At 29.9% G+C, this 288,358-nt stretch overlaps 4 protein-coding genes and 3 long non-coding RNA genes across 14 annotated transcripts; 4 read left to right on the forward strand and 3 right to left on the reverse strand.

Annotated features, from left to right (window-relative positions):
* Nucleotides 1-3,039: 3,039 nt before the first annotated feature.
* LOC123261986 (alpha-mannosidase 2) lies at nucleotides 3,040-168,408 on the reverse strand. 7 transcript variants are annotated; one of them, XM_044723937.1, is made up of 9 exons: nucleotides 168,038-168,408; nucleotides 167,842-167,949; nucleotides 141,523-141,627; nucleotides 106,489-107,226; nucleotides 103,223-103,730; nucleotides 53,556-53,648; nucleotides 33,293-33,465; nucleotides 29,609-29,742; nucleotides 3,040-6,168 (listed from the first exon to the last, which is right to left on the reverse strand). In XM_044723937.1, the coding sequence occupies exons 5-9, from the start codon at nucleotides 103,520-103,522 to the stop codon at nucleotides 3,557-3,559; spliced, it is 3,312 nt and encodes a 1,103-aa protein (XP_044579872.1). In that variant the 5' UTR covers nucleotides 103,523-103,730; nucleotides 106,489-107,226; nucleotides 141,523-141,627; nucleotides 167,842-167,949; nucleotides 168,038-168,408; the 3' UTR covers nucleotides 3,040-3,556. The 7 variants fall into 7 exon arrangements, with proteins under 7 accessions (XP_044579872.1, XP_044579874.1, XP_044579873.1 ...); XM_044723939.1 differs by lacking the exon at nucleotides 106,489-107,226; XM_044723938.1 differs by having other exon boundaries at nucleotides 167,842-168,408.
* Nucleotides 134,165-137,398, forward strand: LOC123261989. Its single transcript, XM_044723945.1, has 3 exons — nucleotides 134,165-134,242; nucleotides 134,448-135,351; nucleotides 137,159-137,398. Exon 2 carries the CDS (start codon nucleotides 134,591-134,593, stop codon nucleotides 135,347-135,349), a length of 759 nt encoding a protein of 252 aa, XP_044579880.1. The 5' UTR covers nucleotides 134,165-134,242; nucleotides 134,448-134,590; the 3' UTR covers nucleotides 135,350-135,351; nucleotides 137,159-137,398.
* Nucleotides 168,409-168,458: 50 nt separating the features above from the next.
* Nucleotides 168,459-171,350, forward strand: LOC123261992. Its single transcript, XR_006508820.1, has 3 exons — nucleotides 168,459-168,531; nucleotides 170,932-171,010; nucleotides 171,273-171,350. It is a non-coding gene; the product is annotated as an uncharacterized LOC123261992 (long non-coding RNA).
* A 250-nt stretch (nucleotides 171,351-171,600) lies between these two features.
* Nucleotides 171,601-178,663, forward strand: LOC123261990. The gene is made up of 4 exons (XR_006508818.1): nucleotides 171,601-171,731; nucleotides 171,805-171,860; nucleotides 172,703-172,747; nucleotides 178,445-178,663. It is a non-coding gene; the product is annotated as an uncharacterized LOC123261990 (long non-coding RNA).
* LOC123261991 lies at nucleotides 172,759-176,549 on the forward strand. Its single transcript, XR_006508819.1, has 4 exons — nucleotides 172,759-173,416; nucleotides 174,349-174,628; nucleotides 175,663-176,021; nucleotides 176,092-176,549. It is a non-coding gene; the product is annotated as an uncharacterized LOC123261991 (long non-coding RNA).
* Nucleotides 176,957-184,905, reverse strand: LOC123261987 (aquaporin AQPcic-like). The gene is made up of 5 exons (XM_044723944.1): nucleotides 184,666-184,905; nucleotides 180,066-180,253; nucleotides 179,481-179,624; nucleotides 178,755-179,216; nucleotides 176,957-177,440 (listed from the first exon to the last, which is right to left on the reverse strand). Exons 1-5 carry the CDS (start codon nucleotides 184,688-184,690, stop codon nucleotides 177,432-177,434), a joined length of 828 nt encoding a protein of 275 aa, XP_044579879.1. The 5' UTR covers nucleotides 184,691-184,905; the 3' UTR covers nucleotides 176,957-177,431.
* Nucleotides 184,906-185,946: 1,041 nt separating this feature from the next.
* LOC123261090 (aquaporin-like) lies at nucleotides 185,947-198,385 on the reverse strand. 2 transcript variants are annotated; one of them, XM_044722579.1, is made up of 6 exons: nucleotides 198,139-198,385; nucleotides 196,944-197,112; nucleotides 190,508-190,695; nucleotides 187,528-187,671; nucleotides 187,018-187,452; nucleotides 185,947-186,924 (listed from the first exon to the last, which is right to left on the reverse strand). In XM_044722579.1, the coding sequence occupies exons 1-6, from the start codon at nucleotides 198,190-198,192 to the stop codon at nucleotides 186,919-186,921; spliced, it is 996 nt and encodes a 331-aa protein (XP_044578514.1). In that variant the 5' UTR covers nucleotides 198,193-198,385; the 3' UTR covers nucleotides 185,947-186,918. The 2 variants fall into 2 exon arrangements, with proteins under 2 accessions (XP_044578514.1, XP_044578515.1); XM_044722580.1 differs by lacking the exon at nucleotides 198,139-198,385 and adding an exon at nucleotides 197,401-197,632.
* Nucleotides 198,386-288,358: the final 89,973 nt, after the last annotated feature.

Here is a 288,358-nt window from a genome sequence, read left to right on the forward strand (position 1 = left end):
AAATAAATATAGACAATTACTTACAGATTATAATTAAAATAAAAAAAAAAAAAATGAATAGTAGAAGTAAAGTATTGTAAAATACGACTTGGTATCTTTATTCAATAAATATGATGTTACATCATAACGTAAGGAATATTGTTTTATAATTTTAACTTATTGACTGTTTGCGATGAAAAAGTCGCAAGCAGTTAGAAATATATATATATATATATATATATATATATATATATATATATATATATATATATATATATATATATATATATATATATATTTATAATTTATTTATATTTATATATAACATTTCTCTTCACCCTCATATCAAGTTTACATTATATATTTCTATATAATTTATAACTATTAATATATTTCTCTGATTCATTCTATCGTTCAGACTTTTTATTTATTTTCTTTCATTTTTACTTATATTTTTTGTCCCCCTAAAGAGCATAGAAATTTCATTTATAATACATTATTACAAGATTGTTCTAATAGTAAGCGCTCGCGCCAGTTTGATGATTCACTCAACTCTCAAAAATAAAAACATTTTCTTGCGTGATACTAGTAATAAATATAAACACAAATCGACAGTAAAGTGCGATAGGGAGTGATGTAAATAAAATCCCGTTAATAAAGTTTGTGAAACATATCACCGATGATTCAAATCAATGTTCAATTCAAGCTACAGTAGACACTATCTTTTGGCTGGATAGTTCATAACTTTTTAGTTTCAGTTCATGTGTTTCACGAGCTACAATTATGATTTTATTTTTGACATGTTCCTTTTTTTCATGTTCAATATACTCGTTTACACACTCCGCGATGATCCAATTAACTTTTATGTCAAAGAGTCTATATCTTTGATAACTCTGTATGACCATGTTCATTGAATACACGCATTTATATGTAGATATATATATTTGCGTACTTTTAGTTTTATTTTTATATATCAATGTTACTAATTGAAAATTGTCATATTTGTTCTCTCATTATTTCATTTATACCAACATTAAATTTATTTTCAATAATTTTTTATTTTATTATCGCATGTACTTTTTTTTTAAATAAATAAAATGAAAGTTTAAAATTATACTGATTTTTTTATTTAAAAAAATGAGAAATATTTTTTATAATTTTTAAATGCAAGTATTTCAATGTTTTTTTTTTTTTTTATTTAATCTTTATTTTATCTATTGTTATTACTATTGCTCATTTTTTCATTACAATTTTCGATACTTTATTTTAATTTTCACAAAACGTATATTTGTTTTCTTGAAAAGATGAGAAATATTAAATTTTTTTGATAAAATTTTAATTAATTTGTATAAAAATTATATCATAAAAATTAAAAAAAAAATCTCTCTTTTTAAAATAATAATTTAATTATTTTGATTTATAATTTAATATGTACCGAACAGATGTAAAATAAATGCTAACAAAAAATCTACTCTTATTTTAAACAAAGTTTTTGTAAAAAAAGTTTTCTTCAACACGGATTCTGTTTGCATTTGATAGAATTTAAGAAAAAGTTTTACAAACTTAAATTTTAAACTTTTTTTTTTTACTTCAAACATTTATAACGAACGCTGTGTCTTAACTAACTAGAAAATTTCCAACAAATATAAAAATTTTAAATCTCAATATCTTCAATTAAAAAAATTTAAATCACATTTTCTCAAAAAAAAATTTTTCCAAATAAAAATTCATATTTAATTCAATAATATATCAATCTCATCTTTTCACAATAAATAAATAAAAAAAAATTACTTCTAAATTGCACAAAAAATTTTTTCTTTATTACTTTATAACCACTCAATTCAATTAATAATATTAATATTTACAATTTTATATTTATTTATATATAATTATCCTTTTGAAATACACTTTACAAAAGGTCCTTCTCATCCACGCAAGATTTGGAAGAACATTGTGAACGTCGTCACTATCATAAATAATTTAACACAATTTTACATTAATTATAATTATAATTATGAGAATAATAATTATAACTACTCTCAATACTACTCTCAATACAATTACATCAATTACCAGACACACACATACACAAGAGAGCACATCAATACATAAATAATTAATATATCAATATAATACTCAAAACAAGTCTTATGAAACCAGCTAATCTAACTCTCGATAAAAAAATAAATAAAAAAGAAAATCGTAAGTCGTAATACATGTATGCGAGGTAAAATGGAGCGTCAAGGCCATTGGAAATATGAAAATACAATAAAGTTTAAAAAGTATCTTATTTGTAGTAAGAAATGGTCTGTCATGAGTCACATTAAAAACTTTCATCTATCATATCAAATCACTCAAAAATTAATATTTTATAGGTCTAGGTTACCACGAAACTCGCCTCTATAAAATATTGTCTTCAGCTCCGATCTCCGATGTACAATACAAATTTATCTTAATCCATCAATACCTTAGAGATATCCGACTTAAAATTTAAATCGTAGATTCGACGTATTGAACGTTCAAATCGTAAATTTAGTGTATTAGACGTTTAAAACGTAAGTTCAACGTATCGTACATTAAAAACGTTATTTGAACGTATTCAACATATTGTGAGCGTAATTCAAACCGATAAGGAGTGAAAATAAGTAATATCAAAACTATTCTGATAACTGTGCTTTTAAACAGAAGTACGATAAAAAATGTTTTTTTAATTCTGTTCGGGAGAATTTCATTTTTTTGGTTTAAATTTTACCATCCGTTCGATAACAATACTCAGTCCGAATTTATCCTTGTGGAATGATTTCCAAAATTTTTTTTTTTCGAAGGTATATGGCTGTTTAAGGGGGAACTTGAAAATTTTGAAAATTTTAATTTAAAAAAAAAATGGCGACTGATTGAAAATTTTCTCACTAGTCTTACTGTTTTTTTTGTTTCAACCCGGCTAAAAAAATCTTTAAAATAAAAATTTTTTTAATTCCGTACGTGCGACGATAACTACATCCTTACTGATTGAAAAGCAATTTGGGTTTTTATTTTCAGATGATCTGTTTTTGAATTATCGAACCGACTATGGAGGAGGAAATTTTCTCCAGTGCTCGACGAGATTGTTAATAACTTTGTAATAATTAAATATTTTTTAATAAAAATTTAGGGTTATAATCTTTAATGTACCCTTAATAAAATAAAAAAAAACCCGATTCCCAAATTCCTTTATTTTCCCTGTCAAAAAAATTCCCGAAAATCACCTCTTTTTTTCGATCGTCACAGTGGTGTTCCCCCTTAAGAAGACAAGCTAGTGTTTAATTACGAACCAATGGTACTTGGAGTATCTTTGAATTTATTCTTTTTTAAAAATTTTGAATCTATATTTTTTACGTCCAATATGTTAAACTGACGTTTTAAACATTCAAAATGTCGAATTTATGATTTGAACGTTCAATACGTTGAATCTACGACTTAAATTTCGACTCGGGTAATGTCGAGTTAAAATAAACAAAAGAAGATAAATGCTATTTAAATATTATTTATACCTAATCGCTAATTTTATATATAAAACAATTTAACACTAGCTACACAGTCACTGTAAAAAATGTACATTGTAAGTTTCAATCTCCATTGGCATCGGATTAATGCTTTTGAATCCCTCTTTCAAGTACTTTTTAACAAAAGTCCCCGTAAGAGACATGCGCGTAATATTAGTGCGATTCAACTTATAAAAGCTCGTCGCTGGATGAGGTTTATCTGTAAGCGGACAGTGTTTAAGCGTAATATCCGCTCCGACTGAACAACTGTAGCCCTGCCGGTGAAGAACCATCAGGGCGCTGCTGACCGGAAAGTGGGGTAGCTTTTGATCGTGATTAGTCCTTAAATTAAGCAGATGCAAATCACAGGGCAAACTCTTACTTATTAACTTAACCTCCGGCTTAATAGTAACATCACTTTCTGTTTTGTCAACAATAAATATATTTATAGGGTAATTAAGAAAGTTGCTAATGTGATTAGCGAACAACGAGGGCTTCGAGTACTCGTCTTTGTCTCCAACTATATCCTCCAGAAGCAACCAGTGTTTGAGGACCGTTTTACGGTTATCCAGCAAGCCTTCACCCATGCCCCGAGAGTCATCGTACAAAGTTCTCCGCTCTAGCATAACTTCCAGCCAACCAGGCTGATAACTGGCTGCACCTTGCGCGTGGTTCACCAACAGAGTTAATCTCTGCGTATTGTCTTCAATGTAAGCCATAGTTGTTATCGGATAGTAGTTACCCTCGATTCCAATTCGCTCTATCTTGGTCCGCTTCAGCATCTGGTGGCCATTAACGTCTGTGTAAAACTCGGGTGGATCCCCATTAACCAAATCCGTTTGAATTCTCATGAACATTTCCGTTTCCCGATTTTTCGGCGGAGTTTCAAAGTCAACAACATTTCTAATGTGGATCGCTTCAGCCAGTGGACCATCATGGTGAAAAATAGTGACATGGTGGGTCAGCAATTTTCCATACTCGACAGTCAACCTGGAGCTCAAACTACTCGACACGATGTATATCTTCTGATGCGGTGTATAAGCTTCCAAAATATCCTTATCAGTGTCTCTTAAATTCGGATCCGGCATGAACAGATAAGCTCCGCTGTGAAACTGCGCAGAAGTATACGCCGCGAACTGAATCGTACATTGCGTAACTTTCCCAGTAGACTTTTTGGTAACTCGCTTGAGAAGTCCCGTTTGTCCATCGATCAGCAGCTTCATGCGATGGTTCTCCAACTGGATGTCACTGGAAGGCATCGATTTTATAGGAAAAACGTTGTCCTTCCCGCATCTGTTGCAGTAAACCGTAGACAGCGCCTCAGTAGGGACCTTATCGATCTGCTCGATGTGGTAAGTCGCTATTGCCAAAGGCTTCAAGTCCACGACGAACAACAGAACGTATACATCATGAGTGATACTTGTTGCATTCATAACTGGCGCTATCTGGTACGGGACCGGGTTTTTCGAGGGATCCAGAACGCGAACTTTCGGAGAGTTTACTTTAACGCTAACAACTTCTTGCCTTGGTTGCGCCAAGGGATTAAACAGGATAACTTTCTTTGACTCGTGCCCGTTTATCATTATGGGTATCTTCTTAGGGAGCTTTTCAAAGCTATCGCGATCGCTTTCCGGCAGGACGTAGATGATATTGCTCTTGGAGGAAGTTGCGGTCAGCGACTGTATCGCGAAACTCTGGACATTGGTCATGTCGGAAATCGATTCGAAGAGTTTTAGAGCGTAGTCCTTCATCACGAAGGACTTTGAGGTTCCTGTGATGGCGTCGTGGTGCTGGAAGAGACCGAGATTGCGGCGAGCTTTAACTAATTTCTCAAAATAAGTTTCGTACAATTTAATATCATTTCCGCTTCTTCTTGCTACGTTCAGCGCTACTGTGTAGAGAATTTCAGCGGAGCGCAAATTTGCCTCCAATTCGCGGTCTAGGATCTTCATGTAGGGTCGGGTGGTAAAGTACCCGCTCCAGTAGGCGGGTCTGCCCTCGCTGAAGATGTCTGAGTAGACGAAGAAGTCACCTTTTAAAGTGGGGAACTTGAGCATACGTTTTTCAATTTCGCGGAAATAATCTTTGGGAGTTCCGAATACTATTTCCGCGTTGTACTCGTCCTTGCGGCTGTTTATGTAGTCGATTAGGATCTTGTAATTGGTGTACTGTTGGTCCCACTCAATTGGGTGATCGTACCGGAAGTCGTCGCCGAGTGGCATTAGAACGACGTTGTGGGAAAATAGGGATCCGGTTCTGGAGTATTGCTCAAGGAGGAGTTCTGCCATTTGTTTGACATTATTGGGCGTTATGTCAACAGCACGTACGGAGTACTCGGTGTACTCGCCCCGGATCTTTCTGAAGTCGAAGTTGAGGCAAACGTGAGGGTGGGGACCGCACGAGTGCTTTATGTTGTAAATGTCAAAGGGTTGATTGTGAGTCAGCATGTCGTAAGCTCCAATCTGATCCCATGGCTGCAGCCAGATAAAGTCGCCGTACTGCTTTTTGGCGAACCACTGCTTCCACGCGTAGTGGATTCGCTGGATTATGGTCCCGGATACTCCAGAAGCCTTCAGGAGATACGGCAAAGCTCCTCCGTGCCCGAAGGGATCCACTGACCACCCAGATTGTGGCGATACTCCGAGGTTGGATTTCAGCCACTGGTGACCTGGACATTACAAGTTAAATAGCTTTGTTAGATGAGGTCAATAATGGATTTGTGGTGGTTTGCTTTAGGAGGGAAGGTTGTTTTATTGCTTGTAGTTTTATTTTACTCAATCATTTTTTCAACTTTAAATATAACAGATACTCGAAAAATTTATTTTTAGAACCTCTATATTATTTGAGTTTAAGATCGGAATCGATAATTTCTATCAGAGCCTAATTTAAAAATTAAATAATGCTATGTAAAATGGAATTCATAAATATTTCTGAATAATTGCTATATTACACAAAGGAAAAAAATAAGTTTACTTAATAAATTAATTTAAAAAAATAATATAAGAAAAATTTTCTAGACACAAAAATATATATAAAGTTCCTAATACCGTAAAAAATAAATTTTTTTTAAACCAAAAATGCATATATCGAAAAAAATTGTATTTTTATTTTCTCACTTCTTACACGGAAAAAAGAAAATCGGAAAAATTACATTATTAATGTAAACGTGGCGCTCCGTATAGAACACTGGAAAAATTACAATTTCGGATTGTAATTATTACAGATTTTATAAGAATTACATGGTAGATTGTAATATTTACATTTTAATGTAATAATTACAATCTGAAACTGTAATTTTTCTAGTTTTCTATACGGAGCGCCACTTTTACATTATATAATGTAATTTTTCCGATTTTCTTTTTTTCGTGTACTTATGAAATGACAAGTTTTAAACTTCTAGCAATGAAAATTGAAAATTTTCTAAAATAAATTCTTTGGATGTCAAAACGCCGAGATTTATATTATTGATAATTGTTTATACTAGTATCCCTGTTATTGGCTTCGGCTGTTGGGTTTATTATTGAATAAACAAATAAACAGAGTGCATGTAACTTAGTAATAATTACTAGCAACCTTGCAGTCACTTTGTGACTGCCGTACTTGTGAATAATAAATAAATAAAATTTTGCTTGATTAAATAATGACTTTTGTTAAATTGCACTGTACTTTCTTAACTATTGACATTTTTAAAGATATAAGCTCATCCCGATGTTCCACTCACCAAGAGCTTTCATTTGAGTACCCACATGCTTTTTGATATATTTTTCATATATACATATATGTAATATATATAAAATATATGAAAAATTGATGTGGGTACTTAAATGAAAGGTTTCGATGAGTGCAATGTCGAGGTGAGCTTATATCTTTAAAAATGTCAATAGCTCACGAGATACAAGGTCATTTCTTAATTATGTATCTAGAGATAGAGCATTTTCAATTGCAGCCTAAATACTTATCATTAATTGACTATTGATGAGAATGATATGAAATCTTGATAAGGCACAAATTCAAGTCAAGACTTTTCCAACGATACCAAATTCAACCACAAAAACCCATTTTATCATATAAATACATTGGCCACAAAATGTTGCTTATTCTCTTAATAATAGAGATAATTCTACACAGAAAAAAAGATTTCTTGACTGGAGAATAAAATTCTTGGCTCAAGTAAATTTTCGGGTGCCCGAAAGAAGACCGAAGTTGTCTTGGCCGAAGTAAAAATTTTTCTTGAAATTCTATTCTTGGTGGAAGTAATTTTTCTTAATTCAAATTATCATAAATACTTGATACAATAAATTTTTATATTGGATCAAGATTTTTAGATACTTTAGCGAAGCAGCGCCACCTACTTTAGCTAAGAAAAAAATTTTCTCACCTTAAGAAAATTTTTCTCTTGAATATTTGATATCCATTTTAGATTATTTTAGCATGCAATTATACATATTGAATAAAAGAAAATAGTTCAATATTATTTGATCTTCCCATTCGACATATTCGTCAATAAAAATATTAATTAAAATTTATTATCGAGATATTTAATTTTTTGGAGCAAGAGAAAAATTTTCTCAAGACAAGAAAATTTACTTCTGTCAAGAACTTAATTTTTTGGAGCAAGAGAAAAATTTTCTCAAAACAAGAAAATTTTCTTGATTTAAATAAATTGTCTTGGATCAAGATACGTATTTCTTGAAGTAAGAGAATTAATTTTGTTGGAGTAAGTGAAATTTCTGGTGTCAAAAAAAAATTTTTTTTTCACTCAAGAAAATAATTAGCAAGAAAAATATTTTCTTGGTTCAAGTGAACCATTTTTTCTGTGTACATTTAATTAGGAATTCAACTATTATATGATCTTTCTTCTGTGCAAAATGATAAATAATGAGAAGTGTTATGATATAATGTAATACGATATTATCGCTTTTAAATTGTTAATCAAAGAGAAGTTTTCCGTTAATTGTATAAATATAACATTGCCAGGAGTGGATAATTATTTATTGATCAGTTGAGTATTTACGTAAACTGATAAATTATAATTGTAGAGGTAAATTTTATTTATGATTTATTATAGAGGTAATTATTAATTTTGACGTTATTTAAACTTGCGATAATTAACATCTGGTTGTTTGGATTCATAAATTTTATTCAATAATATAATGTTCTACATTAATTAACTGATCAATAAATGTAAATATTTGCATTATCTCTTGTTTATTTATTTATTTTATAATTATAAAAATGTTTTTTTAATAAGCAGTCAGACTCTTTTGTTATTTTAATTAATTTTTTTTCAGTCGAAAATTTTGAAGTTAAAAAAGCAGTTAAAAAATAAATCACAATTTAGTTTTTATTGCTTTAAAATTGAACAGAATTATAAAAAGAAACCGGCCGCATTTTATCTCATTATAATTTTTTAAGTGGTCTCCATTGCGTGCAAAGTTGATACTTTTGAAAATGAAGCTACTCTTCCGGGACATATTCAAACATCAAACATCAAACCTCAACATCAAGCCTCAATGCATTTGCAAACCAGAAATGGACAACCGACATGAATGATAAGTGTTTCATTACAAGACCATCAACCATTCTCGTTTCCTACCACTGCTGTATCGACTTACACCCATCGCCAGTATTTCAAAATTGCGATCCACCTCTACAGCAATGATTCTCCGATCAGTATTGCATTGCTCGGAGCAATATGCATTGAATCAATACCCTTGATTACAGAAACTTTAATTAAAACGGAACTTTCTGAAAATTAAATTTTTATTTTGCTCGAAATGACTAACTAGATCACGCAATGCCAAGTGAATCATGAGAGTGATAATCAGTATTAACGGGCTTGTTGTTGGATTTCGAATAATATTTTACACTCAACATTAAATATTTGAATAATACAATTGAAGCGTGGAATTTAATTATAACAGCATCAATTGGAAAAAATAAAAAGACAGCGCAGAAATTGAATTTTTGATCCTGATTAAAGCACAAAGCAGATAACGTGTAACTGATCGCGCGTATCAGATCCACAAATCATTGGATCAAACATTCATCTGAATGAAATGGTACCAGCACTAACTTTTACGTTTTAAATGGTAAATTCATTTTGTTTTTGTTCTTTTTTGTTTTCATTTTTTACATAAATCAACAGAGAATATTTTCGAGCTGCGATTGTTCTTCTGCAGTTGTATACTGGGGATACTCATGACCAAAATTTGTATGTGTTTGTATGAATATATATACATATATATTCGCACTTGTGAAATTTTTCCCCGATCCGTTTGATGCATCCGCCTGCGTCTCGGGGATTATCGAAAACGGTTTGCGCTTGCTGTCAATCGATAACCAATTATCACGGATCGAGAGACGTGTTCCATTATCCGGCGCTCAACGAACAGCCTCTATATTTGCTACACTCTGGACTGAGTTTAAATTCTCGCGTTATAGTCTGTAGACTATAAACTATACGTATAGTCACTATATCACTCTCTGTTTCTCATCAATGAACATCAACCCATTCGACCGTCGCGGCTTATCTAAAAAATATCAACTTTATTTTATGAAATTTTCCGGAATAATATAAAATAATAATTATCATTTATATTATGATTATTTCAATAATATTTCAATAAAATAGTTGATTTATTTAAATACTAAAATTTTGTTATTATTATTTTATTTTATTTGATAATCATGCAATTAATTGATTGTTAGTTGCAAAATTTAATTTCAAAATTTTATATTTTTGAATATATGTAATTATAATGTTCAATTTTTAAAATCTTTATTATTTGTAAAGTTACTTTAACATTATTGTGACAATATAATTTTCAAAAAAAAATATCAAAGTGATTAATTGAAAAGTCCTATAATTTGATTATATACTGAGCTATTATAAGGTAAATAAAAATCAGTAGCCATGTAAAAATATTTTAATCGTAAGTGTATTGCAAAAAAATATTTGACACTGAAAAAAATAACCATCCGAAAATTTTAGGATTAGTTTTGTTTAAATTTATTAATTGTAAAATAAAATTAATAGATAATTACATGCAGAATATGTAACAAAACTGCATTGTAACAAATTGGGAGTTCGGATTGTCTTTCACTTAAAGTACCGGAATAAAAAAATAATACTCTGCGTGTAGAGTTAATTTGGAAGAATCATCCACTTAGCACTACAAAAATTTTTTATAGTGCCCACAAAAAAATTGAGATATTAGTATTATTATTATTATAGTGTTAATAAATAAATAAATAATAATAATTAGCAACCTTGCAGTCACTATGTGACTGCTGGGACTTGTGAACTATAAATAAATAAAATTTTGCTTTATTAAATAATGACTTTTGTTAAATTGCACTGTATTTTTTTAACTATTGACGTTTTTGAGGATATAAGCTTATCTCAATGTTACACTCATCAAGAGCTTTCATTTGAGTACCCACATGCATTTTGATATATTTTTTATATATACATTTATAATATATATAAATATATGAAAAATTGATGTGGGTACTCAAATGAAAGGTCTTGATGAGTGTAACATCGGGATGAGCTTATATCTTTAAAAATGTCAATAGTTCACAACATATAAGGTAATTTCTTAATTATGTATCTAGAGATAGAGCATTTTCGAATGCAGCCTAAATACTTATCGTCATCAATTGACTATTGGTAAGAATGATATGAAAACTTGAAAAGGCACAACTCAGGTCAAGACCTTTCTAATAATACCAAATTTAACCATAAAAACCCATTTTATCATATAAATACACTGGCCACAAAATTTTTCTTATTCTCTTAATAATATTGATAATAATAATCTTCAATGAGTGTCAAAGTTCTATATCGAATAAAATAAAATAGTTTGAAAAGTGGTTAGTATGCATGTGCCGTCTTCCAATTTTGACATAAACTTTGAAAATACATATACATCAGAAGCCTCTTAATCCACTCGCAATACCCCACAGCTCATCAGCTTCCAAGTTTTCGCGGTTCTCCGCTTGTTGTGTTACAATATATATAAATATATATATATATACATTCACGCACGTATACATAATTTAATCCATTCTATCCTCCAGAGCCCGAATCTCTTCCCCGGGAAGCAAAGTCGACAGCACCGCGATCTCATGGTGGTCTCGCATGTCAACGGGATTCCAAGCGATCGTAACAAAGATTAAGCGGAATAGAAATTCCTAAAAGGATCATCATCATTATCAGTAAACTGATCGCTATAAGCCGTCTTTTAGTACTATTTAATCTCCGTCGCGTAATTATCCTTCTACGTACTCTTTAATACCCAAATTATTTTACTAAAAGTACCTATCATATTCAGTTAAAAAAGATAATAAACCTATCGCAAATAATAATAATAATAATAATAATAATAATAATAATAATAATAATAATAATAATAATAATAATTATTATTATTATTATTATTATTATTATTATTATTATTATTATTGTTATTTAATTAAAATGTCAAATTATTCAATAATTTATTGATTGAGTACCTATAGTGAAGCAATAGCAATAACAATCAAGTGGTTTATCAAACTATTTTGCAACGAGAAATCGGTGCAGACACTTGAGTGATTGATTTGAGATTCGAAGCGTTCTATTGAAATTCCGGCGGGGTTTAAGTTAACGACGGAATATCTGCGTGCACTTGTAAGTTTGATGCCAAGTAATGTAAAGCGGTAATAGCAATAGCCGTACCACCGGCATTAGCTGGCTGGCATGCCCGCATCTTACAACCTAATACAGGGTAGTTGGTAGCTCTTTCTCTCTATCTGTCGCTACATACAACAACTACTACTACTAGTTCATATAACAGTGTAGGTGCGCTAGAACTCGAGTTGAGTAGACTCAAGCACCTAACCATCGAATAGAGTGTTTGTAACTTGTATAGTATGAGTACAAGTTCTGAATTAACTTGGTAAATTCCTCGAGAGAACCACTGATAAATAGCGACCGATTACAACCTGTCGAGCCCTAACCACCTACCGAAACATGGATTCCATCAAGCTCCGATGCAAATATCTATTCATTTTCCCCTCGCTTCGCTTATCACTTTATTATCTACCGAATATTATTCTGGACGTTTAAAGTTATAATTGGTCAAGTTGCAAAAATAAAATACTTGGTCTAGCAAAGCAATGTCTGGTAGAAAATAGTAAAAAAAAATACTGTATATGTATATGGGTAAAAAAGTAAACAAACAGTGGTCTCACTATTTTTCTCGAATGAGCAGTCCGCTGAGACAATAAATTTCAAATCGGCACGTACTTTTTTACCTCCATTCTCGCTTTTTTACTCCATTTTCTTCCATGGGTTTTAAATTTTTTTAGATCGCCGCCAACGCGGTCTCCGACTGCGGATGGGATCTGGATCTATATACATTTGTTAAAATTTTATGTTACTGCCCTGGTAATTCTGTCGAGTAATGCTTGCGGAAAACTGATCCGCGGTTCATTGTTCGGTTAAAACCACCAGAAGTAAAAACAAACAGCGCAAAAAAAAAATCGTTAAAATAATTAACAGGAGAGAAAATTCAAATGTACTGAAAATAATTTCTTTTTTTTTTTTTATATATAGTGAAAATGCACATTTATGTGATTATAATCCTATACTGTGTAAGTTAATAAAATTAGTCGAGTTACCAAAACTTTTATTCATGATCATAATTGAATTTATAATAAAGTCTAAATATCATTATTATTATGATAATTATTGTTGGAGTTTGTTGGTACTTGTTGTTATTATATTTATTGTTATTGTTATTGTTGTCTAGTTTTAGAGTAAAATTCTATTGCGGTATGAATTGAAAATTTGTCGAAATTAAAGGGCTGGAGTGGAGGCTTTTCCCACGATATTCTACTGTTGGCGAAGTGCATCACCGAGTACTGGAGAGTTCTCTCGACCAAAGCGGTGAAATCTAATTAGAACGTCTCGTTGAATTACTATCGTTGGACAATGCACCGCAGCAGAGTACCAGCAAATGTAGTATAGAGTTCAGAGTAGTCGAGGTCACGTAGTTCGAATAAGAATAAAGAGAAAGAGATAAAGATAGAGATAGAGAAAAAAAAAGGAAATAATAAAGGACATCCATGACAAAATTTTTTGATATGGTTATAGATCTTCATATGTCCTAATATGGTCATATATGCTCATAAATAATTTTTTTATCGAAAATAGTGTTGAAAATCTCCGACAGATGTCGCTTTATCGCTGAATCGTTTTCTAACAAGAGAGTTAATTCTAAGGAGTTAAGTTATAAAATAAAAATTATTTTTTGGGTGGATATTAACAACTAGAGTTGGGTAGTTCCGGCTAAATTTCGTGTCGAATGTGGAACGTTTCCTGAGCTCAAAGGAACTAGTTCCTGAAAACGTTTCCGCGGAACTATAAAATTTTTTAAACTTTTATTATAATTTATTTATGTATTTAACACCGTCGGCAATTTTACCAATGTACAATTCTTAATAAAACTTTATTGCAATATTTTGAAACAAATACTTGACTTAAAGAATGAAATATATGATTGGTACTTTACTATAAGTACCATGGGAAATATAAGTACCAATCAAAAATTATTCTATAAATATCGGTCGACTAATGCGCATTTTAGTGGTGTAATTGCATATTTTAATGATTAAAAAGTAATATTTATTGGTTTATGTTTCTTCACATGCAAATAAATGTATGCGTTGGTTGGTAACGGCGGTAACGACCGATGAAAAAAAGAAACGATGTGAGTATACTACAGTGATTCGGGAGGAACGATCAGATACGTATCCGACAAAAGATATGGTTCATGGAACTATACCGCTCCGGAACGACACAACTCTATTAACAACATTTAATTGAGTTTTTTATAAAAAGTTTTTGCCTGAATAAGTACATTAGAATAAAAACAAAAACTATATATGTGCATTAACAATAAAAATCTGAAATAATTGAACCAAAACGAGGAATTCGGAATTGACTAAATTTAATCACATTCTAATACATTTGTTGTATAATGTATAAATAATATAGAAAAAATTTCAACTATCAAGAAAAAATTTTAACTAAAAAGAATAAAAAATTATAACTATTTATTTTTTTATTCTCATACATAGCCTGATGTGGTCATAAATAATCATATCAGGCCCTACCAAAATATTTGCTATTTTCTGAACTTATAATTAAAAAAAAGTAGTTTTTTTTTCGCCACCTCAATGTTAAAGCATGCAACATATATAATCGTACAAAATAGAATAAAATAAACATTATTTTAAAAGCGGGTAACCTCAGGAATTATTTGTTCTGCGCAATCATATTAAATGTTAGCAATGTAATCTGTATACAACCGCAGCTCCGTTCCGTTCTCTTCATTTTCATTTGATTAATTTTCATTCCACTGTGAGTGACGTCGACGTCTTGCTATTATACGCGTGCTATTTATTTTTAGCTACGGTTTTGATTACTTAATTAAACTGTCGGTATCAATGTTGATCTCGTGATTAATTTATTAATTTATTAACTATCGGCAATGAAAGAGGAAAAAAGTACGAAATATATTTGAAATCCAATAAATGATTCTCTAATTGCAGATATGTAACAATTAGAGCGTAATTAATGGCAATATCGATTAAAAAATTAATATTTTAATTAAGAACGGTAATTAATAATAGGAATTTAATTAAATAATGGGATATCAAGAGTTTAAAAATCCGGAAAATTCAATTAACATACCAGCAAACTGTGAACTGATTACGCGCAGTTTTGGAATAATGATAACTCGCATGACGATAATCAAGTGAATATTCTAGATATCTGCTTGCCATTTATATTCCGCGGGATTTATAAATATTTGAAGTAGAGCAATCAACTTTGATTGTTAATTTTCATTCAGATTGATGAAATATTTCGGGCTTGTTATAGAATTTAATCAGCAAGTATGAGCTTTTATTTACATTACAATTGTCAAAAATAGATTAAGTAATTATAAATGCTAATAGAAATAATAATTGATAATGAATTAGTTATTTCATCTTTTAGTTTACAGAGATGTAATAAATCATAATACGAGGAAAGTTATTAGTAGATTAGTAAAATAAGTGAAATAAAAAATAAAAAATTGGAATTAGAAGTGAACCGTTTGCATTCATTCCAATTTTTCCAATTAGTAAACAAAAAAATATGATCACACCATGTCGGAATAACTGTATTATACGCTTCGATTATGGATATCGTTAACGATACTGCAATACCCAATTTTTATCGCGGTAGTACAAGTTATCTAGTTACGAGATTTCAAACATAGTTTTTAATTACCAATTTTTTTTCAACTCAGAAACATATGGTATAAATTTTAAAATATAAAATTCATAAAAGAACGGATAAAAGAATAGTTTAATTTTTTCAGTTACTAGAGTAAAATTTAATGTTTAGATGTCCCACGCAAAAAATTGAAAAATTATCATTTCCAATAATATTTTTATAAAATATAATTTAAAAAATTGATTTTGAAAATTTTTAAATGTACTTCTTACAAAGATTGTGAATATTTTATATTTAAATTTTAATTTTTTTCCTCGGAGGGTCTAAATATTAAAATTTACAGTTCTAAACTATAAAAATTCCACTGTTTTTTTTTCTGTGCGTACTACAAAATTTCTGATACTATTTCGGGCAAAATTTTTTTCAAAAAAACTAAAAATTTAAAGGAATTAAAAAATTATCATTTAATTTGATTTTTGAATATAAATTGAATGTAAACATAAAATGTTTATTTGAAAAGGTCAATCAAGCTTCGTAGATTCTTTTGAATAGAATTTTCTTGTTATTGAAAAATAATTGAAAATAGTAAAAGTCAGCTAACTGATGAGAATTTTTTTTAAAAGGTTGGAATTTTTTTTACCAAAACACAAAATGTTCAATGGGAATAGATATAGAGAATAAAATAAATGGGATAACGAGACAAAGAAAAATAGAAGTATTCGGAATGGTCAAGTGAGAAGAGGACAAATCACTTTGTCGTTCTGTACCTATGTTCAATACAGTACTTGAATCGTCAATCAATAATCGCCGAGTTTCCGCAGTGACTAGAGTACTCTTTTTTTATTTATTAATCTTTTTAGTTTTAGTTTGAGCTTTAATTTTTTTTTCTTTCCGTAGATTCTGGTTCATTCTATTTTCTCTCGTCCTCGTCCTCACCCTGGACACCCACACACAAACAACGTTATATATGTACCCACACATGAAAAGCTTTTCGTCAATAAATTATGAAGCGTTGGACTTGGTGGCCTTCAGTTTAGCTTGAACGGTGTATGTAGTGTGTAGCACTACATACACCGTGGTCTAGTCGATAATCAACAGACTGTAGTTATTTATTAAACAGTAGCGGTCTCTTGAGAAATTTGGGTAACATTATAAACACACCGGTATTATCACATTAATTAATCTATTTGATACTAAATTTGAAATTATTCATGTGGATGTTCATTTAAATTTAAATGGACACAAATTTTAACTTACAGAGCTACAGCACCCAGTAGAGGGCGAGTAACGAGAAAGGGAAAATTATTAGTCAGGATTGGTGGAAATGGTCTAGTCTAATGTTTTGGAAACTGCTCTGTACTAATGCATCCGGACAAACCATTAAAATACACTTAGTGATGTGAGTCTGATTAAAACTCGTTGCTCATTATTAATTTCGTTATATTACATATGACATAAATGAGATATGGATATTAACAAAGTTAATACCATATTGGCTGGAGATGACTTTCAAGCTCAATAACGTCAAATTGTTCGCGTATATGAAATTGTTATTGTTACATCTATGCATCTGAAATTTCAATCTTCTGAATATGAAAATAATATTATAATATGCATTATTACACAAATTGGTATGACATAAGAGCCCTTCCGAAAAATTCTAACGATCTACTTAGTTACGGAAAAAAAATCGCTACCATATTTTAAATATTTTAACGAGTTAATATGATACTCGAGGAGCGGAAAAAGTACAAAAAAAATCTCCTCTAGAATTTAAAATGGTTCAAAGAGAGAATTAATAATTCAAGTGTTTGCTTCAGAAATAAAAGAGTTTTTTCAAGAGAAAAAAAATTGGAAATTTTATTTTTTTCTTGATCTTCGTTTGACAAGTGCATTTTTTGATGTTTTTAAAATTTAATTAGTATAAATTCATTGAGATTAGAAATATCGTTTATGTTTGAAATTTTTGTACGAGTCACTTGAATTTTTATACAACATTAAATGTGTAAGTTAAGTTCTACAAGTGTCATATTAAACGCTACTAGCAAATATTGGACTAGTGTAAAAAGATATGTAGTGATACTAGTTGATAGTTGTAAAAGGCTACACTGAGTCACTTCACTGAGGAGTCCATTAGTGTACTCAGAACGAAAGTACACTTTAAAACTTGAAAAATTTATAAAATTCATAAAAAAGTTGAATATGTTGGATAAAAAATTCAATTATTGGTAAATGTGGACGATAATTTAAGAGAAAAATAAAATTTGAAAAATCTAATAGTTTAAGAATGATAATATCTATTGAATTTTTAATAAAAATAAATGATAGTACTAATTGCTTGACAAAAGTGAGAAAAAAAGGAATTTTATTGTCAATTATTGGAGTAATTTATTTTTCAAATATTTCGTGGTATTTTTTATTACTGAACTGAGCTTCGATTGTTATAACGTATAATCTTTTGTAATAAGATCTTTGAAAAAATACTAAATCATTTTGAGACAAAAAAAATCTATCAGAAAAAAAAAATGACCTAAGTAAAAGTTTCGAAGTTATGTTCCTATTGATAAAAAGAATTTTTATTTTAGTTTCTTACAGTGATTTTCTTCTTTTTGTTGCACTAAATAAATGATTAAAACTTGCAAAATTAATCTTCATTGAATTATCTTTTTGATGATATAAAAATTTTATTTCTTACGCGAAGTTACAAGAATAAAATATTAAAAATAGTTACAAGAAAGGGTTAAAAAATTTTTTCGATTGTAGAGCACTCTCTTATGATTCTGATTAGTTTGCAGATAAATTGAGGCAACTTTATGGGTAAAATTAGGATTGAAGTGTAACATTACATAATATATCGACGGTCTAATTAGCAATTGGTCTAACTCGTTATTTTTAGGGTGATTTTTTAATATTTTGATGTAGCAATAATCTAATTATAAATTATTTGAATGATCTAAACCAAAATATTATATCTCTATTAGATATTAAATTGTTCTTTAGAGTGATAATACATTTTGAACTAATTGTTTGTCCGTACAAAATGGAAGATTCTCTAAAATGGAGTTGGATAATTCGCTAATTAGAACGTCGATATGTAAAAATTGATTAAAAATTTGTATTATATAAAAATTATAAACAATGTAAAAGGGGCATCGATAGTCGGAATTGGAATTTCTAAATTGTGTATTTAAGTATGTATAAGGTGTAGAGAAGCTGTTGATTTGAGCGGATACGATCTATTATCTCGTGAATATCTCCCGTTATCGAGTGGTCTTGTCTTGAGCACGGCATTCCTTTATTACTGATCTTGAGTTTCTATTTCGCGGTCTGCTGCACGAAACCTATTCTTGATCGATAGTTTCGTCTAAGGCACTTTATTCTAACCGTTTTCGATCCCTTGTCTACCACTAACGCACCAGCACATTGTTGTGCCCTATTATAGATATAAGTGTAGTGTTATGTGCAGACACACGAGCTTCGCTTGAAAACTCGGGCTATCGAAGCCAACGTGCATGGAAAATTACCCGGAACAAATGATCTCTATCGATTTACCGAAACGATTCAGCCGTATGAATTTATCCGTAAGCAGTAAACTCGCTTAAAATCATATACAATCAAGACAGTTAACTATTTGCAGCGCATGAAACATTTGGTTTAGGTAATGTGCTTTGCGTAATATCATTTTGGTTGCTTCATTTCGATAATCCCCTCCTTTTCTCTCGTGTTTATCTGATAGCTTTAAACTATTCGGATAAATTATATTCTGTCTTCATTTAATGCTGTTTGAAATTTCTGACCCCAAATTTAAATAAAATTAATAATTGATTGCTGTAGAACATGAAAAAATCGAGAACAAAAATTTTATAAAGTAATAGTTGAAACTTTTTCATAAAAAGAAATTTTTTTTTTTTAATTTAATGTTAAATTCATGAGAAAAGTTACCCCACTGTCCACGACGTATTGTGATCGTAGGAAAATAAAAAAAATTTGTTCAATGCAGATTACCGCAGGTATAGAATAAAATTATTATTAAACGTATTGTTATTAATAGAATATTATTATTATTATTAATTTTATACTACCTTAATTAAAAAAAAAAAGATTTAAAACGATTCAACCCATGCAAAATGTATATCTATATATTTGTCAAGTTTAATCTTTTTTAATCACTTTGAGCCATTTCGAATCTTTTCAAATCACTTTTTCTAATCAGGGTAGGTTTTATATTTTAGAAAAACTATACTTAATTAATAAGATTGAATGTTTAATTAATTTTTGTAGGTTATTTTGATTTACACTATAAACAGAATAATATACTGAAATTAATATTCTTTAAAAATTACCGTTACATTTACGGTAATTGTGAGATAGATGACACAGCCTCATCATTTGTCTGTAAGTGAGATAATTTTTTTTTCAACAAATTTTATCGTAGTCTACGTAAATTTTATTAGGTTTTTCATGAATTTTATCTAGTCTACCATAGAATAAATGAATTTTTTTATAATTCTTACTTCAACAACAGTAATAAACTAATAAATTAAGGGCCATATTATGTTTAACGATTGCAACGATTATAACGGTAATTAAAAAAAAAAATTTCTTTCCGTGTACTTAATAGTAACAAAAAGTTACAAATGTCATTAAAATGAATTTTTATAAATAATATTGCATAAAATTTTATAAGAATGATTATTGTATAAAACTTTGTTAGAATTAACTGCAATTGAATAATAACCGATCACTGACATGTATAATTTTTTATACGTTTGAGAAGTCGAGAACGATTTCAGCGCCACCTAAAATCAGTGGATGATCTCATGAATTAAATTAATTTTTTTTATATTTTTTCCATCTGGTTTTTTGCCTTGGCATTTAAATCTGAATAAATAAATAAATAAATAAATAAATAAATATTAAAGTAGTAAAAAATAATTATACATCTTAATAATTTTTCATGTTTGTTATTTTTTTTTCAGTTCACTACAGTAAAAATTAATGGTACTTTTCCATATTTTCTTACATTGTATTTGTGAATAATTATTAAAAAAAAATTTTAATGGAATCAGGAATTGCGGAACGTCTCACGATTACTGTGATTTTACGGTCATTTCTTTTCGTGTCGGTATTCGCGACTGAAGCATGCAATTTTTTTATGATTGCATCAATTCATGTGTTGCCCATCAACAAAAATTGTTTATTGTTACAATCATAACAATATTAATTATAAATAATGATAATTATTCTAATTATTATTACTAAAACATAATAATGATGGTGATATATAAATTGAATAGTATAACCAGTAATTAATTCTAATAAAGGGGATAAATTAATTTCGGTTGACCGGGAGATTTGTTAATAGAGGAGGTGTAATCAACGCAACTGGAGTACTACAGGCAATGTCAGAATGCCGTACATTACATTCCATAGTTACGCAGCTGGCTAAATTATGCTAATCCCTGTACAGGTTCCAGTTACTGGTGAATACCGTGGTCACGAACAGGGGTGTTCCTGCCTAATAGCACTGCCTACTGCGGTTATTCTAAGGCTACACTACTATATTACGACACTCTATTGTCATTCCATTGTCCAAGACATCTATTATTAGCTAACGGAGCTTTTTTCCTCGATATTAAAATAAATTAATGGGTAATAATTATGGAGAGTGAAATAGACTTTAATTTAAATAAAAATTTAAAAGAATAAAAATAAAATAATAACTGTGGAACGAGTATAAAGCACAGGAAAATGAATCTCAAGATTAAATATTCAAACTTTTTTATAAATTTTATCTATCATCGCTCGCGTTCTTCACTCACTTTTTCGAGTTGTAATTTATTCATGGAAAACTATAAAGCAAAAGCATTAATTTGACAAGCTCTTTTCAAATTGTTCAAACGTCTTTTCTTATCTTTACTTAACATTTTTAGTCTCAACAATTGTGCTCAGCTACTGCCTACTTTTATTTAATTTCCATTTATCAACAAGTTTTAATAGATTTATTCAACGTCTAGTTGAATTGTTTTAAAGAAATAAAACAAAGTTGGAAATAGTGGAAATTTAAAATTGATTAAATACACGTTGGAAATCACTGGATAAAACTTGACCGATTTCTCAGCTTCCTTTTATTTCTATTCGATCTTTACTTTTTCAAGTCTTCAGGGCATGTAAGTACTCTGGAGAGTAACATAACACATTTCCACTAGGTCAGTTTAGAAACTACAATCTTCCATACACTAAATGTTATTTACTTCTTCTTATGTTTTATTTTTAACTTACGAGTTTTCCTTTTATTATTTTTTACTTTTTTCACTTGTAGAACTAAAACTATCCTTCCTTCACTCGTATTTTTCTTTAACTGTCTGAATTCACACATACACTTGTGTATACAGCATCAAAACTTGTGTATGTAGTATATAGGTATGTAGGTGGATAAATTTATGAGATTCTGGTGATCAAAAGCTTCGAAATTGGTACTATCGACGATACTGGCTACGGAAATCCAATTAGTGTAGAATCTGGCCTTAGATCTTATGAAATATTCAAGAGCTGACATAGATCGCGGAAAAATTTAAACTCCTAAGTATGGAAAAAAAATATTATAATGTGATTTATGTATCCAGTAATTTATTCAGAATAAGTATTCCACTATACTTTAACGAATTTAGGCTAAAACTTTTATTAAAATTTTATCTGTTAATATTGCATCATTTTTAACTATACCTACTTTGAAAATTAATCATTTTTTTTTAAATTAGGAAGTTATTGGTTTTGGGTAGTCGAATTTTTATTAAATCTCTACTTTTGAAGTCCTAAAAAGCCATTCATTTTAAAGATATTCAAAAAATAAAAAAACAAGAATAATTTTTTTTTCAGTTTTTGCGAAATAACATCTAAAATTTTAGATTAAGGAGGTTTGAGCGAATCTATGTAAAAAATAATTTCCAACTTTGAGCTTTAAAATTAAGTGTACGTATAAATAAATACGTCATTTATCTAATCACAAAATTTTTAAAAGACTCAACGTTTAGTTACTTAGATATTAAATTTTAAAAATCACATATTTTATCTCCTTATACACGGGCTCTTATGGCGGACAAATTTTTGTCGAGACTTTAATTATTTTTTTTTAATATTAACCTCCCAACTTTAACGGATAAAAAATTATATACAAGAAACTTGGATTATTGCAAAATATAAAAACAATTTAATAATAATACATTACCGATATAATTTTTGAAATATTTAAAGTTAAATTTTATGCTTGTAACTCGTTTGTCGTCAGCCATTTATTCGAATAAATATTTGACAACATCGCGTCAACAACTGAGAAAAAAGAAAAGGATAAAAATATAGTTACAGAGAGAAAAATGTTTAACTCACACACTCATCCACGTCTCAGTTATGGGTATAATCAAGCGCGCTATTGCCAAATCTGTTTATTTATTCTGGCAAGTAATAAATACGAGTCACTTTATTACTTTACTTTATTAAATAAGTGAAAATCATTAATTATTAAATTGTTTAAATTAAAATAAAGAATTTTCACGAATATTGGAAAAACTAAAATTAAAAAAAAATTTTAACACTATTTCGACTCATTACCCGAGTCGAAATTTAAAGCTGAAATAGAGCTTCCTAGTCCGGAATAGAACCCATTTAAAGCCCAGTAGTCCGAATAGCACCGACATTGGACCCACAGGTCCGACTTTTAATCGAGAGGTCCGATTTTGAACTTCGAGGTCCTCTCTAGACTTCGAGAGGTCCGATTTTAAACCCCGAAGTCCGATATAGAATTGAAATCATTATTTTTACCATTTATTTATTTATCAGTGAACTTGTTAATTAATTTTTTTTTATTTAGACAACATATACGAGAGAATTTTTTTAAGTTGTGTCGTAAAAGAGAAGCTAATCAATCGTAATTTATTTAGTTATTAAGATTTGTACCCGTTAATTAATGAAAATTCGTACTTTCAAACTGACAGCTCTTAGAGGTATATCAGCGAATAAATTCATTACTTATATTTTTCCAGAGACGTACATAAAATTTTTAGAAATTACATATGAAAATTCGTCAATGAAAAAAAAAAATTTATTTTCAAATTAATATTATTAATTTTAATAATATTAATAATTTTTTTATTTTTTAGTATAGGCGATCCAGTCCATAAACAAATTACTAATGAATATTATACAACACTCATGATCCTGCTGCGATAGTTGTATACAAACCTTACAACTTACAATTTATAAATTATCGAGTTTTGAGCTCCAAAAAAGCAAAAAGTTTCGGAGAAAATCTTCAGGATCAACCATTTGTAATATTTTTCCTATCCAAAATTAATATTTGCAATAAATTTTGACTTAAAAAAACTAGAAAATAAACTTTAACGATAAATAAATCCCCTGAACATTGAACAGTTTATTATTTTCCTTAATTACACCTTTTATATAAAATTAATTAAAGCTAAAAAAAATTGCTGGAGATTCAGTAGTGATAAATTTTATCGTCAGACAAGGCAGCCGAACGTAATGACACTCGCTAGTGCTTTGTCGCTGGGATTTATACTTCGTTTTTCTTTTTTCCGAAACAAGACAGGGAAGTACAGAAGGAAATAAAATAAAATAGGTTGAAAGAAAAAAAAAATAGTAAAGGCGAGAAAGAATGTTCTCGGAAGACAAATGAAAAATGTACTTGTAGTTAATTAACTCGGGTTTGGGGTAAGGAAGAATTGGAAAAAGCTTTTTATTTCATCCCTTATATTTTAGATTTTTTTAATTCTGAACTTTCTTACGAATAATTAGTCGCGTTTAATTTGTCCGGTGAACACGAGAATTAATAATTGTGTTTAATTTGTTGGAAGTACGCGTAAGATAAAAAAATAATGCAAGTGCTCGCCTGAATAAAAACGTAATGCCACTGTTGTAAAAAAGCCCAAGGTGTTTGTTTATTTTTTAAATAATTAATGCCATTATTACAATGATTATTATTATTTTTACTCCACAGCCTTCGTAAAAATTAATGCACCTAGAGAATTGAAAATTTTATTAAATTCTAATTCATACTTAGAAGCCCCGGCTAATTAAGCCCCACGAGAATTTTAATAATTGAATACTACTTCATTCATTTCCACGCAACTTTTTAAAATTTATTTTAATTTTTTACCCTCCTCTAGTTTTGTTAATCTTATTTAGCTTCTTTTTACGTTATCTTCTATCTTTCATACCCACTTTTTCTTCCTATCCCGAAGGTATGAAAAAATGGTTGTGTAAGCTAAAAGCTTTCTCCCGCTACAATTGCTCGAAAATTGTGTATTTAAAAATGCATACTATTATTCTCTTGTTCTTTCAGTCCTCCAAAGAGCAAAAACAAATTTTATATGCGAGTTTTAATGAAATTTTTTATTTTAAATTTACGTTTATTATAAAAATTACCTATTGTGATATTTTTATAATAATTAGTACATTTTTTGTACTCAAGAGTATTGTTGAATAAACTTGTTTATTATTTAATTTTGAACTCTCGAGTGGTCAATAACCAAAATTTTATTACTTAAAAACAAACGTTGTTTTAAATTAACAAGAAATTATTGTTAATAAATTTATCGAGCTGGCTCATTTATAAATTCAATTTTCTGATAATTAAAATTATAAGAATAGCTACAAGGCACTTTAAGTTCTAAAGGTTTATAACCCCCTTTTCAGGCATTAATTATTCACTTTTGTGATCGGTTTCCTCTTGGCAAGTTTATTTTTTATAGTTTGACAATATTCAATAAAAGTTTCAACACAACAAAATTTCATAAAATTTCAGAACAAAAAAATTGCATGGATAAATTAAGAAAATAGAACGTCATATAATTTCAACTATCAAATTAATAAAATCAATACCAAAATGATCAAGATTAATTATGAGAATATAATTATATTAGCAGACCCAACAAACGTTGTCCTGTACATACGTCTTAAATTCGAAAATTTTTAACTCTTTTGAATAAGCTGTAACAGTTTGGACTGTTTTGATAAAAATTTTTATTAAAACGTTATTACAATGTAATATTTACATTAGCACATGATTTATTTTTGAAGATACGACACTGCGATCGCAGCGTTATCTGCAGGATCCGATGAAAAACATTCCAAAATTAACAACAATTTGTAAATAAAAAATTAATTAATTAAACATTTTCCAGTGGACTAAATTATGAATCTAAACTATTTTCGAATTCATTGAAACACACAAAAAAAATTTCATTCGAATCGGTCCAGTCGTTTAGGAGAGGTTCAGTGAAAAACACATACACACAGAAGAATTATATATATAAAGATAATACTATTAATATTTGTAAGTAGCTTAAAATCCAAAGTTATAAAAACCCAATACTTAAATAATATTAATGTCTGTATTAAATATTTCCAAATACGAGCGAAACTTGGATAATATAAAATATAAGTATGTTGTGAGCATTACAATAATTCAATATAATAAATTTAATATGAAATTATGGAAAAATTGGATTTTCCATGAAAACTATTTGTATATTCCGGCTCAGTAGCCGTTTCAAATTTGCATGCATATGTAAGTTAAAATATTCCGAGTTTTGTTGGGATCTTATTTTTCCCTTACCGACGAAGACATGTGTAATGATGATATATTACAAGCAAAATCCATCAGACAGTGTACTATACGTGACGTGTGTTTGACTTTATAAAATAGGCCGAGTAGATAAGAGAAAATTCACAGAAATAGTATACGTGGATAATGTAGATCCATTCCGATGCAAATGAGGCGAATGCGCGACGTGAGGCACAACGAAGCATACACCAAGTACATCCTCGAAGGGAGAATCGGATGAGAGTGTCTGGGGTCTTGGATTCACTACCATTAGTCTTGAATTGCATTCAATATGAGTTGAGTCTCTGAAGGGGCTAGATATATTTTGTCATTGAGACAGAATTTCTTCCTCTGCTCTTGAATTTACTTTTTCCCTATGAATATGTCTTATTTACTCTTGATATATTTTTTATTTCAAATTTAGATTTTTTTCCACCAGAATGTCGTAGCAGTCGTGCAATTTCATGTTTTCATATAAAATTTTATTTCTCCTTATTTTAACATCACCACATTTTATTTGAATTTTTCATCTCTTATATCTATATCTTAATCTTGATCTCCATCTCTTATAGGCTGAAATATCCACCCCAAGAGTATTCGGGCTTCTCATTTAATCCCTTCAGAATTAAAGATTAAATTTGATGAGAAAACCTCGACATGAGATGAAGATTATCTCAATCTTATTACAGGCAACTTCAATGTTTCAAATTTGTCGGGGCGAAAAATTAAAACTTTATATTACGGATATATAAGTGTGGTACAAAACCAATCCGAGCAAAAGCTACCAGATGGAACGTGTCAGCTCATTGGGCGGCTGGCAAATAGCGCTGCAAAATTGGCACAACTCTGTCTGCCGTGGACTACTCTACAGTATAGGATATAGGAAACATAACAGAATAATCCCAAGTCTGTGGTTGATTACATTATAATTGCAGATGTATGCGAAACCCAGACGATACGGACGGTCTGAGCCCAGCGGTAGGTTGTTTTCTCACCCCTGTTCTCGTTTTCTCTACTCTGGTTTGGTTTGATTTTGAGCTACTGTGCCTACTAATAAATTCTATGGAATATTGATAATGCACCATACCATACAAAAGCACGTTTGCGATGTTCTCGCCTCGTTTCACTCGACGAATTAATAAACTTTGTTACACTGATATTGATTTTTGTTTTTTTAACTTTTAATTTTGTTATAAAAATTGGGCTTCTAATGAATAGCTGGATTTTTTTTCGCACCAGAATCATCCAATTACACTGATGGGATAGATTGCCAGCTGCTAGTTAGGGGCCGAGACTTTATTTTATTGATCTAATAATTTTTCGTTTTATAATTGCAATTTTTAGATAGTTTTTTTTTCATTATTTTTAAAACTAGATCAATAACTGTGGGTGTAAAAATCAAGTTTTTTAGTCTGTGAAAAATAAAAAAATAGACTTGAAAATTTTCATGCCTGAATTTTTTTTAAATTTTTATCTTAAAATAATAAAAAATACACTGATAGAAGAATTTAGTTCTATTTAATAAGATTTAGTAACAGATACTAAATGATTTAGTAACAAACCTTTCATTATCAAATATTTAGTAATAGGTACTAAATCATTTATTAAAGCCCATTTAGTTCCACCAAATAAATATTTAGTAGTACTTAACAAATGATTTATTGGTACTTAATAAATCGTTTATTGGTATCAAAGAAATTAATTTTTTAACTAATTTTAGCGTGTAACCTAACTTTTGAACTTAAAATAAATAAAAATAATTAAAATAAATAATTTTAAGTAAAAATATAAGGTATTATAAAGAAAAGAATCTCATTAAATTATATTTTTTCGTTTGAGACATTTATAAAATTTAAAATTAAACAAGTTTTTAACACATCAATAATAGACAAATTAAAAAATGTAAATTACATACCACTGAGAAAAAAGATAAATAAAAGATATTTATTAAGAGTATGTGTGTTTTTAAAGGTTTAATAAATCTCCCAAAATCGAGCTGAATAAAATAATCTATTATTATTATAATCTATTAATAGTTTATTATTGAAAAATTTCTTTCTTAAAATTTACATAATTATTATTGTAAATTCGATGTAGAATAATTTGAAGAAAAAAAAAATTTTCAAATTTTTGGAAACTATCGATTTTCATAGTGTAAAGTTTAAAAAAATTTTTAGTCAGACATCCCCGAGTCGAAAAATGAACTTACATGAGCTTAAATCAATTGTTAGTATAGCAGTTAAGTTAATTTTTTTAACTCGGGCCGCGAAACAAAACAAATAAAAAAAAAAAAAAATCAATAAAACTGATATGAAGATAAATTCAAAAAGAATTTTAAACAACAGTTTCTAAACGAATTTCATCGATTTACAAAAGAAAAATATTGGATTTATTATAAAGCATGAATAGTAATAAAAATATTATTGACTCTATTCACAAGATCAATAGACGAAATCAATAAAACTGCAGTGCTTCATTCAACCTCAATTTATCTTTATAGAGAGCACAATAAAAAATATATCCGTATCTTTCTTCGCGTCGACGGCATTGCAGAAAATAAGGTTTATTTTTAGCGATATAAACTCACCGTGATAAAATATATATGACACGGGTCTCAGAAGTTGTACATATAATACTACTGTACTATCTTATACTGCTCTCGTTTACGTATTATTTTTTTTTTTATATTTTTTTTTATGTAGCATTACATTTTTCCAACTCTTCAACTGTTTGGTTTGGGTTTTTTTGCTGGTGGGTTTTTCACCAACTTTTATTTCTCTTCTTTACCTTAGTTTTCTTTTGTAGCTTACGCTTATCCACTGACAAGTGACAGGGTAAACACCGTTCGATCATCCGGGCGTTTTGTACCCTCGGAAATTTTACGCGATGCCAAAACCGATCAATTCTCCCTATAGGGATGTCAATACTAGTAGACTCTGTATAGAAAACTCTAGTGAACAATAAAACGAACGATAGAAGCAACAAAAAAGTGTAATGTGAGGAGGAGGAAAAAAATAACACCCTGTTGTCGTTATTCTTTTCTTTTCCCAGTGCTACTGAACCCATATTTTTTATTTAGCTGACAATCAAATCAATTCTGGGCAAGGTATGTGATATAATTCATACACTCTATTATTATTTATCACGCGGTAATATTCATAGGGCTCTTAAATCTCAGATTGATGCAGATAAATTTTTTATTTTTATAGTTACCTTCTATGAGCTGGTCGAGCATCGCGTAGATATGGGACGTCGCCTCATCCGTCATCACCCAGCCCCCAGTGGTCATTTCGAGGCGACCCTCTTTCACTAGCCGCTTAACCACCGCTTTCTTCGTCGGGTGAGCACTGTAATCACACACAAAATATTGTACTCAACACATTTATCAACCCAATCTTCCAACAATGTCTAACATTTGTTACGTTTTTTAGTTACTTCTTTTTTTTGTCTATTGTCACTGTTGATGGAAGTTTTATATAAATTCTCGGGATAATAAAGTGGATGAGAAAAATGTGACTTTTAATTAAGATTATCTTACTTACAATTACTTGATAGTAAACATTTATATTAGAAATTTATTAGTTGACCTCGTTTTAGGTTACATAAATTTACCGCAAATTTGTTCAATAATGAATAATATTAACGGGGTTATTAAGTAATGTTATTTAAGTAGATCTAAGTCTACATAAGTTTATTGTCATTGAAATTTTAATGGAAGCTCACGTAAATTTAACATTTTCACTCGAGTACCCTGCTAATATTAGATTTGAAATCATTCATGCGGCTTTAACGCTCTATAGTCTCTTATTTTGCTAATGAAAAATAGACAAAAAACTAATTCATTGTTTTCAAGACATTAATTTAATATCTGACTTTTTTTGTGTTAAATTTTGAAAAAAGATTATAAATTGGTTGTATTTACTATAATTATGCCAAAGTAAGGCTCCACCAATTTTTTAATCATAAAAAATAAAAAAAACGAGTTCGCGTTATGAAACGTGCAATTGAGCTTTCGATCATTTTTATTTTTTATACTTTTTTTTTTATATCTTGAATATCAAAAAAATACAATTTGTCAAACTTTTTATTAAAGTTTTTTACACATAAATTTGTAAAATTTCATAATGCTATTTTTGTTTAATGAAAAATTTAAAAATCGAAATGAATAACATAATTTAAATATTTATGAAATAGATGGAGCCTCGCTTAATTTAATAAAATATCGTATTAATTTATTAATATTAAAATTAAATGTCACATTATTATTGGAATTCTACTGTCTGGAGTTACAGACTTTACAGTAAGAAAAATCAAAAAAAAATTCCGAGGTTTTATAATTAGAAAGCTAATAATTAAATTATTATTGCTCCGATTGACGTGATTACATGAAAGTAAATACAACAAAGAAGCTGATAAAAAAAAATAATTTTCTATCTTTAATCTTTGCTGAGTTACAAAAGATTTCAAAGGGTCAAAGAGATTTTTTGCTTGAGTTGTTTTCTGTTTCAATTGATCTTATTTTAGAACAAAAGATGGAAAAAAGTTAGCGGAAAGAAAATAATTAAAAAAAATATTTAACGGCCGGCTAAAGAAAACTCATTTTCAGTCTTTCAGGTTCTTTTGTCTTCACTTATTGGCATTGAGCGCAGAACAATTCACCGAGGCTTTTCTCGTCTTTGATGAATTTAAGTGGGCAGGGCATTGCAGTTCTGCAATTTTATAAATGACAATAAAAATAATTGGACTATTTAATTTGAATATTTCTTTTTCAAGTATTTGTATTTTTTGACTACGCCTCGATTAATCAAAAACCGCGTGTACAGTTTACTAACATAGCAACTCATGTTTCACGCTTCAAATTCTCTTAATAGTTCACTTCACGACAATCCCTATTTTGATACGTCCTGAACTGCAATTTCGCAAGCGGATAAGACGCTTAGTTGCTTTATGGAGCTTCCAAGACTCGGGGATGTAACTAAACGATAAACTCAACTTAACCGTAAAACATTGAACCCTTATCTTTTTTTATATTGCTTTTCAAGATCTATTTTCGTAAATAAAAAATATTTTACACGTTTCATCACTTTGATTGAAATATTTATAGTCAATAACCGGCTTCAAATAATTTTTTTTAATGATCATAATTTATGATGAACTCACGAGTAAAAAACCGTAAAACTCTTAGGAAATTAAATCATTAATTAAAAATCTATAATTTAATTTCTTGCATAGAAGTTTTTTATTCGACACTAAAAATATTAGTGTTATTTTTATAAATGTTCGTTCTATCACTAACAATTTTTTCTCGCTGCTGAATTTTATTTTTAATTTTAAAAGCAGTAAGAAGACATTCAAGCTAAATGATGTTAATTGAAAATATTTTCAGCAGACATTTATTTTATATTTGATCTCTTAAACCATCGATAGACGTCAAGTTATATACCTGAAGCTTCATAATTCGTTTCTTTTATTTTATCTTTTCCAGAATATGCAATTAACTTCTACCACGCGCATTATTAAAATTAAAATAATTTTATTAAAAATTCAAGAACCTCGAATATGAGTCGCTCGACAAGTAGCCAATCGAATTTTATTTAATAGAAATGATAAATATATTAACTTCAAATTCGAAATGATGGAAGCGCATTAATTTAAAAATTACTTATTTTTAATGTAGTAGCAAAAATATCTGACACGTTTCAAGTGTATTAATTCATTATAAAAATTAAATATTTCGTTGCAATATAAATCGTACACAAAAATTTTAATCTTTACTTGGATACACTGAGAGACAATTTTATTTAATAGTAATAAAATTTTATAACTATTTAATAAAACGTTTATTTGGGTAATAAAGGAGAAGAGGAAGTAAACAAGTAGGTTAGGTTAGGATGTCTCGTTGAAAAATCTTTATACTATTTATTTATTGAGATTTATTAAAAGATTTTACTGTGAAAATATATTTGAATATATTATAATTAATTGATGAATATTAATTTTTTTTTTCGAGATTAGATTTGTTTTAATGACTTAATATTCGTAAAAATGACAGCAAATGAAAGCGACGCTCGTGGCTATTTTAATAAACATATATTAGTATTTAAGAAAATTTTATTAAATACTAATAAAATTTTATTCATATGAAATATAATTTTATTAATATTAACTAAGTTTTCTTTTCAAGACCAAATAAACTTTTTTATTACTATTAAATAAAATTATCTCTCAGTGTATAATGGCAGCGAATAAATGTAAAAGTTGTTCATTTTTAATATGGTAGTGAAAATATCTGACATATATTATTTCTATCGATTTATTCACGGAAAGAATAAAAGCGAAATCTTTACAGTATAAAATGTAAAAATAATATATTAAATACATTAAAAAAACAAATTTGTTGCAATATAAGAATTAAAATAGAAATTCGAGTAGCGCGCTACGCGCGCGTCTTAATTTTGAACAATCATGAATCGTGGCCCGTTTTTTGCGAGTTTTTTTAGCTTATGACGAACTTTAAAACTTTCATGTATTTTTATTTAGAGGATTTTACAGTCTAAAAATGTAAATCAAACATTATAAAATACAAAAAATATTATCGTCCTTGAATAATAAAAAGTATATTTTTTTTTTGAAACTGTAAAAATGATCATTTTGCCAGGAAATGTAAAATTTCAAATGTCAAATAACAAAATAAAAAATATATTGTAAATTTTAACGCCTATATCGAACAATAATGATGTATGATTTATATAAAAAATAACAGTGTGAAATAATAATTTAATCCATATTGAAACTGTAAAATATAAAACGTACAAAACAAAACTAAACTGTCAATTATTACTCTCTCTTTTTTTTTTTCGTGATCTAATAACAAAATCTTTTTATTTCTTTGCTTACCTCTCCCACCACAATGATAGAAATGAAACCTCACTCCAAATGAACGTCATATTTGGCCACTGCTGTAACTTGGTAACCATGTTGTTGAGGATACCGCGTGTCGAACTATGAAAATATTGTTCGAAAGTTTTAAGCCACCCGGGATCAGTATGGCTGTGCGGCATCAATATCACCTGGAGCAAAACAATAACAATTACAATTATTATAAACTGTACGCTAACACTCAGAAATTGGAGCTGGAATCGTCTTTAATGTCGATTGGAGCCCCCAAGCTCCGGTTGTTTGGCATTAGTCATTGTCATTAGATTAGAAACACGAGAAGGGTAAACGAGAAGGACAAGAAATGAAAAGCATAAAGGACACGAGTGTGACCGGATATCTCGGTTCATTTGCAGGTGTAAACAAACTCCCAGAAATTGAACCCCTTTGTGAGCCGACGGTAAAGGTTTCTGTCTCTCTGTCCGGTTAATTACTCTAATATTACTGTACCTCCTGTGTAGCATAGTATAGTACATAAGCTACACTGCTAGTAAACTAAAAAGCGAGTGAAGGTGCCCTCTAATAATCTGGAATAAAGCGAATAATTTGAGCCAGAGCCAGAGCTAGAGCTATCCAGGTAGAAACAAAGTGAACAAACTTGCTGGTACATTAACGAGAAGACGAGCGGACTTATGTCTACCGGGTCTTATTGGTATGCATAACCCGACATTTATTCGCGTCTCTGTCACTGTCGTATCTTTGAGCCGCTCATTGCATTACTCTCCTTTCCTGGTTGATCCTTTTATCCCATCCCGGGTGCTCTTTTTCTTTGTTCGTCTGGATCTGCCGACACCTTTTATTTCAGTCTCTGACCCAAAGGACTTTGCGAACCGAGTATAGTAATAGAATCCACGTCCCACGATAAACTGCACCGGCAGATGGAGAACTCTCATTTGGAGGGACCACTCCAGCTCGTTACTTGGCTAACTAAACTTGAATTAAGGTCATTAAGGTCACTGGTAATGTTCCAGTGGTAAACTTTACAGTAAGAGATAACATATACACCAAGGACATAAGGCGGAATAGTTTACACACCGGGACTTGAATTGAGGTAGTCTCAGGACGTTAGATATTATTGCTGTTAGGATTAGCTAGAAGAAGTTCGATTTTAGGGAAACTAAGTTTGGTAGGATTTTAAAATAGTAACTATGAATGGAGCAATATAACATTAATCACTTGGATAGTGAGAAGCAATAATGATTTAACAGCCGAGACCAGTGATTGCAGTTTCAATCGGCTTAGTGAAACGAATGGAAATTTTGAAAAAACGTTTTTAGAGATAATAGATAATTTAATAAACTATTTCACCACAAAGCGTTTTTTTTTTTCAAAAATTTCATTCGTTTCGTGAAACCAGTCGAAACTGCAATTGCTCTGCTGTTGGGAGTGCGACAGAGATAGTTCCGTTGAACTCCGTGAGAACAAAGCGAGAAAAAGATGGTCTCGTCTGTTAAGGTATAAATATCTTTGAAACTTGAAATATAGGTAAATTAAATGCATAATACGTATACTGTTAAAGTTTAAAGTCGATTTATCTCTTTGAACAAAAAATTGCAGTTAGTAAAAATGACATTTTTACATAGACATGCACTTTCTGCATTTAATTAAACTGTTATAAAATTTTTTAAATGTGATTTACGACATCTGAAAATTGGCTATCAAATTTTGATAGAATATAAATGGACGTATGCGCACATAACCTGCTAAAATCATCCAAAAAGTCATTTTATGAATAGATATGGGTGATTCTCGGTAAGGACCTCTTAAATCTATACAAAATTGTCTGACCAAATTATTTTTGATTTTATTAGAAACAAAAATTAACAAGGGCTACAAAACTATCAGCTTAATGATAATAAATACACAGCCGATAAATTTTTTTTTTTTTCGATATTTGTGTATCTTTTGCCATATAACATGACAGGGGACTGAGTTCAACGCATTCAACTTTTCAAGTTCTCAATGAATATTTACATTAATTAGAATAATATTAAGACTTATGGATCCAATTTTATAAATAAATTATAAATAAAAATAGCTGCCAGGGGACTGAGTTTTGAAGTGGCCCAGACACATATTTCCAGCACAAACGGTGTTTTGACACTAAATAAAATGGCGATAAAGCGTTAACAGCCCTATCGTTATTAACTCAAGGCTAGTTAGGTCCTTATAAACCTTATAAAAAGTAAAATAATACGCTGGATTTTTTTTTTTGGCTTTGAACTTCTAGTAGGTGACTGTTCTTAAAATGCCTGGGACAAACTTTGGTTTAATGAATTTAATGAAACAAATTAATTTTCGGTAATTTTTATTGAAGAAGATTGTTAGTTAACTAATTAAGTTTATAAAAATTATGGACCAAATTAAATATTATGGACGAATAACTTAAAATTTAATCTTAAAGTTTCAATTTTGCGAATGGGACAGCCAGGGGACTGTTATTTCGGTGGTTTACGAATTTATAGCAAAAAAACCAAAATTTGTTTCATTTTAGTTTTCAATGCTCCAAATAGAAATGTTTTTTTACTTCCGTAATAAATTTTTTTTAGTAACAAAATAACAATTTTTCTAATAAAAAAATGCCTGGGACAGCAAAAAACATCCTTACAGAGAATCACCCATATATTTGAAAATGACAAATTTTTACTTTCATTGAAAAAGTTTTTAAAATTTATGATCACTATGAGTTATTCATCAAAAATTTTGATTTATTAAAGTCAATTCTTGATCTTGAATACAAAAAATGTATAATCAATAGTTAAATAAAGTAAAATGTACTTGATCTAAATACAGTGGTTGAGATTTTACTCTCTTCAATCGAGTCAATTTTCTTATAAGTGTATTAAGTCATCAATATACAGAAATCTAGATTTTTATTATTTTGCTAAACATATTTTGTTCATTATGCAAAAACACAAAAACCTCGCTTTTCAATCAGTGTGTCCGAGTAAATATTTATCTTTCCCATGCCTAAAAAATAAACAAACGTTTATTAAATACAATAAATTGAAAAAGTCCAATAAAAAGCTTCTCTGTATATTTGCTTTGGTAATGATATGCTCGAGCATTTGAATGAATCTTTTGGTGTGTGAACCGTTTATGTTTGAGATTATTGAGCCGCTCAACTCCGCCGAGTGAAGACTTTGGCAAGTGGAAAGTAGAAGGATTCTACCCTCTTCTCATCGCGTACACGTCGCCCGTATATATCTGCATTTTCAACCGAAACGACACCGACGTGGATTGTTTGCCCGAAATGAGCTCACCCTTGCTATGGCATACACTCTGCACTGCTGTCTACCTTTGTGCTTGTCTCAAAATCTGCGGTTTAGTTCTTTCTCGCTTATACGTGAGCACTATTTTGTCTCCTTTCAAACCAGTATGCTAAAGTCTTATGTATAACGCGTGAATATATATGCACAAGTTTATTTATCAGTTTAAAAAAGTACTTTAACGAGCTGAAGATAAAAGATAGACAAAATGAAAAATTCACCGTGCCATTATTTATGTATTTTAATGAAATTTCCAGCAACATACTTTGAGGCTTTCTGGTTTACTTGTCAAGTTTTTCGGGTAAAAATATAGTTACTATTTTGTACTTGCGGTTGGAAGCAAAAGCATTGATATAATAATGTATATTGAGAAAGTTTGGTGGTGAATACACGCAAGTTGTTTCATCATAAATTTATATATATATATAGTTAAAGTTGTATATAGTTAAAGTCGATCTCATTAAAGTCATTACGCTAGAATTGAGATGAATTTTATGTTGATTAAAGGAACGAGAGTGATGCTAGAGTAGCTTTTGAAATTAACTGCGAGTACTTGATATTAAAACAACGCCGTTCGATGTTTTCAGACATATTATTTATTCAAAATTTACAGTCATATAAATTTGTTATTATAAAGTTATTCACTTGTAATATTATTTTATGCTAATTTTTTGAATACAATTTTCATCGTAACATCATTGATTTACTTTTGAATAATATGCTGTTAAATATGCTTAGAAATTTAAATTACACTACCAATGAAGTTGTTTACTGAATTCATTAAGCTTGATTAAATTTTATGATATTTAGGAAGTTGCTAACTAATCAATAACAAATTAAAATGAAATAAAAATCTTAAGACAAGAGATGTTGCTTAACTTTTTAGGATTTTTTTTTTATGAACAATGACTAATTAGCAACATTATTTGTGGGCTGACTTTCGAATGGTTGTTCTGAGCCCGTGATTAAATCGGGGTGATTGGATATTAAGCGATGGTGCTTTTTATGGTACGAAAGAAGATGAAGATTAAGACAGTGAAGCAGAAGAAGAAGAATAAAAAGATAGAGAAAAAGAAGAGTTCATAGTTGTTTTCAGACCAAGACAAGACTTGTCGAGGTTCTACAAATTGACTCGAGAGAATCGATCGATCTTTCTAGAATAAGTAGTAAACCGCGTTCTGGCGCCGCCAAGGATTCAGACAAGGGCATCAGACTGAGATGAGAAGAAAATTACATGAGAAAAATTTCATCTCATTTTGTATACTTGTTAAAAATCCTCATCATCTTCTTACTTTTATCTACTTTTGTCGCTTATTATTATTTTGTAAATAGAAAAAAAATTTTTAATAAAAAATGTTTTTTGTCATCATTACAATGATTTTATTATTATTATTATTATTATTATTATTATTATTATTATTATTATTATTATTATTATTATTAGTACTACTAGCTGTTACCCGCCCGTTCCGCTGGGCGTTTATAGAATTGTATTTGTAGATTTAAACTTGAAATTTAATTGGAGTATTCCCGCATGAAAAACTATATATGGCTGAACATATATGGAAAGTAATATGGGGAATATGTGATCATATATAGCGGCAAAATTATATATATGAAATAATAAATGTTTTTTTAATATAATGAAGATATATTTGATTCAATATAAGTTCAAATATATTAGTGCCGTATATTACTTAGTATATGTTATAAAATATACTATTATTATATAAAAATTACTTATATAGAAAACTATGTAATAGATAAATATATTTTTCGTAAAATATATGTTGAGATAGATTATTACTGTATACTTTCATTTATAAAATTTCAATTATATGGCAATATATATTATTTTATTATAAAATACCATACATAATACCAGATATTTATGATATGTCGAAATAGGTCAAAACGGAAAGATTAATAAAAAAAAAAAAAAATTAATAGTTTGTCGTATATCTTAAGTTTCAAGAGCAACTTGATCAATCGAGTTTACGGTCGAAGCAAATCTGAATTTCAGTAAATTAGTAACACATCACGAAATATTTTCTTTTTTTTTATAACTTTTTTTCAGAGAATTATTTGGCCTTAGCATTCTATTGTAATTTTGGTACCAATGCCAATATTAAAACTATATTGAATATATAATTTAAAGTATATTTTAAATTATACTGAAAAATACATTGTTCTTATACTATTTATAATATAGTGTTGATCATAATATGTACGATATATTTAATCATATATAGCTGAAAATATAATTGAAATATATGTTATGAGTATAACATCAATACATAATACTACATATATCATTATTGTATATATGAAACGGCAAAATTTTGCGTATGGGTCCTTATATAATCACATATATTTTTATATGTGTAAAATATAATTTTTTGTACATGATGAAGGATATATAGCTTTTTCATGCGGGTTGTATTGACTTACAGAGATTCCAAATTTCATCGAATTGGCATTTACCTTTTATCCATGTGATCATTCTAGCTAATATTTATTGTAACTTTTAATGTGCAACTAATATAACATTCCCGTGGCTTTCTTCAGAAAATGAATAATAATTGACACGAAGAAAAAAATTTGAAATGAGCATTGAAAGTTTCAGTTAAAGTTATTGTAGGTCTCATAAGTGAAGTTGAAATTTGCCTAGCTCAAAGTGCAGCGAATTTTGCTGTTAATTAAAATTTCCTCCGTAATAAGAAGAATTCATCGGTTAGTGATCAGCAAAAATAAAATGTATGTTAATCTCTTAGTCCGTTAACTGAATAGCTACATGTAAAGTAAAATTTTGGAAACGTTATAATGACTTTTTAGCCGCTGCCAAAGAGGCGATTGTTGTAAGAAAATATAATTATTAAGAAAGAAAAATATTTAAATCGGTTGACCTTGGAGGCCATCCCTGTGATTTCTTGTTTCTCTTGAGATTCTATCAAATTTTATATCTGTAGGAACAATATGAATTTTTTGACAATCATCACTCCCACACTCCTACACAGTAAAAAATTTTTCGTCATTGTGTAAAGTGTAAAAATGTTTGTGTAGAATTTAACATTTTAGTGTGTAGAATTCAATATTTTAGCATGTTGATTCAACACAAATTGTGTAAAAAAAGTCATTAACACAAATTTTCGTGTTAAATTTGACGAAAAATTTTGTACTGTGTATGTAGGGGAGGAATTTCGTAAGATCCTATTCGAGATGATTTCTACATCATAAACAAAAGGTTCTAACAAAAGTTCGAGGCCATAGAAACTATTGTTTAAGAGCGGTTGATAGTTGATTTTCAAACGAGTTTTGCTCATGAATAAGATAAAATTTTGAAAAAAACGCTTCGCTCTTCGAAGGATAATTAAATTATCTATCGAAGAGCGAAGCGCTTTTTTAGAAAATTTTCATTTATTTATGCATAAAATGCGTTTTAAGATTCCATAATTTGTACAAGTATGACAGAGATACTTTCGTTTGTCCAATAGAGGGCGAGAGAGAGACAAAATGTAAACCCTTCTTAAAAATAAGAGATTTTTATTGTTAACGCTCCCGCAATCCCTTTTGGATTGAAATTCAAGAAAATCCATTTTTAGCTGAACTTGACATCATACACAAAGATTCCCACCAAATTTGGAGTCTGTAGAAGTTATAATTTGTAAATTAAATCTTTAGATTTTAAAACCCAGCCCCGCAATCCCTATCAGGAGTATAATTTATTAAAATCCATTTTGAGATGATTTCTTCATGAGAAATAAAAGATTCTTACCAAATTTATAGTTTTTAGAAGCTATATTTTGGAAATTAAGATTTTTTATTGTCAACACTCACTCCCGTGATTCTTATTGGAGGTGATTCATTGTAAAATCCGCTCTTAGATCATTTTTATATCACATATAGAAGATTCCTACTCAATTTGGAGCATGTAGGAGCTATATTATGAAAATCAAAATTTTTTTTTGTTAACATACCCACTCCCTCAATCCATATTTAGAGTAAGTTGTCACAAAATCCACTCTTAGATCATTTCTACCACACATATAGCAGATTCTTACCAAATTTGGAACCTATAAGAGCTATAACTTGGAAATTGAAAATTTTCATTGTTAACACCCACCCCCGCAATCCCCTGTCAAGTGAGCTATCGTAAAATTCGTTCATAAATGATTTATACATCACTTACAGAAAATTCCTACCAAATTTGGAGTCTATAAGAGCTATAGTTTGAAACTTAAAAATTTTCATTGTTAATACCCACCCGCGCAATCCCCTGTGGGGTGAAATATCATAAAATTCGTTCATAAATGATTTTTACACCACTTATAGGAAATTCCTATCAAATTTGGAGTCTGTAGGAGCTATAGTTAGAAAATTAAAAATTTTCATTGTTGATACCCACCCCCACAACCCCTTGTGGAGTGATCTATCGTAAAACTCATTCATATACTATTTCTACATCTTTGATAGAAGATTCCTACCAAATTTGGAGTCTATAGGAGCTATAGTTTAAAAACGGGAATTTTTCATTGTTAACGCCTCCGCAAACCCTTTTAGGGGAGGAATTTCTTAAAAACCGTTTTTAGCTGACCTCTACATGATGAAAGTAATATTCCTACCAAATTTCAAGTCTCTAGGTCTTATAGTTCCAGAGATATCGTGATGAGTGAGTATATACGTGGAAATCTCTTAAATATATATATATATATATATATATATATATATATATATATATATATATATATATATATATATATATAGGCTATATATATATATATATATATAGATTATTATTATTTTATCATAAGCTATGAATTCGATCAATAATTTTATTTATTCAAAAACTGAATTCGTTAAATAATAATCCACAAAACCTTTCACTTCATTACATCAATTAATTAAAAGTTCTTCACTTATTCATAAAGCTCAGCTTAAACGAACTCCCGGAATATTATTAGCGATTTCAAACAGCTCAAGGATTATCGATTTTTAAAATTTTCCATCTAGTGCCAGGAATAAACCTTTGACATACATTAATATATTTAGTACTTAAAGTTCTCTTTGCTCTGAATTTTCCATGTCCGTCCAAGCGCGCATAAAAATAATAGAGACCTAAATTCGCTCAACTATTACATCAGCAATTGTCGATTCTACCTCCACAATTTCATTTTCAATAATAATAAATTGGTTGTATTAAGCACATAGATAAAAAAAAATGTGATAAAATATAATTCATATACGGAATTTAGTGATCAAAAATCGAATTTATAAAATTTATTTTAGTGTCTACTGTTATAGAAGTCAATTACTAGGCGACCTTACACTCTCATTTTCTCTCAACTTTTTATCACAGCACGACGCAGCTCACGGGACATAAATACGCCACTTTTTCTGCAATCTTTTCTTAACAAGATGAAACTACCGCACTTTTTTTACGCGACCACATAATACATACGCCTTACAAATGAAATATACATTTTGTATGATATCACGACAAAAAATTTCTAGTTTATTCAGAACCTTTTAAATAAAAAGGGATTTTTTGTTATTACATGTGAAAATTTTTTACTAGATGATATAATAATGAGATAAAATATTTCGCATAATTTTTATAGCATCACTTTAACTTCATATTTCAATGAATAATTATTAATTATAAATATATTGTACATAAGTGGGTAAATAAAATTAACCAAAAATGAAATATTGTTTTTGAATAATGTATCAGTAATTCACCATTGAATAAATACATAGAGGAAAATATGCTTCAATGATCACCGTCATATTCAAAGAGAACCAGACCGCACAATGTACGCCAGCAATCCAAGTTTTCAAACCCGCCATACAAGTAACAATAACGTTACTTTAATAATTTATGTAGCAAAATAACCAAATATAATTAATTCTATAAAATATAATTCGCATGGAGGCACTGAGAATGTTACCGGAGTATATACCTACGGTGAAATTACTTTTTTCTTTTCATCGATAATTAATGGGGAGCAATTTGCAGACTCGTATGAATAAATGGGTAAACAAAATAAAAATCAAGCCAATTTGTTGCTCTAGGTGTACGTAAAGTTACGAAAACCCAATATTTATTCAAAGTAAATAGATTTTACGAGGGGCTTTACTTGGTTAGTTTATTGAACGTTTTTTGAGTAACATAGAGTATGTAAGTACATGCAATTAGTATAATTGAGGCGTGTAAATCGATGTATGCCAAGCACGAGTCTTCGCGGTCTGACTAGTAAGGCTGTTACTACTGTAATGGCATGAAGAACGAATGCGCAGTTACATACTACATATGAATATACTCCTTTTCTATGTATTTTATATTTATATAGATACAGATACATATGGGGGATATTATCATATGTATGAATGTATGTATGTGTGCATGTGGGGTGAATACAGGTGATGGAAACGACAGACGACATACTCTACACGAATCGCACTAAATTCGCGATCGCGAACTCAATTGTCATTCCGTGTTTTGGACCAGCGTAACGCCCACTATTGTATTTCGACGACAATGCCGTGATGAGCGGCCATTCTCTAGTCGGAATTCACTATCTCATCAATGATTTCAGGAACGTCCTTGATGCTTTCATATTGATCAAAGAATATCATATCAAATTGTGTTATGGACAATGTATAGAACTGTTATTTTATGAATAGAATTGCTTGATGAGGTACTCTGATACACTGATAAGCTAAAAATAATTGTTTTGTTTGCAAAAAACTTTGTCTTCAAAATTTTACTCTTCTTTTGAGGTAGGGTAGGGCGGGGCTAGTTGATCACTTTTTGGTTCGGCCTTCCATAACTTTAAGACGATGTATCGGATTTAATCAAGTCATATACTGTTAGGTTCGTAATTTAGTCTTCTTCAAAAGGTCTAGTGACACAAAAACTATCCGAGTCCAAATTTTCAAGTTATTCTCGGAAATACGCGAGCGCTCCAAATTTGTTAACGTGCCCCACTAGTGAGGCTAGTTGAGCATGAGTATGAGGCTAGTTGTGCAATGGCTAAAATAGACGAAATGACTGTATAGAATGATATGAAAACAAAATAAAATTGTAATTAACAAGCAAATATTTATTTATTATAATTCTACATACGTATAATTATGATTATAATAATAATTATTAACATAATAATATTAATTATAATTATGTTATATATTCATTAATATAATATCAATATGAGTTATTTTAATTTTTACACATTATATTAAATCATCACATGTACAAATCAATTGATAATTATTAATTTAGTGAAGAAAAATTTCATTTTTCAATATTGAAAATCTAGTAAGGCTGCTTTAACACGCAGTCAGCGCCTTGCTCAACTAGCCCCAATTGAGGCAACAAAATAAAAAGTTAGGTTATAAAAGAATGATAAGAATTAAAAATAAACAATCATATATAATCGAAAGGGCAAACATTAAGTCATCTTTGAATACTTTCGTGATCACGAAATAGCATTTTTAAGCGAGTGTAGGAGAAAAATTCTAAAGACCTGTTTTTAACTTCCCGCTAAGAAAATTTAAAATTTTCAAAAATCGGGAAGTTATTGGTTTTACCCCTGTTTTTCGAAAATCGAGTTTTCATCAGATCTCGACGTTTTGAGGTCCTAGGAAGTTTTCCTGACTATTCCCGCGAGGGTGTCACTATGTCTGTGTTGTGTGTGTGTGTTTGTGTGTAAGTATGTAAACCTCTAATAACTTTTTAACGGTTGAACTGATTTCATCGCGGTTGGTGCCATTCGAAAGGGGTTTTGCCAAACTTAGATTTCCTGTTAATTTGAACCGATTCAGAACGATATATTTTGAGAAATTTGGAGAAATCTAAAAAAAATAGGAAAAAAATTTTTTAGAAGCAGTTTTTATGGGATAACTTTTAAACGGCTTTACCGATCGATTCCAAAATTTAATCAGCTCTCAACCTTGAAAACCACGTCGATTGCCGCCAATCCGGTCGAAATCGGTTGATTCGTTCGAGAGATATCGTGAACGAAAGAAAACGGAAAAAAGTGTTTTTTTGGAGTTACTCCGAGATTTCTAGTTCGACCAATTGAAACTTAGAAATTCATCATGAAGCTTAGAAAACTACGTAGAATGCCGCCAACCGCGTAAAAATCGGTTCATTCATTCAAAAGTTATTGCGGTTTGAAAATTCAAAAAATAGTGTTCTATGAAACTTCTATCAGACTTTTAAGCTCAAAGAGCTCAAAAGCATAGAAAAGGTATCTTTTTGAGCTCGGATAGCTCTAAACAACACACAGATTGTACTTTTGAGCTTGAAGAGCTCAAAAAAGCGGCCAGGTATTAACGGAATTAGCGGGAAGTTGCAGGGATGGCCTTTAGGGTCAACCGTTTTCCTAATTTTTTTTTTTTTGACGCAAAAAAAAAAGAAAACGTTTTGTCAGTTAGTCTAAACATCGGACGGCAGTTGACTTTCGCGTGATGTGTTCTATTCTCATAACCCTTTCTTTTCACCATTTACACTTTTGTTGTAAGTTGCTTAGTTTTCGAGATATTTCGATTGCACAATTTGCCCGTACGATAAACTAGCCCCGCCCTACCCTATTCTTTTAGAATAAAAAATTCACGAATCTATATATATAAAAATGAATCCCAATTTCTCTTGGTCACACCATCACGCGTGAGCGGCTTTACCGATTTCACTAATTCTTTTTTTGATGTGTTTGTTATTGTCAGGAGAAGGTTCTTATGAAAGAAAAAATTAAGAAAATTGCGCGGAAATTAGAAAATTTAAGAATACTCAACCACCATATAAAATCTATATCTATAGTTATAAAAATTGAAAAATTTAAAGAATTGCTGCGCGTTAGTATCGCTAAAACTCAAATATGGTGTGACTGATTTTGATAATTTTTTTTTGGTTTGTACGTTATGGTTCAAAGATAGTTTATAAAAACATTAAAAAATCATAAACATTAAAAAATCGAAAAATTAAAAATTAAAGTGCAGCCAACATGTTATCGGGAGGTTCTGGGTTTAAACCCATACAAAGTTGCCGATGGTCAACTATTCTCCGATGATCGGCCAAAGTACGGCTACTAACGCTCGGCCAAGCATTGGCATTTTTCAACGGCCTATGGCTGGCTTATCATCGTCCGCCGTATTATACACACTATAAATAATTCGCGATCCTCAGCCGATCCTTGGCCGATGCTATGACGTTTTTTTTGACTGCGCATGCGTATTGAAAATTACATCAGCTGTTCGGTAATAAGCAGTTATTGAGGAACTAGAAACTATATGTGGATATACTGATGTGGATATTTCTAATGTTAAAATATTTTTTTGATAAATAAATAAAAATTTTTTTCAACATGTCTGATCGCGTCAAAAAATTTCGTGCTATAAAAAAAATAATTAACAATAAAAAATTAAAAAGTAGAATTTTATCTCATATGAGAATTGTAAATAACATGAGTCATGGTGACAGTAATAATAGTGTAAATAATAAAAAAACAGTTGATACTTTTCTGAACAGTGAAAATAATTATTGTATAGTTCATAATGATGTTACTGATGAAAATAGTTCATCAAGTGATATTTTTGTTGAGAACGATGTCGAATCTGAAAATGCGTTGGAAAGTGAGGTTATAGTGACTGGTGAAATGGAAACAACTGATGACTCTAGTGAAAATGAAAATGTGACTCTGGAAAAGGTTGAAAATTCAGACAGACTGCAAGAAAGACTTCGCGAATGGGCTTTGAATAATAGAGCTAGTCTTCAATCAAATACCATTTCAGAATTACTTGTTTTATTGAGGGAAGAAGGTCATCCTTCCCTCCCTAAAACGGCACAAACATTATTAAAAACAAAATCTCAACAAGTCGTAGAGTCTATACCATCCTTAAAAGAAACAGACAGTGATTATAAATATCTCGGCGTAGCTGAAGGACTGCAAAAGATGATTGTACCAAAAATATTTCTTGAGGATACTATTGAAGTTCTGATACATATTGACGGAATGCAAGTTTATAAAAATTCACAAATACAATTGTGGCCCATCTCTGTTAAAGTTTTTAATCCTAATTACACAACGCATCCATTTGTTGCTGCAATTTATGGTGGTGATTCTAAACCCGCCAATGTTAAACAATATCTGTCAGATTTTGTGAAAGAGTGTGAAATAAATTAAAGAACTTATTTAGAGTCATAATGTACGGTGAATCAGATATTACAGTCATTATAAGAAAAACTTTATCTGAGATAATTACACCTACGGTGCAATTAAGTTATTCTGGCACTGGGAGAAAAGTACATAACATTGGCAAAGAAAATTTTAGTGCTACTCATACTTACAATTGTTTAAAAGGTATGATGTATATGTTTAAAATCTACATTTGAATAAATTTATGTTTCAACTAAAAATATTTTTAATTTCAGAGGTTGTTGAAGAAAAGTTTGGGGACTCTGATCAGTCTAAATCATTAAGAGTGAAGCTCGGCAGTTTTCTTGCCAATGCAGGGGACAGAGATGGAGGTCGCCGTCAACGAGCTATTAACAGCGATAACAATATTCAAAATAATAATAATAATAATAACAACAAAACAATAATAACAGCCAATAATTAATTACTATTTTAAAATTACTTTTTTTCTTTTTTAAAAACTTAATTACTTTTGCATTATTTAAACTTATTATTGCGGTGCAATATACTTTTAAAATATTTAAAATAAAAATAATTTAATATTATAAATTAATATATTTATCAAATAAATATAAATGTTTCTAAATAAAAATTTTTTATTACTAAATTAAAAATAATTAATAATAATAATAATATGTTCGGCAGAGGTTTGTTTGCAATGCTTGGCCGACATTCTAATGTTACGCTCGGCCGCTGCTTGAATCCTATGCTCGGCCACTGCTTGGATCCTATGCTCGGCCGATCACAGGATCCGATATCGGAATGGCGTTACAACCCGATACTCGCCCAGTCTTCGGCCGACGACATATTCGGATACTTGGCCGATACTTTTAAATCGGCTGCCTGGCTTGGCCCATTAATGGGCCGATCCTCATTTTTTGTATGGGAATCCCAGTCCGAGCTATCCGAATTTTTTTCTCACATCTATATATCTATATATATAAATAAATTTCTGTGCGTTAGTCTCGCTTAAACTCAAAAATGGCTGGACCGATTTTCAAAATTTTTTTTTTGTTTTGTTCGCTACAGTTCAGGGATGGTTTAGAAAAATAAAAATTATTGGAAAACCCGAAAGTTCAGCTAAAAAAATAAAAAATTGTTAATTTTGTATCGGAATCGCTATTGTTACGCTTGAGCCTCAAGGTTGCAAGAGTGTACCAAAATTGTTCAATATGTAGGAAGATACGTACAAGCTCTTCGAGCTCAAAATTTTTATCAAAATTCGATGAAACACGATTTTTCTAATTTTCAAACTGCTGTAACTTTTTAATAAATCAACCGATTTCCATGCGGTAGGCGGCGATCGATGTGGTTTTTTGAGCTCTATGAATGATTCTGAACAAAAAAATTGATCTGATGAAAAATTTCGGAGTTATTACAAATAAACACTTTTTTCGATTTTTTTCGACAACGATATCTCACGAACGCATCAACTGATTCTGACGCTTTATGTGGCGATAGATGCGGGATTTCAAGGTTAAGAGCTGATTAGTTTTTGAAGTTGATCGGTTCAGCCAATTCGGAGATATTTAAAAAAAATGAAAAAAAAAAAACAACTTTTTTTGCAATTTCTCGAAATCTACTGCTCCGAATCGGTTCCAACTTACAGGAAATCTAAGTTTGGCGAACATTCCAGTCGACAGTCCAGCCTCGAATCCTTCTTCACAGAGAAGTACCCGCTTCTTCCTTCGTTGAAGTTGGTAGCGCTAGTCTTCATTTCCATTGGAATTGATCCCCGTCGATAGTTGATCTAAGTCCGTATAACAGTCAACGGACCTACATGACAGTTTTTAGTCACCTCTGCTCCTGCAGTACTGATTAACCAACTGTCATCGATGGTGATCGTCGTATTGGAAAAATGCAGCACTGCAGCGTCGATCGTACAGTCAACGCTCTTTGTATTTGACTCGCCCGTACAGGACCATTCTCTGTATTTGACTCGTCCTTGTCCATAAGAGCTGTGTAAAATCGTCAAATACAGAGGAAGAATGTGGTCAAATACAGAGAGCGGTCAAATACAGAGAGGTCCAATACAGAAAGCGTCGACTGTACTCAGACCTCTCGGGTGTTTACGCCACTCGGTGCCTCGCTCGCTTCGGTACTCGCTTATTATCGTCGTAGATCTATCCTTGTCGCTCCAATGCATAGCCTCGTACTCGCTGTGACTCGCTCTGTCTTCGTTACTCGTCCAGCGTTACGTATTTACACAAAATAAATTCATAAAAATTAGTTAAATTTTCATTCATTCACACATAACATTCACGACGTTGGATTCGAGCCTGGAATATTATAATACCCCAAATATTGGGCGTCGAATAAAAATCTACTACGTTACACCCTATACAGTAACGATCTATTTAAAAAATTTTAACAGTGCTCGAATTTTTTTTGTTTTTCATATAATCAAAAATAAGTCGTAAATTTTCAAAATGGACAAAATTCTTTAAAAAAGACCTAAATATTGTTAGTTATTCAAAATTGGGTTTCTTGATCAAGAATTTGATTGTATATCATGAAAGTCATATTATTTTGATCGATGATGTAGAATTTCTAAAGTAAAGAAAATTACTTTCAAGACACGAAATTCTTGAATCAAAATATTTTAAGGTTCTTTTCAAAATAATTTTCTTTTATTAAAATTATTTTTTTTGTCAAATAATTTTTTCCTTTATTTTAGAAGAATTTATTTGAGTAAAAAAATTTTTGAACCAAAATTTTATTCACAAGAATCGAAGCTTTGACAATAATTCTTTTGGTTAAAAATTTTTATTTTTGAATCGAGTTAATTTTCATTGTAATTTTCTCAAAAATTCAACTATTAAATTTTTTCTAATTCTAATGATACAATTTTTATAAGCTTACAGATTAAACAATCTTAAAAATTATTATCAATTTCAAGATATTAAAATCTGATATATAAAAAAACAAATCCGTCTAGCAAAATGCAAAATGAAATATGGTTTGTTATTAATATTTAAAACAAGACAACGTATATAAAACTTTAAATTCGGCTCACCCGGTCGGGATCGAAAGAAGCAGAGATTAGGATTTGATTTAGATAAGCTTACAAGCTTTTTCGAAGGCTTACTCCTTATACATAGTAACATGGTAGGAAAGAAACAGGCAATCTGTCTCTGGGGAGTACAAAAAATATTCAGCAAAACCAACAAAACATAAAAAATAACCGTAGGAACCAAATCCGGGCATCGCGGATCTTATCCAAAATCTTACAGAAAAATGTAAATAAAAATGACATTAACTTTTGGATACTATTACTTATTTATATTAGTCCAATTCCGTAAGATTTCACATCTACGGGCAATGTCAGATATTTTTTAGTTTCGTTGATAAATATCTGACGGGTAAAATAATCCTCGGGTATCGTGCTAAAAGCCTCTCGAGATGGCTTTTTTATAGTTATAGCTTTTATATACTTAAACTTAAGTTGATCTATTTTTATCGGAATTAACGGTTCGAGTTCCAGTTAAACTTTTAACGATGTCATTGTTCTGATAAAATAAATTCCTTTTATTAAATTTATATTTTATTTTCCCCGATTATATTTTATTACTCGAACTTTTATTTGATTGTCAAGATTGTATTATATTTATTTGTCGACTCAAGCAATTTTGAAAAAAATGGGCAGTAAATTATTTATCAAAATTGATTATATTTTGGTTTTAATGTTACTTTGTGATTCAAGTTACAAATTTTGATTAATTAGGGTAGAAGTACCGTTTCTGGTCCGTGTACCTTTTTTGGCTACTTTATTTTCAAATTATTGTATAATTATTTTTTTAAGCGCAAGACTTTATAAATTAAATTCGTATAAATCTACTAAATTCATACATCGACGGTCTAATTAGCAATTTGTCACTCCTTATTTTTTAGAGGGTGATTTTTTAACATTTTGATGTAGCCATAATCGAATTATAAATTATTTTAATTATTCAAACCTAAATATTATATCTCTATTAGACAAGAATGATTTTAAATGGTTTTTTTAAAGTGATAATAAATTTTGAACTAATTTTTTTTTTCGTATAAATAGAATATTCTTTAAAATGGAGTTAGACAATTTGCTAATTAGAACGTCGACATTCTATAAAAATTCTACTTGAATAGTTAAATTTTTTACAAATTAACTAAAATGTTAATCAAGTGGCCAAAAATGGTCTTAAGATGGCCAAAACCGGTACTTCTACCCTATATGCCTAAATATCAGAAAAATGTGAAGTTTAATTTGATTGATTTATTCAGAGATTATTTTGAAGTTACCCATCCTTTGAAAGTAAATTCTAACTCAAAGCTAGAATGGTAAGTACAATTGTTTCTTAAATAAAATTTAGCGAAAGTAGTTGGAGCTTGAAGCTTAAAGACTAAATTTAGAAGCTTAAAGGATTGCTTGGCTTTGGTATCATATATTCTTGAGTCTTCAGTGATGAGAAAATAAAATACAAAACGGAACGTTTCTTCATAATATTTATACAGAGTAGAATACATTTTATTAGAGTATGAAGCTGGATTTATCATTGCGAGTAAACCCTTTTTCTTATGCGCTCTCGAGCATGTCTTTACTTTATAAACCAGAAGCTCATTGTTTTCACATGGTGAGATCAAAAGATTTATTTTGTCTTCTCTTATTTTCAGATTTTACAAAACAGAACACACAATAATGTAACTTTCAAGGTATAAATAAAAATATAACCATTAATTTTTTTTTTTATTTAAATTTGTTATTATATCTGTATCCATATATAGATGTATAATCCTTCCTACTAGTATGTCGTTGTTATTTCTAGGTGACATTATTATTCCTGACATTACAACCAATAAGTTAAATCTTGTCATTTATAATTTAGCGTTAAAGGATTTCCGACGGAAACTTAATTGGTAGAAATAAAAAATGTAATCTAATAAAAAAAGGGAAAAATAGATGAAATAAATGTAAAATGAAAATTCTCTGGAGGGTGATACGTTGAGTAGAATCACCACAAACAATTTGACACGTGTCCGATTCTCTATCACTATCTTTTTAACTCTCGCAGAGGTTCACCCACGCTGGCTAGTAACTCATGAGCTTTTTTGTGGAACCTCTACTCTGCAACCCGAGCACTCGTAAATTTTATTCCGTGACTCTCTAGTGTTGCACGGGCTTCATTTCACCCTTCTGTCTTTCTTTTTCTCTCTTTTTCGTGCTCTATACTCTACGAGGTGATCTGGGAGTTCGGCACACATGAGAATTACGAAGTTTACTTCCATCCAATGAGAAAATGTCAATTCATGTTATTACGTGTATAATCATGATAAAAAAAATAAAAATAAAAAAAAATAATAATCTATATTATTAAGAAAATAAGCAAAATTTTGTGGCCCGTGTATTTATATGATAAAATGGGTTATTATGGTTGAATTTGGTATCGTTGAAAAAGTCTTGACTTGAATTTGTGCCTTATCAAGGTTTCATATCATTCTCATTAATAGTCAATTAATGATGATAAGTATTCAGGCTGCATTTGAAAATGCTCTGTCTCTAGATACATAAGGTAAAAGCTCCAATATATGATCATGTACCAGTATATGATCACTCCATGTATTTGTATACCTATATTTGTGAGTATAGATATACAAATACATGGAGTGATCATATACTGGTACATGATCATATATTGGGGCTTTTACCTTAATTAAAAAATGATCTTGTATCTTGTGAACTATTGACATTTTTAAAGATATAAGCTCATCCCGATGTTACACTCATCAAGACCTTTCATTTGAGTACCCACATCAATTTTTCATATATTTATGTATATTATATATAATATATATTTTATATATATACATATATATTATATATGTATATATAAAAAATATATCAAAATGTATGTGGATACTCAAATGAAAGCTCTTGATGAGAGTAACATCGGGATGAACTTATATCTTTGAAAACTCCAATATTTAAGGAAGTACAGTACAATTTAACAGAAGTCATTATTTAATAAAGCAAAATTTTATTTATTTATAGTTCATAAATCACGGCAGTCACATAGTGACAGGTGCAAGGTTGCTAGTAATAATAATAATAATAATAATAATAATAATAATAATAATAATAATAATAATAATAATAATAATAATAATAATAATAATAATAATAATAATAATAATAATAATAATAATAATAATAATAATAATAATAATAATAATAATAATAATAATAATAATAATAATAATAATAATAATGCCTTTCGAATATTATTTAAGATTAAAAAAATAATAAAGTAAAAAAGCCTTATAAGAAACGAAGTTCAAAAATTCATTACTCAACCTAAGTAGATTTATTTGAATAAAAAAAAATGGAAACGATTGTTGAACACGCAACGTGACGTACGACTTGAACACAATACCGAAGCTAAAGTTAGTTATTTCTGAGAGATATTCCGTAAGACAAAAAGTAAATGATTTATATTCTAAGCGAGCATAGGAAAAAGAACTTATGGATGTTTAAGTGTTAAATACGGCAGCTTAAATAAATAGGAAATAAAGGAAGAAAAAGAAACTAGTCGACAAGCAGAGCAGAAATAGAAGGGTACAGAGTTTCAGTTGCCTGAAAGTTATACAGACAAAGAAAAAGTTAGGAAAAGCTTAAGAAAATATTTATCATTGCGTCGGTCGACGACAATGTTCCGCCCGCTACTGCTTGTTTATCTTTTTTATTTAACTTTTAGTTTTAAATAAGTTTGTATTACTAATAATTACCTTGAGCGGTGGCCTTGTCGGGTCTTTACGGAGTTCCGCATATCGTGCTTCAAAACTGTCGTCCCAGTATTCTCGACTTCTCATCCACGATGGCTAAAACAGACAAAATAATAATGCTTTTAATTGTAAACATTTATTGTACATTTATCTTTGAATTAATATTTCATAGAATTAATTACTCAATTTATTGCCGTGAACTTTTTTAAGTTTCGGTATTAGAGTGAATTTTTATTTGTTATTTTATCTTGTGTTATTTAATAAGTATAATAAGATTTTTAGGTTTTACTGAATATAGTTATTAAAAATCTATTCGGAAAAGAAATATGAATCAATTTTTGGAATTTTCAATAACTTGATTTTTGATTGACTATCTGACTCGCTTATTTCAAAACATAGTAACTAATTTTTCAGATTTTTTTCAATTTTGTCTTATGAGAAAAATATTTATTCTCTAAATTGGTAAAAAAATTGATTTAAGAATAGAAAATATATTAACAAGGACGTTTGGAAGAAAAAAAAAACATTAGATTGTTTACTTAAAGTACTAAAAAAAAAGCAACAATACTAAAAAAAAGTTTGGAAAATCCAAAAGTGCACGTCTCATAACGCTTATTTACTTTTTAAGAAAAAAATTTACTTTTTAAGAAAAAAATAAACTGTGCAATTGATTAAAAAAAAAAAAAAATTAGGAAAACGGTTGACCCTGAAGGCCATCCTTGCAACTTCCCGCCAATTCTATACCTAACCTAAACGCTTGAAATTGTACTTCTGACGTTTTTGAGCTCTTCGAGCTCATAAATACAATTTGTGTGTTATTTTGAGCTCTCCGAGCTCAAAAGTTTGATAAAACACTATTTTTTGAATTTCCAAATCGCAATAACTTTTGAATGAATGAACCGATTTTCACGCGGTTGATGGCATTCGACGCAGTTTTTTAAGGTAGTTGTTGCGTGAAAGGCATTTCAACAGAAAATTATGAAATTTTTTTTTATTGAAAAATAAATATATTAATAATTCATTACCAAAATTTCAGATCAATTGACCGCACCGTTTTTGAGTAATTAATTTTCGAAATTGCATCTTTTACACGTAGAGGTATAGAGAGATGGTAAAGTTAGTATGAAATCTTCCGTACCACTCGAGTGGGCCAAAGATTTCATACTAACTTTACCATCTCTCTATACCTCTACGTGTAAAAGATGCAATTTCGAAAATTAATTACTCAAAAAAGGTGCGGTCAATTGATCTGAAATTTTGGTAATGAATTATTAATATATTTATCTTTCAATAAAAAAAATTTCATAATTTTCTGTTCAAATGCCTATCACGCAACAACTACCTTAAGCTTCATAAAAAATCTTTAAGTTTATATTGATAAAGTGAAAAACTTCGGAGTAATTCCGAAAAAACACTTTTTTCGGTTTTCATTTGTCAACGATAACTCACGAACGAATAAACTGATTTTGACCGGACCAGCGGCGATCGACGTGGTTTTTTGATGTTAAAAGCTTATTAGTTTTTGGAATTGATCAGTAAAGCTGTTTAAAAGTTATTCCATAAAAAACTACTTTTGAAAAAAATTTTTTTTGTAGTTTTTTTGCGATTTCTCAAAATCTACCAGCCCGAATCGTTCCAAAGTATATTCAAAATCTAAGTTCAGTCAAATCCTTTCGAATTGCACCGACCGCGATTAAATCAGTCAAGCCGTTCAAAAGTTATGAGAGGTTTACATACACACACACACATACATACATATATAGATACATACACCATCGTGGAAATAGTCAGGGAAGCTTCCTAGGACCTCGAAACGTCGAGATTTAATGAAACCTCGATTATCGTAAAACGGGGTGAAAACAATAACTTCCCAATTTTTGAAAATCTTCGATTTTTGAAAATCTTCGATTTTCTTAGCGGGAAGTTAAAAATACGTAAACTTAGGATGCTGATATGAAATACGGCACCAGTTCATCGAATTCTTAAACTAATAAAAAAGCCCTGTCTCGAAATATCAGTTTGTTCGGGAGTAATCGTTGGTACAAACAAAATGAGGTCACATCAAGACGTCTACGTAACATTTTTTTCGACAAGTTTTTTTTTTCAAAATAGCAACGTGAAATGGTTTTAGAAAGTATAAGATGGTTTAATTTAAGTGTTAACTCGGTGTACATCTACTTATATTATAGTATAAGTGCAATATGGTTGTGATAGAGGCATTTGAAGATCACAAAATTGCTTAATCTTGGCGAGTCGGATGTAGAGTATAACCTCACGTGTTTCGCGCTATGAGGTGTGCAAAATAAGGTTCAAAAGTTTTGTAGTTTATGTCTTTGAAATGGGACAGCCATTCAGATAAAAATATGTAGTTGTTTGAGAAAAACTTAACGACGTTTATTTTTCGATCAATTATGGCCAAAATTACAAAAACTTTGCTATCTTTCTCCATGTGTTTATCTTTCGTGTTCTTCAATTCAAATAAATTCTCTCAAAAATCGCTGCTCACTACTTTCAGGATCATAAAACTCAGCGAATACAAAAACAACCTTTTTCCCCAATTAAAGTGCTTCATCTCGAGAAGCCAAAGGATTATTTTCAACGGGAGTTTGCTCTGGAGAGCACGATCCGTAGGATAGATCAATCTTGAACGGTATTTGCTTTCCAAAAAATAAGTTCGAAGTTATGCTGCGTTGGAGAAGTAAAGCGAAGTAAAAACATGGAGCAGCTCTATCCAGATTTAGAGAGAATGCGAATAATCCATTCAGAAGCGAGTTTTAAAAGCTTTCCAGACGATTTAAGCGGCGCGACCGAGATTCGTCCGAGAAATTTGATAATGGACGAGACACGGAAGACCGGACAATAGAGCATCATCCGGAAATTCCTACCGACCAGAAGTGTACCTCGTAAGTATACTGCTGCCGTTGAAATGTTCTTCTTCCAGTTGCCGTCTTGCTCTGGCTTTTGACTTCTACTTGGTTCTGCTTCGAACCAATACATCCATAATAATAGATACTTGCATTGGGCGTTTCGAATACCATGGAGAAGATCAAGACTCAAACTACTCTCACGAGTACCCAAATGGGTTGAATTGAGATCTTGGGCAAGTAGCTTACGGTATCAGGCTATCTCTCTTCTCAACGATCCAATACGGTTTAACGAGCCTCTCGGGAAACTTTTGGCTCTCCTGTTGAGTCGACGTCACTATAGTAAGAGAAAGAGCCAGAGTAGAGCAGAGGGATATGGATATATAACCGACCTTAAGCCGTCGATAGAAGAACGGCTTTTTGAGCATAAAAATCACGCTTGCCTGAGGTCATCCGCGTAATCCACGCCCTCTCAACCCCCTGGGAGCACATCTGTACGGATTATTGAGGCTTCCGTTTGTCAACCGATCGACTTTTTTAAGCCCTTAATAATCGCCGTGACAATCACGATTTACCCGACTTTTTTTTCTTTAACTATACATGCAGGAGTGAAAAAAAATTTGTGGACTCGGAAAAAATTTCGCCGTGTCGTGTAAAAAATGTACATTGTTGAAAAAAATTAAGCTTAATTAAACAATCCCCCCGGGAAGTCATAAACAGCGTATGAAAAATTTAATGCAACGCAGAGTTACTATTAGGATGAAGGAAAAAAAAATAGTTGTGAAATAGACGGAAAATGCCACAAGTTGTATTCACGTTACACGGTTATTGTCGTGTACGTGGCAAAAATTTTCTATGAGACATACAACTAGAATACGCTGTTGTATAGTATTTTACTTTTAGATGAAAGCAATAAGCAGTAAAAAAAAATTTATCTCGGCTTTGTTCAGGCGTGCATCAAATGAAAAAAATGTTTTTTTTTTTGTTAAAATAAAAAAAGAAAAAACGGAAATCGATTTGTTGAAAAAAGGACAAAACAAAGACTGGCCGAATTTTTTTTTTTTTTTTTTAAGCAACTACGGAACAAATGATGATAACAAAAAAAGTAAAATAAAGTTATAATTTATGCAGCTGATTATCTTGGTAATAAAATGAATTCTAAAGGCATGCATATTTGGATTCACGAAACTTCCTTTTTACGTTATCTTAATGAATATCCTTAATGTAAATTTTATAGTATTTACTTAGCATTTAAATTTTCTCTTGGGAATTATCTGTCAATTATTCTTAAAATAAAGTTCTAACTTTAATTAAATAAGTAACTAAATATAATCAGAGAGTATTAATTAAATGGCGCTTTATCACCATTTGTATGGAACCCGGCTAGACGTTCTACAGTTCTAAAGTGAACCCGTTCTGCCAATTAAATATATCTGAGCAGAGATGTAGAGCTCGTTACTCGTCATCAAAGACGCATTCATGTGTTAAACAGCTTCGAGACTCAAGGCGTGTCAGCAGATGTAATTCGATCGCCATTAGCTTTCAGCCAGTTATCTTAGCTTACTGACGTTAAGCTACACTGGAGCATTATAGCAATATATTATATATGTAACCCCCTTTGCCTCATATTATACCGATCTCTATTCCGATCTCAATTCAGATTCAACTCAACTTAGAGCTTGCTCTGATGTATAATGTTATAAGTATGAGTATAAGTCGCCGATCTTGCTCTCTAATGCATATCAGAGCTTATATATATGCACGCTCCAAGAATAAGGATATTTGTGGTTTGCTATCATATATATGCGGTCTGGTTTGTGGTATGGGGTGTTAACTACAGTATGGTAACTCAGAGCACATCTGACATGTACGAGAAGGCACTCTCGTGCTCGCAAAAACGATAAAACGACCGTGAGCCGAGATGGAGATAGGGTAACTATGATTTATCACTGGTGCAATGTCGACAAGGACGGTGTACAAGGGAAATGTATGGAAATTCATTCCGCTACACACCCGTTTGCTAGAGGTACCATCACTGGATCAAACTGCTCTTTAATAATGGCTGCATAGAGTGCTAAAGACCACGAGATGCTTCAAGCTTTATTACTATACACATTATTATTGCTCGCTAAATGTTTAATGATAAAGATACTCGTTAACTGGGTTTGTCAGGTTAAACACCATTTAAGAGTAGGAAGATTTGTATTTTTTAGACAAACGCGCGGAAAATTATAATAAAGTTGTAACTAAGTTTGCAGAAGTATATTCACAAGTTTAACTTCGTTTTTTGTATTTGAAACGGAAATTTTCCTGTTTCTGACGGTAGTTAAAGTTTGCAATGGCATTGTTAAAAGAATTAGCTGTTTTTGCAGGTTAAACATTAAGTAGAATGAGAATAATTTGTAGACTTTATTTCCTTGTTGAAGGAGGATCATTTGAAGACTACTGTTAGCCATTTTTGATGGCACGATTTTAAAGACTTACGAACAATGAACAGTATCAAGTATTGAACCATTCAGTTTTATTGAGTTTAGGTCTGATTACAAGCAACAAATCATTTAAAACTGAGTTCTGATTGAACAAATATTTGAAAAAAGTATCGTAAAGAATTATTTTTATTTATTTATTTATTCATTTCTCGGTCATGGAGCTTAGCTTCCTGTGACCATATTTCTTATACAAATCTATACAAATTATAAAGGTAGTTATAGTACAAAGATAATTATAATGAATCGCATTGACAACAGTATTTAATATAGTAAACTAATAATAATAATAACAATTTAAAGAATAATAGTTCATGAAAATAATAATAGTAGTAATAATAATAACTACAGGACATTTCCAACTTCACCATCAAACCGCATTTTTCAATATTCACTCTTAATCATGCTCATTGTCTTGCTCTAAGTGCTGTAAGAACCGAAAACAAACATTGCGAAATTCCTCTAATGTGGCAGCTGATGTGACCTCGATCGGAAACGAGTTCCAAAAATTACAACCAGTTACAATAAACGAACGCTGATACGCCGTTGTCCTCGCAAAAGGCACTTTTAACGTATCAGTCTTGCTTAAATCTCGCCGCATAGCAATGTTTGTTCTCAGTTCCAACTTATCTCCAAACAGACCAGGCCGCATAAGATACAGGGCCTTATAGAACTCGCATGAAATTAACAGTAATCGACGATCACGAGGCACTAGCCAATTAAGTCGCCGCCGATGCTCAGTAATATGCTCATATCGTTTTATTCTAAAAATAAACCAAACGCAATTATTTAGTGAGACAAGCAATGATCTCTCAAGCTCAAATGTTAGATTTGTTAATACACACGCACAATAGTCAAAAACAGGCAATACAAGTGCTGTTACCAGCTTTCGTTTTAATTGAGCACTAAGATTTGAGTCATTCATTCTTAAGTGATACAACGCAATTGCAGAGCGCTTCTTGACACTAGCTATCTGACAATGCCATGAAAGTAAACTATCAAAAACGACACCTAAATATTTAAATGATCCGACAAATTCAATCGCCTCACCACCCAAAGTGGAAGAGCTTCAGTTCTTCCGCATTCACATTACTAATTCTATAGACATTTAGATCATCTGCATACAATAAATAGTTACAATGTCTGAAACAGGTAGATAGATCATTTATAAACATAGAGAAGAGCAGAGTATGCGTATTTTGAAGGCTAAAAAAAAACGATTTTCTAATCATTTTGTCTGAAGAAACTTTTTAATTGATTGATATGAAAATGAATATACATCTAATAATGATTCTGAAATTTATGAATAAATTATGTTTTTTTTAATGATGATTTTTTTAGCGCATTTAACAAATCTCCAGAAAGTCCTCGAAGAAAGAGTGTTTTAGGGTTAGCACGAATCATCGAATTTCAAAAAATGAAGAAAATTTCATCAATATGGGATATTATCTAGTAATTAATCGAAGAAATAATGAAAAAATCTATTTTTAACAAAAAGGTAACTTTGCAAAAAAATCGATTTGTGATGAAATTGTCAGCTTTTAACCCTTCAGTACCCAGGTTATAAGAATTTTATTCACGCAACACTATTCAACTAATAGGATGTCACTGCAGTGCAAGTGAAACACTAAAAAGAACCTGGGTACTGAAGGGTTAATTGTTCAAACATTTGAGCATTTCACACAAAAATTGTGTTAATATTTGAAACTAATCGATTCAGCCATTTGCAATAAATCTTACTTACAGGCTTCAAAAACACACTTTCAATCCGACTGAAAAAATGATATTAAAAAATTGATTTTAAAAAAAATCTAAGTGCATATAATTCCTCCATAAATTTTAATCACCTCAACATCATTCAAATTGACTTTTAGTTGAATTCGCTGTTATTAATTCATCGATTGTACTTCCATTACCTCTAAAGTTCCGGAAAATACCTTTGTTGGTCTATTGTCATAAATTTATATTATGCAGAACCATAAACAGCTCCGCCCCATTTCAGTCCATAAACAAGAACACACCACACAAAGATTAAAATCATGGCTATTATAATCCTTTTGTATTAATTAGTAATAAATTCATTCGTTTAATCCCCACAGTTTATTATATTGAAAACATTCATTTTAGTTATTCTGTAAATACTTTCTGAATATCGAGCGAAAAACAATATTCGTGATGTGTAACGATAATGTTTTCATACGAATGCTTTCATTTTGAAAATACTTTTTCCAACTGCCATTCGTTGAAGTTTTTCAGAAAAGACTTTGGATATTTTTAGAACAGAGTCTTGAGATTTTATTTTCTTTTATATATGTATTCACATCTGACTGAACTAAAGATTTTATTCATTGTGTGGCCTACTTTCAGGTACTTATTGAAAAGAGTTTTCCGGATCTATTTCAAGTGGGTTTTTGCTTCTTTATCCTTTACTTTGATCAAATCTAAAGATATCGATCACCCGTTTCATTTAATTTAGACATAAACACACCCATATAAAACAAGATAAAAGTAAGTAAAAGTAGGGTTATTACGTGGTTACTGAATAAATTTACCCGGCTATTTAATTTGTACTTAATATTCTACACAGCGAATAATATATGTGAGACATAAAAAATATAAATTTGTTTTTGCATCTCATAAATTAAAAATGAGACGTGAACAATCTAAAAGTCATTAGAGACACGCACTGTTTTTTACTATTTTTCTTCGCTCTTTGCTCAGTTTGGTCGCATTGCTAATATGAGCTTCGACAGTAAGTACCGGAAAACTTTTTTCAGACATCTTATTATTTTATCGCGAGGTTTTATTTTCTGTTTCACTTTACTGAGGCTTTCTTTAGACTGTTACCGCGAGATGAGGCACTTAATGGGTAAAACCTGACATTAAAGGTACTGAGGGTGCTATGTAAAAGCAGCCATTGAGGTTGTATATGAAATGATCCGGGTTGGTTGTTTTTAAAATATTTTACTGCTGCTTAAAGTAAGCCCAGAGATACTCACTCTTTTCTTTTTTACTGCTTGCACTTTTATTATTTATGTTCCGGGCTTTTTTGCTCTTTAACCTCGTGTCAATGAGCCAATAAAAAATTTTTTATTATTTTGAGGATTATATCATTAAATTTTCTTGTACCAGATACCTCTTTTTTTTTACAACGAAATGAAATTCTTAGGGGTTAGAGGCATGAAAAATGCGTATTTTTGTTTATTTTTTTTTTTTTTTTGACATTAATTAAATTCATTCCATGAAATTAATAACACCCATATTATTCTTCAATTTGTTTCAACCAGAATAAAATAGTAATTTATGTCATATAACCGGAAAGTGGCGATTTTCTGACAACGATGTTGCGATATGAGCTTAAGGTTCATGGTGGGAATGCACGAAAACGGGCGTAATTTTAAAAATGTAATTAAAAAAAAATAAATAGTTCGATAAAAGTCTAGTTTTGTCACACTTTCAATGAGCTGCAAAATTTTATTTAAATTTGTCGAGAAGTTTTTAATTAAAAGTTGTATACATTTTGAGAAATTTGATAAACAAAAACTATAAATTTTACTTATCTTTTATAAAAATAACTTTCGTTTCAAAATTACTCAAATTAATAAAAAAAAAAAAAAAAAAAAAAATAATTCATCCCCGAAATAAATTTTTTTAAAATTGGAAGGTCAAATTTTTTAGGATATCTCAAAAATGATTAATTAAACTGTCTTGGATTTTTCAGAAAATATTAATGAGACATTATCCTTCAAGTAAATGCAAAAAATAATTAAAAATCAATTCTTTACACAACTTGAATTTGAAAACTGATCAAATTAATTAAAAATAAAATATTAGAGAATAAATTTGAATGATAAAACGATAATAAAGAAAATTGATTGATCTGTGTACAAGGTGGATAAATAACAGCAATCACAATCTTAATGAAAAGCGAGTAATACCAAAACGGCATTTATAATCTACCCCATGGGAAGTTAAAGTTTAGTTATCGTATTTTCGAGGGAGCGAATAAACGGTCACCCTACAGAACTCTGAGGGTATTTTGTAGGTAGTTATGGGGTTGCTTGTTTTCCCAGTCATCATTCTGCTAATTATCATAATTACTCGATAATCAAAATAGCCTCGATAAATCATACCATCATATATATTTATATATACATGTATATTTATCATCGCTCCATGATATGAATAAATATATGTGCAAATAAAAGATTAAACAAAATTATCACAATCCATTTGGTATTATTGATCGATACAAAATTCATAATTCATCTTAAGAGTTTTTCCAATTGCATCGACCTTGTTCGAAAAACTGGCACTGATACCATGCTGGTCTTCTCAGAGTTGGCCTCAGCCTCCTCTTATCTTGTGTGCCAAGTTATATAGTCAGTAACTCCGTCCTTTCCTGCATTGCCCCGACCGAATTCTTTTCAGAGAAGCTTTCGAAGAATTCATATATGCAGAAGTTTGCGACAACACCGAAGAGATCGCTAAGTGGAAATTCGATACCTTGTGTGCGAAAAAAGGATCTGCATACATAACATATTTGAGAATTGGTACAAGAGATTCTTAGCATTAAAACTTTTTAAAAAGTTTACCAAGTGCTTCTATTCTGCAAAAAGGTCACAAATCGAATACCAAAATATCCAGATCCAAACTCTAGAAAATACACTGAAAACTCCATTTGAATAGTGACGACAAATAGAGCAGCTTATTTATTTATTCACTCTCTGGTACTCCCTCCTCATTCTCCTCCTTTTTCACCTCCCTACGGGTCTCTTTCTCAAATGTTTTGTTTACTTAAGCTATTTATTCTCTTCTTTATCTGCTTGTGTTAAGCCGGTAAGTCTGCTGGGAGATTTGTGCAATAAGCTCATTCGTTTTCCTCATTTCTGTTTTCTCTCCTGATATCATTTGCACTGCACTGTACTGAGAAGGTCAGAGACCTTTTGTTCCTTCAAAGACCTTCGGACCAAAGTAACTCAATAAAGGATCAGTGAGTACGTGAAAAGGAAGATAATAGAAATCGCATGGTCGAAAATTTACGAATATTCAAACAAAGAAATTTTCTTTAAAAATTATCGTGAAAATGATGCTAATTGTAGAGATTACATTACAATTTTTTTGATAATTATATACAAGTACAATGTAAAAAAAATATAGAAAAGTACCACACTGATAGCAGGATTTATTTGTATTAAAAAATATTTGTTAATAGTTAACAAATCATTTATTAGAGACCATTTTTTAGTGTTAAACAAATATTTCTTAGTATTTAAAATGATTTGTTTGTATTTAATAAATATGATATTCATTTATTAAATATTGATAAATCTTTTTAAATACTAAGAAATATTTGTTAAGGACTAAAAAGTGGTCTCTAATGAATGGTTTGTTAAATATTAACAAATATTTTTAACTCTCAACAGATTCTTCTATCAGTGCATTAATTTAGTGTACCGGAAAAAAATAATAAACATGAAAAATTAATAAGATGAATAATTATTTTTTTACTATTTTTTGTTAAAAATTACAATAATATCAAATTCTTTTATTGAAATTGCTAAAAATTTACCGGATTATTCACTAAAAATTAATCTAAGCAATGATATTATTCACCGACTTTGAGGCGCTGCAATCGGTCTCGACTTTTTAGCTCTATAAAAAAATTACATATTTTCATGATCAATTATTGCGAAATTACAGTTAATTCTACCAAAATTTCTACAATTATTCTAATAAAATTTACGCAATAAGTAAAATATTATGGATAAAAATGTATTTTAATAACACTATTAATTTTTTGTTCTCATCAGCTATTATTCTAATTATATTTTAAAGTGAAATAACCTTAAAAATTAAATTAAATCAAAAAAATAATTAAACACCCAATCTTATTAAATTAAAATCTAATTTTTCGAAAATATGAAACCCATAAAATTTATAATAATAGTATGTCACTGATAATACCAGTCCAATAATAATTCTATTCCATGTGTATGATGAACAAAATTAGAACATTTTTTTTCTATTTTACTGGAAAGCTGAATAAATTTTAGCCATATTAGCTTGAAAAAATATTGCTGTCACTAATAAACGGCAAAGCAGCACCCTAGCGTCCCAAGATTGTATTGCAATCCGGTGATTTTTTGCATGAATTTAAAAGAAAATTTCTTCCCGTAAGCAAAACTGATGTTCAATTGAGGTAAAATTTCTTGAACTAAATCAAATGAACATTTTGAAAGTGTCATTACAACATCATGAATTTATCAAAATAAAATTCTCAAGCTTGTACTTTATCGAGTGTAAAAACTTCATCCTTCAAGATATTAATCTGACATTTACGGATCCACACGAGTAAATCTCTAAATTTGGCAAATTTCTTGGTTTTCTTCTTATATTTTTAAAACGTCTGGATTGTTAATGTCACCAAAAGCAAAGCTTCTGTCTCTGCCAATGAAGTATAATTCTTCACCGTTAACCGCTGGTGGCTGGTGTATAAGCCACCCTTCTTTTTTCTATTTTATATTCCTCACTTTCTTGGTTACTTATACCTTACTTTTTTGGCCTCTTTGCCAGTAGAAAGAAAGCACAAACTTGAATCATTATAAAGACCGACAAAGTAGACTAAATTTTTTAAAAGAGAACGAGCTTTGGAGCTTAAGTACTCTAATGGTAGTAAAAGTCTTCGATAACTAAATCAACTTTGTTTTGCAAACAGGTCATTGAGGTAATTGTAATTGTAGCAACACTTTGTTAATCGATATCGTTAAAAACTCGTTAATGGATTTACCTGTTGTTTAAATTTAATACCATGCTTAAATTTTTAACTTCCCGCTAGGAAAATCGAAGATTTTCAAAAATCGGGAAGTTATTGTTTTCACCCCGTTTTACGAAAATCGAGTTTTCATCGAATCTCGACGTTTCGAGGTCCTAGGAAGTTTCCCTGACTATTCCCGCGATGGTGTCTGTCTGTCTGTGTGTGTGTGTGTGTGTTTGGATGTAAACCTCATAACTTTTGAACGGCTTGACCGATTTGCTCGCGGTTGGTGCCATTCGAAAGGGCTTGACCAAACTTAGATTTTGTATATACTTTAGAAGGATTCGGACCGGTAGATTTTGAGAAATCGTAAAAAAACTACAAAAAAATTTTTTTTCAAAAGTGGTTTTTTTGGAATAACTTTTAAACAACTTTACTGATTAATTCCAAAAACTAATCAGCTCTTAACATCAAAAAACCACGTCGATCGCCGCTGGTCCGGTCAAAATCAGTTTATTCGTTCGTGAGTTATCGTTGACGAAAGAAAACCGAAAAAAGTGTTTTTTCGGAATTACTCCGAAGTTTTTCACTCTATCAATATAAACTTAAAGATTTTTTATGAAACTTAAAAAACCGCGTCGAATGCCACCAACCGCGTGAAAATCGGTTCATTCATTCAAAAGTTATTGCGATTTGAAAATTCAAAAAATAGTGTGTTATCAAACTTTTGAGCCGAAGAGCTCAAAAGCATAAAAAAGCTATTTTTTTGAGCTTGGAGAGCTCAAAATAATACACAAATTGTATTTATGAGCTCGAAGAGCTCTAAAACGTCATAAGTGCAATTTCAAGCGTTTAGGTATAGAATTGGCGGGAAGTTGCAGGGATGGCCTTCAGGGTCAACCGTTTTCCTAATTTTTTTTTTTTTTTGTGAATATCATTATGAACATGATATATTCCTGTAAAAAAGCGTTGGATTATTTGTAAAACATCAGAAAAGTTTAGTTTTTTTTTCCGGCTCACGTATCAGAGGCAATAGCTTTTCGATAATTAGATTACTTTCATTTCTTCTCATGTTACAGCAGCCGGGGAATGAACGATCCAATCGTTAACCTTTTTGAAAGAAACTTCGCTATTTTCTGACGAGCAGTCCAATCATGATGTACTCTTTGTTTTTTTTCTTAACTTTTTCCTTATTGACACTTTTATAGCCAATAATCCCGGATAAGATGAAATACTGATGCTGGTGAAAAACTTATAACATTGTTGACAGGATTAAATAGAATTATTTTCTCTTTTAAATTAAAAATACTCTTAGAAAATCGTAGTCTTTAATTTTTTTACAAAGTTCATTTCATTTTTTATCGATAGTTTTATAAAAAAGTTTGGAAAATCCAAAAGTGCACGCCTCATAATGCTCACTCATTAAAAAAAAAAAAAATAAATTGCGTAATTGATTAAAAAAAAAAATAAAATTATAATTAAGTAATTTCTTACAGAGTATTTTTTATTTTTTTTTTTTAAATATCAGCACCCTTTTTTCTTGTCATATGCGCACGCAATCTAAAAAAATCTAGCTTGATCAAGTGGCACCATAGTTTTCACGTGACAAATAAGAAAAATTCGTTTGTCTTTGTACAGTTGTATCGTAGTGAATTTTAATAAAAATTCAAAAAAAAAAAAAAAAAAAATACGTAAACTAGGTTACTGATATGAAATACGGCACCAGTTTATCGAATTTTTAAAATAATAAAAAAGGTCTGGTCTTGAAATATCAATTTGTTCGGGAGTAATCGTAGGTTCATCCAAAATGGGGTGACATCAGGCTACATAAAATTTTTTTCAAAAGGTTTTTTTTTCAAAATAGCAACATGAAATGATTTTAGAAAGTAAAAGATGGTTTAATTTAAGTGTTTTCTCGGTGTACATCTACTTATATTATTGTATAAGTGTAATATGGTTGTGATAGAGGCATTTAAAGATCATAAAATTGCTTGACCTTGACGAGTCGAGTATAAAGCATAACCTCACACGCTTCGCGTTATGAGGCGTGCAATAATCTCCTGCGTAAAATAGAAGTCAATTTTTTGAATCAAGTAAAATTTACTTAAACTTATATAACTATTTCACATTTCAAAAATTTTTTTTTCAGTGCAGATTGTTATGAATTGATTAAAAGAAGCTTTTACCATTTGAGTCATTAAAAAAAAAAAAAAAAATTATACAAAAATGAAATAAGATAAAAGCAGACAATTATTCTATTCCGTAAATTTTTTTAACAACATTGTACTTAATATTCAAGCAAGTGCGAGACGGAAAGTTTAAATTGAATTAAATAAGGTTAAGTGAGATGAATTTACATAACATTAACCATACTGGATGTCGGTGTGAATACATATATGTGTCTATCTATGTCTCCGTAAAGGCGCGTGCAAGGGTGAAAGGGTGTAAGGGTTGTACACGTCCTTTATTTCTCAACTGCTATACCAAGTACTTTCTCAGTGTAGTATAAGCAAGCTATTGTGTATATAATTGTGTAGATGTAGTTGGGTCTTACTGGTTACGTGACATAGATAGAAGAAACCCTCTATGATTTAACCTAACCCTTTTGTATTATTTCAAACTCCTGAAGGGCCCGGGGCTTTAAAACTAGCTTCAGGGGATGAAGTATACGTCGAGCCGTGACATAAGCGCGTCGCGAGGATCTCCTTTGTTTTCTCAATGGTAATTTAATGTCCTCAGACTTACCGAACGTTTAACTGATGTATATTTTATGTGAAGAGGTTGTGGTATCTCGTCCTCTGTGTAGGGATAATAGGTAAATGCGTATGAGGTTTAAGCCCCGGGATTATCGATGTTATCGTTGTCGATGCGACATCACTTAAACGAGATTTCTGAAAATTATTCCAAGGGGCTCTTACATTATCGGGTACTGTAATTTTCACATTTTTTTCCTCATGATTGGAAAAAATTTTGTGCCAAGAAAATATTTTTTTTCTTGTAATTTCCGTCGCGTGGTTTATTTTTTTTTATTTTTAATTCAAGCTTCGGGACATAAGAGTAATCACAAAATTATTTTTTTTTACAATTTTTTAATTGTGCATACAAAAAAGTAAATAGTAAAATTTATTTAGATTCTGGTTACTTTTTAGTGTTTTAAATAATACATTGCATAACATTGAATATTACCAAATAAAGTATAAAAGCCAACATTTATATTTTAATAATGAAAAAAATTATTTATAATGTAATTACTATAGAAAATAACGAGTCTCACTCTTTAAAAATAATCGTTTCAAACAGTAAAAAACGCGAAGTCAATAATTATAGTTTCGTTTTTATCGTTGCGTTTAAAATTTACTATTTTGTACACTGATAGAAGGATTTGTTTGTAGTTAAAAATATTTGTTAATATTTAACAAATCATTTATTAGAGACCACTTATTAGTATTAAACAAATATTTCTTAGTATTTAAAAAGATTTATTAATATTTAATAAATGAATAAGGTAACGGGCCCAATAGCGGAACGACGAAGACCGTGTATCAGTATTTATTATTTTAAAATTATGCAGGCAACTTTGAAAAAGAAATAATTTAATAGATCGGTTGAAACAAACATTTAGTTGTGTGAAAACAAATTCAAATATAAGTTTAATCAAAGTTTAATAACTAAAAAAAATGTTTTTCGAAAAAGTCCAAAAGACCCAGTACCGGAACGCTAAAAATGACTAGCCTTAATAGCGGAACATAGTTGTCCCAATACCGGAACAGTGAATCATAAAAATTTCTCCAAATGCTAAAATTATGCTTCATCTAAATTATAATGAAGTTAATGATTAATTGAGGAATTAAATTTATTAAAAATAGTATTTAATTATAAAAGAGATAATTTTATTTATAAAAAATATAATTTTTATACTGAACATTTATTATTCCCTTTGACATTTGGCATCTTAATAAAACCTGTACACAATTTATTAATTGATATATAAATTTAACGACGAATATTTTTTCATAGTGTGAAATACTCTTGAATTAAATAATATTTCATGAAAAAATATATCATTTCAATTTGGTAATATAAATAAACACAAGATTTGGAGGTTAAACTTTATAAATTAGTTTTAGAGAAAAATATTAACTACAAAAATTTAGTTTTATTTTTAAAACTGAAGTTTATGCATATTTGATGATATTGTTATAACAAACGTACGCACTGTTTTAATTATTAAACCACAAATAATTTTTTTATTGCACTATATCTTGCTCTTTAGTACAATACACTGCATGTGTCAGGCGGCAGAGTAAACATGGCAGTCTGTTCCGGTACGGGGTCGAGCTAATTTTAAGTGTACCAATAGACGAACAGCAACAATTAATACTTTTAATTAATTTTGTTTTTATAAACACTTAAGACTGTGAATTCTTAATAGCTCTACGAACACATAAAAAAAAAAATTACTGAAAAAGTTGCTTTTTAAATTTTTTACAAGCTTAAAACTACTGACTATTTTCTTAGCAAATTCCTTAAGGAATCGAGGTAAGTCATAGGACTCAGCTTGGTCCGATAACTTTTATTTTTTTTTTAATATTTTTGATAGACTTGTAAATTTTACTTATATTTTATTTCATACCCAAAACATTGAGATTTCGAAAAAATAAAAATTCTTAAAATTCCACATCATACTCAACAAGATATAATCAACAGACTCGATAGAGTCTGGCGCCAAGTTCCGTTCTCAAGCCAGACTACCGAGTGTGTATATACCGTAAGCAGAACGGTTTTTTGAGGTTACAAATTTTTTTTCAAATTTATTTTGATTTTTTTTTTATATGATATTTTATAATAGTAGTTCATGCTTTTTATTACGCGTATTACTTGATTATTATCAATTATCTTTATAATTTCTATTTAAAATTATTAAAAATAATCAGCACAAACTATAGCGACCCAGATTTTTAGATTTTAAATTTTTTCTTATGTAAAAGCGGACGGCCAGAGACTAAATAATATAAGGATGCATGCTAATCTTATAATAGATGGGAAACTACAGTGAAAAAAAGATATTTGACAGCTTGCAATTACACACGCCAGGCGGCGCAAGAATAACTTTTACATGAACTATAGCTTAAAGGGGATAGTTTGCCACCGGAAATGTATTAAATTAAAATTGTCAATTTTTATTATAATTACAAAAAATACTGAAATCCGAACAAAAACAGTTTCACTGTAAAAAATTGCGCCAAGTCCACGTTCATAAGACTATTAAGAAAAAAAATTTTTATTTCTTTAAAAAAAGATATAAAATAAAAAAAAAAAATAAAAAAATCCAAGTAACCGATATGGTTGTATATGATTTATGGACATTAAAAAAAATTTTGTTGTAAATTTAAAAATTAAAAGAAACAATTTTGGAACGTACTTGGTGTGCGTCATTGTGTACTTCAATTTTTTTTAAAAGTCCTAGTAGATAGATTTTAGGAATTTCATAAAAAGTGAAATATTTCGTAACCACGCACACTAAATACGTTCCAAAATTGTTTCTTTTAATTTTTAAATTTACAACAAAATTTTTTTTAATTTCCGAAAATCATATACAACCATATCGGTTACTTGGATTTTTTAATTTTTTATTTTATATCTTTTTGTAAAGAAATAAACATTTTTTTTCTTAATAGTCTTATGAACGTGGACTTGGCGCGATTTTTTTACAGTGAAACTGTTTTTGTTCGGATATAATAATCCTGAAATCGTTCCGGTACTGGGTCTCGTTCCGCTATTGGGTCTTTTACCTTATCAGATTTATTAAATACAAACAAATCATTTTAAATACTAAGAAATATTTGTTTAATACTAAAAAGTGGTCTCTAATAAATGATTTGTTAAATATTAACAAATGTTTTTAACTACAAAAAAATCCTTCTATCAGTGTAAATATTGACATTGGCTACATTAAAATGTATAAGTAATACTGCAGAAATTTCGTAACCTTTCATGATATTTTATACATATCGTACAATAATCTTTTCCGTGCAAAATGAAAAAGATTGAAGTTTAAATTATTAATAATTATACTTTAACAGTTTCAACGTTTACACAGCTTTTATAACTGTCAGAAATGCTATTTTTTTCTATATAATTATTAAATTGTAACTTTTTAATGATAAATGTAATAAATTAGCTATTATAAGCGAAATTATATTATTTGAAGTAGTATTTATTATCAATTAATTGAAATTCATCATCATTAATTATAGCTTAGTTTTTTCCGCATTAAAAAAAAATGTTATGAAATAAATTTGTTACAACAAAAAATGTTTAATTTCCGAGTGAAGTATTTAAGATGTGAAAAAATTGTAAATTAAATGTTCTACGAAAAAGTTTCTTAAGAATTCTGTCGTGTTTCTTGTATTTTAGACGTAAATTAAATTCCAGAAGAAAATTATATTACTTTTACTTGACTTAAATTAAACAAAAATATTGTTTAAAACTTCAATGGTACTTTTTAAATACCGAAGATATTTTACAGTAAGATAAAATAGAGATTTTAGCAAACTTTAAAATGAATAAAAATTTTTGTATTTATGAGTTCAGGGAAAACTTTAAGATGCAGAACAACCTGGCGCCAAAGTGCCGATGAATGATTAAATGAGCGTATGTGTAGTAGGTCGAAGATTGAAGAGTAGTTGAAAGTCGAGGAAATAAAAAAAAATATATAGAACAGAACAGAATAAAATAGAATGACGAGCTGGACAAAAGAACGGGGATGAATAAAAATAGAAGGATTAAAAAGAATGAAATCCCGTGTGCTGTACAAGGAATCGATTAACTCATGCTGATGTCACCGAGAGAGTTGACCTTATATTATATTTATTCCGAGGACTCATGCATTTTCAATTTCCGGTCAATTCAATCGATTGTGATTCCTATCTTCATTGTTAATTATCTCTCTTCACCAGCTATCTCAATAGATTTAAGCGAATTTATCTATCTCAAAGTCAAGTCCTTTGTTTTATATTTATGGATGAATTTTTCCCATCTTTTTTCTTGTTTTCTTCGCTCCCGTTCTTTCTTTGGTATAGTTGACATGTTTTCATGTCAGCTCAAAAGTCAGCAGAATAAATAGACAATAAATAAAATTTGTGGAAAATCGGTAAATTCAAATCCAAAAGTGCACTATTCAAATATAACACTCTGGTCATACAAATTTTAATAAACAATAAATTTTAAGTATTGGTAGTCTATGAAACTACGACTGAAAAAAAAAAAATTGTTTGATTCAAGAAAAATAATCTCTATGAAATTTTACTTTTGTAAAGAATTGTCATTCAAAAATTTTACTTTTTTTTTAATAATTACTTTTCCAAAATGTATCATGTGAAATTTTGTTAATCAACGGAAATAAGATGATTTTTCTACTAATTTGTCAGTGAACATAGAACTATTGCATTTTTAAATTAGAAGAAATAAAAAATTTAAAAGGAAAGTCTGTAAACTTACTAAATTTTTAGTAAATGTATTTTTAAACTATTATTTTTGATGTAGTATTCCTATTTACTATTTTAATAAGTTATAATTTCACCAATGTAGCTTCAAAGAGTACGAATTCAACAAAGCACTTTCGTCTGATTAAAAAAGATAATCTATGTTTGATCCAAAATTTTTTTGATGATTAACATACGAGGTAACATTGATTCAAGAAAGTACTAACTTGTTTCAAAATTCTCGGATTTCTCGTATTTCCTACATCATCAAAAATAAGTTAAGTTATTTAAGTTTATTTAATTTATTTGAGTTATTTTAATTTATTCTGTTTTATATGTCAAATATTTGTATTAACTGAAAATAATTTTTGATTTTTAGTTTGCCTGATGAAGCTGAAATGAATCAGCGAAACGTTGCAATTCCTATAATTTAACACTAGGAATTCAAATTGCGCGCATACGCGCGCGCTTTAATCCTAACCAATAAAAAATCAGTAACCATTCTTTCGAGATTTTCGATACTAAACTAACTTCAGTTCAATCATCAATTTTATATAATAGGATCTTCATTTATCGTTCAAATCCCCAAGATTTAGTCATTTAAATATTTCAAATATGGACGAGAACTTAAATATTATTCAAAAATAAGTTTCAGAATAGACTCAAGTCGAATATTTGTTGTTTTTTCTTTTTGGTATTTTAGATAAAGAAATTTGTTGAACTAAAAATATGAAATAGAAAAAAAAAAAAAAATTTTTAATTTTCTAAAATTGCGTGTTTTCAATGACAAATTCAATTGTATACTTTCGATCGAAAATGTTGAATTTTTCTTTGCTAATATAAATGACTTCTAAGACAAAAGAAATTCCTGAATCAATACATATTAAGGTTCTCTTTGAAATATTTATCTAGAATCAAATATGTTCCCCTTGAATTAAGTAGCTTTCCTTTTGATTGAATTTTTAGTAAATTATCATCTTCATAATTGATGATACGCTCTATCACTTTATCTAGATAAGTTTCAATGATGAAAGGAAGGTTTCATTGAGGCTTTTAAAAATTAGACTGTATTTAAGAAAAGGCATGAATTTCTCCTTAAAATTTCCATTGACGTGACACTTTTAGCTTTTTATCCATTCTCACTTGTTCAAAGCATTACTTACAGAGATGCGAGAATGGAAGTGAACGCAGTGCCAGAGTACAGTATAGTGAAGAAAAAAAAAAAAATAGAATGAAAGTACACTTTTTTCACCGCAAGAAGAATGAGACCGGGAAGTGGAAATGAGAGTAGGGGACTGCGCGGTTCGCCTTTTAACGCAGGAGAGTGGTTTACTTTGACTTTTTTTCATCTTATTTCCCTTGATTCTTTTTTTTTTAAAGGTTTATTCCATTTTTTCCAGTGAATGAGTGAAGCAAATTCTCCGCTCCATGGTAAAGACACGGCTGTGTTAAGAAAGACACAAATTAAGAGATAAAAGCCAATCTTTTCTCTCACGACCTTAAATCATTTGAATAATCACTTTAACACATTTTACACAAAGTTACTTCAATGAAGTCACTCACTGTATCGTTAAATAGTAGATGCATTGTGTACAATCAAGTTTAGTTTGTTATTTTAGTTATTTTTAACTTTTAAATTCAATCTTCAAACATGATTTACATATTTATTGGATTTTCAACTACGCTATTTTAGATTTTCATTTTTATTTTTCATTTCTAACAAATTTATCGGCTTATTGACTGTGGAAATTATTTTTTCAATTACTAAGGTGAGTTTTAACAGAATAATTCATGAAATTTTTTATATATAGTAAAAATTAAACTATAATAAATGATAATGAATTTATAACAAGTACTGATCAATTGATAATAAATACTACTTCAAACAATATAATCGTGATTTTAATAGCTAAATTATTATTTTTGTCATTTAAATGTTACAATTGAATAGTTAGATAAAAAAAATTGCATTTTAAACATCAATAAAAGCTATGTGAACCTCAAAACAGTTAAAGTATAATTATTAATAATCTAAACTTCAATCTTTTTCATTTTGCACGGAAAAGATTATCATACATGTGTAAAATATCATATAATTATCGTACGACATGTGTAAAATATCAATTCTTTTTATATAATTTAAAGAATTTTTTTGAATTAGTTGAAAAAGAAAAATAGAATGTGTTTTATTATAAACTATTTTTTAACATACATTAATTTACTTGACTACTTTCATGTAATGGTTATGAGCCTGATGAAGACTCAATAAAGAGTCGAAACATCGCAATAATAACAATAACATGACTGTTTAATTTTTCATTCTTATTTCCAACTACCTGCGATTTTTTCATATTATTTTATGTATTTGGATGCGATATAAAATGGAAATATCATGGAAGGTTACTAAATTTCTGTAGTATGAATTTTACATTTTAATGCAGCCAATTTAAACATTTACAAGATAAAATAGTCAATTTTAAATGCAATGATAAAAATGAAACTATAATTATTGACTTGGCACTTTTTTACTGTTTGAAACGATTATTTTTAAAGAGTAAGAGCCTTTATTTACTATAGTAACTACACTATAAATAATTTTTTTCTCATTATTAAAATATTTATGTTGGCTTTTATACTTTTTTACATTTTGTTTGGTAATATTTGATGTTTCACCACTCCGAAGTCCGATGTACCATTTAAAATACTAAAAAGTAATCACAAATTTAACTATTTTTTTTCGGTGTAATTATCGATATTTTTAGATTTAAAAAAAAATTTACTTCTCGAAGAAATATTTTCAATTCCCGCTGATTTGAATAAAAAAAAAAAATTGATGATTAAATAAGTCACAGAAAACTTTTTTAATAAATAAATACTTGCAATAAAAATGTTAAAAAAGTTTCCATCCAATTCAAATATGTTCATCTACACGGAAAGAACAATAAGTCACTGTACATAATATAATCCTAATTTCAACCGAGTAAAATTCAATTTACACGAAATAATTTTTCAGATTATATCTCGTGAAATCTTACGCGATATAACCAGAAAAATTGATCGATTAAATCGGAGACTTCACGGAGTACAGTCCAAAAATAATTTAGTATACTTTGAAGGATATTGACTACAGTCTGAAATTTTTTTTTCACTATAGATATCATGGAGTATACTATACGAGGATGTACAGTGACTTATTGTTCTTTCCGTGTATTTAAGCTTAAAAAAAAATTTGAAAAAAAAAAAAAAAAATCGCGTGATAGTCGACAATTCATCCATAACATCCAAGTGCCAAGTGAATACACTATCATAAGGGTGGCGTTGTTGAACGAGCATGCCGTCGGCGGCCATTTATCTCGAGGTTTTAAAAGTCGACACTACCAATGGAAATTATCACACTCGAGGAGCGTCTTCATTCGCCGTCTCGGGTAAGTCTCGTGTGGGTGAGCATTGAGCATCCACCAAAGAACGATAAGTATTTTTATAAAAAAATTTTACCAATCATCACTTCTGAATTCTCACAATTTTATTCCATTCCATTTAATTTCATCAATTCAACATAAAATAAAACTTATAACTAATAACAAAAGAGATCAGTTCCATAATCGCCTCGAGCTACGTATCTGTTTCCAGTTGTTAAAATTAATTTGAATAAAAAACCGAATCGAAGTTTACGAACTATCGGAAAATGATAAAAAATTTAAAAGGGTTTATCTGCTGTACCGACTCCAAACTACTACCGTTTGTTAAATTAAAGTGATACGATGTGATATCGAATATCAGAGCATAAAGATGAAAGAGGATATAGAGATTCCGAAGCTGGAGCCAGGGCCAAAGAGGAGGTTATGTTATATATTGAGCCATAACTATTATTATTACACAGAGTGCATAGTGTGCGGAAAACTAAGTTACGTTAGTCCAAAGTAATTGAATCTGGTCATACATTGTCGATCGCTAATTTCAGAGTGTATGAGACATGTTGAAATTGAATTTTCATCCATTTATTGGCTATCAAATATTAAAATATTAATCGATAGTTATCAATTGAAAGCGTTATTATTAAAAGTTTTTAGCTGGTATGTGAGCTTGGGATTTTAGTTTTAAAATTAATCGATAAATATCCGATAAATGTATTTACTTTTTAATAAAAATTTCTGTGCATGTTTTAGTAAATAATTTAACTTACAAAAGATTTCTGTTTTTTTTTTTCATTTTCAAAAAAAATTTTTTTCTTATTTTTTTTGAGATTTTTCAAAATTTCTCAAAATCTATCGGTCCAAATTCACAGGAAATCTAAGTTTGAGGGAACACTAGAACGCTGTTTAGTAGATTCCGATCGGTTTAGTCGTTCAAAAGTTATAAGCGAGTCACATAGTCACATAGTCACACACACACACACACACAGACATAGTGACAACATCGCGGGAGTAGTCAGGGAAGGTTCCTATGACCTTAAAACGTCGAGATCTGATGAAAACTCGATTTTTGCAAAACGGGGTGAAAACAATAACTTCCCGATTTTTGGAAATCTTCGATTTTCTTAGCGGGAAGTTAAAAAAATGATAAATACATATTTTAAATATTTTTATTTGTATATTTCTGATATGTTTTCAATTAACATAAATTTTTTTTCATGGGGGAAATTAATTACAAAATTCCACAAAAATATTTTTTGTCTTTAGTAATTTTTTATCGAGAGAAAAAGTTTTTCAGTTGCGTGTCGTGCTGTTTTATTCGGAATGCTGAATATTTAAAGTTGATTAATTAGCGTTGTCGAGGATTACCTCGGTGTAATAAAGAAATTAAAATATTTACAGGAAACCGGGTGATTTACGAAACACCGAGGGCATAATACCTTTAATCATTCTCTTTTAATATACTTCCGACTAATTTTTTTCTCCTGCCTCCCAGCTCGGTTGTTATTAATCTTGCTTCTTATTTTATTATTTTTTCTTTTTCTGTTTTTGTTTGAAGCCTATCTTCGCCTGCTCGCTCCCTCACTCCTTACGGGGTTAAAATGTAATAATGCAAGGCACGACGAGTGCATGGCTTATCGAGACTCACGGTATCACGCGAGTTCCGGGGTGGTGTAAGGGCCACGCCCTCTTCCCTACAGAAAATTGAAAGCCTGCTAAATCGAAGACGAATGAGATGCGCGCAGATGCTGAAAATTATACTTTTTTTTTACTTCAACACCTTTTTTTTATATCGGAAATTTAAATTGAATTTGGTCTAGTTTATTTCTGGTACACGTGCAATCTGTAATCATTGAATAATAATTTTATTTTTTCATTTTGAGAAAACGATTATTGCATTCGTTGTGTTGGTATTAAAATATAAATATAATTTTGAGAACTTGCTTCCGTGGAAAATGACATCGGAACCTCACTAGCAGTTTCATGCCATTTCGACGATGACGAGTGATGACCGTTAACGCATGGCTGCTTTTAAATAACGACTACTATTTACGCTCATTAAATGATAATTATTATCATTATTATGACAAGTTTAAAGTTGAAACAAATTCTAACTATTATCATTCATCTTATTTTTCGACGGTGTTTTTTTTTTTTTGTGGCACGGTTAGATTTTTTGTTTAATCTTTACCAAACTTAGAAATTCAAATACCATGCTTAGTTTTATGTTTCCCACTATCGACAAAAAACAAAAAAAAAAAATATTTTTATTAAAAAAACTCAATAAAAATTTTTTTTTTTTTTAAATTCTACGCTACTTTTTGACAATATATTTAACTTTGTAACTGAGTAAATGAGACTTGCGTCTATGAGTGAAGTTGACGAAACGAGCAAAATAAGTGTGCCCACACATGAGTGCCAAAAGTCTCATCCATTACTGTTCGTATATGGGTGATTCTCTGTAAGGACGTCTTAAGTCTGTACAAAATTGTCCGACCAAATTATTTTTGATTTTATGAGAAAAAAAATTAGCAAGGGCTACAAAACTATCAGCTTAATCATAATAAATAAACAGTCGATTTAATTTTTCTTTTTTCGATATTTGTGTATCTTTTGCCATATAACATGACAGGGGACTGTTTTTTTTTTATCAAATTGAGAAAAATCATAAGATATGTTGGGGTAACAAATGAATTTGTTAACTTAGGGATAACAAATTATAAGTTAAACTAACAAAATTTAGGTTATAACAAAGTTATTGATATGTTATAACAACAAAACAGTTTTGTTACTATAGCAAAATCTTTAAGTTGATTTGACAAAATATTTTAGTTGGTATAATAAATTTTTTAGTTGAAACAGCAAAATTATTCTATTATAGTAACAAAGAGAATTTGTTGGAGTAACAAAGACAATTTGTTAAAGTAATTAAGAGAATACATAATTTAAAAATATGCTATAATCAGCTATAGCTGATTTGGGAAATATTGTAGAAACAAATTAGTTTTATTATTGCAACAAAATTATTTTGTAACAGCAACAAAGTCATTTTGTGACAGCAACAAAATAATTTTGTTAGGGCAACAAATTGATTTTGTGAATTAGCAAATTTGTTTGTTAGTACAACTTGAAACATTTTGTTAATGCAACTAATAGATTTGTTACTATAACTACACTCATTTGTTACCAGAACAAATTTTTCAGTTATCCCGTTTTTTGTTATTTCAATAAAATTGTTTTATGCGTGCAAGCAAACTATTTCAATGCATTAAATTTTTCAAGTTCTCAATGAATGTTTACATTAATTAGAATAGTATTAAGACTTATGGATCCAATTTTACAAATAAATTATAAATAAAAATAGTTGCCAGGGGACTGAGTTTTGAAGTGGCCCAGACACATATTTTCAGCACAAATGGTGCTTTGACACTAAATAAAATGGCGATAAAGCGCTAACAGCCTTATGGTTATATTAACTCAAGGCCAGTTAGATCCTTATAAACTTTACAAAAAGTAAAATAACACGCTGGATTTTTTTTTTGGCTTTGAACTTCTGGCAGGGGACTGTTCTTGAAATGCCTGGGACAAACTTTGGTTTAATGAATTTAATGAAACAAATTAATTTTCAGTACTTTTTATTAAAGAAGATTGTTAGTTAACTAATTAAGTTTATAAACATTATGGACCAAATTATATATTATGGACGAATAACTTAAAATTTAATCTTAAAGTTTTAATTTTGGGAATGAGACAGCCCAGGGGACTGTTATTTCGCTGCTTTACGAATTTATATAAAAAAAACCAAAATTTATTCCATTTTAGTTTTCAATGCTTCAAATAGAAATGTTTTTTTATTTTTGTAATAAATTTTTTTAACTTCCCGCTAAGAAAATTGAAAATTTTCAAAAATCAGGAAGTTATTGGTTTAATCCCGTTTTTCGAAAATCGAGATTTCAACGGATGTTGACGTTTTGAGGTCCTAAGAAGCCTCCCCGAATGTTTCCGCGGTGATGTCCGTATGTTTGTATGTGTATATATATATATATATATATATATATATATATATATATATATATATATATATATATATATATATATGTGTGTGTGTGTGTGTGTGTGTGTGTGTGTGTGTGTGTGTGTGTGTGTGTGTGTGTGGCCGTATGTAAACTACGGAAGCCGGGTTGGCTCATTGGTAACTGGTAGACTAGTGGCACCGCACACGGGCACTTCCAACATGTGCACGCGTGCACATATGTCCGTGTGCGGGATAAATGCAGATTTCTACCTTATCCCGGAATGGTCATTAAGCTAAAAACCATTTCATCTAAAAACTTTTTTTATACCTATTAGAAATTTGATCAAAATCTTTAACGCATATAAAAAAAATTTCAAAGGAAGAAGAGAAAACTATGATTTTTTTTTAAACTATGTGAATAAAAACAAATATTGTTCCGTAAAAGTTTAATTAATTTTCTTAGAGACGAAGAAGCCTAAAACGGAGATACAAAGACACATAAGTCAATTAAAGCCTCTTTCATAGACATAAATATCCTGCGCGGCAATGTATGTTTTCCATATACCTATAGACAGTACATTGTATATCTATACAATGGGTGTCGCCTCGCTAAGCTCGTTAATCGTCGCATCGTTGAACAACACGAGCTTTCTCATATCGAACCGGCTGGCAAAGGGGACGAATAGGAGCCTCAGAAAAAGGAATAAAACCCAGACAATACTAGAGCAGAGGATATAATAAGCAAAGATAAAAGAGATAGAGACTAGACTGGGGTGGAAAAATAAAATAATAAAACGGACAAAATGAAGGGAAAAAAAATATAAAAATACATAACATGGAAAAGTATCATCCCTCTTCGACTGTTACTCTTTTTAAGGGATTCTAGATTCTATGTTATATATAATATGCATCTTGTAGTCATGTAAGATCCTCGAATAACCCTCACCCTCTCTCTCACTTTCACTCTTTGCTGTCTCAAGCTCTCAGCGAAGCTTTCATAGAATCTCTCTTTGCTCTTCTGAGGCTTTCCCCTTCAAACTCATGCTCAGAGTTCAGAGCGGTACCGATAAGACGCGTTCCGGATAAGAGCAGGGAATTTCATCCCTCTCGGTCGACCCTTTCTTTCTTCCTCTCTTCTCTTAGGAAAATAGGGAGGCGCTGTACCCAACATATTCTATGTAACGCTCACTCCCCTCACTCTTCCGGGTTTATTTTCTTCTCCGCAGGGACTCCAGCGATCTCCGGTTGCTGGGGGGCGTATTTACTCGAGTGGACGGCAACTTTTACCCCCCCATAGGTATAGTTATACCCTCTTTCCTCCCTATCCCTATTTGAGGGAACCCCGAGCCCCCTGAGTCATTTCCCGACTCAACGACGCTCAATTCTCTCGGGCTCGTCTCAATTCTCTAGCACTTGGAGATAACATCAAAAGAATTATTATTTATTTATATCTCGGGTACGAAACCTGCCTCTGTACTGGGTACTCAGCTCATCATAAAAATTCAACAAAAAATTCAATGACATGTGTACGTGTTTTGTGTACCACGCTAAGACACCAGTTTGTGATGACACGGAATTTTTTAAGCCGAGCAAACATTATTTTATTGGATGTAGGGGCGACTAGTCACCGAGGGTGTGTGAGCAAAAAATATAAAAAAGAAAATTAAATGTAAGATGAAATTGAAGGCTGAGGAAAAATATCAATATTTTGAATTTATTCGATAAAAAAATTGTAATTGGAAAATATTTTATTTTATAAATATGAAAAAATTGTCCTCTAAAGAGATTCTGTGTTTAAGATGTAGAGGAGGAATTTAATTTTTTTAGGTAAATAAAATAATCGAGTAAACTCGTTAAATTCATTCGAAGCTGAATAAAAAATAATAAAATATATATATAATTAAACTCTTATAACTTTTTAATTAAAAGTATTCCCGAAGTTGAATTAAAGAAAAGTATAATCCAAGTTGTTATTATTTTTGTTTCGCTTTATATTATATGAGATACTTCGAGAGCGAATGAGGAAAATTATTTGACTTGGAGTTTAAATTAAAATCGTAGATTAAATAGATCTAATGGATTTAATATTCATTGCGATTTTTAATTTTTATTCGTAAGATTAAAATTATTATAATAGCAGCATAATACACTGTAAAAAATTGAACATGAATTTAGGGTAAATTTTAACGGAATGAAAAAGTAAAATACTTCGAGTACGAAGTTTTTAGACTAAGATGAATTTTTATTTAGCTGAAACGAGTTTGATATTCTAAATTACTAACAAATACTTTAAACAATTTATCAGAAATTCAAATTTGTAAATGTTAATTATATTTTGCCAATAAATTTGATTTTTTTGTAACATTAAGTCAAATTTATTTAAAGATTAGTGAAAAGTAAGAAATAATAAATAATTAACAGTAGTAATTTTAATTAAATAGAAATAATTACTTTAATTTGAAAATTAAATGACACTTAGCAATTTTTAGAATTTCTCTATAAATAAATTATCAAAGGGAAAACTAATCAAAAAAATGCTAGTTGCAGAAATAGAAAAAAAAAATACTGATACAATTGTTTGTTAAATATTAAAGGTTGATTGTTGGATCAAACTAAAAAAAGGTTAGATTAATTTTTAAGATCTTTGAAAATTAATTTTATCATCTTAAAACAAATAAAAACTATTTTCTTATTTATATTCAATGAAACAATAAAGAATTCACGGCAAAGATTTTTTTTTAGTAGTAACATAAATAAACTCTTCCTACAAGTAAATTTTATTATTTTTCTCTAAAAGGATTAAATCAATTTAAAATCATCCCCTTCGCAAATGACTTCTCAATTTTTTTACAGTATTACAGTAATATGTATTACGGTAATACGTTACAGATATCAGTGCCACTGACCCGACTAGAAATTGTAGTGAGGAATGCCGAAGAATTAGTGAGGGGCAAGTTTGGCTTGCCTAACTTAGGCAAGTTTGGCTTGCCTAACTTAGGCAAGCCTAATTTGCGCCTTCTTAAATCCACGTTAGGCAAAACGAAGATTGGCATGTAATTTGGGACATCTATGGCAAGCCGAACTTCGGCGAACCTTTGGAATGCCTGATTAGCTGGAAGTAACGATAACCAAAGATTTGCCGAAGTTTGGCTTGCCATAAATGTCCCTAATTACCTTTAAGTTTGGTAAACCGAACTTTCGTAAGCCTTTGGATTTTATAATTTCCTGCAAGTTAGGTATTCCAAACATTCGCCAAACTTCGTCTTACCATAGATGGCCCCAAGTCTTTCCAAGGTTAAGCCTTTTAGTTCTATACATATAAAAGTGTGTATTTATGAGAGTATTTGTGTATTGTACATATAAACATGGTGTCTCATGTACCCGACTAGAAATTTCAGTGAGGCATATGCCGAAGAACCAATTCGGGGCAAGTTTGGCTTGCCTAACTTAGGCTTGCCGAGGTTATACCTCATAAAAACCAAGGTAGGCAGAACGAAATGTTTGGCTTGCCATATTTGAACGTAACTAGGAAAGTTTCATGGATCCCTTGTCTGATATATCATATGGGAACGCCGAACTGGTTTCAAGTAACGATAACCTGAGTTTTGCTAGTTTGGAGCGAACTTGGCTTTCCGAACTTAGACTAGCCCAATTCGAATCTTATTTGTTTTAAATTAGGCAAGCCGAACATTGGTTGTGCTTATAAGTATCTTGAAGTAAGAGGTCGCTCATCATCGGCGTAGCGTCACGGTATGGTATAGGGCCCTCGTGCGTCGGGTACCGTGTTCGAGTCTCGCGTTCGACATGTACGATTTTTAATAATTAATAATTACTAATTATAATTAATATTAAGGCGAGTGTGAAGTAAAGTTAAGTGTTATGTGTGATTAGTGTATCTAACTCCTCCATCATCTCCTTCCCCCTTGACTTATCAAATCTACCAATCAAAAAAACCTCTTCATATTAAAAAACGCTCCAAAAAACAAAAAGAAATTACAGAAAAAATAAAATTAAATAATAAAAATAATATTAAATAAAAGCAACAAAGAATTTGTTTTTTTTTATTCATGAAATATTTAAAAAATTCAGTCCTAAATTTAATATTTATACTTAAAATAGTAAAAGAACATAAAAAAATAAGCATTTGTTATTATTAATTTTCGCTTGATAATAAAAAAGCTAAAAATCAAGAAAGAATTAGATTTGGATTCTTCGTTGCGAATTTGGTTTCCAAACTGCAACCTAATCAGGAAGCCAAGTTAGGCTGAGCCTCGCAACTGCGTTACATCCCAAACTTCGGCCTGGTTTGGATGCCTCACTTACTGCAAGTTTGGAATTCGGCATTCCTTACTTGCGCCAAATCACTGCCTCACTGAAATTTCTAGTCGGGCGATTCAGTGGAAATAAATACAAGTAGCGTGTTTTGATTCAAGAATTTGTAACAAATGGGCGAGAATGAAAATTTCAATTGGTTATTGGAAGAGTGTTAGATAAAAAAGTAGCTTTTGATGAAAAAAATTTATCAAAGATTCCGAAGGTCGAGAAAGTATTTGGTAATAAATTCCAACGGTTATGAAAGAAATGTCCGAACAACCAGGCTTTATTGGAAAAATTCTGGGAGTATTGGAACACATGTGTGATATCTTTTTAACCACAAAATAATTTCTTCTTTATTTTTAACTTTTTCTATCCATTAAATTATTTTATAAAAAATAAATTTCTGATAAATTAATAGCGAATAATTCAACTAAGAACTAATGGTCTGCTGTGGAGTGAAGAGTGAATAGAAATCTTATTATGCAAATAAAGAATAATTATGAATTGGAGATATGAATCCTTGATTTTAACAAGTAACTATTTGATATGTAGATCACTTGAGCGAACAGTATCACAAAAGGGACGAACTCCAACTGTCATGAACTTTAGTGTTTCATTTGATCGTGGACTGAGTTTAGACCACACTAGGGGAGGCCACCAGCGCCAATCGAATTCCTGTTTTATTCCTTGCGTTTATGTGCAATGCACAGCACGTATAGTCTCCATACTATCATATGGTCCCAAGTCTACTATGTAGTCGCAGTAGTATTTTAAACAGCGAACCCACTTCTTTTGGATTTGGAGCTCTACTCCCTGGTCTCTAGTCTCTGGATTGAATAGTCTCTTGAGTAACCCTCGTGACATGCTCGATGGCGCGTAGAACCGGGCGTTTATATACGCGAGAAAAAAATCAAAGGACATTATTGCCTCACTTCTCGTTTAATTTTATTAAGCTTACAGTACGGATTTTTTATGCTCTATTAGCGTGAGAACTGCTGAATTATTTTTGCATTTTAATTTTCGAACTTCAAAATTTTATAAAACTGTGCTGTAACTATGTTTGCAGAAGTTTAACTAAATTTTTATACTTCAAACGGAAATTTTTTTGTTTCTGACAGTAATTGAAGTTTGCAGTGGCATTGTTACAAGAGCAAACTATTTTTGCAGGTTAAACATAAAAAATAAGTATTTTTTGATCACTGCTGATGGCTAGATTTCAGAAACTTACGAAAAACCAACAATGTTAAATATTGAATCATTCCGTTTTTTTGGATTGTTGACCTGATTACAAGTAACAAATCATTTAAAACTGAGTTCTGATTGAATAAATCGATACTGCCATTCTAATACGACGTCTCCTACAAAATTTGATGTATTGACTTTTTTTGAAAACTAAAATCACAACAATATTATGCCAGTCATATTAAAAATTTACAGGTCAAATAGTTTAATAACTATTTTTAACTAAATATTTCCATCCGTTAAATCCCACTTAATCAATACTAAAAATGAACTATTTTTACTGTCTGCTGTTAAATTTTCTAAATGTGGAATACGATATATTAGAATGGCAGTATCGAAATGTTCGAAAAAAGTATCTTAAAAAATGATGCGCACTTAGAAGGCAAAAAAAAACAATTTTTTGTCATATCAACCGCGAAAGTTGGATTTTCGAGTAACATACAGAGATTCTGGCAATCTATAGTTTAGTTAATTTACCTTGCACTAGTATCGAAAAGTAATTTCTCTCTCTCTTTCTCTCTATCTGTCTCTACATTTCTGCACGACTATCTAAAATACGGCATAGATAAGCCGAATTATCTTTTAATTCGACAAACGTCGGCTAGATGGAGTAAAAATCGCAAAAAGAATCTTAGCGACAGTTGAATCTTGTAAACAACTTTAACATATACGTACATACGTTTAATCCACCGCTATTTAATCTCGTGTGACATAATTCTTGTGCCTTTAAATAAAATAAACAGTAATTGAACATTCTTGACTGTTCTTTCAAATCCAACTTTTACAATTGATATGACAAAAAATTATATTCGATACATTATGCACAAAGGTAGGGACCCTGACAAACTTGAAGTAAAGGCACACGTTTGAGGCTATGGATACATTCTCATCAAGACCTCGTACTATATTCGGACTCGCTACGCTCGTCCGGATAAATAACTCGGTCTTGATAATAATGCGCCCATAACCTCAAACTGGTGACGTCACTTCAAGTCGTCAAAATTCCTCCCTTTGCGCATATGTATTGAAAATAACTATTTCAATAATTTTTTCTGAAGAGGATTTTCAATCGATTTATATGAAAATGGATTTTTATTTAATAGTGACTTTAAACTTCATTAATAAGTAATTTTTTTATGTTTTAGAAATAATGATTTTTTTTTAACGCATTGAGAAGATCTCCAAAAGATCCTTTAAAAAAGGGAGTCTTTCTTTTAGCACAAATCATAGAAATTCGAAAAATGAAGAAAATATCGTTTATATAAGATATCATTTAGTGATTTTAACAGAAGAAATGATGAAAAAATTTGTTTTTAACAAAATGGTAGCTTCAAAAAAATAATTTAAATTCTTGATTAAAATTTTAGCCTTAAATTGTTTATAAAAATATCAAACATTTATCAGAGTTATTGATACTTTGATTAATCCAAAAAATATTAAAAAAAATTGTGTTATAATTTGAAACTGATTGGCTCAGCTGTTTTGAAGAAATCTTGTTTACAGACTTTAGAAATACAATTTTAAGACGGCTTAGCAAATATGTGTATAACTTTTATAATACTCGTCTAATCAACATGAAATTTTTTATGCTTATTGTTAAATATGTGTACACTACAAAACAATAAAAAAAAGTATTGATTTTTAATAATTCCACGTACGTATAACTTTTTACGAACAAGAACACCATGTTTGTTAATTCGTATAGATAACTTTGCGGTAATTTTCTTGCGTTTAAAAGAGTGGGTATTTTTTTAGAGTGCTGCTTTGAATATAATCGAAAGTACTGACAGTAATGTTTATCTGGGAACATTAAATTCTCATGGAAAAGAAATATATATCGAAAAACCGAACTAGTATCGTAGTATTTTCAATTTCTTTAAAAGCTCGATGCACTTGGTGCAGTATATTCTTTCAACGACGTCAATGTTGAGATGCATCTAGATTCTAGATATTAGTTTTGTATCGACACTAGACACTATTGATGTATCTATGGACACATTCACGTAGATACAGATCCAGATAAAGGGGTGTGGCAAGAAGATACTCCAACGTAAGTAAAAGTAAGACAGATGGTGGCGAAAGAAAGTTCGACCAAGACCGTTTTCACGAGAAAACAAAAATAAAAAAAAAAAAATAAAATAGAAAAAACGTAACCGGTGAAAATAGATCGTCACCTTTCAAGCGATATAAAAGTGATTCGAGAGGCTCATTGAAAGAAGAATGATTGGATCGAGTGAAGTAAACGCTCTCGGAAAATCAAATACTCTTTAATAATGACATACCTCTAACTTTGATAAAATTATTTCCTGTTTTTTATCATTCCACTTTATTTTATTGTTTGGAAAATTTTTTGCAAGGCATATAATAATAATTTTTTGAGGATATGGATGCTAATGGACTTGGTAGTTATGAGAAATTCAAGATTAAAGAAAAGCTTTTCCGAGTTTATTGATGAAACACTAGATTAGGAGTAGAACAAAAGCGAGTGCTCTTCTTTGAGGCGTTTCTGAGAGTCTAGAACTGCATTATCCAGCAAACAGTTCTAGTATTATACAGTGTGTGGTGTATATAGCATACTATAGGGCTCTTTAAGTTCATTTCGACGGAGTGGAAGCTTTCGTGAGTCATGAGAGCTTCGTCTATACGTCGACATTCACATTTACATCAACATCCACTACCGAGCTGGGCGAACTCTACATTATATATAATGTATATGCGGTGTGGTAATAGTAAAGGCGATTGGCTGACGGTATTAGTGAGCCAATATACCCGCTCAAGTGCTATCTCGGCAGCAATGAACCAAGGGAGGATAGGAATGACTGATAGGTTAAAAAAATTCTAATTCAAGTCAAGGGCGACTGATTAAATTTATTTTGTGTCAAGTGTCAGTGTCTCCCAGAGCGTCAGCGAGATGCTTTCAGAAAAATTGATTACTTTAAATAATGAAGTTCTTTTTTTTTTAATAAATTATCCGGGTAAATTTTAATTCTTTTTTTATAGATAGGATGAAGTGAAAATTAATTGAAAATCCAATGTTTTGTCTGATAAAAAAATATTTACAAAAAATAATTTTAAAAAATGCCAATTTTTTTATTTTAAAATAAATTTTTTTTTTATAAAATAATTGACATTATTGAGAATTTTTTTTTTTTTATTTTTTATGAAATAGAAAAAAAAAAGTGAAATTGTTAAGAAAAAAAATTAAATATGATTAAAATGTAAAATTTTTATTTTAAAAATTTAATAATCTATGTTAATAATTTTTACGTGGAAAATAATATACAATCAAGTTGAAATTATTAACAACTATATTTAAAAATTTTTGTCATTATGTAATTATTGAATTGTATAACATTAGAATAATAAATATTAAAAAGTAACTGTTAAAATCTCAATTTTATGGTTTAAAATTGTATTTGTTGTTAATTAATTACGATTTATTATAAAATTGTTATTATTTATAACAACTTACTTTTTTCCGAGTAATAATAAAAAATTTTTATTACATCAAAGCATTTAATTTTAAAATACAGTTATCCTTCCACAGAAAAGAATTCCGAGTGATTTATCAAACGAAGACCACCAAAAAAAAAAAACAAATTTATATCTCAATAAATTTTTTGTCATGTAAACATTGCTTACAAGAATATTTTCCGCGGAACAAGATAAAACTCCGGTAAAAGTAAATCAAATTATGTAAAAAACAAATGATACATTTAGCAGAATGGTTCACCGCAATATATATTTATCCACGTAACTTGATAGTTTGCTCGGGGGTGAATTTTTGAGTATATTAAATATAAAATAACGGTTTGCTAAGTACGGCGACAGGGAAAAAGCAAGTCAGGCGAAAATTATGAACAGCAATGTCGACTCGGTTCGCTTAATCGTTTTATTATTCCGTGTTTTTCGTCGTAGTCGTGAAGGAAACCGTCGAGAAGTCGACCGAAAAACCGATGAAAGAAAAGGAGATAACTTGGAGACAGAGTAGATGCTGAATGAAGACGGAGCTACGTTAGTAGATGGAGGGGCAAAAAAAGTTTAAAAATGAAGACATTACTGTAGACTTTATGAGATGGAAAAGACTGTAATGGGTGTATATCTGTATGTACGTCTGAAGAAAATTGTCAGGGAAAAAAGTTTAAAAAGTAGGAAGCAGGAAATATCCAGGCTTTAGTATCATACACAGTGATAAATCGTCATAGATATCTTCAATACCAAGAGAAGAACAAGGAGCTAAAGAGAGATCAGGAGCTTCTGAACAAGTCGACGATCTTATTCTCGGCTGTATAAAAGTATATCATTATCTCTCTGTGTATATAGATATATATTTAATATGAAATGCTACACTAGCACAGGTGAAACAATATATACTTTGAAGGAAGGATTTATATCTTGACTGAAGAATAAGTTGGGACTGGTTTTTCCGAATAACTTTTTATTTTTATTTTATTTTATTTTATTTTATCGTCTAAGAAAGAACCGGGAACGTAATATAAATCCATACGAGAAATTTTTGTACGAGCGAAGTAAAAGCATCGTTAAAAATTATATCAAGAGCACTAAAGTTATTCTATTGCTAGTCTTGATGGAATAATTCAAATGGCTTTGTTCGTCGCAATCGAACAATAGCTGGTTGGTGCTTCTCACTATCGCTTTCATTCATTCTCATTTTTTAGCACTCGATTTTTGCCTCCTTCAATTTATCCGGCTCTCGAGCCAATAAAAGGGAATCCCGTGAGTGCCGGGTAAGCAAAAGTGTCGAGAATAGAAGGAAAAGGAGAAGGAGAAGGAGAAGGAAAACGACCGAGAATCCTTATACATTGAGCTTTTATAACTCTAACGATATAACAGCAATAACAATCCACACAATATCCGCTTCTGATAATATCTGCGATTTCAATGACGCTCAATAATATGAAGATACTATTGTGTTAAATGCCTTTTGTGATTTTATTTTTTTTTTTTAGTTTTTGTTTCAGATCTCGATAATAAATAATAATACACTTGACTGCACGCACCGATTTAATAACGCGATAAATTATTTACTGTCGATAGTCATTATTTCATTTATTCGCTCAATGTTTTAGTGTTTCATTACAGAGGCTATGTTCGAAATAATTTGCTACTTTTAACGTTTGTTCTGCGGTTTGCTACATTTTGATAAATATGTGCGAGGCCATAAATAGTCTTCGTTATTTGGGCGAAATTTACGTGCATTTAAAAAAAAAACATTTTCTTGCGATACTAGAATATATCAAGGGATGAATTATTCATGAGTTATTAATTGGGCATTTGTTGAGTACGACTGTTAACGTTTTTTTTAATGTTTTAATATTCATCGGTGAATTTTTTACAGGCAATCTCGATATTTATACTGTTGTTTTTTGGATAAAAAAAATCTTGGATTTCATATTCATAAATATGGATTTGGAACAAAATAGAGAGGGAATATGAATATTGATGTAGTTTTTTTTTTTTTTTTAATATTGTTAGTGATTTTGCTTTGTGAAATTTGATGTAATATTGAAAATTTTATATTTGAAAGTCTTGAAAAAAACTGAGTTGATTGGTAGGAGAATAGTATATTACGACCCAAGGCCAGTAAGTTGGATTTCCTGGCGTATGGGATATGATGGCCGAGGCCATCATATCACATATCTCAGGGAATCCAACATTCTGGTCGTGGGTTGTATACTATTTTTCTTGCTCTCTAGCCGAAAGTACGCAACCCCGGGGCAGGGGTTTCGCAAAACCGAGGCGAAGCCGAGGTTTTGCCGGGGGTGAGGGGGGCGCCGCCCGACTTTTGCAAAGCCGAGGTTTTGCTGGTCGGGGCGGACATAATAAAAAAGTAAAAATTAATAAATAAAAAAAAAATAAGTTATTTTAAAGTTTACTAACAAATGCTCTGATTAAGAGAGATAACATGCACAGAACTCGTCACAAATATTTAAACTTGATTTAATAACAAAATTAATTTTTTTAAGTTAATTAAAAATTAGTTTTTAATTAGACGGCTAAGAAAGATTGAAATTAAATTATTAGAAGCTTGTAGAGTACATGGATTGTTTTATAAACATTGCTTTACTAGCTGTCAAAATATAAAAGAAAGCAAATAAAATTTACAAAACTTTTATATTATTTTCTAAAATTTTTATATAAATTATTTTTGCTGTATTATTATTAAATATTTCATTAATAGTATATTACATACCTAGGCCAGTAAAATAAGAAAGCCTCAGATCACATGTTTGTCAACCTCGGCTTCGCCTCGGCCAACAATTACATGTGATCTGAGGCTTTCTTATTTACTGGCCAAGGTGTGTATACTATTTTTCTGCTCGATGTAGCCGGAATGTGGCAACTTTGTTTAGCGCAGCGGCCAGAAAGTTGCCACTTTCCGGCCGGAGGGCAGAAAAAATAATCTAGTGAGAAATTATTTTTATTTATTTGACATTTTTTGGTTAGTTTCTGTGCTGACACGTTACATACAGACGATGTTTTGACTGTTATATATAGTTGAAACTCGCTGTATAGGCCGGTTGCGCCACGAAAATACAAAAGAAAGCGAGATTCTATGCTGCCGGCCAGAAAATATGCGTAGCGCGCATGCGTTAGAGCAGGCCATAAAAGTTGCTCTTCCTGGAGTAAAGTGTGTCCAGGAAGAGCGTGCTTTCGGCTAGGAGAGCAAGAAAAATTTATAACCTAAATTTTGAGTTTCATCATCTTTAACTATGCTGAAAAGGTCTTGTCCGAAAAAATTTTTCTTACTTTAAATAAAGTTTATATTATTGAAGAATCTTTTTTTATCACAACTATTTTTTTTTTCTTTTAGTGTATTAAATTACACTGATAGAAAAATTTGTTTCTAGTTAAAAATATTTATTAATATTTAACAAATCATTCATTAGCGACCACTTTTTAGTCCTTAATAAATATTTTTTAGTATTTAAAAAGATTTGTTAATATTTAATAAATGAATATCAGATTTATTAAATACAAACAAATCATTTTAAATACTAAGAAATATTTGTTTAATACTAAAAAGTGGTCTCTAATAAATGATTTGTTAACTATTAACAAATATTTTTTAATACAAATAAATCCTTCCATCAGTGTATTATAAATTTTATCGAATATAATCGCAAATTTAGAATGTACTAGTGATATTTCTCGAAATTTAATAAAGAATAAAATTGTGGAAAATAATATCATTAAAAATATGAAATATAAATGACCTTTGAATATTATAATCATACTAAAGAATGGCTTTTGTCTTTGTTTCATTCATATAAATACAATTTATAATTGAAAAGCAAATAATAGATCTAGATTGTTGTGAAATACATTGCTTTTTTATTATTTTTTTTTAATTCATAATTCTAAACTATTGAGCCGTTTTTTATCATTGTGGTTAACAATAAACGTTAGTGAAGAGAAAATAGCTCAATTTTTTTACTATACGGAAAAAAGTAAACCGTAATAAATAACAGCCAATTTATAATAAGTAATGATCAACTGCTGAAAATTACCATTTCAAACCGTAAAATCATGATTTTATTATTCACTTTATAATATTTACCATTTAAACGTTACAATTTACTCTTTACATGGAAGAAAATACTATTTCAAACAGTAATATTCGCTATGGGAATGTCTAAAATTTTAAAGTATAATAATTAAGAATTCAGACTTTGATATTTATCATTTCGTACCTAAAAAATGATCTTATGATATGGAAAAAGTATAAAATAAAGTTAGTAAATTTCTAATACAAAGAACGTCAATATTTACAAAGTAAAATGGTAAATTTTAAACGCAACGCTAAAAATCAAACTGCAATTATTGACTTGTTTGGACTGGTTAAATGTATATTTTAAAAGTATAATTTTTACTGTTTCAAATGTTAAATTCTCCCAGAGTGAGACCCCCTTCTCCTTATCTGAGTTCCCCTTCTATTCATAATATGGACTAAATATTGAAATGGCAATTTTTACTGTTTGAAACTGTAATTTTTTAAGATGAGAGAGCCGTTATTTACTATAGTGAAAGCTACTAATCACTTATTTTGGATATTAAATTATAAATTGTGGCTGTTATATTTTCGACATTAAGTTCTGTAATATTTATATTTTTGCCACCCCGATGTCCGCTTTACGGTTTGAAACTATAAAAATTAACCGGAATCCGAGTGAATATTACAGTTTACTTTTTTCCGTGTATAAAAAACTGACATATGACTGAATTGAAATTCTCTCAAATTTAACGAGATAACTATATCGTCATGCAAAAGTAATATCAACAATCTAAATTAGTATTGCTTTGGCGCTAAATGTACTGTATAAGCATACAACAACTGTTTGTTTCATCGCAATCAAATATATAATTTATACTTCGAAACCATAACCATTCACTGATTCAATTTATCCATCAATAATATCAATGGCAGTATTGATAGCATGTAATAATCTCGATTAAATACCGTACATCAAAAGCAAAGCATTCAATGTTGAAATTAACATAAAACATAAACATAAACATAATACGATAATAACATCGGTTCAGTAGTTTTGAATGGTAATAGTTGGATAGTTGGAATAAATAATACGCGGAGCTAAACATTGACCAGCTGAATTTCATTGACTTGGGGCTGCAAATATTTAAGTTATGCATAGATATGATATAAATTAAATAATGTCACCCGCAATTGACAGTTAATATCTGATAAATGATGGATGTAATTCAATCAAATGTTTGGTGATCTGTAAGCAAATATGTACAATGCATATTAGGTATGTTTGAGTTGCTAGCAATCTGAGAGGCTGCGGTTTTCAAGTCTCCAAAGAGAAATTACAATGTTAAAATCATCTCTAGGAGATCTTTTACAATCTGCTGTACAGTCTACAAGGACACCACTAAAGTTTATTTCCAGAAAAGCCACAAGTTGGATATGCTCAAAAGGTTGAGGAAAGTTGTTAGATTCTCATTCGAAAACCGCAACCAAGATTGTATGGCTGTTACATTAATCGATTTAAATTGTTTTGCTTTGAAAGTTCTGTCAGTTGGAGAAATTATTTTTTTGTAATTAAAATTGTTTCAATTTCTTTTTAAAAAAATTGAAAACTTACGAAAATTAAAAAATAAATAAAATAAAATTTCCTCTTTAATTTCAAATAAAATAATTAATAAATTCTCAATCTAATGAAAAGCCATTAAAATCTTATTTCGAAGGGTAATAAAAAATATTTCCGTCATCTAGTAGCCGTAAACTTTAATATTTTTAATTTAATTTTTTATTCGCGGTATAAAATTTTAATGCTTCGTCTACTTAAATTATAATAGCCTATTAAAATTTGTGATATCAAAAATTTATCATTTAAAAACTTTTTTTTTACAATCCTAAAAAGTTATTGGCATTTATCTTTAGTGCTCGAAGCTTTATGTAAGAAAGCTTCGGATCGAAAGCTAGAGAAAGCGAGCAAAGGGTAAAATGATTTGTTGAAATATTTAAATTGGCAATTAATTGAACAAAGTGATCAATAGCAACGGCATGAAATGGCATTAAATCTCCTTGATCTCTAATTAGTACGAATGGTCGAATAGTCTTTGTCTATTGAAGAGACCTGCTTAATCTTTGTCAAAGAAAATTACGAACTAAATGTTCACAGTACTAGTAACGACGTATTGCTTTACAAGATGTGGCAAAACATACGATTGATTGAATGGTCCATGTGAAATTCATTGAAATAGCCTCCAGTACCTGTACCGCTACAACATACCCATACAGTACTTGTAGTTTATAGTTACGGCAGGTACTAACCCAGCTGGAGATCTGTCTTTGATCTATCTCTATCACCGCCCGATACACAATCGTAAATTAGTTTTGCAATAAATAATAAGATAAACTTTTTTCATTAACGACTTTTGAAACGGAAATTGAAAACTTTTTTATTTTCTTCATCTCGTTTAGGTTATATTTTTTTTTGTCCAGTTTAACTGACGAAAAATTTACTCTATTGAAATTGAAACCCATTATCTCTATTTCATTCCAAGTACAGATATATTTTTTTTCTAGTTCAATTTATTTAAATTAATGAAACTCATGAGACTGCCACTTGATGCCCGAAAGTCCACCTGTGTCGCTAAATAAAATACAAATCTGGGTCAACTGCTCCCGAGATCCAAGGCACTAAAGCCCCTCATGAATTTACAGCAAATGAATTACTGTCACGCGAACGCTATTTAGAAATATTATTTATATTTATTTTTACAATAGACAAATAATTACTTTCTCATTAACGTCATTGTTTTAAAAAAAAAAAAAACATGATTTTCAAATTAACTCTGTTATTGATTGATGGAATTTACTGCAAATAGAACAGTAAATAAATGCACCAATTGATAAACTAATTTAAAAAAAAAAAAAAAAAATTATCTTTACTCGTTAACATATGAATTAAAACCGCAAGGTAGACTTATCAGAACTTCAGAGGATTCAGTTAGATTTTTTTAAACTTTAAAAACTAAAGTGTTTTTGAAATAAACTTTTCTGAGAGATAACAGGATTGAATTAAAACTACATAGGCTTGAACTTTAAAAATTAAATGAATGAAAAATTGAAAAAGTACTTTCTTAGTCGATGATTGACTTTTATCAATAATTCAATGTTCATTCAAGCGATTGTAGGTCTACTTCAATCTCTTCATCCTTCAGGAAAGTTAATTTTAAGTTTTTAGTCTAAAGATGTTTAATTAAATCTTCTGAAGTCCTAATAAGTTTATTTCAAGCTTACATACCTATTCAAAGCCAAAAAGTCCAATGTACGTCTTTAAAGTTTATGTAAGTTTAATTGAGATCTAAAATTTTGACTTGAATAGACTTGTTTGGTTGCGGAATAAAGTGACGGAAATTTTAAAGTGACTTATACTAGCGTTAGTTCATACAATATAAGAAAAAAAATTTTAATTCTATTTTATTTTTTTTTTTTTTGATAAACTGATACGCTAAAAAAAAATAAGCATAATTTAAAAGACAAATTTTTAAACCAAAAAAATTATTTTGAAAAGTTCTGTCTCAAATCAAGACGAAAAATTTTTGAAACAATTTCTGGAAATATTTTCTTATTTATAATTTTTTTTTTCCTTTGCATTGAAAACTATTCAAGGAGAATCTAGCGGTAACAAAAGTATAGAAAAATAATATGGAAATTGCAGTTGCATCAAAAGTTAAAAAATTTTGTAAGGTTATTACTTTAAATAATAACTTTAAAAAATTGTTATTCTGTGAAAGTTCCTTCCAGGTACTGTTTCCGGAATTATTTAAAAAAAATTGATTTAACCAAACTTTTTCTTAGTTTTCAAACCTAAAACTAGAAAATTTAAATTACGCGCTTTGCATGCACTTTAATCTAAGCCAATAAGAAATCAGGGATTATTATTTTCGATTCGATCAATTTCGATAGTTTTGATACTAAATATAATTGGATTAGCGAGTCTTTGCGCTTCAGGTATTTTTTGTTTTTGCCCCTACCATCTCAAATATATGCTTTAAAAATATTTAGTGCATATGGTTAGCATAAGGATACATTTAATTAGTTTTTGCTATCAATACGCATGTATCAGCTATAAAAATTAGATGATGGGGGCAAAAACCGAAAATACCCGAAGCGCAAAGACTCGCTAATCCAACTATAACTTCAATCTAATCATGAATTGTATACTATAAAATTAACCAAAAAATTTTTTTCTAAAACTACTCGAGATTGTTCAAACTTTCATATTTTCACGACTTTTTTGTTAAATTAATTACATTTTCACTGTAATTTTGTTGACAAGTTGATATTTCTTGATTTGTGATAACTGATAAATAATTAAAACCATCCATTTCTATATAAGAGCAATGTATTTTATGCCAACTTTCAATAGTTTTTTTTTTTAAATATGAACATTTACAATATCATAAAATTTTTACAGTAAATTCTTTGGAGTGAAATTGACGTGTAAATAAATTTTTAGCCCCTGAATCGTAAAAAGGATAAATCGTTATTGAAGTAACGGTAAAACATCGAACATTGAGCAAATGAGTTATTTGGTGATCACGGGTACCGGGGTTTCCACACACAAACGCGAATAACGCGACACATCATATCCAATCCACCCATTACAGCCCCGTCTGCTTGCAAAACGATTAACAAAGAGTGCAGGGAGAATCATAGAGAGAGGGTAAGCTACAAGAGCACAAAGGGTCCAGAGTGGTTTGCACAGTAGACCATCGCTTTTAGTCCACTAACCAGCAACCTACAACCAATGGTTCAGCTAATATATATCTACAGTCTACATCCTACATTCTACATCAATGTCTATTTCTGTATACACACTGATATAATATTGATTTTGTTTAAACCAATTGCGCATCAGCTTACAATAGACGAGTATGTACGTTAATTTTCCCTTCCGATAACATTATTTTTGTTTGTCGAGATTTAAAATTGGCATTGAAAAATTTTTTATATTAAAGATAAATATACTTTGAAATCTTTAAAATTTTCAGACTGAATTGAAATAATTTTTAAAAGATTTTGCATTTAATTTAAACTGAGATTGTCAAAATATTTAGTGCGTAATTTAAAGTCGTAGTGAGATAAAATAAAGCTAAGGGTGAAGCCAAGTTAAGATTCAGGTGAGGGTAAAAAAAAAATGAAAAAGAAGAGATAAAGCTTACTCGTGAAAATTGTATGGCCAATTTGCATTCGCGGCACTCCTTTGCTTACGGCGGCGGCATTTCTCAGTCCCAGTGACGACGGCAAGCTCAAGCTCGAGCTCAAACTAAAACTCAGGAGATGAGATGACAAGAGCCGAGGAGCTGAGTGTAAAAGAGTCAGGGGAGGAAAAAAGAAAAATATTTCTATGAGTATGATAAAGATGGAGCGGTGTAAAAAATCTAAAGTAAAAAGCCGTATTTCGCGCGACAACGTTTTTCACGGTGATTCGCCTCTACTCTCTACTCTCTACTCCCTTTGCTTCAACTTTTAGTACTTGCAGCATCCAATTGTATATCTATGTCTGTATCTATATTATGTATTGTATGTATAATACTCTCTTTTTCTGTACTTGTCTCAGTGGCTCTGTAATCGGTCTCCTCGGCTGGAATAATTTCACCGAGGTCTCAAGACAAAGACACTCAACTCACTAGCGCCAGTAAGATCTTCAAGGATGCTTGCATCCGCTATGTTTTCTTTAGGTTTTTAATTAGGACGTTACAAATGGAAAATAGCCCTTTTGTTTTCTTGGTCTTAGTCTTAGTAAAGTTTAGAACCAAAGTTTAAATAAAAAAGTTTGAAAACTTCAAAAATAATAAGCAGAAAAAAATTCACTAATGTGAATTGAAAAATTTTGTGGACGGAAAAAAGTAAACTGTAATAAATAATAGTCGATTTATAATAAGTAATGATCAACTGCTAAAAATTATCATTTCAAACAGTAAAATCGTGATTTTACTATTCACTTTATAATATTTATCATTTAAACGTTACAATTTATTCTTTAAATGGAAGAAAATACTATTTCAAACAGTAATATTTGCTATGTGAATGTAGAAAATGTTAAAGTATAATAATTAAGAATTTTCACTTTGATATTTATCATTTCGTACCTAAAAAATGACCGTATGATATGTAAAAAATATATACTACAGTTACTAGATTTTATATACAAGCAAGGTTAATATTTACAAAGTAAAATGGTAAATTTTAAATGCAACGCTAAAAATGAAACTATAATTATTGACCTGCTGAGACTGGTAAAATGTATATTTTAAAAGTAAAATTTTTACTATCTCAAATGTTAAATTCTTTCAAAGTGAGACCCCCTTCTTCTCATAGAATGGACTATATATTGAAATGGCAATTTTTGCTGTTTGAAACTGTAATTTTTTAAGATGAGAGAGTCGTTATTTACTATAGTGACAGCTACTAATCACTTATTTTCGATATTAAATTATAACGTGTGGCTTTTACACTTTCTACATTAAGTTCTGTAATATTCATATTTTTGCACGGAAAAAAGAAAACTCGAAAAATTACAGTATATAATGTAACGTGGCGCTTCATGATGAAAACTGGAAAAATTACAGTTTCAGATTGTAATTATTACAGATTTTATAAGAATTACATTGTAGAGTGTAATATTTACATTGAAAGCTCTGAATTTTAAATTAAAAAATTGAATTTAGAAAAATGTTATTTCAAACTGTAATTTTTCTAGTTTTTATTACGACGGGGACCGATTTTACATTTTATACTGTAATTTTTCGAGTTTTCTTTTTTCCGTGTACCACCCCAATGTCCGCTGTACCGTTTGAAACTATAAGAATTAACCGGACTCCGAGTGAATTTTACAGTTTACTTTTTTCCGTGTGGAATAATGAGGTGGAAATGTTCTTTTGATGTCGTCGATGGAAATAGAATGTTGATTGTTTAGTACATCGCAGATAGAGAGAAATACAGACCCATAATAGCAAGACAAGACAAAACGTTTCCGCGAGTGTAAATGTCGAGAGGCGAGAGTGCGATGCGACTAACGTAAAGGGGTACAACCTGTACTGTACTAGTAGTGAGCGTTAACGAGAACGTAGCTTTTATAGTTCTGTTGTGCTGGTACGGTAGCAGGAACAGGAACAGGAGCCGGTCGACTCCGCTCGTCGTTTCGTTTAGTTTCCCGACGTACGCCAATGTGTCACGTCGTCCCATAGAACCGGCCGCGCGTAATTAAAACGAATCGCGGCGCTGCCCGAGGCGACGTTTAATCGAGTTGCCTTGGTGTACCGCTGTCTCCGCACTTTTCCACAGTTCGTACTTGTAATTATTTTATTTGTTCCGCATGTAGTCGAGTGCAATACATTTGAAAAAAAATTTAGTAAAAAGTATTGTTTTGTTTTCTTTTTGATAAAAAAAGTCCTGAATTGTGGGAATAAATTTAATAATTATTCGTTTATTTATAATTATTGTTATTATTATTTTTAGACTAATAAAAAAAAATTACTTAATAACCAAGAAAATTATTTTTAAGAATTAGATCATTTGGAATCGAGAAAAAATTTTTAGATCAAGTAAAATTACCTTAAATCAAGAATAATTTGTTGGTTTAAGAACTTTTCTACTTGATACAAGATTTTTACTCTTGAATCAAGTTAATTTTTCTTTATCAGTGTAGTGACTCAGTCACTATGTAATATGAAACTGCTAAGAATTATAAAATTCTTAATATAAACTTAACGTTGGCTTGATGATTATTAATTATAATATCGTTTGGATACTTTTGAAATAAATTAAAAAAATAATATTGCCATAAACAGACTTAAAGAGTCAAAATAAATATTCAGAGCTCATCCAAAAACTTAACATGAAAAATTAACTATCGCCGAAAAAAAAAAAAAAATCGTGAAAAGATACAAATTCAGGTTACGATTTTTCTGATGGTATCTAATTTAACTATAGAAATTAATTTTGTAATAAATATACGGCGGTTACAAAACTATCCTTATTATTTTAATTATAAGGATTAATATTTAAAGTTTAAGGACATGCATGTATAAAACAGCACAAATTCAGCTTCAAGACCTTACTAATAATACTAAATTTAACTAAAAATACTTATTTTATCATATAAATATTAAGATGGTTAAAAAAAAAAACGAACATTTTTTTTTTTCAGTAACAAGCTTAAAAGTTTCGTTTAGACATAAAAATGAGCCTGTGAAAAGATGAGCTCTAAATTTTAATATTAATATGCTCCGCATTACACTTTTAGATTTTTCATAAGAATAACATAGTAAAATTATTTTTTACCCTTTCGATTTTTATAACTCACCAACCAAAAAGCATAAAGACAAATCGTTAGAGTATTTTTGTAGGAAATTGAACTTTCTACAAAAAAAGATTCTTATAATTTTTAGATAAACTGATTTATTCAAGTCTTAACCAATAAGTACGTGATTTTTTACAATACATTTATATTTTTTGTTCATATTTACAACTTATCATATAATTATGCTTGAGAAATGTTTGAATTTTTTTTAATTATTTAAAGTATCTAACGACGTAGCTGGACGAGGAATCGCATTAATTGAGGAGTATAACAATTGCTGGACAAACGATGAACAACAGTTGCCATACCTATTACAAGTTATACGAAAGAATCAACAAAGTTATCCGAGTTGCGATAAAAAAAGTCTGCAACGAAAAGAAATGTAAATTTATAAAGAACACAATTATACGATAAGTTGTAAATATAAATGTATTATATAAAATCACGTACTTGTTGATTAAGATCTCTCATAAATTCTTACAAGAAATTAAAGAATATTTTCTATCTTAAATAAAAAAAAAAAATTTCGCATTACGAATGTGTGTATTTTGTAATTTATGTATGATGTTTGTATTGACTGATGTATATATGTTTTTATTATACACAGCATTTATTTCTACAATTGATCCCAGAATCCTCTTCAATCTAATTTTAAAAAATTCTAATTAAACAGTTTAATGTAATTAAATTTCTTGATGAAATGTTCTGTTTATATTTTTAAATGAAAAAAAATATTGTTTAGCAACTCAAGGAATGTTGTATTTATGTTTTGCATGAAATTTCTGGCAAAATTTTTTGATAAAACTAAGTAATTCTGTTGCAACATCCAACAATCGGTAAAACTGGTAGTGAGTTGAACTTTAATCTTCAATAACTTTTGAACCAATCAATTTATCGAAAAATCAGAAGAATCGTTTTTTGTAGAGCGTTCAATTTCTTACAAAAATACTCTAATGATTTATCTTTATGATTTTTGGTTGGTGAGTTACAAAAATCGAAAGTAGCAAAAATAATTTTTCCCATGCTATTCTTATGAAAAATCGAAAAGTGCAATGCGGAGGATATTAATATTAAAATTAAAAGCTCATCTTTATGTCAAACGAAACTGTTAAACCTATTACTGAGAAAAAAATGTTCGTTTTTTTTTAACCACCTTAAAAATATACCAGAGACAAAATTTTCTTTGTTCTCTTTTAATTATTTATCTATCAATGATATTAAAAACTCACCTGGAAATCAAACTTTGAATATTCGGTGAGGGTATCAATGTCAGCATTCCGGGGTTGTGTCAGCGGACAATTGCCCGCTGAAACTCTCGCGTCAGGCTGCTCACTGTAATCAGGTACGAGGGTGGTAAGCGGTTGCCGCTGCTCGTATCTAACGCCCACAGGTGCGGCGAGAAGCGCTGGTGCTTGACCCGTTGACGGCGCCTGAATCTGACTTACGTAGTACAAACACACCAGCAGTGACAGCACGACCACGCAGAGTATCAGCATGCGGCCGGAGCCACGCCGAAAAAGTTTATACATATTTCCGCTCAAATAATCCAACTTTCTCTCAACACAAATACCTTTTTCACTTTTCACTCTTTTACCGAAACGAGAACCAACTAAATGTACTTTGTCTTTACTCAAAGTACTTCAACATTTTAGTCCCGAATCAAGACATTTTTGAACCTACTTTTCAGATTAATGTCATCAAAATTTGGACGATTTGTTTCAGGAACTCATCTTTGACCTGTAACAAAAAATTTATTTCCGCAATGATCATTAAAATTAATTTTTTTGTTAAACAGAAGGGAGAAGGAGATCTAGGTCAACGGAGTGGAAGCTAATTGTAAATTTACATTAACTCGAATTAAATTATTTGTCCCGCGGCTCGCAAACAACTCTGCGAAGCTAAACAAAGTACTGTCTACTCGCTCGCTCTTATTAGAAGCCCTCTCTACTCTACTCTGTATTATCTTTCTTTATCTCACTTACTCTTTGTCTGGGAGCTGTAAATTACATGTGTGGGTTCGAGAGCGTGCTCGCTAGTTGATTAAATGCCCGGCGAAAAATTATTACTGATCGATATCCGTTACCCGCAATTACACGCGAGAGACAGGAAATCATACACGATAAATATATGTCCTATTCTATTTTGATAAATTTTATTCCGACTATTATTTATTTTTTTTCCTTGGTATTTATCATTAAGACAAATCATTTTGAATAGTTGTAAATAAATTATTTATACAAATATTTTTGAGTCTCCAATAAGATTTCTAAATTGCTATTGGTCTAAGTAAATTTTAATTAGTCCGAAAATTTTTTATTTTACCCCTAGTAGAAATGATCAATTTTTGACTCGATTAAATCTAGTATCTGGCTAGCGATCATATCGAGTAACTGGCCAGCAATCAAATCCAGTAACTGGCTAGAGAAACTAGGTAAAAACTAGAAATTGCGCCACCTACAACTAAATCGTAAACATTGGTCACACCGATGTTCTACTTATAGTCATGTGGGGCAAATGTGCGCAGCGGGTAAGAGTGCGCAATCCCATGTATTTGGGACTCGAATAAATGGATTTGCGTACTCTTACCCACTGCGCACACTTGCCCCACATGACCTTACTAGTGTGTGTATGTTTATTTTTTCACTTTAACCTGTAAATTGAGGTATCTTTAGTAAATATTAAGAAACAGTGTAAATAATTAAAAAAAATGGTGTATTTCAATTTAAAAATAATGTTATATATTTGAAAAAATAGATAAAATAAAAAAAAACACCATTCAGCCACACCCGAAATGGAAGGTAGATTTCACTGTATGAAATTCTTGATAAAATGACGTACATAAGTCGGTTGTACTACAAATTGCCTAAAAATGGTTCAATTGCACTCTTAAATTTGAAAAAATAACTAAAAATGGTCAAAATGTCAATGTTATAAACGTCAAATTGAAGGCGATTTTATGAGCTTTCACATGAATTTATCAAAAATTAGTAATCTCTTTTCAATCGAAAGTTATACAACAATGAAGTCACCGAAAACGTGATTTTCACTATTTTGATAATTTTGAGGTGCTACCATTTCTAAACTTATTGACGAATTTCGCTCATTTTAAGTCTCATGCAAGCTAATTGTCCAAGGGATCTATATACTAAATTTCGTTAGGATCTCTTGAGAATTCTCGATAGCATAACATTCATAAGTCGGTTGTACTACATATTGCCTGAAAATGGTTCAGTTGCACTCTTAACTTTGATAAAATAACTAAAAATGATCAAAATGTCAATGTTATATGCGTCAAATTAAAGGTAATTTTATGAGCTATCACATGCATTTTTCAAAAATTAGCTATCTCTGTTCAATCAGAAGTTATACATCAATGAAGTGTCCAAAAACGTGATTTTCACTATTTTGAAAATTTTAAAAGGCCGCCATTTCTAAACTAATTAATCGATTGTGCTCGTCTTCGAACTTGTTCAAGGTAATTACTCAAAGAATATGCGTACCAAGTTTCATCTAAATCCGTTAAGAATTGTAGACGCTATCGTGTCCACAAGTCACGTTATATTACATATATACTACTTATAACCAATGCTAATTTTGAACTTTACTCGACTACATAAGAGATAAAATGACAAAATTCCGTGTGAATTCCGACACAAGGACCAATGCAATAGATAGATTTCTACGAAATCTACCTAAAAATCGACATAATAACCAAATTACGATTATGGGCATCAATCAAAACAAATACTCCAGACTATCATCGAGATAAATTATTAAAAATTTTATAATTATTCCGTTTATAAATACTACCATTTTTATTATTATTATTACTATAATTTTGAATTGTAATAAACTTATCCACATTTAATTTTAAATAACCTCAAATCCTATAAGTATCGCCATGTTTTATTTGATGTCTAGTAAAACTGGCCAGTAACTAGACAGTTACTGGATATTATACTAGCCAGTTTCTAGCTTAAGTCTAGTTAAACTAGCCAGATACTTGATTGCATTTCTACTAGGGTGATTGAAGATTTTTACTCTTGAATCAATTTAATTTTTTTATCAGTATACAAAACAAATAAATATAAAATGATTTGCTTTATGTTTGATCTGGGCTTATGTAAGCTATGAAAATGTTTGACGTTGTACAAAATTTTATAAAAAAAACATGTTGTTATATTTCGTCAATGTAAAGTGAGTTGTTTTATTCAAATAAAAGTTTTTAAAATAAAATAAAATCCAGTTGGAAGTTTGTTTCATCTATTCAAATTTAGTTATTTGCATTTTTCTATTTATCCATGTATATTTTTCTCGGTCGTATTTTTGCATCCATCTTGTTGAAATTGTGTGCCTAATGGAAAACTATGACGTAAATTTAGAATTTTCCGTAACAGGGTCGTGAGTTAAGTTGTAAGTCAGGCATTATTGAGATTGAGAGTAGAGCGCAACAAATGTATGGGATAAAAAAAAAGTTATTTCAATGTAATCTTACCTCGAAATACACAATTCACATGTTGTTATCTACGGCAGATTACTTGGTCAGTTCGCCAAGATTTCTGGTGCTCAGGAGACTCTACCTCCAACAAGAGGATATTGTGAGAAGATTGTCGAGAAAATCTCGTCCTACATAAAGTACCCGGCCATAAAACTTTATATATATAGATATATGGGTATAATAGAAACACGGTAACAGAAGAATAGAAATAAGGTTCCCGAGCGGTGAAAAATGATAAATTTTAGCGTCCAGAGGTTCTTCCCAGAAACGCAGACGAGCAATTTCGTCTTACACGGACGTCAGAACCGACCGCGACGTGTCGAGGATACTTATCGCGATTCACTCTACGGCGACGTCTCTGCCTACCGAGTCCTTGGATGGCAACTAAAAAAATCCGAGCACTGGGAAAAGAAAAACGATGCATTCGTCTTCCCTGGAAAAGTTCCACTGAAAAGATGCCGACAGTGTAATGAGATTTTTTTTATTTTTTATTGTTATTATTATTATTATTATTATTATTATTTTTCGTCAGGTATTCTTCCTTTTTCTTCTCACTTCAATAGCGCCCGTATTATCATCATTATTTTTATTTAAACAACTTTTCTCCGTCCCCAGATTTACGCGAGAAGAATAGAGCGCTTCTATCAAGCTCTCTCGCGATATTTTTTACTGCACGTTAGCTCAGCTCCTGTACTGGATGAATTTCGTCGCTCGTCAATGGTCGAAATGAATTGTCTACAATAAAAAATATAAATTTTTTAGTTATTGTCAACAGAAAACCAATTTATTTTGTACAAAGATGTCATGTTCAAGTATTGAATTGAAAATATTTACACGGTGAAATTATAATAAAAATTTTCTATACGAAATTTGATGGTAATTTTTTCAAGTATAATAAATGTGAATAGTACTGATTAGTTTTATACATGTACGACTAGGGTGTACTAAAAAAAATGGAAAAACTTTTTTTTTTTAAAGATCTCAAAATTTTTTCAGAAAATTTCAAAGAAAAATCCGGTTAAAATCTGAACTCTTAATATTGATATTTAAAGGGTGCGAATAGAAAATGTGTAAATTTATTACTTTCATAAATTTCGAAATAGTTAGAATTAGATATTTTTCAAAGTCAATGAAATAGTTATATCTGAACAATAATTCTTTCGCCAAAAATAAAAGAAAATCTGAAAATTAAGGATAAATAAAACTTTTTTAGATCGTTCAATTTCCTATTAAAATAGGAAACACTCAATATCAAACACTCTAGTGTGTTGAATCATTAAATCAACACATAAGAGTGTTAAATGCTACACACTAGAGTGTAATATTCAACACACAAATTTTAACACTCTACACAATGACGAAAAATTTTTCACTGTGTAGCCTATTATATAATTAGCTAAAAAATATAACTTCCAATTTTTATAAAAATTTAAATCAACACGCGTAACTATGTACAAGAAAATGCAATTATATTGATACAAAATGCATGTAGTATGAGATGTAAAAAGTTTGAATAAGTCTTTGATAGAAGCAGCAAACCGTAGAGCACCCCAACGTAAATGTGTGTTTCGTGACTGTTGAAAGAGTACATTCTAGCGTGAATGTGGAAATTCCGAAAGAAAGTTGCACGTGTCTTTAAAAAAAGGCTTTTGACTCGCAGAAATTTTTCAAACGGTTTTACGCTTGTTTCAAACTAAAGAAAATTTTTAGTTTGTATGCACTTCACGTTTGTAAACATAAACTATCAAGCGGTAACTCGTGCTATGTATTTTTTGTCTATCCTTCATTGATGTACTTGATTATTTACATTTACCAAACACTCACAACAAGTGTTTTTATTTTATTTTAGTTTTAAAGTAAATAATGTTTATAATTCAATATTGTGTTTATTTCTCATCATTTATTCATCACGATTATTTTTAATGCTTGCAAATAAAACGAAACAGAAAAATTTCAGATAACAAATTGTACATTAAACTTTTATTTTATTTCAATACAAATGTTTTTTAGTGAATTTTTTTTCAACGGGAACGAAACATAACAACGGGTTCAATATGAGCCAGTTTTAGTTTTTTATAATTGGGAAACTTTATCACTCAAATATTTTTTGTTGATTGGGTAAATAATACACGATATTTTGATTCAATTTTTTTTTTTACATTGTAAATATTAACTTCAATTTTAATTTTTCTGACGGTTGTTATTGGTTTATAAATACCATGCAAACGAAAATTAATTAAATGAAAACATGAAGGATGAAATTTGATAGTACTGGAAAAAAATCGCGGATATTTAATATTTGTTGTAGTATTAATTAATTTTTGAAAAAAGGTATGAATGCATTGGATATTTACAAAATCATACAAAAAACTTTTCAATCGGAATTTTTTGTTAAAAAATTGGATAATTCTCAAATATTGAATTTTTTTAATTAAAAATCAAATGTTTGTTAATGATTTTTTGTATCTTAATTCTTCAACTCATAATTTTTAATTGAAACTTGTACTAAAAATTTTCACCATAACTTTTCGATTCATTACAATTTGTAAACAGTGTCATGATCAAATATCTCTTCTAAAATTGATAAATTGTAATACAACACAATTTTTAGCATATAGACCATCAGTATTGAAATGAACCGTAATTATTTTACAACTGTTGTATTATTAACGAAATTATATGCAATAACTGTTTAAGATTACAGGCTTTCTTTTAAATTTATTCATGACTGTTGACTTTAAATAACAGCCATTATTTTTCATAAATTATGAAAATACTATTGGTAAAAACTAATACTATATTGTTAAAATTATAAAAAAAATATTTATTTTCAATATTATGTAAAACAAAAAAAAAAAAATTTTCTAATTTTCAAGAAGATATTTATTTTGCTTTTAAATCTAAGTCATTAAACGTTAAAATTTAACGTTGAAAAAGGAATGCATGTAGTATGAGATGTATAAAAGTTTGAATAAGTCTTTGATAGAAGCAGCAAACCGTAGAGTACCCCAACGTAAATATGTGTTTCGTGACTGTTGAAAGAGTACATTCTAGCGTGAATGTGGAAATTCCCAAAGAAAGTTGCACGTGTCTTTAAAAAAAAGGCTTTTAACTCGCAGAAATTTTTCAAACGGTTTTACGCTTGTTTCAAACTAAAGAAAATTTTTTCGAAAAATCTCAACGCTGAAAAAATTTCAGGATTTATCTCATGCATAATTTTTTAGCATGCAAAAACGCGACGAAGAGAACTTATATAAAAAATTCACATACCATTTGACAATGCAACAAAAGTTTGAAAAAGCCATTTGCTTTCATTATGAATGAAATGTTTTTCACACACGTGACACCAAGAAATTTCTGAGTCAAGGTAAACGTCGTGACTTTCTCGAGTTTACATCAGATACCATACAATATACGAGTATATGTAGAGTTAAACGTCAAATATATAACCACTAATTTAAAACCTACTCTTCAAACTATCATATTTAAATTTAAATCGAACATGTCATGGCTAGATGATGACAAACTTTAAAATTCAAATTATACTTGGATTCTTTAACACACTAATAAATAAATTACATTGAAAAGAATGAGTTTTTTTCAACAAAAGTTGTATGTTCTACTTCGGATTCTCCCCAGAGAAACAGATATCCCCGAAGTCATGCAGAAAACTCCCAACAGAGTAACAGCTCGTGTTCTCGCACAACACTAGTTTAGCTCAGTATAAACTCTGAAAGTTGAGAGAGTCAACTCTTGGAAAAATTTCCCCAGAGGGTAAAATTCCCATTCGCCTTCACCTTCGTTTTCTTTCCTATTCTATATACTAGGTCTATTCCTTTCTCTTTTTCTTTATATTTTCACTCCTTATACTTATACTGTTATCAATACATGCAATAACACTCTCTGCACTCGTCGTTACCTTATCATGTCATATTACGTTGCCGGTAAACAAAAAACCATGCATAGAAAAAACTGTCACCAAAAAACTCCGCGAAAAATCAAACTGAATTTAACTGTCATGGTTAACTAATTTATCGTTTTGTTGCACTAATTATACATGAACATGCGTATTTATTTTTTTATATTGGACAATTATAATCGTTGGAGGTTTACGTTCGGACAAGCCACAACGTACTACTGGCGAGTAGGGTGCAATGGTTTTGACACGCCGTTCGCATTGCCGAGTACAAAGCGCATGTGCCAATAATCTCGTGGCGCAGACAAGTGCGATCGAGGGAGATGAAAAGAGAAAGAGAAGACTAGACACAGAGACACTGAGGGTGAATTTTGCTGGCTAGGGGTATAGATATACTAGCTGCTAAAAATGTTTTTAAAATAAAATATCATAAAATGTTTATGTATGTGTGGGTGTGTGTATGCATTATATGCATATTATATTATATTATATTATATTCATGTGCAGTTCTATAGAAAGTAGCGCAGCTTGAAGTAGTATTGAAGTAGAAGTAGAAGTGGATGATACGATGGTACCAAGGAAAAAAGTGAGTCAGACATCTGCGAAGCAAATATGAGTGACCATAAGCGTAAGAGAGAAGACATTGATATGATGGCAGGGTGTTTTCCAGTCATAGTAATAGTCGTAGTGATGGAGCAAAAAAAGCTTGGTATTAAAAGAAGGGAAATGGATTTTTGATTTGTTGGAAAACAGTTTATATGATGCGGCATCGAATGTTTGATTTTCGGTGTGCCAGATGTACATCTCCATAGTTTACGTTTTCGTTTGTTATTGATTTATATGGAGTAGAATGATGTTCTTTATTGCTAAAGCCGTTGTTTAGTTAATGAATCATGTGTGCTACACATACAAGTTGGGGTGTTACATATTAGATAATTGTTCGGGGTTCGAGGGTTGTTACTCGGGGATTGAAGACTGATTGGTGAAAAATTTGCATGGTTGGTTTTTTATAGACTGATGAAGAATTCATATTGATTATCAATTGATTGAAGTGGAAGCTAATTTTTGCGCTTAAGATTTTGTTTCATCAATTGGTTAGAATCTTTTATCAATTCGTTGATGAAAATTTAATGCTATGACTTATGACAGAGACAGCTGATGAATAAAAGAGATAAATTATGTCGAAGAATCATCTAAAAATACAGAGATCAATATGGAAAAAGAATTAAATGAATCGTTAACAGGAGTTCAAGTTTGATAATTCAACTTCTGTAGCATCATTCATTTACATTGATGTTAAATATCAGAATTTAACGTCACTTTAACTTTAATGACATTTTTAATTTTTAAATTAGAATTTATTCAACCTATTTGGTCACAGTGACTAGTGAATCTAATTCAAGCCAACAGATGGACATTCCATCTTCCCTTAATTGTTTGAGAGTTTTATTCTCTTCTTCACGTTAGTTCGATGGAAATCCATCAAACTTGAATACTAGTAAAGCTGGAAGCTTGTGGTATCTGTTCGAGTTATAAAGATGTTAATTAAGTGAAAGATAGTGAAAGGTGGAAGGGGCCCGGTAGCTTAACTGGTAGAGCTCCTGACATGTTATCAGGGAGATCCAGGTTCGATTCCTGGCTTGGCAACCAACCCCATTTATTTTTTCAAAGCTCATCTTTGCTCTCATTTAAATTTTCTTTCACTATATTTCACTTAATTAACATCTTTATAATTCGAACAGATACCACAAGCTTCCAGCTTTACTAGTATTCAAGTTTGATGGATTTCCATCGAACTAACGTGAAGAAGAGAATAAAACTCTCAAACAATAAAGGGAAGATGGAATGTCCATCTGTTGATTTGAATTAGATTCACTAGTCACTGTGACCAAATAGGCTGAATAAATTCTAATTTAAATATATACGCGGTTCACTGAAAAAATAACTCTGAAAATTTTTAATTTTGTAAAACATTGAATTAAATTCTTCATCAATGGAATGAGAATGAGGTTCACTAAAATGTAGAAAAGAATTGGAATATATCTCCACAATATTACACCCATGATGTAGTTAAAAGACTTTGTTTGTTTCTTACTTGAAAAAGGTCAGCGTTCGAGTGCAAGTCTGGGCAAAAATAGTAAAATTAAACGATTATCGATGTAATAGAGGTTAGTGGTTCAAATTTCAAGATTTATCTTGAATTTCAATCTTGAAGTTCAAATCTCAATTGAACCTCATGCTCGCAGAAATGGAAAAACCTTTATGTAGATTGAAATGAGGTATTGAATGTTCGCCGAATAAATCCCTAAACCTCAGATGAGCATCTTTGACCTCTTGCTATCAAAGTATGAGCTTCAATTATCGATTTTGGTTGAATTATTTTTTATGATCAAAAATTATTGGATTAAATTACAATTTTTAAAGATGTCGTATAATAGTTTGTCAAATATTTTAACCAAAATCAAGTTCTCAATTTTTAGAGAAAAAAAAAGTATGAATACTCTATTTTAAATAACAGAATTGCTATCCAACTACAGTAGTACAATATAATCACGATATTTAATTAATCTCAGCATTAATCAAACTGCATTCATACGTAGCAATTGATTGATCATGTGAAACTTGGTATTTTACCTCTCTTCTATATTATTTACGTGTGTTATATGTTATATACTGTGTATATAACTTGATACAATATCTCCCCTATAGTAATTTGATTGCCCAGTAAATTCAACGACGAAACAGAATGGAATAACTCGATTTTGCGTAAAAAGCGCACGGCAAATGAGTTTGTTGAAAAACGCCTAGAGGTGCACTTGTCTGTTCTGTCTATAACATGAAACTTTTTTCCAACGGAATAAAACTGTTTAGTTTACTTTATCTTATTCATTTTTATCTCTATTATTAATTATTGTTTCAGCTCAAATTCTGTCGGGCTAATTAACTTCAACAATTTAATTAACACAATTTATTTAATATCATACTCAATTAACGCCATCGTAATTGAGTATGATATAATGCAATATAATGTAATATAATATAATAGATGTATCGAAATGGTGACGGGTGATGGGTATGGAGATAAAATGTAAAATAAATCTATCAGAATGTTAACAACCAGAAGACGTATTACGAAAAATGAATATAAAGTGAATGATTGTGAAGATTAATTTAAATGGGTCGGGAAGCGGTGTATTCTTCCCGTACCCGCAGTCTTTTGTTTCGCTCAGTTAAATTATAACTGAGGGGTTACTAAAGTCAAGAGCACCACGTTATACTCATGTACACTCTAAGTATGCAGGAAGTCCTCATTGTCTTTGTTACAGTGATTGCTACTGTCTCAATCTTTTTATTTTCCTTTCTTCTATTCTGCTCTCTCTCGGGTCGGGCCGCTCTTAACTATCACTTGATTTACACCCGTCAACTTAATCATTTTTTCTTATTATTATACTTTATTTCATTTTGTTTTATTTCTTTCGCCTAATTTATGATCCCCTTATTTTTCCAAAAGTATTTCCTCTATTCTTCGTACAAATTATTTTTCATCCCTCGTAACATTTGAACTTCTTGAGTTATTATTAAATTGATAGAAATTTTATTAAAGGTTCTTTAGCTATAGTTATAAATGATCTAGAGAGCTAGCTCTTCAATTGGTCACGCGATACTGATAATTGGACAGTAATAAATCGACTGTGAATGATAAATTTCCAATTATTTTTAACTTAAAACTTTCAATGATATTTTTCTTTCTTGTTAATTAAATTGCAATTTTATTTAAAAAATAAACTATCTCTTTGAAATATTACCACAAAAATTAAAAATAAAGACAGGTAATGAGTTAAAAAATATAATTTAAATGACAACACTAAACAAAACAAAGAAAGTAAATTAATAAATTTCTCATCATCATTGTACTAATTATAATAATAATAATCCATTGTACTGTAAAATACATGGAGGATGAGCTTTTTTGTCTTTCTAGGTTCTCTTAAGTCCATTCCGTTCTGTTCCGTACTCTCATTTAGCAGAGCTCTCATACCCCTTTTTGATCCGCATGTCGACGTCCATTAGCGTGCCAATTATCCACGTCCGACACACCTGTGCCAGTTGCTCAGTACTTTGTTTTCTTTTGCCCTTTCTCTTTACCTCTGTCTCTTTACCGCGGTTAAGAAAAACACGAGCTCCCTTTTCCGTAAGGAAGAACATAAACTATCAGATAACCAACACTGAAATGAAAAAGACGGATCTCTCCTGTTATTCAACTTAACTGTTAAACTTTTTTAATATTCTTAAGGATTATTTAGTGAGTGATACGAGTCCTCTTTTTATTTTTATTTATCTTTTTTCTCTAACCTGTTAACGCGATTATTCTGTCAGCCAAGAACTTGATGAATTAAAAATTTATTGTTTGAATTTATTTAACGAAGCTTTTAAACTTTTCATTAATTTGGTTAATTCGATACTTTAGATACTTCTTGACAAGATTCAAATTAATGTTATTGAATTAATAATCAGTCCAAAAAAAATTTACGAGCCTAAGTATTTTATTATGCTGACTTGTTAATTATTTTATTCAGTTTATTGATAATTCATGTTAATAGCATTCCAATTATAAAGTATTTTAAAAATGTATCGACACTTGGCAATAATTCAACCGAGAAAAATAACAAATGTAACTCGATTAAGGTCACTGGTTGAGTTATACATTATTGATAATAATTTTCAGAGCTTTCTTCATTGTTCTTCCCATGAATCGTAAATTATTACATCTATTAGAGCACACATTAATTATACAAATTCAATTCTAAAACCTAAATAAATTATGCTTGTACAAATTGTGGAGAAATTTAAAACGAGAGACACTGTTTCAGAGGTAAAAAAAATGGTTATTTTTTTTTAAGACGAATTGGGTAATTAAATCACCGAGATAATACGGTAATTTTTTAATTTTTAGCAAAAAAAATGTCATTATTTTTTTGGTAATTTATTTTATAGATTTGCAAGACAGTAAAAAATTATTTTCAGAAAATTCAAGATATAAAAAAAAATTTTTTAGAAATTAATTTTTTGTAAAAAAATTTTATCATCAATTTATGGGATTCTAAAGTTCAAACTTTAAAATAAAAAATCTTATTTATCCTTAAGCACTTTTGTCTATCCAACCGCAATCACTTATCGACTTTCCGGTGTTTGATTTCAGCTCGAATTTCGTAATGTATTCCAAAAATAAACCGAAAAAGGTAATAAAAAATAACAAAGAAATAAATTTGACTTATCGACCTAAGTGACCGAGTGATTTAAGTCCCAACACGAGTACACTGGCATCAGTAGTGTTTCTCCGGTAGTAAGTATATATTTCAGTAGTGTGCTTGAATTTAAGACCAAAGTCCCCCGTATGTCTGCTCGAAGATGGAGTTTTACTGCGCACCCGGGAAAACCTATGAACGTAACCCAACACGAGCACTACAACTCTTTGTTGTTGCTGTTGTTATTATTTTGATGATGAAAAAATGTAACATGGCTTCTCTATATATAATACTTTGGAAAAGTACTCTGCACGATAAATTACAAGCTACGCCGCTCCTTATATTACTTCACTACTCTACCTGATGTATATTAAATCAATTTATGTTTTATGGTTTTATATTCTGTTTAAATTATGAATAAAATATAAATATAAATAAAACTAACCGCGAATATCGGTTGAATTTATCTCCGAGGTACAAGAAATAATTTTTTTTTTCATCATCAAACACAGCCTTTTTTTAAACAGAAAATAAACTGATGTGACAGACGACAAATAGCCTCCCTGATCGGCTGTTAAAGTTAAAATGTTGGTTTTTTTTATTTTTTGTTACTGTCCATTATTATAACTTGTACATATTACACCCCCGAGAATTTACACTTTCAACTCATTTTTAGTTTAGTTAAATTTATTCGTAATATTTGTCATAAGTATGTTTATTTTGAATGTAAATAAATTCGCTTGTTACAAAGTTTTATTTTTTACACGGTATAAAACTTTTAATTAACTGTACAGTTTTAATGCCTAAATCAGTAAATTGTAAAAAATCGGGAGAAACTTCTGAATAAATATAGATTTTAATCCAAAAACACCTGAGTACAAAATATTTCAAATTATTACTCAAAATACTTTAAACAATTTATCTGACGTTTAAGTTTGTGAATATATTAATACATCTCATAAATTTTGACTTTCTTGGAATATTGAAAAAAATTTTCATAAAGATTATTTTATTTTCAAATCTTGTTGATAAATTCTTAAAAGTAAAAAATAATCAATAATTAACATTAGGGTAGGGCGGGGCTATTAGTTGATCGTAGGGGTAAGTTTTGTAATCGAAATATCTCGAAAACTAAGCAACTTACAACAAAAGTGTAACTGGTGAAAAGAAAGGGTTACGAGAGGAGAACACATCGCGCGAAATTCAACTGCCGTCCGATGTTTAGACTAACTAACAAAACGTTTTTTTTTTTTGCGTCAAAAAAAAAACAGATCTTTAGAATTTTTCACTTACACTCGCTTAAAAATGCTATTTCGTGATCACGAAAGTATTCAAAGATGACTTAATGTTTGCCCTTTCGATTATATATGATTGTTTATTTTTAATTCTTATCATTCTTTTATAACCTAACTTTTATTTTGTTACCTCAATTGGGGCTAGTTGAGCAAGGCGCTGACTGCGTGTTAAACCAGCCCTACTAGATTTTCAATATTGAAAAATGAAATTTTTCTTCACTAAATTAATAATTATCAATTGATTTGTACATGTGATGATTTAATATCATGTGTAAAAATAAAAATAACTCATATTGATATTATATTAATAAATATATAACATAATTATAATTAATACTGTTATGTTTATAATTATTATTATAATAATAATTATACGTATTTAGAATTATAATAAATTAAATACTTGCTTGTTAATTACAATTTTATTTTGTTTTCATATCATTCTATACAGTCATTCCGTCTATTTTAGCCATTGCACAACTACACGGAAAAAACGAGATTTAACTGGTTTCCATGTTGGACGGAACCTAGTTCCATCTATAGTGAAAAAAATTTACAAATGGTTACTACTTCTATGTAGATTGTAGTAGGTACAGTTTTCGTTTATTTCAGTTCAATCCGAGATGGGGCTCAGAGCCATCTGAGATTTATTTGTCTCAGATGGTTGTCAGTACCACGCGCATGCTCGTCAGTCCCATCTTACATAGAAGTGGCATCCATTTGGCATTTAACTAGAATCTATCTGCAGATAGTACCTATTTTTACATTATCATTTTCAAGTGAATTTTGCAATCAAATATATATGAATAATATGAATGAATAATAAGTATATTATAATGAATAATACAGATTATAATTTTATTTCAAATCAAAAAACGAATTCTTAATAAGTTTGAAAAAAAAATAAATTAAAAAAAAATTTTTAATTTAAAATTAAAAAATTAAAAAAAAATTTTTTTATTCTAGTGTGGTACCTACTATTTTTTAAAATAAGATGAAGATTGGTATTCATCAACATCTTATATTAAAAAATAGTACCACTGAAATAAAATTTTTTAATTTTAAATTAAAATTTTTTTTTTTAATTTTTTAATTTTAAATTAAAAAATTTTTTTTTTTAATTTTAAATTAGAAATTTTATTTTTAAATTTATTTTTTTTTAAACTTATTAAGGATAAGTTTTTTGATTTGGAATAAAATTATAATCTGTATTATTCATTATAATATACTTATTATTCATTCATATTATTCATATATATTTGATTGCACAATGCACTCGAAAATGATAATGTAAAAATAGGTACTATCTGCAGATAGATTCTAGTTAAATTCCAAATGGACGTCACTTCTATGTAAGATAGGACTGACGAGCATGCGCGTGGTACTGACAACCATCTGAGACAAATAAATCTCAGATGGCTCTGAGCCCCATCTCGGATTGAACTGAAATAAACGAAAACTGTACCTACTACAATCTACATAGAAGTAGTAACCATTTGTAAATTTTTTTCACTATAGATGGAACTAGGTTCCGTCCAACATGGAAACCAGTTAAATCTCGTTTTTTCCGTGTAGCCTCATACCCATGCTCAACTAGCCTCACTAGTGGGGCACGTTGAGCAATTTGGAGCGCTCGCGTATTTCCGGGAATAACTTGAAAATTTGGACTCGGATCGTTTTTGTGTAGCTAGACCTTTTGAAGAAGACTAAATTACGAACCTAACAGTATATGATTTGATTAAATCCGATACATCGTCTTAAAGTTATGGAAGGTTGAACCAAAAAATGATCAACTAGCCCCGCCCTACCCTACTACGTTTAATTAAATAAAATTAATTACATTACTGAGATTAAATAACATTTAGAAATTTTTAGAATTTCTTAACAAATATATCATTATAGAGTGAATTTATTAAAAAATACCACTTGTAGAAATTAAAATAAAATGTTGACGCAATTTTTTTAAAATATTAAAATTTACATATTACATTAATTCAAGAAAAACGTTATACTATTTTATTTTTAATTTATTCAATAAAAACATTAAAGAATTCACTTTACCGATTTTTTAATTAACTATGTAAATAAAATCCTTTATGGCGTAAATTTCACTTTTTAAAAATTAAATCTATTAAAAATCATCTACTCCGCAAATTTTTTACCGTGTACCATAGCATTATATCGTGAGAAAAAATTTTTAATAATTTTTCTACTCATGTTCCATTTTTATCCGTTGGAATAAAAAAGTAAAAAATATGTACAATATGTTTAAGGGAAAATTGAACTATCGAAGTTAAAAAATCCATAAAATGCACTCAGACTACAGGGCAAATAGACTGCAAGTTTTCTTTTCATTTCTTAAGGTTTAAGTGGTTGAAACTCAATTTTAAGATTGAAAAGCTCGCGAGGTAAAATAGTCGAATCAGAATCAGAATTCGAAGGATGAGTAAAAAAGTAGTCAGAATAGAGAAGTAAAACGTAGAGGAGAGGTTGAATTTAATTAGGTCGTCGTAGAGCCAGACGAGAGGTCATAAGGGCATCGGTCAGACTATGTGATGTGGCATATACTTAGAGTTACTCTTTATCTTTACTTAGAGTTTATCTTTGTCTTTCAGCAAGGAGTTCTCGTCTCTCAAAGTGAAGTAGAAGCACAACTTGGCTCAACTACTTATACTAAGCTCACAGGGATGACGCACGACGCTTATTCCACTAGCTGCGAATAGAAGCTCCGTGTCCGTTCAGAGAGGATAGGAGGGATGGGAGTGCGAGAAACATGCAGACGGTCATTCATGCAGTCTTCTCGACAACGACATGACATTCTCTCCTTTCTGTTTATATTGTGTCTTTGTCTCTCCAGTAATGTCGGATATAGATATACGACACACGACGTGTTATGTTGAGATAACAGATGAGCGCAGGTATTGAGCCAAAAAGTCACCAAGTTATACTTCCTTATGTTTAGTCTAGTTATATGCGCCGATGCACACTTGTCTATATGCTTCACAACGCTGATTAACACTCGAGCCCCCAGGCACGTCGTAGTCTAATTTTACGCTACCATCATCAGTTTATTGCTTTTATAATTACGTTAATTTGTTGTCTGGTTTGTGTTCTCTTTCACATCACAGACATTTTCAGCAGCTGTTATTTTGGAGGTTTTCATTGATGATAAACTTTTTTTGTTTTTTTAAACACACGATATCATTAAAATAAATCTTGATATTTTCGAAAAAATCTAATCAATTTAGTTTTTAATAATTGATATCTTTTAAATATTTGTCTGTGAAAAATTCTGTTATATGACTATAAATAATTTTTGATACGTCCTTATATGACAATATGATCACATAAGGCTTAATATGATCTTATATAATTTTTTAATCAAAAGCATTAAGCATAAAGCATTTAATCAAAAGAATATACGATTATTCGAAATGGTCACAAACATATTCGTCAGAATAATCTTCGCCAATTCCTGCGCAAGAATCATAAGACCATAAGACCAATTTATTACAATTTTTACATTGAATCCATGACTCTGAGGACTCTGAGGAAAGCCCATTGCAATACAGACAATGGCAATCATCATTTTTATATTTAAAATGTTTTTTTTTTTTTTTTTCAAATTTTTCGGTTTCGATTTTTTTTTTTTTTTTTTTTTTTTTTTTTTTTTTTTTTTTTTTTGTTTAATTGAGGTCTTTTTTTTTGCTTCATGTTTTCCCTCGACAACGTTTTCTGGGAGGAGAATCTCTAGATTTTGATGGTAATAGATTTAGTAAAAAAAAATTTATTTTATATGATTTTTTGGGGAGGGGGCGGTCGTTCCCCAGAAAAAAAATTTTTTTTTTTCGAATTTTTGCAAAATTTCGACTGATTCGTTCAAAGTAGATGGAAAGTAAATGAATTTGATGGTTAAAAGCCACAAAAAGGAAAAATTGGCTTAAGGGGGCCGTCGTGCCCCAGGCTCCCCTACCTAATATACTCACATAAGAATTACTTGAAATATTTATGGCTTCTGGTATATATTTAAGAAGCCATAAAATTTGCCAATTCGTCTTGAGAAAAAAAATTAAAGCAAAAAAGTTAGATATCGAATTAAACTTTCATAAACTTAATAATTTTATGAAATAAACTGATAATTTTCAGTGGAAAAATCACGATTTTTTCATCACATAATTTTTCATCGATTGCCCTGAGGGTTTAAGTTAAAATCGAGTGCTATAAATTTTATTTCTCCTATTCCCAATATCAGTAAATAAAAAATAATCCTCGAGAAAGGCAATCTCAGAAAAGATACTGAGCACTCATCTATAATTTATAAAATGCAATTTTACTTTTCTAAAATCTCAACTCATCATAGAATAATTCGATGATAAAAAAACTAGACATGAAAAATCTAGAAGCTAAAATCAAACTCGATTGTCCTTGAGAAACTTTTTATATCTCCAATCTCCAAGTGGTTACTCCCCTTTTCCGCAAGGCTCCGATTTAACGTAACTTAAATCCCAGCAAGGGGAATAAGATCACACCCTCTTTTCGGCAAACAGCACTTATTGCTTTCAGCGCACATCACTAAGTATAAATCATTTAACCTGGTAAATATATAGAAAAAACCTAATTCCTTCCTTTCATCTTCCATCTTCCATCTTCTATCTCCTCAGCAAATATTGTCCCAGCATTCCGACCGAAAAATGCAATAAATAATATTTGGCCTCGCAATCCACCGTTTACTTACATCCCGTAAGAGTTATTAAACGGAGTAAAAACTAGCTGCAAAAACTAGAACATCATTTATGCGCTTCAGTTGTACTGCAAGTATAGATGGGAGAAATGTAGGTGGCTCTGTCTTTGTACATAGTAGTCAGGAAACAAGAAGATCTTGCAAGAACAGCCACACGACATGTGTCGTAAGGTTGTTGTGTGGAAACATTTCCCGCACGTGTATGTGAATAAGTATTGGTATGGGTAGGTCTCAAGCGCTCACAATTCACTCCACACACCCTCGCCCAGAGGTATAACGTTGCGGTTAGGCATCAGGAGTAACGTTACATAACCTAGTGTATTACCTAGTGTGTGCAAAGGTTGTATTGTGCATGTTGTTGTTGATGTTGATATTGTTGTTATTATGCCTAGCTGTGAGCTTTAGGATTGGCCAACGACCTTGGCTCTAATAAAGGCCAAAGCTCACGTGTTAGTGATCCTCGGAGTTCATGTTTACGCTACAGTCAAATAGCTAGTTATGTTGACTACCAGATTCTTACTCGGTAGTTAGCACCTGATTTACTAATGTCATTTGGCCGGCTTGGGACTGGATAGTGTTCTGAGATCGTAATGTTATGAACTTACTGGATTCAACATTTATTATTTTATTTTATATTTTTTTTGAAAATTTTTTGCACGACTTCAAAAGAAATTAACTAGCTATAAAATGATTTGTTTGTACAGAATTAATATAAAGAAAATTTTTATATGAAGAGAAAGTTGTTTACTTGAAGAACCAATTTTCTTGGCTCAAATTTCGAGAATGTAATATTTTTGAGTATCAGTTTTGTTTTTTGTAACATTTATAAATTTTTCTTGAAGGTATACTGAGAAAAAAAAATACTTTTCCTCCACTCCGGGCGGAAAGTGTCATTTTCCTCCCGCGGCGCTAAACGAAAATGCCGCTTTCCGCCTCCGTCGAGGAGGAAAATAGTATTCTCCCCACGGGCAGGAAATAAGAAAGCCTCAGATTACATGTTTGTCGACCTCGGCTTCGCCTCGGTCATTACATGTGATTTGAGACATTTCTTATTTTCCTGCCCTAGGTGAGAAATGTACTATTGCTCAATTAACAATTTCTCGGCTCAATAAACTCGCTGACGATCAAATATTCTATTGTTATTAATTATTAATTTCTGAAGAGAAGAACATCAATATTTATCTTTGGATAGTAAATAAACAAAAGAATAGCTCTATTTAAATTAAGTAAAAATTATTTCAATCAATTTAACAATTTCTTGAGCTAAGAATATATATTCTTGAAAATTTTCAAGAACATATATTCTTACCTTAAGAAAATTTTCTTAATAAAAGTATTTTTTTTCTCAGTGTAAAGTATGAGTTAAATAATTATTTGATAAGAATTAATGAACGTATTTTGCCAAAAATCTTAATCCTTATAGTCGTGATGAAAAATGTAATAGCCTTTACTTTAGTACGAAGTTAGTATTAAATATTAAAGAAGTACTCAACATTTAATATTAAGTACCGTAAATATAGTGAATCGTGTAATTATGCAATCAGTTGTAGGGAAATAGAGCAACATTAAGATGATTAAAATTAATTTTCAACCTATAAAGCATATAATGACAAAAATCAAAGAAAAAATTATTAAGTTGTTTCAAAGAAATATTAATAAAAAATTTTCAATTTCAAGATTGACTTTTCTTTATAAAGTTAATACAATATAAACTGTAAAAGTAACTCAATTTAAATGACACCAAATATTTACATATTGACTAGATTACATTACGAGCATTTAAATATTTTTAATTAAATTAGTCTGTCGGATAAATTTTGTTGAGTGAATATACATACAATTTAAATTCAATTAGAAGCATAAGGGTATTTTATTCAATAAATTTGTCAAGTTAAATAAATGTGATAATGATATATCAAATACTGATAAATAATTAAATATCTATATTTGCTTATCCGGGATGAATTTAAATTTCCTCTGCACATATATCGGTAACTAAAATCGTAATGTTGACCCTGGCAGTGATCAATACCCAAATGAGTAACAATAACAGTAGAAATGTTAATTCATAAATTATTCTTCTATCACTCGCTTTTCCTGATTAGTAGCAATGGGTAAGTATTTATATCTCTTCTATTTACGTAATATTCGTGTTCTTGTCGTTGCGAGGACCGAGGAACTGATGACCCAATAATCTAGGATCTAGTTTATAATTTAAAAACCTGCTAGTTAAATTCAATTATCATTGTTCAGTAAGCTGTAAAGTAATGGGTGCTTAAACTAAGAAGATTATAATGTGAATCATTTATTGAATACTCTGAAGGATAAATTACGTTTAAACAAATTTGGTGGCGAGGTTGATTTCTCGAGAAGGAAGTAAAGAAGTTTATTTATTACGAATTTACAAGGCTAGTTTTGTAAGCACTTTAGATGAGAAGCTTCTAAATAAGTAATAAGAGTGAAAGAAATGAGATAAGAAAGTAGACGTTTCAAGACACACGATCTCTGCGGATACTCAAGTCTAATTTCCACGAGGCAATATCGCTTGAGTAAAAAGATAAAACTATTTATGAAAATTTATCAAAAAGAATATAAATGTGTGAATTAAATTAAGTTTTAGTAATTCTGTTTGGAAATATAATTTGACTATTTTTTATGCTTCACTAGAAAAAGTACATTTATCTTATGGACTTTTGCGTTTAACCCATACTATATTATCAGTTCAAGTGTATTTAGACACTTTGTGACTTGTATTCTAATTATTAATCTTAAAATAAATAGAATAATCAAAAGAAATCGTTTTTTATAATTGAAAAAAAAAAAAAAAAAAAAAAAATTATTTCAATTTTATAATTAAAAATAAAATTTATTTTTCTGAAATAAATTTTGACAAACAAGATTAATATAGTTTTAAGAATTTTAATAAATTAAAAATTTATTTTATTAATTGATTGTCAAATAATTAATTGGAATATTGTTAGTAACAAATAGTATTAAATTGATTTTCAAGCGAGAGTAGAGCATACCTACGCTCACACTCAAGGCATGCAATTGAAAGAGGTTCAATTGTTATTTTTTTATAATAACAGTTATAATGCCTTCCTTTATAACCTTTTACTTTTCAATTTTAGAAAATCCGTTTTAAAATGGAGCTTATGTGTTATGGTAAGACTAAAACTTCTAATAAGTTTAGAGCTTATACAAGTATCACTGTACTACCGAAAGAATATTGTGATGAGGCTAAACCGTCGTATTAGTGCATAGCTTATACTAATATTGCTTTAGTACCAAAATGTGTTGACGTCGAAATTATACTTCTTTTTCCGTGTTGAATTTGTACTTGAGTTTGTAAAAAAATATTGTATAATAATGTAAACAATGTATTAAAGACAAACTTTGAGCATTAAACATCAGTTTGAATGAAGAAATTTGGATATAAATTTGGTATTATGAAAATTAAGGCGATAAACTTGATTTATAAAGCATGACGTCGTGATAGCTAATCTCAAAATAATCTCGCAGAGTACTATTATATGAATACTTTAAGACGAAACAAGTGTACATAAACTTGAAGCAAAGTACGTCTGTTGCAGAAACTTTAAAATAGATGGTGTGTATATAAAGAGAAGGTAAAGGTATATGATGAAGTTGTGATGAAGTCACTGTATGCCAGTTTGCATTATATGCAATGTTAAAATGGCACCACCAACCACAAGGTATGTTCGTTAACTTTAAAGGGTAACTCCTTTGGAGAGAATTTCACTTTGGCGCAGTCCAAGCGCACCAGTTTTAACGTAATGCCATACTGTTACAAAGGCTCTTGTTACTTGATCTTCCTATTCCGATTATACCAGCAGTCGCGTATATAACTGTGCGGTGCAGAACTCTATAACCATTCCCATTAGCATAAAGTCTGTCGCCCTAAACATTGTCAAAACTATTTCCAGAATCTTATTTCATAACATGCTACAATGTTACACCCCAGGCAAATTTTTTTACAGAAGTTTATCAAGTGTTTTAGGAATACAGTCAACTTTCTCTGAAGGTTACAGGATACATTCGTTAAAGGTGCACGAATATTCTCTTATCCTCAGTTTCAAATAACGTATTAAAATTAAACTTGATCGTTACTGCACGTTCAAAACTTAAATACTTAAAGTGGGAATAAATATGTAAGAAGAAGGAGTACCTTTAACGAAGTCGACTGCAGAGCCTGAGAAAAAATTTTCTGAAATGGTCTAATATGCCCTTATTGATATACCCATTTTCTAAGAAGTAATCCACAAAATTTGGTGACTTTTTTTGAAAAATGGGATCACAACAATATTGTGCAGCTCATATTAAAAATTTAAGGTCAAATTATTGAATAACTATTTTTAAATAAATATTTTCATCTGTCGAAACCTATTTAAATAATGTTGAAAATAAGCGTTGTTACAGTTTGCTGTAAAATATTCTAAATGTGGGGTCCGACATTTTAGAACGTGGGTAAAGATATATAATTTTTCGATCAAACGTAGTGTTGAAAATATCCGACAGATGGCGTATGATCGCTGAACCATCTCACAACAAGAGAGTTATAACTTATAAGTTCTAAAACAATTTTTTTCTTCAATTTTATAGATCTAAATAGATTTTTTTATCGACTTTTTTCACTTAAATCAATAAAAGTCGAATGTTTTATTTCATAAGAATAATATATCAAATAAAACTACTGTTAATAAACTATTTTTAAAAATGAAAAAAAAAAAAAACTTTTTTATTTACTTTCATAAGAAGCTTATATCTCATTAAATTTTAGTTTAATCAATTACTAAACCAATTTTCGTTTCATAAAACACGGTAATGAACGTAAAAATTTTATTGTAGTAACACTTTATCTTTTGTTCTCATATGTAGCCTGATATGGTTATATATGACCAGATCAACCCATAATAGGTTTGATCTGTCCTGGTATAAAATTTGGCCTTATCAGAAAATCTTAAAATTTTATCTTATCAGAGAATTAATAAAATAAATCAAAGGGTATGATAAATTAAATGGAGTAGCGAAAACTAATGTAATGTAGGAGGTTTAGTGCGGTGGTTTTGGTAGAACATGCCTGCTAATCCGGTAAATTTGTGTGTACTTTGGTGATACCTCGTGCCACCCGGTAAATGCACCAGCTAGAAATGCCATCATACATCCCCTGGCGTCCATACGCGGCCTACCGTTTCCTATGCCGTGACCAACAGTCGTAAATCAGTATCCGCGGTTGTCCGATACCTAATCCTCGTTACGTCGTAATGCCGACACCAGTTACGACAAACGTGACAATTTTCGTGTGTAGATGTGCCTGCGTGTACGCGTAAGAGTCAATTGGGATTACCATATAGATTACGTCGTTCAAATAAATAAATTAACCTTACAATTACCACCACACCGTTTAATTATCAACTTTTGATTTTTTAATTAATTTCCTCCAATTTATTTATTAATTGTGTATTTTTGTTTGTAATGAGTACATTCATAAATTAATAGATAAGGCAAGAGATAAGTTTTCGTATGAGTTATTAAACGTAACTGCTGTTAATTAAACTTAATTTATGAATTAATCGCTAAATTACTGTAATTTATAGACTGATAAATAGCTCAGATTCAAGCTTACGTGAACCTGTGTAATGAATTGAAAATAATTTTACACTATCATTGTTATTATATATTATGTTATGATTATGAATCATTCATGGTTAGATAGTGAGGTATAAATAATTATGTATTGTGTGAAATTTTTTTATCCATTTTTTTACGGAATGAATAATTTTGAATGCTATCAATTATAAGAGTTGTAATTTACTTATGAACTTCTTTTATTATGAGAGTTTTACGAAAATATAATCCAATAACTTGATTTAAAAGTTATCACGAAATGTCAGGCGATCAAACTCTACGCTAAATTTCATTACAAAACTGCCAAAACATCACGAAAGTTAGGTAACTAAATTGTGTAAAAGGTTTAGTTTTGAAAACGAAATGGAATAAACAATTTGCTTTTTAATGTATTTCGTTTAAACTATTAATTTGAATATTGTACAAATATTAACTCGTGAGCTGCTTGATTCAAAAAAGTCAACATTCAAATATCGACACATACTAAAAAAAAAAAAAAATGTTTCTAGTATCTAAAATATTTTCTTAAAAGTTTAATCCGAGTTTCAATTTAAAGTCTTAAAGGTTTACAAACTATTCTGCAAAATAAGTGACCTCAGAAATTGATGAACTAATCCTTTTTTAGTTTATTGGAGACCCATTTTATTCAATTTGGTTTATGTATCTATTATCAGTGTAAAAAGTAAGGCTACCGAAAGTCTCTGATCTTCTGAAATCAAGTATTTTTTTAAAGAAGTTTGACCAAACCTGATAGAAGAAGCTTATCTAACTTTTAGGTAACAAAGCATTCTCAATTCAATGGAAGTGTATTTTATACGATTGTCGTAATTTAAAAATTTCCTGACTCGGATCTTCGAAAAAGAAAATTAATTTTACCTACTGTCATATACTTTATGACACTATCATACTTGAAAGTATGTGAATTTGATTTTAATATTATATAGATTTATTGTTGAAAGTATTAAAAAAATTTTTACAACTATAAATGGTAAATTTTCTTAATATTGTCCTAGATATATTTATATTTATATCAAAAAGGTTATTCTAAGAACGTTGTAAAAAGTGCAAAACAGTAATAAAACAAAGTTTCACCGGCAGTACTATATTTAGTAAACGTCACTTTTGCGTAAGGTTTACAACTTTACAGAAAGTATAATTCTCACGATGAAATTATTTTCTTACACATATAAATAGTATAGTTTTATATTTCTTTGAACAAAAGAAGTGTAATAGAAAAGTAATGTGAAATAACTCGAAGCGGAAAAGGAGGTGAATAATTGAACGGCAATGTGCAGTAATATTATCCTTAGTAACCGCGCTTTTTATTAAATTCATTTAAAAGTCTATTTTTGTTAAATAATTGAAATAGTTCTTAAGTCAAATATTGAATAAGCAAAAAAATTGGTGAAGATATTTTGGCTTTGAAAGAATTTTTTTTCCAGTTTTAAGTTTGGAACATTTTTGCAAAGTGATTGGCGAAGAAAAAAATTTTTTATATCTTTTTGACATTTGTCCCCTGTTATGATTGACGATAATATATTACGATTGTTTGAACGTGATTAAAAATATTCACCAACTTCTTTTATCTTAGCTAACCAGAAAAAAAGTTTGTCTCAAAGTGACAAAGCCGAAGTTTTGCGGGTGAAATTACTGTTGAATAATTTGTAACGCTTCGGTGATTCTAAATGGAAAATTTTAAGAAACAAAAAGTGTAAAAAGGCTACCAACTACACAAAGAGAGTGATGCACTGATGGTATAATTAATCCAGATGAACACGAGTTTCAGAGAGAATAAAAAATAATTAGTAAGATAAGTTTTTAAACAAATATTTTATTAACCAATTTTCAAACTAAATGGCAAGCATATTTAATCACATTAAATAAATTGAACATTTATTGAGTAAAATAAAAATAATGTTCAGTTTTGCGGCCGAATAGCAGCATAAAAAATAGAAGTAGATAAAATGGATTGATCGTGAGGAATTAGTACAATGCATTAAAACCGAACTCTGGGAATGAAATTACACGCGGGATTCAATATCGAGTTAATGATTCGTGACAAATTAACCAGAGTGCTATGGTATTGGAGATCACATTAGGCGTGTGAGAATTCAAACGCACACAAAATCGCATAATGAAACTCTACCGGGAATATTAACCGCGAAAAATTTCATTTTAAAAATTGATATATTATTTGATAACCGATCTCATTAAATTTAAAACAGCAATTATGAATATAATGATGATGATAATTTTGTAATATAGTTATCTTGGTTAAATTTTATAATACAATATAATCTGTTTCGCATGTTAGTATTACATTTCATAAAATTACAGCAGTTAAATAAGTTAATAATGATGATTATTAGAGTAAAAAAATGACACGTTCTAACCAGTACGAGACACGCACTACACTAGGAAATGAACAATTGGTCACGGCAATTAGTAATCCGTTATAAGAACAGGAATAATAATAGTAATTAACCTTAATAATGATCAAAGAATGGTTTTGCGATTGAATCCACAGGTCAGACAGCAAATAGAAGCGTGGCCTGAGAAAGACATGATAAATATAATAAGAGCACGACTAGATATTACCGAGGAGAATTACTGTAACGAGAATTAAAAGGAGAGCTACAACAATAATAACAAAAGGAATCACTACTCACAGCATCAACCTATTCCATACTAGTGTAGAAGCGAAATATAGAACCTACATGTTTCTATATTGTACACTGTACGTTTAACTGAACCTTAGTAAACAACATAACAAATACAACACAACATAAACTTTACCGAGTCGGCGATTTGAGAATTAATTTCCCTCAACTGTGCTCATCAAGCGAATTCTATTTCCCCTCGGATTATAACCAGTTCGCCGACCCGGAGACCCTAGAAATCATTCCTGAATCAATGCTTACTACTCGCTTTGTTTAGATTGCGCATAAGAAATATTGTGTACATTCTATGGGCACTGTACACGAAATCAGATTTAATTCCTTTCAAGTTTTAGTGTTCAAAATTGTTTGATATTTGATTGATTTTTTTTTTTTTCAGTAGTTGTGAGAAATTTAATAGTTCTAAATATTCATAAAATCGGTTAATCGTTAAAATTTTTGAGTTATTTAAAATTTGGCTTTAATTTGAATTGACAACCGCTGAATAAAAATCTTTAAAAATATTTTACACGATTTTATTTAAAAAATGTAGATTAACTGAAATACTATTTATACTTTTATAATTAGCGTTTATAATTTAAAATTATTTGATAAATTAATAAATTCAGTTTTATGTATAAAATTATTCAACAGTAAAGTCAATAAATTGATAATAATAATAAAATTATTTCAAAAATGAAATGCAAATTTTATTAATCTTTCTTCAATATTTATATCATTTATTTTCAATTTGACAATTTAAATTTTAAGCTAAAATCATTTTTTTTTTTAATTACGCAATGATTATTTTTAATCACTATAAACATTTGCATGTTCAAGTACACTTGAAATAAATATAACACTGATTTTAATACTAGAAGACAGACGAAGACCTACACGATCTTGTTCGATAATAATATCCCCCTCGTTGTCTTTTATTACTTCTCGTGAGGATCGTTTCAACCGTAATATCTAATATAATAACTAATATTTAATAACCATTCTCTTTATATCCTATCACTTTATGAGTGTATTAAAAAAATCATTACTGTAATACAATTTATAATAAAGAAATATGTGACGTTTATAAAAAATAAAAATCTGGTTTGGCAATAAACCCATCCTCGTTCTATTAAACAAGAGCGCGGTTATAAAAGTTTCAGCTATAGCATTATCTAAGTCGAATAAGTAATATTGCACAAAGTTGTTGTATAAAGATAGAGACAATCGATAAATTTCACTGCATGTATATCACAACTTTATGCATCATGAAAACTATAGACTGTTATTATCATTTTATATAATATTGCGGTAGAAGACAATATGGAGACTCTCAGTCAATATTTTCACAAAAATAGAGCTCTAAAAGATGCATGCATTTATATTTCAAAAAATAAAATTATTGAGAATTTTAGATCAAGCTTATTATATAATTATTATATGAGAAAGATCTTTCAATAAATTTGATTATTGGAATATTGAATTGAATTTATTAATATAAATTTAGCTTGAACTTTTTCAGTCTCTTGGATTAAATATACTGTGAATATTAATAAATTTAAACACTTCGATACACCGACGAATGCAAATTGTGAATAAATTCATAAAATAGGAAATTATAAATTAAAGTCGTGGTTGCAATTTCGAATAAACTTTAGAAGCCAACGAAGGGTCATTAAAAAAACATTTGGGTTAAAATGGTTAAATGATCTATTTTACGTGGTCACGCGTGTGAGTTGACCCAATTTTGGTTTTAATAACTTTAATACTAACTAAATACGTGTTTAAGTTAAAGAATAATTTTTATCACAAAGTTGAATATATATCATTTGAAATGAAAAGAAAAAATTATTATTTTTGTAAATTATCACTGTTAAGATTATAAGTTTTGCAAGTTGTTATAATTATAATACAAAGTCATAATTGTTAATTGCACAATGAAAAATAGTTTGAAACTTTAATAATTTTTCTCATGAAAAAGTAATTGAAGTTTACACGAGAAATTCAGTTGAAATTTCCATAATTTTTAACATTTTTAGTTTACTAAGTATAAATGTAATTATCATTTATATTTTACTAAAAAATAACCAGATCTTTTCTCGTCAGAACTATAAAATCCAAGTTAATGAGCGTACTTTGAATGTTTGACATTACCATTAAAAATTTACGTTAATAATTCTGTTTTATCTAATGAAGTACACACATAATTGCTGAATTAATTTTTTCGAGAGATAAAATGAAAATGTAATTCAAATTAAAACGAGTAATTTTTTATGGAAGCTCTCAGCAACAAAACAAGAGAGCTTTTACGACGAACGTAAGTTATTTTTTATTATTAATACTTTCCATTAGAGCATTGCAATATATCTGAGTCAAAGGCTATTCTTTACCGTAATCTCGTGCTAGAGAATACACGCCTTATTTTCTTTAGCAGGCTTATTGCTCTAGCAGCATACTATACCAGAGTAAAGAGTAGAGAGGTAAGGTAGTATAAGGTACAAGTTGTGCCCATTAAACTCGAAATATTAATAGCCCCAGATTAAATCAAACTCTAGTGCAATCTTGTGTACAAGACATGTGGCTTTGGGTTAAATGTATCAAAGATATCGCATTTGTCGGGAATTGCTGAATAACGGATGCTAGGGATCGAAAACGGATGTAACTAAACCGTAAATGAATTCTGTATTTTATCTGGTATATTGTACATAGACGATAGTTTAATTAAAGATCCTTATTTTTTTATTGTCCCATTGTTTACAGTTTACGATGTGTCTTTCACTAGTTTTTTATTTTCGTAACATGTGTTTGAAGAATATTGACCTCGCGATGTATCTAATCGTAAAGATTTACTCAATTCTATGTGCTATAAGTAAATTTAAATATTTCCGTAAAAAATTTTGTGATATGGTCATATAATTTTTGGTATGCTCATATATGGCCTGATAAAAAAATTTGTCATATATAGACACACGGAGAAAAAAATATCATCAGAATAAGGATACATATCATTATTCTGATTATGCATCATATACCTCATTTTTCTTAAAGATATTTTGTATAGCCAATTCAGCTATACTTCAGATCCTTAAATTAACAAAACAGTTGCTTGTTTTGACGAAACTACATATATTTACAAGAGCTATTCTCTGTATGCTTAAGTGAAACAAATGAATCCTTAAATCAGAAAACCGGATTGTTATTTTAAGGAAACGTCATTTGAGGATACACTGTAAAAATTTTTTTGGACTCGGTGTGGTGTAAATGATTCGGTGTAAAAATTTTTAACACGGACGGTGTGAAAATCGCACTAAGTATAATGTTAAATTTGAACGGTGTGAATCCTAAATTTTACACCACCAAGCGTGTAAATGTATTTCCTGAAAATTTCTCATTAATTAATTTGATTTTTTAGTTTCAGACTTGTACGTAATTAGATTGTAAATAGAAACATGTAGAAATAAATATTTAAAAGTATGTTTTTTTTTTTTTTTATATTATGCTATTTTACGGAGCAAAATCATTCCAATGTAAATCTTAATATCATTGGAAAGTCTGCAACAAAAATGTTAATATTCAAGTTGTTAAAAATTTATCTAATTATATGGTGGATCCTATGTTAGAGTCTATTGATAAAAATGCGAATGTTTATAGTGTTAAATATATTTTTATATATATTTTTGAAGATATAAGCTCATCCCGATGTTACACTCATCAAGAATCTTTATTTAAGTACCCACATCATTTTTTCATATATTTATATATATTACATATATGTATATATGAAAAATATATCAAAATGTATGTGAGTACTCAAATGAAAGGTCTTGATGAGTATAACATCGGGATGAGCTTATATCTTTAAGAACGTCAATAGTTAAAAAAGTACAGTGCAATTTAACAAAAGTCATTATATCTATAGCTTCGTTCTCAAGATCACTAAGTAGTACCGTCCATGTACGCTTATACTTACCACATATTTAAAAGTAAAAACAAAAGCTTTACGCCCTAGCAACCGCTTTGTTTATTAATCATTACGTTTTTGTGCGCTTTGAATAAACATCACAAAATCTTCTTATATTGATTAAATAGTTATTTTTTGATTATTAAACATCATGTCTAAGCGTAAGGCTGAGGATAATTCCCTCTTACAATCCTTCGAAAAAAGTTACAAAAGTATCGTGATTTAATTGATCTTGAAAAAGCTAAGGCATCAACTAAATCTCCCGTTGATAACCTCTTATCTGAGGGTAATTATTTATATTTTGTTTTATTAAATTTTTTGTCTTTTTGGGTCAACAATTTTCTATTTTGAATTTGTTGTACCTATTTTGACTGGGTTAAGCTTTAAAATAGTAAAATTAGATTTTTATAATCTGATTTTATTTTGCATCAGGAATTTATTTATTTATTTCCTGGTCGCTTATCTTAACCTAGCTCTTATGCTCATTGCAGACTCAGATGATGACGACCGTCGTCAGAGTGTTTATTCTGACTCTGATCCTGAAACTGATTGTACACACGATCTTAAGGCGTCAGGCGAACTGCATGAGACGAAGGGTCCTGAAGTTCCCTCCCTGTCCAATTCCGTTCTCCAAATGCTGGGCAAGGATAAACGCCTTCACAAGGAAAAAACCTACAGCATTCATCCTGAATTGTCGGACTGTTGGAAAGCTATCATTTCATCAGGTTTAGATAAAAATGATAAGACGACAATTATTGATAAATATCCCAACAAGGGTAATTGTACTTTATCATCTCCTGTTTTAAACCCGGAGTTGCTGCCTCTTCTCCACAAGACGGCTAAATCTCGTGACAAATATCTATCAAATAACCAAGATTTGATTGGTCGTGGTTTAGTTTCTCTTGGTCAGGCAATTTGTAATATTTTTAATGATGAAGTTGAACCTGTCGATAAAACCCAGTTGTTACAACTTCTATGTGACTCCAGTGCTCTTTTTTGTGAGTCATTTCATCAGCTCTGTAAATCCAGACGCTCACAAATTTACCCCTGTGTGGATGACAAAAGAAAATCTGTCCTTGAAGATTCTATTACTGACGATTTTCTTTTTGGTCAAGATCTTGGCAAGCGCATTAAAAATTCGGTTGCCGTGGAAAAAACAGGGTTATCTATTAAACCCCAACCTCCAAAAAAGGATTTTCCAACTACACGGACTTCTTTAAACTGGAAGGGCCCGTCTGGCCCTCGAGCAAACTTCAATCAGACGGGCTACCAGCGTCCTCCGTTTGCCAAGCCAACGTACCCAAACAAACAAAACAATCAAATTGCAACTCGATCCCGGGCTCGGAACCAAACGAATCAGGCCCAACATCCTCCAGCTTCAACTCAAAAGTAGAGGTGAGAGTTATTGCTGGTCGTTTAAAATATTTTTTACACGCTTGGTCTAGCATAACCTCTGACGCGTTTATTTTAGAAACAATTTCTGGGTATAAAATTCCTTTTTCTTCGACACCAACTCAATCTTTTATTCCCACAAATGATAATTTTTCTAATAATGATAAAATTAAAATGCAGGAAGCCATTAATGACCTTCTGTCTATTGGTGCTATTCAAGAATGTACAGAAGAAAATGGGCAATTTTATCGGGTATTTTTCTTGTTCCTAAGAAAAATGGGAAAATGAGATTTATTCTGAATTTAAAAATTTAAATCAATTCACTGACACTTCTCATTTTAAAATGGAAGATTTCCGTACGGTTCTCAAACTGATGTCAGAAGGATGTTTCATGGCTAGCTTTGACCTACAGGATGCTTATCTCATGATTCCAATCCATAAAAACTACTGGAAATATTTAAGATTTATTTGGAATAATCATCTCTACGAGTTTATCTGTTTACCTTTCGGTTTAAGCACTGCTCCGTGGGTTTTTACAAAAATTTGCAAGCCAATCGTTAGTTTTTTACGTTCTTTGGGCTGGTTATCAGTAGTTTATTTGGATGATTGGTTGTTAGTAGCAACTTCTGCGGCTTTATGTGCGCAAAATATTAAAGTCACGCGAGAACTTTTAGAATCTTTGGGATTTTTAATTAATGAGAAGAAAAAGTAACTTCATTCCTTCTACTTCTTGTAAATTTCTCGGTTTTATTTTCAATTCAGTTAACATGACAATGGAGCTCACAGAAGAGAAAAGAATTAATCTTTATGATTTAATTTTAAAATTTAAAAATCTTTCATACTGCTCGATTAGAGAATTTTCTCAATTTGTTGGTAACATTACAGCAGCTTGTCCAGCGGTTAATTATGGTTGGCTCCATTCAAAGAAATTTGAAAGACACCGTTACCTCGAATTATTAAAATTTAATTATAATTACGATTGTGTCATGCAATTACCACTTCATTTAATCAGTGAATTTGATTGGTGGTTAAATAATATCAATTCGTCGAAAAATCCTATTAGAAATTCAAGATTCTCAAAGATTATTTTTTCTGATGCTTCATCTACTGGCTGGGGAGCTTTTGTGAAGGTCAAGTAATTTATGGTCATTGGAATTACCATGAAAAACAATTTCATATTAATTATCTTGAGCTTTTAGCTGTTTTAATGGTCTGAAGACTTTTGTTTTTAATTTATCTAACTGTGAAATTTTGCTCCGAGTTGATAATTCTACGGCTATCGCTTATATTAATAAAATGAGCGGTACTAAATACGAGTACCTGAATGATTTAACCTTTAAAATTTGGAGTTGGTGCGAGAGTAGGAATATTTGGCTGTTTGCGTCATACATCCCATCTAAAGAAAATGTGGACGCGGATGAAGCTTCAAGAATTAGTAATATTGATACAGAATGGGAGTTATCACTTTCTGCTTACCAAGAAATTGTTTCTCTTTTTAACAAACCGGAAATTGATTTATTTGCATCAAATCTTAATAAAAAATGCAAGAAATATTGTTCCTGGCATCGTGATCCGCTAGCGTTTTGTATTGACGCGTTCACTATTGACTGGAACAATTTTATTTCTTTGCTTTTCCTCCTTTTCTTTAATTTTGAAAACATTAAAGAAAATTCAAACAGAACCAGGCTTGTGGTATTTTAGTAGTTCCTAATTGGTGTGGTCAGCCATGGTATCCCTTATGGCTTTCATTACTTGACTCACAGCCAATTATTTTTCAACCTGATGTTAACCTTCTACGATCTCCTTGTAGACAAGTACAACATCCTCTTGCCCAAAAGATGTCACTGATGGCTGCACGGTTATCCGCCAGGCCTTCAAGGAACGAGGTGTGACTGAGGACGCAGTTGATTTACTTATCAATTCTATTTCCCATTCAACCCTACATCAATACTCTAAACCAATCGGTGATTGGGTTATTTTTTGTTATTCAAGGAATATTAAAATTTTTAAGCCGCAAGACGAAGACATTATTCATTTTTTAACGGATAAATTTAATAATGGTGCTAATTACAGCACACCTCAACACTGCTCGTTCAGCTTTATCTTTAATTTGTGTTACTGAAATTGGTAAAATCCTTTAATTTCTCGCCTTTTAAAAGGCGCTTACAATTTAAAACCAGCTAAGCCTCGCTACGATCGAGTTTTTAGCCTAGATCCTGTGTTAGAGAAATTAGAATTATTAAGCCCTTTAAATGATCTTGATTTACCTGCTCTTACTACAAAATTAGCTGTTTTGTTGGCGTTAATTACTGCTCATCGTATTCAAACTATTGCATCTATTAAAAGGTGTAATATTTTGAAGAGAGGTAATAATTATGAAATAGAAATATCTGATAAGATTAAGACTTCTAGACGAGGTGTCTCTCAACCTCTCTTACTTTTACCAAAATTTTTACAAAATTCAAAACTTTGTATTGTTTTAACTTTAGAAAAATATTTAGAAAAAACTTCTGATTTAATTGTTAATCCAAATAAATTATTTATTACTACTGTTAAACCTTTTAAAGAAGCGTCGAAAGATACTGTAAGTAGGTGGATTCGTTCTTTTTTACAAAGCTGTGTAGGTAATGACTTTACGTCTCATAGTTTGAGACATGCATCTACCTCTACTGCTTTAAAAAAGGCGTTAACCTAGATATTATTAAAAACTTAGCTGGCTGGTCGGATAAATCAAAGACTTTTGAGATTTTTATAACCGACCAATTATTCCTGATAAAAATATTTTTGCTGAGACAATTTTATCATAATTGTATTTTTGTTCCTCTATGTGTGTTCATTAAAATTTAAAAAAAAAAAAAAAAATGTAAACTGTTTTGAATTTAGTTCTATTTTATTTAAATTATGTTCACTGTAGCTCTGAACATCTACTTAGTGATCTTGAGAACGAAGCTATAGATATAATTGTAAGATCGAGCGAGCCTGGCGAAGCCGGGCGAAGCTCGATATTAATTATATCTATAGCTTCGTTCGAAGAGATCACTCCCTCTAAGCTTCGTTCATAATTTTATTCTTTTTCCCTCCCTGCGATCTCTTCTTTATTTAATCTTAGCTAAACTATATGATTAATAAACAAAGCGGTTGCTAGGGCGTAAAGCTTTGTTTTTACTTTTAAATATGTGGTAAGTATAAGCGTACATGGACGGTACTACTTAGTGATCTCTTCGAACGAAGCTATAGATATAATTAATATCGAGCTTCGCTCGGCTTCGCCAGGCTCGCTCGATCTTACAATTATTTAAGAAAGCAAAATTTTATTTATTTATAGTTCACAAGTCACAGCAGTCACATAGAGACTGTAAGGTTGCTAGTAATAGTTATTAAATTTTCAAAGTTATGAATAATAACAGTAACAATAACACGGAATAGTGTAAAACAGTAAACTACACCGTGTTAAATTTACACGAGTGAAAATTTCACAAGGAAGAAATTTTACACCGACATTTCAGACTTACACGGCGGTGTAAAAGTCCCTGGGTCCAACTTTACACCGAAATTTTTTACAGTGTACATTGGATAGTTATTTTAACATTTTTTTTTTCATGCATATCTGGCTTAATATGTCCTAATATGACTTAATAACTTTTCCATCATAGATAGCGTTGAAAATTTTCAACGGAGAGCGCATGGTCAGTTAATCCTCTCCCTACAAGAGAGTTAAATTTGAAGTGTTAAGTTATTTTTTTTTACTCTTCTAAAGAACTTGTCTGAGATTGATTTTTAGTTTGATCATTTATTAAATCAATTGTTGTTAATTACATATTAACTGGCGTACAAATTTCTATAAAACAAAAATAAGAATTATAACTAATTATTTTTTTTATAACGATGTATAAAAATTACTAATTTTAACAGTTTATGGGTCGAGAAGCAATTTTATTAAAAAAAAAAGGTAACAATGTTATTTTTAACTAAATATTATGATGCATCACATTGGTCGGATATAGTATAATCCAGAAACTCGGCTTTTATCCGGTCTACCGTTAAATTATATTAAAAGTGACACCCCGTCGCCATGGACGCTAGTCTGATTGCGAAAGTTTATAAGTGAATTAACTCCGGACTACGATCTCTCGGACGGGAGTAAACCAGGTGTAATGTGTACTGAGAAAGTAAGTATGAGATAGTAACAACCAAGTGACCACAACGTTATCTATAGGTATATATTATCTATAAACATGTATGTATACAGTAAGTGAAATGCACTTTTCCCTAATCCTTAGCCAGAGGGAAACTTGCTAGGACCTTTTAATGGCTCAAGTGTTATATACACCGGTTGATGTAGAACTAGAGAGTACTAACGCAGTATTAGCACACGGTATATACCGGTTGATTTAATGAATAAGGAAATTGAGACGTGGGAAAATTTATTCTAAACCAAAATCTTGGGGAAAATATTCAAAGTCACGAAAATAAAATTTTCAGTGCTTAAATAAAATTATGCTGCACGGAATATGTCAACAGATTTTTAGATTATTTTATTTTATTTTGCACTGCGACAAAATAACTTTTATACGCATCTTATTTTCTGCTCCCGAGACAATATTTTGCAAAGAAATTTAAATATGATATGATGTTTTTTTTTCAGGATTTTAGGATTAACAAATAATGAATTTGTTTGTCTACGAAAAAGTGATGAAATTATTTAAAAGAGATATTGGATTTTTTGTGTTAAATAATTAAAATTTTCAAATGTAATTTAAAAGCATATCGTCAACTGAAAATTTTTTGAAAGTGTTTAAATGTGTTGAAATTTATCGTTGGATTATATCAGAAAGGTATTCAATAAATATTTGTTTTTCCCACTACAGATCAGTGATACTTTTATTTCAGAAACGAATGATGTGTCAAACACACAAAAAATTTATGGACCGACTTTTTTACACGTGATGTGTGTCAATTGTGACGGTTCATTTTTTAGCTTTGAAAAACAAAAAAAAACATTGATCTCAAGTGAAATATGAGTAATTTTTTATAAAAATCTCAAATAAAAATCGTATATTCACAGAGAAAAAGGTTAGCTTTAACCAAAAATATCTTGACTTAAGTATAAATTTTTTACAATCTTAAAATTATACAAAATACGCTCAAGACTGGACTCTGATCGGACTGCGTTCTTAAAAAAAAAAGTGATACTGCGTAGCAATCACTTTTGCGAACTCAATTCGAATTTATTGATGTAATAGTAATGTGTTTTTTTCAGAATCTTGAAACGGGTAACTGTTTAAAGCTAAGAATATTAAATTTTTGATTTAAACTCTTTCAATCAAGAATAAGATATTGTAAAATATACTTCTTGTTTCGAGAAATTTCACTTCTCAGTCCAAAATATTTTATGTTTAAAAGGAAAAATGAAAAAGTACTGATTCAAAATTAATTTCATTTTATTCAATAGCTTGGAACTATTGAATCAAAATGTTTGATACCAAAAAAATAATTTTTCTTGCATAAAAATATTCGTCGTCTTTCCTAAAATGTTCTGTAGGTAAAAATGTTGTTTTTAAGCCAATATATCTTTTTTTTTTTTTTTTTCTATGTATAAATAAGTAGAACGTTTACTTTTTTATACACACAAAAAACAAATTTCTTGCACCAAGAAAATTTTAAGGAAAATAAAAGTTATTTTGGAGCAAGAAAAAATTTTTTTGGCTCAAGAAACTTTGACTTCATTCAAGAAATTTTTAACCTTCCTTAATATTTTCTTGAGCCAAGAAAATTTACACTCGTCAAGAATTTTTTTTTTCAGTGTAGGTTTGATAAGATTTGATACAAGAAGAAGTTACTTTACAAAATAAACTTGTGTAACAGCGAGCTCGCGAAACTAAGAATCTTGAACCAGAAATTTCACGAGAAATATGTCCGTTGTTGTGGGAAATATATTTGTCGGATTTAACCCGTTGAAAAGGCACATCGTTTGTCGCGAAAATTACATGTCACCTTAATCCTTGACACGAATACTGTGAGTCTAACGAGAGGCGGTCGTGAGATTTAATGAAGGAGGAAACGAAAACGAGGTTGTAAATTAAGTTAACCAGGGTGAGCTGGTGCCGACGCGGGTGTGCAACTGTTCAGCTCCAGCATCACCAACTATACTGAAGGATTTAGATATGTACTTACTTAGCTAAAAGTAAATGGAAGACTCCCTCCCGTCGCTGGTGGTGTCTCTGATTCTGGCTCTGCTATCTTAACGATTAATTTTTCTTCCCAGAGTTTGTTTAATTTCTGTAACAAATTAAATATTGTTTTTGTTTTAATTAAAAACACCTGGGTTATTCAATTACTGTTTTAATTAAGGATTTAAACTTTGCACTGAAGCGCTAGCTTCGCTTTTATTACTATTTAATTTAATTCTAGTTATTGAATAATCGAATAATTGATTCTATTGTTTGACTTATTTTTGTTTATTCAATGAAGAAATAAAAAAAACCCTGAAGAAAAGGAAACAAAAATAAAATCCCAGAAAGCATCAGTGTATACAAACAGAGTCTGGAGAAATGAAATGAGAACAAATACAATCAATTTACGCTGACGCTGAATCACGTTCTTGTTGAGCCCAGTGCTGGAAGATAAGAATAAAAAGCGTGAAACGTAAGTATAGGAGTACAGTGAGAAATAGAAAAAATATTAAGTAAGTGGACTAAAAATAAAATAGTTTGATTCGATCGTGAGAGTAAGAGAATGTAAAAGGAAAGAGAAGATGTTCAAATCGGCTCGACTGTGTACAGATACTTGCTCTCACAATTTAAAGCTTACTATTATTCGATGTTTTTATTTTTTTGTAAATACGTCAGTCTACTTGGAAAAGCCTCTCCAGTGATCAAGAACACGGATGGAAAAAGAACAAGTGCTGCATTCTTATCCTGTAACGCTTAAGACAAAAACAAGATTTTTACTACTGTAAAAACTTTGGCAGTTTTAATCGCTGAGTTTACGAATTCAATAGTTATATATCGATGTAAACAACTTTACTAAGCGAGTAGTTGCTTTTTAACAAGAAAAAAAATTTTCTTTAAAATTTATGAGAAAATTACTGGACTGTAGTATAATCGCAGGACTCTGGGACGCTGACTTACCATTTATTAGTAAAAGCAATACTTTTTAAAGTTTATGTAAGTGAGATTTACCGGACTGTTCCATACAACAAAAAAAAAGTTTTAATTCAGCTTACCGCACACATAGAATTATTATTGGACATACTGTTTATCAATGGAACATTACTATTATCAACTTTGTAGGTTTAATATTTTTGAAAAACTAGATAGTAATTAAACAAGGTGAAATGTTTAATCAATCTTCTGATTAAATTTATTTTTTAAGGTTAATAGCTAATAATAACTAACAAAAAATCACGAATGTAATTAAATTACATTTTTATAAATAATATTTTACTAATTGCATAAATTCTCTTATAATAATTGTGTAAAACATTTGTTAGAATTAACTCTAATTCAGCAACAACTAATCACTGACATGTACAGATTTTGATACGTAGAAGGATTGCAGCACTGTTTTAAATTTCCCGTACAAAAAAAATTCTGATTCAAAATGAATTTAAGATTGAAATTCATATTTTGACACAAATATGAATTAGTTTTGAGATCAATCCAAATTTGAAATTGATTTGTAGACAAAAATTACGACGTCTGTAGAACTTTCGATCATGCTTCAGAATTTTAATAAAGACTTAAAAATATTTAGGATTAATTTTATATATAAAATATCCTTAAGTCTTTATTAAAGTTCTAAAGCAGGATCGAAAGTTCTCCAGACGTGCCAATTTCTATTTACAAATCAATTTCAAATTTCAAAATATGAATTTCAATCTTAAATTCATTTTGAATCAGAATTTTTTTGCACGGGTTGGTGGACAATACTATTACTTAGATTAATTTTTACTAGAGACTTCGGTAAATTTATAAGTAATTGAATAAAAGTATCCACAGATTCGGTAGAATCTGGCGCCAAGTTCCGTTCAAATCCGTTGTAAACGGAGCGCCAGACTACCGAGTGTGTTTACTGTAAGCAGAACGGTATTTTGAGGTTGCAAAATTTTATTTAATTCTACGGTACTTCTTGTTCCTAAATTTTATATTATAACAGTAATTCATACTTTATTTTACTGATATCAATTAATTATATTCAATTATAACAATTAATCTACTTGAAATTATTAAATTTTATCAGCACAAACTATAGCAAGCTCAAAAATTTCGATCCTGACTTTTTTTCGATGTAAAAAGTGACATGCCACAGACTAAGTAATTCGAGAATGCATGGTAATAGTCCAATAGATGGGAAACTACAGTTAAAAAAATAAATTTCACAGCTTGCATCTACACCCGCCAGGGTGCGCTGCAATTATTTTTACATAAACTGTAGCTTCAAGGGGATAGTTTGCTATAAAAAATGCAGCCAACTTGAGATTTAAGTTGGTACCAATTGCAAATTTTTATTATAATTACAAAAAATACTGAAATCCGAACAAAAACAGTTCACTGTAAAACAATGGCGCCAAGTCCACGTTCATAAGACTATTAAGAAAAACAAATTTTTTTTTTTCTTTACAAAAAGATATAAAATAGAAAAATTAAAAAATCCAAGTAACCGATATGATTGTATATGATTTTCGGAAATTAAAAAAAATTTTGTTGTAAATTTAAAAATTAAGAAAAAACTTTTGGAACGTACATGGTGTACGTCATTGTGTATTTCAATTTTTTTAAAGTCCTAGTAAATAGATTTTACGAATTTCATGAAAAGTAAAATATTTTGCAACCACGCACACTAAATACGTTCCAAAATTTTTTTCTTAATTTTTAAATTTACAACAAAATTTTTTTTAATTTCCGAAAATCATATACAATCATATCGGTTACTTGGATTTTTTAATTTTTCTATTTTATATCTTTTTGTAAAGAAAAAAAAAATTTTTGTTTTTCTTAATAGTTTTATGAACGTGGACTTGGCGCGATTTTTTCACAGTGAACTGTTTTTGTTCGGATTTGATTTTACTGTAATTTTTAATATTAAAATAGTAAAAAAAAAATTAATCATCTAATTGATTTTTTAAGTTTATCATTTTTTATCGGTTACGATTAATGGTAGGGGAGAAGGGGGTCAATTGAACCAAAAAAAGTTTAGTAATTTTTTACTATTCGAATTAAAACTAAATAATAAATTTTTTTTTCTTGGAATGATAGTTTATTAAGTCTACTATCATTATCAATACATAAATTAGTTAATAAACAACGTGAATTTTTAAAAATTATTAATTTATCCAAACGCGTCGAATGGTTCAATTGACCCCGCTCGGGGGGCAATTGAACCACTGCTCGGGGTCAATTGAACCAATGACATTTATAACTCAAACCCGAACTTTTAATAAATAACATATTAATTGTTACTTTCTAATATTACTGTTGCACATTTTTAATACACATATATTATATTTAATAAATTAAAAATCGATTTAAAAATAATTTTAATTACAAATTGAGTTTATCAAATTGTTAGGTTATTTCCCTGAGTATTTTTCACGTCGAGTCAAGATGCGCGCGCATGTCCCATGCTTCTCCGTATGGTTCAATCGTCCCCGGGACTGCTGGTTCAATTGACCCCGTATAATTTTAAAACAATTAATAGTAAATAATAAATAAATAAACCATTCTATCACTATAAACAAAGTTGAGGATTATAAAATATAAGTATATACAACTACTATAATTCAAATTTTATCAATTAATTCAAAAATTTAAATATTATTAAACAATTTGTCACCAGCCGAAAAGAAAGTTTGCATGCCTAAAAATAAGAAAATCTCAATTTTTCAAAATTTATCGATCGCAATGATTTCAAATTTTGATCATATCCGAGTTTAACATATTAGAATCTAATTCTAGGAGCATGAAGCGTTTTTTCAATTTTTTCGATTTTTTAAGTCGAGTGGTTCAATTGCCCCGTGGTTCATTTGACCCCCTTCTCCCCTACAATTCTAATTTTTTTATATTGCATTTTTAAATAATTATTAAAATAAATGTGATTAGATTAGGAATTGTGGAATGTCTAACGATTACTGTTATTTTCATGATAATTTTTAAAGAAATTTCTTCCTGTATAATATTAAAAATGAAGGTCTTATTTGGGGTTGAAGTTACTGAATAGATTAAAAATTACCTGAGTCAGAATAATGAACCTACATGAGCCTACAGGACAATTTTTAATTGTTTCGATCGATATTTTTATCTTTAATTGTTTCGATTGATCAATATAACCTCGCAAAATACACTTATACCAATATTAAATAGTACAATACAAATAAATTTAAATAGTAACTAAAAATTTATTGATAAAAAAACTTAAAAATTCAATTTATAAATTGAATAATATCAATCAAAACAATTGAAAATTATTCTGTAGGCTCATGTAGGTTCATGTAGGCTCATATAGGTTCATTATTCTGACTCGGGTAAATAATTAATTATTAATTAGTTACTTTGAGAAAAAAATATGGTCACAAATATTCAATATAATTTTTAGTATTTTTAAATTAAAAATTTACAAGAAGCTATTATCATTAAAGGCAATTCCGTAATTGTATACAGCTCAGAAACAATTATTTGCTTTGTTTACGTAACTTATTTACACTTAAGTATTATATAAACATGAAAACAATACGAGAAATTAAATCTCGTAATGATTATTTAAAATGAAAAATATAATGTAACGAGAAATTAACAGTTATGTGGGAAATAATCCTCGTGATATGATGTGATTATAGAATTTTCAAGCTTGTAAATATAATTATACAAACATGCTATGGCACAAAGTATAAACAAGTCACGTAGATAAATTACCCTTGGAAAAATTGACACGAATGAAAAATATTATTTTAGCAATAAAAATTAGTTTTCAGTCGTTGAGAAAAGTTTTATTTATCGAAAAATAATCATCATGCTTCTATATCTATATAAATATACGTATAAAATAAAATTTTTTGTTCCATTTAATTTCTCTTGTACAAAGTTTTGCGACAGAAAAAAGTGGATGTGAAAGGCTACAGAGAAATGAAATGAGAAAAGAGGATTAAAGGAAGCGCGCGGTGGTTTTACAAAGGTAAACTTCTCTTCTCGTTCTGTCGAATAAACGCGAGACAATGCAAAAAAGTGTAATTAAAAATGGACCGACTAATTAAATTAGAGAAATTACGGCTCCCCTTGAGGCTTTTTTTTTAATTCATTTGAGAAATGAAAAGTATACAATAACTTTAATTAATTTTCTTCTGTCCAGAGGTATCACATTTATTAAAAAATGATCCAAAGCTTTCGTGAATTCTATTATCTATTTAAAAATATTCTTCTCCACTAGCTTAATTTTTTTTACCAGTTTATCAAATCAGGTATAACGAAAGTAAATTGCTTATTTCGTGACGTTCATTGTTCTATAATACGCTTAGATATGGTCTCATGAAACTTTACACAAAAAGAAACCTAACATGGTCGGAAATTTATAACTCGCGACGTGTTAATACGATGTATTCATTCGAGCTCTAAAAGTGGACGTGTAATTTTTTAACACCTAATTTACACTTTGAACAAAAGAAAATTATGATATCAATAATTTATGTTAATTACTATTAAAATTTGGAATTATTTTTTACAATTATTCAATTAATTCAATAAAATACCTTAAATAGAAATATTATTTACTAAATAAAGCCCAAAAATGTATAACCAAAATACTGGATAGTTAAAAATTGCGCATTGAGTTAACTTCAGCCCATCTGGTTGAAGAATACTCGATAAAATAAATCGGTAAAAAGATAAAAATGGAGATAATTAAAGCTATTAGCCGAAAAAACGTACCTCTGGAAAATGATAGGATATCAAGGATTAATTAACAGAGTTAAGTAGAACGAGCAATCAAACCGATAAAGACTATAATGGTAGTTTCCCGTGAGCGTCATGGGGATCATCCTTGAGATAACGCACCGGATTAAAATGAAAGAATGAGGACGAAAAGTGGAGATGTAGTCAGAGACAGAGACAGAGGCAGATAAATTGTTAGACGTTATATAAGAACAAGGCAAGGCTGTTGGGAAGAACCACCCGAGGAGTTTTCTGGTCGTCGTTTTCAGGAAATTTCCGCGTAACTGGGCTCGAATCGAACGCGGATACCCGGAATCGAGATAACGAGAACGGAAAGGGTTCCCCAGGGGATAAAATTGCCAAGCGGATTCCTGTCTTTATCTCTCTTTACTCTCACCCTTGCTGTCGATTACTATTTTTCCCGACAATTCAGGCATACAAGAGCGTTCAGAGTACAGAGTACGCTTCTGCTTACGCTCTGTGCTGTACATGTTGTTTTTTTTTTCACTAGAATTTTTACACTTAGCGACGTTTTAACGCTTCAACAATTTTTTATAATGGTTATTCAACTGTCTTTTTTTGTTTTATTTTTTATTTTACTGTAGAACAAATAAATGAGGAGTAAAAAATTCAAATTATTGTCGATCGTTACGTCCTTGCACATGGATATATTTATCAAAGCGGTCGTATTGTATGTGCGATAAGATATAGAGGGCCGAATTTTTTGTGTAACATACATTTACATATATATGCAAGAATACCAAACCATACCTGGACTATTTAACTTGTGACCGCAAGACAGCTCATAAAGTTTGAAAATATAAAGCACCGAGAAAACCGCAATAGCGCGATGCGGGGGCATTAAAATTCGAGTGATAGCGAGTATGAAAGATATCAGAAGAGAAATTATGTGCGAATAAAAAATTAATAGCCAAAAAAAACTACCACTTAATGTTACCTTCAATATTTTTTATTCGCATATACACGGAAATACAGACACAGCTTAAACTCTTGTACAACTTTATCAACCTGACAAACATTCAAGTATTATTTTTTCCCAGCACTAATACCAGTTATTTCAAAAAATGTTTGCTCTGTTATCCCCAGATATTTTAACTGTTTCATATTCGCGAATAAATGTTGATTTTAAATCGGGTGATATTGCTTTTGGTTGAATAATTAACCAATATCAAATCTCGATACTCGATATTTTATACAGAGTAAAAAAAAAATCTGTTTGATTTATGAAATGAAAAAAAAAAATTCCATATCAACTTTTCAGCAATTTTAAAAATTAAATACAAATTTATTATCTAAATTTTCCAATTCAATATTTTATTACTCGATAAATGTCTGATTTGGTTTTATTTCTGTCAAGTTTTGAGAAACAGGGTTTAATATTTTACAAAATGATATAAAAAACACAAACTTTTTCGCATATTAAATGAGGAATTTAATAAAACTTTTTAGTAAAATAAGTCATTAATTTTTTATATTTCTCTATTTCAAATATTTATATCATAATATTTATAACGATGTCTCATGCTTCGTAATACCTTCTATTAAAATCATGCTCCTGCATTTTAATACCCTCAGAGCAGAATAATAATATCGGGATGTGAAAATCCACACCAATAATACAAGATATAAACCACAAGCCGCAAAGAAAACACCGAGATCGTCTCGTGAAAATCGTGATCTATATTATACAATATTATTGATCGTTAATCATCAATCATAACTACTACACGATATTGTAAAAACTCAGTTATTGCATCTCTATAGATTCAAATCATCCATTTAAAGTCCAGACGGTTTATATAATAGTAAAAAAAAATAAAATAACATAATAAAAGAGACTTTATGTAACTAGTAATCTATTGAGTCATTATGTAATAAATTATCGCTGTGGAGCTCTGGTATCATGTTCAGAGGTGATGTAGCTGGATTATAACCGATAATTCGTGCAAAATAACATGCATAATCTACTATAAATATCTGTACACATATACATGTCTTGTAGAGAGATATAATATACATAATATAAGGAGAAATATATAATACATGTAGGAATAGAGAATCGCGAGAAGCGTGTGAAGCCAAACTTGGATATATCAGATTTGAAATTGACGTAGCTCGTGATATGCATGTAACTAGTCTGACTCTCGGTGCTCAGTACTCACTGCTGAGTTGGATACGGAGGATATGTGTAGCATATACTCCATACTCGAATGCCTGGAGGCTTTGGAAACGAGTTACACTCATCTTTTTCTATTCTCCGTCTTATCCGAGGACTTCTCTTTGTCGCGGAAAGATATACATACATGCATACAAATTTAATACATATGTAATATGTATTTGATCGTGATATCAGCACACCCAAAACCCGCAACACAACTACACGTACAACTTCTACGGTATGAGTTTACAGTCGAGCAGTTGTATTTATATATATACAATACTCAAGATAATATTCAACACTACGCTTTCGCGTGAAAGATGTACTTACAATTGAGTTGACGACAAAACGGTTTGTTCATTGCTTGACCTGGTTTTGATATTTGTTGCCAATAATTGAGTACTTACAATTGTATACAACAGTATATTGTCAGCGCTTTATCGACCAACTTTTCAATACAAATTGTACGAACCCTGGAAAATTTTATAGCTGTATACATTATTTATCGAGATTGATCGAATTTTGGTTGTTTCATTTTAACTAGGGAAAGTATTAATTAATTGAATTATCAATTTATCATTCTTATATTCTAGTTGGATAGGAATATTTTGGGACTCTTTTAACGGATTAATAATCAAATATTTTTGAAGCACGCAGAAAAAAAGGTTCGCTTGATCCAAGAAAATTTGTCGAAAGACTTGCGTTTTTTTTTTAAGCAAGACGTAATTTTGTTGTTGCTAAAGCCCTGACTTCATATGACTTTGCTTTAGTTAAGAGAATTTTTGTGTTTCTAAATATTTTTTTTAATCAAGATTAGTTTTTTAACGAAGAATTTCCCTTTATGTTTGCAAAGTAACCCATAAAAAATGTTTTGATAAAGCAATACAGTAGCAGTACAGTATGGTAATACAGTACAGGTGTTTTCACACATCTTTAAAATTTGTAATGCCAGAATAAAAATATAAAATAAAATAAATAAACCACATGTTCATAAATGTCAATATTTGAAAATTTTATGCCTCTATGACCTATATATGTATGACCATATATGACTTGATATTAAAATTAGACCAGCATGATTTTCTAATCAAAGATAGTTTTTAAGGTCTCTGACAGGGGGCGCACGATCACTGAATCTTCTCCTTACATGAAATTTACATTTGATGTACACGAAAGGAAATTGAAGGAATTTTTACTACTATACTATCGTTATTTTTACTAAATAAAATAGTAACGGTGGACTATACTTCTCATTTAATAATTTTTACGATCTATTATTGTAAATTTTATTCAACAAACAAGACTAGCAAGAGACTTAAAAAGTCAAATCCTATAGAGCAAACTATATAAGATGTGTTAGTGAACTTTACAATTCAACTTTAAATTTAAAAATAAATGAATTTAATAGATGATTTTCTTCAGCATACAAATAAATGATGAAGAAACTTTTTAAAAGCCGACCAAATGAAATAATATTCACATTATTGAAATAAAGTAAAAAACAATCGAATACTCTCTGACATTTTGACCTGTCTTCAATTCTAATAAAAAATTTTAACTTCAGTCAGTGTCATAACGTCGATTTTCCGATAAATTGAATTTTTTTCTACAACGAATAACATTGAGTGATACGAATAATTAAATTAAACATTAAATATCGATAGTCATTAATATAAATAGCAGTGATTTATTCAGTGAGATACATTCGGGCGATCAGTGGCATGGAACAAAAAGCGAATAACATGAAACAACAACGAGGGGATATAAAAAACATATAAATAAAACAAAATAGCAATGACCTCACAAGAGTCTCGTGTGGCACATCGGCCTTGTCGAGACGAATTCGAGAGTGGTTTGCCTTGAGCAGTATTAAACTCATGGTGTTCTATCTTTTATACTCTCCGATAATTTTCGTTCAACCCCCGTCTGCTTTATCTCCCAACAAATTCTCTAAAATTACAGCAATTCATACTGTTAAAAGTGTGATAAAACATCATTCTAACAAGAGGAACCCAACTAAAAAGTGTAGAACAAAAAAATTCAATTATACGAGTGTTAACAATTGGAGAGCCCATAAATTTGTTCTTTTCAGAGCAAAGCTGTCGTGGATTTTTTATTGTAACCTGAACCCGCAGTAATAATCATTTATTTCGACAAATATATAAATTATTAATTATAAATACGAATTCGAGCAGAACGCAATTAGAATTTTGTCAAGGAGTTATTTATATACATGTGAATATGGACCGCGGTTATTACTGCAATATATTGACATAAATATGTCCCGCGGACATTGCAAAATGAGATTCAATCACCGAGTGTACAAATGTTTAGGGTATGAGGTTAAGAGTGAGTTAAAGGGCGAGAGGAGGATAAAAATTTGAAAAGAGAGAGACCGAGTCGCACACAGCAAACGAATGCCACTCGTATGTCAACAACAAACGAGGGTAAGTATACATGGCCTCTGGGGTAAGTTCATGAAAAGCTTTTTGTATGCACACACCAACCAACCAACCCCTTTACATCTCCCTTACGACCCACAGCTCCTGTATTTCCGCATATACTTGCCGACTTGCGCTCGCAAACGCCTATTATTCTCTGTAATGTGTTAGTTTAACATTAACGTATATGTGAGAATGACAGACCCACCGAAGAGTAATATATTATATTTTATTAATTACCCCGGGTGTATTATAAATCGAACGCTTGTCGGCACTTGTATCCATTAAATATGTCCATCGATATTAATTGGATTTATTATTGTGTATGCTACAAAAATTACTGCACCATTGTTTTTTAAACGTGCAACGGAAATTTTTAAAATATTTATTTCTATGGTGAATTTTATTCAATTCTAAGTATTGTACTTTTCTGCATAAATTTTTTTTTGTATTGTTCGCTTTAAATAAAATATGTAAATTTCAAAAATTTACAGAAATTTATTAGTTGAAAAATTATTTTAAAGTTCTATAATTTTTCTTGGTTTTTTTTCGTTAAAATTTTTCGCGTCATAATGAAAAAATAACGAATTTACATTTTGCAAAGTTTACAAAGTATTAAATCAAAGTCCTTTATATTCGAAGTATAGAGAAGATTCTGTTTTATTAAAAACTAATCCAATAAGCTCCAATTTTTATTTTTTTTTGTACCACAATAATCTGTACTGTCTGCAAGAGGGTTTAAAATATTGAAAAAAATTTTTTAGTAATATATGAAAAAAATTAAATTAAATTAATATTGATTAATCTACTTCCGTTTTTAGCTACCGGTTTTTTTTTTTCATAAAATCAATGAGCGAATCAACAATCATAAGTATTTTTTAACATGAAAAATTTTTCCCCAATATTTGCATTGAAAAACGAAATAACTCTGATTGGATAAAGGATTATTTTTAATTTAAAACAGGAGTCGTGGTATTTAAATAAAATGTTGGAATATGATGAAAATACAAGTTATTATATTTGATTGTAATATAAAATTGATTTATATTGTCAAAGCAACAAAGAGAAGGATAAAAACCGCACTGTGAAAATGGAAATTAAAACTGTCATGCTATTGAATGGCAATCATTCCATACTGTGTACCGCGAATAAAAAACAAAAGTATATGAACCAATTAACCATCAGTATGCAATCAAAATGAATGAAAAAAAGGAATACTCACAAACCTGCATGTTTTATACCCATCATATAATCTCAATGACAAAAATACCACGCGGAAATAAAAGTCACAAGTGCATTAAATTGCAGTATCACTGAATGATTTTTTTTCTGCTCGACATCTCATCGGCTTGACGCTGCTAAACAATGTACTTTTGTGCTGTTCATACACTAATACTTACGAACCAAGTAGGAAGGAATAATAATATAATGAAAAAGCAACCGGCTGCTTCTGCATCGCATGTATGTTATGTTACTGTTACACTCTGGAGGCAAACCGTACGCCAACCCAATGTAAATGCAGAAACAGAAAGAGCAGAACCAACGTATAATGTGTAGATGTTGACATGGTATGGACACGAGACAAGAAGATAAAGGGTAGAAAGTAGAGAACCATAAACGGACTTGCCATCGCTCGGTCATTGTCTCTGTCAGTCGTTCTGAAGACTGCAGACAGACAAGATGAGTAAACATCTACATTTGTATCTAGATCCATGTCTACGTCTTTTTGTTATCATATGTGTAATCCTACCCTCTTCTATACACTACATCCAGCTATAACTAAACTACAAACTTATACTGCATCGTCGGTGGTAGACAACGAACGAAAGCAAACATTGCAGCTCAGAGACAATCTAGCGGATGAGGGTTCAAAGAACCAAGCAATAACCGGTCTCGTCGGAAATAACTCGAAAAATTTAATAAAAAAATGATATTTTTAACAATTATTCGGCATTGTATTGTGGTAAGTAATTTGTAAGTTATTAGAAGAAAATTATTTAATTTTCATACTTTGTGTACACGTAATAATTATACACATCTGCGGGTAACATCTATTGAAGTAATATTATTAAAATTCAACAATACTTGTTTTTATAATTAGAAAATAATTAGTAAATTAAAAATTAAATTTAAGCATCAGTTACAACAAATCAATTTTTTACATCCTGTAATTATAAAATTATTTTAATCGATATATCGACAAGTAATAACCAAAATAATCATGCGCAAAATAAACTCAACATAAATTTAAGGGTATTATATTACTTTTAATAAGCTATTATACAAACAAAAAACCTCCTTTCTCGTTAATAATGCTTATAAGTAAACTACCAATTACTTGGGCACATTAATGAGATGAAAATAATAAAAATAATAAGCCATTTCTTTTCTTTTGAATATTTATCCTCTTAGTGTAATATAAAAACCTCTCGGCACTTTATTCCCCAGATTTATATGAAATAATTTTTTATAAATTCATACTTTGGTGAACATTTACCGGATTGACGTTGAAACCAACGAAAAAAAAAATCTACTTGACATTTATATATTTTTTGTTGGCAAAGTCCACTTTTAACGAAGCTGCATAAAATTAATTTGACAGATTGCAAACTTTTAAATTCTGACCCATTTTTTGGGCTTCGTTATTATTCATGCATGCATACATTTTATTATATACTTTACACTAAATATGTACAGTGTTAATTAAATATTTATTAATTAACGAGATCCCAAGTAAATAATAAATCAAGTATGGGTGTAAGTTTAATAAAATTGGCGACGCATATAATAATGGAGCTAATCCAGGTGCGAAACAAACAAACAGCTGTCTTTATCACATTTAAATATATTCATTTATTCATCCAGTAAAACGGCGAACAATATATGCACGTGAATTAATGAAAACACATATGTGAATATATGCAGCAGTAGCAGCAGACTCTAGACCCCCATGTGGTTTACATGCATACAGAGTTTACGCTCGTACAAAGTTCCATCAAGTGTACATATAGCTTCAGTATGTATATGAAATGAGCGAAATATAGAGATAGAACATGCATTGATATATATCACTTTACATGAGAAACTGCCACCGATATACACATATATACGTCGATTTACTGTTAGCTATTAGCTTTCGTTGCTAAGCAATATATAGCAACTAAACCTTTCTCTGCATTATTACTTGTCTTTATCATTATTATCATAATCATCATTGTTATTATGGTAATAACAATGTTTATTGACGTGTTAACATTAGATTAAATGTTAGAACATTTATGATACTAGAATTGTATATCATGAATAAGAAATTTACATCTTTGCAAACACAGCTTATGATACTGATATCTGAAAATTTTTTAGGCCAATAAACATCAATTGAAACATGGTGTAATGACTATAATACCAATAATATGATAGCGTGATGGATTGAGGCATTGTTGGAATCCTCAAGCGAAGCCACATAACTGGTAACCGGAAAGTCAGGGTTCGATTCCCGGCGCCGGTAATAATTAGGGTGAAATATATGAAAGTTTTATGCAGGTCAAGTTTGAGATTGTTTGCAATTAAATGATTGTATGTGTAATTATATAAAATTTTAATTCCTAATGATTTTAGAACGAAATTAAATTTTGCACGGAAAAAAGAAAACAGGAATAATTACAATATAAAATGTAAAATCGGTCCCGTCGTAATCAAATGTAGAAAAATTACAGTTTGAAATAACATTTTTCTAAATTCAATTTTTAATTTAATTTTCAGAGCTTTCAATGTAAATATTACATTCTACAATGTAATTCTTATAAAATCTGTAATAATTACAATCTAAAACTGAAATGTTTCCAGTTTTTATCACGAAGCGCTACGTTGTATTATATACTGTAATTTTTTGAGTTTTCTTTTCTCGGTGTGTCATTCAAGTAATTAAAAAAATTTTCAATTATAGAAAATACATTGTATTGAACTATATTTTTTAAATAAAAAAGTTGGCACAAAACAACATTAATGGATAAATAAAAAAAATATCTACGTTACAAATATCAAGGATTTATTTAAAAAAAATTAAATTCTCACGAATTGGCTTAATATGAAAATTCAAACAGAGAAATATTTATTGTTTCAATGAAATAATAAAGTTGTCTGAGGGTATATACGTGTATGTTTTATATATATATATTAGAGAAATTCTACAAGAATGAACACAAAGAGGATTTGGCATCAAACATTCAAACAGTAAGCGGATTCGTTCTGTTTATTCAAGCGCAAATGCGCTCTATTTCTTTACAAGCAATATCGAAATTGTATTCATATATTAGCTGATGATATTTCATTCCAGATAACGGCAAAACTCTGTTTTACTTTATTTTTAAATATAATAAATAAAAATAAAATGGGGATAAATCAGATCTGTGTATGCAAATGCATATCTGTAGCCTGTAGACATAATAATAAAAATGAATGAATAAAAATGTTTATGCTGGTTGTTTGTACTTCTACATGAAAATGTTCGAGTCTATTAGCTGAATAAAAAAGTATTTGAGTGGAGATGAGTGCTAAATCGCGAGTTATGTTCTACACGAGGAGCATTCGGCCCTTACTTTTAAGTACCTACTTGTTAATATTTCACTGACTACTTAAAAAGTCACTCCCACTTGGTAATTACGAGATGTTCATTTATTTTTTGTTTCAACTTGACGAGCAAAAAAATATAAAATAAAATAAAAAAAAAGAAAAATTCAACTTCATCCGAGTTTACTAAAGTTAATTCGAAATCCGGAAATACGAGAGAAATCTAACAGAGTCGCGTAGTAAAGCAGTATAGTGTTACGTAGTATACTACACAGCAAAGAGAACCTGCAAAAGCATCCCTATATCTTCTTACCTCCAACACTCGCGTCTACAACGAAAGGCGTAGACAGAAGCACAGAAAACCGATCTCAAAGTTTTTCAATGTGACCCAGCAATAAAATTCCTCGCTAAATTTTTCTCTTGTTAGGATGAAAATAAAATGAATATATTTTTACACTTTAAATTTATTAAAAAACAAAAAAATTTGAATCCCTCTGAAAAATTTTTATAATTGAATTTTTTTACACAAATAACTCGAGTAAAAAATTTAAAGTGATATAAAGTTTGTGAATAAAAGTATCCTGTTTATAACTTGATGTTTTTATAGCATATTAGAGCAATGTAACAATAACAAAAATAATTTAAAGTGAACGCGCCATTATGGTGTTCATTTTACAAGTTAAGAGAGTAAAGCACATTCTTTATATTTTTAGACGGGCAATAAAATACAACTAATGCAATATAGAGAAACAAAATATAATAATATTAATATAAGTGATGTATGGGCGAAGCGCGACCAAAGTTCTTTGTTTAAATTTTAGTGTAAGAAAAAAAAGATATAAAAATGTTCATGAGTGTGACGATCTCGCTAATGTAATAGGTATTTCTTCCATTCTGTAAAACGTGCGATGAGAGATAATAAGAATGTCTATAGTAAAGAAGATAAAAAAGAAGAAAAAAGTAAAAGGTAAAGTTTGAGCATATCTTTAAAAAAAGGAATAAAAGGGGATCCATTGAGACCGCACACGGATATGGTGTGCGCTTTAATGTGGCTTTCGCCACACATACTAATTGCCAAGTATACTTTTAGCTGTCTGGTGAGCCAGCTAAACCGATTCACTTTAAACATACACTCATATGCGGGTTTGTCGTATATGTGTGAATAGTATTAAATGTACAGAGGAAGCTAAGTAAAGCAAGAAGTCTTATTTTCTTAAGGTACCCAACCAAGACCATACTAACGTAAACGCTATCGGCTTCGCCATCTGTCACTTGGCTTCGTATCGCCCGAAAACCCGCAACCGCGTAGCAAGAAATTTTAAAATCGGGTAAAAGAAACAAAATTATCTTTGTATTTTTTTCCATCCACACCAAAACTCAATTATTTTATCGTAAATTATCGCCAAACCTTTTATTATACTTAAATTGTCACGCGGCCTTTTTATTGCTCCAGCTTTTTCAAGCGAAGCGATACTGAGTTATTTTCTTATCCGATCACTCGGTCATCAAGAATTTTATTGTTTCCTTTAAATACTGCTATAATTATCCTCTAGCGTTGGCATTTTTATGGAAAAAATTTACAGAGCAAATACCAATTAATCACAAAGTGGATAATTTTTTATTTGCTTTATTCTCTCACAGTTAAATGAACTCTGAAGGGGATTTAGTTTATATAGTACTTACAAGAAATTTGTAAAATGATAAAATTAATGCAGAATTAAATCTTTAAATTTGAATAGTTAAAAACATTTTAATTAATTACTTTTAAAATAAGGCTGGCAATGGCCTGGTCGGCTCGGTGCTCGCTTTTCGAAAGAGTGGGACCCGGGTTCGATCCCAGCACGCACCAATATATTTCAGTGATTATAATTAAAAATATGTGCGTTACGTTACGTTGCCAGCCTCTGGAAGTGGCAGAGATAGCCGGGCGGCACACGTCTGACTTGGGCGATCACACATTTAAGCAACAACTTGAATGGGTGACCACTTTAGTCAGCGTTGGCTAGCGCGAAGGATCTCTGCACACTAGGAGAGGGGCCTAATGTTCCAGTGGTCGATAAAGAAGAGTTTCTTATCAATCACTGTAGACTTAGCCCAGCTCCGACTGTACTGTCATGGGTTTTCTCTGTGGTTTCCCCATGATTCTGTTCCAACAGCCTGAGAAGGTGAGGTTCAGGGTGAATACGGTACAGAAAGCACAAGTCGGTCCACAGCCGCAAAAATTAAAAGTAGAAATGAAGTGTCGGGTGGGACTTGCTGAGGTCCAATATGAGAAATAGAAAAAGCATAGAGCTAGGAGAAAAAGGGGAATCAGCCTTATAAAAACCGAGAGGTGTACAAGTAAAGCACTATAATATAGAATAAAAATAAAATTAATTACTTTTAAAATGGGTTTCAAGCCTAAAAATTAAATTTCGATTTAAATTTCCGTAAAGAACATTAAGGAGGTACTGTGCAAAATCACTTTTCTTACAATATTCTTCATTTTTTGAATACGCGTACTTTCAAGTGTCCTCTATACGAATAATTTTTTTTTAATAGTCCTTGCAGTGCTAATTTTCGAAATATTAGCAATTAAAAATCGTACATTCAACATATATTCCCTACACGGAAAAAAAAACTTCGTTCTGGTAACGTAACTGTAGAGTTACCACAACTATACACAGTTTACTGTTCGTTGTAGAGTTACAGTAACAAAATGTTATTTAGTTCTGAGAACTCAATGTTGTTGAGCTCTCAGAGCTCTACGGGATTGTTCTCAGAGCCAAACGGTATAGTTGGGAGCGCCCTACGTTGCGCAGTAGTGGAGTGCGCTGACATATTTCATAATCTTCTAAAATGCCAAATATAATTATTTTGTTACTAATCTATATTATTAAAAATATATAAGGACAATTAAGTTCCCAATTTATTTATTTAAGGAAATAGGTTTTGTTTTGTCAAATTGAATTTCGTTAGAACAGTTTTGCATTTATGGTTTTTCAAGGTTCATTTGCAGTGACTGTTAATTTAATTTATTAGTTGAATATATTGTGATAAGTGATAAGTTATCGGAATACATTAAAAAGACCCCATTTAACACAAAATAAAATTTGTTTCCGTTTATTTATCTATTCTCGTGCATATACGGTAGTGATTTTATGTCCAATATTTATTGATATAATTAAGAAAATACGATAATTTTGTGACGACCATATTTTTATTTTACAAATAATTTTTATTTGTAATATAAGTTCTATTATTATTTTATTTCTATTATTTCTATTATTATATTTATTAAATTATCAGTGCTAAATCGTAAAAAAAAATTATTAAGCAGACTTCCAAAAATTTGTTATAGTCTCAGAGCGATCCTGTAGAGTTGTGAGAAGTAAATAACGTTTAGCTCTCAGAGCTCAACGATGTAGAGTTGCAAGAGCTAAACGGTATTGTTACAATAAGAATACGTTAACCTACTAGAACTTTTTACAACTAACTAACTACTATAGAGTTCCTATAGCAAAATTTTTTTCTCCGTGTATCCTGGCCGTAGTTAAAGTAAACATTTCATTGAATAACAACCATACTTTTCTTAGAATTTTTTTGAAAAATTGAGAATATTTAATTGAAGTTATAATAAGTATTTTTTATCAAAAATAACACAAACAAGCGGTATTCATTTTTTTATAAGAAATGTTTGAAGTTAGTGACTTTCGATATTTTAGGTGAGTGGAAGTGAGCGATAGTCTGTAAAGAGAGGCAGCACTAGTGCGTGAGAAAGAAACCAATAGCCCTAACCTATTGGTGTCTTTCTCTTAGAGCAATACCTCCTTAAATGTAAAATATTTATAAAAATTTTAAATCAACTATATCGATGCTTTTGTATCACATCATTAAGTAACACTACTAGGAAAATTTTAGTACTGTCACGAAAAACGTTATCGTAACAGAGCAGAAATGAGCTTATCGCTGATGGCTAGGAGTAGTTAATATTGTTATCGATTAATACTGCGGTTTGGAGATTCAGTTATCATTCTCTATAAAACAAAGAACCGAGTCGATAAAAACATCTGATGAATTAATTAAACTTTAAAAATAAATTCATTTAAAACTGAAAACATCCGATTTTTGGAGTACAAAACATCACCAGTAAAAAGTTTCATTACCAGTAAAAACAAGTTTGTTTTATTTTTTTTCTGTTAAATTTCCGATCCGGATAATTTAACATCAAAATGGTTTAGCAAGAAAGAGAAATTGTTTTCCTTCTCGGTGGCCCGGAAACTCTTACTCGGTCTGAGCAATGAGTATAGCCGCTCGTTTACGCCAATGGACCAACGAGAAACAACTTTTTTGCAAGCAGATGCCCTCAACAATCCACGATCCACAATCCAGATCCAGCAGCCAACATACACGTGGACAAATAAAGTGTGTTATCCTTCCATAAACACCAGCACACACCAACACCATTCGGAATGTCTAATGAGTGTGTATCCATGTCCTCTAATCGAGCTGATCATCAATGTAACTACGGGGAAGACTTTTTCGGCAAAAGCTATGCAATATATACAATTCAAGTCCGAGCAAAGAGCAAGCCTGGTGTTTTTAAAAGTCACAATAACTTTCGGTGAATGGACGTGGTGGTAGGTGTGCATGTCGTCTCTTTAATTCGTTCGCCATTTATTCCCTTTGGCCACCTTTATTTCAGACTTAGCAGCTTGCGAAAATAAAAACCGGCTCCAGCATCACCATCCGGTATCAGCATCAGCATCAGTACACCAAACCCGAGTCAAGTAGTATTGAGTATGTACCAACTACCAACAGAGTCCAGCCAATTTTATTCCACGCCAGTATGCGATGTGTAACTTGGCAACTGCTGGCAACTCCCTCGTTATTACTGCCAACCACCAACCACCCGATTCTCTTCTCTGTGTTCACCTCTCACAGTACATACACAGCATTCAGCCTTCCAATGCTCCCTTTTCGCTCTTTATCTTTGTTTCACACCCATTTTTTATTTTTCTTTCTCCTTACGCCCTTTTATTTATTTATTTATTTATTTTTTTGTTCCTTTATACGGGGAAAATAAATCAAGAAAAATGCCTCTCAAATAGCCAATTATATCCTCATCTGAAATGCTTGTACGTGACTCAATTCATGTACATGTACATAGTAGATACTATATACTATATACTATAATACATAAATATTATGAAAAACATCAAAACGAAATAACCAGCAGCTCTCTTTTTCCTTCGTTTCACTATTTTCATTTCGGTTACAAATTAACCCGTGGTACTCGGTATTTTTAGACTTTGGACGGCAAAGAAAACTTTGGACATGTTTTATAATGAAAGTCATATATATACATATACCTATACTATACATTAACTTTTGGTTGCTTAAGAAGTTTTGAACTCTCCGGAAATTTTATAAACGCAATACATTTGTTACCATCAAGTTACAGTATGCATAAGTAGTCTAATTGTCGTAATTGGATGACTAGCTTATAACCTGTTAACTTTCATTTTGCTTAACTACATTTTGCAGTCACTCTACATTTTGCAGATTTTTATGGCTCTGCTATTTGCCCTATTGTCACTTTCATTACCCAATCAATCATTGGTATTCAAACGAATTAATATATTCAATTACATTTCACTTTATGAAAATGATTAAGAATTCAAGAATATACACTAAAAAAAAATTATCTTTTATTAAGTAAAATTTACTTAAATCTATATAAATTTCTTAGCTCCAGAATTTTTCTACTTAAATCGAAACAATTAAACTCTTCAAAATAATTTTCTCGATTTAAGAATTTTTCTCTTGAATCAAATTAATTTTTTTCAGTGTCTCCATTATAAAACAATTGGCTTTATAAGTCAATCTTATCATGATAGAATAATCAATTGATAAGGAAAAACCTACTCAATATTATTTTCTTTTAATATTTTTATTTTTTCTAAAGACGTTTATAATACTTTATAGATATTTTCTAATGTAAGTCATTAAATTTTTAGTTTATTGGCTATCCATTTTAATACAACAATTTTTTCTCTAATTTTTCGTAATATTGTTAGTTAGCCTGTATTTCCCTCTAGGCATAAACAATTTATCCTCAATTCATATATAATTTTGTCATTAAAGATAAATTTGACTGAAAAAATAATTTGGACGGTCCAGACCAGGACTCGAACCTGGATCTTTTGGTCCTGCGCCAAAGGCTCTATCTGTTAAGCTATCCGAGACACCGTCCACAATTACTATTCAGTCACTTTTGCGCTTAACCAAAAGATTCAGGTTCGAGTCCTGGTCTGAGTCGTCCGAATTATTTTTTCAGTCAAATTTATCTTTAATGACAAATTTAGATATGAATTGAGGATAAATTGTTTATGCCTGGAGGGAAATACAGGCTAACAATATTACGATAAATTAGAGGAAAAAATTTTTGTATTAGACTGGATAGCCAATAAACTGAAAATTTAATTACTTAAATCAGAAAATATCTATAAATTATTATTTTCTCTTCAAACCATTGTTATAAAAATTGTTTGTCAAGTTTATCACAATTTAAACGTTAAACTATGCTGTTCTGGCGTAGTTTGTTAATATATATCAACGCTATTATATTGAAAACGAAAAATAAAGTGTTACACAAAGGTAAAAAGTGTACGAACCATAAGTAAAGTTAGACAAAGCAGTTTTTTGCTAGCAATCTACGTGGCAGGTATAAGACCTTGTGTAACGCCCAAAGACCCTTGACAATCTGACAAATAAAAGTAGTAAAATTCCACAACAGTAGAAAAAGGTTTTTTTCACCTATCCGGCGAGTTTTTTTATCTTCAAACGCCGGTACACTGTACCAGACGTATATACTTCCTTTGTAGAGAAAATTCGCGTGGAATTTCATAGGCCAAAGTCCTCGTTTCAAGTCCTTTATATATACATTATTTTCTCTTCTATTATTTTATTTTTTAACTGGTACTTTTCCTCTCTCTGTCTTTTTCCATTAATCTTTTTCGTTCCTTATCTGCCAACAGGAAAAACTAAATCGACAGAATGTGGCTCAAGGGTAAACAAGATGGAGTTATTATTAAATGTATTTCGTCCTTGTTGGCTTATCGTACTCGATTTAGTTTAGTAAGTCTAATCAGGTTGTAATAATAAACCCGTTTAAAATGTAATATTACACTTCACTGCACCACCAAAATAAAGATACACATCCACGGTACGAGCTTCAAGGTGTTTCATTTCGTTAACATTTAACCATCAAATTTTAATAAAGGTTTGAAGTTCCAAAAATAAATTTTAGAATATACAGAGTAGAGACGAGACGGAAAACTAAATCGCGTTCCTGGTTAAATAAATATACATAAACCGGTACACTAGGTAAATATGAAATAATATAGAAAGTTACCTCATCAACTTAAATATTGTACCATCTCCGAGATTAAAATACGAGATTAGTTTCAGGTTTATTAACTTTTTACATCAACGAATATTTATTTTCAAAAAAATATTTTTGATATTATCTTTGAAAATTTCGATTTAGATTAATAAATAATTTTAATTCAGAAAAAATTTTTAAAATTTAAAATTTAAATTCTTAATAAAATATTTGATTAAAAAAAAAATGATTAATTTATGTTATATTTAAAAAATTTTAATTATAAATTAAACCGGAAAAATTTTTCGACCAAGATGATTGTGTAAAATATTTGAAACTCATTCCTAGGTAAAAAAATTTCTTTTAAATTTGGACACAAAAAATCGACTCGCTTGAGAGAACAAAAAAATAAATCTCTGACGGAAATTCAGTGATTCAATTGAAAGCTTTATTATCAGCTAAATTAATTAAAACAAAAACAGAGCAATGTTTTGAATCATTCAAATACCCTGGGGAGAAAATCCCGCGGTTTAATTAAATCACTCATCAATTGACTAATTATCTAATAGCGAATTAAGCTGCTTATAAAAGCGAAAATAACCGTAGAGTTATATTTTGATAGGAGCATTAATTTTACAAGAACTTTTGTGAGATATATAAAAGATAAACAAGAACAAAGTAGAGATTTAAAAGTAAATACCTGAAAATTTAATCATACTCGTGAACTAATTATAACTAAGCTTTATCATCTTTATTATCTCTTATAATCTCTGTCTGTGAATATATAGTTTATAGCTCGTAGCACGACAAGGTTCTTGAAGATTATTACAATTTCAAAATTGTTGCATACATTAATCATAGAACAAAAGCCCGGTGATATGGTTTAACGTGATGAGACAGGCAAAGTATCTCGAATGAAACTGGAAAACGAGTATTATATAGCGCACCGGTATTACCAAAGCAATGTACCTCTCCCCATTGTATATAGATGTATACAATCTCTCCAGAAGAATAAAGCAAGGGAGAAGTTTAAATAGATCTCAAGGTAATTACGGAAGAAATTTGAATTGCCTTTTGAATATTCATCCAAGCGGTTGCACGTCCCGATTTGATGTTTAGTCATAAGACTCCCCAACGAAAACCCACTTCTGAAATGCAATCGAGACTCCATAACTATCGCGATGCCCGGGATACGAATAAAACCAAACTATTGTATGGAAATATTACTAACTTTTAACGGGAGAGAATTAAGCTACTATTTTATTATTTTAATCCGCTTTAGAGCAAAACTTATACATCCAATTTACGCTTCAAGGATAAAACTTTATCAAGTACGTATTACTATTTCGATTGTTACTCATTAATGAGAGATAATAATAAGTAATTTGATACTTCTGTTTCGAGCACTAAATTCTCGAAAAGTATATAGTCTTGAATTAATTTTACTGTGGCTATAAAAACTGATAAAATTGTTTTCATTGTTACGATAACTTGAATTTACTTAGATAATATTTTATTACTCTTTTTTAATAGAATTAGTTTGGAGTAAAATTGAAAAAAAATATCATCATTATTATTAAAAATGAAAAAAACTTTTTAAAAGTAAGAAAAACGTTAAAATAACTGTAAAAAATTATATTTTTTACTTCAAAATATTAAATTAATTAAATAGTAACACAAAAGTAAGTTTCCAAACTATTTTGATCGTATCTAATATATATCAGTTAAAGCAGAGTTATCATTTTTTACAACTTTCAAGTGTAAATTTAAAAGTTTTTAAAAGGTAAAAAAAAGAAGTTTAAAAAATATATGGAGCAACAAAGTTAAATAAATCACATAAATTCAGTTTTCATAATACTGTGAATAATGTAATGTAATTTATATGCATGTCTTACATATTATAACTGACATAAATCAGTCTCCCCAGTCACATCAACTTTATTTCAATTACAACATTATTCTAGTGGATTTTAGTGGTTTGAAACAAAAATATTTTTTGGTTTTTCTCTTCCTCTTTATTCGAGTCTCTAGGCACTTGTGCATTTTATCAGTACTTTTGAAACTCACATTGCGTTTTACATACCTGTATATATCTATGTGTATTTAAACTTTTTGTAAAATTTATTTATTCATGTTATGCACCCGAGATCCAAATACCCGGTTGTACTTTAACACTTTTATATCTATGTATCCATTAAAATGCACACGATGCCGGCGCAGTAATTCAACGAGATGTGTGTTAAAGTAAAAGGTAACTCGCTAATTTATGGCAATTATCATTTCCCATTTTCTCATTTCTCTTGCCCGACACGTAACATTAAAGCTCGTTTATTAGTTGTACAGGGCAAAGATTAAAAGGAAAAAATAGAAGAAGAAAAACAAGATAAAAATGGTTACCAGGAACAGACAAAAAAGTTTAAAAGAAGAGTCGTGCTGACTGCATTGGAGTATGTGCTATTTCAGCATGACCCTCGTACAGCCATTGCACGTATCTCTTCGACCACTAAAGTTCCGTTTCGTAAATTTTAACCAAACCACTGCTGGAAATGGAACATTTTACAACTTTGATGCCCCAACTTCTTAAAGAATCTCAAATAAATATGAAAAAACAAAAAAAAACAACTTACTTTCAATATACATAATTAATAAAATAAACTTGAAAGAAAAACCACTCGCTTTTTCTGTTGAAGTTGAGTTTGTTTACAAACGTAAATTGAGAAAATAAAAAACTTTGAGCTTTCACTTCGCAAATTATCCAGTAGTTTTAGATTCTAGTTTTTTCATCGCTTTAAAAATAAAACATTCCATAACACTTTTTCCTTAATGAAAATTACTCGGTAGAATTTCGTATTTAAATCATTATCTATACTAATAAATGGAGAGCCAGTTTTTTTCCGGTTATACTGCGAAAACTACTGAACCGATCGGAATAATACTTATACCATAAGATGCAGCGTGTTTCAGAGAAGGTTTTAGTATATGATATGTTGGTGATTACTTATCCGGAACCTATATTTTTTTGACTTAGAAATAATGAATTTTTATTGTAACTAAATTTATTCTACTCGATTGTCATTTATTTAAAATAAATTTTTTAATTCTATTGGTTATGTTTATATACTAGACAGATTTTTTCACTTATGAGACCTGCAATTTTTTTAACTAAAACTTACAATGCTCATCACAAATTTTTTTTTTTCATATTAATTATTATTCATTTTTGTAAGAAAGATACGGGAATGTTATAATGACTGCACATTGAAAGTTACAATGAATATTAGCTAAAATAATTAGATGGATAAAAGGTGCATGCCAATTCGATAGAATTTGGAATCTGTGCAAGTCAAAACAATACTCTAATTAAATTTCAAGTCTAGATCTAAAAATGCAATTCTATAAAGCGCCCAGCGGAGCGGGCGAGTAAGCTAGTAAAATTCTATAAATTCTCAATGATTATTTTTTAGTGGATAGTTGTGTTTTTCTAGATTATTTAAGAAATAATTCCAAAAATGCATTATCAAACTAAAGAAAATTAATAAGATACAAGATATTAAAGAAAAAAATTTTTTCTGAGCTTCATAAATTTTTACCCTCAAGCTATCAAGAAAAGGAACCTTTTTTCGTTCTACCCATATATTAAAGTAAGAATTTAAAAAGAATAACATGCATAAAACTTTCTTAAACTTTTATGTTTTTTCATACTTATCGACAGTAAAAATAAAAGATTTATAACCAATATTTAAATAAATAAACTATCAGAAAAATGAATTTTAAATTTTGTATAAAAATTTTGACCTACATACAGATTTTTCCATTTAATATTAAATATTTTAAAAATATTTAAGAAATATTAATCAAAACTAAACATTTCTTTTCTTTGATTACTTAAAAATAATTAAAAACAATGTCACACAATTAAATAAAACTCCTTCATAAATCTGTAACTTTCACTGTCATAATAAATAAACGAAAATAAGTGACAAAAAAAAAGGAGTGAAAGAAAATAAACAAACTTACCCTTGATCTTGGGACGTTCACATGTGCACAAAAAACAAAAACTTCCCGCCATTCATCCAGCCAAAAATAACATCGTCCCGTAGAGCGTATAGTATCCCGTACTCACCACTTAAACAGAAATAATAACTTTTAACAATGTAAATATGTTGGAGCGAGGAACAGCACACATATAATTATAATTAAAACATGTACATACCTAATAGCAATAACTAACAATAATAACACCACCGGTACACATGAACGTCACGTATTAATAATTATTTGTGCAACTCGTAAATAAAATACATAATATTATCGTATTATATAGTACTAAGCACGGTGTACTGCGTTGTAGGCTGTAGGTTGTAGGATCTAACCTTGCACGCGAGTGAGCTGCCTACAGCTGTCTGCAGTCTCCAGTACAGTTTATTCGTAGCTCGTCTACAGGGAAATCCTCGGCACCTCTCCTCGCTGGCCTCGACCGTCTCTGTATCTGAACTGCTCCTGCTCCTCTACCTATCCACTCGGCACTCTGCACTCTACTCGGCTGGCTCTTGTCCTCACGGTCGGATCCTGCTCCAACACAACAGCGTGAGACGGCGCGCCCGCTGTCAATAACAGAAACGAGTGGCGCCGTTCGGATACAAGTTCCTGCTACAGTCAAATCCCGCGCATGCACAACCACAAGCACGAGACGAGACTTTGCATAACGTACGCTAATAATAAAAAAAGTTTGGAAAATCCAAAAGTGCACGCCTCATAACGCTTATTCATTTTTTAAGAAAAAAATTAATTGTGTAATTGATTAAAAAAAAAAAAATTATAAAAGTAATTTCTCACGGAGTATTTTTTATTATTTTTTAAATATCGGCGCCCTTTTTTCTTGTCATACACGCACGCAGTCTAAAAAAATCTAGCTTGATCAAGTGGCGCCATAGTTTTCACGTGTCAAATAAGAAAAGTTCGTTTGGCTTTGTACGGTTGTATCGTAGTGAATTTTAATAAAAATTTAATTTTAAAAAAAATACGTAAGCTAGGCCACTGATATGAAATTCGGACCCAGTTCATCGAGTTCTTAAACTAATAAAAAAGATCCGGTCTTGAAATATCATTTTGTTCGGGAGTAACCGTTGGTACATCCAAAATGGGGTGACATCCGGACGTCCACGTAAAATTTTTTTCAAAACGTTTTTTTTTTTCAAAATAGCAAAATGAAATTATTTTAGAAAGTAAAAGATGGTTTAATTTATGTGTTTTTTCGGTGTACATCTACTTATATCATTGCATAAGTGTAATATGGTTGTGATAGAGGCATTTAAAGATCACAAAATTGTTTGACTTTGACGAGTCGAGTATAAAGCACAACCTCACGCGCTTCGCGCTATGAGGCGTGCAATAATAATATTCAGGTTTTTATTTTTGTTTCTTTTTTTTTTTTTTAAATATTTTTAATATTTTTTGAGATTGAAATTATCAGACATTTGATCATTTTTTTAATTTTATTATGAAAATTAAGTTAGCCGACATCTAAAAATTTTTAAACTTTTTTTTTCATTGAAAAAATCATCAAAAAAACAAAAAAAAATTTTCATTTGTAAAAAACTTGAAAAACTATAACTGGAATTTTTAAAAAATATTTTTTAGTTCTAATTTCATAAATGAAAAATGATCAAAAAATTAAAAACGTCGGCTAACTTTACTAATATAAATATATTTTTTTAAAGAAAATTAAAAAAAAAATTCTTAAAAATTATTAATGCATTAAAAAATGTCTGTTAAATTATCATACTGAAGTTAGTCGTCAGCTGTCAATTTTAAAAATTTTTTTAACGGATCAATTACAATAAAAAAATGCTTCTAAAAATTTTCACTTATAATTTTTATTAATTTTCACACGTGGAATTTTTTAATTAATTTTTTTTTATAATAACTTAAGGAGGTTCGAGCTCGTTTATCGTCAACCATTTATTCGAATAAAGATTTGACAACATCGCGTCAACAGCTAAGAAAAAAGAAAAGGATATAAATATAGTTACAGAGAGAGAAATGTTTAACTTACACACTCATCCACGTCTCAGTTATAAGTATAATCAAGTGCGCTATTGCCAAATCTGTTTATTTATTCCGGCAAGTAATAAATACAAAAGTCATTTTATTACTTTACTTTATCAAATAAGTAAAAATCATCAATTATTAAATTGTTTAAATTATTTTAAATTAAAATAAAGAATTTTGACGAATATTAGGAAGACTAAAATAAAAAAAAATTTTAACATTATTTTGACTCATTACTTACGCTCGAACTTCCTTAAAAATATTATAAATATTTTTTGAGATTGAAATTAAGTATCAGAAATTTGATCATTTTTTTTAATTTTATTAAAAATATATTTTTTTTAAAGAAAATTTAAAAATATATATATTTTTTTTAAAGAAAATTTAAAAATATATATATTTTTTTTAAAGAAAATTTAAAAATATATTTTTTTTTAAAGAACATTTAAAAATAAATTTTAAAAAATTATTAATGCATTAAAAAATGTCTGTTAAATTATCAATAATACTAAAGTAAGCCGACGTTTTTAATTTTTTGATTATTTTTCAATTACTAAATTAGAAATAAAAAATATTTTTAAAAAATTACACATAGTTTTTCAAGTTTTTTACAAATTAAATTTTTTTTTTTATTTTTTTGTAATGATTTTTTCAATAAAAAAATAATTCCAAAAATTTTTAAATGTCGGCTAATTTAATTTTCATAAATTATCATATTGAAGTTAGCCGTCAGCTGTCAATTTAAAAAATTTTTTTAACAGATCAATTACAAAAAAAAAATGCTTCTAAAAATTTTCACTTATAATTTTTATTAATTTTCACATGTGGAATTTTTTAATAAAATTTTTTTTATAATAATTTAAATATTATAAAATTCTAAAAAAATTTTAATGTCTGTCTTCAGTGTCATGTTAAATTCAGTATCATAGTATATATTTTAAGATTTTATTTGATGACGCACCTTTCACTAAATATGTATATAACTTCTTATTCTCACTTAGATTCGATATTTTTTCTCTTTTGTTTTGTTTACTCTACTTTAGTTATTTGTTCCAGGTCGGATGAAACTTTTGACAACCGGAAGTGGTATTTTGGAATTTCATCTTTCAATTACAGCTGTTCTGAAAGTTAAAGGGTATTGTTACTAAGTTATTTAAGTATGTATTACAAACAAAAGAAATTAAACCAACTTAGCAAATAAATAATTACAACAACAATAATAGTAACTAGTTTTGAAATTTAGAATCACTTAATTTAAGTTACCAAAACTTACAGACAATTTATATTTATATACGTTAATATATATTATATGAATGGACGGATAAAACAAGGAAAGTATTTAAGGTTTAAGTACAAAATGACATTTAGTTCAAGATGTTTATCTTTGTCTTTTTTAGGGAGTGAAAGAGCCAAGAACTGGCTCATCCGAGTGCCCCACCAACTGACAATCAAGAACAGGCGAGGTTGAATCCTGTGTGTTAATAATTTTAAGGGGAAGGGTTTACATTTTTTCTCTCTCTCGCCCTCTATTGGACAAACGAAAGTATCTCTGTCATACTTGTACAACAAATGGAATCTTAAAACGCATTTTATGCATAAATAAATGAAAATTTTCCAAAAAAGCGCTTCGCTCTTCGATAGATAATTTAATTATTGTTTTTTTTCGAAATTTTATCACATACATAAGAAAAACACGTTTGAAAATCAACTATAAACCGCTATTAAGTATAATAGTAAAAGTTATTTGCTGGATGCCGGGTGCCGCGTACTGGTTGCTGGTGCCGGTTAGAGACCTCTGGTGGCGGGCACTGGGAGTGGGGGAAAGTTTATCTGCATAAAAAATAAAAAGGATAAGCGTAAGTATAATACGTATGAATTTTAAATTTGCCAGTCAATAAATTAATTATTTTATTTTATTCAAATTTTTAGGTATAAAAAAGACATGCAATTTCTCAGGATTTATTTTAGTAAAAAGGAACCTTGAAGTAAGCGGACGTTGACCGTTTGTGAAATAAATTATGATGGAAAAATTCTGAGTTTGACGGTTTAAAAAAAGAAGAGGGTTAGATTCTTTTTTTTCTTTTTTCAAGTTAATTTTTTAGATTTTAAAATAAATAAGCTTAATGCATGTAGAAAATTGCATGGAAATTTTTTGTGGTTATTTTCATGTAATTGATGATAATTATATGTAATTTATTTATGAAGATAAAAAATTTGTTTATACGTAGTACGTTCGTGATACTGAACCAAGATATTCGATAGTTTATTTTTTAATTAAATAAATTCGTAATAAAAAATGTATAAAGAGATTTTTTTTTAGTGTTTAAATTCATTTAAACATATCATAAATTATCGAATGTTTTCTTCTCTTTTACTATCATAATATTTTTCAAGCCTTGCTTTTTTTTTTTTTTTTTTTTTAAATCAAGATTGATATTTTTAATTAGAAAAATAATTTAAAATTATCACGAAAATTAAATTAGCCGACATTTAGAAATCTTTATAATTTATTTTATTGAAAAATAATCTTTAAAAAATTAAAAAAAAAATTCACTTGTAGAAAATTAAAAAAATTATACGTAGAATTTTTTAAAAATAGTTTTTTAGTTATAATTTTTAATTAATAAAAAAAATCAAAAATTTTTGAATATCGGCTAACTTTATTTTCATAAAATTATCTTCTTTTTTTTTTTAATGATAGATTTAATAATTTTTTTTAATTATTATTGCTTTACTTATACACCTCCTTGGTTTTTACAAGGCTGATTCACTTCATTTTTTATTTTTTTATGATAGTTTTAATAATTTTTTATTTATATCATTACAGATGTCTGTAAACCAGAATCATAAGTATCAAGCGGAAAAAGCGCGGGTAAATAACTTTTAAATATGAAAAAAGTAGGTGGCAGCACCAGTCGTTCACAATCTTTTTTAGCAACCGAGTAACCGTCAAATGAATAAAAGTTTCGTACGATTGAAATTTAAATCACCTGATTAAATTGTTTATTAACAATGAGAAAGTTTGATAGTTGTCTACAATAAAATTTAATAACTAGTAATTAAAACAATTATAAACGTCAAGGCCGGGACGTTGATAACAATTATGTATACGTATATTGGAAACTACGAAACATTAATTAAATTATTTGCTAAGAGGTATCTGACAACGTTAAAGTTCGTATTTCTAATTAGTAAAATTAATTCTCGACCTCGGTGACAAGGTACTCTAGTCTCAATTAGTCTTACGGCAATTGGCTGAGAAACTGACGTCTGGGACGTCAATGCGAAATTGCTTTTCCGAATACAATAATCAGCTTACTGATAATATATCATGATTCACGATGCACTGCACGTAAGTACTAAATATTAATCTATTTATTATATACAGAGGTATCGAATAGCAACTTGTTATTTAACGATAAATAATAAATAAAATTTATTGACACACAGGAGCTGGATAAAATGAAAGATTAATAATAAATGTTCACTGAGCAACAAAATAAGGACAAATTGCTTCGATCTCGATCTTGATATTGCTAAGGTATGACATTTTACAAAATAAATCTTGCGAAAAGTCACTTGAATAATAATAAGAATAAGAAAGTATTAAAAGAAAAAGAATAAAAGTTTAAGTTGGAAAAAGTAGTCAAGTTGAGCATTAAGACCAGATTGAAAATTGAATTATTAACGAGAACGACGACGTCCGGCATATAAATCATACGGAAATATTACTTTTCTTTAGAAATGGAAACATGACCATCCGTCGTCTGCTGGGTGTTTTTTTTTCTATATGTATATACTTTGCCAATTCAACTGTCCCCAGTTTCCCTTCCGTTTTCTTACTATCGTCTCAAGAGCACCTCATTTTTATCATTGCCTTTTTTCGCTTCGTTTTGTCATTTTTCCAACCTCACATCTCTCTTTCATTTCCTCTAGCATTTTTATTAAAGTCCTGTCATTTTAACAATTCAAAGCTCGTCTGATACCAACTGGTGACACTTTAATCATTTTTTTTATTTTTACATCCTTCCTTTTTCAACCCGTTCTCATCCTAAAATTTTTTTCATTTGCCCTTTTTTTATTTTTATTTTATCCTGGTGGACTAAACAAAAACGCACTTGGTGTGATACGTAACGAACCATTTCATGCCGAATATTTAACTTTTATCAGTAGGATAAAAAAATAATCACCATAAGTGCCTCTGCATCTGGCTAAGCTGCGCTGAAATGGTTCTATACAACTGAGCTGTAATTCAGCGTTATATTGTCAATGTCATCGCCAATATCCAATCTGTCTATTTTTTTTTTTTTTTGATAAGCTTCTTTTCTATGAATATAAAATAAAACAAAGTAAATGAATAAAACTCAATAGACAACTATCGACAATGAAATTCTTGAATTTAATCAATGTTAAATTTAACTGCATAATTATACTTATTCGTTTATTTATTTTCAAATTAATTTATATGCACAGAATATTCAAATGAATAGAACTCGGAGTTGAGTGAATCGTTTGATATCTTCGGCTTGAAATACCGCAGAGTAATGCGCATTGAAATCAATGATTTGATTTGAGGTTCTCCGATTGATCAAATGCACGCATGAATTTACACCAGATTATTGAAAATATTTAAAAGTGTATACTTGGAAAATAAAAATAAAAACAAGATGTGAAATAATCGATGAGCAGGAAGGTGATGTGTTGAGAGATGATCGATTGGACAAATGAGTACACTTGAGTTTTATTTTCCGAAGTATGTATTTTAAGATACTTGTTTTATATGCGGGTGATTCTCTGTAAGGATGTTTTTTGCTCTCAGGCATTTTTTTTATTAGAAAACTTGTTATTTTGTTACTAAAAAAAATTTATTACGAAAGTAAAAAAACATTTCTATTTGGAGCATTGAAAACTAAAATGAAATAAATTTTGGTTTTTTTGCTATAAATTCGTAAACCACCGAAATAACAGTCCCCTAGGCTATCCCATTCCCAAAATTCAAACTTTAAGATTAAATTTTAATTTATTCGTCGATAATATATAATTTGGTCCATAATGTTTATAAACTTAATTAGTTAACTAACAATCTTCTTCAATAAAAAGTACTGAAAATTAATTTGTTTTATTAAATTCATTAAACCAAAGTTTGTCCCAGGCATTTTAAGAACAGTCCCCTGCCAGAAGTTCAAAGCCAAAAAAAAAAAAAACCAGCGTGTTATTTTACTTTTTGTAAGGTTTATAAGGATCTAACTAAGCCTTGAGTTAATAACCATAGGGCTGTTAGCGCTTTATCGCCATTTTATTTAGTATTAAAGCACCGTTTGTGCTGGAAATATGTGTCTGGGCCACTTCAAAACTCAGTCCCCTGGCAACTATTTTTATTTATAACTTATTTATAAAATTGGATCCATAAGTCTTAATATTATTCTAATTAATGTAAACATTCATTGAGAACTTGAAAAATTGAATGCATTGAAATAGTTTGCTTGATTTTTGTCAATTTGATAAAAAAAAACAGTCCCCTGTCATGTTATATGGCAAAAGATACACAAATATCGAAAAAGCAAAAATTAAATCGGTTGTTTATTTATTATGATTAAGCTGATAGTTTTGTAGCCCTTGTTAATTTTTTTTCTAATAAAATCAAAAATAATTTGGTCGGACAATTTTGTACAGATTTAAGACGTCCTTACAGAGAATCACCCATATAATGTATAAGTATACATGTATACTTATACATATAATGTATAAGTATATAAAGTATATATGTGTTTATATATTGAACGATAGGTTTTTTTGAATCAACGAAAATCAACTGTGCAGAAAAAGGGTTAATAAATATTTTTAGTTTTTCACCTGGTGTACCGTACAAGTTTTGGGAAAACAGCCCGCGGATTTACAAAATGAAAATGTAGCAGACTCGTGAGCACCGTCTGTTCACTTATTCCAATATCTCGAAAACCAGTAGTGACAGATGCTGTTGTACGAACAGAGCCACGAATACGTGCCATCACGAATGTTATTACTCTAGATCTTGAGTACTGAACTGAAGATAACCCACCCAAGTATATACCTTACAAAGTTTTCCCATAAAATAATATTTTATGCTGAATAACGAGAAAACAGTTTTTATTAATTATTCCAACAAAGTAAGTTACTTTTTTTGTAACTTTTGTTCAACTTATAAAAATTTTAAAGATGCATTTAAATTATTTTTAGTTCTTGGATAAATTTTCTGAAGCTTTTGACCTGGTTGAATAGAGGAATAAGAAAAGTATCAATTGATAGCTCGAGAATATTTCAAAAGCTGCTTTTTAGGGAAATAAATAAAAACCCGTAGTATTGTAAATTCTAGAAATATCAAGACGTCAGAAAACAGTTATATTTCAAGCAAAAAGTATTATTTAATATTTAAAATAAAACGCTACTGGTCGCAAATAAATATTTATAGAAAAAAATAACTGATCCGCAAATAAGAGCGGTGTATTTTGAGGGTACTCGTATTTTTAATGGTATTCAAATGACATTAATATGTTTTGATAGACCATTAGGCTGTGAACCAAAGTACCCTGTCGTATTGAATCATGTCATTCTGACGCTAATGTAATGTTCGATGTTGGCATCACTGAGAAGACACAATAGCACACATAGCCCGATCGGAAATACTGCTCTTTCGATGTTCATCTATACGTATATATGTATATATATTGTATGTACGCATACTTACTTGTCGTACGTACATATGTAGCAGTTAATGCAGCGTAACCATTCGGGAGTCGTCGAGTGTCAAGAGGGTTGAAAAGGGACACTAGGGAAAACCATCGCCCTTTCCCTCAAGCTCATGTCACGGACTTGCACGTACAAGATGAGGTAACATGAGACACTTTATGTATAAAGCTATTCATTTTTAAACCCATCCACTCACATTAATTACTCTTTAATTAAATAAGTAAAATTAAACTTTATTTATATTATTTACATCATTTTTATTACATATAAATATATAAAATATTTAGTTTAAATAGTTTTCAAAATAAATTCATTTAACAATATAGGTCAATAAAAATAAATACAGTCTGATATATATTATTTGAAAATATGAATTTTAAGTAATTAAAATATACACTTATTAACATTCTTATAAAATCTATAATTTGATTATGCGTTAAGAGTGTTGACAACAAAGTTTATTAACTTACCCTAAATAAATGAGCATTTTTATTTGTTTATTAAATAGAAGTAATTGTAGAAAAGTGATGTATAAAAACAGATGGCACATGTATGGATAAATAATTTCTATTGTTATAATTATTATTATTACTTTAATGTAGTTCGGTAAACTCTTGAGGCTATTTATTGATTCAACCGTTTATAATCTCCTTTGCATAATATCCTCAAACTCAGATGAGAGAAGACACGTGGAAGACTTTAAACTTTAGAGATATTGTTGTGTACTTTCGCTTTACTTCTTTGATCGTGTTTGCTCTGTTTTACGTGCTTGAGATGTTTGCACAAAACTCGCACTCAGTAAACTTGGTTTTGAAATTCTTCAAATCGCATCAAACTCGCTAAATTGAAAATAATAAAAATTAGTTATGATTAAAGTGAATAATTATAGTTAAAAAAATTAATTTACATGTGAAGAAGAAATAAAACAAAATAATTAGGAATTGAATAGTATCATATGCTATAAGGTAAAAGCCCCAATAGATGATCATGTACCAGTATATGATCACTCCATGTATTTGTATACCTATATTTGTGAATATAGTTATACAAATACATGGAGTGATCATATACTGGTACGTGATCATCTATTGGGGCTTTTACCTTAAATATTAACTTTGAATAAGCATTAGGGTGGCGCAAAAAAACCGACTATTTTTTTTTTTTTTTGAGTCTCGAGTGAAAAATGTCAGTTTTTGATGTTTTAAGAGCCCTCTCCAAAGAACAGCTCAAAAAAAAATTTTTAAGAGGTTGCTCCAAATTTTTTTTAATTTCAAAAATCGTCAAAAATCGAAATTTTTTTTCTTGTTACGCCATAATTTTATAGACAAAAAAAGATAAGTTCCTGAAAGTTTCAATTCAAAATTAAAATTTTGAAAGGTCGCTCATAATTTTTTTTAAATTTCAGAGTCAAAAAATGCTAATCCAATTAGAGGTCACTAATAAATTAAAAAAAAATTATGAGCGACCTTTTAAAATTCATATTTTAAACTGAAACTTTCAGGAAAACCTTTTTTGTCGGTCTATAAAATTATGACGTAACGAGAAAAAAATTTTTGAAAAAATTTCGATTTTTGACGATTTTTGAAATTTAAAAAAATTTGGAGCGACCTCTTAAAAATTTTTTTTTAAGCTGTCCTTTGGAAAGAGCTCTTAAAACATTAAAAACTAACATTTTTTCACTCGAGACTCAAAAAAAAAAAAATAGTCGGTTTTTTTGCGCCACCCTAATAAGCATGATTATCAAATTTTTCTAATAAGCTAAATTGTACTCAATAAAAAAGATTAGATACATTAAGGATAATTATTCTTTTTTTCTAATTATTGTAAATCTATATGTTTACAGACCAGCGATTAAATTCATCCGTGAAAAAACATCTGAGTGAAATAGGAATATAAAAAGTCGTATTTTGAGATTTATATCGAACAATAGTCTTGGAACATAAAATTTATCTACTAAATTGTATCTACTAAAAGCTGGTAGCAACCCACATGAGAGAATTTATCACAAGGATTTAATACTTTTATCCGAGTGTAGGGAGCCCTTACTCTTATGAGCTTTCCTAAAGTAAGTACTCTAGTAGTAAGATGAACTCTGTATTGTATCCAAGAATTGATACTAAAATTAAAAATATTGCAGGTATATAATACATTACCTCTGATTTATCAGTATCAACACTATTCAGATGAATGCTCTCGGAAATGGGTGTTAGAGTCTCTTTGTCATGAGTTTTGAGACCGAAAACAATTCGGTAGAGCGAAGCAGATATTGCAGCTCCGGCAATAGGTCCAAACCAGTAAACCCAATGTCCCAGCCATGAATTATTCCAAATAGCTGGAGCAAAAGATCGAGCTGGATTCATACTGCAGCCAGTGTATGGCCCGAAAATAGTTGCGAGACAAGTTACGCCCAACCCAAATCTGATGGATGTGGAATCTGTGTTTGAGGCATTACGTATGTCCCATACTGCACACGCTATCAACATTAGGACCATTGTCGCCATAGTTTCTACCATAAGACCTTGAATATTTGAAACTTGGGGGCTTATCGTCGTAACACAGAACATTGAGGCAGCTTCTGGACCGCCAGATGACAAAAAACCAGTTGGTGTGCTGAGCTGGTGAGTAATTAAAATTTTATTGAGTTAATAGTTATTAAAAACGTGTCGTCATTTGTTGCTTTATATAATGCATATGTTATTTTCAATTATAATTATATTCGCAAATTGTATTTTTTTTTTTAATTTAAAAACAATTAAGATCTTGAGATTATTGATGTATTATAATGATAATCTATTCATACTTATCATTTATCTCGTAATTATACTTTTTTTGCTGAATTTAATTATAAATGAACAATAAAACGCGATATTATAGTTTACCTTGAGTAGACCATAACCCAAAATACCGCCGAGGATCTGAGCAATAATATACACGGCAGCTTCGGATATCGATTTCATTCCCAATACCACAGATCCCACCGTAATTGCAGGATTCACGTGGGCATGACTTATATGGCCAAAGCACTGCAATTGAAAACATTCAAAAATTTTTAATTAAATCTGAAGTAGAATAATTTTATTTTTTTAATTAAATCCATTTGTACAGATTCAATAGCTAAGTAATTTATCCGGTGATTATAATTGCAACGAAATTGTGCAATCACTATCAATTATGAAATAGATGATAAAAATTATTTTTAATAACCTACCGGTCATTACGTTATTTGTTGCTTGTTTTTGTTTTAATAAATAATAATTTTTAATTAGTTTATCATTAATTAAAATATGTCAATGATATTTATCGCGTTATAAAAGTTTGAAAAAAAAAAGTTTAAAACATTACGTTAGAGTAATACTTTGATCAAGTTATTTACCAGCAAGCTTGCATGTTACGAGTAATTACATTTTGGAAAAAAAAAAAAATATTTAAAATATAACAGATAGTAGGAAAGCTGATATACAAACCTGAATAACAATCATAACTGCCAAACCAAAAGTCAAAGTTATTTGTAAATGTGATGGTGAAACTCCTAAACTTCCGATACACCCACCACATCCAAGGAATACAAGTAATCCAGTACCGACTAGTTCAGCCATACCACTGAGAAATGTGTCCCACATATCCCCATGTCCATACATCATTTTGTATAACTCTATAACAAAATTGATTATTTATATTATCATTTTTTTAAATTTATCTTCATGGAAAATAAACTCCAAAGATTTATTTATCAAAAGTTTTTCATCGTATAATTTAATTTGACACTTTTATCTCTCAGATTGAATTTTTAAACTATTTGATTTATCAGTTCATTCAGTGATCTTCTTTTATCTATGTATCAACAGAACTTTAGTTCATCTAACTTATTTATAATTATTTTGTAAAAGTTCATTTATCGGATCATTTTTTCGCAACTTTTTTTTCAAGTTTAAGTTGAAGGCCATAGTCAGAAAATAATGATAAGATATAAAAAATTAAGCAATTGTAAATTCATTAAAAATTCTATGGTAAGATAGTTCTTATATATTTTATACTTACAAATGTGTATAAATTTATTAAAACTATAATATAAAATCTCATGAAAATTTAAATTAGTTAAGATATCTAGAACCAGTTTTTCATGATCTTACAAATATATTTACTTAATAAAAACTGAGAAAAAATTATTTACAATTTCAATCATGTTTTTTTTTTTTTTTTTTATTTATTAACAGTTAAACTGTATTATAAAATTTCCGAACAAACAAAATTGATGATTAAAAAACTAAAAATATCTTTTGTTGATAACTTTTAAAGAAAACAATCTTATTATCATACAGTTGTTAGATTAAGAAATAATATTCATTTTAGCAGTCTTTAAAAATTTTAGCAAAATAAAATATTAACTTTTAACTATATTTATGGAGCTTTTCTTAAAAGCTTTATCCTTAGTTTATAGAGTTTAATCAAAAGTCTATTAAATGTTTATAATAAAAGTAATTTTAATGATATTCTCAATGCTAGTTGTCGTATACTCATAGCATTCACCCAGTAATTTATTTTGTCCTGAATCCCGAACGTGTTTCTCGAGTCGGAAACTATGAGAACACAATATAAATGAATATATATGTACATATATAGGTATAAATGGTAGAGACCAGCAGGATCTCATAAATAATTCGAGTTATACTCGAAACAGGTGTGATTTAAAACCGAGTAATTGCATTATCCACAGATTGAATAATAAATGAAGTAGAAGCTTAGAAAAATCATTGATCGTATTAAGCGCCCATTAATCTTGATCAATCATCGAGCTTAATCTTATCTACGCTCTAAATTTAGTATCCATTAGTAGAATAAAATAGTTAAAAATGATAGAGTTGTCAATTGGTTATATTTACAAATCAAATACCAGAAAAACAAACATAATTTCACGTTTCTCGTTTTTATTGAAATTTATTCTGCTAACTTGTATGTTTATTATTATCATTCATACATCAACGGTATAAATACTTGTATCTATATTTTAATCACAAGTAAATACACGTGTTGTTCGACTTGCCCACCCAGGCAAACAACCTTTTACGCATATAAACAATTTTTTAATTCTATAATTAACTCAAGAACCATAAATTTAATTACGCATTACATACTCTTTTAGCTTATTACTCATTCATAACACAGCATAGTTTAATAATCTATTACTTTAATTATTAACGTGCAGATACTAAATATTTAACCGTACTTAAAGTACTGACAGATACATTTAATTACAATTGATCGATGGTAATCGATAATTACGGTAAGCAGGTATTAAAATTCAGTTATAAATTACTGATTTTTTTAGCTGTGATTAATTTAAACCTTGGAAGTTAGTATATATATCAACGCACATTGAATTATAAATAGTTTACAGTTGAGGTAATTTTTATATGTTGTTATTCTTATTTTTATTATTTTCAGTGGAATTTAAAATTGTGTTTACTTGGTTTGACATTGAATGCACTCTCATACCTTATGCATCTCATTCAACATAAATATAAAGTACATAGACCTGACAGCGGCTTGTCTTTCGGAAAAAAAAATTACCAATAAAACTAAGAATACTTTTATCCTAGCTAAACAGTTAAAATATATCCTTGACCTATGATATATGATATATAACTGATTAAAATTAGTTATCTTCAGGGACTGTATCTTTTACTAACATAATACTGGAAAATATTCTCAGCAATCACAATTGTAAATAAACAGATTTTTTTTATCTGACGTTAAACAAATTTAATCGATAATGAGATCAATTAAATATATAGGATGATGAAGAGCGGAAATTTTTAACAAGTTTGCGAATTAAAAGTTAAACACAGCAGATTAAATTGACGTTACTGGTAAAGCGAACCAACTAATTTCTTGATATTGACGATAGTGTTCTATTGGTAGATTAGGCGTTGATTAGGTAGCATGCGATCCAACGAAGTCATATGATGTTGGTGCAATCTCTCTATTAGGTAGAATAGAACAATGAACCTTGGTAAGGAATCGGTAACAAAACAAATTAACTAATCACTGGTACCAATTGCTTTAAATTAACTTTAACTTTAATAGTTAAACTATTATATGAATTATTATTTATTATTATCTTTTGAACTTATTATTATTTAGTTTATCTTATCCGCAGATACATCTAAATCTTACGACATCTATTTATGATGTTCCAGGTCATATATTCCCAGTTGTTAAATTTTATTGTAAGAAATTACTCGTCTCCGGTGTGGTAAATTATTTGGTGTGAAAATTTTAACCACCAATTAAAGAGAGTAAAGAGTTACTTAGTTTTTTAATCATGGGAAATTATAGTAAGCTCGTAAAAAAAAAAAAAATTAGATGGGAAGAATTGTTTTTATAGTTTGAATTTAAAGTAAAAATTTGAAATATTTATAAAAATGTTAGATATAAGTAATCTTTGAACATCATTTTCATCAACAATTTTTTTAGAGACATAAATATTCCGGTTTACTTATTCAAGATTGGTTCATTATTTGGGTCAAGAATTTATTACTTAATTAAAATTTTATTTTTTATTTGTTTAAGATCTTCCATCCGCGATTATTTAGTATTAACCTTATTGATGTATTCATTACAAGATAGAGTATAAAAAATTTACTTTTAGATAAGACGTATCGCAAAAAATTTGGTAGTTTCACTTATTTTAAAAAATGCAATTACGATAACAAAACTTTAAAGGTCAATAGTTCATTTACTATTTTTAATAAATATAATAATTTATCGAGTTCTTTTTTTTTAATTAAAATAATGAATCATTTTATCATAAAAACTTTACCGTAAAAGTTTAAACTCAAATTTTGTTGGAAATTTTTTTTTCTATCAATTTTTTATATCATCCTTCTTCATCATATAATAATTAAAATTTCATATCACCAACTCATACAAACTTCACTTTTTTTAGATTTGAAGATCATTTTTGATAAAATTTTTTGACTGTATTAAAACATAGTAGTCAATATATTTTTATTTACATTTATTATACTAAAAATCCAGTCTAGTGTATCAATCGCTTGTGAAAATAGGTGTAGAGTTGCATTGATATTAATAATTCATGGGGCTACTATACTAATACCGATGCATTTTCGTAAAATAGTAACCGATTCGCTTAACTTGGGCTTCACCCTGATGGGTTTTAGGTTTTGGTATATTGGAATATGCTTACGGAAGGTCACCGGGGCCGGGGTCGGACAAGAGCAGACTGAGCATTGAAACGAGAGGGAATCGATGCAAAGGGGAAGTTGAAAGCCGTCGAATGCATGCATAATCGAGGAGGTCACAACCAAAGCTTCACACACATTACCATTATAACTTTCAAGTCAAACTCAATATGCCTTTACTGGCATGTATTACGTGTAATGTCTGTTGATGTCTGCTACCTACATCCACTTTGTTTCAGTGTTAATTATTCAATCGGTATTTTTCAAAAATTTTCACAGCAAAATCCGTAAATAATAAATATAAATACGAAAGAATTTAAATATAAATATGTTTTAATGCTCAATTTATATTTATAAATAAATCCGCGTATGAATAACAAAGTCTACTCGGATTATATCTTTAGTTTGCGTCTATATTTACAAGCGTTTATTTTATATTTTTTCACACATACTGCTTTAATTTGCAAACGAATTCCCGGTCGCTCTGATATAAAAAAACTCGGTACTGCGTTATTAAAAATAAAAAGTGACCGTCAGAAAATATTGACAAATTTTTTTGTCAATTACTTTTTTAATAATTGCCTTAGGTTTAGTAATAATAATCATAATCATTATTATTATTATTATTAATTGAAGAATGAATATTATTATTAATTTTAACGAGTAAGATTTCTTTTGAATTGAAAGTACAATTCATTAAATCAAAGCCCAATTTTCCTGGCTCAATACATTCAATAGGCTCATTTAAAAAAATTCTTTCGGCACAATAAAAACTATATAATGGAATGAAACAAATTAAATAATTTTTTCGATTTTTTATCCAATTAAAATTAACCAAATAAATAAAAAAAAAATAACTTACTCGACTTGCTTTCACGATTAGCCATTGTCGGTAGGCACACGATTTTTTATCGAAAGAAATATAAAATATATTTATTAACTCTCAGTAGCTGGTGAATTTAACGTGTATAATATATAATCCCAAAGGTATAGTAGCAGATGAACTCTCTGAAGTGGTCTCGCGCGCCTTACTCGAGAGTCGTGTGTAAGTCGTTTGTCACACTCTTATGATACCACGAGAGTACCAGCTCGCGTTGTCAGTTTTATCATGAAAGAACACCACCCACGGTTAACCGATTTTATTGCGCCCCACCATGTTGACGTACGTGTAATGGTAACCGCTTGGAAAAATAATACTCGATACATCAAAGACAAGATCGCTTTACGCTATTATAAATAAGTACATTAAAAATTATAAATGTGATGAAAATGGATATCAAAACTTAATTTTAACTTTTGAATATAAAATCGGGAAAATAAATTTGGAGTACCTATTAGAATGTTTACACTTCAAACGTTTATTCATTGTTAAAAAATAAAAAAATTTTTAAATGTGAATAGAAACACGTCTTTTTTGTGTTAAAGTATCATAAATATGTGTGAACTAAATATCTGTAAAAATGTATTAAATTTATACAATCAGAAGAAATTGTTTATTAAGGGTTTAAAAATTTAATGGAATTTTTAAATTATTAAATACGAAAAAAACTAGATAAATTTAGAATTAATAATTAATTTTAAAAGTTAGTATGAAGTGGGCTAAATCAGCAATTTGTATTATTAAATATTTTATTTATGCGCTATTTCTCTGACTAAATAAATTTCGAATCAATTAATTACTTACCGCAGTAATTTATTTGATTTGCGTATCGATTATAAAATTGAAAAATTGAAATAATTGTATCAATATAGTGTATGGACTGTAATGTATTATGCATTCCTAGAGGAAAATGTAGTAATGAGATAGAATTACTATTACATTATACGAATTAAAGTTGGTTCGAGTGTGCTACAGAATAATGGATGACACATGACAAATGAGTAGATTACGAATGCAAAACAGTCACAAATTGACTTTAAATATAATGAAAGATTGGCAAAACCACGCGTCGTTAGCCATTTAGTGTCAGTTTGTTTCAGTCATTTAAATTTATATATTTTAACAGTTATCAAACTATAAAATATGATAATATCCACACGCTGGCTGTCATTTATTTGTTTTATACTACTCATTATCTTGAGAAATTATTCAAGTAAATCATACTGAAGGTAGGATATATAATGAATGACAAGTTAATCTTAAAAAAAAAAATATTAAATATATATTTAATAATTAATTATTAATTACATTGCTTATAAAATCTTATAACTTTATTACTTAGCAGTCGACCAGCTTATGCTTAAACGATATGTTCATCTTTTTAAATATCTATCGCATCATTTTTTATCTTATAAGTTATAAGTATCAATTATTCTTTAAACAATAACAACATATAATCATAAATTACAGGTACTATTACATTATTAATTAACTTATTAAATTTTATTTCTAACTTTAATAATTGGAATTTAATGATCTTATCGATTATATAAATTAAATATGAAGGAAGGTTCCTTAAAGATTTTATTTAATATTATTTAACTAAAGATAATCTCTGTTTTGCCATAAATAGGATTTTTTTTTAATTTATGATTTTAGTTTATCAATTTCAATCACTATATAATTACATTTTTGGCATGTGATGATTATTATAATTTATACAATTAATCAATTAAAGTGAATTTTAATTACATCTTATCAAAATAAGTCATTTAATATTTAGATAAGAACTTAAGTCATTGAAAGTTAAAATATTTCCTTGACTTTTAAAATAAATTTTGTTTATCAATTTAAGTACCGCTTTCTTAAAATTATAAAAACACAATATTTTCATCCATTAATTTTTTTTTTTCATGTCGACACCAATTTGAGGTAATCGTTTCTTTACAAAAATTTTTTAGATACCTCTCTCGTCAAATACCAACTCCAATCTGACTTGAAATCTAAAGTATTCAATGTAATTTAACAAAAAACAAATAGAGATCAATAATAGTATCATCAATTTTCTTGCAAAAATGCTGAGTACTAATCCTGAAGAATTATTTTTTTTTAAATCTCACTCATATAAAAATACCCTTAATCAGTACTTCTCAAATCTCATCGTAAAAAACAAAATTTTTCAGAGTTTTATCATCACAAATTCCCAATACTGGTACACTCAACCCTTGATTGAGCTCAGATCTAGAAAACAAATAAATAATTAAATTAATATTTTAAAAATTAAAGTCCAAATAAAATATTAAATATTAAAAAACAAATATATTTATAAATTACCTCAGCCTTTTGAGTATTGAGGGATTGACACTCTGGTAAACTGGACTGAGGCAGTGAAAATACTGATCTGTACAAAACAGAAGCGAGCAAAGATCCTCCGATGGGTCCAAACCAGAAGATCCAGTGGTGGTTCCAGTAGTTATTCCAAATCGCAGGAGCGAGTGACCTCGCGGGGTTCAAACTGCATCCGGTGTATGGACCGAGCCCCATACACAGAGCAGCGATCGTCAGTCCGCACTTGATAACTCCGGAATCCGTATTATTGGCATTGCGTTCATCCCACATAGCACAAAGCATGAACATTAGGACTGCCGTCGCGATTATTTCTCCAAGAAGTCCTTGGATCACTGGGATTTTTCCGTGGAGATCGGTAATGCAGAATGTTTCTGCTGGTGACGTTGATGAAGCCAGAAGGAGGTCCGACGGTGTTACAACCTTTTATTTAAATTATTGTTACTATCAGATGAGAAAAAAAAATATTTATATTAAATTTAAAAATGATTAAATTACCTTGAGTAAACCGTAGCCTAATATAGCGCCGAGGCATTGGGCAACGAAATAAACACACGCTCCAGTCAATGATTTTTTTCCCATAACAACTGCGCCTACTGTTACAGCGGGGTTAATATGAGCTCCGCTTATGTGTCCAATAGACTGCAATAATTATTTTACAATTAGTTATTTAGTTATGTCAACTCAAAATAAAATACTAGAAATGATTATCAATATTTTTTAGAATTGGATAGATCATAATATGTATTCATTGTTATATTATTTGGTGATGATTGAGTGTTTAATACACTACTTTATCTATACTAATAAATGGAGAGCCGGTTTTTTTGTCCGGTTATACTGCGAAAACTACTCAATCGATCGGAATAATACTAATACCATAAGATGCAGCGTGTTTTGGAAAAGGTTTTAGTATATGATATGTTGGTGATTACTTATCCGGAACCTATATTTTTTTGATTTATAAATAATGAATTTTTATTGTAACTAAATTTATTCTATTCGATTGTCATTTGTTTAAAATAAATTTTTTTATAGCACTGCGTGTCCTAAATTCGTTTTTAGGACTCGCTCAACTGTTGAGTTAAATAAACAATTATGAAACGAGCAGAGAGGAATTTTTTAGGCCACGGGCTCATATTTACGATCAATCCATAGATTTCTGCTCTAAAAATTTGACTTTCACCGCAAAAAAAAAACAAAAAAATATATTTAAAAACATTCAAAGCCCCGAAAAAATAGAAAATAATAAATAATTAATAATTAAAATTACATCTTTTTGTCAGTTATGATTCAGTCTGAAGTATGCTAAACCCTCAATTAATGATTCTCAAATGTTTTTTATTAACGATTTCGCTCAGTCGTAAACATTATTCTGGTGTGAAATATTTTCTGAACGTTATTTCATTTAACAAAAATCTTATTCCGTAATAAATATGGACAGTGATTACAGTGATTTAGACGATGATTATAATGATTTTTTTCCTGACGAGATAAAAAAAAGGCGAAGGATATAGCTTTAATGCAATTTTTTATGAATAATTTTTTGGAACAATTTTTTTTGTTAAAGAAAATTAAAAAATTATAAAGTGACAGCTAAATTTAATGTTATTTAATTTTATGTATTGATTGTTTCAAAGTGTGAATTTATTTTTTGTTAATTCATACTAATCACTTTGAATTTATTATTTGTTTCTTTTTTTTTAACTTTTTATTTGCTTTTTGGGACTGGGGGGCTCTTCCCCTCCCCGCCGGGGCTCCGCCCCTGGACCCCGATTTTGGGCCCACATATATCGCCGCATTTGTAATAAAAAATAGTATGTGCAACTCGTGCGACGTTGTCGATTATCCACTAAAGCGAATGACCGTACAATATACTATTAGACTATTTTTAAGTAATTATTTATTTTAGCATTCTAAATTTTATTTATTTGGAATGCCCTCCCCCCTCCCCCCAATCGGGGCTTTTTTCTTAGACCCCAATGGAGCTTGTGGTCCTGCTATGCACGATATACTATTTTTGCTTTTCCTTAATTAATTTTTATATTTAAATTTGAATAAAACTGAAGACGAATTTAGGACAGTGGTGCTACAAAATAATATAAGAAAGTTTGGAAAATCCAAAAGTGCACGCCTCATAATCTCATTTTTTACAATAAAATTGATTTAAATAAATGATAAAAAGCAAAATAATAAAAAACAGATAACTCTGCTATGGTTAGTAGCGCCATAACTCTGAGGTGAGGAAAAAAAATACTATAATAAAATGTATAGATAGATATACAATAAAATCCATAGTTATAAATTAGTTTTTTCAAAATAATAATTTAACGACAGTGAATTGAACGCTCATATTAATTAAGAAAATCTGTCGTGTGTTACTTTAGATAATAAAAAAAAAACTATTCCGGTACGATCATTTTTTCGACTAATTTCCCTGCCACATACACCCATCCATACACGGACGTCCAGAAAAGATTATGTTTAATGTTATTATTTACTATGTTAAACAAAAAAATTGTTATTGAAATAAATTTTATGTGCCTGACAAATTATTTGACTTGATATAAGTGTACTCATATTAATCTGTAATTGCGATATAAATAACAAAAAATCAATTTCAGTTTCGAGAAAACTGCTTTTTTTGAAATGTCGAGAGTAGAGCACAACCTCAACGCTTCGCTTATGAGGCGTGCAATACTCGTGGCTTAAATGAGCGATCATTCACAGCGTGTTAGCGCACTCGCTTCGCTCGTGCGCTAACTTCACGCCGTGTCATAATCGCTCATTTAAGCGACTCGTATCTTAATGGACTATAATTATATTGGTTATGTTTGTATACTAGGCAGATTTCTTCACTTACGAGACCTGCAAGTTCTTTAACTAAAACTTTCAATGTTCATTACAAATTTTTTTTTTTCATATCAATTATTATTCATTTTTGTAAGAAAGACACGGGAATGTTATAATGATTGCACATTGAAAGTTACTGTGAATATTAGCTAGAATAATTACATAGATAAAAGGTGCATGCCAATTCAACAGAATTTGGAATCTGTACAAGTCAAAACAATACTCTAATTAAATTTCAAGTCTAGATCTAAAAATGTAATTCTGTAAAGCGCCCAGCAAAGCGGGTGAATAACAGCTAGTATATTATATATTATATTAAGATTTTTTGTATCAATTTTAGATGGTCGCAAGTTTTGACTTTATGGCCAATTAAATAAATAAATAATAATAGAAGAGCTAACACACTTGAAACAAATTAACTTGATTCTTGAAAAAAATTATTGAACCAAAAAAAACATTTTGAAGAGTTTCATTGTCTTGTAATTATTTTGAATTAAGATAAAAAATTCTTGAATTAAGTAAAATTTACTGAAAAAAAAAAAAATTCATCAATTTAAGAATTTTTCTGAAGAATCGAGTTAATTTTTTTCTCAGTGTTAAAGTAGATTATAATTAAGTGATTTACCTGTGCAACAATCATAACTACAATTCCCCAAGCAAATGATACTTGAAGTGAAGAAGGTGGAGTGCCCATACTCCCAACACATCCCATACATCCTAAAAAGACCAGTACAGCCGTTCCAATTAATTCGGCTAAGCCGCATTTAGTTGTTTCCCATGCAGAGCACTCATCTTGGAACAAGCTTTTAAGCCCTGAAACAAATTTTAAATTAATAATTATTATTATAAATATCAAACATTAAATTATTTAATGGACATTATCTTTAATTACAATTATTATGTCAATTCACGTAACCGTTATTTAGAGGCCAACGTAAAATTAACATGTGAAAATGTAAATATCCAAGTGGTTTTATGCAAATTGTTACTAAGAGGCGGCGCCCGCAGACTAAATTGCAATAGCCACACAATTATATTACGTAATTTCATGTTTTCATCTAACGGGTACAATATTATCTAGAAAATTATCATACTTTTACTATATCTATACCTACGTAATTTACATTTTTAGGTTTAAAATATATTTTTCATTTTAAAGTACTTGAACTCCTTTTTCAAAAAAAAAAAAAAAAAAATCCTACAATGTCAAAAATCAAAAGGGAATTCGGTGTAAATTTATTCTCTCTGAATACGGAGTTTTTAAGCTAAAGTGAAATCCAATAAGCTGGAACAAGGTTTATATGGAAAATTATTAACATAAATTCCAAACAATTTATCTCAAGCTCAAGTTTGTAAATATTAATTACATTTTTCATATTTTGATATTACTAAAATTAAATGAATTATAGCAATTTTTGGAATTCCTAAACAAATAAATTAATGTAGAGAATTTATTCAACAATGTTATTTTTAAAAATTAAACAAAATATTGATACATTTTTCTCCAGTATTAAAATTTATTTGTTAGATCAAATTAAGGGAAGCCGTTACATTAGATTTAAAAATTTCTAAAAATAAATTTTATAATTTTTAAACGAATAATAACTGTTCTTTTATATTTATTCAATAAAAATAAATAATTTACTCTGTGGACTTTTTTTTAATTACAATTTATCAGTGCAAGTAAAACTATAAACAACTTCCACTGATAAAAGGATTTCTTAGCATTTAAGAAGATTTTTTTGTATTTAAGAAATCATTTCTTAAAAATCATTTCTTGGCATTTAAAACATATTTCTTAAATACAAAGAAATCTTTTTAAATACTAAGAAATCCTTCTATTAGTGCATAATTGTAAATTGACATGCAATGAAATTAAGGGGGTATTCTAGTCTAGAATTTTGAAAAAAATGAAAAAATTTTTTTTTCATAATTCGATAGTTTAGATATTCAAAAATATCTCCCTGAAAGGAGTTTTCAAAATTCAAATTATTTTCAAAGTTATAGCCTAAATTAAGCATAAATTGTATCTCGTAAAATAAAATTTCATTTAGAGAAATTTCGCGCTTTATGTGTATCTTTTTGATAAATACAATCGAAACTAAACAAGAGATTATTGATATCATTTTAAATTGTCCGTGACCGCGAAAGTAAAAAAATTAAATTTATCAAAAAAAATTAAACATTCATTAGATAAAATTATGAATCAACAAAAATTAGGACAAAACGTAGTCTAAAATTAGACAACCCATTACTCACAAAATAATTTTTTGTAATTTTCCATGTGAACTATCTAGTCGCCATACGATAAAAAAATATTGTTAAAATGACTATACAACGTATCCTTAAATGACGTATTCTTGAAATAACGATCCGGTTTTCTGATTCAAGTTAACGTAACGATCTGTATAGTTGAATGAACTAAATTAAAATGTAACGCCTAAAATAATGATACGGATCGTCATTCTAACGATATTTTTCTCTCCGTGCATAAATAGAATCAAATCTTTTAATTCAACAAACAAATAAACAATTCCTCTCGCACGCGAACAAAAGTAATAATAATGTTTACTTTCACTAATTTTTGGTACAGTTGTTTTCGTCCGTATATTTAGTTATTTTTTTAAGATAAAAGATAGTGCATAGAAAAGTATAATTATTATTTATTATAATAACTCCAGAGTTATTAAACGAGTCATGAAAGCAAGAAGTTATTAAAATTATTAAATTATACGAGGTGAAATTATTTTTCATAAGTAAAATAGATTTATTCAATTCTTTCATTATACTTTTATTTATTCAAAACAAATATGAATAAATAGCAGGTAAATTTGCTAATCAGCAGACGATTCGATTAAATTTCTCTACTTGGCAATCGCTGATTTATTGTCTTGAGTAATCCGCGATCGGTAAGCTAACAACAGCGGCTATAGATTCGTTGTCAGCCGCGGCCAAAGAAGATTTCTCTCTTGATTTATGTGTTTGTATTTTGTTGTCCATATAATCAAATCAACTTAGCTAACACACTATGTTATTACATTAGATATAATACTGGTTGACCCTACATTCGTTGACCTGTCTAAATTTGGAAGATAGACAGATAAATAGATTTATTTATACTAAGACAGCTGGCAAAATGACAAACACGTATAGATTTAACATAATAATTCAATACAAGCAAAAATTATAATTTTTGTTGTTCTACTTTTTTTTCAAAACTATTGTTTTTTTTTTTTAATTTTTTTTTTTTAAATTGAAACCGAAAATACAAAATTTATGAAAAATAAATTAAAAAATTCCCAAATTTACTAATTAAAAAAAGAAAAAAAAAACTACTCTGTTCAACTGTTCTCGATTGATACGCTTTTCAACGAACAACATTTAATTTTTATTTATATAGTATTGGTATAATAATAATAAATAATAATACATATAGATTTTATTATATTATTTATACTCACACTCATAAAATATTATATAACTTGACGCCTATTTCCGCATACTCCTATTGCATAATTTTTTATTGTTACCACACTTAATAACAATCGCCTAATGCAACTAACTATTCAATCGTTTATTAAATATTGTCCCATAATTATTTCATAACAAATAATTGCATTAGTCGACTACCGAGTTTGGCGGTTTAGTCCCTACGGGTTAATAAAATTTCGTAATTCTATTTCCTTGATTTATTATTTCAAATAGTTGTCGAAAGAATAGAAAATAAATTTCAGTGAATAAACTTCTTGATAAATTGCAATCATTTTTTTTTATTGACAAATCATTGACAGTAATACTTTTAACCTAACCAGTGGAATTTTTTATTGTTACAAGCTGTTATATGCCTTATCGATGTTATTGAACACGCTTATCAAAGGTATCATTAAATTTCTGTCTATGGAAAAGTATTTTTTGTTATAATGAAAACACACTTGGTAACACAAAAATTGTTATCGTATTTTTATTTTTTATTTTTTACAGACGTAAATTTTTATTTATAGAATACTATCTTTATATCGAAGTCAATGTTGGGTATTTTTTAAGACTGTCAAATAGTTTTTTTTTTTTGTAATACACCGTTGTCAAATCAGACTTGTAATTTTTTAGATTTCCAGTAAACTATTTATGTAAAATTTGCCAAGGTTAATTGAATGAACACCTATGTGATTATGTGATAAATTTGCGAGCACAAGTATTACAGTAGGTCAAGTTTAACAGGTCGGTCGATGACCTACGGCTCCTTTCGGTGTAAACTACCTGTTTCAAAGCAATTTGCACAAACTTGTTCTTACTCTCTATACTCCGGTACTCTTAAATCTCAAACTGCTCGAAAGATTTTACCCTCTAAAGCGACTGCACAAAAAAAGTGGCAACTTATATTTATTTTTTTATAGAATAAAAAAATTTCCAAACAAAATTAATTCGTGAAAATAATTTTTAAAAACAATTCACAATTGTTAAAAAATAATTACGATAACAATTATGCAACTCGGTATTAACGGATGACGTTATTGATATTAGATAATTGAAATGACATTTATCAAATAGATTGTTTTGTTAAGCCTCACACGTGGGAGATAAAAGAATACTTCCATTCATTTTATTTGAGAAAAAAAATGCAAGTAATTTATATTATATAAATTTTTATCTCTATTTGCAACTGAACAATTACCTTCAAATTTAAAAATAAAAAACAAGTTTGTAACATTATTTCCGGAAAATAAACGCCCATTTTTTTGCAGTAAAATATTTAATAAAAAATATTTCTAGCAATTTAAAGTTATTTATTTTACGGTAATAACAACTATTTTAATAAAAATTCATTACTTTTTTCTGAAAACAATCGCGCATTAGATGAAACTTTCGTTTTTGTAGTGTATTCATGTGTAAAAAGCGGTGTTATATTAGCCAAATTGCTATTATTGCAAGAACAATAAAACGAAATATATATCTTTAGAAAATCAGTTTCAAAAAAATTTTCTATAAACAAACGAATAATGAGGAAAGACAACAATCTACATTGCGGAAGTTTTATTTTATTATTTAGCATATTAGCTTCTTTATATAAATTTCACACTCTTATCTTTACGCTTCATCCATTATCCATTCTTAATTTTTTTTTCTCACGACATTTTTATAATCTTCCAATCTAGTCGTAAAAAGTTAACATGTGTGATAAAAAATGTTACACATATTGATGTTACTCAATTGTTTCAAAACAATGGCTCAAAAAAAGGTAACACCTACTGTGTTATCTATTTTTTTTACGATAGTATTTAATAACACGATTAACTACTGTATTATCGCTTATATCGGATACCAACCTAATCGTATGCAAACATATCTATATAATATTCATATGTGTGTATTTTACAAACGCAGCATCTAGAGCCAATCAATACCAGCAGAAAGTAGTAAACGAATAGTAAGGGTCGTGTATATTTAAAGAAACGGCCATGGCCTTTATACAAAATTCTTTACACTCTAGATGTCACGCGACTTTATATTAAATCAATTCAAATTTATGTGCAAAAGTTATTGTTCTAAAAATAAAACTCGAATTAATTTTGGAGGCTTAAAGGATTATGTTATACAATGCCATTTTTTCAAACTTAATAATTTTTTTCATTTATTTTAAATGCCAAATTTTTGCAAGGAACTTTTATCGATTTTGGAAAAAATCATTTATACCCAAAATTTTTAAAAAATTTATCATAATTTTTTTCAACAAATACATGATGTAAAAAATATTTTTGATAACTAAAAATATAAATTTTTAAAATTTTTAATGCGTGTATGTAAAAAAACGGTAAATAAATAATTATAGATAGTCTAATTAGATAGAATTGGTAATTTAATTATCCGCTATCCTTGAGCGCCAATTATTCAATCTAATCCTCGTTTGATGTTAATAAATGATAACATATTTCTTCTTGATAAACGATAATCGACAATCAGTTTAATTTGATGCTCATCAGATAAGAAAGCAAAAATAAATAAATCTTGACCAGCTTTCTACAACTCGTGGAAACTAGGAGCGATGCCAAAGATACAGTTATTAAGTATTCCGCGTTTGAGTAAACAGTGCGCCAATAGTGATTTATTTATGACCAAAGATTTGAATTCAAAACTCGATTGCTTTCGTTTCGGTTATTACCATACAAAGCAATTTGGATTCATTCACCGTTATTGATCTTATTTATTTTGGCAACAAATCAATTTTTTTATCCATCATTGGCCATAATAAAACGAGTTATTTTTATTTTTAAATTTAAAAAAATTATTTTCTAAAATAAAACAAATTTTGGAATTTTTTATTTTAAATATTTTTCGTAGTAAAAATTTTAAGTTAAAAAATTTATTAAAGTAACTTGAAAAATTTTTCAAAATTCATCGAATAATTTTTGTATTTTAGAAGTTTTAATAGCTTAAAAAAAATATTCTTTGTTTTAGTCACACACAAGTCATTAAACTTGCATATCTAAGAATAAAATTTCATTGTCGAGCATTATTGTTGTTAAATTAATTTTTATATTGCGCAGCAACGAACGAGATAAGTGTTGTGGTTAGAAGAATATTAGTCAGTCGATGTTAAAAATTGTTTTTTAATTAATTATAAATAATTAATTAATTTTTCGTAAAACTTTATAAATTTTAAAGTTTTTAATTATTTAAATAAAAATTTCACCAATGATCTGTTCGATTAAAATAAATTTTTCACGTTTCATATATCGATGGTCTAATTAGCAATTGATCTAACTCTTTATTGTTTAGAGGGTGATTTTTTAACATTTTGATACAGCAATAGTCCAATTATAAATTATTTGAATGATCCAAACCAAAATATGATACCTCTATTAGATATAAATGATATTAAATGGTTTTTTAAAGTGATATTAAATTTTGAATCAATTGTTTTTTCGTACAAATGGAAGATTCTCTAAAACGGAGTTAGACAATTTGCTAATTAGAACGTCGATATTTTTAATTAAAAAAATTTTTCCGTGAATAATTGACTAAAATAAATCATTTTCATAGTAAAAAAAGAAAAATCTACTTACAAGGAGCTTTTTTCTGTGCAGCATTAGTAAATTTGGCCGCAGACGGCAAGCTTATCGTCGTCTTAGACTTTCCGATATTACTATCAGCGGTACCATTTGTCGTCACTATCGATATGTTGCTCGGCTCCATCTCGTTTAAAACAGACTTTTGCACAGCGACCGGTGCTACCTGATCATACAAAATAAGACAAATACAGCATTACATTATCAATTATCATAAATTTATATAATCAACTCAAACAAAAAATCTAACAGTTAATCTCTGAAGCATTGATAAATTTAAAGAATCGTCTAAGCTCTAGGATTTATCAGATAACTATTTTTATTATTCACAACTGTATTATTTATGCTAGGATTAATTAAATTTTTTTTTGAAAACAATCTTTGATTAAACATCGAATGCAATAATTAGATTTAGATACTATAATTATACTATCACAAAATTCGTTCCACTCACCCTCACAAATGGGTTGAAATTTGACAAAAAAATTTAATACTGCAGTTTATAATTATTTTTTACTTATATGTTATGTAAGTAGTGATAACAGATTTACTCTGTATCAGAAACAGTAAAGTCGCGAGAACACGTTTAATAAATAGTAAGTAGTAAGTAGTAATATGTTGTATGTTATCGCGGGCTTATGTGATCGCGTGGTTGAAAGAGACTGAATTGAAGCTTGGTAAGCGCGCGCTCTACTATATATGTAGTAAAGAGGCTCTCACTGTACAACTGTTAACGACCGCGACGTGACATAGCGCGTCTTCATGTAACATTATATCCAGCCTCACTCCCGCTTCGCGTCTTTTCACAAAATATACGCACGAATCGTTAAACTAAACACGATTTTATTATACCCATGTGCTTTCAACAGTAAACAAATTAATTTCACGCGCTTATTGCTCATATCGTACGTTAATATTTACATTTCAGATATATCACAATAGATTTTTATCATATTATTATTATTAAAATAATTACACAAGATCTTGCTAAATATTAAATATTTAGCATTTTTTATCGGTTACACAATACTTCTGAATAAGCAATTACTCAAAATTATATTAACTTAATTGCCGATTTACGAAGTTGATTTACTTGTAATTTGTTGTTTAAATTATCTATTAGAATTTTCAAATACAACTAGAATTATTTATAATATTTGAATTAAAATTTTACTATTTAGCAATCTCTTACCTCGGGTGATATTGAGTTATATATTTCTCCCTCATCATCAATCAGTTTTTCCATTATTACTTTTATTAATTATTATTATATTTGATAAGAATGAGATAACTAATAACTATTTTTGTTTTGTGTTATTGGCACGATTTATCTTTTTTAGTGAGCTTGCTTTTAATTTGTTTGCCGTGGATATTTATAAAATACGTCACAAGACGCGGAACATCCGCGTGAGATGCACTCCAAATCGATTGAGACTAGATGTAGGTCGGTCTAGGTCACGGTAAATCCGAGTCATTACGTAAACTACCGAAATACGACGACTGATTTTTCGTTAACGCGCAGATGTGAGCTTTGTACTATATTAGTCTTTCGGCTGGAGATGGAAAAGCCAAATGCACTTTTTTGCACCGAGATTTTAAATTTTAGAATCAAATTTTCTCAAAAAAAAATAGATTTGTTGTTTCTAAAGGGTTGATTTCACGTTTTTTTTATTTTTTTTTGTCTATGTGAGGTCATACTTGACAAGTATTATCAATCAATACTTGTGTCATCCTGAAAAACATGAGGTTGTGAATTTATTTGTATCGAAGTTTAAATTTCCGCGCGTTACGCATTTTAAAGAGAATGCGATACTGCGGCAAATCGCCCGAATGTCAAAATTTTACACTGAAAAAAAAAAATACTTTTATTAAGAAAATTTTCTTGATACAAGAATTTATGTTCTTGAAAATTTTCAAGAATATATATTCTTAGCTCAAGAAATTGTTAAATTGATTGAAATAATTTTTACTTAATAAAACTATTTAAATAAAACTATTCTTTTGTTTATCTATTATCCAAAGATAAATATTGATGTTCTTCTCTTCAGAAATTAATAATTAATAATAATAGAATATTTTATCGTCAGCGAGTTTCTTGAGCCAAGAAATTGTTAATTGAGTAAAAGTATTTTTTTTTTCTCAGTGTAATCTCTACGCTTTATTTCTTACAATATCTTCGGAAATATTTGCAATGTCTTCGGTCGTATCATAAAATTTTTGAGGACCTTTTCTATGTATTTTTCACTTCTCAACATTTTTTTCTTATAAACTTTCTCGTCAAACCGACGGTTCCGAAATTATACCCCTCAAAACAATGAATTTATTAATTACGATTGTACACTGATAAAAAAATTAACTTGACTCAAGAGCCAAAATCTTGAACCAAGAATACCATTTTAAAGAAAATGATTTTCTTGAGTCAAGAGAATAAATTTTTAAATTAAGAAAAATTAACTTAAATCAAGAATAATTTCTTGACTCAAGAATTTATTCTCTTGACTCAAGAAAATCATTTTCTTCAAAATGGTATTTTTGGTTTAAGATTTTGGTTCTTGAGTCAAGTTAATTTTTTTATCAGTATATGTAGGGGAAGGGGGGGGGGGCAAAATGCGTCCCTAGGGGCAAAATGGGCCCCCTAAAATTTTCAATATCCAAAAATATTTTGGGGCAAAATGGGCCCTCAACATTTTCAACTCTCGAAGTGTTTCGGAGGTATAATGGGCTGATTAGACTTTAAAAACCAAAGAATATTTTTCAGTTAAACGTATTCTAGAATTTTTGAATTATAGAAAAAATTATATAGGTAAAGTACGAACTAGGTCACGAGTTAAATAACAGCATTATTTACTATATTTTTTGTTAAAAAACTATTTATAATACAGAAGCTTCCCTGACTATTTTTGCGATGGTGTGTGTGTGTGTGTGTGTGTGTGTGTGTGTGTGTGTGTGTGTGTGTGTGTGTGTGTGTGTGTGTGTGTGTGTGTGTGTGTGTGTGTGTGTGTGTGTGTGTGTGTGTGTGTGTGTGTGTGTGTGTGTGTGTGTGTGTGTGTGTATGAACGTAAACCTCTCATAACTTTTAAACGGCTCGACCGATTCAAACGGGATTGACAGCAATCGAAAGAGTTTCTTTGCCCCTAGATATTTTATAATATTTAAGGTGATCCGGGTCAATAGATTTTGAGTAATCTCGAAAATAAAATTTTCAGAAAATGTTTTTTTTTTAATAAATTTTAATCTGCTGAATCAATCGTTTTCAAAAACTAATCAGCTTTTAAGCTTAAAAAACTGCGTCGATTGCCGTCAACGCGATCAAAATCGGTCGATTTGTTTGTGAGGTATTGTGAACAAAATATCAGGGAAAAAGTGTTTTTTTTTTCTTACATAACTCCGACATTTATTCCTGGATCGTTTTTAATTCAACGAGATTATTTTTAGAGCTTAAAAAATCACTTCAATCGCCGCCAATAACGTCAAAATCGGTTGAATGGTTCAAGAGATATTTAATTTTAAAAAATTAAAAAAAGTATTTTTTTAACATATCTTTGAAATTTCACGTCCGATTGTTTGGTTAGTGATAAATAATCTTTTTGTTCTAGAAAGACTGCATAGAATGCCTTCAATTTTTTTTAAATCGGTTAATTCATTTGTGAGATATTGTCAAAAAAATTCTAAAAAATTGTTTTTTTTTGTGATACATTTTTATTGGGTTCACCAATCGATTTGAAAAACTGATCGGTTTTTAAGCTTAGAAACTCGCGTTGATCGCCGTTAACGCGACTGAAATTGGTTGATTAGTTTGAGAGATACCGTTGTCGAAATAATTCAAAAAACGCGTTTTTTTTTAAATTACTCCGACATTTTTTACCTGATTTATTATTGCTTTTGGCGCGAAATGTGAAACGATTAGGTATGGAGTTAGCGGGAAGTTGCAGGGATGGCTTTTAGGGTCTATTGTTATCTTAATTTTTTATACTCAATACATAATAAAAAAATTCAAAATATAAAACAAGTAAGAAACATATTGAGTTTTTTGGGGGGCCCGTTTTACCCCACTTTTCTCAATTTTTTAATTTCGATATACACAAAAAAATTAATACCATAAACTCAGTAAAAGGCAAAAAAAAGTAAAACGAGCTGAAAAACTTATATTATAAAAATTTTCTGAAGGTGGCCCATTTTGCCCCACATTTTCAATTTTTCATTTTTAATGAACAGAGCAAATTGAGGTCAAATACTTGGCAAGGGACTAAAAAAAAAAGTAAAACCAGAGAAAAACACTAAGGATATCAACATTTTTCTCTTAAGGGGCCCATTTTGTCCCCCCCCCCTTCCCCTACCGTCTCAAAAAAAAAAATGATCTACTCTTTCACGTTCCTCGACCCAAAAAATACAAAGAGAAATTGATTTTAGCCATGGACATAAAAATGTATTCTCCAACCGAGGGACTATATCAGGTCTAATCGAATATTTGCGTTACAGCGGAGATTTTAACGGCTTCAATCGATCTGCTGTGATAAGGACGAGGTGATTTATTTATCAATGCAAGGCTATATATGGTCTTCAATATTGTATTTTAGAAGTGAAATTTAAATTAATTAATTTCTTTTGAAAAATAATTTTTGTTTAGTTAAGCAATTAAATATTTTGTTTTATTGATAAGAAAAAGAATTAACATTCATGTTTGCTTAAGATGTTTTTTTAGTAAATATTTATTTTAAGAAATGTATACTCAATTGCTATAAACTGGAAATTTGTTTAAAAAAACTTTCTTGAGTAAAAATTGAATTCTTTTCATAAAACTAAAAGTGACAATAAAGTTTATTCATTATAAAAATAAAATCCAAGGTGTAATTAAAGTTGTTACTTTCATTTTAGAATTAAAACAATAATTACACTCTTTTAATTATTATGAATTCATATATTTAAACATTTATAATTTATATATGTATATTTTTAATCTCTTTTTCGCTATGTAAAGAGGAGAAATCTAGTACGGTGCGAAGCATGACTTAGCTTTAATAATAATGACAAAAATCTAGTTTTCACGACTCATCAAATTAATTCTATGACACAAATAATAGATCTACTGATTTACTGTCAGAAGTTAAATTTATCACCCGTTGAATCAAACACTCAGCGTTAAATTAAATTAATCTTGAGTTTTTATAATGTTAAGAGAAAAAAAGAATAACATAACGCACAATTTTCGCATAATACTCTCTAGTACATTTCTTTTGTATGATTAATAGTGTCTTACTTATTTGGACTTTAAATTTGAACTTTTTTAGTCATTTATATTAATATTTTCAAGAATACAAATTTTACATAATAAATTTTGAATAGTAACAACAATAAATTCAAGGAAAGCATAGTCTCCAAAAATAAAATTTCTGAATATACAAACTTGTTACTGGTCAGTAAATATTTAAATATAAAAGATTGTCTTCTACTATATTCTATAGATACGTAAAGTATTTATTTTACTAAAAGAAAATTTGAAACAAAAATAATTTTTTTTTTTTTTATAAATAAACAAGAAATTTTTGTCAAACATGTAACATGCTATTTCATAAAACACATAACCTTAAATTTCTAACCCACAAGAAATACTCACCATATATTTTCTGTCAATTCGAAAATTTTATATTTATACTTCGTGAAACTTTATTTATGGTGGAATTTTATTTATAATTGATTTCTAATCTATTTAAACTTGGTAGATAATAATGAATCAAAGCTTTTTTTTGTAAACAAACCAATACAAATAGATACTAGTTGGGTTAAAGGTTATCTTTCCCCTATAATTATATTTATATACATACAACTGCTATACCCACTCGATCCAAACAATATATCACGTTACCAATTCCGAAAGTGGGTATCTCAAATACCCTTTTGTTTAACAGAGTCAAAAAGGCGTATAAAAAAAATTTATTTTTCCAATTAACTTGAATATGTGTATTTAATTTATAAACATGTAAAAAATGGTTGAAAAAATTTTTTGAGGTACGCATTTTTGGCTTTAAGAAAAAAAAATCTTATAGCCAAAAGAATAGAATATTTTTGTTTCATTTTTAATTTTTGCTTTAGAAATTGAAAGGTTTGAACTTTTGGCTATGAAAATTGAAAAATTTTTCGAATTCGAAAAATTATTGAGCTCAGTTAGATTTTTTAAATAAAGTTTTTTTTTTAATTTTGACTTTTTGTGTCCCAAAAGTTGTTTGTTTTTCTAATTTTCAATTTTAATCCCCAGAAGTTCAAAACGTAAAATTTACAAAGCAAAAATTTAGAAAATAAAAATAAAAATTTTTTCATAAATGCTTTTCAGGCTTTAAGAATGTTTTTTCTTAAACATCTCAAAAAAATTTTACTTTTCATGTTTTCAGTAAATATTTACATTTTTGAGGCCTTCAAAAATTATTTCGATAAAATTCAATGACATATACGTATGAATGTAACAAGCTACAAATATTTAACGATTAACTTTTAAGGACTCGAAACGGTAGGACAATTAATTATATTTATAAGCCAAGAATTTTTAATTGGCTGTTAATTAGATGATTCTTATATAAACAAACAAATAAAAAAATAATTGTTTACAAGGAAACAAGTGTTCTTATCAAACTATCACGTATTATGAAGATCCAGTGATCACAGCATGATCAGATAACAATCAATCAGAATTATCTTCAATTAAAAAAAGATTACTCCTTTAATGATGATAATAATTGTGTATTCTAATCTCGGTCATTATCAACAAGATAAAATAATTTAAAAAACCCCCAAGTAAGTTTCCATGCATTTGCATGGAAAAATAACTGAAACTGATCGATAACGAAATCTAAAAGGATTAATGTTCAAGTATCAAATAATCCATCTATCGCATTCGCGCACCTACACAGCCGTCACATAAATCATATTATAAAAATAGTATTATTAGAAGACTGTAAATTGTAGATATGTAGCGACGCCTTAATAAGAAAATTACTGTAATACGCGTTAGAGCATGTGATGTCTAGAAAGCGAACATAGATCTATCTTTATCTTTGCATAAGTACTTGATTGTTTAATTTGTTTATTCACTTAACATATAAATTTGAATGCTTTTTTTTCTGATGTGACATTTCATTTTCGGTCGATAATTTGTTATGAAAAATTTTTTAAACAGCTGATTATTCTGAAAGTAAATATTGAAATGAAATAATTAGTATTCTCGAATGTCTCCGATTGAACAAAAAGACCTCGAGTTTGAGGAACTGATAAAAATACTCACATCCGCGTCCAATGGGAATTAATGAATGCAATAAAGTGATAGATGAACAATGATGTGAATAGTGATAAACTGATGCCCATGTCCCCGAAAGTAATAAAGTAATAAAAGAATAAAGGAAAAGGAATAGGCGATGAGAGCAGAGTCAATGGATCCAAGTACGATGCTACTGAATAGAACATTACATGACACATTGAAGTTTGCGTTAAAGTAGATGCCTGACATTCTGAGCATGAGTTACAGGATATGATCACAAATTAATGCTTGTCGTACTTTACTCTTTAATATTCTCTCTGTATTTAATGATATATTAATACTTAAATACTCTCTATATAATTTTCTTGTCTGTCCATTATTATTTATTTATAAACACTCTCAATTTATAAACCGTGTATGGGATCATTGAATGATTTTATAATTGTCGGTAGAACTTGAAAGAAAAAATTTCCGGTATTTATTTTTGAAGTTATAAATTTTTTGAATGGTATTAAAAAATTTAGAGTATCAAGTTCATAGGTTGTAAAGTATAAATAAATGATACAATGAAAGGAGCGGAAGGAATGGATGGATTAATGTAACAAAGTTATTCGTTGATTGATAATTATATGATGAGCTAATAGAAATTATTATAATCATAGGATAATTATTAAATCGTTAAATTTTTACATAATTCTTTCTACTTCAGTTATCATAATATATCCGCGTTCTATTTCTTTTTAGTCAAGTGACATAATTCTTAAGAAATAAACAATTTTAATGACTATTTGTTGGGGAAAAAAAAAAAAAAAAACGATTAATAACAATTATATCCTGAGAAAAAAAATGATTTTGAAGGAAGATCTTGATTTATATTTTTATTCACTGATAGAAGGATTTGTTTAAAGTTAAAAATATTTGTTAATATTTAACAAATCATTTATTAGAGACCACTTTTTAGTATTAAACAAATATTTCTTAGTATTTAATAAATGAATATCAGATTTATTAAATACAACCAAATCATTTTAAATACTAAGAAATATTTGTTTAATACTAAAAAGTGGTCTCTAATAAATGATTTGTTAATTATTAACAAATATTTTTTAATACAAATAAATCCTGCTATGACTGTTCAATCAGAATATTTTTTTTAAGACTTGATTTTTTTCAAATAAAACTAATAACTTTCAATATTCATTCATAAAATAAATATTTCTGTGTACACACAAATTACGCAGAATTTTATCAAATTTTTTTTATTATCTTCTACGCTTCTATTTATGTGTCTAATACAATTAAATCTCATTAAATAAAAATATTTTTTTTTAACACACTAATGTTTTAATAAAACCCACGGCAATAAAAAATAAATCAAGACTATTTATTCGCTCTGAGTGAAGCCATGGTAGGGGAAATGAAATCGACTGAAGCGTTCGCAGTGGTTACTTTCGGAGTTACGGGGGGCTATTATTCCTAAAATTGTAAGTAAGTACACGTGGAAGTATTTATTTTGTTTTAATTTTAATAAATTAAAAAAAAATGAGACACCAGAGTTGTTGTGTCTTAAAAAATACCAGCAGAAATATTTACTGCAATCTTTTTTATTTTTTATCATTATACGTACTTGTTGTTGATTTGTTTAACTAAAAAACAAAACTGCAATTATTACACTGATAAAAGGATTTATTAACTATTAATAATTTAATTTATTTGAAGACAATTATTTAATTTATTAAACTTTAATAAATATTTTTTAACATTCAATAAATATTTATTTGGTAGGAAAGTACATTTATTAATAGTTAATAACTATTTATTAATAGTTAACGAATATTTATTAACAGTTAATAAATATTTTGTTGAGTGAATTTGTTTTGCTTGTAATATCATATGATATGAAGATTTCTTATAAACAAAAATCATTTTTATAAATTATTTGTATTAATTATATTACATTATAATAACGTTTATTGTAAAATACCGAATTCTATCATAGCTCATAATTATCTTTTGTATTTATAAATATTAAAAAGGTTAATTTATTTAGTGAATTGAATTATTATCATGTATTCCAGATATAGGATTATAAAAAGTGTCAAAAAAAAATGCTATTTTTGCTTTTGATTTTAAATAAATATTTGCTAACAGTTAAAAAATATTCATTAACAAACAAATCCTTCTATCGGTGTATAAAATTGTCACATATTTTTTATAACTTTTTTTTTTACAATTATTTATAAAATTTATTTATTTTTATGTTTCTTGCTATTGACATACGTATAAAAACATACTCTGACAGCCTCCCGTAGTTCATATTTTGACTGGCGCTGCAGTCACACTCATAGCGAATATAAACATATTTACTTATATTAATCATGATTAAATATTTGACGGTCTATTTATAGGCTTATTTATCACCAATTATTATACATGTCATATATCTCATGTCTATAATAACAATAGTAAATAATAAATTACAGTTGAGTATGTACACAAGTCAAAATTTAATTACGCTTGTTGACTTTCTCAGGAAAATAAAATGAAATAAAATAAAAATAATTCATTAAAGAAAGAGCAAGTGATATTTACTCAATGCTCAGTCAGAAATGATTGTCTCAGGACAACAATTTGGTCATGGTCGATTTAATAAAATACTTAAAAAACTCAAATCGATAATTGATTATTTATGCGAATGCTAGAGATTGTTGTTTGCTTAAAAAATTATCATTTAATTGTCTCTGATATTATTTTTCTGTCTGTTTATGTTGAGGCAGATTTTTTCACTATCACTATAAGCCAGCAGCCTTATATTCATGATTATAATTGAGTAATTCAATCTGTAAACTTGTTACTGAACAAACAAAAAGGTTAAATTAATCTACTGCAGTTGAAAACACAGTGTTTTTGTTTTCCAATGAATTTTTAGAAAATATTTATCTTTTTCAACTAAAACAACATCTACATCGACAAGTTCAATTCTCAACATCAATCATATGACGCAAACTCAATAAAAACATAACAATAAGCGCCAGCTTAGCCGCAATACATTAAATGACGTCAAAATTTGAATCATTTATAATTTAATTCGGCTCGATTTTTTTATTATATAAATTTACCATCCGATTTATACTTAACACAAGCAATCATGTTATTTTTTTTTCTAATTTTTAGTATGTCTAAAAAGTAGAATTCATACATAACACACTGCCCATTAAATTAAAAGAAACAAATTTTAATGCTTGGTCATTTTTTATTCCATGTATAAGCTAACATTAAGTATTTGATCAATTCTTGACATTCACAAATATTGATATTGTAAAATCAATATTATATTGAACTGATACTTTGTGATAAAAATACATTGAAAAAAATGAGGAAAACGATTGACCCTGAAGGCCATCCCTGCAACTTCCCACTAATTCCATACCTAGGTGCTTAAAATTGCACTTATGACGTTTTTGAGCTCTTCGAGCTCAAAAATACAATTTATGTGTTATTTTGAGCTTTCTGAACTCAAATAGATAGCTATTCTATGCCTTTGAGCTCTTTGAGCTTAAAAGTCTGATAGAAGTTTCGTAGAACACTATTTTTTTTAATTTTCAAACCGCAATAACTTTGGAATGAATGAACTGATTTTCACATGGTTGGCGGCATTCGACGCATTTTTTCAAGCCTCACAAAGAATTTTCAAGTTTATATTGATCGAACAAGGAATTTCGGAGTGATTCCGAAAAAACAGTTTTTTGGTTTTCTTTCGTTCACGATATCTCTTGAATGAGTCAACCGATTTTGACCGGCTTGGCGGCGATCGACGTAGTTTTTTTATGCTAAAAGCTGATTAGTTTTTGGAATCGATCGGTAGAGCCGTTTAAAAAGTATTAAAAAAAAAAAACTACACTTGAAAAATTTTTTTTCTTAGTTTTTTTAAGATTCCTCAAAATCTTTCGGTCTGAATCAGTCCAAATTATATTCAAAATCTAATTTTGGCCAAGCTCTTTCGAATGGCGTCAACTGCGATGAAATTGGTCAAACCGTTCAAAAGTTATAAGCGGTTAACATACTCTATCACACACACATACAGGCATAGTGATAACATCGTGGGAAGTCAGGGAAGCTTCCTGTGACCTTAAAACGCCGAGAACTGATGAAAACTCGATTTTTGCCAAGCGGGGTAAAACCAAAAACTTCCCAATTTTCGAAAATCTTCGATTTTCTTAGCGGGAAGTTAAAAACTTGAATCAGGAATAATTTGTCAGTTCAAAAATTTTTCTATTTTAAACTAATTTCAAAATTAAATTAAATTAAAATTTCTGCCCACCAAAAAAATTACTACTTAATAAAAATTCTCCAATTTGGTTAAATATTGTTGAATTATATAAATAATCAAAATCAAAACTATTTTTTCAAATCGATCTAATCATTATTTACAGAGTTAAAGTAGTTGGAAAATCACAATCTTCTTCTTATATTCATTTGAATAGGCTACGTACGTGTGTTTATAAACAATTAAACAGAAGACCACGAACTTGGCACGCAAGACGACCTCCTGCCGACTTTGAATGAGACAATATGAATACAAGCGTGCACGCAAAACAATTATATATATTTTTATTATCATATGAGTAGAGCAATAGTATATAAGTAGGAAAGTAAAACAACACTCAGTTTATCATGTTAAGTATCATATTTCTAATTGAATTAGACTTGAATTTTTAAACAAGGCGAAATTTAACTTAATAAAAATTGATTTCAGTCGGAAAGGTCAAAACTTGTTCGTCAAAGTCACCCTAAAATTTAAATAAAGACGAACTAATTCAGCTTAAATCAAGATTTATTTCTGATTATAGTTGTTATAATAATTTCATTTGAGTGAAAGTTTACTAATTTGCCAGCTATTGAGCTTTTACATGTTTATTCGCGTAAATAAATAAACCAGGACATTAATGAGCATTAAAAGTAAATTTACGTTTATTTAATGAACGGTAAAATTTATTGCTGTTAGTTAAATTAGCGGAATAAATTAATAAATAATAAATAAAATAACTGCAAATGAGGAAATGAACTTGATCTCTCATCCGAAATGTCAAATAGCGTTCTATTATGTCGAAGTACAGAGCAGTTGCAAGCCGTTGTAGGAAAAAAAAATGTTTATTAGATGCTAAATATATCAGAAGACTCAGAATTGAATAGCAAAGCAATTGCAATATGCTGTTAATAATTCGCATTCCAATATAGAGACAAATTTTTTTAGAACAATAATTCAAATCGATGTAGCGCGTAACCCGATGTAGAATTCATTGACGTTGTAATTGAGAGCATTTAGGGTTTTACGATTTCGAGTATAGATATATATTGTGGTGTGGTTATAAATATATGACCAGTAGAAATCACGAGTGTGTTTAAATGAATTTTATTTATTCACTTACTATACGAATTTACAAATGATATGACCCGTTTAGAGTACGTTGATCGAACTCTGTAAGTAAATTCGTCGCTCGGGTCACAGCCTTGATTTTTTTTTCTGCTGCTTTTATATTAAAGGTTCGGATTGCATCAGCTAACTATTTTAAGTAATTTAATTTCATTTAACTACTTTATTTTTATGCTCATTCATTTATTAACATATATATTTCACTTAACTTTAATTAAATTATTTTTTTTTAGTCGACACTTAAATTTTAATGCTTTTTTTTTTAGTTATTATTCGAAGTTGAGGTAATAAATATCATTGAAAAATTAAATTTTATTAGTTTTTAATTTTAGATAATAATATTTATGGAAATTTAATAGTTAATTATGTAATTTTCATCATGGCTTATTGTTTAAAAATTCAAATTATTTGTATTTTTTAATAGTCTAAAGATTGAAATAAAGATACAAAAATTATAATACTTTTAATAAAAATTTTTTCGAAAAATTTAAGTTGATATTTTAGTAATTTACTCATAGAAAATAAAAGTTAACTCCGCTAATTTGTTAACCATTTAATAAAAAATTAATGATAAATTATATAATTTTGAAGTCAGTAGACGACTAACAATTTTTACTTTTATTTAAAAAATAAATTATTTGCAAAAAAAGCTATTTTCAAATTTTTCTTGTTATCAGTTGCGTGTTGTGTAAAATTTTTGAAACTGTCAGATGTCTGCTAATTTCAGTATAGTTGAATTTTTTTTTTTTAATTTGAGAATGAAATAGTATATTACACACCTGTGGCAAGAAAATGAGAAACGTCTCAGAACACATATATGTTGCCCGAGGCGAAGCCGAGGTCGACATATATGTGATCTGAGATATTTATTATTTTGCTGCCATAGGTTTGTATACTATTTTTCTGTCCGACAGAGGCGGAAAGCGGCAATTTCGTTTAGCGCAGCGGGCCGAAAGTTGCCACTTTCCGCCTGGAGGGCAGAAAAATATTTTTTATTCCATACAATTTTTCTAATTGTGAAAAGTCCTAATTAAATAAATTGTTGATCGTAAATAAAATATAAAGGCATTTAATTAATAATATATAGGATGATTTGAAAGTAAAACTTCAATTTTTGAGTACATAAAGAATGATAGAATAATTTAAGAACAATAATAAAATTTAATTACACCATTTTTACTCTATTTACATAAATTTCACCAGGAAAACATTACAGAAACAAAAAGTTCTCACGACCAATGTCTCAATTAAAATAACATTCACTGACCCTGAATGTCGCTTGTGATACATCCGTAAATAATAAAGTTCAGTGAATGATTAAAGTATCATAGGTCATAAAGCCGTAATAAAAGATAATTACAGCATTAGACCGGGAAAACTCCTTGTAAACGATTAATCACAGTCTGAAACCTGAAAAAACAAATGTAATAGTTAGAGAACAAAAGCATTAGATGAAGTAAAACATAATATGATTGAAATACTATATACCTAAATAAGGAAACAAACAAAAAAAGGAAAAACAACATCAGCGCAAAAAAAATAATTAAATCTGGTACACATTTATACGCGTACTTCTTCAGCCTTGACTCAGATAAAACGTAAACAATGTATATGGCTTCTAGTTAAGACGGAAGTCGGTAAAAAGAAGATGAACTGCTCTTGTACACAATAAATATTTAGTTTATTTTGTATTGTATGATATTGTATGGTAAACTCATGGCCAATTGAGGAATGTCTTGGCAAATTTATGATACTCTCTTTACTTAAACTATTTGGTTTTTTTGTTTGTATTTTTTTTTTAACGTAAAAAATTTTACTTCCGTATCAACAGAAGTAAAAGGTGAGAATTGTTTTTGGATATATGTATAATTAAATTTCCCCATGAATAGTACGCAACAAAAGACATCACCAACGAAAGGATGAAAATAAATAAGAACCTTAACACTAATGACTTTGTTCCTGAAAGATAAAAAATTAAAAGTAATTCTGTTGTTAAACTTTAAAAATAATAGCCGCGATCTTTCGAAAAAAATTTCGCGGGACGATGAACGAAAAATGTAATTAAGTTTCTTGAGGAGTTTTCAAATACTTGGCGCGAAAATAATGTGTAGATGAGAAAACAAGAGATGAAGTGTTTTTTATGAAATCAACCGCGAAATTATTCGCGTGTAAACGATTTTAGCAATAGAAATGAATTACACTGTACAGATGCAGGTTGTTTTAATCCGAAAGCAACTAATTCTAGTTTTAGTTTGTGATTGTAAGATCTGCAATGGACATGAGAGTAGATATTTTCCGAGCGCAACCTACTTTTACTAGCTGGATCGCGAAAGTAAGAAATTCTGAGACTAATGAGCCAAAAGTGTAATTGCGAATCGGGAGCAGGTAAAAACTGACTCAAGGCTTCTGTACAGGTGTATATATGTAGTATCTTTGTTTATATATGTGTTGCTTTTCTATGATCAGAGTATTAATGCTATGTGAAATTACTAACTCGATGGGTTATCTTCAGATATTTTTATACTACGGTTTTGTTCTTTCACTTCTGAGGCATTTAGTAGTTACGTAGAAATTATCTTAATGTCTGTGTATGGCAGAATCTATACGAGTCGATGAAATTTTTAATTTTGAAAATACAAGTCTGGTGTACTTTCAAAATAAATTAAGAATACAAAAATATTTTCTAACTTTTCAATCATTTTTGAAAACATGAATTTCGATAACGAATGGTCATTTAATAAAAAAGAAAAAAATTATTTTAAAGTCTGACATGTTAGAATTAAGTCAAAAAAAGAATCATTAAGTAGAAATATTTTAAAGCAACAATTTTTTTCTGTAGGATTCTTTTTAGAATAAAATATTAAGCTTTTTGGAAATTGTATTAATCACTAATAATTCTGATGAAATTTTAGCTTATACTTTTAAATATTGTTATCATATCCAGGTATTATTATGTGTAGTATCATAGTAGAAGCTCGGTAAGTAAAGGTTCTATACTACTTCAATAACCACTTGGTAGCAAATTGACATCTATCCCCTGATAGCCAAGTTGGTCGCAACTTTCTGTCTATTTACTGCCGCAACTTGTCTCCAAGTTGTCAGCAAAAACTGCTTCTGAAACTTTTTCACATCAAGTTGACGACAAGTTTCTCAAGAAATTGGGCGATATATTGCGGCAGTAGATTGGTCTTCTTTTTCTTAGAAACTTGTAGCCAACTTGATGTCAACAGTTACAAATTCAGAATTTGACCGCAAGTTGTCTCTAATCTGAAGTACAGATTATAAATAAACTGACTACAAGAGTTAAAACGCAAAATTTCTTTCTAAATCTACAAATAGCAATAATCAAGTTTACTGTTTTGCCAATGAAACATAGGTAGGTTACGCTAATAACCATCCTAACTGAAACTTACCGTCAATCTACACTTGAAATCTGAAGTCAATTTTATAAAATGTAACTACTACCACATTAACAATCAGAGACTTTTTTCACTGAGATCTTATTGCAGAAATATTTCGTCTCAGATAAAAAAAAGAGATTTTATTATTTTCATCAGCTTATGTACAACTGTTATTCAGTGAAGAATTGTCGCTAAGTTAATCGCAACTACTGAGAGTCAACTTCTTTCTGATAAAATCTGCTTATCGGGATAGGCTAAGCTAAATGCAGAAAATTGGCTACAATCTAACAACAATATTTGCCCTGATAGCCAAGTCGGTCGCAACTTTCCGTCGATTTACTGCCGCAACTTGTCACCAAGTTGGCGGCAAGTCTTGGAAATAAACTCGGTTGTTCACCAAGTTGTCACCAAGTTGTCGGCAAAAATTGCTTTCGAAACTCTTTCGCACCAAGTTGACGACAAGTTTCTCAAGAAATCTGGCGACATATTGCGGCAGTAGATTGGTCTTGTTTTTCCCAGAAACTTGTAGCCAACTTGACGCCAACAGTTACAAATTCGGAAGTTGACCGCAAGTTGTCGCTAAGTTGGTGGCAACTATCTGACACCAACTTGGTTGGTCTGAAACTGTGGCTATCAGGGTGGAAAGTTAGGATTTGCAGTCGACTTGACTTCTAATTGACTCCAATCATTGGATGAAAGTTGAACATTGCCGGTAAGTTAAATACCTACAGTACTGATTGCCGGGTTGTTGGCTCTCGGTATTTCAGCTCTCTATTTCTCTGCTTAGAAGGTATCATTGCTGGGATCAATTCCTGTTTTTCCAGCTGCCGTTTAATAGACATTCAGTGCATCTATATCTGACTTCAGGCATTATATAGGTGTTTGACTTTGTCGATCTGAAAGTTTCAGGATTCTCAATTAGATGTTGCTGCAATGGTCTTTATTCTTCACATTCACCACATCTCTTATTGTCTTAATAATAACAATCTCATTGATCATCACAATAATCTATCACAAATACATTAAATAATAAATTTACAAACTTTTTATTTTTGATTAATCAGCAATTTAAATTTCTAAAAAATTTTATATTGCTTTATTTGTACCCAGTTATGTTTATGTTTTCACATATTGAAGAATATACGATCACTACTACTACAGCGATTCAATAATAAATTGTATAACCTGGTTGTATCCATGCAGCCGCATTATGCGCGGGTAATCACAGTAATAAACTGTTTCTTTTTTAAAAAGTTAAGTTCCGCAATATAAGGGTGTACGATGGTTGTTAGTTATAAGTCGTATCTTGTTCGAAGAGTAGTTCAGTGTCTTATACAAGTAAGTTGTAATCGGTACGGCAACGATGAAATGAAACTTTTCTCCAGAAAAATTAGGATATAGACTGGAGAATAACAATTACTAAAAGTAGTGAAGTGAGTCAAAACAAGATACGACAATCAAAACTTCAAGAGTAATTGTTCTTTCAAGCATAAAATTTAAACTAAAGTATTAATCGCGCCAATAAGTCCTGATTCGATAACTGTTGAAAATAACCAGGTTGTTTGGTGCAAGAGCGCGCGCCAGGTTGTACTTGTCTACCGGGTGGTCTTTTAAAAACCGGATTTACTGCATCAACCGAGCCTAAATAAAACAATAAAAGATTAAAAAATTTGTCACACTGAGGGCTTAAAAAACCCAGAGCAGTAATTATAAAATAAATAATTGTCATTAATTTAGCGTCTGAAGTCTGAGTTTGAATTCAATACGAGCTTACATTAACATCAGAAAGAAATAAGGGTGTTTATTTTCAGTAGCCAAAGAAAACGTGTAATATATGTTACTTATAAAGTACTTAATGAGGATTGGCTACTGGGAACATTGGCGTTTCGAGCGCGTCCCAAGTACGCGGAATGACACTTATTAAAAAGTTTTAACTGCGCATCGATCTTACGTGTACCCACGGCATACGACGTTATAGTGGTTTATACACAAGTATACCAATACTTGTAGGTATATCAGCCCACCGAGTTCCAAGTTAATGCATTAACATGTGTCTTTATATTATATACTCATGCAGAAATATATAAGGAATGGTATCCTCTCGATTATGCACCCGGCGACAAAGACGCATGGACATTTATCAGACACTTACACTCATACATTCTCAGAGGTATCTTGGCGTGTTAAAAGCGTCGACGTGAAATACGAAACAGTTTAATAAGCACAAGCAGTAGTCAACTACCCATTTCATACTCATACCCATAACCTGTACCTGTATCTTCACCTGGAGAGTTTATATTCCAACGATACAAGATACTGGGAGTAGCATCAATCACGGAAGACAGAAGGCATCATTATGAAACGACCGGTAATTTTGAGAGTCCTCTACTCATGTATTGCTCATCTCATATCGCATACTCTCCTACCAGTACGATTAATGTAAGATCCCACAAAGAGTTTTACTGGGCCCTTATTCACTCCTTCTATGATATTTATCTTTAAATATGCTTCTGGATATATCTTTTACTTTAAATGTTTTAACTGACAATTGTACCAAAGAGGTCCTCATTTTTCATCCTTTTTAATGATATTCATTGATATGTTTGACATTTTTAAAGGGGAAATAGGTTTAGAAGACTCCAAAAATTTATCTTATTTTTTTATTTTGTAAATTGTTTGTAAAATTATCCAAGATATATTTCCAAAATTTAGATTCTAAATTTTATAATCATTTTACAGATGTTTTTTTTTTATATAAATATACTTTATGCACTAAAAAAAAAATTAACTTGGTTCTCGAAAGAAATTCTTAAACCAAGAAAAATCAAGTAAAATGTACTTGAACCAAAAAAACTTGCTCCGTTTAAGAATTTTTCCATTTAAATCAAGACGATGAAGCTCTTTAAAATAATTTTTTTGGTTCCAAAAATTTTTCTCAAGAATCAAATTTATTTTTTTTTTTAATGTGTGAACCTAAATTTAGAAGAAAATAATTGTTGAAAAAACTTGTTTTTGTACAAGAAATTATTAAAAAAAGCCCGAGTTGAAAAAATTAACGTAAATGAACTTAAGGTAGTACTACCGGTTTTAGAATTGACGTTCAGAATTTCATGAAATTCGGCATATTGGTACTTTATAATATCATAATTAAGCAGTAAAATTTTTGGAAGCCTAGCAAGTCCTGAAAAAAAGATATTAATATCTACATATTTTTGCTTTTACCATTGATCCTTATGGAAAATCACAGACTTTATTTTATTTCACAAAACTGGACGTTCAGATTCTTATAAAAATCAAGACAACGAGAGAAAATAACATCTAGAACATATTTAATAACAATCAGTATGGTTTCCAAGAATATGAGGATATTTATTAATAAAAAACATTCAAAATTTATCTCTGTCTCTCTTTCTCCAACGTGATTTAGTATAGGGAAATCTACTACGTTAATCAAATAAGGTTAGGTTTTGGGATTTGACTCTTGTGGTAACGGTAGTACTACCTTAACTGCTATACTAAAACAATTGATTTAAGCTCATCTAAGTTCATTTTTTCGACTCGGGAGATTGCAAAATGTATGCTATCTTTTTCTCGAACGCATAAATATTGAATTTTCAATTTTTTTTGGTTAAATTTCGGTTTACATAGAAAGGAGATGCTTATAAGGAATGAGAATTTAACATTCTATTGGTTTTTGATAAAACATGTGGTCTTCAGAATTTATACAAATAACTAAATCTGATGCACGCTATCTAGTAGCTTCCTTAATTTCTCAGAAAATTCTTTGAAAATTTCACAATTAATTACTAGAATACATGCCCAAAATTTTCTCATGATTTCAATCAATTACATAAAATCTTTTTACGTCAAAAAAATTCATAAAAATCACCAATAATACGTAGTTCTAAACTTGTCTCACCCTTTTCTGTTATTGAGCTCAGTAAATTGTTTTTTTAAAAATAAAAATATTTTGTACAAAATCATAAGTATAATGTGTACTATAAAGTGTAAAATGATCGAAAGACTAACGTAGCTGTGTGGGAGTATTATAATTGGCTCTGGTAACAGCAACCAGCAAAGACTAATCAAACCTTGGTTGCGTGCGAAAAATACGTTAATTCGTTATAAGCTCGCGCGTAAGAGAGCATTGTGTTGTGTATAATGTAATGTGGTGTGTATCGTAGTGGCACACGGGGTAGTTTGCATGACCGTGCAAATAAATAAAACCCAGTAGAGTGTACAGCGTACAAGCTTACTCGTACCCGTAGCCTCGTCTCGTCGTATTTTATATTTTATCCGGCGCAAATGATTGATTGCCCTCGCAGCACAACACTGAATATATATATATTTATATACTGAACAACGCAAAGGAAGATATGATCTCGCGAAATGCCGCAGCTCCGCTCTACTTGTCATTTCGCGCATTGTTTATTATTGTCCACCGTTTTTTATCGTGATAAACGTTTGAGAATGATGAAACAGAAAAATAAAGTTTATAATTAATAAACAATATATTTTTATTGTTAAAAATTGACGTGTAGATAAAATCAAAAATTTTAAATTAGTCAAAGGCGGTCATTTTTGGCAATTGGTTAAAATCAAAAAATTAAATTAATGATTTATTTTTAAAAATCAGCAGGCCACCTCAAAATTTTAAGTGCAAAGTTTTTTTTTCCAAAAATTTTATTTATTCATGAGTTGCAAAAATTTTTTTTTGCTTCACCCTAATTTTCATCAATAACTAAACAATAAATTCTCAAATTAAAAGTATAAAAATTTTGACATTCAAATGTAATACATTTAAAAAATACTCTATCTTCTTCAACTGAGTAGTTAATTATAATTCTTTATCTCTAATGATTCTTTTATTGGCGCGATAACTCTCCAAAAGCAATAATTACATAAACTTTTATATATTTATTTATTTATAATTTATACCGAAGGTAACATTGTAATCCGGCTGATGACGAGGTTGTGAAGGAAAGATCTATCGATCTGGATGTTAACTCGAACTGGAGTACATCGAAGAATGCTACGAAGATAGTAATTACAGAAGCGGGACTGTAAAAAGAGATAAAAAGCATTGAAAAAGGGAATAAGAGAGAGGTAAAGAATAAAGAACTAAAGCTCTCTTCGACAGACCTTCCAGGCACGATCCACGATAAGTATAGTTGTTTCAGGATCGCGTCGATGCCTCTACTCCCGCTATCTGGGGGATAATAATAAAATAAAATATCCAGTGAGTACACTGTGTACGTATGGTAGGCATTTCTCCTTTTAAAATTAAACTTTAAACAAAAATAAAAATAAATAATTATTAAATTATATTACGTGCTAATTTAAAAATTATTTTTATTTTTTCACATAAATGCTTTTATATTTTTAGTAAGTGAGTAAAGTACACACGTCGATTAAGTACCACAACACGTTACGCTCAATTTCCCGTACGAGCTCACAGTTATCCAATTATATTGGCTCTACACACCATAATAGTAATCACTAAAGTTCCGCATTGACCAACTACTATTATTGAATACAATTTATAATATATGTTGCATTGAACCGATGTGATTGCATACTTGAGTATGCATTACTTTTTCTTTTTTATAAATAGTTCGAAAATATTTTATTGACCATAAGATTGTTAAAAGTGGTCTACACTGAAAAAAAAAAATTCTTGTACCAAAAAAATCATTTTGAAGATAAGAGTTTCATTGTCTTGAATAAAGTCGATAAATTCTTAAATTTAATTAAATTTATTTAGATCAATAAAAATTTCTCAGTTTAAAATTTTTTTCTTGAATCAATATAATTTTTTTTTAGTGTACAGAAAAAATTTTTTACAGTCAAAAATTTTTGTTGTTCATTTTTTTAAATTAATTTTCTCTGAATATTTAAAAAAATTTTTAGTCAAAAAATTGCTCACGCAAATAAAAATGAACTTAAACAAAAAAAAAAAATATTATATATGCGCGAGTTAGTTCCGTTCTGCGAGTATTGACATCTTGATAAAATGTCCGGCCACTTCCTAGCTTCTATGCTGCTCTGAGCCATCGACTACCACGAATCAATGACAAATCTAGTAGTATAAAATTCTACCGCGAGTACTGCTGTAATAGCTGCGCTTAATATTAAATTCCTCGACATTTTTCATCGCGGGCAATTACATTTACGGCTCCGTAATTTATCATTGGTAACTTAATGGTAATTGATGGAAATGAAAGCAGAGTAAGAACAAAAATAAAAAAAAATAAAAATAAAAACAGATATACATAATAAAAAATGATTATCGAAAGCGTGAAGAAACAACACGCCTCCCGCCTCTATATTCTCGACAGACTACAGTAATAGTATGTGGTACTATACAGCTAAAACGCACTTTCATATACATTTAAAAAGCCTTTACATATGTATATATCTACACAGTTACTCTTACTCTTATTCTGTTGTTGATCGTAACTCGAGGCGAATTCTAGTTAAGGCGTAGATTTATTGGCAAACTTCGATAACTGCTCGTGCATTACTCCGCCCACATTGAAGAGCTCGCAATAACGCTGTATATTGTATATTGAGTGGATCTGCACCGAGGAGCTTAAATGTAATGCTAAATCTGAGGGCTTGAGTTAACTACTTTACTTGGGTCATCATCGGTAATCAAATGACGGCCAGCAGTGCATATAAATTTATATAAATATAAAATTTAAAATGTTGAATGTATATAAATTCAACGGTTTTAAAGTACACACCAGAGCTAAGTAGTAACCACCGGCTACAAGCTGTCCCTCAAGCGGATTTTGGATCATGATCGTTATCATAACCACGATCATGATCAAGATCAATTGATCATATTATTATATTAGATAGATCAAGATATGTCTCCTCCAACTAAGCGTATCATTGATGTCAGACTTCCGTGTTGATCTGAAGCGTGAAGAAAAAACTTTAAGAAAAACAATACCAGTTAAAAAAGGTAAATAAAATAATAAAAAAGGTTCACCTCTACCTCTACCTCTACCTCTACTTGGAACAGACTACGAGGCTTTTATTTTTGGTACCGTCGGATTTACGGGTTTGATTACCGTCGTGAATGTGCGGGCAATGTATTTTATATGGGTAAGTCGTGATCATCCACGCCTCTCGTTCTCGCGCCCTCAAACATTTTCCCCCTGCATTCTCTCCCACTCGTCTTCACCTTTTCTCCTCGGCACCTCTTGCTCTTACTCTTCTTCTTGTACTTATATTATTCTCTTTTTATTTTATTATTTTTCCTCTTGTTATTATTCTCCTTACTCTTATATTTATTTCTTATCCTGACGCTGTATAAAGTTATCGCGCTCACCGTTGGTAAGTGTCTATTGTCTGGATCGCCTGCTCTGGTGCCACTATACACTATACACTAAGAAACCACTGTCAGGAAGTAACTCGGAAAAATTTATAATTTACGGGCAAATATGCTGGAATATATGGACATGTGTTTTCTGTTAATTTTTAGCGGGTGACTTAAGTCTCACGGTCAATTCATGCTTTGATAAATATTTGGATTAAATCTGATTTATTTTTTATTAATTTGATATTTATTTAAAAAAAAAAAAAAAAAAAAATTTTATCTTGATTTTTAGGGTGGCGCAAAAAAAAACGGCAAAATTTTTTTTTTTCGAGTCTCATAATAGTATATTGTGCAACAAGTGCGACAACGTCGCACGAGTTGCACATATTATTTTGTATTACAAATGCGGCGATAGATCTGGGCATAAAATCGGGGTCCAGGGGCAAAGCCCCGGCGGGGGGTTGAGAGGGGCGGCGGAGCCCCCCCCCCAGTCCTTAAAAACAAATAAAGAGTTAAAAAAAAAAAAACAAATATATTTTAGATAATAAATGCAAAGTAACTTAAGTAACATTAATTAACAAAAAATAAATTTACTCATTGAAGCAATCAACACATAAAATAAGATAACATTAAATTTAGCTGTCACTAAAATTTTTTAATTTTTATTAACAAACAAATTTGTTCTGAAAAATTTTTCATAAAAAATTGGATTTTTTATTTTATAAAATTCCTACATGTCAATTTAAAAAAAATTTTTTTTTGTCATAATTTATTTTTTACAAAAATTATTAAAATTATCAAATTTCTGCTAAATTAATTTATATCACAATTACACAGTTAAATATTAATTAATTATTTTTACTTTCGTTAAAAATATGAACTTTGCAATGTCAACTTCACTTCTTTAATATTGACAGTTAGATTGTGTTTTTTTTTGTTATTTATTTTAATTTTAGCAGTTTTCACAGTCAATTGCGTGCGGCAAGGATAGTTTGAGTGTGCCAAGAATAATTTTCGTGCGACAAGTAAACTTGCCGCACTCAAATAACAGTTTCATTTATGAAAAAACTCGTGCGTAATTTAAAAATGTGCAAACAGTTCTTTTTCAACCGCAACAGCAAGCGCCAAGATACTACTTTTCCCGCATGAGTAATACAAAAATATATTAATTAATTAATTTAACATGTTTAAAAAGTCCTCTCAAAAAATAATGTCAATGAAAAAAATTTTTAGGTTTTTAAATTTTCGAAAAAAAAAATTTTGAGCAATTTATTGAAATTTAAATAAAAATTTCAATTTTTCATTTTTAGATTGTACATAATTTTTAACTTGGAAAATATAATATGCTGCAAAGTAAAAAATTTTTCGTCATTGTGTTAAGTGTAAAAATTTTTGTGTAGAATATTATACTCTAGTGTGTAGAATATTACATTCTCATGTGTTGATTTAATACACTAAAATGTTGAATTAACATTAGTTTGTGTAAAAACTGTCAGTAACACAAATATTTGTGTTAAATTTGCCGGAAATTTTATTACTGTGTGACTAGAAAAAAAGGATTAAAAGCGAAAAAATTCAATTTTTTACAATTTTCAGAATCTAGAATCTTGAAAAACCTTTAAACATTTTTTTTATAGAGCTGATTTTTTAAGAAAAATCTCAAAATGTGATAAATTAAAATATTTTCAATATCGTCAAAAAATTTGTTTTTTTTTTTTTTTTGTACCACCCTTGTACAACACGGGTTAATCTTTCATCATTCTAGTTTACTCACACGTATAAAATATAAATGTAATTTGATTCTTTTTACTTGAAAATTATAAAAAGTACATGAGAAAGTTTTTTGGCTTTAAGAAAAAAAATTTTATAAAAAACTCAGTTAGACTTCTGTATACACAAAAGTTGAAAATTTAAAACTCTTGTATCATAAAAGTTACATTATATAATAATATGACGAGTATTAAAAGTTAAAATATATTTTAATTTGTAAATGTCAAATAATTTACCCGTAGATGTTGATGTCGAGATAATTTTTGGTAAGCTAAACGGTTTAAATAAAAAAAAAAAACAGTTATCACGGCAATAAATGTAAATATTGTATTTAAGGTGAGAAAGATTTTTACTATATATCAACGTTTAGTAATACAGCAATCGATAGTAATAGGTAATTCGTTAACACTCTCTACACTATTATGTGGCATAGCTACAAGATTGAGAATAGTGAGAAGATGAGAAACGTCGCGGGAGGTCGCATCTCTCTTCTTCTATCCAGATAGGATTGATGGACCCTCGTAGAAGTATTCGTATTCCGTACCGCGAACCGTGAGTTTACTCTACGTTGTCGGCATTACCAATAGTTTTAAATGCTCGCTCTCACTTGCAGCCAACTTAACTTCAATCTCTTTCTCCATAATCACAGCTCGTTAGTCTTTCATTCATATATATTTGTATTTATATTTATAATATATTAACATCTATCGACATCTTCAATGTCATGCCCTACTTCTTTCCGACTGATCTATCCCATGACATCTGACAAGGCAAATTATTTTCGACATTTCTAAATTATCGAGTGGAAAAAACTTACTAATCAGTTTCGTTTGGCATTTTAATAAAAATATACTTATTAATAATATACTACCAAAAAAAATTAAATTTATTTTGAAAAAGAAAATCATTTTAAAAAACTAGATAACCTATATAATTAAGAGAACAAGGAAAATTTTGTCTCAGGCGTATATATATATAATAAATTGAATATTTTTGTTAAATTTAGAATCATTCAAAGAGTATTGCCCTGAATTAATGCTTTGTTAAGGGTTTATATGATTTTTAAGATAATTTATTATAATAAGTTTTCGGAGTAATTATAAGTAGATTCAAATTTCGCGCTGAATAAAATTTGTTAATTTTTTTTTGTTTCGTGTATGTGAATGTCGTTATAGGCTAAAAGACCCCATTAGTGGTAGGGACCCCATTACTGACACTTTGATTTTGGTACTCATTCAATTAATGAAATCATTAATGTCAATAATGAATGAATTATTTCTAATCTTTAAGACCTTTAGATCAAAAAAATTTTTAATTTTTATTCCAAGTAGAACATTTTTTCATTGAAAGAAAAAGTGTCACTAATAGGGGTTAAAGGTGCCACTAATGGGATCTTTTACCTTACGTTAATTGTTAATTTATATAATTAAAAAAAATAAGCAAAATTTTGTGACGGACTTTTTATTCTCATAAAATGGGCTTCTATAAAGAGATTTAGTATCAGACAGGTTGTAACCTGAATTTATCTTTTAATGGTTTGATATTTTTTTTGCGATAGTCAATCTATTATCTAAATAATTCAGAGAGGGAAAATTTTGTGACGGACATATTTTTATTTAAAAAAAAGATTTTTATAGTTAACTTTAGTATCATAAGATAGGTCTCGATGTGAGTTTTGAATAGTTTTGTGTCATATTTTCAATTATGTGATTAGTAATTTTTGAGTGAATTCATTCTGTTATAGTAATATCATTCATATAACTCATTTAAACAGTGCCCAAGATATGTATATTGTGATTAAAAATTTAAAAAAATCTTTAAGCCAAATCGTTTTTTTCTTTATAATTTCTGTCTCGATTAGTATTCTTGAACTAGTTACAAAAATTATTGATCAAAGATTCTTCAAAATAATTTCCTTCATTCAAGATTTTTTCTCTAAAATAAAGTAAATTTTTTATCAGTAAATGTCATTTATAACATAACACCTGAATATCATATTATTTTTCTGCACAATGACAAAAATTAAAACCCATGTATTACTACAGTCAGAACAGTAAACAGATACCCATTTGCAGTATATTTTTCAATAAACGTCGACAATAAATAAACTCCAATAAAAAAAGCAAATAAAAGTAATTTATTTATTCGCGAATAGAGAATGCAGTTGAATTAATTCGGCCCAGGTGATTCGGTCTCTTTCGAAGATAACTAAAACTCGTTTACTAAAAATAAAAACAAGTCTCAATTAAATAAAACAGTGGATGATAAAAAATAAAGAAAAACTTTTGAAAATCGATACCACAAAAAGGCAACAGACATTATTTCAGTTAAAGTTCTTTTGCATTTAGTTTTTTTTATATTTAACGACTAGACGCTTGCTTGGGAACTAAACGGCTTTGGCTGTTTATGTTGGAGACAGCTTTGGCTGTACCCTGTTGGCCAACGTCGAACGTCCACTGTCCACTGTCCACTATCATATACATACATACAACCAGCCGGATACTTTTATCTGTATATACTTTCTGTATATCCTCATCACTACAACCAACATAACCAGAGCTTGAGCTAACGTGAAGCAGGTAGTCAGGATTTGGTGGTATCAAAAACACATCGTGTCCTACATGCTTCTCCTCTGATAAGATTATTAAACTCGTCTCTTCACATTCGTAGAATATCTCTCTACTCCTACTCCTGTTTTGCTTTCGCTTTCGCTTCAAGTTAACATTGAGTAGGTTACCAATCGTCCAAATTGTCAAGCAAATTTCGTAGAATTCTTTTTCCAATTTAAGCTATTATCGTTGAATCTTTTGAATGTCTTCCAGGCACTCACTTCCTCCCTCTGCCCATCTTTAATCATTTGATACCTCGCTCTCTCTTTCTCACCAGCAGCCCAAAGAAGACAAAGATATATATCATTCGCTTGTTCCTTTACTGTGTCCATGATTTAGCCAACAGCCCACAGCCCCTTCTCCACGAGGCCCACCCCATCCACTATATATACACCATACATGCTCACGAACGAGACGACCGCACGGTACGCTCGTGTTCTCAGTTCCTGGAATCACTAATTAGTGTCCCTCCTGTTTTATTCCCTGCCGGTCCAGTTTAAAAATCGTGGTGTGCCTACTGCCTATGTCGTAGGCTCTGGTTAACAGTCTATAGTATAGAATCCTCCGTGTTATGGCGTATACTTCCCTGAGCTAAGCTGCATATGGGGTAGACACAAACCTCTACTTGTGTAAGCAGTCAGCTTTTTCTTGTTCATTTGTTAATTTGGAGATTCTCCAGACAGAGTTGAGAGTCTTTCATGAGGAGAAATTCGGAGACAGTTCGACGCCTGCAAGATGACGATCTTACCTTTCTTTTGGTATTCTCTCGTCCTATCCTCGCCGGGGCATCTCGACGGCTTTAAAAAAGTAATCTTCTCGACACCCCAATCAGACGATTTACTTCGCAGTAATGACGAATCGGTTCCTGGATCGATACTTGTCGCCTTAAAACCAGTTTAAGTAAACGATGGAGCCGTTGGATTTCTGAATTGACACCTTTTTTTTTATACTTTGGTGTTCAGATTGGTTTTAATATTCAATAGCACAAAATGAAAAAGTATCAAATGCTTAGAAAAATATGGAATCGAAATTGCATTTTGTGATATTAAAGTGTTTTTAACTTCACAAAATTTATTTTTGAAAATTGAACTTTTATTGATTTAACTAATAGATAGTGAATAATAATGAAAAATATGAATTTAATTCTTATTGTACATGGAAAAAAAGATGATTTAAAATTTGCACCACAAATGATGTAAAAATCCGATTGTACGAGTGATGTTATTTTTGGATTGAGGTGATACAAATATTGTATCACCATGATGTAGATTTTACATCACAGTGGAGTAAATTATGCGTGTCCTACAGCATGTGCCTGAATATTGTATAGGTTTTATTGTTGTTATAGGTTATGTTGTTGATGTTTCGTTTCGTATGTATTTTTTTATTTGTTAAGAATCCCATATTAAAATATCCCATATTAAAATAGAGATTAAATGTATGTGAAACCAATTTATTCGTGTTGTGATTGGTCGAAAATAAATATTCTCATTCTGATTGGTTGAAAGTGAATATAATATACGTAAACGACACATAAATATATTATGACAATAAATATGAGGCGCGCGCTTGCGCGTGCAAATTTAAATTCTTGTTTAATAAAATTTAGAAATTAAAGCTGTAACTTTTATAAAGAAAAATTTAATGAAACCTAAATTTAAATTTGATGTGATAGAAACAAAAAAATGAATTTAGAAACTTTTGATAAGCTTATTGATCGACTTAATAAAATAAATTTTTCAATAAATAAAAAAAATCAAAAAGTTAAAAAATAATGAAGTTTATTAACTATACTCACGAATTATTATTCAAATTTAAAAGCTTTTCATAATCCTTATTAATTAGGATCAAGCAAAAAATTTTTTAAATCAAGAAATGGTTCTTTGTTTCAGAAAATTTTATTTGACTCAAAAACTTTGCTGTTTAATAAATTAAAATTGTTTCAAAATGATTTTTTGAGTCAAGATTTGTTTTCTTGAATCGAGTTAAATTTTCAAGTAAAACAAAAATAACAACAATAATTTATTGCTATTATTATTATAACTATTAGAAATTCCAGAGTTTACGAGTTCTTTTTTCAGCATTAAGAATTTTTATGGGTCTCCCGTTGGCAGGGTGGAGATAAGCTCGCTAGTTTACTGTTGACTTTCCACGGCGACAGGTTCAAGGCATGGATTACTATTACGGTCGGTGGTAAAAGAACGAAAAGATGTCTTTAGACGAGGACGATCAGGCGGTATTGAGCTAAGCTAGCAAGAGAGCTATAACTGCTTAGTGGTTACTGGTTACTCTTATTCTTGAGTGTGTTGCGGCATCGTATCGGATAGGAGCGATGTCTCTTCACAAGAGATCGTCCCGAGTGACAGTAGCGGAATGCCGTTGTCCGTCCTTTTCATCGTAGCTTTTCAGCGGCACGCTGTGTGCTCAACTGAAGAATAAAGCAGAAACGTGACTGCCGCGCGATAAAGGCCCCTCGCAATTTGCGTCAAATGGCGTCGCGGTACACTCCAAGCGGTACTGATGTCAAGAGCACGTACTGAGCCACCTAACTGCTTTCCTCAGCCTCGGAGCTTCTCTATAAGCCTAAACCCGTCTAACTGTGCAATATATAAGGAATCATCAATTCCCACATGTCATTGTCGTCAATCCAATTATAGAGATGAGTATACTATATTTATTCATCGATATCCAAGTATCATCATCACACTTGATGGATAAATCAATTTATTATACACTTATAATAAATCCATTTCATCATTTAACCTTTTATATTTTTATACCAAAATTTTTATCCAGCCGCGACCTCAAAGAAAGTTTAAACTTTTTTCTGAAGAAAGTAAAAGATGCTATCACATCAATCCGTTGAAAAATATTTTTATAAATAATTTTTGATGCCCTTTTATGAAAATTGGCCATATCAAGTCAGATATTGGCTCATCAGGACATATTAAGACAATTCTGACTTAATATGGCTTTATATGTCCTGACATGACTTGATATGTCTATATCAGGCTTGATATACTCATATATGCCCACATGTAATTTTTCGACAAAAGTCGAAAATAGTATTAAAAATTTTCAATAGAGGGCGCATGATCGCTGAACCGTCTCACCACGAGAGAGTTAAGTTTGATGTATAAAGTTCAAAAATAGTACACAGTAAAAAATATTGTGTTAAATACGGTCAACACAAAATTAGTGTTAAAATTCAACACACTTTTGTGTTAAAATGACACAAACTTTGTGTTAAAACAACACAGTGTGTTGAATTTTAACACTAATTTTGTGTTGACCATATTTAACACAGAAATTGTGTTGATTTTACACAATATTTTTTACTGTGTAATGATTTATTGTAATAACTTTTCTAAGAAACTTATCTAACATTGCTTTTGGCTTTTCAATTTAATCAACTACTAAAATATATTTTTTTCAATACGACATTTTAAGTGACGGACACATGTCTAGAAAATATGTAAATCATTGCTTCATTTTTATCTATATCCCTTTGTATAGCCACAATTAAAAAATGTTTTTCAAGGGCAATTTTTCGACAAAAATTTCTGACAGAGGGCGCATGATCGTTTAATTGTTTCGTCATTAGAAAGTTGAGTATGATGTATAAAGTTCCAAAATTAAAATCGTTTTTTTTATTCTAAAGAGCTTTTCTGTCACAATATTCGTCTTTCTTTCCTGAGAATATATAAAAATTAAAAGTTTTAATAAAATTGATTTTTCTATTTCACATGTGAATAGAAAATTGTCATGCATGACAAGATCAATTCATATCGAGCCATTTTAAAAAATTGTTTTACCAGAAGAGAATAATTAGCCCTTTTGAACATTCTATGAAATTTGTTAAAATATCAGTTGAACAATTTGCTAATTTTAACACCAAATAGAATTAATTGCTTCTCAGTTTTAAAAATGATCATCATTATCATTATGACCATTCTTATTATTATAAATGTTGAAACAATGGAGTACATTTAGTGATTGGGGTAAATTACTTGAGACATTGAATGGACAATTTTGTGGCAATCACCGGTGAGCGGTGGTCTAACGAGGAGCAGTGGTCTCTTTTCTGGAGACAACCAACAACATTCAAAGGACAGAATAAAGAGAACGATAACAAGAGAAACAGAGACAAAGACAGAGTAGTGGTTTGGGCTCTGGACCGTTTTCACCGCAAATCGAGGAATAAAAAGATGAAAGGCCGACTAAAAAGAGTATCGACTTGAGTGGTTAGTGGTTCGAGTGCGGCAAGGAGTGTGTTGTGGCAAAGGATCGCACTGCACAGAACACACAATCGCGGGCGAGGGGCTGTGGACTCGTAGGGCCAGTACAGGGAGTGGACTCTTGTTGATGTTCCTGCTAGTTCTCTTCTCCAGAGTCCAGGGCTTGCCAACAGATAGCAGTTTTTTGTCCAATTGAATTGAATGTAAAACACGGCTTTACATCAATCTGAGCCGCGAGGCTGAGTGACCGGAGTGATTTAAGTATCGGTGGTTCAACTTTTGGTTTGGCTCTCCTCTTTAGACCTTTCGTACGAACACGTGCGTTAAACGCGTATAGAGGCCACTATTATATGTAATGTTAGCTATACAGTTTTAGTTTCTGTAGTTTTATATTCATTTAAGAGACGAACAAGGGCGAGAGCTCCACGATGATGCCTGATGGCTTTCCTGGGAGTCGTCAGGATCTTCTCTCTCGGTTTTGTTTGTTATTTTTATTAGCAACCAACAAAACAATCTATTATTCCTGACAATTTCAACTACTCTCGACTCATGAGTCATGACTCAAGACTCAAGTGGTTTCTTTTGTCCTGGAGTTGAGTTCTGTTCTCGATTTTTCAGGAATAAACTCTCGTATTCGGCAGTCAGGTAAGTTAGTGAGTTGACATTAACAACCAGGACGTTACTTTTGGTTTTGGTTTTCAAATTACCAGCGAAATGGAAGAACAAGAGCGTCAGTGTTGTTTGATCGAGTTCGCTGGATGTTGGATGGTTTTTAGTGAGACGGACGAGACACTCGGAGCCGCGAAGGAACAAACTGCGGTACGATTCGAGTGAGGGACCAGACCTCAGGGAGCCAGACCTCAGGGACCGCATCTGGAACGTTTTATAATAATTGGTTATGTATTAGTGTCCAGGGCGGAGTGAGTGCCTGTCGGCACCACATTTGCCGCTATGATGGATTTTTTGTTGGTGTGCCAAAGGCGAAACGTTTTGGTTTAAGGGGTATCCTATATACTATACTATATAATGTATATTGTATATACTGATGATACCCGGAGCGGCACGGATGCCAACGCCGGTGGCTTTAACGTCCGCCAATTGATGGACTTGGTCACCGCCTTTTTGTCTACTGTTGATCGTCCTCAATATTCCTGTCCGCCGTGTCTAGCTAAATTGCCTGAATAAATGACTCCTCGAGCCATTACCAACTTGGGAATGCACCTCTCTTGATTTCGTCGTTTACAGGACTATAAATTTTAGTCTACGTGTTGTGGACTCTCGTAGAAAAGTTGTCAATCTCGGAAGTCGTCGTGGAAATTTTTGATTTCCAAGATAATTTTTTTTTTCTGACTGAATCATTGTAGATGTTTTTATTAAATGTTTACATTTTTTTTATTCTTGATCATGAAAACTTTTTTTGTTATCAACTGCAATGATGATTTTTTTCTTTTATTAATAAAAAATTGAAATTAATTTTATCTAAGGAATAAATGTATCATTTTAATTTATCAATTTTTTGATGAAAGAGTGGCAATATCTATTTTGATTATGATAAATAAATAATCGAATATTAGTTTTACTTGAATTAAGTAAAAATAACTTGGATAAATTTGACCGATTCTTTAGACAAAAAATGTATCGATAACCACGTTTTAAAATGCCGTATCCTACATTTAGACAATTTTTTAGTAGACGATAAAAGCTCTTGAACTAAAAAAATCATTTTAAAGATTTTGATTATTTTGAATCAAGCAATGATGATTTTTTTCATTTATTAATAAAAAATTGAAATTAATTTTATCTAAGAAATAAATTTATCATTTAAATTCATCAATTTTTTATGAAAGAATGTTAATATCTATTTTGATTATGATAAGTAAATAATCGAGTATTAGTTTTACTTGAATTAAGTGAAAATAACTTTGATCAATTCGACCGATTTTTGCGTCAAAAAAATATATCAATAACCACGTTTTAAAATGCCGTATCCTACGTTTAGACAATTTTTTAGTAGACGATAAAAGCTCTTGAACTAAAAAAATCATTTTAAAGATTTTGATTATTTTGAATCAAGCAAAAAAATTCTTAAACTAAGAAATTGTACTTGATTTAAGAATTCTTTGCCTTGATTCAAGATAAAGGAATTTTTCAAAATAATTCTCTTTGTTCAAAAGTTTCTCTCGAATTCTCGAATTAATTTAATTTTTTTTTTATTAGTGCATGTTTTATTAATTGTTATATTTTCCAGGGTTTGATAAAGTCTCAATCAAAATAAATGGGGACGGTTGTTCAATTAATTTTAACTTAAAATACTCCAAATATCCGTGAACCTGTTACTCATTAAATCTACCAGTAACTGATTCTGAAATTGATTTAAATGAATATTTACGGCGTAAATTTTCAAATTTCCCAAACTTTATCTATAAAATTACAATATCATTAATATATTTAACCAATTTCGTAACCTTAACACCAAAAAAACACAGGTTTACACGAGCGATAAATAACAATGGATGAAAACGATTGCTCTCTTTGTCTTTCTCCAGCAGAGTACAGGCTGTAGTATAAAATAAATATTTGTATGAGTATCCAGCGGGCTATTGTTTCCCATGGGTTCTTTCCGGAGTTTCTGAACCTGGGACCTATGGGTCCTACATGGAGCCTCAGTGTATGTTCCAACAGTGACAAACTGAACGGTCGAACAACATTCTCTGGTTCGCGCCGTTTATTTTTTAATCTCGCAGTTACTTGTATCGGGCAAGTGGGTCTTGGCCGATCGGGTCTTGGTCCGCTGGGAGCATGGATCCTTTTGTCTTGCTGTGGGTCCACCTTCATTTTTTATTTATCTCTTTGGTCCCTCTGGTCAGCCCCCAGAATCTTCTCGAGAGCTTGCCAATGATCATGAAGCTCATTCTCTGGACCGAGAACTGAGAGAGCTATGCAGAGACAAATCTGACCTGCCTAAACCCTTAGGTCAAGCTGTGGAGATTTTTCTTATCTCAACTTCTATAGAGCATACTCCTCCGTCCTGTATATTCTGACACAATTAATTAATCGAGGCCAGTGAGACACGAAAGAAGGTTAATCAAGTCGCCTGCAGTCTCCAGAGTGTCTGGCTCTGCATGGACGTAATCCAGGTGTGGCTGTGTCGCTGTATCTCATCTGTACATCTCTCGATATAAGTATATACATATACATACAGGAACACTGCTTCAGAAGTATCTGCCTGTCCTGGGAATTCTTCAGCTATAGATACTTTAACATATATTCCCATACCCAAACTTACACACTCATACAACAATTTATTTGGAAGTTATAAACTCGATTTATTAAAACTCTTGAGAAAAATAATTATTTATTACAATTACATCAATTGCTTTATTATTTTCGATTAATGTTTGAATCTTTAACAAAATTTTTAAAATACAAAATGAGAAATTTAAAAATAGTGTCAAAATATTTGAAATAAAATTTTGAACTAGGGTAAAAGACCCCATTAGTGGCGGGGACCCTATTACTGACACTTTCTTTGATTTTGGTACTTATCCAATTAATGAAATCATTAACTTCAATAATGAATATATTATTTCTAATCTTTAAGACTTTTAGATCAAAAAAATTTTCAATTTTTATTCCAAGTAGAACATTTTTTCATTGAAAGAAAAAGTGCCACTAATAGGGGTTATAGGTTCCACTAATGGGGTCTTTTACCTTATCAAATATAAAATAATATCTGTGAAATTTTTTGATAAAACAGAGCATCAAATTTTTTTTTTCGAACGTCCAACTAGTGGAAATTTAAAGTAGTTAAATCTACTCTATAAAATTGAATTAAAATGACTAATTGATAGTTACTTGTTACTTTTTCAAAATGTTCAAAGTGTGCGACCAGTAAGTAGTAGTTGTCAACTTTATAAATTTATAAAAAATAACCAATTTAAAAATAAATCCTATAGACGCACTAAATTTTTAGTAGATTAATTTTATAACTACTAATTTTAATTATGTTTCCATAATTACTATTTAAGAGATTAAGTCAATCATTAAGCATCAAATATCTTTATCACGGGCCTACAATTTAAATATTTATTAAAATTATAAATTATAACAATTTTAATGAATCGTTCATCATACACTATCAAATTTTTTTAGTAGGAAAAAAATTATTTCGAATAAATAATTTACAAACTGTAGATACAGTTTTTTATCTATCTAAAAATATGAATTTTTTTGCTTACAACATAATTTGTTATATTTTCCAGTCTTGAGCCAAAAAAATTGAAACATTAGTAGAGCAAATTCCACTAATAACTCTCACAAATAAATTTTTCACCAATCAAAGACAATTTTGATGATGAACTTTTCTTTAAAAGATTTTTTAACATTTGATGAATATTTATCATTGATAAATTAGATGTTTAAATACTACCAAATCTTATTAACTAAAAATAAATTCCCGTATGAGCATATATAGATGTATAGAGTGTAAAGCAAGTGTTAGTGAACTGGTAAGGTGAAGGTATACACCAAGTTACCCACTGGCCAGGTATACAACCGTTGTCTTAAGACAACCATATATTACGTCTCATGGGTCCGTATGTTCCTCTCTTCTCACCCTCTATTCGCTGGTCAGTGGTCACTGGTCACTGGTCAGGTCGATGTCTGTCCTCGTCTTGCTGATCGTCATGTTGGGATGTTGCTGGTGTTGTTGGGTTGTTGCATGGACCCTTTTCTAGAGAGAAGAGAGAAGATCCCACAGGCCCGTGTCGTCGCGGGCATTCCTCGAGCTGATTTTATTTGTAGGATGTCAACCAGTTAGAGCACTGGCTACAAGAGCGAGTCTATACGCTCAACACGAGAGGGACACACTGTTGGTAAATGCCGGAGAAAGAGCTTAGCTCAAACTCTCTCTTGGTCTTTTTATTTTTGGTGTTGTTTTTTCGAAGGACAGCCAACGCTGTTTGTTGATTCTGGGTGTAGTGGAGCAGAAAGAGACGATAAATAAGAACAACCAGCAGCAGCAACAGCAGAAGCACCAGTAACAGCAGAAGAGTGTGGGGACCAGGACCAAAACCAGCCAAGAGCGAAGACCCGGTACCCGGACGCTCGACAGCGTCCACTGGCAATTAATTCCCCTCTAGATTTATCGTGTCTAAACTGCGATGAGGGACCCCCGTCGAATTCTATTACTACTTGAGAATTATTTTTCAAGGCATTTTCACGTGTAAAGACCACCGTGACAATCTTCCGCACTTGCTGTTTTTTTTTATACTTTTGGGAATTTTATTTTTTTCTCATGATATATGTGATGTCCTGATGAATAAATATTGTATAAAAGTGGATGAAAATTGCTATTAGTAAATGAGAAACTGATTTTTGTTTTTTGTCCAAATTAACATATATCACTCTTCAAATTTTGTATTAAATTTGTGGTGAAAATTTAACAAAATCAAAAGAAAAAATTATCATTTATATAATTACGATATAAGGAAAATTTTGTAGTAGGTATATTTGTATTGTAAAATGGATTTTTATCGTTAAATTTGGTATTATCAAAAACTTTAATCAGTATCTTGTCATGGTTTTAATTTTTTTTTTGCGATGGTCAATTTAATACAGTTTCAAATTTTTGAAAATTAATCTTATAATAGTGACATTATTTGCATAATTTATTTGAAAACTATCAAAATTAATGTCATATATTTCGATGTAAAATATTTAAAAATTACTAAGCCGAAATTCCTATAATTCTTGGTAGTCACAAGGTAGAATTTGAAGTCAATTCTTGGCGCCATCTTGTGCCCTGATCAATTAAAAAAAAAGTAGGAAAACGGTTGACCCTTAAAGGCCATCCCTGCAACTTCCCGCTACCTCCATACCTAAGTGCTCAACAATTCACTTATTTTTTAAGCTCTTCGAGCTCAAATAAATCGCTGTTCTATGCTTTTGAGCTCTTCGAGCTCAAAAGGCTAATGGAAGTTTTATAGAACACTATTTTTTGAATTTTCAAACCGCAATAATTTTTGAATGAATTCACCAATTTTCTCACGGTTTACGGCATTCAACGCAGTTTTTTGAGTTCTTTGAAAAATCTTTAAGCGTAAACTGTTCAGACTAAAAATTTCATAGAAATTCTGAAAAAAACATTTTTTTCAATTTTTTTCGACAACGATATCTCACGAACAAATAAACCGATTCTGACCGGACTGGTGGCAATCGACGTAGTTTTTTGAGGTTAAGAGCTGATTAGTTTTTGGAATTGATCGGTTCAGCCATTTAAAAGATATTTAAAAAAAACGAATTTTTGGAAATTTTATTTTTGGGATTTCTCAAAATTGATCTACTCAAATTCTGTAAATTAGTATCAGAATTCTAGGGGCAAAGAAACTCTTCAAAACGCCGCTCATTTCGATTGAATCGGATGATCCGTTCAAAAGTTATGAGAGATTTACATACACACACACACACACACACACACACACACACGCACACACACACACACACACACACACACACACACACACACACACACACACACACACACACACACACACACACACACACACACAAACACGGTGACATCAACGTGGAAATAGTCAGGAAAGCTTCCTAGGACCTCAAAACGTCGAGATCTGATGAAAACTCGATTTTCGAAAAACGGGGTGAAAACAATAACGTTCCCGATTTTTGAAAATTTTCAATTTTCTTAGTGGAAAGTTAAAAATATTGTCAATTTTATAGATTATTTTTATCAAAAATTTAGAACTTTATTTTCTATATTAAATTTCCTTTTTTTAAAAAATTCAATTTAATTTATATTAAAAATAAAACAGCTTTATGAGGCGTGTACTTAAAAAATTTTTCCACATGACAGAGCTCTGCATAAATTTAATTCCTTCCTCGCTACAAAACACAGCGTTCCTATCAGAATTTAAAATCGCATTTTCCATAACTTGAATGCGCCAGAAATCCATAACCCATAAGTATAAAATACATATTTGATAAAACATTTCTTATAAAAAGGACTACCAGGTTTCGTAGAGAAGAAATTGGAGCGATAACTCATCTGCCAGCTGGTCACGCTCGAAACGAGGAACGACAATAATGGATCGGAATTATTATTGGCCAGTTGATCTTTGGAGTAAGGAGCACAAACCACAAACGTAATAATGTAAAAATAAAAATGGACTTAGGCACACATTATAATGGCCGCTGTTCTTCGTGAGTTTAAACGTCACGATAGGTACCTTACGGCGTACTCTAGAGCAGCTCGGGAGATCGGTTGGTGGATGGGTGTACCATAGTGTGGTAGTAGCTGAGACGACCCGCTGGGTATCCCAACACTATCGCCCCTGGATCAGCCACGGATTTCAGAAGCTACCAACTTATATATCCAAGTGTTTATATGTTTATGCTTATGTGTGCCGAGTCTTTACCGGCCCCCTGGTGGTAACGCGCGCGCGTACATTATTTGCTTACTTCTATACAGCTAATGCTTTTTGAATTTCACTTTTTGAACTGAGCTTCCAAGCATCCAGGACTCGAATGTCGTTGATCCTGTCGTTGTCGTTGCTTTCACTCGCACGGGGAGTCAACACATGGTAGCAGGTAACAGGTATTTCGGATGTATTGCAGTGATTTATGTAATTAATGTCAAATGCTCGAGTACTTTATGCTAATTTTTTCTTTACTTCCCGTGAAAAAACTTTTTAATACGGTAAATTCTCATACCAAGCTTAATATGGGTTGATTTAATCATATATGGCCATATTAGGCCAGAGATGAAAAAAAAAAATATCTTTTTATGACAATTTTCATTACTATATATTTTATAGAAAATTGGTACGGCAGTTATCATGTCGTATTAAATAAACATTGGCTGAATGGTTGATTAAATTAAAAAATAATAACAGTTGATAAGTTCTTTAAAAAAGTGCAAAAAAAATTTTTAGTTTTTAGTAAAAATAAATAAATAATTCGATTATTGAATTCATTACACTGTTAAAAAAAAAATTAATTTGACTCATGAAAAAAAATCTTGATCCGAGAAATTTATTTTGAAAAATTGTTTTGTCTTGAATCAAACAGAAAATTTGATAAACTAAGAAATTTTACTTGCTTTAAATATTTTTCTGCTAATAGATTTAAGACAAAGAAATTCTTCAAAATAAATTTCTAGAGTCAAAATTTTTTCTCTTAAGTCATCCTGATTTTTTTAGCCGTATATTCTCCATGTAAAAATTATGTTCTTTTTTTATAATTAAATATTTGCTATATTTCTCTATATAGTTTCTTAGTTTTAAGAGAAAAAATAAAAAAAAAAAGTTACCAACATTTATTGTGAAAAAAATGACCTTTTTTATATAATTTAAAACTACCGACTCAACTTTCTTGTAAGGAGTAGATTCAGCGATCATGCGCCCTCTGTTGGAGATTTTTAACACTGGTTTTGAAAAAAAAAATTATAAATCGGCTCACTAAATCATCCCAGGCCTGATATGGGCGTATCAAGTCATCTCACACAGAAAAATAAATTTACTTGAATCAAGTAAATAATTTTGAAGAACTTCATCTTCTTGATTTGAGTATAAAAATTCTTAAACTAAGAAAATTTTTCTTGGTTTAAGTAAATTTTACTTGATTCAAGAATTTTTCGTCTTGATTCAAAACAATGAAACTTTTCAAAATTATTTTCTTGGTTCAAGAATTTTTCTCTTGATTCAAATTAATTTTTTTTTTCTGTGCAGGATATATAAAACTAAAGGCACATTAAGCCATAATGGCATATTAAGATTAAAATATGGACGTATTGTACAACACGAAGTCAGATACGAACAAATACAATTTTTCGATATGGCCATATCAGACCACATTAGAAAAATTTTTAGTTGTATCAATTGATATAAGCAAAAATATTTATCAATCGATTTTTACTGTGAAATTTTTACAAGCCGATAAAAAAATGAGTTTATATTGAGTTCAATCGTCAATGTCTGGAGTAATACCTCGTTCAATGGAATATATTCCGGAGTCTGGATGCACAAGATAAAAGAAAAGGGAAAAAAAGTAAATATGTCCAGCACGATCTCGAGACGTTCCAATGTGACAAAAATAAATTGTTATATTGTTTTAACAAATGAAGGAGCCGCGCATTCATCCGCCTTCATCTCAACATCCCTCCTGCTCTTACTCACAACAAAACTGAATAACTGCTGGCTCTGAGCTCCCTTTCAAAGTTGCTTTTATTTTTTTATTTAGATTTTATTCAATCTTTTTGGTGCGCACCCAACCGCCAGCATCCATATTATGTATCTGAATTCACTCCCTCACTCACCCTCGGCCTCTACTCTCTCGCCCCATCTCTTTCCTCCTTCTCTTTCTTTAACTCTTGATACTCGATCCACATATGTGTCTCTGCAGCGGCGCGAAGCACGTGTTTTGCCAGTTCCTATTGTTTTCTGTATGATAAATGCCCAGCGGCATCTCTCACGAGCTTACTACACTCTATACATTGTACATTAGAGTGTAAGTGCGTCTCTCGCGAGTATTTCAAACTTTTGCCGCGTTACTAACTGAATCGACTCGATTCAAATCTAAGTCAAAATAAAAGTTTGCTTTCTAAAGATGGTAACGCGATTTTACACTGAGATAAAGTATGTTTAAAAATTTTACAAATTTAGAAGTTATTGCTCTTAATTCAATTTTTAAAAATTCCATTTTCATTTGAAAAATCAATAAAACATAAAAATAAATCTTAAATTTTAAAAACGTTTTTTTTTTTTAATCGATTTACAATAATTTGACTTCTTTTAGCCTTTAAGAATTGTTAGAACTTTTCCTATTCAAAAATATTGATAAATATTCAATGTATATTTAACTTCTGAGATTTTTTAGTTAATTAAAAAGTATAAATTCGGTAGCAAAATATATCAATCCGTTAATTTTTTCATGTACGGAAAAAAAGTCCCGTTATAGTTCCAAAAAAATCTGTTGAATTTATTTTAAGATAGATGTGAATTTAAGATGTGGAAAAAATGTAAATTCATTCCCGCAAATTTAACAGTTTTTTTTTTTTTAATACATCATGAAATAGACATATAATTTTCACACATAGTTCCTCTTATTAAATATATCATATTTTAGAAACCAAAAATAACTATTTAATAAAAAATTCCAGACTTTAGAATTCTAAGAAACAAATAACTGAATAATAAATAAATTTCCGAGCTTCCTGATCTTGAAATCGTTTTCCAGATTTTTAAAATAAAATTAACGCCAAACATTTCCTTTCTTGTTCTCTGCATTAATTTATCTCCCTACCTTATTTTTGGTTCGACAATATCACTATTTCACTTTTATTAACTGACGAAAAAAGGCGTCCAATAAAAACAGTCATCAGTTGAAGAAATACAAACATTGAGTATAATATAATATAATATAAAACATAATGAAAGAAAATATATGTAAATATGTGGGGTATAATCGAGTGTCGAGAACGCGAGACAGTCGACACGTGGAAGCGAGAGGGATTTTGGTATATCGACTTAGGATCGAATATTCGTAAATAAAACGAAACTGGCTATTTGGTGATGCTGCTCGTCTACCAGCGTCTGCGAGAGCGAGAGTGAGACACCGACAGTCATAAGTATAAGACAAGAACATAAGAGCATAATATGTAGATAGAAAAAACGGAGGAATGAATAACATAACATAAAGTGGAATGGGTGCGGGTGAGGGTGAGGGGGAGCCGTGTATCTCGAGGATAGATTCGCGGCTAAGAATAAGAAGGACATCTCGTATCGGGTCTACTCGTATAGTACATCGGTATAGTATAATAATAAGTAAGAGAACCCGTTGGACGTTGGAAGTTGGTAGTTGGTAGTTGGTAGTTGGTAGTTGGTCCTCTCATGCGGCATCGAGCCGGTCCTGCCGAAGCCACGACCATAAGTTAGGTGCCACCGTCCTGGTCCCGCGGACCCGATGAAAAATATCCGCGGCTGTGCATTATTTACATATTTATGCATTAAACGCCCGGGTCCGCGCCATTTCGATACGTGGGATATTCTCCGGTTGCTGGTTGCCGTTTCGGTTCTTCGTCTGTACCATCTACCATACACCTACCGTGTTTGTATGTCACTAAAAACACACAAGCACACACATGTGAAGTAACATATCGTAAAATTCAAACATTCACACGAATGAGAGACACTAAAAACTCTACACTAGCATATATTTATGTATATATACTATGTCTTATACACGTTTATTCTTATTCGTGCTTCCAACATCGCGATTTCGCGTTATTATTTAGCATACATTTAAACGTAAAGTAACTCGCCTCCCAGACCCTAACTATACTCCCGGGCCAGCACAGAACAGTGAGACTCTTCTTTAAAAGTACTACATACTTATACCAACTCACCGTTCAATTTTAAAATCTTATTTTTATTTTATTATTTTATCTTTTATTACTTTCAAGAACGGATAATCGTTTCACGCATTGTAACATACTACATTTGAATGTATCTGTTAAATAAATATTTATGTGCATTAATGAGATATTATCGTGCATAACACAGGTGGCTTAAAATTTTAATACTCAAATATGTCACTGGTTGTTCAAAATTTATAATAATTTTTAAAATTAATTTTTTAATATTAAAAATTTTTCTATTCTTTAATTTAACTTTATTTTTATTGAAAATTTTAATCACAATTTTTTAGCAATAATTTTTTTCATTTTAGTGATTTTGATAAATTAACAATGTTTTTATGTAAATTTATGTCAATTTACTAAAAAGTACAAGAACAATTTTGAAAAAAAATATTGGATTAGACTTAGCCAGGAGTCGAACCTAGAACTTCACGATTTCTCTTTTCACTTATGATAGAGCTCCCAACATAAAATTGTAAAAATGCCTTAATATTAAAAAATTAATATTACAAACTTAAAATTTATTAAAATAATAATAATAATAATTTATTCTTGCAACATTTCTTAATTAATATTTCCATTAAATGACATTATGCAAAGCCATTAATTATTTTCGTCGAAGGGACGGTAATAATTAATATGCAAATATTTGTATGTATATAAAATGTATAAGCGTTGTCGTTAATTGAGCCCGATGGATTGTGTACACATAATCACAGTATGTAACAACAAGCAATATAAGAACCAGGGGATAAGTTTCGATGTGTAACGCGATAGGTGACCGGACTGCAAGGAGTGTCTTATTAAATTACTGAGAAGATCTGCGTGCATAATGCTAATAATACCCGAGAATCTTCTTATATGAGAATAGGAGTTAAGCCTCGGTGTGGATACAAGTAAACACGTGTTGAGAGTTCGAATCAAAGGAGAAGAGACGGTGTCTTATTTCATAACTTTGTTACTTTTTATGGAGTAACTCAACTGGGATTAATAATTTTTAATAAAAAGGTCAAAATTAATTACATCTCGCATAGCAGTACATGGATTGAATTCTAATGTCCTCGTATTTAGCGAGCGCATATCATATGCAAGTCACGCGGAGTTTAATTGGAATATTGTGTTTCTATTTCTATTACTGCTTTTTTTTTTTTTTTTTTTTTTCTAATAGTTACAATTGTATGATAAAAAATATATTTTATGTAGTATACTTTGTTTAATATCTTGTTGTAAGTAATAACGTAATCTTACAATCTTGTGTGATAATCGCGATTGTTATCGTGGGTAATTTAACGTAATAATATAATCGTTCTGAGCGTTAAAATATTAGTAGCTGTCAAAACACTGCTGATAAGACAGTTGAACTTTCATCATTGGTATTTATGGTAGTTATGTTTGAGCAAGTTGTTGTGAATTTTATCTTGTGATTAACAATCGATAGGGTTTTTTTACTTGTTATTAGAGATGGAATTCGTTACTGTATTACTCTTTATGATTTTAATCAGATAAAGGGACTATTCAGCTAATCATTGACAAATTAATTTTGATAGAATTTTATAATCAAATAGACTGAAAGTTTTCTTTTATAATTTCAACTACCGAACTTGAATCATTATATTAATGTATTTTCGAAAACTTAAAATTCAGATCCTTCGTCATGACTTCCATGAGATAAATCTTTCTATAAATAACCAAGGATATATCATGAATTTTTTATTATAAAATCTTACTAGTCGCTACTGCTTCTTTTATTTGCAAGCAATATAATAACTACTTGTAAATTTGAAAATTTATTCAAAACACGTCGAAATTTTGTGACTAGCGCCTCCATCAATATTTTTCTGTTCTATTACTATTATATCATTAGCAGTCGAAAAAAGGGAATCAAATAGACCTTGATTACGTATGCGGTCCGCAGTGGTCATCGAAACACGCCGGCAATGTCTTGAGAACTTAACTCGCAATAAAACACTCGTCTGTCCTGTCCGCTGACGAATGCATGAGTGATGAATATCCACCACAGTTTGAAGAGTAACTTCCAACCCGTGGAACTATTTATTGAAAATCCGTGGCCTGATGTCATGAAGGAATCAATTTATTTCATGAAGCTTAAAAATAATTAATAGAATGAGGAAAATTTTGACTCAGCGTATTTACGTAATAAAATTGAGTTTTTAATTAAATTTAATATCGTTGGGAAGGTATACGGAAAAAACGAGATTTAACTGGTTTCCATGTTGGACGGAACCTAGTTCCATCTATAGTGAAAAAAATTTACAAATGGTTACTACTTCAATGTAGACTGTAGTAGGTACTGTTTCCGTTTATTTCAGTTCAATCCGAGATGGGGCTCAAAGCCATCTAAGATTTATTTGTCTCATAAATATTTTTAAATATAAACAAATCCTTCTATCAGTGTACCAAAACTGGATATTGACATTAAAAATATCCAAAAATAATTAAATAAAATTTTTTTATTAAAAATTTGCAATTTTCTAGTAATGTGAAAATTATTAATTTAAAACTAAAACTTCAATTGACCAGAAACGTTACAATATTAATAATTAAAAATTAATTAATTTAAAAAAAATAATGACGAAAATATGTTTAAAAAATTTTTTTAAGAGACTTTTGATTTTGTATGCGATCCAACTTGGTGGTCGATCGAAACGCGTCCGCAATGTCGCGTGAGTCTTTTAGCTCCTAATAAAACACTCGCTGAAAGTTGGTGGACGACGCGACGACTCTCGCATACTCTTTTGTCTCGACAAACTATATCTTGCCTAATGTGAAATATCACGGGGAGGTATATCTGTATACAAGAGGATAAAATACAAGGATAGATATATAACGAGTACAAGAATGACTTCGGTGGTTAAATTCTTCAAGTCTTTTGGGACAAAGGGGCCGCTAACTCTTCCACCGAGGAGAGGCTATTTTTCTACCGCGACTCACTGGTCCCGAGCCCGAGTATAAAACTTTTTACTTAGATAGTAATATATAAAAATAAAAGCAAAACTTTAAATGAAACACTACACTTGATAATAGAGCCTGTTTGTCGTCATAAACACATTAGTTTTAATTAACAAGTGTTATCTTGTACATAAAAGGTTGTTTGTTTTTTCATTTTTAATTTAACATTTAGATTTTTTATTTTTATTTTTATTTTTATTCCTCCTGGTGTTGTTTTTGTCCTCTGAAACGTTAAATATTGAAATTCGGTATGAGATACACTTGTGGATAGTGACCGGCGCGATATCGACATGTGGATCCGGCATAATTATGCAAAAACCGATGATCGTGGATCGAGAGATGAAAACACGAGTAGAGAGACAGGCATTACGACAAATTGTTGGATTTATGGATCTCGTTGACGGGGCACAAGTGCCTTTCGACTCGCGTTATCGTTAAAATCTCCCGTAACTCACCAAAAAAGAGGAGTAAAAACGGTACGGGGGAATAAAATGGAATAAAATAAAGAGGAAGGAGATCATCGCATAAGTTTGTCCTGAATTTTATCCTCAAGTTAAGGAAGGAATTACTGTACAGTAAACGGATAAAAAATACATGCTCATGAAAAAAGGAGCACAAATCAACAGATCGGGAATAAAAAACTATTATATGAGGAATGAAGAATTGAAATTCAAGAGTATACATTATAAACATTTACAGTTTTTGATTTTTTTAAGTAGCCAAAAAAACTTCTTCAATCTATACTCATGTATGACTCTGTAGAGCTTTAAGCCATTGTTGCTCTATAATTACTTAACAATACTTCGATTAAAGATAAATTTAAGATGAAGTAAGTAATGTGCGTTAATGTTCTTTAGAATTCCTAACAGAATCAACGATGAAAATTTCCTTTTTTTTTCGGCAAAATTTTACTCTTTAAAGTTTTTTTTGCACGACTCATGATGCGAAGCATCAGAGTGTGCTTTATGATCGAACTTTTTTTTTATTGAGCCAAACTATTTAAAAATGATCTTAAAATTTGCTAAGAATTCCGAAATTTTCTCCCTCTCAGTGGTTTAGATGCCTTTCTACAGTTCTTTCAAGCTTTCCAGACCTCCTTACAGAATCAGCGACCAACATTTCTTTCATATTCCCTTTAAATTTTAACAGTCAGGATAGTAGCTGAATTGGTTATCCAAATACTTTGGCCCTGTATGTGCATATCGTTTACAAATGTTTTGTTCCTAATTTAGAAAAATAAAATCTTGAAAAATGAATAATGTTTCAAGGTAATAAAAAATTTTTTTTCGATTAAATTATATTTTATTCTGAAAGTCGATTTTCAAAATTCATCAAAGTCTTCACTTGAGTCCCGTTCACTTTACCCGTACACTGAGAAAAAAATTTTCTTATGAAAAATATGAGCATTCTTATGACAAGAAATTAATTTTTTGAAATTTTCTCAACAAGAAAGTTACTGTAAGAGCAATTTTTAATTATTCAGCTAAGAAATGAAATTGTTGAAAATTTCCAACAAATTCATTTCTTGTCACAAAAATGTTCATTTTTTTCAAAAGTAATTTTTTCTTTCAGTTTATATTGATGATATTCGAAAAAAACTGATTTTTGAATCATCATTATAGTATTTAGCATAGATGTAATGATAGATGTAATGAGAAAACAATCTTTCTTAAATTCTTTTTAATTCGCCACGTTCGGCTAGTATTTTTCTCAAAATTTAAACTTTTGAATGTTTTTTCAAGATTTCAATTTCAAAATATATGTCCTACTTATTTCAGTTCTCCAGAAACTTCTACTGGTCATACATATATTTTATCCTCTTATTTCGGGCAATAGCTCAAGCGCCTCAGGACTTTAAACTCGGGACCAACACTTGTCGGGTATCTTGAGTTTTCCACATTCCTGACGTTTGTGAGTCTGCAGCCAAAAAAGCCGCCGCCATCTCAGTCTCAACCTATTTCAACTCCGGCAGCGAGGCTGGTGAATTTCGTGGACATCAAGCTGCTACGAGGCAGCAGAATGCGAGCTCCCATACATTAACGTCCTACGCGGGTGACTCGGTGGAACAGAGTGGAGACACACGATTTACATGACGTCAACAGTTTCAGAGAGAGCTTCTTCTTTTATTTACCTGTTTTTTATTTTATTTTATTGTAATACCAACTAACATAATGCTATTCTCGTGGCTGGTTGTGAAGGAGCCAGACACAACAGAGTGTAAAGGATAAACGCCACCGAAAACTGGAACCGATAGCTCGGACGCACTTCTAGATTTCACTGGTGATAGCCAGGACAGGGTAAACCCAAAGTTTAAAGTTTACGTCGCATGTAGGTATAAAGAATCGTGTATACGTATAAGAGAATGACGATCAACAAGAGGTCGTAACGGTGCATACTGGCTCTTCCTCTACTGGAGGAAGCTTGTATATGATACGACGATACTTAATGGTACGTGACGTGAATTCACGATTAATTCGTAGGTGGAGATCCACAAGAGCTCTCAAGTTTCCGCCTCATTGTTTGGTTTTTCTTGCCGCTAAATATCGCTGGCTACGTGCACTAGATTCTCTGTCACTTATAATAAATGCGCGGAAAAATAGCGCTGTAAAATTTAGTGAAAAGTCTGCAAAGTTTGTCGAAGCTTATCTGTAAATGGACTTTAGTTGAATTTACAGAAAAAGTCTGAAATTTTTCCGAATTTTTAATAAATTACATTTTCTATGGACGTGATAATTATTTTTTTAATTTGCTACTAAAAATAATTGAGAAAATTCATTAATCCTGTATTTACTTAGAATATGAGTAATGAAAATGTCGACATAATCCACAAAACTTGAAGGGTATACTGATAAAAAAAATAACTTGACTCAAGAGCCAAAATCTTGAACCAAGAATACCATTTCGAAGAAAATGATTTTCTTGAGTGAAGAGAATAAATTCTTGAGACAAGAAAAATTTACTTAAATCAATAATAATTTTCTTGTGTCAAGAATTTATTCTCTTGACTCAAGAAAATCATTTTTTTCAAAATGGTATTCTTGGTTCAAGATTTTGGCTATTGATTCAAGTTAATTTTTTTATCAATGTAACTTTCAACTCGCGAAACTGTCTATTGAAAATTCGTGACCTAATGTCACGAAGGAATCAACTTATCCAATAGAACTCTACAATAATAATCTATACACTTAAAATAATAGGTAATTTATTGTGATAAGTTTTCGGAGTAGTTATTAGTAAATAAGAATTTCAAGTTAGAGAAAATTTGTTTATTTATTTATTTTGTTTCGTACATGTGAATGTCGTGATATGACAAATATTAATTCATAGATACTTAAGAGAGTACAGAGAGTTTTATGGCAGGTAAGTATTAATTATACAATTGGTTTTTATAGTGAAATTTGGTACCATCAGAAAAGTCGTGAATTTCACGGTTTGATATTTTTTTCGGCGATAGTCAAATTATGATCTAAATAATTAAGAGGATAAGGAAAATTTTATAACAGACATTTTTTTTTTATTTTAATACGACCTTATGGTTAAATTTGGTATCAACAGAATGGTCTTGATGTAAATTTGGAATTTTTGCAATTTTATATTATTTTTTGGTGATTATTAATTTCATGTCAAGTTTTTAGGTCAGTTTTAAATGGTTTGTTGATTCAATAAGTTTCTTTTGTCAAATTTTTATATTAAATCATTAGTAATTAATCATCTTAGCAATATAATTTTTCAAATTCATTTTAAAATTACCCGAACTTTGTATATCGTGTTTAAATATATCCAAAAATAATTAATACAAAGTTTTTTTATTGATAATTCATAATTCTTGGCAGTCACATAGTGACTGCAGGTTGCTAGTTTATTATGATTGGATCATGATCATGATCATTATTATTTATTGATTGAGTATGTTATTCCATTCGTGGGATAGGAATGAAGATTCATAGGAGGTACAGGTAAGGGCGAAAGAGTTCAAAAGGTCCCGGTAATCAAATTTCGACGCCTTGGATATAGTATACAGCATATAGCAAACCGGGTTGGATGTTTGATAGTGTGCTGAGGAATGAATCGGTCTATTAGGATGACTCTTCAGCTTTCTCTGTACCACCGATGGATGGACTAACGTCGTGTCATCGTGTTATTACGTTCTGTTGAACGATATATATAACCCGGTGGTGCATCGGCTAGCTCTAAAGTCGATGTATGTAATAGACTCACATGTGTATTATATTGTGTTACTGTATTATTATATTATACAAACTTTTTATGATAGATGTTCTGTCAAATAAAATCATCGTAGATACTTTTTAACAGTTATAAGTTGTAAGTTACAAGGTATAATCCTTAATTTCTTTGTACTAGCCCGTACATTTTTTTTTGATCGTTAATCGTTAATTTTTGATATTTCAAATCATTGGACAATGGCTTTTATATAAAGGAACAAATTGGAAAATTTAATTTTTAGTTCAATAAAAAAAGTCATTACTTTTGAATGAATAATATTTTTGGGAATGACTTGACATTATATTGTGTTCAAAATGTTTATTTAGTTAAATTTATGAACAAGTGTTTCGGAGTTGATAATTTTATAGTTGATTAAGATTGAATTAATCAATTTAGTAGTTTACTGTGATTCTGATAAAAATTAGTTGTCAAAAATTTTGTGAGATATTTAATTTAAAAAGTAAGATCTTCAGGCCTACAAGATCATTCAACTTGAAAAAATTTTCCTGAATCCCTAAACCAAGAAAGAGAGTGCAAAAAAATTACGAATGTTTTTTTTCGTGCTATTGCTTGGAATTGCGTGAGAACTATGTCTGAAAAATTTTTCACCGGGAGATCCAAAAATTAGAATTTTCTCAAGGGAACTCTTTTTTTTATCTTGATATTATTTTTACTCAAGCGAAACCCGTCAAAAATTACTACAAAATTAAAGAAATTTTTTTGCTACCTCAATTTTTGTTAGGAGTATATTGCGTCAACTATAACAATGTTTCTTTTTTGGGTGATTTGTTCATCTCTCTGAGTTCTTTCGTAGACTTATCGATAAGAAAATGTTATTTTTTTAACGACATTTCATTTTCGGATAATGAAATTTTTTTTTCACTTTTTCAGGGGGTACCCCATTTTGCCCGCAAAAAAAAAAAATTTTTTTTCTACAGCAACTTGAAATTTGATTATTTTCCTTCAATTACGACTGAAAACGAGAAAAATCAGCATATTTAAGTCCTTAAAATCATAACGGTTTCTTAAGTACCCCATTTTGCCCCCCACCCTCCCCTAACTAGCAATTGGTCTAACTACTTATTTTGTAGAAGGTGATTTTTTAACATTTTAATGTAGCAATAGTCCAATTATAAATTATTTGAATGATCCAAACCAAAATATACCTCTATTAGATATTAAATGGTTTTTTTAAGTGATAATAAAATTTTCAAAAATTGTTTCTTCGAACAAATGGAAGATTTTTTAAAATGGAGTTAGATAATTTGTTAATTAGAACGTCGATATCTTTGGTTAATTTTTCATCTTTTTAATTAAACTTTAATCATTTGAATAATTATAGTTTAACTTACTGAAGTTCCAAATATCAAGGTTCAATTTTCAAAATTAATTAAATATGTAACCATGAAATCAAAACACAAAATTATTAGTTCAATATATTTATTTATTGAGACAAATATTTTACACAAATTATTTTTATTAATTAACATAATTATAATGAGAAGAAAAAAAAAAATTGACGATTCTTGAAAAAAAATTTTCAATTCAATAACTCGTCCTTGATTCAATGAAACTCTTCAAAATAATTTTCTTGGTTCAAAAATTTTTTTTTTTTTTTTTTTTTTTTTTTTTTTTTATGTAGACCAATTCTACTGAATTATTTTCAAAAGAATCTGACTATTAAGAAAATTTTGATTCTTGAAATAAAAACATATTATAAAAAAAATAAATTAATCTTCTTAACTTCTTTTTATCAAAAAGACAAAAATGAATAGAAAAATGTCATATGTCTATTCCTCTTAAGGTCCATCGTCATATGACCTGTCAAATCAACCCAAAATTTTTCAACCATGTGCCAATAATCACAGTTATTTAAATTTAATTTATATTTTTTAATAATGAATGGTATTAATAGAGGATGAAAAAGGTAAGCAATGTCTCAAGTGTAATTTTTAAAGAACAAGACATACGAGTCGAAGATGAACGATGGATGAAGATGACGAGTACTCGTGGATGAATCAGCGAATAGTCTCGAGCTGAAGAACGTAAGCCGTCGGCTTAGCTTACGTATTCGTCTTAACTTATATATCTCTTTTTCTCTCGCTCTGGGTCTTTTTGTACCTCCGAGGGCCGATTCTCGCGCATTGTTTCAGACCCCCGCGGGGCCCTGGCTCGCGAGTCATCCGGGGGAATTAGTTCGGCCACGGGGGGTGCCTCGTTATTGGGGGCACCCCGCCTTACTTCTTTCTTCTCTTCTTTCTTCCTCCACCTACCCCGTTTTGACCGACTACAGACTACAGACCAACAGCACATAGCATACCGCATTACAGCACGTGCACAAAAGTAAATCATACCGTCATTTCTTGTTGTTTTATTTTGATTTTTTTATCCTATACAACTGAATCTGTCAGTTAAGTCACCACAAAAAATAAATAGTCCAATAATTTAATTAAAATAATTAGCTTCAATTGTTTTTTGCCTTAATTTAGCTTAACTTAAATCAGCTTGCGCTGTAAAAAGGAGCTCGGGATCGATGATTAAATGTAACTAACTATTTTAGAATTTTCAGTTAGTCTCTTCAGGCAAACATAACACAACATGTAAGTCAAGCATTTAGCGGCGGTTAAGACGCCGTATCCCGCCGCGAAGCACCAGATTAAACGTATTCAAAGTCACTCTTGTAATAACTTCCATAAACGGCCCTAATGGTATCATTGCGCAACCATTAACTAAAGGTATAATGTTAATGACCTTAATGTTTAATGATAATCGATGCATTTCGTTTTTCAAAGAACAAACGCCGAAGAAAATTGAACATTCGTTTTCCGTTGTAACAATTTTACATATGATATAATTCAAGTATCAAATTGAGAAAAAAAAAAAAATTAGGACGACGGTTGACCCTAAAGGCCATCCCTACAATTTCCCGCTCATTTTGTACTTAAGCGCTAAAATTATACATTACGTTTTTGAGCTCTTCGAGCTCAAAACTTTAATAGCAGTTTAATAAAACACAATTTTTTGAATTTTCAAACGGCAATAACTTTTGAATGAATGAACCGATTTTCACGTGGTTGGCGGCATTCGACGCAGTTTTTGAAGCCTTATGAAAAATCTTCAAGTTTAAATCGATCGAGCCAGAAATTTCGAAGTAATTCCGAAAAAACACTTTTTTCGGTTTTCTTTCGACAACAATAACTCACGAACGAATCAACCGTTTTTGACCGGGCTTGGGGTGATCGACATGGTTTTTTGATCTCAAGAGCTGATTAGATTTTGGAATTGATCGGTAAAGCCATTTGAAAGTAATTCCAAAAAAACCACTTTTGAAAAAATTTTTTTTTGTAGTTTTTTTGAGATTTTTCAAAATCTACCTGTTCGAATCGGTCCAAATTGTATTTAAAATCTAAGTTTGGTCAAGCCCTTTCGAATGGCACCAACCGCGATGAAATCGGTAGAGCCGTTCAAAATTTATGAGAGGTTTACATACGGCCACACACACACACACACACATACATACAGACATACGGACATCATCGCGGAAACATTCGGGAAAGCTTCCTAGGACCTCAAAACGTCAACATCCGTTGAAAACTCGATTTTCGAAAAACGGGGTGAATCCAATAACTTCCCAACTTTTGAAAATTTTCAATTTTCTTAGCGGGAAGTTAAAAATTACCTTTAACAAAAAGAATCATTTTCAAGACTTAAATCATCTCGAATCAAGTATAAAAATTTGAACTTAAAATATTTCTTGATCTAAGTAAATTTTACTTGGTTCAAAAATTCTTCTTTTCGATTCAAAAATAGCAACCGGCAGTCAGTAAGTGATTGCCGAGAATAAAGAATTTTAATTAAAGAAATTATAGCTTAATGATTTTTTGATATTTGTAATGTAATATACATGATTTGGATACTTTTGAAATAAATTTTGGAAACAATATCACTATCATAAAATATTTTATAATTTATAGAAACAACATACAATTTGGAACTTCTTCAACAATTTTAAATTTTGATATCTTGTTAAAAAAAATATTAACTTGGTTCACAAGAAAAACTCTTGAACCAAAAGAATCATTTTGAAGGGTTTCTTCATTTTGAATAAAGGCAAAATCACTTAAATGATTTAAATTCACTTAAATAAAGAAAAATTTGTTAGTCTAAAATTTTTTCCGCTTGATTCAAAATAATAAAATTTTTCAAAATTATTTTCTTGGTTCAATTTTTTTTTTTTAAATCAATTCAATTTTTATCAGTGTACTAAATTTGAACATAAATTTTATTTCTATAAAAGTTGAACATTAACATTATTATTAGCGCTTCAACATAAAATGTAATTATAAATTGTAATGGATGATAGCGCTAGACTGGCAAAAAAGCGTTACGGGACTGATGCTGAGAAGTAGAATAAGTGAGTAGATGTGAGACGCGAACAAGAACAGGGCGTTGATACGATGACACTCCTACTTCTCATCCTTATCCTCCGTGGCTCTTGGTATACTGTTTGGAGAACAAGAGTAGAAGCAAAGAAACCAAAACGACAAATAAAACAATACAAGGCTACGACGATGATGCATAATGCATGCCGTAGCTCAACAGCACGCGAGAAATCATATGCCCATTGTTTCTCTAACTATCTTTCTAGCCATTTTTACCCGTACCAGTAACTATCGCCTCGCATTCCGCAACCGCTTCACACCTTGGGTTTGATACCAGCGAATGGGAACGCTGGAAAATTCTAATTACACTCCAGGAAAACTATGATTGTAACATCATCATACATTTTCACTCATCGTGAGCCTTAATGATTATATCTAATCAATTTTCCACAAATTTTCTTCATTCTGTTGCACCACACTGTTCTTATTGTCTTTTTAATTGTTAAATTGGTCATAAGCTCGATTACAAATAAATAAACATTAATTGCTGGCGCCAGTAATTAAATAACAAATTTATTAATCCAACATTACATTGTAAAAACTCGTCCAAGTGGATTTGATTTAGAAAATAAAAAAATAAAGCATGAATTTTTTTCCATGCTGTCTCTTCTTCGCTCGAGTAGAAAATTTACATGTGAAACTAACTCACAAACGTGAGAACTCTCTCTGGGTTTATTTCCCCAAGTTGTCAGCGCTGTGTCTACAGAATGTAAATTCCTCCAATTTATTAGATAAACAAATAAAGTTATTCTCTTATTTTTTATTTTAACATTAATGCAACAAAGATAAATAATTAACAGCAGACGGCAGGTAATAAAAAATGTCAGGGGATACCAATAACGAAAACGAGAAGCAATCAATCATCCAGCGATGTCATCTTATTGCTGTCCCTATCTCTATCGCGTCTGCCATCGGTATCAGTGCTCACATTATATTGGACCGATACTATATTATATGCTACAACTGAAAATCAATTTCTGAGCAAAGGCTTACTGATCAATTATTATTGTCAATTTATTAATGTAATATTCTTGGCTTAAACGTCACTGGAAGGTACTGATAGAGGAAGCTTTGGGGTAGATAGCAATTGTAGTTTGTTTCTGATACGTGAGACGATCCATCACTTGACTTGTATCGCCGAATGCCAGTAGGTAGCGGCAGCCGATGGATAACTAACTGAGGCAATTTGATCAGGCTACTGTTCAAGTGGCTAAGAAATTTTTTCAGACTTTAAACTTTTAATTACCCTTAATTAAATTTTCTGGTATGTGCATATATATGGCTTGATATGAAAATTATTTAGATCAAGACAGTCAAGGAGTGTTACATCTCGTTTTTAAATCAAAAAGGGAAAAATTTTTTTGCTTTGATCGACTCAGAAAGGTTAGAAATTTGGAGATTTACTGAAAAAATAAAAAAAAAAATTTCTTAGTACTCTCTTTTTGCACTAAGAAAAAAAATCTTTAAAGCACAATAGGCATTCTGCAAAAAAATTTTGAGTTTTTATTTTTTAATTTTTAACTCTGAAAATTAAACTTTTCACCTTTTAGCTACAAATATTGAAAATTTTCGAAAATTCTATAAATTATTGGACTTTGTTCGATTTTTCAATAGGAAATTTTAATCAAATTTCGATGTTTTAATATCCCAAGAGTCTACTTTAGAAAATTTTCAAATTTATAGATGTAGAAGTTTAAAATGTTCAATTTTATAAGAGAAAAGTTAGGAAATAAAAATAAAATTGTTTTAACGTACGCCCTTTTTGTTTCAAGAATTTTTCTCTTCATGCGAAAAAAGCATACCTGAAAAAAATTTTTTTTTCATTTTTTGCGTAAATTTTCACATTTCTAACTTTCTTGTGTTGATTGTAGGAAAAAAAATTTTTTAGACGCCTTTTCAGCTTTAGGAACGATTTATCGTCTGTTATAGCCATATATGTCCTGACATATTTCCATGTCAGGATTTGTATGGTCATATAAAAAAATTACTTATACACATATCCAGCCATATCAAAAAATTTTTTAACGGGTAGTCACGGCAAAAACCCAAATCGGTGATTACTTAATCAATATAAATTTGGATTGCTTGGTTTGATGTTTGATTGGGGCAAAATAAAAGCAGTAAAGTTTCAAGGATCATCCATGGTTCGGGTGTCCAGTTGGCTCGTTAGCGATTCCACGTGAGTTGTCTCAACTCCTTGTGGTCCTTGGACCTCAGGCTTGTCTTTTTTAATGCCTGGGTTCCAGCAACGCCAAACTGTATATGGATGTTGTTAGTGTACGCTCTAGAACTAAGACGTATAGTATAGTATAGTACCGCGAGCACGAGCAAGGGACTGGATCATCGGTGATGCTGGACCACCCCGTGAACTCGACAGGTAGAACCCTTTGTCACGCGACCTAACACACTGCACACTAAGTGTGGGCAGAAAACTTTTGGTTCTTAATTTGAGGAAATTTTGACACCGTAAGAAGTTTGTTGTCTTTATCAAAAAAGTTTGCGTACAAAATTTTTGTTTGTGTGTTAATTTTTCATATTAAAACAAATAACTTGGCTCAAAAATAATATTCTTTAAAATAATTTTTTTTAATACTGAATATTTTGATTTAATAGTTTCAAAAAATTGAATAAAGTAAAATCATTTTTTATTTAATTTAGAACTAAATTATTTTACATGTAAATTGCAATTAAAAATTTATTTTCTCAATTCAAATTATTTCAAATACTATTAATTTAAAAAAAGTCTTGAATTGAGAAAAATAAAGCTTTTTTAGTTTAAAAATAAAGTTTTGAAATCCAAAATAATTTTGGCACAATAACTTAAGCTTTATTTTATGTGTGTGCATATATTTAATTGTTTTGAACCAACCAAAAAAAGTGTAAAATACTTGACTTGATAATTTTTAACACGACAGAAAATTTTTTACTGTGCAGTTTTTGATAGTTTTAATTTCAAATTGATGAAATTATTTCTTAGTTTGAGTAAAGATCGAAGTAAAACTGGTTTGAAAAATGTTGACTTATAAACTAGCATTTATTTCCCAAGAAGCCATTTTGGACTTCCTCTTTTTTTGTGAATATAATTGGTGGCGCTAGACGGAGACTATTTGTGGTGACGGTCGCCGTGGGAGTGTCATCTAATATTAATAATAAAAAAGATTTAATGAAAAGAAACATAACATGGATCATAATAAAAAGCAGCGGGGCGCTGATGAATCAGTCATAGGGCGTGGGAAAAAAAATCAGTAAAGACATTTGTCGATTTGCTGATGATGATGGTAACATCAAAAAATAAGAAGAATAACAAATAAAAATAAAAATAAAGAGAATAAGGCTCTGCTCGGAAACCAGTCGCATAATCGGCAGACTCTTTCTCGATTACTCACTCCACACATGCCACTTTTGGATATATATATGTGTAGTGAGGCTAAACGAGGTAGGATTCGTAGAGTTGGATGTAAATACCACGGAAATAAATTCGATTTGGTTGCCCGAGTGCGGTAGTATGTTACATGTGTTTGGATCCTCACCGATACCATCTTTTCTGGTGTATCGATTTCATGAGAGATCTCATCCTAACTTTTGTCTATATATGTATACATAAATGATATCATACACCTTTGCTGTGAAGCTTCACTTACTGAAAACTACCGAGTTACATTGACAATGACACTCTAATAACAAGTACACTACTGTCAACACGGTTATATTTATTTGAAATTAAACATTTGTGTTTAATGCGAAATATAATTAAAAATTACAGATTTTATTAGCGAATATTCGTAAACGGAAAAAGGAAACTGTAAAATTCACTCGGATTCCGATTAATTTTTAGTTTCAAACAGTACAGCGGATATCAGGGTGGCAAAAATATAAATATTACAGAAAGTGTAAAAGCCACAATTTATAATTTAATACACTGATAGAAGGATTTATTTGTATTAAAAAATATTTTTTAATAGTTAACAAATCATTTATTAGAAACCACTTTTTAGTATTAAACAAATATTTGTTAGTATTTAAAATGATTTGTTTGTATTTAATAAATTCGATATTATTTATTAAATATTAATAAATATTTTTAAATACTAAAAAATATTTGTTAAGGACTAAAAAGTGGTCTCTAATAAATAATTTGTTAAATATTAACAAATATTTTTAAATATAAACAAATCCTTCTATCAGTGTATCGAAAATAAGTGCACGGAGAGAAAAGAATAGAACTTATTCCTATGTAGAATGGTAACCATTACCATGTTACATAGTAACGGAAATTTTTGTGAGAACCCTGTGTAAATTTGCTAGTAAAAATCTTAGAAATTGTGATAAAAATATGAACAATCACTCATTCGATGCGAAATTAAATTCTGAAAATAATGTTACTGTTTTTTTTATTCTTTTGATGAAAATTTCAATTTGTTATTAACAAAAAACATAACCAAAATAAAAAATCTCAGTTTTTCGTAAATAACTCAATAACTATTGGTGATATCAAAAATCGAAAAAAAGATCGAATATTACTGTTTGAAATAGTATTTTCTTCCATTTAAAGAATAAATTGTCGCGTTTAAATGATAAATATTATAAAGTGAATATCGATACTGCCATTCTAATACGTCGTATCCCACAAAATTTGACAAATTGACTTTTTTTGAAAAATGGAATCATAACAATATTAGGCAAGTCTTATAAAAATTTTAAAGGTCAAATAGTTTAATAACTATTATTAAATAAATATTTTCATCTGTCAAATCCCATTTAATCAATGTTAAAAATGAATCGTTTTTACCGTCTGCTGTAAAATTTTCTAAATGTGGAATACGACGTATTAGAATGGCAGTATCGATATAGTAAAATCACGATTGTACTGTTTGAAATGGTAATTTTTAGCAGTTGATCATAATTATGTCGATTAATTTTGTTCGAAAAGATCATACTATGTAGTACCGTTTATGTACGCCAATTTTATCACCAACTTTAGATTATATATAAAAAAAAAATAAAACTCACCACCGATGCTACGATACCTATTTATTCATTGAGTTCAGCGTCATCGATTGTTCGAAGAGATCACGGGTGGGTTTATTATTACAAATTAATTCTTCTAATTTATATTATCAAAGGGTTGGGAAGTGATCTTTTCGAACAAAATTAATCGACATAATTATGATCGAGCGAGCTCGCCTAACGGCGAGCTCGCTCGATCATGTAATTATATCTTATATTTTGTTCGAAAAGATCATGCTATGTAGAATGTTTAGAGTGCACTAAACAATTACTGAAACAAAATTCATTATTAGAATAGAGAACAAAACATTTTTATTTATTGAACATACATTTTTTAAACAAACAATGTTTTACATTATATAAATCATTTTAAATTTAAGATAACACTTCTTTTGCAAAAACATTATTATTCTTTATAATAGGTCTATTATAGAAAGTATTAAAAACATTAGATTTCTTAGACCAACCGGCTATACTTTTAATTACTTCTACATCTACACCCTTAGCCTTTGCTGAAGATGTAGACGTATGTCTAAGACTATGTGGTGTGAATTTAGAACTAATACCACATTCAACTAAAAAGGCTCTAATCCACCGACTAATAGCGTCCTTAGAAGCAACTTTGTGAGGTCTTTTGATAGTAATAAAAAGAAAATCGGTAGTTATCAATGATTTTGCAACTTTAATCTATTCTTCCAACACCGAAACAACATATAATTTAGGATTTTCATTAAATTTATTTAAAATTAATAAGGGTTGAGAGGCTCCAGGTCTAGATGTTTTGATTGAATCCGAAATTTCTATTTCAAAACCACTATTTGTTTTTTTAATATTACTTCTTTTAATTAAACTCAGGGTTTGCTTTCGTTGAGCAGTAATTAAAGATAAAATAATAACTAACTTAGGAGTTAATTGATCTAAATTCATATTATTTCTAATCTTTAAGACGTTTATATTGAAAAAATTTTTAATTTTTATTCCGAATAGAACATTTTTTCATTGAAAGAAAAAATGCTACTGATAAGGGTTAAAGACGCCACTAATGGAGTCTTTTACCTTATTACCAAAACAATAATTTTTAACTTCCCGCTAAGAAAATCGAAGATTTTCAAAAATCAGGAAGTTATTGGTTTTACCCCGTTTTGCGAAAATCGAGTTTTCATCAGATCTCGACGTTTTAAGGTCACAGGAAGCTTCACCGATCAATTCCAAAAGCTATTTTGCTCTTGAGTTTGAAAAGCCACGTCGATTGCCACCAGTCCTGCCAAAATTGGTTGATTCATTCGAGAGTTATCAAAAACGAAAAATTTCGAAAAAAGTGTTTTTTTCACATAACTCTAACATTTCTTTTTGGATCGTTTTCAATGAAATAAAATAAGTATTAGAGTGCAAAAAAAACACGTCGATCGCCACCAAGAACGTGAAAATTGGTTAATTGGTTCGTGAGTTATCGTTGTCGAAAGAATTCGGAAAAAGTGAATTTTTCAAATTTCTCTAAGATTTTGGGTTCGATCAGTTTGTATTCAAAAGTATATCATAGAATTTGAAAAACTGCGTGGAATACTGTCAACCGCGTGAAAATCGATTCATTCATTCAGTAATCATTGCAGTTTGAAAATTCAAAAAATACTGTTTTATTAAACTTCTATCAGACTTTCGAGCTCGAAGACCTCAAAAGCTTTGAACAGCTAACTCTATGAGCTCGGAGAGCTCGAAAGAACAAGTAAATTATATTTTTGAGCTCTTCGAGCTCAAAAATGTCATAAGTGCAATTTTAAGCGCTTAGATATGGAATTAGCGGGAAGTTGCAGGGATGGCCTTTAGGGTCAACCGTTTTCCTAATTTTTTTTTTTATATTATGCTATTTTACGGAGCAAAATCATTCCAACGTAAATCTTAATATCATTGGAAAGTCTGCAACAAGAATGTTAATATTCAAGTTGTTAAAAATTTATCTAATTGTGGTAGATCCGATGTAAGAGTTTATTGATAAATATGTGAATATTTATAGTGTTAAATATATTTTTAACTCTTCGAGCCGGTTGCTATGAGAATTTCTCTCATGCAACAACATTCAATTTATAGGGCGGCGCTATAGTGCAAGTGAGACAAAAAAAAACACAACAGGTACGAAGGGTTAAAGATATAAGCTCATCCCGAGGCTACACTCATCAAGAATCTTCATTTAAGTACCCACATTATTTTTTCATATATTTATATTATTAATTAATATTTATATATATTACATATATGTACATTTGAAAAATATATCAAAATCCATGTGAGTAATCAAATGAAAGCTCTTGATGAGAGTAACATCGGGATGAGCTTATATCTTTAAAAATATCAATAATTAAGAAATGACCTTGTATCCTGTGAACTATTGACATTTTTAAAGATACAAGCTCATTCCGATGTTACACTCATCAATACCTTTCATTTGAGTACCCACATGCATTTTGATTTACAAAGCAGTATATTATATATTATATCGACATTTTCAAGTATCAACTTTTTTGGGTAGTTGCGAGCTACAAAATAGCGAAATAATTAAAATTCCTCTGAACAATTATGAACAGAAACTAAACGATAACCTGTGTTTCATACCACCATTTATCAATAGAGAAATTTTATTGCTACGTTCTATACTACTGATATGATTTATGTGGATCTGAAAACTCTTTTTTCCGTCATCTCTGATCCATACCCACTGGCTGAATAAATATTAAATTTTTAGAAACGATGAATTAACTCTTCATAAGCAATTAATGAATAGAAAAGATAATGCAAGTATTAACTTACTCTGTAGCCATGTAAAGTGTGCTTGTTTCTGTGTTGTCATTTTCAGATTCGTTTGATATACTTTTGTCCACATAACAAGCTCTGACGTTGGGGTAAACATCTTCATCAGCAACATGGCTCAGGGCTGTTATAGAATCAGAATCGGTCATTGTTGAAACTGTAAATTTCAAAAAGTATTCGATGATATGTTCTATAATTGGACTATATATTCAAAATTTAAAATGTCAATTGATGAAGTGATATAAATTAAATGATTTTCTAAATTAGGAAAACAAAATAAAATGTAGGTCTTGATACAGAACAAGTTTGGTGACGTAAACTCATATTATGTTGTTTTTTTCTTGTTTAAATTGATATATCACAGTAATTTGAATATATTATTGAAAATTATCAAGCTTAAGAAAAAAGCCATTCCGCATCCAAAATAAAAGTTGATTTCTTATAATTAAATTTTTTGAATTTTCGGGCAGTCAACTTTAAATGATGATTGAAGGCATAAAAATGATTGAAAATATTATTCAATAAGTACTATAAAAAAACAATTCATTAAATAAGTAACTATTATTTTCCTTTACATATCGTTGGGATTGATATAATGAAATTATGTTTACACTTACGGTCGCTCACGTCTAAGCCAGCATATTCAATTTTTTTGCAAATTGAGTAGAAGATTTTGTCATTTTCAAGTATCAACGTTACTGAATAATTGCGAACTACACAATAGTAAAATAATTATAATTTCTCCGAATAACTATGAATACGAACTAAACGATAGTCTGTATTTCTTACCATCACTTATCATGTCAATGAGGTTTTCGCCACCTTCGATACGGCTAATATCACTAATGAGGAATTTAAAACCCGTTTTTTCGTCATCTCTGATCCACACCCACTGACTGAACAAGTATGGAATATTACATTTTTTGGAACCATTAATTAGCTCATAGTGAACATTTAATGAATAAACAAGATAATGAAAGTGTTAACTTACTCTGTAGTAATGTACAGTGTGAATATTTCTGTATTGTCATTTTCAGATTCGTTTGATTTTAGTATAACTCCTATACGTAGGAGCGGGGAAGGTAGTCACGTAATAATTACCGTAACTCCTATTCTTTCCCGCTTCCCAGAATTATTTATATTTGTAAAAAATGCTTGCCGTAAGATGGACGGTGTGGCTTAATGTGTATAGAATAAGCGAAAGGAAATTTAGTATAGACCGGATAGCTCAAATGGTAGAGTAGCCGACATGTCTTCGGAAAGTTCTGGGTTCGAATCCCAGTCCGAGCTATCTAATAATTTTTTCTCGCATATTCTATAAACTCACATTAAGATGATCCTCTCCATATTCCTTTCTCAATCCTTTCCTACCAATATCCTGTTACGTGAATGTGGAACGCTTCAAGTAATAATTACCGTAACTCCTATTCTTTCCCGCTTCACAGCATTATTTATATTTGTAAAAATGCTATAATTCTATTTATAATTCTTCCTATACGTAGAAAGAAGACATGACTACCGATTTTATATACGTAAACAATATAAACGAAAATTTCGAAAAATCAAACTGTTTTATGATTAAGTCGATTACTTGTCACTTGGAATTATGGATAGTAAAGTACTATTCTGTTTGTCAAGAGTTACCATTTTATACTATAGTGGCCATCAACAAAATTAATTATCTATTTAGATTAGTAGTCTAAAAAAGTATTTGATTCGAAAGCAACAAAAACATTGAAGCTTATCAGTAATTAATGTCTAAATACACCTAAATATGTATTTAGAATTGAAAATTTTTGATAACAAAAAAATGAAGATAACATTAACCTAAATTAAGATAACAAAAAAATGTAGGACTCGATAGAGAACAAGTTTGTAACGTCAATTTATATATGTTATGCACTGGTAGAAGGATTTGTTTATACTTAATGAGCTTTATTAATTGTTAATAAATTATTTTGTAACAATCAATAAATTATTTGTTAAATACGATTTATTAAATGTTAATAAATATGTGTTAACAGTTAACAAATATTTATTAACAGCTTATAAGTAAGTTATTAAGTTCAGTTTATTAACTGTTCATAAATATTTATTAATGATTAATGACTATTTGCTAACCTTTAATATAGTATATTACACATCTAGGGCAGTAAAATAAGAAATGTCTCAGATCACATGTAATTGTTGTCCGAGGCGAAGCCGAGGTCAATAAACATGTGATCTAAGGCTTTCTTATTTACTGCCCGTGGTGTGTATACTATTTTTCTCCTCGACGGAGGCGGAAAGCGGCATTTTCGTTTAGCGCAGCGGGAGTAAAATTGACGCTTTCCGCCCGGAGGTGAGAAAAATATTTATTTAAAATAAAATACAAAAATAGCAATTTTTTTTTTTATACTCTTTATAACCCTATAGCTGGAATAAACATAATAAACTATAAACATAATTTTTGTTTATAAGCAATCTTCATATCATATGACATTGCAAGCGAAACAAATTCACTCAACAAAATATTTATTAACTGTTAACAAATATTTATTAACTATTCATAAATACTTATTAACTATTAATGAATGTATTATTCTGATTTTTACTTGTATATAATGGGCATATTTTTACAAGGCAAGTAGATGGTAGCTACCGCTAGTAGCGACTGCGCCACCGTCTTGTGTATATAATCTACTTTATTGGACCAGCGCATCCATTTCACTCCTTTAAAATCACATACTTATTTTTATGCATTCAAATTTCACACATAGTGTGTTCTTTCAACTTTATACTCACATACTTGTTTTTACGCATTTGAATTTCGCACATAATTTCCCACACGTGCTGCTGCGACTGAGGCCGACTTACGCGTTATAATCAGTACCTGCATTTGCATTACGGTCTTAAATAGTATAGAGATACTTCTATAATAACATTTTACCTCCATAACTATGTGGGAAAACCACAGAAAACCCGGCTGGTACAGAGGCTGGCAATGTAACGCACATATTCTTTATTTATAATCACTGAAAAATATTGGTGCGTGCCGGAATCGAACCGTGGTCCCACTCTTTCGAAATGCAGGTACCAAGCTGTTTAGGCTATTGCCAGCCTCCTATTAACCCTTTAATGTTCTGGAAGCGCAATGAATCTCAGTGTGAGCTGTTAGGGAAGAGAGCCAATCATAGTCCGTTATGCGGTTGTGTGAAAGACGGTTTAGTTGTAGTAGTGTGTCCATGCGTCCCTTTCTACTACTTTTCTGGCCCCCTCACTAGGAAAAAGACTATAGCTCTCTCACTTAAAGAAAAAGACATATGACTCGAATTAAGAATGGGGATTCAAGGCCGAACATTAAAGGGTTAATAAATGTACTTTCCTCCCAAATAAATATTTATTGAATGTTAAAAAATATTTATTAAAATTTAATAAACTGAATAATTGCCCGGGAAAAAAGGTTTAGATATAATTATATCTGGTCAGATCTATTTGTATCTGACCAGTTCTAAACAGATATAACTACACAGTAAAAAATTTTTCGTCAAATTTAACACAAAAATTTGTGTCGATGACTTTTTTTTACACAATCTGTGTTGAATCAACACTCTATTGTGTTGAACCAACATACTAAAATGTTAAATTCTACACACTAAAATGTTAAATTCTACACAAACATTTTTATACTTTACACAATGACGAAAAATTTTTTACTGTGTAGATCTGAATTGAAAAATACATCAAGCACGATCAGATCTAGTCATATCTGATCAGATTTTAACAGATAAAGCTATATCTGAATTGAAAAATACATCAAACATGATCAGATCTAGCCATATCTAAAGAAAGAATTTTAAGTGAACTTACCCGTTTTATGAATACCAATGGCTTTATGAGCTTAACTCAGAATGAAGTACATAAGATGCACTTCTTTTAAATGTGAAAAAGCTTCAAAATTTGGATATCAATAAGTTTGAGTGATATAGTAGTATACTTGGTACTTTCACTTTTGAATACTTTTTTAAAAATTCAGAAGACCAAAAAAATGACATCAAAATATTTTTTTAAAATAGTTTACAATTTTTGTCAAAATAAAAGTATCAAAAAATAACAATATTGTCATTCATTTTTTACAGATGAAGAAATGGAATAAATTGATTCTTTTGAAGTAAATGAATACATTTTTTTTGTCGTGATCAAAATGTTTTTCAATTTTAAAAAAATTAAATTTTTTATTCTAGTAAAAGTTGATTACTTAACAGTATCCATATAATGAAATTCTGGTCACACTTTGATTACTATCTTCTATTTTGGTACCTAAGCACCGCAACTCCATAAAAAATCTTGCCACTTAACTCCAGCTCTGGAATTTCTCAAATACAAAAACAAAATACCGACATTGAAACTCTATTTGTTATGTATGGGCCGTTTAAATTCAATTGTCGTAAAATTGATCAGTACATTTTCGTTTGGCGGAGATGACCGAAAGTTGGATATCTTGGGCACGAGTCATGGTAGGTGTTGCGCGTGCTGTTCCTCGAATTTAAGGGCCCAAACTCTGCGTACGGAATGACAATTTCGCCGGGAATTTTTAACATGCCGTCACGTAGCCCCGCGTGCCAGAGGTTTACTTTTCTGCGTAGTTATAACAGAATTGGTGTATGTATATTACACACAGATATTTTTCTGTCATACCCATACTCTTCCTTCATTCCCACTCGCTCTGGAGATGCTTTATGAGTCGACCTCGCTGTACTGGTACCAAGATGCATAGCAATGTCGGAGAAAGATTATAAGTTAGAAAATAAATTTATTATAAAATGTTTTTTTTTTCCTTACAGCTACGTTATATAATTTATTATGAAGACGCGCAAAAATTTTATTAAGAAATAATGTTGTGTCATAGCTTAGCATAGACATAACTAGCGATGGGATACATACTACATGCTACATTGTTATTCTTATTATATTTTTTTTTTATTTGATTTGTTTATTTAATTTTTATTAGAATATTGATCTTTTTATTTTGATATTTTTAAACTAATTTTTTACTTTATTGACAAGTTTTAATTATCCATTTGTAAAAATTAGTACTTCCACTGAACATTTTTTTCACAGATAAAAAAATTAACTTGATTAAAAAAAAAAACCGCTTTGAAGAACTTGATTGTTTGTATTAATCAGAATTATTTTTAAATCAAATCAAAATTCTGAAAACTAAAAATTATTTATTGATTTCTTTCAAAATTTTCTTGCTTAATTCAAAATAATGATGTTTTTTCAAGTAATTTTTTTCTTATTTAAATCAAGTAAAATTTTCTATAAATATTGTCATAGCTAAAATAAATTGATTAATTTTTATTTTTCGAGTCACTCTTTTACTTATTTTTTAAAATATATCATCTGTTTATTCAAACTAAGTTTATTCAACCTACATTTAAACAATTTATGATTTTTTTGTATCGATTATAATTTTAAAAAATTCTGAAAGACGGCAGCGATATCATGATTCTAAGACTATGCTTGAAAATGGCGTTTATTAAGTTAGAAAAGCTATTCTTAAAAGAACACGCTAAATTATTGAAAATATGCAACGGATTGAAAATTTTTATTAACTTAAAAAGCAATTATTAAAAGTTTTATTGCAATTTAATAACTTATAAAGAAATGATTATAATTAAAAGTCACATAAAATTTTTAATGAAACATTTTTATTACTACACATATTTCATTTATTTAATTATTATTTCGGTTAAATAAATTATCCATAGTTTTATGATAATTGTTAGTAAATTAATAAAAATTTATATACTATCAATTATTTTTGTTTAGAAAATCAAAAAAAAAGAAGAGAGAAGTATTTTCTAAAGACCATTTATGGATATAATTTTCTTCATGACTTCACTAAGTGAACCCCATGGATTGGATCTCATCGGGAGTCCTTTTAGCAACTCGAAGCATGCAAGCAGAGTTGTCAGACAGCGTGGGAGCGATTCTGTCGTGCGCAGGTCAGTAACGAGAAGTTAAGTTTGATTTGCTAAAAACGCCCGCCGCTTTATCTCTAAATACAAATCACGTACTTTAATGGAAAAAGAAAAAGGGAAAAAAGTTACAAAAAATAAATAACTTCGACAATATAACAACGGGAACGACAAAAAGATAAATGAATAAAGAACAGTCGCGAAGTTTCTCCGCAAAATCCGGAGAGGATACAAGTTAAAAAAGGGACAGAAGACAAAACACAAAGATAAAACGTTAAGTTTTTTAAATAAAAACCCTACGAAATAAACAAATGAAAAAGAATATGTATATGTATAAATATAAAAATAAGATAAAAAATAATAATGGGACTCCCAGGCTAGGGAGGGCCAAAGCCGGAACGCATGTCCTCCGGTTGTTCGACCATTTGCTCGCATCCCGTGTGGTCCATCGATGTCCCATTGTTTTGACCCACACGGACCACGGACCCAGTAAAACGCCGGTAAAGGAGTAAGCGTATTCAAATTCGTTTTCGATTCGAATTGCCCGGAGAGGGAATCTCGGATCGCGACACGCTGTATAATAATATACCCAAACTTTATATTATAACTAAAAAGACCGATGCGATAATCTGAGATGCAAGAGAAACTTCAGCTTAAATGTTCGCGTATATGGAAAAAAATTACATGTAAAAATTATACGGCTATTGATGTTGTATTTACAGAATATAAGTAAAAAATTTACGGGTATAAATGTAAAAAAGTTACTCAGTTGAATAATGTCACACTTACAAAGAAAAACTGTTAAATTATTTATTATTCAATTTCAATGCCAAGGCAGTACAGCCAAATGGCAAAAAAATTATAATAAAGTACACTATGAATAATGAAGATATAAAATTTCAAAAATTTTAGATATTAAGAAAAAATCATTTTTTTTTAATTTGAAATGTAAGGTAAAAGCCCCAATAGATGATCACGTACCAGTATATGATCACTCCATGTATTTGTATATCTATATTCACAAATATAGGTATACAAATACATGGAGTGATCATATACTGGTACATGATCATCTATTGGGGCTTTTACCTTAATTCTGATAAATACAAAAAAAGTAGAAATTTGAATATAAAAATAAAAAATTAAAGAGTTAAACTTAGTGTTGCAAAATATAAAAAGATGATAAATAGGAATGGATCTGGAAAATAACATATCTGTGAGAAAAGAAATTTTACATAATTATAGATCAATTTTTACATAAAGTTACATAAGAATTTTGGTTATATACAATTTTATACAGTTTTATATAATGCATTTTTTTTTTCATGCTAAATTTACATTTTTTTGTAAATAAAAATTAACGTTTTCATAGAAATTAAACTATTATTCTAACAAATTTTTCTGTAATTTTAAGAACATTTTTTTCCGTGCGATAACGCCTTCTAATTTTTCTGTAAATTTACATTCTATTCAATTCAACAAAAATTGTCATATTTTCCTCCCTCAGTAATTTTAATTTCAATTTTTAATTACTGTCATTGTGTCATTGTTTATTAAGACAAAAGATGTGAGCTAGCGTTTAGCCGATCGCATGTAACACGAGTTAGTCATGTTACACGTAAAAAAAGATAACTTTTTTTTTCCTCGACATAGCATAACACTACACGGATAGATCTTGTTGAAAAATATAATTCGCGTGACGGTAAAAATTCCAGCCAGCACCCAGCCCGGAAGCATTTACTGCCAGAGAGTTTATGAAAATTATTATTACTCTATATATGCATGCTGCAGTGGCATCATTAGCAACTCGACAAATTAGACTGAGAAATACCATCAACAGAAATATATGTTGGTAACGATTCAAAGGTGTAATTACTGTACCGGGAGCTATTTCTGGAGAAACCAAAACCCATTGTTCTCAGATTGATTTTGTAATTTATTATTTACATATTTATGATTATGAATTATTATTATCTTCATTAGTATTTGAGACAACAGAATTGTGCTTGAAGTTTATTTTCATTTTTTCGTAATTACATTTCGTATTTGCTGTAACAATTAAATTACTGTTGATGACTTAATAGCTTCGCAAAAAAAAAGAATACAAGTTTATATATACATATAGATAAGGAAATAAAAGAACGTGCATGCTCTTTATTTTAAAATAAGATTGCTCGGATGGTTTTAACGCTGGTAGATGGGAGAGTAAATGCAAAGTAAGAAGTCGTTGCTGTTGTTATAGATAAAGTGTAAAGAGGAAACGGACAATTGAGGGCAAGAGAGCACACGGAATTGGTCATGCGACGATTGGAGGGCGAGTCGTGCGACCGAATCAAACGATAAGACTCTGCAATAAATTAATTAATTAATTGAATCGAAAATAAATACTCGGTATAAAATCAAGGTATTTATATATCTATATATACATGGAGCATCTAAGTATAATGGATAATGGGTTTATTTATTCACCCGGGTCTTATCGATGGCCATCACCCCTTCGTGCACCGATTAACGTTACCGGGAACAAGTACCAGATGATATTGTCATCGCGGAAATGTCGGTACAAAATAATATTACGTATTTTATTTTTATATTAAATATATGGTACGATGTGATGTAGAAAAACAATTGTTTTGTACTACTGTTAAGTTTATATTGGTGGGTGGATTTTAAAAAGTAACAAATGAATAAGCTAGGAAGGAGGAAAGGGGAGGATGTATGCCATTAAAAATCGAAATATTATATCGTGCTTGGACAGAGCTCGCGTGAGACATTTGTTCAATCGATAACACCGAGAGTACACGGATGAATTTCATGAGAAAGACTGGACATGTATTCGTGACGAGTGTAACGAGAGGCCGAGCATTGTAAATTATTTTTTATGGAGCTCGTTGAAATTCCACTTATTTATTTTTCCACAAGCTAGTTCTTACTGCTAATACTAATAAATATTTTACTTTTAAGTATCCATCAGTTGTGGAGTTGGAGAACAATAAATTTATATTTACTGTCATTAAATATTTGTCGTTAAATTTTAATTCAGGGCCATATGTTATGCGTCGCATGTTTTGTTTAAAAGAGGAGGATATAAATATTCAAGATTTTTTAATTATCATTATCATTATCATTAAGGTACGAGTGAATATAATTAAGGCGGTTATTAAGGTTGTGGTAAGAAAGATTATTTATTGTCTTTGGCTTATCGTGGATATTTATTATCTTTTTAAAAACAAGCGGTGGAAAATGTATGGTAATATAGTGCATGTGGAAGTATAAAAGTATAAGTCTTATCATTATCATTTTATCACTTTCATCAATCCCCGTATTTATATTATAATGTCCGGTGGAATAAAAATACGTCACATGTGATGCGGCTGGTGATAAAATAATTATATGGGCGAAAAAATGGAATTAAAGGAGGAAAGTAAATATATTTTAAATGAGAAATGGAAGTTTAACAGATACTTTTTAGTTAAAATTTTTTTTGTAAAGTAGAATATTTATTTATACATTGAGCTTCCAAGCATAAATTTTTTTTTAATATTGAGAGTAATTTTAACGCGATAAATATCGGCTTGGAAGTATGTGACTGTAAAATTAGCTAGTTCGCAAAAATATAAATTGATCTTGGAAATTAATTGATCCAGATAAATGAAATTTCTAAAAGAAAAGAGTTCAGTTGCTTTTTCTAAAATGTTTTATCAACCAAATAATTAATTAGATATTTATATAATTTAGTTTTCTGAGCATTGAGTAACTATAAATTAATGTTCTTAATTCTAATTTATTTGATACCGGTTAGTGGAATGTTCACATAAAACTTGCTTAATCATAAATAAATTACTTATTTTACGTAATTAAATCACTAAAACATATTATGTATCATAGAAATCTCATAGAAATATAGATGAAAATTTATTTTTATTTAAAAATAATAAATATCATTGAAAATGATTTAAATCAAATGATTGCATACTAAAGATTCAATTTTATTTACAAAATTTTTTTTCATAAAATATTTTACAGAATTATTTGAAGTTCTTTCAATCTCATTATTATTTTTTTTAATACTTCATTTCTCTCAAAAAAAAACAAATGTTGGAAATAAATGCAAATTAAAAATTCTTCATTTAATCTGAATAATAATTTTTTAAAATTTAGCTACAATAAAAAAAATTAATTACTGAAGATGAATACAATTCACAAAATTTGTTCCACGTCAAAAAAACGTTCCATAATTAAAAAAATCACCATTTGGATCTCATCTCCAAACAAAAAATAAAAAACCACTAATGCCGGCAGTTACTTTTAATCACTGAGCGCAAGGTTAATAAAAATAATCGGCTTGTTATATACCAGTTTATGATTCGCAACTTCCATACCCGGGTCGATAACACGCATTGTACCCCAAAATTATATTTTCTGCACTAATTACAACCAGCCAAAAAAATTTATCAGACACAAAAAAAACTCCATAAAACATAAAAATAAGTTAAATTCATAAAAATAATAACCATCCAGCCATTTGAGTCTTTATTACCAGCGATTTATTAAAATAAAATGTAGGGACCCGACTAATTAATTGATTAATTAATGTGACATGTGTTTATCCGGTCTGAAATATCTGGGAATAAAACGACGAAAATAAAAATATATTTTAATCAATAAATTAAAAGCTGGTTGATCTGGCATTGAGGACGAGTTTTCTCGTAATATAAATCTTAATACTTACTACTCAATACTTGATACGTAGAGCCAGCTGATGAAGAGTGTGTGAGATTAATCCAGGGTCCACGGGGCGATGAGTACCCGCGTTTCGTTTTCTTCATCTCCACTCAGCTCGTGGGAGAGACGATTTCCTTGGAATTATGCTAATTGGCAGGCATCTTCCCCGAAAGACATAACACATATGTGTTTCTGTTACATACACACATCATTTGATTGTGTCTTGTGTCGAGGACTGTGAGCAGGTAACTATATCTACTCTTCTCAAAGCTTACCTTCGCCCCATAGGAATCGACACCCGACGCATGTATATACATCTATACACACATATACAGCATCAACCTGCAGAGCAGTCAAATATAGCATACAACAAATAACATATATTATAACTTAAAAAGACAAGGACCATCAGCCACACAACTGGAATCTGGAAGCTGACATTTTTATTTCTCAGACTGTCCAACGCTCGAGAAATAATAATAAGTATCAGTTAAAAGTATTTTGTAAATTGCCAACGACGTCTCACAAAATGTTAATTAAATACCGTGTGATCTGTGATTGGGTCCGGTGATGAATAACTGATAGAACAACAGAGAAAACAAAAGAAGAAAAGATAAAGAGAGTAGATGTTAATGTAGTAAGTATTATTAATGAATCTTGATCATCAACAGTACAACCTGGCGCATCAGCATCTGCAAGACCACCGAGCAAGCTGTTTCAATCGGTGCGATTTGTTATTTCTCATATTCTACTAGAGATTTAGATTCCCTATGTTATAGATGTACGCACGCATTGTGCCGAAGGCGCGAACAAACTCGTAAATTAAAAATATCCAGCCATTAACAACGTGAAACGGAACTGCCGCATCAGAATAAACAATTAGTGGTTACCTACACTGACGTGTCATTCAACTGATTTAAGGCGAATCTTCGGGTGTGATCTATCGCCGCTGAGCATTATGCTCGGTGACCAACCGAGAGGAAACATATTTTTGGTTTAACGATTCAGCTGACGAGACGGATGTCGTCGCGTCGATTCGATGATTTACAGACATACATTCCGACATGTTTTCAGGGGTTTCGTTTGTGTGACTGCCAGTGGACTGGTGATCAAATGACTCGCTGGTGAGTGAGTCGAAGGTACTTTTGGCTTTGAGGACTCTTAGTCCTTGAATTGTCAAAATATTCAAACTCGTTTTTGATGAAGAAAGGGTTTTTGTCTGACAAAATTTATTTAGCTCAAAATTGCAAAAATTGGCTAAATTTTGTTTAAAATTGAATAATTTTTAGGCCTGTAAAAATAATGTGATATTATTATAATTGGTCATTAAGAATCCAATTATGAATCATATTTTGAATATCAAATCAATACTTTTTTATTTATTTATTTGGTGAAATAATTGGGATAATCAAATTTTTCTTGCCAATTGAGATAAAAGTTAAATTGCATAAGTAATTTGGTGAAGAATCCATAATGAAATCATGGTAGACTACTATAGTTGTATTGTTAACTTTATGAATTCATTATTATTCAAAGATGAAATTCAACTCAAACACACAAAAAAAAATTTTCTTGCACCAAGAAAATTTTAAGGAAAACAAAAGTTATTTTGGAGCAAAAAAAAATTTTCTTGGCTCAAAAAAATTTGACTTCATTCAAGAAATTTTCAACCTTCCTTAATATTTTTGAGCCAAGAAAATTTACACTCCAGTCAAGAATTTTTTTTTCAGTGCATAAGTAATCGAGATAAAAATCTGTCATGGTGATATCTGCAAAATTTCAAATTGAAATCATCATATTAATATCAGCGTGATTTCATTTTGCATTTATGTAGATACCCCCATAGTTACATTATGAAATTCTTCAGATACTACCATGAATTTATGATAAATTTTTATCTAAACTAGTGTGAATTAAATTTCATCTCAATTGATTGGAAAAATTCGTTTTCTTAAATATTTTCCGAGTCAAATAGATAACAATGTATTGATATGATAATTACATAAATCGTATAATTGTGTCAAAAGATAAAATCTATCATGATAATCATCATATCACATCATTTTTGCGTAGGTACCTTCAAACGGATAACTATCTTCACTCTCCCAAGAATCTGGGTACAAAATAATATCATAAACGATATTTTTCTAAGGTGGTGTAGCCCTGACACCAATCACACCTCCACACACACACATAACCGGGTACATTAGTCCAATCCTCGTGTATAAAAAGTGTAAGCGACGAATAAAAATGATACAAATAATAAATAAAAAAAAAGGCTGATGTGTTGTTAGTAGTTGTTATTGTTGTTGTTGTTGGTGGTGGGTTGGAGTTGGGCATTTTATCATAGAGCTTAGAGTATAACCCTTGAAGGCACGAGAAACAAAAGAGAGCCTCGGCTTTAAAGGCAGAGAAACACGCGACGTCGTGGCGATGCGACGCCAGGAGGAGGTGCTCGTCGACACGCGATCTAGCATGTTAGTGGTTCGCGGGCTCCCGATTGGCCGGGTACACCGTGGGGCGTCCGTGGGAGCACGCCTTCCATTGGCCTGCTAACAAGACAGCTTCACCAGAAACTAAATAATAAAACCGCGAGCCAAGCGCCTACTCGCGGTCTCTTCGCTGAACAGAGAAGAGGATCCACGCCACTGGACACCAGAAGGAGGAGAGTTTAATCGTGGCGCCCAACGTGGGCCCGATTATTCTTCGATCAACCTCACTAACACTCACTCTAGTTTATCCACAAGACAAGAGAACACGACCTTTTATTTTACTTTGTTCATCGTTAAATATTGTTCGCATAGACATAAAAGCTTTTATATTGTCCCGATAACTCTAACTCCCTATTATTAATTTCACTATAATGGGCAAAGATGTGCATGGCGCCCAACGTGATGTCCCACGTCCTCGGTGACAGAAAACTCACCGGATACCCGAGCAAACTTTTAATCTCCCAGAACTTTTCTCAAATGAATAAATAACACACGATTGGTGCCCACTTTTGTCCCTTAGTCGCTGACATGTGTATTTTAACTCCCCGGGTATCAGCACACCTTGTACTCCACTTGCCATTTAACCAAGTGAGAATCCTACACTTGGTGACATATCACACTTGATATTTTGCATTACAAATGTCTACATATTTATAAATAATAAATGTCGGGGTTTCTTTGCGGTGATTCCAGAACCTGGAGGTCACTTCCGTCGTACTGAACTTAAACTTTTTGAAAAAGAATAAAAAGGGTAAACTGGTTGTCATATATGACTATTATTATGATAACAATAGACACAGAATTTGTAGATCCAATGGGCTCTGTAAGATGAAATCAAACTAAAAGCTTGCCGTCGGAACATTGTCCAGGATAATAATTTCGGTTTTTATTTATTAATTTATTTTTTTTCAATTATATTTAATTAGTCTTCAGAAATTATTTTGGCTTGTAAGTTTTATTTTTTGTTGAAGTAAAAAATATTGGCATGAAATAGAACATTTAAAAGGTTAATTATCTTATCAGCAAAATCTATGCGTGTGAGATAGTGAAATTAACATAATTTGTGTAACTTGAAAGGAAAATTGAAAATTTCTAGCATTATGTAATTTCATTTTTTTTTTTTTTAGATCTTTATCCTTAAACTCTTGGTTTATGTAAATTCGCCTTCACTCTCCGGAATGATAAACTTTTTTTCAGGTAATATATTACTCGATTATACATTAAGCAAATTAATTTTTTCTGATTACCGTCAAAGGTGTTTTTTACAGGCAAGTTTTTCATTTTAAGAGAATTTTTTTTCTCACTAAAAATTTTAACAAAAAATTTCTGTGAGCTTTACTGTCACTTTGATTGTAATTTTTGATTTTTATGCATAATTTATGGTGAGTAGCTTCTTGTTATTTAATATAATTAATAATTAAGAGATTGAATAATATTTATGTGTACTGGCATATTTTTATTTTAATAGAAATTTTTATTTTTAATTTTGGTATTATCAGAAAAGTCTTAAAATAAATTTGAGACTTCTACAAATTTTATATATTTTTTGGGGATAGTCAATTTTTTACGTCAAATATTTCAAAGAATTTTGAAAAATTTGTTTGGTTCTATAATTTTGTGTCCTTCAAATTGTCCATGAAATTATTGGTAGTTAATTCTGTCATAAAAATATTATTTTTTAAATTTATTTCAAATGTACTCAAATTATGTATATTGTAATTAAAAATATCCAAAAATCATCAAGCTAAAATTTTTTTATTTATAATTTGTAATTTAATTTCAATCTTTAGTGATTCCATGTTACTATTCTTTAATTGATCTAAAAATCCATCCAAAACATCTAGAAAATTTTCGAATATTTGGACATTATTATCAATCACATTAATTTTTATTTTAACTACACAGAAAAAAAAATGTTCTTGAATCAAGTATATAATTTTGAAGCACTTAATATTCTTGATTTGAATAGAAAAATTCTTGATTCAAGAAAATTTTACTTGATTCAAAAATTTTTCCTCTTGATTCAAGACAATTATCCTCTTCAAAATTATACTCTTGATTCAAGAATTTTTTTCTTGAATCAAGTTAATTTTTTTTTTTCCAGTGTACGCAAATTCATTATTTATCTCTAAATTTATTAAGTACAGAATACATTCGCCGTAAAAAACGATTTCCCATCGAATGAAAGAGAATTCAAAAAACTACTAATCTCTAATTCTAATTCATAACTTTATCTAAAATGTTTCTTTCAAACTGCTTTAACTTAACTTTTAAAAAATTCTACACATAAACACCAATTAAAAAAAAATATGATTTAAAACTCTCTATCGTAGAGTTACACGACACTCAAACACAATTCACCAAGATTTATCGTCCAACCTACGACAACGAATGATATATAAATAGCATTTTTGAATCTCGATCAAAAAAACAATATTTATTATTTCAACATTTGAAACGAATAAATTCTATTGTATCCATTACACACATTTTTGTTTGCAGCGCTTATAACATTTATAACAATTCAACTTCGTTATAAATTTATTACACCAGTATAAATACATTACAACACGTATAATCCAGACATACCTGACATAAATAATTACGAGTTTACGATAATAATCAAGCTATAATAACAATTATTGTAACAACTCGCAAACTAAAAGAGCGAACAGCAAAATTTACTCTGAACTCGGAAAAAAATGTTTTACTTGAAATATTTGTTTGACCACCGATGAAAGTCGCGTTATAACAAACTAGTTTGATTACAAATTGGATTGACGATTAATTCAGGAGTAATAAGTGTGGGCACACACTCACTTATTATTTCCCGCATGTGGTCATGTTGTGTGTACACTTTGCTTATCGCGAGGTAATTTTCACGTGTAAAATATCAAAAAAAAGAACATTTTGTACGTATGTATGTATTCTATATTCTACGACGACATTTAAACCGCGCAAACATTGTCAGAGTGTTGTCATCCCAAGATGCAAATGTTAGATAAGCGAAAAATACAACGCACTTAATCACACGAAAAAAATAAACAAAACTATTTTTAAAAAAGGAAAAAAATTATAAAGTTTGCTATTTGAGTTGAGAGTGTAAAATAGGTCGAAGACAAATTTAAAAAACATAAATCATTTTTTATCACGCAGTGAGCAGTGAGTGCTTCTACAGAGTCAATTATTTAGCTAATGATGTCGAACAATATAATAAGACCCACAACATTGACGGACGGCTTACAGTTTTGACTTTAACGAATGAAAACAACCTACAGACTATTTCTCACTTCGTGCTGTTTCATATTTTTCTTCTCTTATTATATATTAACTTCAGTGAACCTCTAAAAGTTAAGGCTCGTTTGCAATTACAAATCGATATGCATTGAGAAGCCCCGTTGTGCGACGTAATAATCATCTTATTTTAGTTTTGATTGCCGTCCATTAGTACTGTACAAAAGTTAAGAAACAATATTTCTTAGCTCTCGTGAAGAAAAAAAAAAATTTATTTATCTCGAGAGTGCTGGTTATATGAAGAGACAAGAGACAACGAGTCTGAACAAGTGAAGGAGAATAAGTGTACGCTGTATACGAATACGAAAAGTTATACGCTCGTTTACGTTGACCGTGTTCTAAAGTAAAGGCGACCGGACGCCGACTGTTTGTGAAAAAGAACCGCGAGGAAACGTGAGAAAACGTGAAATGGACAAAATGTAAAAGTATAAGTATAATATACTTTTACGAATAAAGAAACAGAGAAGATAACTCTCGGGTTTTTTTTATATTGGTCGAGGCTGAGATTTCGGTTTCATATGGGTATTTTTCTCTGGAAACCTCTACAAGGTGAATTATTTTTATTTTAATAGCTGTAACTCAAGTTATATGGTAATTTTTTAGTGAATTAGACATAGAGTGTTTTTAATTGAAAAGTATAAATATTTAGTAGGGCCAATAAAAATCCAGGTATGTTTGTTTAGGAAGTGACTTGTTCTATTTGGGTTTAGACTGTATTTTGATGAGGTGAATTTTAGGGAAAACGTTAGAAAATTTGACTGTCGAGTTTTTGTACTTATTAAAGATTGTAGTGAAGTTCACTCATTCAAATTTGAATGTTTGGTCAAATATTACTAATAAGTAATTTTTTAACTTTTCAATGTTACACAGAAAGAAAGGTTCACTTGAACCAAGAAAATATTTTTCTTCCGAATTATTTTCTTGGGCGAAAAAAAAATTTTTTTTTTGACACAAGAAATTTTACTTATTCCAACAAAATTAATTCCTTGCTTCAAGAAATACGTATCTTGATCCAAGACAATTTTTTTGAGAAAATTTCTCTCCTGCTCCAAAAAATTAAGTTCTTGACAGAAGTAAATTTTCTTGTCTTGAGAAAATTTCTCTCTTGCTCCAAAAAATTAAATATCTTGATGTAAATTTTCATTAATATTTTTATTAACTAACATGTCAAATGGGAAGATCAAGTAATATTGAATCATTTTTTTTCATTCAATATGTCTCATTGCGCTCTAAAATAATCTAAAATGGGTATCAAATATTCAAGAGAAAAATTTTCTCAAGGTAAGAAAATTTTTTTCTCAGCTGAAGTAGGTGGCACTGCTTCCCCAAAGTACCTGAAAATCTTGATCAAATATAAAAAGTTATTGTATCAAGTATTTATGATAATTTGAATTAAGAAAAAATTACTTCCACCAAGAATAAAATTTCAAGAAAAATTTTTACTTCGGCCAAGACAACTTCAGTCTTCCTTCGGGCACCCGAAAATTTACTTGAGCCAAGAATTTTGTTCTCGAGTCAAGAAATCTTTCTTTCTGTGTATAAGTTGACAAGGAATCAAGGATGATCTCATTTTTTTGCTGAGAATTGAACCACTCTAAATCGAAGATTCTAACAAAATTTTTTTTTGTCGAAAGTCGAGCAAAGAAACTTATTAAAATAAGAAATTTTTTTTAGTTTAAGTTAATTTTATTTAATTTAGAAACTTTTTACACATACATATTTTTCTGGAAGAAAATTAGTGTTGAAAATCTCCAACAGATGGCGAATGATTGCTAAATCTTCTCCTTACAGAAGAGCTCAGTTATAAAATAAAAATCATTTTTTAAATCTTATCAGGAACATATCTGACATTGGTTTTAAGTTTTATCATTTACTAAACCAATTTTCATTCAATATTACATGTTAATTATTAAAAATAATAATTATAATAAATTATTTCTTTACTGTCATACAACGGCTGATATGATCATATTGAAAAATTTTTTGATATGGTATAGAAGTTTTGTGTTTTAAGTAATAGAGATCTTCGGCTTTGAAGGAAAAGAAACAAAATAATTTATAAACCTACAAAGATTTATATGTTATCGAGATTCTACGGTACATTTTAAAAATTTGTTCGAGAGTAATAAAACAAATTTAATGAGCTGATAATTTTTTTTAAATATTTAAATCTAATAAAGTTCAACAATTGTAAAATGAAAATTAAAATGTAATCTTTTATTCTTGATCTAGTGATGAGACTATTGTTGTTATAAATTGAAATTGTGAAGGCGCCAGGTGTAGTCTCGAGCATTAAATCACATAAGTAAAGCGAGAATGATCAGATGGATTTGCATAAACCTAATATGCCAGTGAGCACAATGCATTATTATAAAATGAGTTTTGAGAAGGCGAGAGGAGAAAGAGGGCCGTCGACGAAGATTGTAGAGAATTTATTTATATCTATATATCTATAGAGTATAGAGTGGGCCAAGGGATATGGGGAATTCTGCAGCAGATCCCACAAGTCGATATGTCTGACGACCCAGCGCACGCTCTACTTAACATAATATAATTGACCACACGCAATTCAATAGATTTAGCATAGTAAATAAATTTCAGACTACGTAAGATCTTTAGCTTCTGTCTCATCGAAGATTATTGTGACCGTTGAATCAATAGACGCCGATAAATTTAAATTATTCTCGAGCTTATTTCACGACTTCGTGTAATTTGTTGCAACTAATTTCGCTTCAGGTTATTGCTGTCGATCGTTTTGTTTATTATTGAAATTACACTGGGGTTAGATAAGTAATTATTTAGAAATTTACTTAATTTTCTTCGCGCAACATTTAACGATTTTATTTTTTATTTTATATTTATACTATTTGTTTAATTTAATTCATTAAAAAATTAACGAAAGATCTATTAAACGATCGCTCGAGCGTTCAAAACGTGCTTTGGTTAGATTTCTCCTTCGTGACGGAATGTCAGTATATAAACAAGAGCTAGAATTAAATTATAAGTAGAATAAATTCGTGCTAAGCTGTCTTACTTTTTCCAAAGCATTGGAAATTTCCATTTCACCCTCAGAGGTGAGTTGAATGTTTAAAAAAATTATTAGAAATTAGCCTATATGTTATTGTATATCGTTTCAGTCCAGAAATATAAATCTAAAGTTCATTTAACAATACTTTTAAACAACTAGTTGATTCAAGAGAAACATTCTTGATGCGAAGAAAATGTTTTAAAAAGAAATTTAATATACTTAAACGCAAGAATTTTTTGTCTTGAAATCCAGTTTCTTTTCTTGAAAAATTCTACATCTTTGATTATAAGTACTTTATCTTTAATCGATACAGTTTAAATTTTTTATCAAAAAAATACATTTTTTAAAAACCAAGAATAATTTTATTTTTCTTTAAGAATTTTATATTCCTGGTTTAAAAACAAGTTTCTTCATTCAAAATATCGAAAAAGCCTAAAAAAAAATCTGGAAAACGGTTGACCCTAAAGGCCATCCCTGCAACTTCCCCCCAATTCCATACCTAAACGCTTGAAATTGCACTTATGATGTTTCTGAGCTCTTCGAGCTCAAAAATACTATTTTTGTGTTATTTTGAGCTCTCCGAGCTCAAAGAAATAGTTTTTGTATGCTTTTGAGCTCTTCGAGCTCAAAAGTCTGATAGAAGTTCAATAAAACAGTATTTTTTGAATTTTCAAACTGCAATAATTTCTAAATGAATGAATCGATTTTCATGCGGTTGGCAGAATTCCACGCAGTTTTTTAGAATCTATGATATACTTTTGAACACAAACTGATCGAACTATAAATCTTAGAGAAATTAAAAAAAGTCACTTTTTCCGAATTTTTTCGACAACGATCACTCACGAACCAATCAACCAATTTCCTCGTTCTTGGTGGCGATCGACGTGATTTTTTGAGCTCTAATAATTATTTTATTTTGTCAAAGACGATCCGAAAAGAAATCTCGAAGTTTTGTGAAAAAAACACTTTTTTCGAAATTTTTCGTTTTCGATAACTCTCGAACCAATCAACCGATTTTGATGGGACTGGTGGCAATCGACGTGGTTTTTCAAGCTCAAGAGCTGATAAGTTTTTGGAATTGATTGGTAAAGACGTTTAGAAGTTATTCCAAAACAACGATTTTTTGAAAATTTTATTTTTGAGATTTCTCAAAATCTAGCGAACCGAATCGATTCAAATTTTCACGAAATTTAATGGCAAGGATACTCTTTGGATAGTCACCTATTTTGATCTGATCGGCCGAGCCGTTCAAAAGTTATAAGAGGTTTACACGCACACACACACACACGCACACACACACACACACACACACACACACACACACACACACACACACACACACACACACACATATACAGCGCACGGACACCATCGCGGGAATAGTCAGGGAAGCTTCCTGTGACCTTAAAACGTCGAGATCTGATGAAAACTCGATTTTCGAAAAACGGGGTAAAAGCAATAACTTCCCGATTTTTGAAAATTTTCAATTTTCTTAGTGGGAAGTTAAAAAGATATTTAAAAATAGTAAAGTCTTGCGTTGAAATCGTAACATTCTTGAATGGCGAACATTTTCTCTTTATTTTCTCGATTTAATTCGTGAATATTTTGATTCAATTGAAACTGAAAATTTCGAAAAACAGTAATTTTTTTTAAACCAATTAATCTTTTTCATTGTACTCAATTTAATCAAATCATCTTATGCAAGAATGATTAAAAAGCAAAATTTTATTTTGTTCAATTAAAAAAAGTTTGTTATCAAAAAATTGAAATTAATACAAAAAAACCTTGCCTGAAGATCTCGGACCTAACATTGGAAGTTGAAATGAGATTTAATTTTTAGAGAGATAGTTGAGCGGAAAGGAAGAGTACACTACAAATAAGTCAGCAGTAGAGCACCTCAGTAAATAGTAGAGAGTATAGAGTGAAGAGTAAAGAGTTAAGAATAAGAATAAGAATAAGAAGAGGGCGGATGAGAAGGCGGAGAGAAACGGCAGAGAGGCAGAGCCGTAGAAATGTAGCCGGGGATAGCCCGTGTCCTTAATTGACAGGCTCTCAGTGGACCCAGCGTATACGTCCTTTGGTCGTGGCAGAACCTCGTTAGCGATACTCCGAGAGCCTCGAACGCCACTCAGAATGCCATCTGCACATACTACAGGTATAACCGCCGCGGATATATATGCCTGCTCTTTTATTTTCTCTTTCGATATAATACACATGCCTTTCTACATACATATACTTATACATATACATATGCCTCTCGCTGTTGAACGGGACGCGAGCGAGGAAAGACGTCTTTAAATTAGTTCGGACACATTATCGTCGATAACGCCGCCAGCATCCTTTGCTACCTTGTCCCAAGGCCTCGATCCTCCAAACGCGATTCTAAAAGTAAAGGCTTGCTCGTTCCTCAGTCGACAACAGACAACACAACCTTCAGCATGGTCACACACCGCCGTTAAGAGCTACACATGTTTGTGTGTGTCCAAATTTTAATTTATTTTAAATCATGTTTGTCCGACCCCAATCAAACATTACTAAAAATCGCGACAAAATATCTAATATTACTTCGAAAAAAATTTTTATAAATACTTTTATCAGGAAATTTATAGGTCCATGCATGGCTTGATGTAAAAATTATCATACCAAGCCATATTTGGACATTTTTGGCTTAATATGTCCTTATATGACTCGATATATCCTTACATCATCTGAAATAGTGATATATAACCTTATTACAATATTTAGTGTTGAAAATTTCCGACAGATGTCGCATGATCGCTGAATCTTCTCTTTATAGGAGAGTTAAGTTTAAGGCGTTAAATTATAAAATAAAAACTCTTTACTCTAGGATTTTTATAAACATTTTTTAACTTCATTAAATGTGACAAATTCAAAACATAAAATATCAAAATACATAAACAAAATAAAATTATTAATAAAATTATATAAGAACTAAAAACAAATATTTTTTTCACTCTTTCAAAAAGCTTATAAACATTTTCGTTTAATATGACCTATTAATTGCCTACTTTTAAAAGAAATATTTATTATTTTTTTATCATACATTGCCATATACAAAAAATTTTTTCACGGCTAGATCAAATATTGATGACAAAATGTTTAGTCTGTAATTCTCTATCCAACTCAGAGTTCATTAAAGTTGAAAGCATTTATCAGCCATCATGAAAAAAAAATAAATAAATAAAAAATTAACATCAGTGAACAAAAATAAATTGGCATTAAAGCACTCCTATCGATCATATGAATATCTACGCACTAAATCATTAAAAATTAACATAAAATTATCATTAATCTCACTACTATCATCGGGATTATTATCATTATGATCACGAGCATGATTACCATCACCATCAAGATCACGATCGTAATCACAATCATTATCGTGCTGATAAAGAATAAAATTAGCATTGATCAACGGAAATCAACTGCAGACTACTTTGTCAGTGAATATAATTTCGGACATTTATCGCATTACAGATACATATATGTGATTCAGAACTCGTGCTTCATCAAGACAATGAGGATAAGGATAAGGAAATAGGCGAGCTGCGAGTTGCGAGTTGTGAGTTGGCATATGAAGGCTCAACTCACATACATCCAACTCGTATATAAGTAATGTGAGTCGGCATATCAGGGGCGGCAAACTTTATCCAACCACAAAGTGTGCATATCCATCGTCAGTACGTGCTGGAATGCACTAAGTACTCATTGTATGTATATATATATATATATATATATATACATGTATATACCCAAGCAGCAAGAGCATTGCATAGCACTCGTTCTTGTGATCATCGCTCACTCGTTGTAATTGCTCGACGATTACTGAATCAACACCTGCTGCCGGTAGTGAACTTATAACTTAAGTTTAACGTCGCCCCGAATAGAACTTGATAATCAATGTCATAATGTAAATGATAATTAAGACAATTCATTTAAAGATATTTAGCCGGCAAAAAGGATATTTATCCTCCTCATTATTGTTATCTGTAAATGAGTGCATTAATTGGAGATTGTATTAAATTATTTAATACAGTGGTGAGTGTAGCACGGGATTATCAATCCAGGTAAAAAGCATAAATAGTAGTTAATGAGCAGTCGGACATGAAGAATTCGAAACATCCGGTATGCTAGTAATTCGCGATACACTTAACTTATTGCTGGCAAGAATCCAGCAGAGAGAGCAGTAGGCATAGCTGGCAATATCGTATATAACTCACATCGTGTAAGCCTCCGAGGCCAATATATTACAATTTGTCTGGAAAAGATCAGAGCTCTTGTTTTTTTTGGACCCCCCGTTGGTCGTGGGTGACGTGGTGCCTCCGTGGGTCCTGGGAGCCTGTTATTGTCTCATTCAATGTCTCCACAAATCCATTCTACATATAAATATATATAACTGTGAATATTGAGACACGGTAATAACGACGACCTTTTCTTTTCTTATATGTTCCCTCTTTTTCATTTATTTAAGTGTCTCCAGGTCTTATTCCCATCAGCGATATTTATGCCTATGAGGAAGGCTCAAACAGAAAGACAACGAGCATATCATTATTATATTATGTATATTGTATAAGTTTGTGCTATTTGTTAAAAAGTGTGTATATTTTATTTCTTTATTTATTTTAATGTGTAGTTATAGTGTGAGAGCCAAGATGTGGGCAAACCCAACGGGAGATTAACGATGGCGTTAAAACTTGACGATCAGGATAATGGTTACTTTTAATATTACATAGATATTATTTAACGATCCGTGAGGTCGTTGAGGTTTTTATAAGCTGCTATACTCATATCCAGATATATGTTTACCATATATTACGTCTGTTAACTATTACGCCAATAATTGTTGATAAATATACACTGACTTGAGAATTGACCTTAGTTTAAATTTTTAAAACTTTCTGGTAGAATGAAGGAAGTTTGTTTCATTAATCTTACATCGCTAAAAAACTTCTTGTCAGAAAAAATTAAGCAAGAAATTTAATTACAAAACTAAGAGCTCAATATTTGACATGAATAATAACAGTTGTATATTTTTTCCCCGATAAAAAATGTTATGAGGTTATATATGGACTGAAATGGTCTAATACATTTATATATAATTTTTGATACGCCTTATTATGAAAATTAACAATATCAAAACATTTCAGAAAATTTTTCATAGGTTTTTAAAATTTTTTTTTTATAAGAGTATAATTTTGAAAATTTTTCTACCCAAAAGTGACATTTTCTTTAAATCATTTCTGTAAAAAAATTATCCGATATAGCTTTATCAGGGTATGTATAAAAATAAAAGAATAATTTTTCATCTTTTCTAGAAATGTGTAAGCCAATTAATTTGTTTTATTGAACAAAAATAGGTTTAATAATTGATGAAACTAAAAATAAAAATCAGATAAGCTTCTTAGTTAAGTCAAAAAAATAATTTTCGCTTAATAACATTTCAGATTCAATCTTCTTGTAAGAAGACGGCTCAACGACTATGCACCCTCTGTTGGGGATAATTTGACACTAACCTAAAATGTCCAATTTTCGTAAATAAGCATATCAAGAAATATCGAAAATTATAAGTGAACATATCAAATTTTTTGGGGCTGGAGCGAAAATTTATTTCACAGGTTGAATATATTTCAATTTTCATAATTTTAAGTTTTTTTTTTATCTTTGTTTAAACTAATTTGCATTAACTTGACAAAATAGTTAAAATTAATATTCTAATTAATCATTTTAGTTTTAGTTATAAGAATATCATTTTAGTTGATTTTGATCATTGGAATTTATTAATATAAAATTGTAGGCGTAGACTCAAATTTTCCAAATTTAGTCCGATACATAACAAAAATTTCCAATAGCCTAGTAACTCGTCGAACTCACAATTGATAACCTTTTTATCCAGGTATCAATGTCACTGTCGATTTAACATCTAACACAAGTTTCTTAATTTTTTAATTGCCCGGTTCTCCTTGGGGATCGGAGCCACACTGTGCGACTGTCATCCCAAATGCTGAGCTCGAGTATGAGGCTCGGATCCTGAGACAATCCAAGTGATTCATATTCTGGTTTGTTTTTTTTCCAATTCTATCCTATCCTCTTCAGTATTAGTACTGATCTCTCAATCAATAGCTTGCGATGATCATTATGATTATGATTTGGATGGATCGAGAATTTTCGTCAATGGTGTATAATTGATTGGAGCATGTCAAACGTGTTGAAACGAGCAGTTCCAAGATATCTCTAGTAGTATTGCTATATTCCCCGGATACTTTTTTCGATGGGAATGTAACAAGACGTGACACGATGGGATTATTATCTCGGGTCCTTAAAATACCTTGAGATAAGAGGATCGTTTGCTACAGCGATCGAACAGGTATCTCTTTCTCTCACTCTTCTTCTACTCGGAGCCCAGACCAGGACGGTGAATTTTTTTTTTTTTTTTTAATATCGTCTTCCCAGAAATTAAAATACCTCTTTTATTTTTACTTATTTATGTTGCAATTTTTGTGGGTAACAATTCGGTAGCATTGCCATCAATTTACAGTCCCTGCCACACATTTGTGGTTATAAAAATTGATATTTACCGTAATTACCCGTCAAGCTTATCTGCTGTGTTATTTTACGTGAAATTTTTTTTAATAATTTAAATAATTTCATTTTCTTTTAATTATCAATATGAATAATTTTTAATTAATGATTGAATTATTTTTTATATTTTATTGATAATCTAAATGTCATTGTAATTAATTTTGATTATTGATCAAAAATTGAATTTTTATAAATAAATTTAAATTAAAAAAAAATAAATCAATTTAATTATTTTTCAAAAATTCAAAATAAAAATTTTTCAATTATTAATTTAAATTTTGAAAATTTGTTCCTGAGAGTAAGTAATTATTGAAATTTTTTAATAATTAATTAAAAATAGTAATGGTAACATTTCTAGATAACTTAAATTTAAACACTTTTATTGCGAAATTAATTAAACCTTGTAAATTGAAAACATCCTAATAATTTTAATTAAAAAATTTGCCATCTTGTTCTCTTCTCAAAGCTATTTCTTTCACACATGATGACGGTGTTCTAAATTAGTCTCTTTGCAGCGGACACCGAGTTCCACGAAATAAAATGGAAACTTTATTTTCTCTGGGGTAAGATCTTACCTGCTTTCATATTCGTGTCGTGTTTAGTTTGAGTAAGACAAAAAAAGGACAAAAGGAGAAATACCGGAGAAAGAAGTTTAAGTACAAGAATGTAAGGAGATTTAGTCGGAGATTTACTGCCTGACTTTTAGACATTTCTTCTCCTATATACATATAACAAAACATTTTATAAACTTTCTTTTGCTGAAGTCTCTTATTTGGACACTTTGACTTAAGTAGATATCACTCTCATCTACTTCACTTTGGATTTTTATTTCTACGAAAAATTATTCGTCTATACAAAAATAAAACTGAAGAAGAGGAATTATAAATTTATTGATATGACATGAAAGAAAGAACAGTGTCATCGTGGACATGTCAACCTAAAAAATGCCCATATTCACTTTTAAGCCGAGAGACAATTTATCTATTTCAAATGACGTAAAAATAAATTTAACCAAAAGAAGACACGGGTCAAAGCTCGTAAAAGTCTTCGTCTACCTGGTCATCTTGTTCTCTCTGTCTCTATCTCAGTCTCAGTCCTCACTTCTCTCTTTTTATCGTCCCCGAGGAGCGAGGAATTCTTAAAACAATGTGAGGTGACATCAACTTAGTCCCGCGTGCATAACTTCTCGTAGTGTGGTTATAAGGTGAGCCGAAGCCAGAATCAGAGGGATGTTTCTCACGACCCTTGGCTCGTTATCGAACTCTCAATGATTTGTGCGACAACCTGCCGGGAAATATTGCCCGGAAAATCAAATCTGCTTGACTCTTAAAGAACTTTACTATAATTCTACACTACATACGAATGAAACCTCTGAAAGGCCGCCGTTCGCCAGACGATAAATTAAATCTCCACTAAAATTATACCTTTTGTTTATAATACAGTTGACTCTTTTAATGGCTTCCCCGAAATCGTTCATTCTTCACCAGCGATGTCGCTAAATGTTTTGGTAGCTGAGTATTTTAAATTAAAGACTTGCTGCCCAATAACGTAATTTTTAACGTTTTACTCCTCATTAATATTCAATAGTCTGTTATTTGTTTCTTTATTTATATTCAAATTTCTAAATATGTGTGTCAGCGTGAGATAAAAACCCAGATACTAATAGGGGAGTATTTTACTCTACCCCTCGAGATTCGTAACTGATAAATTTTAATTTTTGTGTTGCTGGTGCTTTTGTTTTTTGTGTTTTTACATCAATGTTATTTTTTAACATATTGGTATCTTGATTTGATCTATAGATAATGATCATTGTTTTTAAATTACGACACTGAAAAAAAGGTTTATTTGAGCCGAGAAAATTATTGAAACAGTACTGGTTGAAGTAAAAAAATTTTTTTTAACCACGATTTTCTTCGTTCAAAAAAATGTAATCTCGTCAAAGATAATTATTATTTTTAGAAATATTCTGTTAAGTCAAGTTTAATTTTTTTTTACTCAAGAATTTTTTTTCTTATTCCATTTAAATAAAAAAAAAAATCTTGATTTAAAAAAGTTATTTTGAAAAATTTCACTGTCTTAAATAAAGTAGAAACATTTTTGAACTAACCAATTTTTAAAGTTTGAAATAACCAATTTTTATGATACTTTTTTTGAAAATTTTTTCTGAATCGTTAATTTTCTTATCAGTGTAAAAAATTTTGAAATCATTATTAAAATTTTTTTTTTAAAATAACTTTCCAACTTTGAAATTTCTTTTCAGTATTTCAAAAAAAAGTCCTTAATTATTCTCTTCATTCTTAGAATTAAAACAAGAGTAAATAATTTCATGTATTTCATTTTCTAATATAAATTCCCTTCATTAATAAATTAAAACTATGAATATCATTAATCTCCTTAAGACTTTAG

Source organism: Cotesia glomerata, linkage group LG3 (genome assembly GCF_020080835.1).
Source record: "Cotesia glomerata isolate CgM1 linkage group LG3, MPM_Cglom_v2.3, whole genome shotgun sequence".
Lineage (NCBI taxonomy): Eukaryota > Metazoa > Arthropoda > Insecta > Hymenoptera > Braconidae > Cotesia > Cotesia glomerata.

Coding starts and splice junctions, on each gene's coding strand:
- LOC123261986 (XM_044723939.1), bottom strand. CDS start 103,522: ATGTATAAACTTTTTCGGCGTGGCTCCGGCCGCATGCTGATACTCTGC. Junction 53,649..103,222: donor ATTCAAAGTTTGATTTCCAG/GTGAGTTTTTAA, acceptor TGTCTGTTTTAG/CCATCGTGGATGAGAAGTCG. Junction 33,466..53,555: donor CGACAAGGCCACCGCTCAAG/GTAATTATTAGT, acceptor GTTTTGCTCCAG/GTGATATTGATGCCGCACAG.
- LOC123261989 (XM_044723945.1), top strand. CDS start 134,591: ATGCTGGGCAAGGATAAACGCCTTCACAAGGAAAAAACCTACAGCATT.
- LOC123261987 (XM_044723944.1), bottom strand. CDS start 184,690: ATGGCTAATCGTGAAAGCAAGTCGA. Junction 179,625..180,065: donor CAGTTATGATTGTTATTCAG/GTTTGTATATCA, acceptor TTTCAATTGCAG/TGCTTTGGCCATATAAGTCA. Junction 179,217..179,480: donor TGGGTTATGGTCTACTCAAG/GTAAACTATAAT, acceptor ATTACTCACCAG/CTCAGCACACCAACTGGTTT.
- LOC123261090 (XM_044722579.1), bottom strand. CDS start 198,192: ATGGAAAAACTGATTGATGATGAGGGAGAAATATATAACTCAATATCA. Junction 197,113..198,138: donor ATAACTCAATATCACCCGAG/GTAAGAGATTGC, acceptor TTGTATGATCAG/GTAGCACCGGTCGCTGTGCA. Junction 187,672..190,507: donor TAGTTATGATTGTTGCACAG/GTAAATCACTTA, acceptor TAATTATTGCAG/TCTATTGGACACATAAGCGG.